Source organism: Phocoena phocoena, chromosome X (assembly GCF_963924675.1).
Source record: "Phocoena phocoena chromosome X, mPhoPho1.1, whole genome shotgun sequence".
Taxonomy (NCBI): domain Eukaryota; kingdom Metazoa; phylum Chordata; class Mammalia; order Artiodactyla; family Phocoenidae; genus Phocoena; species Phocoena phocoena.
In genome coordinates, this window is record NC_089240.1 from 18,341,471 (window position 1) to 18,629,828 (window position 288,358).

Here is a 288,358-nt window from a genome sequence, read left to right on the forward strand (position 1 = left end):
CATGAAGGAGGAAGTGTAGATTAAGGTGAAGGCTATAAGGAAAGCACACGTGTTTCAGGTAAGGGATGAGTACGGATGGAGGTGATTTACTGCAAGTGCTTTATAAAGCACCAACCATTTACAAGAAGACGGCAAAACCTAATACACTTGACCCTTGATAAAGCGGGGGCTAGGGGCGCTGACCCCGCACACAGTTGAAAATCCAAGTATGACTTACAGTCAGCCCTCGGTATCTGCAGTTCTGCATCCTCAGATTCAACCAACTCCGGTGTAGTATTGTAGTATTTACCACTGAAAAACTCTACATACAAGTGGGCCCGTGCAGTTGAAAGGTATTGTTCAAGGGTCAGCTGTACTCTTTTTCTCTTGTACAGCTCTATAAAAAGATAAACTCTTAAATTTTCCATTAACCAAAAGGCCATCAGGCCCTTCCAGTCTTATTTCTCCCCCACCAGAAAGTTATCTGGGATGGTGTTATGGGCAGAGTTGTGTCCCCCCAAAAGATGTTGAAGTCCTAACCTCCAGTACCTGTGAATGTGACCTTATTTGGAAATAAATAGGGTCTTTGAAGATGATCGAGTTAAGATGAGGTCATTAGGGTGGGCCCTTATCCAATGACTGGTATCCTTATAAAAAGGGGAAATTTGGACCAAGAAACACGTATGATGTGAAAACACAGGCAGAATACCATTCTACAAGCCAAGGAATGCCTAAGGAGAAAAGCATGGAACCGATTCCTTCTGAGGGCTGCCAACACCTTGATTTCTTTTCTTTCTTCTTTTTTTTATTGAAGTATGGTTGCTGTACAATCTTATATGTTACAGGTGTACAATATAGTGACTCACAATTTTTAAAGGTTGTACTCCATTTATAGTTATTATAATATATTGGCTATATTCACCATGTTGTACAATATATCCTTATATCTTATTTTATACCTAACAGTTTGTACCTCTTACTCCCCTCCCCCTATCTTGCCCCTCCCTCTTCCCTCTGCCCACTGGTAACCACTAGTTTGTTCTCCATATCTGTGACTCAGTTTCTGTCTTGTTATATACATTCATTTGTTGTTTGCTTCTTTTTTATTATATCCACTAGTTTGTTTTATTTTTTAGATTCCAGATATAAGTGATATCATACAGTATTTGTCTCTCTGACTTATTTCACTTAGCATAAAGCCCTCCCAAGTCCATCCATGTTGCTGCAAATGGCAAAGTTTCCTTCTTTCTTATGGCTCAGTAATATTCCATTGTGTACATATATACACCACATCTTCTTTTTGATTTATCTGTTTATGGACACAGGTTGCTTCCATATCTTGGCAATTGTAAATAATGCTGCTATGAATATTGGGGTACATGTATCTTTTTGAATTAGTGTTTTTATTTTTTTCGGATATATTCCCAGGAGTGGAATTGCTGGGTCATATGGTAATTCTATTTTCAGTTTTTTGAGGAACCTGTATACTGTTTTCCACAGTGGCTGCACAAATTTACATTCCCACCAACACTGTACAAGGGTTCCCTTTTCTCCACATCCTCACCAACATTTGTTATTTCCGACACCTTGATTTCTATTTTTGTAAATTTCATTGAAGTATAGTTGATTTACAATGTTGTGCTAATTTCTGCTGTACAGCAGTGACTCAGTTATACATAAATATATTCTTATTTTTAATATTCTTTCCATTATGGTTTACCATAGGGTACTAAAGATCGTCTTTGCTATATAGTAGGACCTTGTTGTTTATCCATCCTATATATAACAGTTTGCATTTGCTAACCCAAAATTCCCGTTCCTTCCCTCCCCCATCCTCCTCCCCCTTGGCAACCACAAATCTGATCTTTATGTCTGTGAGTCTGTTTCTGTTTTGTAGATATGTTGATTTGTGTCATATTTTAGATTCCACATATAAGTGATATCATATGGTATTTTTCTCTTTCTGACTTACTTCACTTAGTATGATAATGTCTAGGTCCATCTACGTTGCTGCAAACGGCATTTTTTATGGATGAGTAGTATTCCATATGTATATATTCCACATCCTTTTATCTGTTCATCTGTCGATGGACATTTAGGTTGATTCCATGTCTTAGCTATTATAAATAGTGCTGCTATGAACATAGGGGTGCATGTATCTTTTCGAATTATAGTTTTGTCTGGGTATATGCCCAGGAGTGGGAATGCTGGATCACATGGCAGCTCTATTTTTAGTTTTTTGAGGAACCTCCATACCATTTTCCATAGTGGCTGCACCAACGCGACACCTTGATTTCTGACTTCTGGCCTCTAGAACTGTGAGACAATACATTTCTGTTGTTTATGTCACCCAGTTTGTGATACTTTGTTACATTAGCCCCGGGAAAGTAATACAGATGGTCTTCAAAATAGATGGCAGAAGGAGGAGGGTTTATGTACTAGTCAGCTATTATTGCAGTAATACTGCATAACAAGCAAACGTGAGATTTCAACAGCTTATAGCAGCAAGTGTTGATTTCTCTCTCACCCATCTGTGGTTGGCTGGGGTTCAGCTGATCCAGGCTGGGCTCTGTTGGGCTCTGCTCTAAGCTGTTAAGTTGGGTTGAGGTCTGCTCCACATGTCTCTCCTCCTTGGACCAGTGGCTACCTGGGACATGTTCTTCTGGTGAAAGATGGGAGTGCAGGAGGGCAAGCACCATGATGCAGGCATATTTTCAGCCTCTCTCTGTGCCGTGTCTGTCACTGTCCCATTGGTCAAAGCACATTGCATGGCCAAGCCCAAGACTGAGAGGCAAGGACGTATGCTCTGTCAACCAAGAAGCTGTGGCCAGGATATAGATGACAGGAGAGTGAGGAATTGAGAACAATAATTTAATCTACCACATTTGACTTCGGAATTTAATGTAAAACCCAAGGAGTGCTTTATGTCTCCTGTTCAGAATTCATGGTGTTTAAGGAAAGAAGAAAATGTCTTATTGAGAGATAGCACAGATTATCTACCTTGACCCTGACGAATGTGTGGAGACTGAATCTTATAGCCCTGTATGGCACTTTGAGTGAAGCAGTCAAGAGAAGACCCCCTATTAGCAAAGAGATACTAAAGCCTTTGAAGCAAATAACCAAAAGCACTAACAGGTACCTCATAAATAAAATAGTACTGGGAATTTCACAGACATCCTACACTGGTATGAGATGTCAAAGTCTGTGCCTTCCTGGAAGGAACGTTGTTCTGGAAACTTAGGAAGGGTGCCATTTGGAGAACCTATTCTCCTGGTAATCCGGAAGCCTGAAACAGAAGACTGAATTGTATTTGCTTCTTGGACATGGAAGTCAAGAGTTACAAGCATTCTTCCTTCTCTCCACTCCTTGCTTTTGTAGTAGTATCAAGACTGACTTGAGAAATCATCCTAATTTTCCAGACGTAAAGTCAGTAGTGCTTTACACACACTTAGTGATGTTACAATTTACTCATCACATTCAGGACAAGCCATGTCGACTCCTGAAAATACTATTTACTCATGGGATGCAGGATGTGAAAGTGGGCCCAGACCACTGGATTCATATCCTGGCTCTCCCACATCCTGGCTCTGGGGCCTTGGCCCTCTGTGCATCTGTAAAATAGGGATAATAATGGCTCCTTTGTCTTATTCCGTTTGTGCTGCTATAATAATACCATAGACTGGGTGGCTTATAAGTAACAGAAATTTATTTCTCACACTTCTAGAATGCGGGAAATCCAAGATGTTGTGCTAGCAGATTTGGCATGTCATGAAGACCCTCTTCCTTATTGATGGCTGTCTTTGTTCTGTGCCCTCACATGGCAGATGGGGCAAGGGAGTTGTCTGGAGTCTCTTTTATAAGGGCACTAATCCTATTCATGAGGGCTTTACCCTCGTGACCTAGTCACCTCCCAAGGGCCTCGCCTCCTAATACCATCTCATTGGGGGTTAGGATTCCGACATACGAACTTGGGGGACACGTAAATATTCAATCTAGAGCAACCTTCTTCTGGATCATTATGAGGATCAAATGAAAGAATCCATGCTTAGAGTGGTGCCTGGCACAGACTAAGTGCTCAAATGTTAGTTTTTATTATTTACCAGCAAGTATCAGCTTTCAAAAATGAAATTTTTGAAAATTTCATTTGTAAATTCAAAATCAGAGTTTATACCAATGCAACCAAACTGCCTGCTATGTTAAGCTACTGCTGCTTTTAAAAGAAATCAGGTGATGGAACGTTCCCACGTTTGCTTCTCCAGGCTTCAACTTTATTAGATGCTGCCAAATTGCTTTCCAAACTGGGGTAACAATTTACACACTTACGATCAGGGCATGAGAATTGAAGTTGCTCCATTGCCAACACTTGGCATTGTTAGACTTTAAGTTTTTGCCAGTCTGGAGGTGTGAAATGGTAACTTATTGTGGTTTAAATTTTCATCACCTGATTTTGAGTGAGGTTGGGCACTTTTTATAAGTTAATTGGCCAGCCAATATTCTTCTTTGGAAAAATGCCTATCTTCTGCCCATTGGCTATTGGGTTTTTACTTTCTTATTGATCTATTGTGTTTACATCTTCAGGATGATAATCCTGTGTTGCTTATATTGTTACAAGTATCTACTCCCAATCTTCCCTTGTCAAATCTTTTTAAGATGCCCTTTGTTTTAATTACATTTTATAATCATCAGGAGACTAGCTTTGGCTATGCTTGGTCTTTTCATTTCTTAATGGTATTTTCTGATGCACATGAGTTTTTTATTTGAATGTGGTCAAAATTTGTCAGTCTGTTTCCTTTATGGTTTCTGTTTATTGTGTTTTTTTAAGAAACCTTTCCCTACCTAGTCTGATTTTATCATATATATATATATATATTTCTTTTTTTCCCCAGTATTTTAAACTTTTGCTTTTCATAATTAGGTCTTTCAATTAGCTGGCATTCCCCACCCCATTTTTTGGTAGCATGTGAGGAAGGTTTTTTGTTTTTGTTTTGTGGTTTTGGTATGCTATGAATTGTGAGGGTATTTTTTTCCATTGTGATCACTGCTTATCCCAATACCTTTGATTAAATTGTCCATTCATTCCCCAGTGATTTGAAATGCATTTGTTGTCCTACATTAAGTTACTCATTTATTCGTCGGCCTGTTTCTGTGTCCAACACTTCTGAGAAAGTGATAGCTGGTGGGGCTATGCCAGAAATGTACTTTTAAAAGATATGCAGATGGCCACGGAATGCCAATGGATTGTATTTCTTTCTAGAATATTACAGAAGAGAAAAATATGTCGAGCACAGTCTAGATGAAACTTTTTTATCATGGCCCACTATACAATTTATTTTTAAACGTTAAACATTTAAATGAACAGCTAAGTTACGTGGGATCGGTTATAGGCTAAATAATTGCATTATAACAGATTACCGAAGATGCTCTGTATAAAACATTTGATCAAATGTCGTAGTTATGCCTGAGATTATTAAGTTGGTGGACAGAACACTTCAGCATATGAAATCTACCAAAAAGAAGCTGTATCTTGGGAACAATTCAAATGCTAGTAAACGTGTTAAGCCAGGCCCCATGCACCACCTGTCTTTTTGCTTTTTTTAATTTTATTTATTTATGGCTGCCTTTGGTCTTCGTTCCTGCACTCGGGCTCTCTCAAGTTGCGGCGAGTGGGGGCTACTCTTCATTGTAGTGCGCGGGCCTCTCACTGCGGTGGCTTCTCTTGTTGTGGAGCACAGCCTCTAAGCGCACAGGCTTCAGTAGTTGTGGCTCACGGGCTCTAGAGCACAGGCTCAGTAGTTGTGGCGCACGGGCTTAGTTGCTCCGCGGCATGTGGGATCTTCCCGGACCAGGGCTCGAACCCGTGTCCCCTGCAACGGCAGGCGGATTCTTAACCACTGCACCACCGGGGAAGTCCTTATCTGTCTTTATTCATACTTTATAACCCGTCTATTCCCAAAAGTGATCGGAGGCCGCTCACAGTGTTGAAACACATTTAAAAGAGGAGATGAAAGGCATCAGCTGCCATATTGTGTTGACCACTTATAGCAATGCCATTCAGAATGATTCCCTCCTAAGCATTTCCAGGATCTGGTGTCTTTTCAATTTTGCCTCTGAAAAATAACCTTGGATTAAATGCAGTGTTGTACAGTTTCTCAAAGCATAGCCAAAGCTAGTCTCCTGACGATTATAAAATGTAATTAAAACAAAGTGCATCTTAAAAAAGATTTCACAGGGGCATGCCTCGTCAGTCTTGTCTTTGCCACTAAGTTCTGGGAGTTCTCTGTATGTCGTTCCTTACCTGGTGGGATTTGAATAAAATCATCCAGGATCATCTTATATCTAGACTTTCTAATTTTTAGATTCTAAACTCTATAGTGGTAATGCACTGGGTTAATTCACTTCTGTGGGGAACTGATTGTGATATTCTTTATGCCAGAATAACACTCAATACTGTGTAGTTCATGAGGGCAACAAGGTGATCATTTGTTTATTCAGTAACATGGGTACTTCCACGGGTCAGGCCCTGGTGGGGTACCGAGCAAACCGAGATGATTGAAGGCCCTCAAAAATGTTCCCCAGTCTACTTGGGGAGACTGACTCACAGACATAAAATAACGGGCTGGTGTTTCATGATCCTGCATTGTGTGCCCCGTGGACATTTGAAACAACGCAAGTAACAATCTAAAATGGCCAGAACGGGACAGAGGAAGGAGGGAGGGAGTGCTTTTCAGCACTGGAACGGAAACTCTGATGGTTAGGTGGATGATACAGTGAAGGGATAGCTGTATATTTCCCAGGTTTCTTTCTCTTTTTTCTTTTTTTATTCATCATCATTTCAGATAGAAATGTTTAAGGGAAACAGGAGGGAAGGGCTGCCAGGAACATAGCAATTTGGTTTACCGAGATCATTATATTTAGTACTTTAATGTCTAGCTTTTGAGGTGGGGGTGAGGGGTGTTGAATTTAAGACAAAGTAAACAGTTTTTCTTAATTATACCATACCACGGGACTTGGTGTGCTAGCTTCAAACAAAAATAATGCGGCCTTTTCACCATTACAGTAACATCAGTGATTAAACAGAATCGATCGTCTGAGTGGTTATGACTGGGAGTTATTACAGTTAAATAATGCTAAGCCTTTGAGATGAGCAGTAAATTCCAAATGGAATTCATGGCTAATAATATCAACGAGGCAGTCTGTTGTGTAATGTCGTGTTTATCACCTCCTTAGGAAGACAAATTATCTTTCCTGTTGGCATAATGTATTACATTTTTGAAATTCATGTATCACCTGATGAATTTTATACAATACTGACACAATAAAATGTTCCTGGAATTCGACACGTTGGAAAACGTTGTCTCCTTAAACAAATAAACTTGCATAAATTATTTAAGAACGCCTAACTGGGGTCTTTTCCTTTTGGCTTTCACTGTCAAGGCCCTCAGTTGCAGTTGGTAGATCATCCCCAACACCTGAGGTCTATATTTCTCTTCTTTAAAAAAAATTCTTGTAGTTTAAATCTATTTGGGTAAGTTGGATGTGAAAGGGTTTAAATTGTAAGCTGTGTGATAAGGACTACACTTTTGCCCTGAGAACTGGTCAAGAGGGGACCTGTCCTGGGTGCTGGTTTCAAGAGGGCTTCACTCTGGCTCTCCTCCAGCTGTGCCCCTCACCACCAGGGATGGGTCCGAAGTGCCAAGGGGCTGTGCCTCTGTCCCCTTCTAGAACACAGTTTGTATCCCTGAGACATGAAATGTCCTGTCCAAACTGCTTAGTGCCCATTTCCAGGGCCCGTGGGGGTCTCCTCAGTTTATCATCCCACAGCCTGATGGATGATGGAAGATTCTGCCTGCGCCCGGGGGGCTGCTGCTGCTGGTGGTGGTGGTGGTGGGGTGTGAGCAGAGAAAAGGGGGTGCCAACATGTTTTTGCAAGGAACTTCACGGAGTCTGTGAATTTTGAATTGGACCGTGGCTTTCCAGGTGGGTAAGAGGTATATTTACAAGTTAGGAGGACAGAATGTACTTGATTTAACAGTTTGTAGCCTGGTTTCCAGCTTTAAATGCTATGTGGATGGACCTGCATTTGTACTCTTGTCTCACAATGTAGAAATGAGCTTGAGGAACTGTATTATAATTTTTAAAAAATACAGATAGTGAGTACTCATTATGTTTGGAAGAATAATGGCAAATATTATATTGTGTCAAACGAGCTCTTTTTAGAGTAAAAAACTTTCAAATGCATTACAGAACTGACAATAATCAGTTGAAATGTCAAAATCTTACCTTAGTTCCCTTCCTCCATTTGTAGAAGATACCCTATTTAATGTGCACCCATCTTTTTTTTTTCCTTTCCACTGAGAATTCTATTGGCAGAAAGTTCTAGAGAACAGGGATATGTCTTCATTTGATAAAAACCAGGCTCGCTGCACCCAGAGAGCACTTGACATTAAGGAATCTGACGGTGAGTTATGGCAGAGGAGATGTGAACAAGATGCGTCAGCCACTGTCTTGGAAGAAATGATTTCCCTCTTTGTCCTTGATCACGTCTAGTAACTTCAGAGAAAGACTCTGTTCTTTCTCCTCTCTAGTCCTTTCTCTTCATCTGGTTGCAGAATCACATTCTGAATCTCGAGCTTCTGCCATTTCATTGGGATTTTTTTTTAAACATCTTTATTGGAGTATAATTGCTTCACATTGGTTTTTTTTTTTAACATCTTTATTGGAGTATAATTGCTTTACAATGGTGTGTTAGTTTCTGCTGTATAACAAAGTGAATCAGTTATACATATCATTGGGATTTCAGTTGCATTCAACCTACAATGTTAAATGCCTTCTCCCTCTGGTGCCAGAGGTGAAAAGCTGTCCAGACCATGATCCCAGCCCTCAAGCAGCTCAGAGATGAGAGGAAGCAGACAGGTGTATGTTCTCACCTGGCTGTTCTTACTACCAATGGGAACACAACCAACTAGGATTGGAGAACCTCGAGGGTCTGTGGTGAAGAGAAGAGACCAGAAAAGAGGGACATTGTTGTGGTTTTCATTTGCATTTCCTTAATGACTAATGAAGTTGAGCCCCTTTTCATATGTTTATTGGTCCCTTGGATAAGCTCCTTTTGAAGTGTCTGTTCAAGTCTTTGGTCCACTTTTTTTCTTGGGTGATTTTTTTTTAATAAATTTATTTTATTTTTATTTATTTATTTTTGGCTGCGTTGGTCTTAGTTGCTGTGCAATGGCTTTCTCTGGTTGCGGCGAGCGGGGGCTACTCTTCGTTGCGTTGCGTGGGCTTCTCATTGCGGTGGCTTCTCTTGTTGCAGAGCACGGGCTCTAGGCACGCAGGCTTCAGTAGTTGTGGCACATGGGCTCAGTAGTTGTGGCTCACGGGCTCTAGAGCGCAGGCTTAGTAGTTGTGGCGCACGGGCTTAGTTCCTCCGTGGCATGTGGGATCTTCCCGGACCAGGGCTCGAACCCGTGTCCCCTGCATTGGCAGGTGGATTCTTAACCACTGCGCCACCAGGGGAGTCCCCTGCCTTGCTTTCTGAAGCATTCACTCTTAGAGCCTAGCGGCCCGTGGGAGCCTTAAACTGACACTCGCCCCTCATACAAGTGCATGCCCTAGATAACAGCCTGCAGAGACACAAGCAAAGGGAAGTTCCTGGTATGACTTCCCCAGCAGCCCTTGTGATTAACAGTCTCCCTGCCTCCCAGGGCCGGCCCCCTTGTGTGCTTCTTAGATAAGACCGCTGTGGAGCTCACCACAACCCTGCTCTTTTTGGTTTGAATTGATCAATCTGGCCTTACTCAGGAACCCCAAAGAACTCTACCCGAGGACCCTAAGAGAGGCGCACACCCCAGTGCGGCCCCTTGAGGTGTGCTGTGTACTTCCTCTTGTGGTCTTTTGTTGAACCAGGATCACCCTCCGGCACGCTGCACCTCACAATTGTTAACAGAGTCATGACAGCCTGGTCAGCGCCATGCCATCCTGGTTGTTAAATATTTTGAATGTTATCCTTGGTTTCAATACCTAAGTTTAATGTTTAGTTTTGTTAGTTCTTGAGTTTACCTTACTATTGATACATTGTAAAGAGATTCAGTGGTTTCTCTAAGCCAGTGGTTCTCAAAACGTGGTCCTCCGACCAATGGTATTAGCATCTCCTGGGAACTTGTTAGAAATGCCGATTTCCAACCATCCTAGACCTACTGGATCAGACACCCTAGGGACAGAGCCCAGCAGTCTGCATTTTAACCAGCCCTCTAGAAGATTCTGGTGCCTGAGCATTCACATTTGAGAATCGCTTCTCTATGCCTCTTGCCTTCAAAAACATCTGAGTAAGCCGTGCTTGAGCAGTTGGCTGTAATTAATCAAAGACGTTCAAACTTCCATAGGTTAGTAGTCTAACTGAGGGGTCAGAGTGGGTCTGATCAATTTGAGGATGTAGTATGTAAGCACTAGTTGGATGAATAGTTATTACATTTTAACAGAGGTGTTATGCAGTAGAGTGCTTTGGGAAAAATCTCATTTTTTAATTTTCTATATTTTATGATTTTTTGACATCGTGACTCCTTTCAGACCCAGGGAGGGACTGCCCCTCCAAGGGTTAGCTAATTCCTAAACATAGTGAATGACTTGCCTTCTACCATGCCTCTGAAATGCAAACCAACCAATCCCAAGTTCATGCCCCTACCTGCCTCCTTTCATCAGACTTGTGCAGTATCCAGGACACTGTCCCCCTGCCCTAATCACCCCAGGGCCGGGTACTGGACAACTAGAGCCCAGTCCTATAGACCAGAGCCTGCTGAAATTACTCCAATTCTAAACTTGCTCAGTTGCTTACCCTGCCTCGCCCATTTCTCCCCTTGAAAACCACAATAAAGGCTTTTGCTCAGACTTTCCCCTCACCCCTTCTGCCGTCTGACCAACCCTGGTGCTTCCTCTTGCAGCCGTCTGTGACATGGCATGCCACTTCCTCTTGAAAACTGTGAATAACACTCTTCTTTTGAAGCCTGTCTTCATGTCCGTCATCTTATCATACGTGTTTAGAAAAAATCCCGGGTACCTCTCAAAACAGGAGCCAGATAGATTTGAGTTCCAGCTGGGCTGTCATTTACCCATCAGGTGACCCTGGGAATATTACTTATTATCCTCTGCCAGCTTCAGTGTCCTTATCTTTTGTTTTTGCGGTACGGGCCTCTCACTGTTGTGGCCTCTCCCGGAGCACAGGCTCCGGACACACAGGCTTAGCGGCCACGGCTCACAGGCCCAGCCGCTCCGCGGCACGTGGGATCCTCCCGGACCGGGGCACGAACCCGTGTCCCCTGCATCGGCAGGCGGACTCTCAACCACTGCGCTACCAGGGAAGCCCCAGTGTCCTTATCTTTAAAACCCGTGAAAAGATTCCTATATCATAGAACTGCCATAAGGACTGATGATAATATGCATAAAAGGAGGGCATACTGAAGAAATAGTAGCTGTATGGTCCAGGAGGTGAGAAAATCAGGGAATAAAAGTCCCCTTTAGGCTCAGAAGTAAACAAGTACAACTCATGGATAGATACCTTTCAAGTTTATATATCTTTCCTAATGTTCAGTTACTAGCAGCAGGAAATCGGGCGATATTTTATGTATTGCTATTTTTGTTCCCTAGCTCAAAAAAAATTTTTCCCCCATGTTAAGTTATGGCTGCTGTTCCTGTTAAGGAAATAAAATGTGATAATGAATCTTTTTAACAAGAGAATTAGAGGAAGCATAGTTTATCATTGCTTTTCCTCAGCTCAAGTGTCTTTTTGATATGCTATACCTACCTCTGCTAATTACCTGAGATAGATAAACAAATTTATCAAGAAACAAGGCACAGAGAAAAGAGGTTGGAATTTGAAACCCCTCTGGCCTTAAGACAAATACCTGCTATGTGACCTTGGGCAAATCACTTACTAGCTCCAAACTTGAGTTTCCTCATCTGCAAAAGGACACAGAGCACCTAGCCAAGAAAGATGTTTAAAAAGATCAGATTAAAAAAAAAATCAGATATAATGTAAGTAATGAGTCCCTTTAGTGCAAGGCCTGGGACTTGAACCTTCCCTAATCTGATGGACCTGCCAACGAATAACAGAGCCCTGCCACAGCTCCCAGCTTTGAGTTTTCAGCATGTAGCTTCTCTCTCCCTCTTTTCCCTTCACTCCCTCCCTCTTCCTTCCAGGGGATGGATGAGTACATTTTTCAGGATTTGAATCATTTCCTTCCTTCTCACTGAAATTGTGGCCCACATGGGATTTTACTGACAGAAACAGAAGACCCCAAACATCCAAGTAATGACCAGATGCACTCATGTTTAGCATAGACCCGTTTTCAGTTGTCCTCCCGGCCACTGGAGTTGGGCTGAGAGTGCAGGAATCACTTATCTGTGGATAAATAATCTCACCTGTGAGTCCTGCAGGAAGAGACGTAAATGCCCAGGCAAGTCCCCTCTTGTGGTGGGGTTTGGCCTATCTGGAAGTGTTCCTTTTATTCCTCAAGCTGTCCATTCTTGCTGGTCCTCCTTCTGGAAGTCTTCCCAACAAGTCTACCACCCAGAGATTTCTATTTCTTTGGACATTTAGTGACCTTTAGTGTTCTGTAACTAAATTGCCAAGGCTTTTGGATGTTTTCCTGCCCAAGCCCAGTTTCCCAGTCTGGAATCTCTGGCATGGCTTCTTCATCTTCCCTCACAGGCCTTGCACAGGACCATGCGCCTGAGAAACGCCCAAGAAACTTCTGTTGATTCATTCACTGATTTCAGTTAAGGCTCCTGGTAGCCCTGGGGCTTCTTAATTGAAACGGGTGGATGCAGACCAGACTATTAACAGACTTACCTGCATAGTGACTTTAAATTTAACTCATTTTTACCGCTATTGAGAAATTATAAAAGTTTTTTGACAATGCCCACCCCTTTTTGTACCAGAACAATGACTTTTCACTTCAAAACACACTAAGTTATATGCTGTAGTTTCAGTAGCACAGTTTCAGGCAAAGACACATCGACCAATTTCCTTGACGCAATAGCTTGTATTTAGAGAATATCAAATGGAACGATTTTGAGAAGGTCAAGTGTGGATGACCATTTTGCTTTGTGTATGTGTGCCGTGTGGGTGGTCTGAAGAGGCAGCATTTCCTGCTGCTCATTAGTCCGGGGATTGGTAAACTTTTCTGGAAAGGGCCAGAGAGTAAATATTCTAAGCTTCACATACTATCTGTGTCATAAAACTACTCAACTTTGACTTTGTAGCATGGAAGCAATCATAGATGATACATTAACAAATGGGCATGACTTTGTTCCAATAAAACTTTATTTACAAAAACAGACAGTGGGCCACGTGCCCTAGTTTGCAGATCCCTGCTTTTGTCTCTTGTGAGCACTCTAATTCTCTGTGCTTTGAACGTCTTTATTTTGCTCTAAAGGGTTTTTTCTGTGTTGCAACTTTATTTTTAAGTGCAGTTTGAGCACAAAATAATCGTCATCTCTGAAAAGGTTGAAAAATTAATGCAGAAAATGGCACAGAATGAGGAATGCACTTGATGGTGAATGATTCACCTGCACCCTTTCTTCTACCAATCCCCACCCACTCTCAAGTCTTCCTCAGTCCTTTGGTGAGTTAAAACAAACCTTCATTACATTAGGTGAACATACTGTATTTTTGACATTTTGAAATAGACTTATTTTCATTGTTCAATTAATACATTTTTCTATCTGCACTTGCATATCTTTGTCTGGGATGGAATGCATCCTAATTTTCCTGTTACAACTGATGGAAGTATTTTTTGGTTTAAAGGCTTTTCACTTAGCAGTTGAGTGTTCAAAAATAAATTCACAAGGTTAAGTGATGGATAGGTGTGCTTCAGGGTAAGTCCCAGCTGCCCTCGTCTCTGGGGAAGCTGCCAGTCCAAGGTTTCCAGCCAGCAACCCACGATCACCACTGCATGTTAGTCTGGACCTGGAAAGGTGTGGGGAGATTTGAAGAAGGAAAGAGGGAAGAAGTGGGTCCTGCTGTCATGCTTATGTGGATGTCCTCTCCCCTGTGCACAGCGTATGGCAGTGATCCCCCTCGCTATCTTTCCATTTCCTGCTTTTCCTGTGTCACCTGAGGCCAGTCCTTGGGCCTCAGTTTTCTTAGGAGCAAAACAGAGATAAAAATACCTTTGCTAGCAAGTATATAGGTTTACCATGAGGTTAAAATGGGATATGAAAGTGCTCTCTACCTGTGTGAAGTATCATTATCATCTGAGCATTTAGAAGGAATTAGGAGGCTGAAAGACCCCCAGACGCTAGCATCTGAGGTTCCTGAAATTGCTTTTTAAGCGTAAGTGGCTGAGGCTAACTTGTGTAATTTTCATTGCTCCTATTTCTCCCTTCACTGTTGTGGACCATGAACTGTGGATGATGGCCTGCAGCACTGAACTTGATGGATGTGATTCCTGACCTCATGGAGCTCGCAGTCTAAGAAGTAGTATGGAGTCAAGTCCAAAAACTCTTGGGAGGATCCCACCCTAGAAGCCAAAGGCCTGCTAGGATGTGTTATTGGAACAACAAAATGTCTACAACATACCATGATGTCATAATTTGGACAAAGGCTTATTCTTTCTGGTTTGGGGGCAACATGAAATGAGCGGAAAGTAAGGTAGGGTGTGTTACAGGACCGTGAATGTGAGCCCGTGTTACATTGGACTCCTCGGTGTCTGCTGAGCCCTGGTGTGATGCCTCCCACGGCCAAAAGCAGAAGTTTTGCATGAGAAAAGTGCTCTCCTGGTTTCTAGATGTAGCTGAATTCTCCAGCTCCACTCCCACTGTCCTGTGACCTCCAGCAAAACAAAAACAGGTAGGTGGTAACTGTGCTGTGAATTAATGATGTCGATATCACTGGATCATAAAATCGATATCATTTTAATAACACTGAAATATCAGATGCCCCGTGAAGAAAGCAGATTTTTATAATTTAAATTGTTAGTATCAATATAATCCAAGAAATCAAAGACCAAGTCATTAACCAGTCTTTCCAGTGAGACGGATCACCTCTGAAATTCATCCTGGGGAATCTGCTGAGACCGGGGCTTGATGAAAACACAAAAACGTACTAACCAATGGTGGGGCTGGAGGACACGATACACGGGTGCACTTTTCATTAAAACATGCAGGGAAAAACCCTTTTGCCATATCTTTTGTGCTGGCTGATAAGCTTAATTCGAACGCTTACTCGCCTTTTGTACAATTCTTAGCACCACGGAAAGGAAGTGCTTTTCCTTCTTCCTTAAAAAAAGTTCCAGTCCAAACCATCAGCCGCTGTATGTTGTCTTAATTACTACTTTGCACTGCACTGGGCTATGACTCTGATTTCTGGCACATGCTGTCATACACAAACTTCCTAAAATAAAATGCTCCAGGATATCCCAGGAACTCTTAGAAGGCTTTAAAAAGGGACTCGCACACCGAAAGAATATCTTTGATGAAGACAGTTCAGGCAAGCAGAATGATTATTGCCAAAGAAGTACGTGATTCTTTGAGATCTTGAAGTGGGTCGGAAGAATCCTTGCCACCTAACTTATCATGGTTTGGGGGAGTTTGACAAGAATCCAGTTTTGATAAAGACAATCGTTTTTTCCTCCCCGAGTGACTATACATTTAAATAGCTAAAACATCTGTTCAGTAACATAGTAAAACATGTACACTCGGAACGCCTGAGAGAAGAGCCTGCCAAACAATCGGTTGAGAGGGGCAGCACCCTCTTGCTGGGGGGAGAGCACCAAGGTAAAGCAACCACTGTTTGTTTTGTCTGGTCAGGGGGAAAGCCAAGGCGACCAATAATTTTGGGTTTCTTTTATTTCATTTGTGAAGAAGTATTTGAGAAAGGGTGGCAAGAGGACATATCCTGACGGGCTTTTTTTTAACCTGTCCATTAGTAGAAGAGCATGAGAACCTTGGATGTCAACGCCTAACAGACTCTTGAGACCAGCCACCAAACCACAAAAAGCGACTTTCTTCTTGCCTGGCCCTTACATCTCTCCCAATGGATGCAGAGACAGGGAGCCGCGTGGAGAGTGGGAAGACGACCAACAGAGGCACTCGAATCACCTTGGCCGTGTTCGTTGGTGGCACCCTGGTGCTGGGCACGGTCCTCTTTCTAGGTAAGTGGAACTGGGCTGGTGCAGTGGCTTCCTTGTGCTGTATTCTGGCAAACCTGGTCGGGATGCAGGTGGAGGGCTGTTTGCTTGTGTTAGTAGGTGGTGCATCCTTAGTTTCTATTAAATATGCAAATGAAAGGAAGCTTTTTCTTTAGGAGGGTAAATACATAAAAACTCCCAAGTACCAAATGCATAGTCCAGAATGTGAAGTGGGTATAAAGTGGATTCGGGTGGCTAGAGGATTTGGTTGCATCGGGCAAACATTTTTTGTGCATTGCACTCAACAAAACGAGTGTTTATGAATTCATAGTCAGATACTTTGATTTATTTTGTGAGGAAAGACTTTACATTGTGATCAAACCACGTTGGAATTTCTTTCCATTTGATTTTTGTCAGTGTTTGCCTGAATGAATCATGAAATTTAACTCACAAAGTACAAATCAGTCTTTAAAAATGCACCATTAATGATATTCTTCAATTCCTTTCTAACCCAGTGACTCTGGTGGAATAAAAAAATTAACTCTGCCTTTCTCTTAGATTTAAAAACTAATATGAAGGAAATAGAGGTTTTCCTCCTAAGATTTGGAAGGTATTGTGATTCACTGATTTTAATGACTTTTGGTGAGGATGATGTACCCAGAGAGTGATGTTAAAAGCGTATTCTTATGAGACAGAACAAAATAGAAAGGGGAGAGGAATGTTCTAAAATTTTAGGCATTTTGAATCTTTGACTCTTCGCCTTTGTATTTGTTTCATACGGCTCAAGTATGAAACAGTATTTCATTGGCTTGAAAGTTATGTAGGACCAAGCCCTATATTTAGGAGAGTCTAGGTGCAGTGTGAAATGTAGCGAGCCTGGGAACGTACCTTGGCACATGCAGGATGCAGGAGGCCATGTTTATCTTGGCAGGGGAAAACCAGTAATTAAACTTTAAAAGAGTTAGGGTTGTGTGGTTGAAAACTCTGCTAAAACGAGCAAACCATCTTTCCTTGTTTTCTGTGGCTGAAGATTTAGGAAATTAGATGGGTTTATTGCTTTCTGGTACAGCTGAACCTCCTACTCCTGCAACTGAAATTGAGGCTCTCGAAAACTCGTGTGAGATTTCTTGGCACTTGCGGTTGAGGCAAGTGTCCTATCCTGAAATTCAAAACTGGAGGAAAGATGATATGGGCATGTCAAGGGAGTATGTACTATGTGGGAAGTGACTACAAAGTTAGACTATTTGTGTTTTGCAAACATTCCCAAACTTAAAAATCCAAATGATTATTGTTTAGGTAAAAATATGTGCTCTTTTTAATGACGTTGCTACTGCTTGAAGCTTTTTTGAAATTCCTCTCATGATTACGTTCTGAGGCTGTAGCATATTATCAGAATGTTCTTGATGGCAGCAAATCTTTTTTTTTTTTTTTGGGGGGGCCACACTGATCTTAGTTCCCTGACCAAGGATCAAACCCAGGCCCTCTGCTGTGAAAGTGTGGAGTCCTAACCACTAGGCCACTGGGGAATTCCAAATCTTTGTTCCTTGAGAGAAGATGATTCTTTGGGATCAGCTCTGAAGTTTTAAGAGCACAGTAAAATTCATCAAGCCAAGTGATGCTATTATGGGTAAGGAGGCCTGCCTAAGATAGAAAAAATAACTTTCCAATGTGCCCAATAACATGGCTCTCTCTCACTTAGAATCTTTAGAGAAGCTGTAATGGTGTTAGAGAGTAAGGGTGTGGCCTCCCTCAGCCTTCGCTACTCAGTGCCGTCTGTGGACCGGCAGCGTTATAGCATTATTTGGGAGCCTGAACTCCACCCCAGACCTACTGATTCAGAATCTGCATTTTCACAAGATCCCCAGGTGATTCATTTGCAAATTAAAGTTTGAGAAGTATTGCTTCAGGTGACCATGTCCTTTCGGATGAATACATTCAGAGACATTTGCTTTTAAATAAATGCACACTCTCAAGTGAAAACATAAATGATATTTTTGTCAAATGTCTCTGCACTATTTCTGACTCCCTTCCTTCCCTCCTCCCCTTTTCACTGCCTAGTTCCACAGGCTCTGCCACCCACCTCCACCCTGCACCTAGCAAAGTCCTTGTCTGAAAATCTCCTGGGACCTGCCAGACAATGCTCTTTATGACAGTATTTTGGTTAAGGTCGTCTTCTCTTCAAGGCACTTCCGGGTAAACTTTGTGGTATATTTTTCTGCCTATAGAAGTTCAGTCACATGTCTGCAATTTCCGGCCTTCCTCCTTCCCTCTTATTTGTATTTTAGGCTCTGGGGTAATCTCTTTTTTAAAACCTTAGTCTTTATACAATAAGAGTGATAGCCACTGGCCTTGGGGTGGTTTCAGAGAACTTAGAGCCCTAGGATTTAAGGCCTTATATGCCTATACCCAGTTTATTTGATTGTATTTCATTTATTTCTTTTAGATTTATTTTTTAGTCAGGTAACATTGGTTTATGACATTATATAAGTTTGACGTGTACAATTTTTTCAGCTTTCCGGGCCGTGTGCTGTCTCTGTTGTGGCTACCCGAGTATGGTGTAGCACAAAAGCCACCATAAACAATATGTACACAAATGGGCATGGCTGTATTCCAGTACAACTTGATTTCTGGACATTGAAATTTAAATTTCGGATCATTTTCACATGCCACGAAATATTCTTCTTATGAGTTTTTCCAACCATTAGAAAATGTAAAAAGCATTCTTAGCTCACAGACCATTCAGAAAGAGGCCGTGGATGATGTCACTGCATTCTGAAGTCATTTCTGCTGCTTATAGACTAATCTAAAATGAGAAACCAAAGCGCTCTTTAAGTTTTTTAAAAAGCCCCTAACCAGCAAAAAGTAACATTTTCATTTTTTATATTAGAAATAATTTTTTGTTGTCTCTGTTTTATTCACTTAAACCTTCACATTGTCTGGGCTTGTTGACCCCTCTTAATTTACAGGGTCTTAAGATAACCCCCCCATGGAAATGATGCTCTTCCTTCAGAGACTGGGTTTGTCTGCGTCCTAATTAATTTAACCTAAACTTTTCTTTTACTCATCATCAGGTAAGGATATTTGATTTTAGTTTTGCTTCCTTAGAGGTTTTCGGTCAATAATTATTTTCCATGAAAGAAATAACTCCTTAAAACTTTAAAAAATGAGATATAATTTACATGTAACATTATTATATTGGTTTCAGGTGTACAGCGTAATGATTCAATACTTGTATATATTGAGAAATGATCACCATGATAGGTCTAGTTAACATCTATCACCTCACAGTTACGTATTTTTTTCTTGTGATGAGAACTTCTAAGATCTACTCTCTTATCAACTTTGGAATATACAATGGAGTATTACTAACCATAGTCACCAGGCTGTATGTTACATCCCCATGACCTATTTATTTTATAACTGGAAGTTTGTATCTTGAAAGGAATGTCTTTAACTATTTTATTATCTTTTTTTCTAAAATAAAACAAGGCTAGTATCAAGAAGGTATTGTCCACAATCATAAAATATTATTATTTACAATAAAGTTTGTTCTTCCACTGTAAAAGAAGACACATGCTCCTTAAAGAACATTTGGTAACCATATAGAAGTAGACTGAAGGGAAAATTTACTCCATGGTTCTACCACCAAGGCATACTGAAATATTCCATACTAATCTTTATGTTCCACATATATTATTTTACATTTTTTTTGCTTGCTAAAGAAATCAAAAATATAACTTTACGACAAGATACTTCTTTTCTTAAAAATAGGCCTGAGAGGGCTTCCCTGGTGGCGCAGTGGTTGAGAGTCCGCCTGCCGATGCAGGGGACACGGGTTCGTGCCCCGGTCCGGGAAGATCCCACGTGCCGCGGAGCGGCTGGGCCCGTGAGCCATGGCCGCTGAGGCTGCGCGTCCGGAGCCTGTGCTCCGCAACGGGAGAGGCCACAGCAGTGAGAGGCCCGCGTACCGCAAAACAAACAAACAAAAAACAACAAAAAAATAGGCCTGAGATGTTTGTTCCATAGACAGCTTTCTTGAATCTCTAATGTAACACAGGTAAAAAGACTGTTTGGAGGATGAATGTCACATTTCCAAATGATTCCTTATTTCTGCTCACAGAGTACAGCAATAATGAATTCTCCACAATTTCCTTGGCTACCACAAATATTTTCAAAGTCTAAACTCACATCTGCTAATGCCCAGGTGCTACCTGAAGTTTACAAATAGGGCACCGTTCTATACTTCTGCAGAAATCCATTTAGATGAAGTTACCGGGCAGATGGGGGAAATTAAGCCATTGGTGAAAAGCTACTTCTGTCTTACAGGGTTTTTGTTTGTTTTTGTTTTGGTGGAAGTAGTTGGAAGCTTGGTCCACCAAGCTGCATCTGTCTGGTAGATGCATCTGTCTGGCTGGGCCTGATGGGAGGAGGGTGTGTGGGGTACAGGGCAGGCAGATAATGACTCTGTTGATAGATGACTGAGTTATATAGGATATATTTTTACTCTTCCCCCTTTGATGGGCCGTGTCTGTATGGGTGGTTTAGATAAGACGCAGAACTTTAAATGCCACCTATGCTAGCTTTTTCCTTCCACTCTGGATTTGGTCCAATGACACAGTCTATAAGTTTCAATTTTCCCATCACTAAAATGAGAATGTAGTTGTAAACAAAAAGTGAAATTACGAGACTCAAACCACGGATAATCAGAGATAGAAGAGACTTTAGAGATCATTTAACCCAGAGGTTCTCAAACTTGAGCCTGCATCAGAATCACCTGGAGGCCTTGTTAAAACTCAGATGGCTGGGCCCCGCCCAAAGAGTTTCTGAGTCTGAAGGTCTGGGTGGGGCTCGGTCATTTGCATTTCTAATTAGCTCCCAGGTGATGTTGCTGTGCTGCCCTCGCCCTGGGGCCCCCACTCTAAGAAGCACTGGTCTGCTTGTGCCCACTTGTCTTGTGTTCAAGAGAACCAAGTTTGAGAGCAGCCAAGAGTCTCACCAAGGTTACTTAGCTAGTGACCAGAGTCTGGTTCTGTGACACTGAGCCAGGTGGAGTTTTGAATTCCGTGTCAACACAGGGAAGGATGAACTGACAGCAAATGTCTCGCATACGTGCCTGACGGTGGGTTACTTGGTGGTGGTCTGCTGCAAGCCAGTCATTTCTTTATTTTGGTCTGTTTTTTCAGTGAGTCAAGGTTTCTTAAGCCTCCAAGCTAAGCCGGAGTACTGCCTGAAGCCAGAGTGCATCGAAGCTGGTAAGTCAGTTTTCCATCCTGTGTCAAGTTATGATTATGGTACCTTGGTGAGTGGAAGAGAAAACAGGCGGTATTTTTAGTATTTTGTTTGCTTGAGGTTTACCAGGTATGAAACGCAATTCTGATGAAATTTTAAGTTTTCTTTCAAGACTTGGTGTGAAGTTGTGGAATGTAGGTTTCCTGTTTTCTTTTTCCTTGCAATGAAACAGCTGTGCAGTATTCCAAATCATTATAAAGGAAATCAGGAAGGAGTGTGGGAGGCTGAATGGCCTCTCTTAAGACCTGGAGACCTTGACCTTCGTATCCCCTTAGCTGGATACAGATTCCCATTTATCTCAAGTAGTCTTTCTGTATCTTCTGGTCAGTGGGTCTGGCCTGTCTGCGTCTAAGCGGGGACCCTCTGTAAACCGATACTTCCACTGTCACCTGGAATCCCTTTGGGTCCTTCTATTTCACGTTACAAGTCAAATTTTTCTTGAGGTGACAGACTGTGTATCAGTGGGTACCGCAAAGTGAAGACGAGCGGTTAAAGTTGCCTCAGTTTTGCAACATCTATCAGTTTTGCCCTCCATAAACCAGTGTTAGGGCCTAGAGTTGCAGGACCTGGATCCCAGCCCCACTCCCATTTTTAAGTGGCCAGGGACACTAGTGTGTGTTTTCCAAGGGGAAAGTGATGGGATAAGTTAAGCACATGGTCCTTTCACTTTCCTCTTGGCCTTAAGAGAAGAGATTAATGAATTATTGCACCAAATATTTATTGCCCTCCAGGCACTGAGTTAGGTTCTAGGAATATAGCAGTGAGGCCGAATGACCCGGTAAGGGAAGAAAGACAACAAACACCCAAGGCAATTAATGGACAAGAAAAATATCAGCTGATGATACATGTTATGCAGAAAATTTAAAAAAATAGAATAATGTGGTGGCTAAGTGACAGGATGGCTAGATTGCAAAGTCTGAGGAAATGACACTGAAGGGGCCCTCTGAATAATGAGAAGGGAGTGCTGTGTGAAGATGGAGGTGGGGGGAACAGCTGGGGCAAAGGTCCCGTAGAGGAAAGAGCTTGGGGCACTTGAGGAATGGGAAGAGCCTCTGGGTAAGGGGCAGGATGCAGGTGATCAGGGTCAGTGGGGAACCCAGGTGCCAGCAAGTTTGAGGTTTTCCTAAGTGTGCTCCAGAGGGATTTCAGAGAGACACAAGATCTTACTAGCCTTCAGAAAGATCTCTCTGTGGAGAGCTCGACTCTGGGGAGTCTTTTGGGGTGGAGGAGAGACTGTAGAGGGCAAGAATGGAAGAAGGTCGCTCAGGCAGGTGGTTATTTCGGCAAGCCAGGTGAGAAGTGATGCTGTCTTGAATTCAAGACATGGGAAAGGAGACAAGAGGGTTTAGGAGATAAAGAGCTTGCTAAAGGATTGGATGTGGGCTGCAAGAAAATTCAGAGAATCAAAGTGATACTTCGATTTTTGGCGGTGGTTGGGTGGTGGCATTTATTGAGATGGAAAAGACTTAGGTGAAAGGGCTTTTAAACTCCGAGGCCTTATACAAAGGTACTAGGTTAGACAGTTGTGTTATTAGAGTTCTTTCTTCTAAATTTATTTTTTTATTGAAGTATAGTTGAATTACAATGTTGTGTTAATTACTGCTGTACAGCAAAGTGACTCAGTTATACATATATACATTATTTTTCCTATTCTTTTGTATTATGGTTTATCACAGAATATTGAATATAGTTCTCTGTGCTATACAGTAGGACCTTGCTGTCCATCCATTCCATATGTACCAGTTTGCACCTGCTAATCCCAAACTTGCATTCCTACCCTCTCCCACCCTCCTACCCATTGGCAACCACCAGTCTATTCTATTAGAGTTCTTTTTTAAAAAAATATTTATTTATTTACTGGGCTGTGCTGGGTCTTTAGTTGCAGCACGTGGGCTCCTTAGTTGCAGCATGCATGTGGGATCTAGTTCCCTGACCAGGGATCGAACCTGGGCCCCCTGCATTGGGAGTGCAGAATCTTAACCACTGTGCCACCAGGGAAGTCCCTTGTCCCATTCTTAAGTGATCAACATATATATATATATATGTTTTAAACCGGGCAGTATGTTAAATGACTTACATGTGCCATCTCATAAAAATCTTCATAAGAACCCCATGAAGTTGGTGCTATCACCCGGCCCAATTGCACATGAGGAAATGTAGGCTTCTAGGTGCTAAATAACTTGCTCTGGGTCACATCCTGAGTTAGCAGCAGGGCTGGGCTTCAAGTTCATGTGTGGCTCCTCTCCATCTGTGCCTGTGTGCCAGAGGCCATGCCAGGAAACTCTCTTGGACCCTGGTCCTGTCTTGCTCTTTTTTCATAACATTAGACCTACTAGAGTCTAGGGACTAGACAACTGTTTCAGCTTTTTGATCTCGTCCCAGAAAGGATGAGAAAGATGTGGGAATTCCCAGGTCCTTTCCTGCTCCCAGTGGAGCAGCTGACCTAGGGATTTCTCCAGTGGAGCAAGGGTGACCTGGAGTCAGGTGGGGCACCAGGTGGGACTATCAGAGGACAGGTTTTAGACTTCACGTCATCACCTTGTGCTTCGTCTGTGGAACAGTTTTTGCAGATGTGTGAAATTAAAAATTTTGAACTCAAATTGAAACCCTAAGTCAACTTTCCGTACGGAGGGCCACTTATTTCATGAGTTTTGTCTCTTTATTACGAATCATAATAATGCAAAAGTAAAGCTTGAAGAATGACATTGATTATGTCGTCTCCTGCCAGCTAGTGTTTTCCCTTGCTGCCCTCTTTTTAGTTTTCACCTTGGCGACTGGCTTTCTAATATTCAAAAAGATACTTCCGCTGTTTCTGGAGCAAAAGGCTCACCAGGGCTACAGTCCTGTAACGTGGGCGCCGCTGTGCGGTGCGTGGGCGCCACGTGTGTGCTGCGTGGGCGCCGCTGTGCGGTGCGTGGCCTCCCCGTGCGTGCTGCGTGGGCGCCGCTGTGCCGTGCGTGGGCGCCGCGTGCGTGCTACGTGGGCGCCGCGTGCGTGCTGCGTGGGGCCGCTGTTGGGTGCGTGGGCGCCCCGTGCGTGCTGCGTGGGCGCCGCTGTGCGGTGCGTGGCCTCCCCGTGCGTGCTGCGTGGGCGCCGCTGTCCCGTGCGTGGGCGCCGCGTGCGTGCTGCGTGGGGCCGCTGTGCGGTGCGTGGGCGCCGCGTGCGTGCTGCGTGGGCGCCGATGTGCGGTGCGTGGGCGCCGCGTGCGTGCTGCGTGGGTGCCGCTGTGCGCTGCGTGGGCGCCGCTGTGCGCTGCGTGCTGGCAGGATGAAGTTTGGGAGAGCGAAGTTCTGGACTTTTTGCGAGCAGGTGCCAGTCTTTTCCGAGATGGTTTCTCTTCCTGACTTTCCTTTTCTATTTCCATCTATCCTAATCCCTCTTTCGGAATAAGAGGTGGAGGAAGAATACAAAGAAACGAGGAAACAAGGAAAGGGCGTGCTAATGATAGTGGATCAGGCCAGAGAGGTTGATGAGTGTGAGGCATGATCTAGCTGGCCAAGTACAGGCCATGTGATCTGGGCTAAATACATAAACCATCCTAAGCTCAGTTTCACCATCTGTAAAATGGGAATAAGAATTTTTATTTATCATACTGGTTGTGAGACTAGAAGAAAATAATGTTGGTGGTAGTACTAGTAATCCAGGTCCACAGTGCCATATCCTTTACCCTGTACCTAGAGAGCGTTGTAATGCTCAGTTGGCAAGAGTGGACCCGAGCTCTGTTCCTGTGACGGCAAAACTGGATCTTAACTCAAGTGAGGCTGTTTTAGACTTTGTTCATCCTACTTAAGAGAATATGCATTTATTCCCTATAGAATTATTAATGTGCTTGCTACAGGAGTGCTGCTCCAGACATTGCTGGAGGTATTATATAATCTGTGGTTTAGGCGTTGCATTACTTTTCTAGAATCTATGAGCTCTGAAACATCTGGCCTCAAGAGCTTCGAGTAAGTGTTTGTGGAATTGTAATAGCAAATTTGTGTGTATGGTTGCCAGATTTAGCTACGTGCATTCATTCAGGATGCTCAGTTAAATTTGAATTGCAGATATACAACAACTTTGTTTTTGCTATGAGTATGTCCCGTGCAATATTTGGTAGTACTTACGCTATAAGAGTAGTCATTTATCTGAAATGCAAATTTCACTAGGCATTGTGTATTTTATCTGGCAGCTGTATTTATTTGGCGATGTGCCTGACACTGTTCTAAGCACTTTACACATATTTTCTCATTTAATTCTCATGAAAATCCTATGTGGTGCTATTATTATCCCATTTTATACAGATGAGGAAACTAAGATACAGAGAGGCTAAGTAACCTGCCTAAGGTTACATAGTTATTGCATGGGGTTGTTGGCATTCAAAACCAGGTGGTCTGGCTCCAGAGTCTGTGATGAGGCTATACTGCCTGAAAAGGGCTTAGCATAGTTCCTGGCACAGAGGAGATGCTCAATATCAGTGATTTTATTGTTACCCCCTCCCCCCCAACCCTGATTAAACTTAAAAAGTCAGGGTGGTATAAGGAGTGGTGTCTTCACTTCTACTAGATAAACACTAGCTGGAGATTGAATAACAATTTACCTTATATGCAATGACTTGAGGGAATACATAGCTTGGCCTTTCACAGATTTCCTTCATTATCATATTTCTTTTATTAAAACAAGACACTCTGGTTTTTCTCCATGGAGCTGAGTAGGGGGAGAGGAGTTTTGGTGTCTTGACAGCTATGGTCCCTTGCAATTTGAAGTCACAGTTCCCTTGTAGAAAGTGCAGCCCTGTGCCCAGCTGTGAATTGTGAGTGCTGAATTGAGAGGCTGAAGCTGGAGTTTTTCCACGTAGTGGGCTCAGTTCCAAATTCAGTGTGAGTGATGTATTCCCCCACTTTATACCAGGGCTGAGGTCAGAGCTGATCTTGCAGTTTAGGTTCCTGCAAGAATACTGAGGAGATGGGATACATTTGAGGGTTGGGGGCAGGGGGAGGCTTGGGAAGGTGGCCAGAAAACAACGTGCTTATGTGAATAAAAATGTGTGTGAGGGTTCCTCTGTGTGACTCTGAGTATTGTGTGGGACTGAAACTTGTATGATCCGTGTTCCTGAGGTGTCCTATAGCAGATTCATTCTGTGGATGCACAACCAGAATAACCACAAATATAAACTAAAATGAAGATTTTATGTGTCCTAGCAAATTTGCATATTAAATATTAATGATAAAATAGTAACAGTAAGTAAAATTGTAATTGGAGACAACCTCATTAATTCTGAAAGATGAAAATATTAAGTAAATTTAAAATTTATCAACCTTAGATTCTAAACCAATTTTTTTCTTTTTGGATGTGGAAGGATTGAGCGTGATGGGGATTTTGAAGTTCTATAGAGATTAAGTTGTTTGTATATTATTAACTTCATCAAAGACAAAAAGCTGTTTGAAATTTTCATAGAAAGTCTAGGCTAGAGAAATATGTAGCCTTACTTTTAAACCTGGAGGAACCACACACATAACCAAACTGTAATAGGCGCATCTAAATTTACGCAGATTATATTTTTTCGGCAAGTCATTCAAGTTTAGCTGAAAACTCTTTGAGTTTTCATTACTTCAAACATAAATGTATTCTGGCATTAATTAATTATGAAAATCACCCAGGCTGTCGTCTTTCCCAGGTCATTAAAATATTGGCTGCCTTTTTAAAAAAAAAAATCATTTGGTGCATATCTTTATGCTAGAGTGGTAGCCAGCAGTTGGAAGGGAGTTGGAGTTCAATATTAGGAATTTTGGGACTTTCTCGTTTTGTAACGAAAGACTTTTTTTTAAAGCTCATGGATACATATTTAAGTATGAACGAACTTCCTACCGATTGACTATCTTCCATATATAATCGAGTGTGGCCTTAAGAAAGAGGAAAAGATGGCAGATCAATCTATCGTGTCTTTCTGTTAACTCATACAAATACCCAGTTCTGCCTCTAGACCTGGGCAAGAGGGGCCCCTGCCCTGGGCCCCTCATTTAGAATGTTACACTTTGCTCTGCTCTGGCCATGCCTCTCCCCTCCTTAACCCAGAATTCCCTGCAAGATGGCACCAAGCCTCCTTTTAGGGCCTGTTTGGGTCTCTTCCGGGGCTTCATTCCTCTGAGAGCTGCCCTGAATGTCAAGGGGCTCAAGGATCCATACCTGGCTCTCCAGGTCTTTATAAAGGTGTATTGTAAATAGATATTGTCAACATTTAGGTATTACATGTGGGCTTCTGTTTCAGTTAGCCTTTGTTGTGGAATAGACCACCCCAAACCTTAAAGGCCTGAAACAAGAGTGACTTAATATTTCTTATGATGCCTTGGGTTTGGTGGGGTTCCTCTGCTGGGACTGCCTAGGCTCATTCATACAGCTGCATTCAGTCGGAGGGTCGCCTGGCCTGGAAGGTCCATGATAGTTTCAGTCACACATCTGGCGGTTGGTGGTGGCTGGGTTCGTCTTCGCGTGGCCTTACCTCCTCCAGGAGATTCTTCAAAGGGCAGTCTCAGGGCACCAAAGGGATTTAACGTGGAAGGTGAAAGGCCTCTTAAGGCCTAGTTTTGAAACTCATGAAAAGTTACTCTGCCACTTTCTGTTGGTCAAAGCAAGTCACAAGGCCAGCCCAGATCCATGGCAGGGGAAATAGATCCTGGTGGCAAGAGTGGCAAAGTCACCTTGCAGAAGGATGAAAGGAATGGAAGGAAATGTCACGCACGTCCTGGCAAACAATTTACCTTATACTCCATTTATATTCCTGTTCCAGGTCCCACAGATGTTAGGGGTGCTCCTGCAAAAGCCGGTAACTAACTATAATATGACTCAACTTTTACCCACTTGCTCTGGATGTAATAGTTTAATATAGTGAAGTTGATTCAGGGCTTCATTTGAGGGGAAATGTAAAAGCCAAGGCTTGGGAACTGGTTGATATGAAATCATTGTTTAATTTGGAAGAGACCAGTACACAATGTTCAGTGCTTGTCATTAATCCTATGATTTTCTTTTTAAATAGCTGCTTCCATCTTGAGTAAAGTAAATCTGTCTGTGGACCCCTGTGATAATTTCTTCCGGTTTGCTTGTGATGGCTGGATAAACAGTAATCCAATTCCTGAAGATATGCCAAGCTATGGGATTTATCCTTGGCTGAGACGTAATGTCGACCTCAAGTTGAAGGGTAAGTTTCTACTGGGGTTTGGTGATGTGCTTTACAGAGAGCAGTATTTGACAAGAAAAACATAGTTTTGGATTTGAGGCATGACTGCTCACTCTTTAACTATACTAAATTCACTTCCAGGATTTTTTAAAGTGGAAGATTGAAAGGAAAGTTGTGGAATTTTAATCTTTCAGATAGTGCAAGCCTGGTGTAGTTCATTATGTTCACATTGGATAATAGTAAGTTCTGCTGCTGAAGGATAAACAGCATTTGATTGAGGTTGGGAGCAAAGGAATACTTAATGAAAATCATGTTATATTGGTATACTTATTCATCTGTTACGTTCAGAGCAAACTTCATCACTTGCTCACTGTGTCCTGGATTTTCATGGTTTACAAAATGTACTTAACACTTCATCGTCTTTTGACATCACTTTTGGGAACTCTGGATGACCTTGTGTTTGTCATGTTGTTCCTGTTAACTTCTAAGTTGGCTCTGGGGAGACTGTCCTTTCCCCATGGCCTCTCAAGCAATGACAAGCTCACACACACATACTCACATATGCGCGCATGCACACATACTCTTCAAAAGTTGGAAATATCTTTAAAAAAAGCTAGAGGATCTTCTGCTCACAATTGGTCTAATTTTTATGCTGAGTTGTTGGAGAAAACCACTTCAGAACGCAAGTAGAGAGATTTCAAGGCCAGGTAAGGTGAGTGTTTTGTGAAGGCAAAAATAGCATATATCTTTTTGGCTTTCTTATAACTGAGCTATGCCATATAACTTGTGTTACTTGCAGTAACACACCTAAAAGAATTTCTGAAAATTTTTGAGAATCATCATTTTTCTATCTTCTCCATATCCTTTTCCTGAAGATTTTAAGAATTAAGTTCATTAATTTTAATGAAAATTAAATACGTATCAACTTATATGTATGTTACAACATCTGAAACCATTGGCAAAATAATTAGATACCTATTGTCACTGTAAGGAAAAATGTGCTTAAATTTCACAACTAGATATAAATCATATGGACTTACATTTTCTACTAGAAGGCTGAAACTTAATCTTCATAAGTTATAAATGAGAATTTGCAAGAATGTCAGAGTTTTCCCATAACCCAACAGGTGAGATTCCTGTTCTGTGGAACTGTAAATAGGACCTTGAAGAATGAATTTGCTGAGCCTTATTTTCCTGCAGGATATTAACTCGTGTCGGTCCTTTACCTACCATTCTTGCCTGTTTCCTGTTTCCCTTCTCTGGCTTCTTGTCTTCCTAGACAGAGAGATGTGTGCATGTGTGCACATGTACACACACACAACTGGAGAAATATCACTGAAGGATAAAAAAAAGTCAATATTTCCAGATAGATGATCCTTTTATATTAGTTATAGCCCAAAGATTTCTGTCTTCAGGGCATGAAGCAGTTATAATAATTTAAAGAATTTCTGGGAATGTCTTATTGTAAAAACTAAAATCAGTATCGGTGGGCTTTGTTTGAGGAGGACATGGTATATGGGCTAAAATTCACAGAAGTAAGAGTAAATTGTTCAGAGCAGCACAAGTTTTTTTTTTTCTACTTTGAAAAATGAAAAAAATTTATTTCCAAGCTCAGTCGTGAAAGTAGAAAGGAGCACAATTAACATGCAAAGAGTAAAAAGAAAGTCACACATAAATCCACCCCTAGAAATAACTGCTAATAAAGCAATTGGGTATATAGCTTTCCAGGTGTTTTTCTCCATGTGTGGGTACATATGCATAATCTCATATGCACAGCCATATATTTAAAAAAATAAAAGATAGCTGATATTACGCACGCTGCTCTGTCACCTGCTGTAACACATAATGTATTCCTCATAGACATGGATTATGTCAGTAGATATCTTTCCTTATTATAAATAACACTATAATAATACCTAAGTTTACACATCTTTATGGCCTTATCTAAATGTATCCTTAGGATAAATTCCCAGATATGAAATTGTTGTGTTGAAAGAGTATTCACCGTTTCATTTTTGTTGCATATATCAGAATCACCCTTTAGAAAGTTATTTTTAGGTATTCATATATTTTCTTGCTGTTTTAAATGGTTACTTTTCGCAATCACCCATTTTTTTTGTGTGGTATAAAGTAGGGGTCAACAAACTGTGGCCTGTGGGCCAAATCCAGCCCACTGCCTGTTTTTGTAAGTAAAGTTTTTTTGAAAGACAGCCACATCCATTCATTTATGCATTATCAATGGCTGCTTTTGCACCACAAAGGCAGAGTTGAGTAGTTGCATATAGAGACCATATGACCCATAAAGCCCATATAACCTGCAAAGCCTAAAATATTTACTCTCTGACCTTAATGGAAAAAGTTTGCCAACTCCTGATGCCTGTTGTAAAGCTTTGATATATCTATATTGGATCTAGGTAGAACTATTTTATTAATTGATAGCTATTTGGTGGGTTTTTGGGATTTTTTGATAGGACATCATAAAATTAAGAAATAATTGTAATTTTTGTCTCTCCCTTTCCTTTTACTATATTGACTAGATTCTCAGAATAATGTTGAATTATAGCAATCGTAATGGGTATAATTTTCTTTTTTTTGAAATAAATTTATTTTATTTATTTATTTTTGGCTGCATTGGGTCTTCATTGCTGTGTGCAGGCTTTCTCTAGTTGCAGTGAGCGCGGGGGCTACTCTTTGTTTCGGTGCACGGGCTTCTCATTTCAGTGACTTCTCCTGTTGCGGAGCATGGGCTCTAGGCGCGCAGGCTTCGGTAGCTGTGGCACGTGGGCTCAGTAGTTGTGGCTCGCGGGCTCTAGAGCGCAGGCTCGGTAGTTGTGGCACACGGGCTTAGCTGCTCCACAGCATGTGGGATCTTCCCGGACCAGGGCTCGAACCCATGTCCCCTGCATTGGCAGGCAGACTCTTAACCACTGTGCCACCAGAGAAGCCGGGTATAATTTTCTTATTCCTAACTTGGGTGGTAATGCCTCTAGCATTCCCCCCAATATATTTTTTCTTTTTTTCTAACCTTTTCTATTGTGTTCTGTTATTCCTAGTTTGCAAAAAGGTATTGCTCAGGAAAAATCTCTTCACTGTTTATCAAGAGAGTCACATGGAGTATCTCTTTTAACTTCTCTAGATTTTCTCATGCTAAATTAACCTTATAATCTTGAAATAAATCCTGCTTATGAATGGTTTATTATTTTAAGACATTGCTTAAGAATTGATTAAGCTAGTATTTTGTTATATTTGTGTCTGTATTTATGATTCATATTGGTCCATGGATTTTTGTGTGCTAGGTTTGTTAAATTCTGTTATCAAGATTGTGCTGGCCTTGTGAAACAAAATGGGAGGCTCCCCATATATTTCTACGCTCTGGGAAAGACACAGACAAATAAATCTCAAGTTATTTTGTGACAAGCACCGTAAAGGATGAATTTAAAAATCAGTCATAGGGCTCTTGCTACAAGTGCCAAGAAGGAGAGCAAATGGTGGAGTAGGGTCTCTTTTTAAATTAGTATCATCTTGTTCCAGATGTATGTGCTTGAAATATAAAATATGTTTTCTTTAAACTTTTAAATTTTGAGGTAATTCAGACTTAAAAGTTGAAGGAATAGCACAAAAAACTCCCATATACCCTTTACCCAGATTTCCTGATTGTTATTGTTTTGCTGTACTGTATTGGCTTTATCATACTATTCATTCTCTCCATCTATAAATGTATAGGTTAGAAATATGTAAATGTGTAGATGATACTGATACACAGATTTATAGATACATATCTTTCTGAACTCTGCAAATATGTTGCAGATAATTAGGAATTCTTAAAGTGTATAAATAGAGCTTTTCAAATATCAGAGGTGCTAACAATGTTATTTTTTAAACACCAGACATTTATTTATTTATTTAGCATGCAAGTTGTTTATTTTGAGAAGTGATCCCAGGAAATAGAGGTGGGGGACTGGGAAGAGTGAAAGATGGAAGGGAGGAAAAGTGAGTCCAAGAATTAAACACTAGTCTTTAAATTCTATCTGTATGTCTTTATTCTATATCTATCTATGTATCTGTGTTTCTCTCAGTCTGTCTACTTATCTGTCTAACCATCCAGGTGATGCAAGCTCATTGTAGATCAGCTATAAATGACTAACAAGGAGAAACATACTTCAGATCCCAATACCTGGTGATAACTTTTTAAATGCAAATATACATATAAAATTATATATATATCTCAAAAGGGATCATGTATTCTATTTTTATAATCTGTCATTTTTACTTGACACGTTAACATGTTTTCAGGTCAATAAAAATAGATCTGTACCATCATTTGCCATGACTACTTTGTGTGGATATAGTACAGTTTGTTTCATCAATTCATGTGTTGCCATTTAGGTGGTTTCCAAACTTTTTCCTCATTGTAAGCCACTCAGAGCCTGAGTTTTGATGCCACAGGGTTGGATTTGAATCCTGGTTCCCTTTCATTTCTCCTCTGTGTCACTTTTGGTCAATTACTTAGCTTACCTAGCTCAGCTTTTTTACCTTTCAAATGGAGATGAGAATACCCATTTCATAGGATTTGTGAGAACTAAAGGACATGACCTATATAAATTACCCAGTCTAGTTCCTGGCATGTAGCAGGCCCTCAATTAATATTTGTCCTTTGCTCCTACATTTTGTCTCAAAGATAGTTCTAAGGCTCATGAAGTAGTGTCTGTCAAATGCTTTACATTTTATTCTGGTCTTATCCTCTGTAAATATCATGTGCTTTCAAAAATATTGAATGCGGTCTAGATATTTCTCCTCACCCTTGATAAAAAAGAGAGAACATCCCAAAATAAAACGCAATACGAGCAATCAAAAGAATACCATTTTCTTATGGCTGATAGAGAACACACAGAAATGGCTGTCCAATTTGTGAAATAAAATGGATTTGACAGACCTGGCTGATGAAAAATTGCCCTCTATTGAAGTCAGCAACCTGGCTTCATGAATGTTTTCTTTAAATGGCATATAAGGCTCAGATTTCTACTTGGCAAATAAAATTATTTCTTGTTCTCTCCAAGAATTAGAATCTGTTTTTTTTTAAAAAAGGCTGAATGTAGTCATGTGTTTGAATGTCTTAAAATTTCCCTCCTACAAAACCTCCCAAATTTGTTTTCATGTGGCCATGAGGATGACACAGCATGCACTGCTTATGAATGAACAGATGAAAATTTTGCAAATGGGCATTTACGAAACACGAGGCAATGAGTGAGATAGAACACTTGTGTCAAACAGAAGACAGATGACTCAGGGTAGGGCCAGCTCATCCCTATTAGGGAATAGCGATCTTTGCCAATAGTTTATAAAGAAATGCAGTATATTATTATATTTAAGCACAGACAGCACCAGCAGAACAATAAGATGAAGTAGGGTCTATGCATTAATGGGCAGAGAAAGATGATCGTGATTCATAGATTGGTTATTTATTTGTAAATACCTGCTGGCTGAGATTTAAATGATTCTCATAATTAAATAACCCCCCTGTAATCTTGTTTTCCCTATTAGTGATCCTTAGCCAAATCGTCTTTTACAGATATTAAAAAGCTGAAAACTTCAGTTCGGCTCCTGTAAAGTCATTTGATAATTAGAAAGTTCAGATCGTTGAAGACATAGTGAATTGTGTCATTTTCCTCATACAGTGAACATGGTATAATGATGTACCAGATTGAGCCTTGACATCATTAAGCTCTTTGAAACAAATGACGTCAGACTAGAAAAAACAAAACAGGGATGTGGTGAGGAGGTGCTAAGGAGCAGCCAGCCACCGTGGTGTGCTTTTTATTCCTGGTGAAAACTCAGCCCCTGTAAGTCTCACTGAATCTGCTATATGGACTGAGTGCGCCCACTCAGAGCAGACTCCTGTTTTTCTGACCACGTGGCCGTACAGGAAGCAGCAAATTGCCAGTTTGTACATGCGCCGTTATCGGTCCCGTGTGCACAGAGGGGTGCTGGGTAAAGATTTGGGCCTGTATCGCAGGCTTCTAGAATGTGAAATGAAATGATCTTACCTGAAGAGTTTTGTTGTTGTTGGTCCCATTTTTCCTAATTGCATACCCCATTTGAGCATGGGTAGGATGGGAATGTGGGTGCGTGAAATGTGAGGAAGGGGAAAGAAGTCCAATTTTAAAAAGTTTAGTCATTTCCTGTTGGGAGACACTCACTTCAAATACAGAAATGAATTTCTTCCTGAAGTCTCTGTGAAAAATGTGCATTTAGCTTTAGGACAAGACCTCTTTCTAAATAGCTTAAGGAAGTAAAGAGGCCATGAGAACGGCCACCATGTGTAAAAGCTTGTGTTCTGGTAGTTCCGACACGCAACATTTTAGGTTTTCTTCTTGTGTATCCATTTTTACCCCCAGTGCATGTCCTTGTCTTACCTTTTGACTCCTACCTGTTCCAATCTTTTTATTTTATGATCCGATCTTTTCCCCTGTGTCTTTAATGTAGCTTTTAAAACTTCTGTAGTGGTTAATACTAGACATAAGTTGGGTACACTTGATAAGAACCAGATCTTTTCATTACATTCATTCTGAGTTGTATGCTCTTTAATTTGGGGGAAATGTGCCCGCTTCAAGTAGATGGAAATACACAGCATTTTGATTGTATTAGTCTGTGAACACAGGACTATTTTCTGAGCTTTTACTTTTTTCCTGGCCCCAGTTGCTTTTAGTCACAAGTAACAGAAACATCAACTCAGACTGACCTAAACAATAAAGAAGATTTGTTGGCTCGTGTAACCAAAATATCTAGTAATCATGTGGACTTCAGGTAAGGGTTGATCTAGCAGATGAACCATCCCATTAAGGATCACATTTCTTTCTTTGTCTCTACTCTGACATCCACTGTCTCATGCTTTCTAAGTCCGCTTGGTCATAAGATCGTTGCCAAGAGCAATCAGAATTTAGACTTCCTCATTCACATCCAGCAAGAGGTATTGTGTTAAGCATAGGAGGATGCAGAAGTTAATGAGGCTCCCGAGACTACCATGTGGAAGTTAAAAATCAGCACCCTGGCAGTCCAGTGGTTAGGACTTGGCACTGGGTTCGATCCCTGGTCTGGGAACTAAGATCCCACAAGCCACGAGGTGCAGCCAAAATAAATAAATAAATAAAAGACTCTAGAGCTACACTGTTCAATACTGTAGCCACTAGCCACATGTGGCTTTCAAGCACTTGAAATATGGCTAGCTGGAATTGAGATGTGCTGTAAGTGTAAAATACACACCAAATTTCAGAGACTTCATTTAGAAAACATGTAACATATCTCACTAGTAAATTGATGATTTATTTCATTAATTACCTATGGAAATGATATTTTTAAGGTACATTGGGTTAAATAAAATATATTATTAAACATAATCTCACCTGTTTTATTTTAGTTACTCAAATATAGCTACAAGGAAATTAACAATTATGTATTTGGCTCAGATAATATTTCTGTCAGACAATGCTGCTCTAGAGGCCTGAATAGGCCATTAGAAAGGTGAGCTATCTGTGAATAAATTCAAATTTATTTCACTGATAGAGAAGGATCAGAGAACACCTTTATTTAATAATTTTTTTTTTTTTTTTTCGGTACGCGGGCCTCTCACTGTTGTGGCCTCTCCCGTTGCGGAGCACAGGCTCCGGACGCGCAGGCCCAGCAGCCATGGCTCACGGGCCCAGCCGCTCCGCAGCACGTGGAATCTTCCCGGACCGGGGCACGAACCCGTGTCCCCTGCACCGGCAGGCGGACTCTCAACCACTGCGCCACCAGGGAAGCCCCATTTAATAATTTTTTAAGAAATTTATTTATTTTTGGCTGTGTTGGGTCTTCGTTGGTGCGCGCGGGCTTTCTCTAGTTGCGGTGAGCGGGGGCTACTCTTCACTGCGGCGCGCAGGCTTCTCGTTGGGGTGGCTTCAGTAGTTGTGGTGCGCGGGCTCTAGAGCGCAGGCTCAGTAGTTGTGGCACACGGGCTCAGTTGCTCCGCAGCATGTGGGATCTTCCTGGACCAGGGCTCGAACCCGTGTCCCCTGCATTGGGAGGCGGATTATTAACTGCTGCGCTACCAGGGAAGCCTGAAAACACCTTTATTAAAAATAGTTCTCTACTCCCATCTCCAGTCCCCCTCTATCCTGTTACCTTATTAGTGTCCTCTGTGGTACTTATAACCATCTGAAATTATCTCATTTGTATACTTGCTTACTTGTTTTTCTCATTATGCTTGCTCCCCTCCCTTCCCCCTTCCCCCCGTGGTAAATTTTCTGAGAGCCACAGTCTTGTCCATTTTGGGCTTCACTGTAACCCAGCACCCAGCATAGTGCCTGGCATATAGTAATTGCTCAGAAAATACTTTTTGAAGAAAAAGATCGTGCCCTCTGTATGTGGCTGGCTGGGGTGGGGTAACTTTGTCTCCTCCTCTTTCTCCCCCCTTCTGAGCCTGGGGCCCTGCATGCTGTCCCAGAAGAGCCGTGAGTTGCAACCAGAGCTTGACCCTGATGGGAGAGGAAGGGTAGCGTCAGTTCTTCATTTGTGTTCTAGGTTTCAGGAAGGCAGGACAGGGGAGTGGACAGTGCAGCAGGCTAGAGCCTTTCTTGGGTCTCCAAGACTCCCTGGCGGTGTGATCTTGTGTAAGTTACAACAAGGAAAATAAGAACTCACAGGATGGCGGCCAAGTTTGGGCTCTGAAAAGAAACTGGGACTCTGCCACTTATTGCCTATATGATCATAGGCAAACCACTTCCTTCTGAGTCTCAGTTTCTTTTTTTTTTTTTTTGGTGGTATGTGGGCCTCTCACTGCCGTGGCCTCTCCCGCTTGCGGAGCACAGGCTCTGGACGCGCAGGCCCAGTGGCCATGGCTCACGGGCCCAGCCGCTCCGCGGCATGTGGGATCCTCCCAGACCGGGGCATGAACCCGTGTCCCCTGCATCGGCAGGCGGACTCTCAACCACTGCGCCACCAGGGAAGCCCTGAGTCTCAGTTTCTTATCTGGCAATACTGTTGGATTAATTCAGTGAGATGCAGCGAAAGTCTTCTAACAGGGTTTGATAAGTGGCATCTGTTATTACTGCTAATTTCATGAGGATTAAATGAACATTTTAAAAGCACTTGGCCCATAGTAGATCCTTAAGAAATGCTAGTTTCCTAATCAAATAAAAAATAGAACTTTAATAGATAAGAAAATTTAACAGTATTATTAAAGTAAATTATTGTGATCTAGTTTTTCCCAAAAGTCTCATCATTCCTGTAAACGAGGCAGCTGGTCCTGAAAGAAGCAAACCTAGGGGTGAAAACAATAGGTTAGGATATTTGTGTATTCCAAACTTTTATTGCCAGATCTTGGTCATGACCTGAAACCCTGGAAGGTCTTGCTAATCTAACTTGTCAGACAAAATACTCATTGGTGTATGTGAGTTTTAAATCTTTCCCGTAGGGAAAGAGAGGAGAGGAAAGGGGAATTGGTGAAAATAAGAAGTGTCATCTTAGGCTGCTCTAGATCTTTTTTAGCTACCACTATTTTTTTTTGTTGTTCTTTATACCAATTTTTCTTCTCTCTTTTCTTTTCCTCATCCCTAGGGGATCTTTAACTTAGACCCATGTCCCCTCAAGAGAGCTGTTGATAGAATTCAGGGACTTGAATAGGAAAAAAAAATGCATCTTTATTTTCACTAACCTTTGATGGAACTTTAGCATTTTCTTTATGACTGTAGGCTACAAACTCTGGTATTATTAGCTGTGACTTTGTTACCAATGGGAATCATCATTTTTTAAAATCTTAATACAGATGTTGCAGGTATCTTGAAATACTATGTACATACATCACCACTTCAAAATCATAGTAGTGGCTAGACTCGATGGTAGATCTTATTTAATGAGTTAATGAAGTAGTGCATATATCATGATGTCAAACAGTAAAACAACTGTTTTGTTAACTGTGCTTTGAAAGAACCGGTTTCCATTGTAAACCTATGTTTCTTATCTTATGTTCTTATAGATAATATTTTGAGAATAGCCCATAGGTTTTAAGAGCCTGCCCAGGGGATGTATGGCACAAAAAAGATTAAGAACCCCTGCCTATGTAAAGATTGCTGGGGCACGCCTCAGGAGGTATAGTTTTATTGCACTTCAGCCTTTCAATGCATCCTAATTCAGGTGTTTTGAGTGGACACAGCTATTACATGGACCCACTGGTCCACTCATACCCAAATATTTGAGCAGTCCACTGTCTAGAATCCCTGGGTAATGAGCACATTACCAACAGTTAATAGGTGTTTATAATGATATTAGATGAAACTGGAGATAGGTGTTTGGAGATTTGTGCCAGTGCCAAGCTTTGAACTGGTTAAGTGCAAGCTTTATGGGATTACCTACGCCACAGAACAAATACAGTTATCGATGAAATTATTGTCTATTACCACATACCTCTTATGAAAGCAGAGAGTTAAAGGTCAGTGCCCAACTAGAGATGATACAGCCTTTGTCATAGTGTAGTTAAAAATATTTATAAACAGTGCAAATGATTGAAAGTAGTAATATACAAAGTAGCGTCTTCATTCATAAGTACATATTATGTGGTGTATGAAAGAGCTCGCTCGTTGTCTTATCTTGAAGACAGGGACTCTTGTTTGAACTTGGAATGGCAGCGGGTGGAGGGGGGCTGTAAATCTGGAGGTGCTGGAGTGAGGTTCCAAGGAGAAGACCGAATCAGTATAACTTGGGTCTGTTGGAAGGAAGGAATGAGCAGTGCCGTTGGTGAGAGATGACAGGAGTGAGATGGCGGATGAAGGATGTCAGAATCCATTTGTGAGATTTTTGACTTGGGGCAAGGAAGCTGAGGTTTCTGAAAGGTGGAGTGACAGCCTGGAAATGCTATGCATGGGACTCTAGACTGAAGAAAAGGAGTGTAAAAACAGATGAGGGGGCTTGTTTGTGGTATAAATATTGCAATACATTATGAAAAGTTTCCTGCTAGTTAGCTTGAATGTTGTAGGAAGATAGAAACATTTTACTTTAGAAGATTGTCAACTAAATTTGGGATCTTTTGACTAAATATAAGGTTTTTGGCATGACTAATGACACAGGATATTTGCATCCTGAGAAAGACATATATATACCTACAGTGACACTTCTCAACCTGCCCACACCCAGGCCCTATTTTGCATGGTTGGTGTGTGTAATGTGTTTTACTTTGTAGTTGTTCAAAAGAGTTGCATATTTTTGAAAAGCCACTTCCTGAAAGAGGATGACTGGGAAGGGAAGAAAAATCCTAGCTGGCTTTGGTGGTAACAATTCGGAGGCGTACCCACGTGAGCTTTGGTGGTAACGATTCCTGAAGCTCCTACAAGTTCCCACATGTTCCTGCTTTTGGTTGCTAGAAGCCGGGATAATAACGGAGCTGAGAATATGGGATTTTTGCAGGAACTTCCAAGGGTCATCCAGATTTCACAGCAGAAGCAGATGATTCAGATTTCCTGGGCCTTGAAACCTGTGTCTTAGAGAAATGGGACAATCACTTACCTTTACTATACTCCTAATTGGTCAGTGGCAAAACTCAGGCACCAGAAAAATTTAAAAGTTGGTTGCACACAAATGCATGGCCAAACCAAGTTGAAAATTTCATTCTCGCATTTCCAAACTGCCTGATGAGATGATTTCAGCTGTGCTCTCATCCTCAATTCTGAGAACTTTTCAACTGCAACTTGAAGGTGTGGATGGGTTGAGCATCTTTACAATGCGGAAAAATCCCCATTTCTCCCCTGATTTACTAATAATGGGGGTATTTCTTCTCATTACTGTGAAGTGAGCCTTTAACAGATCGCCCCCCCCCCAAATTCGTAAGAGTACATCACACAGAGCAGGCCCTAACATTCTAGGCACTTAATAGAGGTGACCTTATTTAATAATACCCTTGTTACCATTTGTTGAACTCTCTAAACTGAACTCCCAACAAGCCTGTAAGATGGAAGGTTTAGCTACATTTTGGGAATGAGGAAATAGAAGTAGCCGAGCAGTACAATCAATAACCAGCCCAATATCACACAGCTAATAGGCGATAGAGCTAGGATTAGAGTTCAGATTATTTTGACCTAGTAAAACCCCTGAAAACCAGGAAGGTGGTATTATCCCATTTTACAGTTGTGAAAATTGCGGCTTGGAGAGGTTAAGTAATTCATTCATATTCACACAGCTAGTGACCTGTAAAGGCATCTTCCAGAGCAGTGGTGTCCAAAAGAAATGTAATGACTCACAGATGCAACTCACATGTAATTTTACATTTTCTAATAGCTACATTAAAGTAAAAAGGAAACAGGTGAAATTATGTATTTTATCTAACCCAGCATATCCAAAATATTGTCATTTCATGGAATCAATATAAAAAAACTTATTTGTGAGACATTTTTACGTTTTTTTCTTGCCTACTAAGTCCTTGAAATCCACTACGCATCTTACACTTGCAACATGTGTCCTTTGTGGACCAGTTATATTTCAGGTGCTCAACAGCCCCTTGCGACTAGCCGTTTCTGAATTGGACAGGGCAGTTCTAGACCAGTGCTCCTCAACCCCAGGCGCACACTGAAATCACAGGGGAGCTTGAAAGACGCAGATGCCTGGGTCCCATCCTCAGAGGTTTTGATGTAATTGGTCTGGGGTGGTACAGGCTGGCTTCCGGTTTTTTAACCACCCTTCCCCTGCAGGTGGTTCTAACCTGCGGCCAAGTTTGAGAACCTACTCAAGTGTGATGTCCAGTCTAACTAACCAAGTAGAGAACTGTAGCCACTGTCTACTGGAGAAGGTTCTGTGAGTTTCCTGAAATGAGAACCATTGAAAATAACCACTCTGGCAGTATGCTTTGCTAGTGCACATTAAAGACTGTTGGGCAATGCCCTAATTTATTAATTTCTCGCAATTTATATTTCCCAACATTTTGACCAAGTCCTGGAATAATGTAAGGAAAGAGATTTCTTTTTTCCCCCTTGACTACACACTGCTCTGGATACACACCAGTGCGAGTAAATTAAGACATAAAAATTCAGTTATTTTAATTGAGGTCAAAGGTGTGCGTGTCAGTCTGGAATCTCTGAGCTGTGGAGAAGAGGAAGTTGGGGTTTGAAAGCTGCAGGTCGTTGCCAGAATGAAACGTGTCTAGTGGGGACCGTGTGGGAAGTGCTGGGTGAGGAAAGGCAGTTGTGGCTCCGGCTGAGGTCTGAAGGCTGCATAGCCCACGCTGTGGCAGGACGCCCAAGAAGCTGCCCTTGCCAGAGGTCTCACGCCTGCCTCCCCGCTCAGCCAGACTTGTATTCTTGCCCCTGAGACCTGGATGTGAGACTCAGCATTCAGGAACTAAAATGTCTCATCTCACCGGAGGTTCAGTTGTCCTTAAAATGCTTTTGCAGTCATTTGGAATAATTTTTCTCTCGCCTTCTTTTATTTAAATTGAAACACAGCTTGAATATTCTGGACACATTTATTATTATTTCCCAGGAGGAAAAATACTGGGTCTTCTGTGGTGGTGATGCTATTGCAGTTTTGTTGGTTATATTTATTTGACTTAAAATTAAGCAGGAGAACACACAAACACTGCTGTCTTTCATAGCCTCAACTAAATTAATACCATATTTCAATGAATCAAAAAGACTGTCAACTGCAAGGTGCACCACTATTTCATGTATGCTAAGTAAGACTAAGCTATTACACAGTGGTTTCTTAGCACTTGGGATTTTTATTTTATGTTCATTGAAAGTTTTTTACACTTAGACATTAATTTTTATCACGTTAGTCTTTTGCATTAATTAAAAAGGAAAACGCAAGCAGAAGAGATGGGTTAAGGTGTTTCTAAAACTTCCTCACAGTATTTTTGATTTCAAACCATCAGTACATCTATTTTCTCACAAAACACTGTCCTCTTTCCATCAATAACAGCAGTGATTCAGCATTTCTTTAAAATGTGTTCCCAGTCATCTCAGGGATTTTCCTCCAAGACTGCCTTTTTGGATATACAGTAAGTTTTCATTTCATAGCCAAACTGTAGTGAAATCTTTCTGAAGATGAGTTAAGCGATAATTTCCTAGCCCGGCAACCAGCTCATTTGAAGTGCTGACAATAAGAACTGCTAGATCAAGGTCACACATGGGCAGGCGATGGCATCTACATCGTGACTGTACCTGGCTGACAGCTTTAAGATGAATTCCAATTTCAGAGATGTTAAGATGAAAAAAAAAAAACGTGCTTCTTAGATTTCATGAAACATGGTATGTAAATTGTATTCCTAATAATCCAGATTCCCCAGCTGCTTGTCACATCCACCTTGTTTATGTACTTCTGAACAATTTCAATGAGATTTGCCTGCTGTTCCCTCCTCAGCACACCTAGGCTTTCATGTACAATGGTGTGTAAGCCAAACTCTCCCACTTCCTTCTACTCTACTTTGCAGCTGGAGTACAAAGTACAAAACTGTACTTTGATACCCTTCTTCTCAACCTTGAATGTGTACATGGATCACCTGGGAATCTTGTTAAAATGCAGATTCTGTTTCAGTAGGTCTGAGAAGGGACATGAGAGTCTGCATTTCTGGCAAGTTCTTAGGTGATGCCCACATTGCTGTTCCAGGGACCACATGTTGAGCAGCCAGGCTTTGCTACATCTAAGAACATGGTATGTCATTAAAGAAATTCAGCACCTCTCCAGGGTGCATGGGTGGTTTGTTTTTCCTTCATTTATATTATTATTTTGTTAAAAACCTGTATAATGCAAATGTCATTGTATTGGATAAGAACGAAGATTTCTTAGGATGAAAAGAAAACAGAAATTTTATATGTCCTCTCTTACGGTACAGGGAGAGGTATTTCTTCCCCTTAATTTGTTTTCTGAAAGATTTGTTCATTTGGTTTTCCCTTGCCTTTCTCCTCAAAAAACTTGGGCAACTTGAATTTATTAGGAAATCTGCATGTAATTGCAGATTAATAACCTACCCATTAATACCACATTAGTTCATTGTGATTAATAGCATCTGTGTGAATACTTAATGAATTAGTAATGACGGACTATTTGCTTTAAAGTGTCAAGAGAACATTCCATGTAAAAAGGCACTACCCATAACGGGAAAATTAACTATAGGCTGGTTGGATAATGACTTGTCACAAACAAGATATGTTTGTTTGGAAAGCCTCATCAGTGTTGATATTTGCACAGTGAGAGATAATTTGTAAAACATGCATGGACCTTTTAATTTATAAAATGAGAGGGGAATTTTATTTTCAACAACAGTTAAGATAGGTACGGGAGCTTATATTTATGAGAGAGAAACACACACTCACAAATATGTGCTAGTACACTCACAAGTTTGCTGTGTCACTAACCAGACTTCCTGTAGTGACCTTTTAGATTGAGTTCCAAATTGAACTGCTTCTCCTACCTGCTGTCTATTCTGAATTCATAAATTCACTTCCCCAAGGCCCAAGCGTTTCTTGTTACTAATTTTATTCCTTTAGCAAATCATTTGTTTTCTCTATGGTTCCTCATTCTAATTCTGTGATGTTGCCATCATTGTTTATTTCTGTCTTTGCCCTACATCTGAGGAAGCGAAGGTCAGGAAAATTATGTGAGTTGCCCAAACCAATCCAGCCATATAATTTGTCCAGATTATGGGTCTAGCATTTCAAATGTCTCCAAATTTAACCCAGGCGGAAAGAACTGCATGAGCAGAGGCTCTGTCCAGCTGGTGCCTTTGAGGAAACCCAAGAAGCCCAGTGTGATTGGAGCTCAGAGTTGGAAGGGAATGGGTACACAAGACAAAACTGAAGAGAGAGGAGGGACCAGAGCACATAGGCCTTGTAGGCTGTTTAAAGATTTTAGCTTCTGTCCTCGGGCAGTGGGAAACCATTTGTAAATGTCATGTCAGGGGGTGCCGATGAGCGATGCATTTTGCCAGAGCGTGCTGGCTGCGTGGCTCGGAGGAGGAAGTTGATGTACGGAGATCAGTTCTGAAGGCCCCAGCATGCTGTTCTGTTTTCTAGCTTGGGATCCAGATGAAGGTAGAGTTTGTCTTCTTTGTTACAGAAAACCTCAAGCATTATTGGGTATCCTTTTCTCTCCTTTCTTCTCCTTTCAGCATGAAGGGTCATTGTGTCTTCTCTGTAGCCCCCCTTTTTTTTTGAAACGCTCCCAGACACCTGGAAGAATCAGCTAGGGGAGCTTCAGCCACAGCCAGTGGGTGCGGAAGTTAACTTCTGTCCCACCAGCCCTCTTGCCCTTTTGGGTTCTCTGCTTGTGCCAAGGATGCTATTGCTTCCTTTTTTTTTTTTTTTTTGCAGGAGAGGATTCTGGACAGAGAAAGAAAAGAGAGCCCAGCTCTGAACCCCTCACTGTCATAAACCCAGTTTTAGAGGGGCAGCTGCCCTTGACCACACACTGTGGTTTGAATAGCCAAGAATAGAACCTCTGCTGCTCTCACCTCCTCATGGAAGGTGGGAGTGAAAACAGGGGTTAGTTGGGGAAGTGGCTTTTTAAACCTATGTTTACAGTGTTTTGATGCCGCTGTCATAGATGAGAGAGGAATCGTGAAGTCTGGAGCTCAGATTTTTTAGGATTTCAGCGATGCAATATTTATCCCACTCTTCCTCTCTGTAGGGTGTGGTATAAGCAGGAGTTGAAAATAGCTATCCTGTGTTGTTTTTTTCATTTGGAAGTCTTTCTGGCATAGTGCTGATTATTTTTTTTTTCTTAAACCAGTGAATTGACTCTCACCTCAAACACATATTGCATTTCATCTTTAAGAAAGGAACTTTTCAAAGCCGGGTTTTTCAGAACTGAGGACTAAGACCTAAATGGGCCAGTGCAAGGAGAGTGTTTCCAGGACAAAACAAAGTAACGTTCTCCTTGAAAAATGTTGATGTTGAATTAAAATGGAGCTACAGAGTGAGGAAACCAGCAAAGAAAGGGTAAAGCTTCTGATCTGACATTGGGTCAGGTGGGGAATGGGAGAGGAGGAAATCTGGGCTGGTGATGTCCTGGGGTCACAGGCATCAAGAAGGACTGCTGATAACTGTCAACTGTACCTTACTAAAGCTTTGGGGGAAGGAGGGCTGGTGAGTGCTGTTGGTTGAAAGTAGTGGTTCTCAAAGTACTTTTCTCCACCTGCAGTATCAGCATTACCTGGGAATTTGTTTGAAATGCAAACTCCTGGCCCCTACCCCAGAGCTATTGAATCAGACACTCTGGCAGAAGGACCCAACACTGTGTTTTAACAAGCCCCTCTGACAAACCCACAGCCAACATAATACTCAATGGTGAAAAGCTGAAAGCCTTCTCGCTAAAATCTGGAACGAGACAAGAACGCCCACTCTTATCACTTCTATTCAACATAGTATTGGAAGTCCTAGCTACAGCAATCAGAGAAGAAAAAGGAATAAAAGGTATCCACATTGGAAGAGAAGAGGTGAAATTGTCAACATATGCAGATGACATGATATTATATATAGAAAACCCTAAAGAGTCCACACAAAAACTCCAAAACTGATAAATGAATTCAGCAATCTTGTAGAAGGATACAAGATTGACATTTGTTACATTTCTGTTACATTTCTTTTTTTTTTTTTTTGCGGTATGCGGGCCTCTCACTGTTGGGGCCTCTCCCGTTGCGGGGCACAGGCTCCGGACGCGCAGGCTCAGCGGCCATAGCTCGTGGGCCTAGCCGCTCCGCGGCATGTGGGATCTTCCCGGACCGGGGCACGAACCCGTGTCCCCCGCATCGGCAGGCGGGCTCTCAACCACTGCGCCACCAGGGAAGCCCCCTGTTACATTTCTTTACACTAACATTGAAATATCAGAAAGGGAAAGTTAAAAAAAAATCCCTTTTAAAATCGCATAAAAAATACTTAGGAATAAACCTGATCAAGGAGGTGAAATACTTATGCTGAGGACTATAAAACATTGATAAAGGAAATTAAAGATGGTTCAAAGAAATGGAAAGCTATCCCATGCTCTTGGGTTGGAATAATTAATATTATTAAAATGGCCACACTACTCAAAGCAATCTACACATTTAATGTGATCCCTATCAAATTACCCATGACGTTTTTCACAGAACTAGAACAAATAATCCTAAAATGTATATGGAACCATAAAAGACCCAGATTTGCCAAAGCAATCCTGAGGAAAAAGAACAAAGTTAGAGGCATAACCCTTCCAGACTTCAAACAATACTACAAAGCTACAGTAATTAAAACAGCGTGGTATTGGCACAAAAACAGACATATGGATCAATGGAACAGAATAGAGAGCCCAGAAATAAACCCATACATCTACAGTCAATCTTTGACAAAGGAGGCAAGAATATACAATGGAGAAAAGACAGTCTCTTCAGCAAGTGCAGTTGGGAAAGCTGGAAAGGTGAAGTTAGAACACACCCTCTCACCATACACAAAAGTAAATTCAAAATGGCTTAAAGACTTACATATAAGGCATGACACCATAGAACTCCTAGAAGAGAATATAGGCAGAACATTCTCTGACATAAATGTACCAATGTTTCTTAGGTCAGTCTCCCAAGGCAATAGAAGTAAAAACAAAAGTAAACAAATGGGACCTAATCAAACTTATAAGCTTTTGCACAGCAAAGGAAACCATAAACAAAACAAAAAGACAACCTACTGGGAGAAAATATTTGCAAATGATGTGACCGACAAGGGCTTAATTTCCAAAGTATACAAACAGCTCATACAACTCAATAACAAAAAGAACCCGAATCAGAAAAATGGGCAGAAGACCTAAATAGACATTTCTCCAAAGAAGACATACACATGGCCAACAGGCACATGAAAAGATGCTCAACATCACTAATTATTAGAGAAATGCAAGTCAAAACTATAATGAGGTACCACCTCACACCAGTCAGAATGGCCATCATCAAAAAGCCTACAAATAACAAATGCTGGAGTTGTTGTGGAGGAAAGGGAACCCTCCTACGCTGTTGATGGGAATGTAAATTGGTGCAGGCACTATGGAGAACAGTGTGGAGACTCCTTCAAAAACTAAAATAGAGTTGCCATATGATCCAGCAATCCCACTCCTGGGCATATATCTGGAGAAAAGTCTAATTTTAAAAAAGGTACATGCACCCAAAGTTCTTAGCACTATTTACAATAGCCAAGACATGGAAACAACTTAAATGTCCATCGACAGATGAGTGAATAACGAAGATGTGGTATATATACACAATGGAATACTACTCAGCCATAAAAAAGAATGAAATAATGCCATTTGCAGCAACATGGATGGACCTAGAGGTCATACCAAGTGAAGTAAGTCAGAAAGATAAAGAGAAATACCATATAATATCACTTATATGTGGAATCTAAAATATGACACAAATGAACTTATTTATGAAACAGAAACAGACTCACAGACCTAGAAAACAAACTTATGGTTACCAAAGGGGAAAGGGGTGGGGGGGCAGGGATAAATTAGTTTAGGATTAGCAGAAACAAACTACCATATATAAAATAGATAAACAACTAGGTCCAAATGTATAGCACAGGGAACTATATTCAATATCCTGTAATAAGCCATAATGGAAAAGAATATGAAAGAGAATATATATGTGAATAACTGAATCACTTTGCTGTACACCAGAAACTAACAGAACATTGTAAATCAACTATACCTCAATTAAAACAAAAGCGAAAACAAGCCCCTCTGATGATACTGATGCATGCTCAAGTTTGGAAACCACTGGTTTGACTAGGACATAATGTGAAGTGAAGCTTTCGGGACCAGCTAATTTTGTTTTGATCTAACCTCACCAGGCCTCCTACCTATGACTAGGAGCATCAGGAGTGTGTGTCACTGGTCACAAATATGGTTACGGGGCAAAGGGGGTAAATGGCTCAGCACAGGGTCACTCCACCACTGCAAAATCAAGTCTTGATATAACCGGAGAAGGCATTTCTTCCAGTTATGGTGGAGAGCTCTGTCAAGAAAGTCCATGAGGACTGCCTGTGGTTTAGCCACCTGGGGGCTTTGTTCTCACATAGGAAAGTGACTTGCAGAATTTTACTGGGTACCTGACGGTCAGATGAGCAGGAGTCAGGGACCTGGGTCCAAATCCAAGCTCTAACTTTTACTAGCTGAGTTTCCTTGGACAAGTTATGACAGTTCTTGCCTGTAGACTGGGGTTAATGATACATGCTGCTTAGGGTTGGTGGGGGATTAATTGAGGTCATGTACAATATACCTGGCACAGAACAGGTGCTTAATAAATGAACGCTGTCACCAGGGTCCTTGGATGTCTCAGGACTGCTCAGGAAGGACCACTGCGGGGGGTATGTAACCATCATGGCCTTTTCTTGTAATGTTAAGATGGTAGAAATAGGCAGGAAAAATGTAATTAAGATTTGCACTATAGGAAAAAGAAAACTGAAGATGAATTTTAATGACTCTAAGTTCAGCACAGGCCTTACATTGAATTATCTGCTAAGATTCAAATTATCTAAATAGGAAAGCTATTTTTATGAGTTAAAATATTATATTGGCAGATTCATTGTAATGCTATGCTATCAGAGTGATGTTAAAATTTAAATTATTTTGAAGTGTGACCCTGGTAAGTGTAATCCTTAAAAATTCACTTATAAGCGCACATAATAAAAGAGTTAGCTTCTGTGAGACTTTTGTAGTGTCTGGCAGTTGTATAAAATTGATTTCATTATGGACAAAGAGGTCTTTTGTGTTAAAAGGGGAATATTTTTATGTTATTTGGTAACCCATGATTTAGATTGATGAGTTCGAGGTTTTTCATGCCCCTAAAATAATCTCTGCCCCTTTTTCTTAAGCTAATGCCAACCAACAATGATCATTTATGAGATGATCATAAAAAATGAACAGAGAAAAGCATTCTGACAGCTTCTCTACCTATGTTTGGGTGGGAGTTTTCCAGAAGAATGGGAAATATCAGCTCTCATTGTCTTTTCAGTGTGTCAGACAGACTCAGTTAATCCCATGCTTGACCGGCTATGGGGCTGAGGAACTGCAAAGTCGAGTGTCACACAATTCGTGTGAAAACATGAGGGTTATGGGATCCACAGACCATGACTTAGTTAACTTGAATTTTATTTTTTAATGAGAATAACAATGAGCTTTGCAAGCTGATTTAGAGTCTCCACATCTAACTGCATTAGAACTTAATACCCATGAAGTGTAAGTTAGAAAAATGAAAATTTTCAGTACGGTAAATAAACTGAGGAGGCTGGAAACCAGATTGAAGCCTGTAGCCTGGAAAATCAACAGAGACTAAAAATAGTAAGATTAGAGGCAACATTCAAACATGGACCAGCCAAAGGTGGCTTTTAAGTACCACCAAAGGAGAAACCAGGCCATCATATGATAGGTTTAAAAAAATATGTGTCTAGAGAACATTCTGTTTCTTATGTAGGTGTGGAAGGGCACACCTTCCCTTAAAATGTAGACTTGGTTTTCCAAAGTTTTGATTTCTCATGTTCTCTCTCTCTCTCGCTGGAATTAAGAGGACACTCCCACTGATTTCTAAAGGAAATGCTGGCATAATCTACATGAAATTGAGCATTCACCTTGATGACATTTGACTGAAGGCTTTAGAATGCAGTTGCTGCTTTCTAAATATTAAGCAAATCAGGCACACAGCTCCAGCGAGCTCTTAGCAAGTAGCCAGAGGATCCCCTTTAGAACAGGCACATAAAAGGATTACAGGGTCCGGAGAAAGAACACAGAGGAGCGTGTTTTGAAATAATCCTTATGCTCTGGGACCATCTTGTTTAAATGGCGTCACCTTAACACCGAGGTTCTTGGTAGGTGTTTGCTCACAGGCCTAAAACTTTGTGCGTGTGGAGTTTTGAAAACAGTGTTAGTTGGGAAAGTCCTAAATATTGCAAAATCTCCAGATGACTGGCCTGAGCTGTATGTGACTGTCGTGAGCTCTTGACTTACCAGGGGACTGCCAAGTCCTTAGGAGTATCGTTTTTCTTTGTTTGGAATTCCCTCTTCTTATTCCAGAGCTCTCAATAAAGGCCCTGTCTGAGCAGGAGAATGTGGACGGAGTAGAGTTGATAGTCCTGTCTGGCTTCTGCGGTTAAAGGAGGTTGAATGCCAGTAAGTACCCCCCCACCCCCACCCCCGCCATAGAAGAGCGGGGAAGTGGAAGGTCAACCTGAGACCACTGGTGAAACGAGACTTACGTAGCTTAAAAAACGGTATTCACAAAAACAGATGAAATCTTGGATCTCATTGTATGATATGCAGACTGCAATGTGAGAAAAGGAGATAATGGATGTTAGTATAATTAGGACATTGCTGATTATAAAAAGAAATAACAAAATAAGTCCAGTTTCTCACATTTCCTTTTCATTTGGGCGAAAAACTCTCTCAGGCTTTCCTTGACAGAAATTCAACTCGGCAAACATTGAATACCACCCATGCTAAGCGCTAAGCCCTGGGTGTTCAAAGGTGAATGTGACTCAGTCCCTGACCCAGAGAGCACTTAATCTAATGGAGAATAGCCATTGTTAATGCCTATTTTATGCACTAAAAGTAATTTTTTGTGGTAATATTTGAGGCCCAATGACCAAAAATACCTTCTTTATTAAAATTCTCACACGATTCGTCCCCTGTGAGGCCAAGCCTGTGTTACAAAGGCATGGGCAAAACCCAATTTCTATGTGGACTGTAGATCCAAATGTGAAACAGTAAATATTCTAGAGGAGAACATTAGACACTATCTTCATGACCTCAGGGTAGGCAAAGATTTCTTAAATAGCACACAAAATATGCTTACCAAAGATGGAAAAAGTGATCACATTACACTACATTAAAACAATTTCAGTTCATTACATGATACCATTAAGGAAATGAAGTCTGGGGAATGGAAGAAGTATTGCAAATGCAGTGCAAATACTCAACAAAGGATTTGTGTGTAGAATATATAAAGAGCTTCTATAAATTAATAAGAAAAAAGATTACCAATAGAAATGTGGGAAATAGAGTTGAGTAAGCACTTCACAAAAGAGGATGCTGGTTGTCTTGATTGGAGATAGTGACTGGAAGGGAGCACGAGGGGCTCCAGGGGTTCTGGTCATAATGTTGGTTATGTGGGTGTGTTTACTCTGTGAAAATCCTTCAAATTATGATTGGTGCACTTTTCTGTAGGTAGGTTATAATTTCATTGAGAAAGTGTACATAAAGAAAAGGCCTTGTTGTCTAGGATGATGAATGCAGCAAAGTATTTTCAGACGTTATCTCTTGTTGGAGCGTTGCCTCTACTATGGAAGCAGAGGAAATGTTGAGAGCATGGGCTTTTTCTTGGTTGTTAGGGCAGGTCCAGTTTGTGCAAGAGTCCTGCACAAGGAGTGCCAATGTCTTGGGTTAGCAGAAGGCCTTTTGGCTACCAATATCCTGAGAAGGGAGGAGGAGAAAACATTTATGGAGAAAGCACTAGAAACAAGCTTGATTACTTTACAGTTTCGTGTAGAGCTAACTCAGCCTGGAAGCCTGTTTAAGCCACCATTGATTGATCACTTACCACGTATTGCGGCACTGAGATAGGGACTTTCTGTGCTTTAAAATATTTGATCCTCACCACAACCCTGGAAGGTAGGTGCTATTATTTCTCCAGATTTACAAATGAAGAAACTGGGGCTTAGGGAGAGTAAGTAACTTGCTTAAGTTCCAGCTAGAAAGTAGCAGCAAGCTGCAACTGGAACCCACATCTTTGTGATTGAAAGCTCACCCCCTTGACTCTGTCTATTATTTTGCCTTTTTGGGGGGCAAAACCAATTTTATCTGAGCATAGTGAGAAGAAAAAATAATTACCCTGTATGCACACACACATATATCAAATTTTGATGAGCATAGGCACTTTGAAACTGATTTTAAAGTCTGAGGTTTGTTGTACTATAGGTTATGAACTGGAGTTTTCCTTCTCTGTTGTAACATGGTTAGGAACACCTGGATGGGGGTGAGAGGAGACTGAGAAATCTTCCAAGAAACAATGCAGATTATCATGGGAATACACTTATATGGGTGACCCACGAGCCCTTCTCAGTGCTTTAGGGACAGTGTAATAACCTGAGTAATTGCCTTTGATAGGCTTTGTTTTCTGCTCATTAATGACTCTCCAGGTTAGATTTTATACTTCTTACCACTAGTTGAAATACAGAGATACATAAAATGGATGCAGCCAACTGATTGTCACAACATTGTCTGCATATCAACGTTCTCCTGCCTGCTTGGGTTTGAAGAGAAGGAGAGGAGAAGGGAAAGGGTATGATAAGGAACCTGTGTTAGCTGAATTTATTTCAAAAGTCAAATTCTGGTACAGAAGCCAGAATTTTGACACATAAAAATTATTGATATTTGTGCACCGTTAGGGTTTGGGGATTGCCCTACTTAGCATATACATGTCCTCTTTTCCCCTTCTCGTGATACATAGAGCGCCTTGGGTACACACTCAGGTACATATTTAATATTTTGAGTTCTTTTGTTCCATGGCTTATTTTTGTTCCCCAGGGTGTTCATGTTTGCAGCCTGTGGAGTGTTTATAGCATCACAATAACAGTGCATCCCCAAATGAAATTTGGATTACTTACTTTCAAATGTGTCTCCCCAGCAGTCCAATGACTGTGGTAGCAATATGGTGGAAAGGCACATTATCTGATTTGAATAGAAATATATGTGGGTATGATTTTAGAGATTCTGTTTATTAAAAAAAGCAATCATCCTTTATCCTTGGGGCTAGTTATCCCAGTTTTATTGCTGTGGTAATACACAAGAAAGAAACAAGTTGAAATAATTGAAAATGCCCACATCGAGCTCAACTTATTTAGTTTATCTTAGTTATATGTACTTGTTTGATGTACAGATGCTTATAGAAAACTGGACAGAAGCTCTGGGTTCCTTCTTTTTTGAAATGTAGAACTTGTAGTTTAGAAGTAGATTCTGCTTTAGGGAATATGTAATTATTTACTAATTTGATTAGCACTGTACATTGTATGTTGAAGCTATTCAAAGTACTGTAGGAGCATCTGTTGTACCATCATTTGGAGGCTGCTAGGTTGTTTCAGAAATAAATACCAAATTCCTTGACAACTGCAGTTTGACATAGCTCGTTGTAGGCAGTGCCGTGGTGCTGTGTGGGAATTCTTTGTCTTGGCTTCATGTCGGTAAATTGATATTCTCAGGTGCATCCAAGGTGTTATTTTGTGGGGAGGGTAGTTTTTATTGAGTCTTGGCTTTCCTAGTTCCTTATTTAATAAAATAGTGACAGCTGTCATTTTCTACCTTCAAACAATAGCATCAGTGATTTTATAAACAGAAAATCATTTTCCAGGTGGGCTTGTGCCCATGCTGGCAGCCATTTTATATACATGGCCTCATTTTAAATGGCCAGGACTTTGAATGTGTAAATGGGCAACTTTTCAGGCAATTTGGGTAGGCTTTACATTCTTGCTTCTCCATTTCCTGTCTAAACAACGTCTTCCGTGTCCACGGCATGTTTATGCAGCATTGAATAAAACTCCTAATGGGAAATTTCTTACAGATGACCTCCCTGAGCGGCTGGGCTGTGAAGAAGTCTTAAGAAACCCGACCCTGATGAAATTGCCTCCGTTGAGAATATTACTCAGTGCAGAAACGAGGAATAGAATTCGGTTATTTTTGGTTCTTGAAAAAATGAATTCTGGGTTTTTTTGTGTGTAGGTGGCAGAAAACATTAACCCTGGCAGAAGGTCCAGTCTCAGTTGGAAATTGAACTTTTGGTTTCTTTGAATTAGGAGAACCTTGGAGAAGAGGATGTTAAAAATATTTGTTATTTGAACCTCAAGCAACTTGGAATCGGTTCTGCTGTCTTTTATAGACATATCTTTTCCAGGGTTGTCTGTCTCTACATTTAATTTTCTGGAGGCTGGGACTGATTATCAAATGACCTCCAACTCAGCATCACCTGTGGCTGGATACTAATGAATCCTTTTTTAACCTTCCTAGCACTTTTGGAGAAATCAATCAGTAGAAGGCGGGACACCGAAGCCATACAGAAAGCCAAAATCCTTTATTCATCTTGCATGAATGAGAGTGAGTAATAAAGAAAATAAAGAAAATAATTTACCACCCTTATTTTTCAGAGTTCTATTAATGCTTAAAGATATTGTTTAAGGAAAAAGAGAGCTACTAAGAATTCTACTAATATTTAAAGGTGTTGCTTAAAGAAGAGCTATTTTCCAAGACTGGATTTTGACTACCCCTGCCTTTAAAAAAAAAAGTTAATTAATTAATTAAATTTTGGCTGCGTTGGGTCTTCGTGGCTGCGCCGGCTTTCTCTAGTTGCGGTGAGCCGGGGCTACTCTTCGTTGCGGTGCACGGGCTTCTCATTGTGGTGGCTTCGCTTGTTGCGCAGCACGGGCTCTAGGCACACAGGCTTCAGCAGTTGTGGCTCGTGGGCTCTAGAGCACAGGCTCAGTAGTTGTGGCGCATGGACTTAGTTGCTCTCCGGCATGTGGGATCTTCCCGGACCAGGGCTGGAACCCGTGTCCCCTGCATTGGCAGGCAGATTCTTTTTTTTTTTTTTTTTTTTTTTTTGCAGTACACGGGCCTCTCACTTTGCAGAGCACAGGCTCCAGACGCGCAGGCTTAGCGTCCATGGCTCACGGGCCCAGCCGCTCCGTGGCATGTAGGATCTTCCCAGACCGGGGCACGAACCCGTGTCCCCTGCATCGGCAGGCGGACTCTCAACCACTGCGCCACCAGGGAAGCCCGGCAGGCAGATTCTTAACCACTGCACCACCAGAGAAGTCGCTGACTACTCCTGTCTTTCTTTTTTTTTGGAATTTTATTTTATTTTTAATACAGCAGGTTCTTATTAGTTATCTATTTTATACATATTAGTATAATATGGGATGGTGGGATGAATTGGGAGATTGGGATTGACATATATATGTATAAAATAGATAACTACTTCACTCTGTATGATAGTCTCTAGGTCCATCCATGTCTCTACAAATGACCCAATTTCGTTCCTTTTTATGGCTGAGTAATGTTCCATTGTATATGTGTACCACATCCTCTTTATCCATTTGTCTGTCAACGGGCATTTAGGTTGCTTCCATGACCTGGCTATTGTAAATAGTGCTGCAACGAACATTGGGGTTCGTTGAATTATGGTTTTCTCAGGGTATGTGCCCAGTAGTGGGATTGCTGGGTCATATGGTAATTCTGTTTTTAGTTTTTTAAGGAACCTCCATACTGTTCTCCATAATGGCTCTATCAATTTACATTCCTACCAACAGTGCAAGAGGGTTCTGTTTTCTCCACACCCTCTCCAGCATTTGTTGTTTGTAGATTTTCTGATGATGGCCATTCTAACTGGTGTGAGGTCATACCTCATTATAGTTTTGATTTGCATTTCTCTAATAATGAGTGATGTTGAGCAGCTTTTCATGTGCTTCTTGGCCATCTGTATGTCTTCTTTGGAGAGATGTCTATTTAGGTCTTCCGCCTAGTTTTTGATTGTGTTGTTTGTTTTTTTTAATATTGAGCTGCATGAGCTGTTGATGTATTTTGGAGATTAATCCTTTGTCCATTGATTCATTTGCAAATTTTTTCTCCCATTCTGAGGGTTGTCTTTTTGTCTTGTTTATAGTTTCTCTTGCTGTGCAAAAGTTTTTAAGTTTCATTAGGTCCCATTTGTTTATTTTTGGTTTTATTTCCATTATTCTAGGAGGTGGGTCAAAAAAGATCTTGCTGGGGCTTCCCTGGTGGCGCAGTGGTTGAGAGTCCACCTGCCGATGCAAGGGACACGGGTTTGTGCCCCGGTCCGGGAGGATCCCACATGCCGTGGAGTGGCTAGGCCTGTGAGCCATGGCCGCTGGGCCTGCGCATCTGGAGCCTGTGCTCCACAACAGGAGAGGCCACAACAGTGAGAGGCCCGTGTACCGCAAAAAAAAAGATCGTGCTGTGATTTATGTCAAAGAGTGTTCTTCCTATGTTTTCCCCTAAGAGTTTTATAGTGTCCGGTCTTACATTTAGGTCTGAAATCCATTTTGAGTTTATTTTTGTGTATGGTGTTAGGGATTGTTCTAATTTCATTCTTTTACATGTAGCTGTCCAGTTTTCCCAGCACCAGTTATTGAAGAGACTCTCTTTTCTCCATTGTATGTCCTCGCCTCCTTTGTCATAGATTAGTTGACCATAGGTGTGTGGGTTTATCTCTGGGCTTTCTATCCTCTTCCATTGATCTATATTTCTGTTTTTGTTCCAGTACCATATTTTCTTGATTGACCTCTGTCTTAATGTTTTGTTGCTAGCTTGATGGAGAAACTAAGAAAATTTTATTTCAGTGGTTGGCTTGGATTCTTCAGGTATCAGTTACTCCATGGGAAACTTGGGTGGGGTCAGAAGGGCAAACCATATTGCACGTGGTACAGAAACCGGAATCTGGAGGCTAGGTCTGGTTTGAGAAGGACATAGTAACACTCCTTCTCAAACCAGACCTATGTCCTTTGGAACCTCCTGGGGCCTAGCGTAATCCAGATTCCCAGCCGGGCCAGGCTCCTTCTGCTTCTCCATCAGCCTAACAGCCATCTTTGTTGAGCACTTTAGGCCCCTCTCAGCATCTTGGGTCTGATTGGAGTTAAGAGAGACACCTGAGGGCTTCCCTGGTGGCGCAGTGGTTGAGAATCTGCCTGCTGATGCAGGGGACACGGGCACGAGCCCTGGTCTGGGAAGATCCCACATGCCGCGGAGCAGCTAGGCCCGTGAGCCACAACTACTGAGCCTGCGTGTCTGCAGCCTGTGCTCCTCAACGAGAGAGGCCGCGACAGTGAGAGGCCCCTGCACCGCGATGAAGAGTGGCCCCCACTCGCCGCAACTAGGGAAAGCCCATGCACAGGAACGAAGACCCAACACAGCCGAAAATAAATAAATAAATAAAATTAAAAAAAAAAAAAAAGACACCTGACATTTTACCTGGTACACTTTCTCAAGGCTACTGCAGGAAGAAGCCAGTGCCTCTGAGAAGTGTGTTAATTTGTTTAGGTTTTGAGGTATTATTTGGTGAGCTAGAGGAGGGCGCTGAAAGATGATGAAAGAGTCTGAAGCAGTAATTCTTTTTTGTTGGGGAGTGATTAGTTTTATTGAGCAGTTTCCTTTAGTTAGGGTTGTTCCTTAGTTTTGCAGAGTGTTCTCAGCTTAACGTTGCTCATTGGCTTGGGTCAGTATGGTGAGCCCATCTTTCATTGTTGGGAATACTGGGCAGGTTCCCTAGTCAGCTCTCCTGGCAAGAACATCAGGTTTAAACAGTCACACTGAAGTATGAGTCATAGGTAGTTCTGTTTCTGTGATTATGCTCAGTCCGCTGCACCTCTCCCGAAAAAGTTAGCTTGGGACCTTACTGGAATTTTCTCTTGAGAAGATACACTAGCTTTCTAGTTCGGTGATCCAGTTTGCATTTCTAACTCTCTCTTCATATTTGCTCCCTTTCAGAAGCGATCGAAAAAGCAGATGCCAAGCCATTGTTACATATCCTGCGGCACTCACCTTTCCGCTGGCCTGTGCTTGAATCTAATATCGGTCCTGAAGGGGTTTGGTCAGAGAGAAAGTTCAGCCTTCTTCAGACACTTGCGACGTTTCGTGGCCAGTACAGCAATTCTGTGTTCATTCGTTTGTATGTGTCCTCTGATGACAAGGTGTCCAACGAACACATCTTGAAGGTATAGTGAGGACTCCTTCATCATGCTTGTTTAGCCCAAGGTTAGCCTTTTTGGGTTGCCTTCTCAAGGAAAGAGACTCATACCACCTTAGTGAAATGATAAGGTTACAAATTCTGTTAAACGTTAGGATCTAGACTATTCCCTACCCACCTCCCACCTCCCCCCACCCAGATTTGCGGATTGTAAATCATGAACACACTTTTTGTCAGCCTTGCAAGAAGCCGGTGAGTGAGTTTCAAGTGATCTGTGATCTGGCTCTCGAATATCTACCCTGAGCATGTGTAGGGCCCCTTAATTCTGGTGGAGAGATGAGCAAAGACTTTCTGAACTCTGCTCTTCCTCTCCCCTCATTCCCCTGACCAAGGAGTGAACATGTGCTATGGTTCATTGTTTTCCTTCACTAACATCTTGTGTACATGCCTAAAATTTCATTGTCAAGTTGTCTTCAATCTCTTGTCCTTCCTTTCAAAAGGTAAGGCAAAACTTGTTCTAAGTGCTTGATTGCATTTTCTGTTGGGAGAGTAAACATCTCTTTCATAAAGGAATGGGCCATGAGGACATACCCTGAGGTGGAGTATTACATTGGTAAAATCAGGAGACTGTCAGAAAACTGCCAACAGTGGAAGATTGATCAGTCAAAGAACTTGGCAAGAATGCAAATAGCACTTTTTAAATTATTTTGTCCTTTGATTCTTTTTTTTTGCTTCTGTGGTTACTTTAGTAATGAAAATTTTGTTGAACCGCTGATTTTTCCCCCCAGTTCTGTTCTTTGTTAAACCAGAAAATATTAATGATATATTGATATTTAAATCATAGAAATATAAATCCTTTAGAGTGTATTATCCTCTCCTGATATAAGTCAACTTTTAAAAATCTATACCCTGGAGTTTATTTTTTGATTTATACCAAGGGGCTGGCAAATTTTTTTTCTGTAAAGGACCAGATAGGAAATATTTTATGCTGTGCGGGCAATATTATCTCTGTCTCAACTACTCAACTCTGCTGTTATACCTGGTAAAGCAGCTGTAGACAATATGTACATAAATGGGTGTGGCTGTATGGCGGGCTGGACTCCAGGCTGTAGTTTGTCCCTCTCTACTTTAGACAATGGCAGTCTCAATAAAAATATCTTTAGTCACTGAAAGAATTCCCATCTCCTCAAGAGGAAATTCTTAGTTACAGAGACAGCTGTATATCTGTGCTGGGTGATGGAACAACAACATGACACAGACATATTCTAATGCTTTCAGGATAAGACGTGCTCTTCAACGCTCTACAACCATGGTGATGGTCCAATTGACCTCTGTCCCATGTTGATAGATTACTCACTTAAAACAAACAAACAAACCAGATTTTAAAACTCTCATTCTTAATTTCAGAACTATTATGGTATCCCTTCCAAAAACCTTAAATGGTGTTTTGAAGTAAGTTGGAGACTGTCTTTCAAACTTAAGTTTATGTACTCTATTGCATGATAGATCTTGATTTCCACACAGGTTAATTAATTGCAAATGGTAACCACTTCAGTTTTCACCAATTTCCGGATCTAGTATAAGAACTGAATCCATTTAAACATTTTATTATGGAAAATAATACAAGTAAAAGTAAAAAGAATAGTACTACAAATTCCCGTGTACTCATCAAGCCACCTTCAACAGCCAGCAACTTTTGGCTGTTCTTGTTTCATCTGATACACCTCCTTTTGGAGAGCAGGCTGGAACATTGTGTAGCAAATCCAAGGTATAATATCATTGCGCTGATAAATGCATCAGTGTTTATCTAATGGAAAGGACTATTACAACAACCAAAAAAGTATTTGTAATTCCATAGTTAACATCTAATACCTGGCGAATTTTCAGTTTTCCTGATTGTCTCAAGCATGTCCTTTAAAAAAATTAAACAGTTGGTCTTTGATTCGGGTTCCAAATAAGAATCACATGTGCATTGGGTTGACACATCTATTTTAATTTATAGCATACTAGATTTGACTGATTTCAGGGTAACCTAATAGCTAATGAGAGAAAATTCTTGTTTATAGGAGAATCACAGCTTTAAAAGTACAGGAGAAATAATAGAATTTAAAAGTTAGCATTTTTTAAAATCCCTAATGAAAAAAAGAATTAAGGTAACTGTCACCAATAGCTGCTAAAGCTATTAGATGAATGGTTGATGGAGAAATTCAGGATAGAGAGACCAGACTGACATCAGATGAACCCAGATATTAATGGTAGCACTGCTAAAAGTTGGAAAACCAGATTTTGTGTGCCTCCTGATACCATGCAGTGGGAAGCATATGCTATCAATGATGCCAAAAGAAAAGGAAAAAGGGCCCGTGAGCCATGGCCACTGAGCCTGCACGTCCGGAGCCTGTGCTCTGCAACGGGAGAGGCCACAACAGTGAGAGGCCCGCGTACCACACACAAAAAAAACCAACCAAAACCAAACATCTGTGTGTATGTACATAATTGTAAATAAGCACTTGGGCTTCCCTGGTTGCGCAGTGGTTGAGAGTCTGCCTGCTAATGCAGGGGACACGGGTTCGAGCCCTGGTCTGGGAGGACCCCACATGCCGCGGAGCAACTAGGCCCGTGAACCACAACTACTGAGCCTGCGCGTCTGGAGCCTGTGCTCCGCAGCAAGAGAGGCCGCGCACCGCAATGAAGAGTGGCCCCTGCTTTGCCACAACTAGAGAAAGCCCTTGCACAGAAACGAAGACCCAACACAGCAAAAATAAATAATAAACTCCTACCCCCAACATCTTAAAAAAAAAAAAAGAAAGAAAAAAAAATGAACTTGGATCTAATCAAGCCCGTAGTTTTAATACCAGCTTACAGGAAACACGGGGAATAGAGGATCACGGCAATCAATTTTTAACAGCTTGCCTTGCACACTTAATATTCAATTAAACTGATCCTAGAAACACTGAACTGTCAATAACAGAACACTTTCCAAATGTAAGGAGGCACTCATGTGCTTACTACTGGTCTCTTCTGCCAAGGTGGCAGCTTCCTCCAAACTGATGTGTTTGAGCATGGCCTGGCATTTGAGTGCAGTGTGCATTTGCTTCAGTTACGTCCCTGTTTGTACCATTTTATATGAGTGGATATTCACACACCTGAATTAACAAAATAGAGCTATAGTCTTTCTAATCATGACAGAGCTGCTAGAAGTTCAAGCATGTGTCTAGATATTGGTAGGAAAAGCTCTCTTCTGAGATCTGCATAAAACCCAGTGAACCTGATAACAAAAACTAGCGTATCTGTGGCTGCCAGTGTTGTAGAATTTGTGGGTGTTGCTTTTGTTAGAAATAGTTAAAACTATAAAAAATCTAACTGAATATTTGAAGCCCCTGAAGTACCTTTTAAGTTTTGTGGAACATAGTTTGAAAACCACTGCCATGGTGGAGAAAAGAGTATGCTTTGGTGTTAAAGAGATTGAGGTTTGAGGTTTGGCTTTGTGACTTACTCACTGAATGTGTGTGCAGATTGTTTCACTTCTCCCAGTTTCATTGTCTCCATGTGGAATGAAGGGTGAATTAGAATTTACTTTTCACTGTTGCTGTGAGATTTAAATAGGATGAATTTGGTGATAATTTACAGGATAGATGCTGGTACACAGTAGCACGTGACAAAAGGTACCTTTCTCTTAAAGCATGACTAGGCAACTGGTCAGAACCATGTGGGGAATGTTTGTCTTCAATTTCTGTGCCAAACGTGTCTCAGATCTCAAGTTCAGATGTGTGAGAAATAGCCATTTTCTTTAGTCAGTCAGTCTCATGTCTGACTCTGAGGTCCCACCCCCACCTTTTAGTTGGAAACTGAACCAGTCTAGGCCCTTCCCCACTTCCCGGCTACTCTATTTCTCAGCCTTCTCCTAGGGTATTGGGAGACCCTCTGATCATCAGTTATGTGTTTCTGAAAAGAAACCTGCCATCCCAGCCCATGTAGCCACTTCAAGTGTTCCTCTCCTCTGCTGGGGCCCTGGGCCTCCCAACTCCCTCTCAAATCCTGCCATTTCTAGGAGCATTGATGAGTCCTTCTGCTCGTGAGAAACTTTGACTTCTTTGGCTGCCTAGATTCTGTTTTTGCTCTGGGAGAACTCTCTCTTACCCCCAAACTCTTCTCCCTCAGTGTATTTAGACTTCCTTTTCCATCACATTCTATTTTCCTCAATGTTCTTGGGTTTTGTAATCCCACAAACCCATGGGGATAAGAAAAATGACTCCTTTGGGAAGGCACAGCTCTGTAGGCATACTACTAGGTGAGCAGGCGGTGCCTTTGGGTGCCTTTCCAATGGGCACATGTATTCCCATGCCAAGAAATGCAGTTTGGCAAGCAGGGGTTGCTCAAACCCACACAGTGGTCCTCTGTAAAGTTCCCCTGTGGCAAGATGGCACAGGATTTGCCACAGACTTAAATGGGAGAAGGGAAATACACAAATACAGGAAACAACAGATTAATGCCTCCCATCATATCTCACTACATGTGTTTCGTTTTTTTTGCGTAAGGAGATACCAAGAATGAGGATTTAAAGGACAATAAAAGACTTCTGAATATATGTGGTCCTGAAAGAGTGTTCGGAAGGCCAGGGTTGTCTCAGTATATGTTACCGGAACAGTGACTTGAAGTGATCATCACCCAGCGCCTGCATTTGTGTGACTCTTAGCAAAATCCGTAAGGATGATAAGGAGAGACTGTCTTGGAAATGAAGTTGTTGCTAGCTTTTTTGTCCTTTTCCTGCGTCATACTGTGTGAGATGTTTCTTTTTGTATTACTGTTTTGTTTCCTAACCTGTGGTGTATTGCAGTCAGAGAAAAAATTCGTATTTCTGTTCAATGTGTTAGAGTTCCTAAATATATATTATACTTTCTACTTGCAATATTAAGATCACTTATAAATGCAAGGATTGAAAAACCTCAGACAACATAGTGTCCTAATATTGGCCTCTTGAGAAAGTCTTTTGCCTCAAGAGTTTATCTGGTTCTGATGAGATTTAGTTGACTAACCTTATTCAATCTGTTTGGTGTATTTAAGATGTTCCCTAGAAACTGTAGCAATCTGAAAGTTTAAAACAGGTCCGGTAACTTCACTTGAATCATCTAAACTTTTACAATAAGTGGATTTAACTTCATTTCACCAGAGGGAAGCTTTGGCTTTCTTGATATTGTCTACACAGTTTCCTTTCCTTTGAGACTGAAGCTCAAAAAATTCTCCAAGTGGTCTAAATCTAGTTGAAACCCAAATCATCTTAATCATAATATTATGTTTCATGTTCCTGGCTTACTTAATTTTTGGAAGAAATGGTGGTATATTGGGAATTGGAATAGGATGAAGCCAGGCTGGCTTGTGATTTGGTTGTTTAGGGCCAATTAGTGAAGAAGATTGAACACAGTAATTTGAGGTTTTTAGCAATACACCCAGGCAAGATGGATGTTATGAAAACATCTTTTTCCCCCAACTTACTTAACTTTTTAAATGTGTGAATAAGATTTAAGGTCGAAAATCTGCTGTTGCATTCAGTTTTATTCAGTTTTTGGGCAGTTGCTGATACTCAAGAAAACAGAAAGAACAACCATAGAGAACCATAGAGAAGAACCATGGAGAAGGTTCCATAGAGAACCATAGAGAAGGTTCTGGAACTTAAACATTTTTTATTTAAAAATTTATATACAGTTAAGTTCACTATTTTTTAAATTCACTTTTTGTGAAGCACAAGTCTGTAAGTTTTTACAAATGCATGGAGTCATGTAATCACCACCATAGGAAAGAGAATAGTCCCATCGCTCCCTCAAAATTTACCTCGTGTTGCCCCTTTGTAGTCACCCACTCTCCCCATCCCCAAGCCCTGTTCTCCATCCCTACAGTTTTGCCTCTTTTGGAATGTGATTAAAATTTGCCCATGCTGTTGCATGTATCAGTAGTTCATTCCTTTTTATGAGTGAGTAGTAGTCCATTGTGTATCACAGTTTATCCATTTGCCAGTTGAAGAACATTTGGGTTGTTTCTAGTTTGGGGCAATAATGAATAAAGTTACATGCAGGTTTTTGCATGAGCATAAGTTGCATTTCTCTTGGGTAAATAGCTAGGAAGTGAGATTGCTGGGTCACATGTAGGTGTATGTTCAATTTTACAAGAAACCGTCAAACCAATTTCCAAAGTGGCTCTGTCATGTTGCATTCCCAACAACAGTGTGTGAATGATCTAGTTTTTCTACATCCTCACCAGCACTTGGCATTATAAGTTTTTTTTGTTGTTTTTTTTGCCATCCTAGTACATGTATAGTGGTGTTCCATTGTGGGTTTAGTTTACATTTTGCTAATGACTAGTGATGTTCAGCATCTTTTCATTAATTTATTTTCCATTTGAATATTTTTTTGGTGAATGTTCAGATCTTTTGTCCAGTTTTAAATTGGGTTGTTTGTTTCTTATTGAGTTGTGAGGACTCTTTATATATGCTGGATACAAGTCCTTTGTCATATATGTGATTTTCAAATTTTTCTCCCTGTCTGTAGCTTGTCTTTTTCATTCTCTTAACAATGTCTTTCACAGAGCAAAAATGTTTAATGATGATGAAGTCCAATTTATTTTTTCTTTTATGGATCTGCTTTTGGTGTCTAAGAACTCTTTTTCTAACCCCAGGTCAAAGATTTTCCCCTGTTTTCTCCTAGAAGTTTTATAGTGTTAGTTTTTACATGTAGGTCTATGATCCATTTTGAATTAATTTTTGTACAAGTTGTGAGGTGTGGGTTGAGATTCATTTTTTTTTTGGCAGATGGATGTCTGATTGTTGTAGCTCATTTTCTGAAAAGACTGTATTCTTCCCTTTGATCGCTTTTAAGGTGCTGAAAGTTTTTTTTTTAATTTTTAAAAATATTTATTTTCTTTAATTTTTTGGCTGTATCAGGTCTTAGTTGTGGCACGCAGGATCTTTGTTGCGGCATGCGGGATCTTTTGTTGTGGTGAGGGCTTCTCTTGTTGTGGCATGTGGGTTTTCTCTCTCTAGTTGTGGCGCTCAGGCTCCAGGGCACTTGGGCTCTGTAGTTTGCAGCACGCGGGCTCTCTCGTTGAGGCGTGCGAACTCAGTAGTTGTGGCGCATGGGCTTAGCTGCCCCGCAGCATGTGGGATCTTAGTCCCCTGACCAGGGATCAAACCCACGTCCCCTGCATTGGAAGGAGAATTCTTTACCACTGGACCACCAGCAAAGTCCCAGTACTGCAAGTTTTAATTCAAGAAATTATGCTATACTTTTCTATAATAATAATTCTAGATATTTAGTTGTCTGATTATTGTTTGTATTTTTATCACCTATCTTAAACTTTCCAGAGAGGGTTCTAAAGTTTGCAAAGATTTCTCAAAACAAAATTATTATTGATTCCTTTCCCCCCCAAAATGGTGCAATACAGTATTTTAGGGAGAGGGAGGTGAACAGTCTGGTTAATCAGCTTGACGTGGATTGGCATTTTGCAAAATACTGCAGTGAGAAGAATAGTGGATCTGGTGTGGAAGACAATGATTCTCCTCTGAGCTCTGCCCAACTGTGTTACCTTGGGGAAGTCACATGACTTCTTTGGATTTCGTTTCTCCACCCACCAAATAAGGGGGAAAGTCAGATAATCTCTAAGACCTATTCCAACTCAAATATTATAGCTTTGATGCTATTCAGTATTGTTAGAAACTCAAAAGGGTTAGAAACCATGAATCAGGGGAGGAGGGGCAGGTCTCTGATACTTTATAACAGTCATTGCTGAAGTGCCTACTTGCATGTAGCTCTGATTGCATTGAATTGTTTTTGTAACGGTAACACATGCTCTAAATATGGCTGGTATGCAGATCTCATGACTCTTGTTAATAACATGGTACCTAAGAATTTACAGTGCAAGCAGATGCTTTGTTTTTTGTTTCAACAGCTGGACCAAGCAGCGCTCTCCCTAGCCGTGAGGGAAGACTACCTTGATAATAGCACAGAAGCCAAGTCTGTAAGTTTTACTCATTCAACTCTGTATCTTGTCAGGCATTTTTGGGTTCATAAATTGTTCTCACATTCCCAACTCTTTACTAGAATTGAGCAGTGTGGGTGTTTGATGACCATATTCCCAATGTAGGAAGCAAAGGCCTTTCATTTCGGCAGATAAATGACACTCCCTGTTTTCTGGAAGTCTGAAAATGAAGGCTGTATGAGCCCCTGTGCTCAGTGCCCTCATGATCAAGCTGGGAAGACAGCACACCCAAGTTGAGTAACCAAAGAATGAGCTTGCAGCCATGCCTCAGAAGTGCAGAGAGCTCACAGTATATTGCAGCAGCATGGGCGTGGACACCCGGTCGACCAGTGGTTCCCAAATTGTACTGCTAAGAACCACCTGGGAAGCTTCTATTAAATGTCCATTCTTGGGCCTCAGCAATGGAAAGTCCGATTTAGTAGACTTGAAGTGAGGCCCAGGAATCTTTTTTTAACTGGTGCCCCAGGTTAATTTAAGGTTAATGAGAACTAGATGGGATCAATCTGGTCTGACTTCTTGGGTTGGCTTGGAGACCTAGGAGTTTCCTGGAGGTTGGATTAGAGCTGGTTCATTCCTAATACTTTCAATTCATTTTGGAACCTCTGTTGAGCTTCCAAAGGAGCCTCAGACCCAGGGGAACCTTGACCGGGGAGTGCTCGGGTTTCTGGCCTAGCCTGAGAAGGCAGGAACTTCGACAGGGAAGTGCTGGCTCACAGTGGAAGTCCCTGCTCCTTTGCTGATAGGAAAGCCTATATCTAGGAGGCTCTGGGGGGCAGGAAGCTAGCCGAGATCCTAGGCACCTTTCTGGCTGAGGACACTCATGGAAGAAGGTTGGCGAGTTTTCCTTCTTGAAAGTGGACAGAATGAACTTTTGCCAATCTGGGGAACCTCTGTTTCTGCTGGGGTCACCACCCTACAAGCAGCCGTGCTTGAAATCTTGTCCCTGTCCTGTAACCAATCAGTCCTGTAGACTCTGCCTTCAAAGTATCTCTTCCACCTAGTCCCTCCTTTCTTTCCTTACTGCCCTAGGGCAGACCCCTGTTAAGTCTCCTTTTAGCTGTTCCCTCCTCCCCTCATTCCATTGCCTCCTTAGCACCACCACTTGACAAGTTCTCTTCTCAAAGTACAGCTCACAGAGTGCTTTTGCTCACAAGCTAGACTCTAAATTCCGCAGAGGGAGGGAGTTCAAGGCCTCTTCATGGCCTGGTCCCAAACCACCTTTGCTGTCTCACCTATTTTTTTTTTTTTTTGTGGTATGCGGGCCTCTCACTGTTGTGGCCTCTCCCGTTGCAGAGCACAGGCTCTGGACGCGCAGGCTCAGTGGCCATGGCTCACGGGCCCAGCCGCTCCGCGGCATGTGGGATCTTCCCTGACCGGGGCATGAACCCGTGTCCCCTGCACTGGCAGGTGGACTCTCAACCACTGCGCCACCAGGGAAGCCCTGTCTCACCTATTTTTATTCTTCCCCCAACAAAGCAGCTTGCACACCTCACAGGAGGACTCCTCAGCGCTTCTGAACCAGTCTCCTTTAACTGCTATGTCCCCGGTTTCTTGAGGCTGGAATTTTCCAGTTCTTGAGTTTCTAAGCACTTAGCAGCTTTATTAAGGACCTCATTTTGGTCTTGCTAGTGTTACAGTTAGTAATGATGTGTTTATCTCCCTCACAGGGTCACACTGAGAACCAGACTCAAGTATTATTTAAATTTTCGTCTGTACCTCCCATGTGCACAGAAGGCCTAGCAAGATATCGTGCATATGTATTGAATGAATAAATATTTTTGGAATTGAACTGGGATTTGCAAAACATTTCTAACTAAGACTATTTGTGAATCTTGCTTACTGATTCAACAAATAATTATTAAGGGCCTGCTGTATGCTAAGCACCATGCAGGTCTCGAGGTCATAAACATCATTTTGCTATGCAAAATCAAGGTTACATTAGGAAATCTTATTCCCATAGCATAACTATGAAACAGTTTAATACCCGGTGTATTGAGTTCTCACAAATATATCTGGAAGGAGAGGTGACCCCCCAACAAGATTCCTTAGTTCCCACAAAGTAAGCTCCCCCTCTCCAATAGTATGTGAATAGCCTGAAAATGGGTTTATGAACATGCAGGGAGGAAATTCTATATTTGCTAGGTTTCTTTTCATCATGCTTCTCTTCTTTCCCTTCTTTCTTCCCTGGGCTAGTGAGGAGAGCTCTGTAAAAACCGTTCAAAACTGAAAAGACATAGGGCTTCGGTCACTGGTCTTTTGTTTTCAGTGTGGAGGTGGGTAAATTGAGCTGGAAGAGAATAAATCACAGTTCTCATTAGTCTTCATGGATCATGCCTCCTGCTTTTAGCGACAGTTCTTTCCCATTATTTTATTAAAGTGTCACTTGCCTGGAAAGAGGAGTCTGACCTTTAACTTTCTGTTCTGGGCTCATTTGTAGATGTTTCTTGTATCCATAATATCGCTAGTTGCCAGCAAACTAATTCTCTTGATCCTTGGTGGCCAGACATTTCTGTCTCATGGAAACAGTACCCAAGTAGCCATCATTCTTCTTTGTCCCAAGGTGGTAGGTGGGTGGTTGGTATTGCACGATGCCTGTACCATACTTCGAGTACAGAGTGAAAATGAAGGGCATTTATTTCCACTTGCTGTTTCTGCTCTTCCGTGTCCTTGAAATATACTTCCTAATAGGCTGATGTCATGGTCACTTGCTTCTTTATCTCTTACAGTATCGGGACGCCCTTTACAAGTTCATGGTGGATACTGCCGTGCTTTTGGGAGCTAATAGCTCCCGAGCAGAGCATGACATGAAGTCGGTGCTTAGGTTGGAGATTAAGATAGCTGAGGTAAATCTTAATCTAAAATCTGTTTTTTTTCTTTTTATTTTAAAGGCCATATATCTTGAATGAAAATATATTTTAAAAAATCATTCTGTGGCATTGTTCTTTGGGTTCAAGGTAGAACCTATAGCATCCCCCTCTGGGAAGTAACAGGAAGAAAAACCGTGACAGAAAGAAGAGCTCTTCATTCCTTCTACCTCTCTGCTTGAAGCCCATTCAGTGTCCACATGCTGCTCAGCTGTGGCCAAAGAATAGCAGCAGGGAGAGGCTCTATGTTTTCCTAGAGGAACTCCTGTTTGGTCTCAACTGAAGAATATATATTTGATAAATCGTTATTGATTTGGCTTGAGTGGAACGTTATTTTTAGTCTAGTCTACTCTTTACACCATTCCTACTCAGAAGTCAATCTGATCTAAGATAGGGGCTTTGGGAAGTCTATGCACCCATACTGGACACATAATTTGATGTAGAAAGTGTATAGGGCAGGCTGGTAAGCATTTATTAGCTTCCTTTCTAGTGCTACTTTGTACCTACCCCTGGTTTTCATTCTTTTCTTGCCCCACTCTAATGAATGTCATTGTGTCATATGCTGTGTTCTATGTAAGTCACCTTTTAAATTTTTTCAGGCTCATGGTGGAGGCAAAAAGGTACAAGAACAAACTTGAGGGAGAATAATCAGAAATCCTAAATGGTTAGCTTTGTTCAAAGAATAACTTTTCTAGAAGAACAAAGAATAAAATCTCTATACATTCCCAGGACCGGAGGGAACAAATATGGTGAAATTTGCTTGTGGAGATACACTGTAGTGAAAAAAATGATACTTTTGTCAAGAAGTGGTTGCATATAGGTTGGTAGTCTTCTATAACAGAAGTTGGTAAAAATCCTGAAGTGCATGGGAGTCCAAGTGTTGCTTGGTTTTGTGTTTGGCAAGGTGCGGTGGGGTGTTGAAGTGAGGAGTAGGCTGATAGGGTCAGGAGGAATTGGCCTCTTGGCTGCCGTGGTGTACTTGTGTATCTTCCTGTAGACCCCTAGTTGCAGAGCAAAAAGTTCATCCCTGCATGTCACCTTTGAAGAGTGCAAAGACTGCTGCAGATGTTCTGGAGTCAAAGACTATGCCTGTGAACCAGTCTAGAGGCCATCTGGATTCCCTTCCCAGGCAAATAGGAGACCCAGCAATCTAATTTGGACCGAAGCTCTGATACAGCGGGAAAGGCCTTGCCTTGAGCCAGGGATCTGGACCAAAAAGGGAACTAAAAACAGCTGGGCTGAGGCAAGACTGGGAATTATCAAGAGGTTAAATGACGTGACAAATCCATGGGGTGGGAGAGTAGCTGGCAGAGAGCTGAAAACAGCTCTGAGGTCAAAGGGCTGCAGCCTGGGCCTGCAAGGCTGAGTAGAGGGAGGAGGAGTGTGAACATTCTCTGAGGCAATGATTTATTAATAAATAGAGCCAGGAGAGTGCTTGTGAGTTATAGGAAGTCTCTCCTGTGGAGGGTGAGGAGAGAGAAGCTGAGGACACCGAAGCATTTAGAAAAGAGGGGTAGATATCTGCCACTCAGCCTTCTGTGATTTTGTCTTGACAAATCCATGGTGTGTGGGTTTTTGGCCAGCCGGTAATGCTTATATATGTCTCTTACATCTCAGGTCACTAGGGACCTTCAAATATTAGTGGGGCATGTCATCCTAGGGAAACTTCTAAAGCTGGGGAGACAGGACAACGTAGTCAAGCCCCCCCGCCAAAACAAAAAGTTCTTGTAAACACAGCCATGGAAGTGTGCATTCAGCCATTCCCGGCTAGGGATGTGTGCATAAGGGGAGGTCTTGTTGATGGTGTGGCCCTTGGGATTAGAGCCAAGTGGGGTTTGTTTTGCTTTTTGTTTTTTTAAAATTTATTTATTTTTGGCGGTGTTGGGTCTTCGTTGCTGCACGCAGGCTTTCTCTAGTTGAGGCGAGCGGGGACTTCTCTTCGTTGTGCGTGGGCTTCTCATTGCGGTGGCTTCTCTTGTTGCAGAGGATGCAACATACGGGCTTCAGTAGTTGTGGCTCGCGGGCTCAGTAGTTGTGGCTCACAGGCTTAGTTGCTCCGTGGCATGTGGGATCTTCCCGGACCAGGGCTCGAACCCGTGTCCCCTGCATTGGCATTCTTAACCAGTGCGCCACTGGGGAAGCCCCCAAATGGAGTTTAATTGGAAAGACTTGAAAAAGAAAACGAATCATAGGCAAAGTGTTGAATTACGGTTCAGACCATGAGGGTGGTGTTGATGGATGGGGGTGCAAGGGTAGGAGAGTCCTGTGTGAGTTGGAAGGTGGCAAGTTTAATGCGAGGGAATCAGATGATGGATGGTCTTAAGGCGAAATCATGATGTGCTCAGGGGCACGGGGAGCTACTGCCTGTCCACGGGAGTGATTAAGGTGGCCCTTGAGGAGATGATTGTTGTTGCTCTTCTCAGACTAAACGTGGCAGAGGCTAGAAGCTTAGATTTGGTGTTGCCAAAATGGCCAAGAGCATAAGTATTGGGAATGGAGGAGTGTGAAGAGTCAGGGCTGTAGATGCAGACTTGGCAATATGTCTGGGTGGTAACTGAACCCCTACCCCTAGCACTGGGGCCAGGGGAATCTCAAGGCCAGAGAAACCAGAGGGAAGAGGGGAAGTGAGGGAATGAGCTGTTGACAGAATGGTCACAGGTGGCAGTGGTGTCCAGATAGTCTAGTGCTCTTCAGTGAGAATGTTCCCCTAGGGATGAAGGGGTGGCCTGTAGTCCATGAACTATGGAGGTCATTACCTGGACACCACAGGTGAAGGTGGGATGTTTGTCTCAATTGCTCAACCTTAGTTTGGCTGTCAAGCCCGAGCCAGTAACAGGTTTTGTCCATCCGTGTTACAGGGATGGGAGGGATTCGAGTAGTTATTTTTGTACCGAGGACAGTGTTTCACACTGAGCAGGACAGCAAAGTTTCTTTTTATTTTCTTAATCCTGCCTGAAGTGATATCTTTTTTTCTTCTCTCCCAGGTTCGGCACCACACCAAAATCTTGAAAAAGTTTATGATACTATGCAGATGTTTTGGCACATGTAGAAAGTAGTCATGCAGTAAGAAATGGGTCATTTGAAAAAAATAACCAAAGTCTCTTTCCAACAGATAATGATTCCACATGAAAACCGAACCAGTGAGGCCATGTACAACAAAATGAACATTTCCCAACTGAGTGCTATGATTCCCCAGGTTGGTGAAAATGATCCAGGAAATTGTATCTTAACTGGTCATTTGACAAGCGATTCTGTTTCACCTGTGTGTAAAATTTTGCCTCGTAAAACCTACCATTGGTCGTCTTGCTCGTCATCATCTTTGTCAGTCATCACATAAAATATCCCTTGTCTGTGCATCGGGATGCTTTCTGCCATAGGGAATAGAAAACTTTTCCAAGAGTGGCTTAAAAGCTTCAAGCCTGTTCTCTTACGTGACAGAAGTCTAGACATAGGTGGCTGTTGGTGTTGGCTTAGCTGTTGCACAATGTCATCAAAGATCCAAGTTCTTTCTTTCCGCTCCACTCTTCTCAGTGTGTTGGCTTTTTGACTTCACGTTTGATGACTCAAGGTTGTAAGGTGGCTGCCACAGCTGCATATGTCACATCTGCCTTCAGGGCAGGAAGAAGGTGGAAGCACCAGTATGGGCCATGTGTAACTCTTCTACCAGGAAAAACCAAAGCCTTTCCAGGTGTCTTCCCTTTATTTCTTATCAAGTAGGATTGGGGCACATGGCCATCCCTACCTACAGGCTAGGCTGGGCAAGTGAGTGACTGGTTTTCCTTTTCAATAGTGGAGGCAGGCAAGGGAGGAAAAGAAGGGAAGACTGGGGATGACTTTTGGGGTAGCCAGGTAAGAACGTCAAGATAGTGATGCTGTGAAGAGGGGACACATGTTACTTTTTGTTGCTGCTTGTTTCCCTCTGTGTAAGAAAGGCTATGCCAGAGGGAAGAGCAGAAATGTAATGGGGCATCTCTCTCTGTGTGGACAGGAGAGTGAATGAGTAGGGAGTGGGGGAGAGTGCAGGGAGAAGGGAGGTGAGGGCTAGCGCAGGAGGGAGGGAGAGTGCAAGAAGGAAGGAGGGAGAGCCCAGGAGAGAAGGGAGAGGAAGGAAGAGGGAGGGGGAGAGTGGAGGAGGCAGGGGGAGTGCTGGAGAGGCCAGGGGAGCGAGTGTGCGCATTACTGGGGGCGTGTGTGCGCGCATTACTGGGGGAGTGTGTGCGCGCACGTGTGGTGCATACACAGACGGTACAGAGCACACATTCCATTTACCATTCAGGCAGTAGGTCTGGTCTGGGTGGCAGTGATCAGGAATTTATTTATTTTCTAGATTTGAGCAGTTGAACGTTTAATTATTTGGTCTGAAGTCACAAGCAATGGAATACATTCAACTGACTCTATTTGCCTTTCTCCTTGATTCTTGCCCCCCAGAGGTTGTCTCACTATGTTGTTTTTCTCTCTCTCCTCAGTTTGACTGGCTGGGCTTCATCAAGAAGGTCATCGATGTCAGACTCTACCCCGAACTGAAAGACATCGGCCCCTCAGAGAATGTGGTGGTCCGTGTCCCTCAGTACTTTAAGGATTTGTTTAGGATATTAGGCTCTGAGAGGAAGAAGTAAGAGCTTTTTTGTGCATTTTACTGTGACTTTTATTTTTCCTTTTAAATTATAAGGTCTTCCCTCTCATGTCCTTTGAAAACTGTTTTTAAAGAAAGTTACATCAAAAGAGTCTTAGGGAAGGTCATGGTGCCCTTTGTGACAAATGGGCCGAAACCATCATCTGGTGTAATTTATTTGCTATGATGACAACAAATACGCAGTGTTTTTGCCCCTTATTTCTGGTCTTTCTCCATATTTTCTCTCTGAAAGCCTAAATTGTTTATTAGTTTTGGGAACTTGTCATATAATGATGTTATTTTCTGAGCTTTCTATATGAACATCTTTCTTTTTCCCCAGTTCATTCTCGGTCTTTTGCTGTTTTTTTCTGGTTTCTTTTAAGCCAATAAGTCACTTTGTGGCAATAAACCAAAGTACCAGTATTGAAAAGGCATAAGATCACTCTGAGAACTGTAGAAAAATTGGACTGATGAAACAACTTCAGGAACTGTCAAGTTTTTCTTAAAGAATGTTTTAGAATTTGTTGCTTTGTTCCTTTAGCACTACAAAACAAGGGAATGCTAAAAATGTCCAGGAAAGAGAATTTTTTTTATTGAAGTATAGTTGATTTACAATGTTGTGTTAATTACTACTGTACAGCAAAGTGGTTCAGTTATACATATATATATATATATATATACACATTATTTTTTTAATATTCTTTCCCATTATGGTTTATCACAGGATATTGAATATAGTTCTCTGTGCTGTACGGTAGGCCCTTGTTGTTTATGCGTTCCATATATAAAAGCTCACATCTGCTGACCCCAACCTCCCCCTCCAGCCCTCCCCCAACCTCCTCCCCCTTGGCAACCACCAGTCGTGAGTCTGTTTCATAGATGGGTTCACTTGTGTCATATTTTAGATCAGGAAAGAGAATTTTACATCCTCATGAAGCCATTCACATTTGACTACAGAAAATGAAGCGCAGGAAGGTCAAATAGTTGACAAAGACAGCTTAATAGGCTAATTGCCGGGCCATAATTAAAAATCATACTTTATTTTATTTTATTTTATTTTATTTATTTATTTTTTAAACATCTTTATTGGGGTATAATTGCTTTACAATGGTGTGTTAGTTTCCGCTTCATAACAAAGTGAATCAGCCATACATATACATATGTTCCCATATGTCTTCCCTCTTGCGTCTCCCTCCCTCCCACTCTCCCCATCCCACCCCTCCAGGCTGTCACAAAGCACCGAGCTAATATCCCTGTGCCTTGCGGCTGCTTCCCCCGAGCTATCTACCTTACTACGTTTGTTAGTGTGTATATGTCCATGACTCTCTCTCGCCCTGTCAAAACTCACCCTTCCCCCTCCCCATACCCTCAAGTCCGTTCTCCAGTAGGTCTGCGTCTTTATTCCTGTCTTACCCCTAGGTTCTTCATGACATTTTTTTCCCTTAAATTCCATATATATGTGTTAGCATACGGTATTTGTCTTTTTCTTTCTGACTTACTTCACTCTGTATGACAGACTCTAGGTCTATCCATCTCATTACAAATAGCTCAATTTCATTTCTTTTGAAGGCTGAGTAATATTCCATTGTGTATATGTGCTACATCTTCTTTATCCATTCATCCGATGATGGGCGCTTAGGTTGTTTCCATCTCCGGGCTATTGTAAATAGAGCTGCCATGAACATTTTGGTACATGACTCTTTTTGAATTTTGGTTTTCTCAGGGTATATGCCCAGTAGTGGGATTGCTGGGTCATATGGTAATTCTATTTGTAGTTTTTTAAGGAACCTCCATACTCATACTTTCTTATTTGGACTTAGACAAGGCTATGTTACCAGGAGTTGTGTTGGAAAAAAGGCACCTGCCAAAGTCCTAGGAATAAAATTTAGCATCCATCCCCACCTACGAAAACACTTAGACACTTTTGAAGAGCTGTTCATTTTAAGATGCTGTTTTCTTATGATAAAAACAATATGTGTTCATTGAAGAAGGCATACAAAAAAGTAAACATGCAGAAAAGGGAGAGTAGAAATAATAAATTCACTTCAGATTCTTTGTGAGGTAGAGCCTTGCTATTCCAAGTGTGGTCTGTGGACCAGTAATGCCAGCAGCATCACCTTGGGCCCTTGGTAAAAATACAGATTCCAAGGGCCCTCCTCCTTAGAGGCTGATGCAGTAGATCTGGGGTGAGGCCCAGAAGTCTGTATTTTAACAAGCATCCCAGGAATCTTACGATTAGTTTTTTGGGAGACTCACTGCTTTAGAAAGCTTTTTCATATGTACTTCCTAGCTCCGTAATACTATAAAATATGACCCAAATGATTTTGTACTTCTATGCCATTGAGTTACTCAGCACATTTTCAATGGTGGAGGTAATTTCTGTTGAAAGATGGAGTTTGCCATGCTGTATGTGCATCCTTCAGCACCTAGTGAGTTGGTTTCTTCTAGTGTCTGTGTTATCTTCAGTTGTAAATTAGTAGGTACTTTTGGAAATTGTATTAATTTTACTTCCACAAAAGCATAATTTACAACCAGGGGATAGATTGGGCCTTGGTTTACTGTATTAGATAATCTCTTTGGTGGTGATTACACTTTAGAATTGCAGGACCTGTCATGACAAAGGGCCCAAGAAAGACCATGATTGGAGGAAGACATTAATCTGGTTCTTGACAAAATGATAACTTAGACAGATGTAAACATAGTGAACTATAGTGTAAGAAAATATAGATAGAAAAGTGAACTGCAGACATTATGTACATAACATAAATGACCTGCAGATATTATGAAGCTTCAGTTTTAAATAGACAAAAAACAAACCTCTGTCACATAGTTTACTCTTCAGCAACCAATTCCTCAAAAACAACTTGTATTCTGTGTATGTTTATGAGATTTCAAAACACTATATGCTTCTTGAGAATTTTGATAGCACTTTATTTGCATGGCACAGTAAGGTTTTTAGGCTGCTAATCATCTTTGCTCCTCACTTGTGTTGTGGCACAAGAGTGGTCAAGGAAACGTGCCCTTGGGATCCCATTAGTCAGGACACACCAATCGCTGTGATAAGCACCTCTAAACTCTTATTGGCTTGTACAATGCAAATGTACTCTGTGCTCCTGGAATGTCTAACATGGGTGTCCCTGTAAGGCAGCTTTCCTCCAAGTAGGGACTTGGGAACCCAGGCTCCTTCCATCTTGTGGTTCTGCCTTCCTCTGGCTTTTTGGAATCCTCTCCATTCAGCCAGTGGATGGGGAAAGAGAGTGGAGGATTGCACAAGAGGTTTTGTGGGAAGGCCTAGAAGTGGAATGTGTCACTTCAAGCCGTAGTCCATTGACCGGAACTCAGCCACATGACCCATTTAACTGCAAGAGAAGCTGGGAAATATAGTCTAGCTTTGTGCCCAGGAGCAAAATATCAAAGAACTTACCTAATTTTCTGGTTTGCTCCTCTCCCTCACCTCCACGACTCAGTGAGCATCTGATGGTGGGCACTCCTATAATTGCTTTTGTAACTTCAAGGCCTAGCATGGTACTTCTCACATAGAAGATACTTCCTAAAAATTTCTAAAAGTTAACCAGATGGCCCAATGCCCACTGTGCAGGAGGTGACATAGGAGCAGAACCCCAAAGGATAAGGAGGAATTTTCCAGGTAGGGAAGAGTAGAAAAGGGGGATGTTGAGCATGTTGGGTGATGGGACTAGCATTAACTTGGATGTTGGCTTCGAGGCAACAGTTTCTGGACTTCCCTGGCGGTCCAGTGGTTAAAACTCCACACGTCCACTGCAGCGGGCATGGGTTCGATCCCTGGTCGGGGAACTAAGATCCCACATGCTGTGCAGTGCATCCAAAAAAAAAAGAAAAAGAGGCAACAGTTTCTGATTCAGTAGATCTTGGGGGAGGCCCAGGAATTTTCTAACAAGTTCTCAGGTGATGGTGAAGCTGCATACCTCTGGACTGCCTCTAGGATTTAGGAAGGTCTCTTTGGCTTTGAGAACCTTCAAGAGGTACCTGTTTGGCTTACCTCAGGTGGTTTGACTCAGGAGCAAATGCAAGCTGTGGAATCTGAAGACCCAAATGTTAGTCCTGGAATTGACCCATACTTAGAAGTCCTTTGACCTCTGACCTTTGTTTTATTTATCTGAAAATTGGAATAATAATAATAACCACCCCATAGCATCGTCATGAGGATCAAAAAAGGTCTTTATGATCTCTTAAATGCAATACAAATGTAAGCTGTCACTAATTGCAAACAAGGGGCAGGAAAATCTTCTTAAAAAAAAATCTTCCTAGTCAGAGGCTTTGGGAAATGATTTCATGCTGCTCTGTTAGTGGTGGATTCTCTCCTGAGATGCTTTGCTTTCCTCTACTTTATTTATTGCCATTTGGGGAAATTACCATACTGCTAAAAATGCTTTTTGAAAAAAAAGGTATTATGTGTTATTTTTCAGGGACTGTTGCTGAGTCTTATTTTTGTTTTGTTTTTTGATGCATCTGAGCATTAAGTGTCAGTAATTCAGTCATTATGGTCAGATCTGTTCCTGGCGTGGTAATATTAGCACTCCAAAGCTGTGCTCCCCAGCATTCTGTCAGTGTATTTATAGCACGCTGGAGCAGCTCATCAGCGCCATTGCCTCACTGTGCGAGCTTCCCCAATTCCGTCTTCTAGCTCTCAGAGGTCTTTGTGTGCTATCGTCTCGGTCGTGCCTTGCCTATGAAGGCCTCACACACTGTTCTTTCTTCATACCCACAGATTTCTTTGAAGTGTGGTTGTCAGAGTGTTTTGGGGTCTCTGTGACTGGCCAGGAAATCTTTGTGGAACTAGAGGTGTTAATCCCTCACTGTGTGGCATGGGGAAAAGCGCAGAGGCTTTAAGAGTCAGATACACCTTGGTCTGGTCCTAGCCTCCGCTGCTTATTACACCCATTCTCCAAGTTGGCTGCACATTGGACTTAGCTGGGGGGGATTTAAAAACAATATTTATCGTGGGTCTCACCCTAGAGATACTGATTTAATTGGTCTGGTGTGGCCTGGGCATCTGGACTTTTAAAACTCCCCAGGTGATTCTACTGAGTTGGAGACCGACTGATTATGGGATCATGAGGCATTACTTAATGGTTCTAGGCGTCAAGTTTCCTTTTATGTAAAATGCGTACAATAACATCTCTCCTATAGCAGTGCTGTGGGAGTTATAGATAATATGGGATGCCTTAAGCGGTGTGATTTTGAGGGAGCAGGAAACGCCGAAAAATCTAAAACCCCAACATACTTGCATCGTGCTGCCTCTTTTACCGCCAGCATTAGGCCACGTCCTAACAACTTCCCCAGTTGATCTGGCTCATCACAGACCCCTTGAGGGAATAGCTTTTGAATTCACGTAAGCATATCTGCTGGCCATGGACCTCCTTTGAATCTCTACCTATGGAGCCAGCACAGCTCTCACACCACAAAAGCAGTATTTTAAGGTTGAAGAACATACAGACCTTGTGTTAGGGTTGGGCTCTGCCCCTTTAACAATCTAGATTTCGGACCCTAATTGCAGCCTGTGTGTTCCCTGCTGTAGCTGGCCTTTCTGCCTATAGCTCTGTGAGTGATGGCCCTGCTCAGCATCCCCTCCAACACAGAAGCTATTCCTGCATTATTCAGCCTGTCCAGAGTTCATGTTCCTGCTTCACACCCTGAAGCCTTCATAGCCCGAGCCCTGTCCCCCTCCCAAGGCCTACTCACATCCCTCAGGTTGAGGTGTGCACTCTCCCCAGCCCAGTGCCTGGCATGCACTTTTGGGTGCTGGGGTCTGCCAGATCATTATTTCTGTGCTTGCCTGGTTCCCTGCTTGGCTAAAAGACCCAGGAGAGCAGGGGTATAGCTTTCTCAGCTGTCCATCTCCCCAGCACCTAGAACTATTAGTACGTATCGGGTGCTCAGGATGTGCTGAATGAGTGAATGAAAGAAGGGTTCCTTATGTACTTACCGTGTATCCCATTCAATTAAAAACCCCATTTTTCATGAACAAGCTGAAATCTGAAGTTCCCTGTCCCCCACCTACACTCTTAAGTTCTCTGAATGTGGGTGATGAGTTCCTATTTCTTTACATTCCTCATGGCATCTGGGACGATACTTGGACAGCAGTAGGTGCTCAGTGAGCACTTCTTGTCTTGCTCAGGATTAGGGATATGAACTCAAAACGTCCAAAGGAATGACCTAAAACGGCATGTTTATTATAGTGCCTCAAAAGAGCATGGACAAGGGCTAGATTTTCCTGATGAGAGTGGTGGTCTCCGAGGGGAAGTGGGTCTGAGAAGAAAATTTTAGAACTTCTATATATCTTTATTCTTTCCATTGAAAAAATAACTAGGCTATATTGAGTTTTGCTATATAGATGGCCATGGACCCTTCATTTGATCTATCTGCATGGCACATATGAGGCAAGACAGTGTTACCTTCACTGGTTAGTCTTTATTCCACATATTAAAAATAATCTCAGGTCATTTACATATACCTGTAGATTTATGAATTTTGTTATTGGTTTAATCCTCACAAAATGGACAAGTGATTTAAAAAATTCTTGTAGAGAAACAGGAATTGAAGCTATTACTAATAGTATAAGCACAAAGTGAATGGGAAAAGAATGGCAGAAGTGGCCCTTCTCCCACTCTAGTTACGCCATCTTGGTTGGCCAGCTGACAAGGTAAAAAGCAATGGTGTTCTAACCAGATCCGGGAAGGATATGGTCAAAATATTTTGAAATAGTCAAGACAACCATATGAGATGTTGATTTACATTGACTGTCATTGTATTAACCTAATCCTGTATGGATAATGTGTCTTGAAGAATTAACTAAAAGTGTTTGAAGGATTAACTAAGGACTTTGGAAAATATCTTTATTTCATTTTATCTTTCAAAATGTCTATTTCTATATTTGTGAAAAACATTCCTGATATGTTAGTCCATTAGTATATCTCTGTATAAATTAAAATGACTATACATATATTGGGTGTATATGCTGAAATAAATTGAATTGCTGAGAGTGCATGTCCACTGGGTTAGGGTGCCATGCAAATGAGAGTGTGGGTTGTTCTTGATGGGCCAGTTGCCTTCATCATGTCACACTGCTCTCACATGGCTGGCTGACCGAGAGCCATCTCAGGAATGTGTGTTATTAGTCACCATGGTAATGGCACAGCTGGGAGGGGATGGGTCATTAAAAATTCATCATCACTATTGAGTTAGAAATTAACTCAGATCACACATCCTTCTAAGGTCAGGGCACATAAAACGGCAACACTTAAGAAAATGTAACGGGTTTTTAAAAATATGTATTATGGACATTACATGAGTGTATGGGGTTGTTCATATGTTTGGAAGTGAACAGCAATGAAAACTAGAATTTACTCTGTCAAACATTTTGTTACTTATTTTAACTTCACAGTAGCCCTATAAGGTAGGGATCATTCTCATTGTATGGCAAAGATAAAATCAGCAAGCTTAAGTGACTTGCCCAAACTCCCACATCTAGTAGTTTTGCAACCGGGGTGCATATCTAGATAATTGGTATTAGCCAATATATTGCATTTTGTTTCCAAAAGGTAAGAATTCATCTTCATTTTATCAAGTCACTTAATAATTGGAAGTTCTTGACAATTTCTAGACATGAAAGGCTGGGTAACAGTGGACTCCATGTCCTGAGTGGGAAAGCAAAATGTTCACGCTGAGGCCTGGGGCTGGAATTTTCATATCATCTATCTGTATTAGGTGGTGAAAAGCAAGCCAGTTTTGGTTGAGCTTATTGACACTGTATCATCTTATGTCATTTCTCAAGTGAAAGTTCTGCAGTTCTGTATGAGCAAGAGGTCCCTCCATGGAGCTTTGCCAACAGATTTTCCCAGGGTGTTCTGCAGAGCATCACATATCAAATTCAACACAACAAATGTGCTTCTCTTTCTGTTAACAGGACCGTTGCCAACTATTTGGTGTGGAGGATGGTTTATTCCAGAATTCCAAACCTAAGCAGGCGCTTTCAGTATAGGTGGCTGGAATTCTCACGGGTACGTTTTAAGAAGATTGCAATGTTACATCACTGGATAACTTCACATGCTGGAACAGTCTGTATATTAACCAATCTAATAAAATCATCTTTAGGGATTGGATGAAACAATCCAATTGTTTAAACAGAGGGAGTTTTGCATCTCAAACTCTATTTTTGGGGGGCTTTATTTCTTTTTATTGAGGTAAACCTTACATACAGTAAGGTACACTCAAGCTCTTCTTTGATGAGGCTATATATTGAGGGCAATACTTGGGACCATCATGTTGTTTTCGCTCTCCCCTTCTTATCAGTTTATTCCCCTTTCCCCCAGTGTTTTTAAGTGGGTCATTGTAGTTATAATTTTTTTTTTTTTTTTTTACTGTTTTTTTTTTTTTTTTTTTTTTTTTTTGCGCGGTACGCGGGCCTCTCACTGCTGTGGCCTCTCCCTTTGCGGAGCACAGGCTCCGGACGCACAGGCTCAGCGGCCATGGCTCATGGGCCCAGCCGCTCCGCGGCATGTGGGATCCTTCCAGACCGGGGCACGAACCCGTGTCCCCTGCATCGGCAGGCGGACGCTCAACCACTGCGCCACCAGGGAAGCCCTGTAGTTATAATTTTAATACTTCTTAGTGATATATTTGTAACTGTCTTTCATTTTCAGTATTCTGAATATTCAAAATATGCATGATATAAGTATTAGATGGTAAAGTTTCATCTTTAATTTAGGGGTAGAGTTTTGTCTTTAACTCTACCTTGATCTTCAGTCTTTTAATTTACCCGAATTCTACTAGGCCAAAGAGGCCTAAGTTTAATCTCCTCTGAGAAGTGGCTCAACTGCCTGAAACACTTTTCTTCTTCCCCTCCTCACCCAGCTCTGTGATCTTTGCTCCTCTCCCACTCTTGTTCTCCTCTTAACTTACATAGGTGTTACTCTGTTTCAGAGGCTTTTGTCTGAGTAATTCTCTTACTAATACAGGGCTTAAGGATTTTGTGGCTTTTTTTTGTTTTAACATTTTAAGAATTTTGTGACTTTAAAAATGTTTTAAGTTAATTTTATCTCAATTTGGAGTTAAGTAATGGCTAATTTTGTAAGCTATAACTTCATTTAACAGACATTTTAGTTACTAGAGAAAGTGATAAGTAGAGAAGTTCTTAGTGGGTCATTACTCTTGAGTAGTAGCACAATTATTTTGGATACATTTTGGCCCTTAAAGTCACTAGAGTATTGAGCTTTATAGAGAACATCATAAAACAACTATATATGTTGAGGTCATATCAAAGGGTTAAGTTACAAAAAAGGTAGATTATATATATGTATCTCTGTGTATTGTTAACTCCCATGGATCACATAAAAGATGGTACCCAGCTGCTTTCCACCCCCACTGTGAAGAGAACAGAGAGTTGTAAGAAGTAGTTTGTGAAAATTTGAGGTTAGGTATGAAGGGATGTTTCTTGAGCATAAAGTGCTAAATATAATACTGAATTGCCAAAGAAGATTGTAGGATCTCTTTCTCTAGAAGTTTTAAAAATAGATTCATTCATTCCTTACCTCTGAGAGTCGTTGTGTTATCAGTAAGTAGAGGAAGAATAGATGAACTTCATTGTTAATCCCATTTGCTCTGAACCAACAACCTGGATCTAACATCGTTCAAGGGATGCCTCCTGCCACCATTCTCAGAGCCTCCGTCCCTTGCTGTCTGCCTTCACTTTGCATTTTGAGTGCTCCAAACTCCCAACCTGCAAGGGCAGTTTAAACGATATTTATTTCTTTGCTTTCATCCCCCAAGAGTAAACCTTTGAGCCCTCCAAGTCCTGCTTTGGAGCTTCCTTACTTGTTTGTAAGTGTTTTCTTGAAATGGTTTAATTGGGACAGATGAGAAAAACATTTACATCTATTTTTTACTTGGTCACCAGTGTGTTCTGTTATGACACAATGTAAATATGCTTCCTGGGTTGTTCATGGTGGGCATATTTTCCTGGTCTGTCTTGTGAATGTACTTCCCAGAGCAAGGAAACCCTCACTGGGCAGGAGCTTTGATCACCTACTGATGTTAGACCTTTCTTGGTGGAACTTTAGTTCTCAGTAGATGTTAACTACCATCTGGACACTTGGACAGCATCCCCTCTCATCCCTGTTAACTGCAGAAAAGCTATGCTATTGTCCAAATCCTTTGTTTAATGGGGAGAATTGGAAGGAAAGGAGGAATACATTATTATCCACTCTTAAAATATTTTCACTTAGTTTTAAATATAATGGGATAAGCAGAATATTTTTCTTCATCCGATTTTACCTTTGGTGTACTATCTGACACATATATTTGCGTTGGGGCCTGCAGTGTTTTGTAGACAGTTTCCTTCAGGTTGTTTGAACTTTTTTTCAGTCGTTGGTTTTATCCAAGTGAAGCTCAGTCTGGATCAATTATCTCCCACAGGTAATCCAGGGTACCACAACTTTGTTGCCTCAGTGGGACAAGTGTGTCAACTTCATTGAAAGTACGCTCCCTTATGTTGTTGGAAAAATGTTTGTGGATGTACACTTCCAGGAAGACAAGAAGGAGGTGGTAAGCGCTGCTCCCCAGCTGATAAAAACAAGGGCGGTTAACAAGATCTGACATGGATATGGTCAGCAGGCCAATATCAGCCTTCTTGCTCTTCCAGTGACGAATCTAGAGAACAGCTTTGCTTCAAAGAGGAATTCCTGCAGTACCATATTAATTGAAAACTCAAACTCAAATGTAGAATGTTATCATGAAAATTAAGAAAATTTAGAAATGAGGAAACAGCATGAAATCATGCCTTTAAGAGTCAGAATTTCTCCTGTAGAGATTAAATGTGTTAGGGCAATGCTTAGGAAAAAAGAGGACCTAAATAATTTTAGGATTGGATATTTGAACTATTGTAATTACAAAAGGTAGAGATTTCTAGTCAGGTTTCTTTGTTTTACAGATGAGGAAGCTGGAGACCCAGTGATGAAGTGATTTGTAATATATTTAACAACTTCTTTTTTTGCCAATTTTATTTATTTATTTTTTGTTCTTCAAAATAAGCAACTTTTAAAAAAATTGAAGTATAGTTGGGCTTCTCTGGTGGCGCAGTGGTTGAGAGTCCGCCTGCCGATGCAGGGGACGTGGGTTCGTGCCCCGGTCCGGGAAGGTCCCACGTGCCGTGGAGCGGCTGGGCCCGTGAGCCATGGCCACTGAGCCTGCGCGTCCGGAGCCTGTACTCCGCAACGGGAGAGGCCACAACAGTGAGAGGCCCGCGTACCGCAAAAAAAAAAAAAAAAAATTGAAGTATAGTTGATTTACAATGTTGTGTTAGTTTCTGGTGTACAGCAAAGTGATACAGTTATGTGTATAATAGTTATATATATAACATATATAGTATAATGTAATAATTAATGATGTTGAGCATCTTTTCATGTGCCTATTGGCCATCTGTGGAGAAATGTCGATTTAGGTCTTCTGCCCATTTTTTGATTGGGTTGAAAACAAACAATTTTTTTATTGAAGTATAGTTGATTTACAGTGTATTAGTTTTGGGTATACAGCAGAGTGATTCAGTTATGCATACATATATATCTATTGTTTTTCAGATTCTTTTCCATCATAGGTTATTATGAGATATTGAGTATAATTCCCTGTGCTATACAGTAGGACCTTGTTGTTTATCTATTTTATATATATATTAGTGTGTATCTAATATATACACACTCCTAATTTATCCCTCTAATTTATCCCTAAACTCCTAATTTATCCCTCTCCCCTTTTCCCTTTGGTAAACGTAAGTTTGTTTTCTATGTCTGTGAGTCTATTTCTGTTTTGTAAATAAGTTGATTTGTATAATTTTTTTTGGATTCCACATATAAGTGATATCATATGGTATTTGTCTTTCTCTGTCTGACTTAGTTCACTTAGTATGATCATCTCTAGGTCCATCCATGTAGCTGCACATGGCATTATTTCATTCTTTTTTATGTCTGAGTAGTATTCCATCATGTGTATATATGTGTGTGTACACCACATCTTCTTTATTCATTCATCCGTTGATGGACACTAGGGTTGCTTCCATGTCTCGACTGTTGTAAATAGTGCTATTATGAACATTGGGTTGCATGTATCTTTTTGAATTAGAGTTTTCTCTGGATATATGCCCAGGAGTGGGATTGCTGGATCATATGGTAGTTCTATTTTTAGTCTTTTAAGGAACCTCCATACTGTTCTCCATAGTGGCTGCACTAATTTACATTCCCACCAACAGTGTAGGAGGGTTCCCTTTTCTCCACACCCTCTCATATTTAACAACTATTAAGTGGCTTAGAAACAAACAAAATGCAGGGATTTTCCCCCCCTTTCCTTATGCTGTCTTCTAAAAACTAGAGATGTGACATTTATTTCACAGAAAACACTGTGAATTTTTTTCATAAGCTTAAAAAGAAATCCTTTTATTTTGTAAATTTGTAAACATATATAGAAAGAGCATTGTAATCAACTTCCATGTACCCATGATCTGTGGCTATTCGTAATTGTCGTAGTGGTGTTAATGGCTCAACCAGATAAATCCACTAATAAAAGCTGAGGTTTAATTTCATTCATTTACTCAACAAATATTTGTTGAACATCTGTTATATACTAGGCACTGTTCTAGGCACTTGGGATACAACAGAGAACAAAGATCCCTGGCCTCATTGAGATGACATTCTATTGGTGAGGGTAGACAAAAAAATCAATACAGTGCATACATTAGCAAGTGTATTAGAAGATGATAAGGACTCTGGAAGACAGAGGAATGAGATCAGGGTAAAGACGACAAATCGGGATTGCTGGAAGGTATGAATATGTGGGGGTGGATTGTAGGATTAAATAGGATGATCAAGGAAAGCCTCATTGTGAAGATGACATTTGGCAAAGATTTGAAGGAGGTGAGAGAAATAGATATGGCATCTATCTGGGGGAAGAGTGTTCTTAGCAGATGGAACAGTTAGTGCAAAATCCCTGAGGCAGGGATGTGCCTGGAGTGGTCAGGGAAGAGCAGGGAGGTCCATGTGGCTGGAGCAGGGTGAATGAGGGTGAGAGAAGTAGGCACTGAGGTCAGAGCAATAACAGGGATGGTGTGGCATTTTATAATCCTTGTAGAACATTGTAAGAATGTTGGCTTTTACTCTGAGTCAAGTGGGGAGCTAATGCAGGCTTTTTAGCAGAGGCCTGATGTGACTTGACTTATGTTGAGAGGATCGCCCTGGCTGCTGTGTTGAGAAGAGATTGTATCAGGTCAAGAATGGAAGCAGGGAGGCCAATTAGGATACTATCAGAGGGACCAGGCCAGAGATGATGGTGGCTTGGACCAGATGGTAGCTGTGGAAGTTGTGAGAAGGGGTTGCATTCTGAATACATTCTGAAGGATAGAACCAGCGCAGTTTGCCGACAGATTTGTTGAGGGATCTGAGAGTAAGAGCTCTGAGTCTGATTAAATGGAAATATGGAGGTGCTATTAACTGAGAAGAGGAATACTGTGGGGAGGATCAGGTTTGGAAGGCAGGATCAGGAGTTCAGTTTCGGCCATGTTGAATTTGAGATGTTATCAGACTTCCAGGTGGAGATGTCATGGAGGCAGTAGGGTATGAGTCTTGAGTTTAGGACAGAGGTTGGGGCTGAAGGTTGGAGGAGAGAGGAGGAGTGAAATGGTTGTCCAGGGGAGTGGGAGACTGAGTAAACTGAGGAAATGTAGTATGGCTGCTCTAGGTGAAGTTGGAGGTCATGAATTTTAAAAAGTCTCCTCATTTTGGCTGTGTTCTTCTCCATGTGTTTCAGCTACACTGGAGGAGAGGGTCTATTTTAAAATAGAAATTTCAATTTAGCTAGGTTTTTTTTTTTCTGATGTGCATTTTCTTTGTGAAGAATTATATTTTACAAATGGCATGAAGCAGAATATCTAGGTATGATTAACTAATGTAGGGGAGGAAAAAAAATTTTTTTCTCTACTCTTCTAGGTTCCTGGCTGAGACCCTCCTGTAATAAAAGATTAATAGGAGAAAACCAAACAAGTTTAATAACATGTGTACCTCTTCTACTCAGGAAAACTGAGTAACTCCCAGAAATGGCCCAAGCTACCACCTTAAATTCCAAGTCCAGCTAAAGACGAAAGAAGATGTTGAGCACTGGAAGAAGCCACTTGTGGGCACCAGACAAAATGCAGTAAATAAGGGCATGGCTGTGATGCAGACTTAAGTCCTTGCCGTCTCCATTGCTAAGAGTTTCTAGAGATTTAGTCATGCTCCTCTTGGTACCGAGAGGGAGACACCCTTACAATGGAGTTTACCCTTATAAACGTTCATTTCTCTCACAAAAGGGTGATTTCTACTGTTTTCAGGACAATTCCTATGTCTGCAGCCTCTCAAAAATAATCAGCCCCAAATAATCAATATGGCAAAGGGGCATATTTAGGGATGGTATATTTTGCTTCCCTTCGCTAATAACAATCCATCGTAGTCAGTCAGATATGAATATGTAAGCACCTTGGGCGCAGGTGGTCATTAAACATTGAATTTAAAGGCAAAGAAATAAAAAAGTCTGTTAAGCCATGATAATTCCACTGGTTGGTATTATGTGTTGATATGTATTACAACTATGTATTATGTGCTGAGGTTTGCTTCAGAATGCCATACATCTAAGCACATTTACTTGGATTTTTTTCTGTCTTTTGATACTTTGGAGAATTTTATGCCAAGTTCGAGACTTTATATTTGAACCTGTAAGTACTCTTCTTGTAAATAATTCCACTGAAGAATTAATGTCTTATTTCAAAATACTGAATATTCCCATTGTGTTTTCTTTCACTCCTTGGTCGGAGTAAATGGATTGAGAATTTATCAGATAATCACAGTGGTAACATTATAAGCCCTGGGAAGGATATAAAAACAATTAAGGGATAATGGAGGTGTTTTTATATAGCAGGATTTTTTTTTTGGCAGTAGAAGAATTTTAAGTAATACGAAAGGTATGTGGATTAATTTGTTTGTCTCAGTTTTGGTGTGAAAGTCCCTTTTTCATGTGTCAGGATGTGACAAGTCAAGTTGATTTTGGCACTTCCCCCCTTATTTTGATGTACGTGGGACGTGAAGGTAGTGTGATAGTTATACAGATACTCATTTATTTTACATAAAATTATTTGCCTCCCTTAAGCTGAAGCTATTTGCCTCAGGGAATACTTAAGTTGGAAACTTATAAGAGTAATATGTGGCTTTTTATAGCCGTGTTACAGGGCTCTCATCCAAGAACCACCTGGAACCACTGATTTACTTGAAAAACATTCTTTATTATTAGCTACAATCCAAAGAGAAAAACAAAAATATCCCCAATGGCACAAATTCCAGAGACACTAACTCAGAGGGGTGAGTGCCATTGTTTTATTTTCAAAAACAGTTGTTAAGCAAATAAATACAGTCAGAAGGTTAAACTTCAGGTATTTCTCAAACTTTAATGTGTACAGGAATCACTGAACGATCTGGTGGTTAAAATGCAAAATCTCATTGCATTTTAACCGGGTCTGGGGTAGGACCCAAGAATTTGCATAACAAGCTCCCAAGCAGTGCTGACACTGCTGGTCTAGGGACCACACTTGGAGTAGCAAGGCCTTTTCATCATTCATGTGTTTGCAGTTACCACCAAAAAACAGCTCTGGCAATTCATGTGAGCAGGGCAGGCATTTGACTCAGGGCAGCAGTACATCGTTTGCTAAAGCCTGTTGCATTAGTGCAAGTAATCGCTTCAATTTTCAGATCATAGAAAATTTCCCTGTTTCAGATTGCTTTAAGTGGACTGTGCCAAACCCCAGGTGTGAGGGCCTTCAGGCTACTTTTTAGTTCTGCTTTTTTTGTTGTTGTTTTTTTCCTCTGAGCTATTTAGTTTTCCTTTGAAAACTGATACCTGGGTTCCTCTAAGAGACTTTGTGCTTCTCCTCAGTATTTCTGTTTTTACAGCCTCTTTTTTTTTTAATAAATTTATTTTGGGGGGCTGCGTCGGGTCTTTGTTGCTGTGTGCAGGCTTTCTCTAGTTGCAGCGAGCGGGCGCTACCCTTTGTTGCGGTGCGTGGGCTTCTCCTTGCGGTGGCTTCTCTTGTTGTGGAGCACGGGCTCTAGGTGTGCGGGCTTCAGTAGTTGTAGCACGCGGGCTCAGTAGTTGTGGCTCGCGGGCTCAGTAGTTGTGGCTCGCGGGCTCTAGAGCACAGGCTCAGTAGTTGTGGCGCACGGGCTTCATTGCTCCGCGGCATGTGGGATCTTCCCAAACCAGGGCTCGGACCCGTGTCCCCTGCATTGGCAGGTGGATTGTTAACCACTGAGCCACCAGGGAAGCCCTCTGCAGCCTCTTAATGGCAAGTTGGCCCAACTGCCTCTGGTTGGCACCCTTTGTTATAGAGAGGGTGGGAGGAGCAGTTCACTTTGGGGTTTCCTTCGTAGCGGTGAAGGCATCCTCCCTCACTCCCCCAAAGTACCTCTCTTCCTTTATCATTGGGGAAAACACATCATTTTACATTACTATTTCCTTGTGACTTCCCATATGCGAGTCTGCACGTGCACACAGCCACATTCATGTACAGTCATATTTATTCACTCACACATAACAATGGGAGTTTTACAAATTTAATTAGAAATGGGAAGAATAGCATGTAGAAAAAGGAGAATCCTTCCACAGAAAGCCACCTAAAGGGGCCACATGGAACAATCTCCTGCCTATCAGATAGTGAGCCAGGACCTTAATCCATGTGGGACTGGCTGCAGACTTTACTTGAGTCAGAGGGACAGGCCGGTGGAGTGAGAGTAGGGAGTTGCACAACTCTTTGGACGGTGGTTGTCTTTGTTACCTAGAGTAGCACTATCCGGTAGAACTCGGTATGAGCCGTGTATGTAATTTTACATTTTCTACTAGCCTTATTTAAAAAGTAAAAGGAAACAGGTGAAATTAATTCTAATAATATATTTTGCTTAACCAAATATATCCAAAATATTGTCATTTCAACAAGTAATTAATGTAAAATTATTAATGCAGTAGTTTGTGTGCTTTATTTAACACTCAGTCTTTGAAATCCCATGCATATTTTTATAGCACATCTCAGTTCGGACTAACCCCATTTCAAGTGTTCAATTGCCACGTGTGGCTATTGGACAGTGCCTGTCTAAAGAACTGAAGAGTTCAAGCCCTGCCTGGAGTTCAGCATGGCAGGGCTCAGTCCCTGGGTGAGCGGGTGCTAGTAGCCAGGAAGGTCCCCGAGAAGGTGGAGTTGTTGGTGTCTGACCAACTGGGTTTCTCAGAGTGCTCTAATATTGAGAGGGGAAGGACTCAAGCAACCCCACGTGAGATTCATGGCCTGGGAACAGGGGTGGGAGTTGGAGTCAAGCTAGTACTTGGTGAGGATGTTTCAGATTCTCTGGGATACCAGCTTAGAGGAGGAAACAAATTCTAGACTGTACTCTGAGGTAAGCACCTTGGAGGCTTGGTTCTCATTGGCTCAGGGACCAGCTGGTGTGGAGTCTGCAAGTCAGAGATGTTCAGTGCCTGAAAGGTGCAAAGGACTGAGTCAAGGCGAAAGTCGGGGGTTCCGAGCTCAAATACCCTCACAGCCAGTGAGGAACATTAAATAACGTACAGGAGTAAAGCTGGCTGGGTGTCAGCAAAAGCCAGGGCAAGTGCAGTGATGAGTGACAGCTGACCCTGGGCCTCGGTGTCTGGGACCCAGTAGTGATGAATAGGAATGGATGTGATATTCAGGATTCAGCTCAGGCTCTTTTCATGCAGGATGCCTGCCGAGGGTTGCTCGGTTTCTGTTTTTTGTTTTTTGAGAGAAGTCAGAAATGCGGACTTGTATGTGAAATATCCTACATTTTAAATCTTGGCCAGTACTTTGGAGGCCAAACTGAATATGTCCCTGGGATACCGTTTTGTGGCTTTTACACTAACATTTTCTCTCCAGTTTTCAGACCCAAAGTCATGACCGTGTCTGTCAGAGAACTCTTTAAGTTTTGCAATCTTATTTAGAAGATCATGCATAGTTTAAAAATACAGCATGTTAGCTAATCATTTAACAGGTTGCTTTTGTGGAAAGTTATATGAAGGGTATGAAAGTAGAACTCTCTCAGAGAATCCATGGTGTATTGTCACTGTAAATAGAGATGATGGCGCTCATCGTACTGTGACAAACCCTGATCTGTAGGCTCATGACCTAAACGACAGGAGAGAGAGTTAGGGGCATGTGTGTACGTGGGAAGGGATGTCTAAAGTTGTTACTTGTTTTTCTCTTCCATTTTAAAATTATTAATGATAATTTATATCTGTAATGTATGAGTAAATGCCCCAGATAGATATCAGTGTCCACGGTGGGCACACGAAGATCCCAACGATGGCTGTATAATGTTTTAAAAATCTGATGATGATAATAAGGTAGCTAACTTTTACTGAGATTTAGTTGGATGTCTGGTACGCATTCTGTAAGAGCTTTCGATGCGCTAACTCATTTAGTCCTCGCGGTGGCCCTGTAATTGCTGTTATTGCCCTCATGTTTCCAGATGAGGGCACTGAGGCTCCAAGAATTTAAGTAAATTCCCCAAATGTCACATGGCCTGAAAATGCTTTAGGTGGGGTTCAAGTCCAAACACCCTAGCTTTAAGTCAGTGTTCTGTTCCCTTGCTTCTCTCTGAAAAACACTTGAATCTTCACCATTTTTATGACTGGCATGAGGAGACCAGTCATAATGAAAAGACTTCTTAGTGGCTTGCCCTATAATTGATTCACCCTTATCAGGAAATTACTTATTCATGTATTAAGATCTTATACAAATAAAAGGCACATATTTCCTATTTCTTAGCATTTTAGAGGTAGGGAACAGTTGGAATAGGTTTTGCTTCTAGTAGCATTCTAATATTTTAAAGACAAATAGAGTGAAAGCTTAATCAGTTCGAGTCTAACCAGGTGACATTGCATTTTTTTGTGTTCATAGAATTTTCAGAAGAAACGGGGAAACAGTAAGAAACAAGCTGATTATCAGAGATTTCATCTAAGAGCAACATTTGAGGTTCATCTTTGGCTCAGTCCACACACTGAGCTCAATTTCCAGTATTTCCTACATATATCATTCTGAGGAGTGATCCCTGATGCTTGGAATGATGACCTAAGGCTCTGTAAGGTTTCTTCATCAAAACAGTCTTTAAAATGTTCACCATTTTTTTGGGTTACTAAGGCAGAAATGTAAACATACACGTCAAAGAAAAATTTTCTATCATGTTGATGCAAAGGAGAAAAGGATCTTTCCGTTTTATGCTTTGAATTGTAGTTTCTAGAAAATTCAAGGAAATTGGAATTCCCATTTGAACATTTTGTCTGAGCTAAATTATTAAACCACATAATTTTATCTCATTATGGATACTCTGTCCCCAAATTACTTATCTTTATTCATATATCTCAGCTCTGCCAATAGGCATTTTATTGCTGTTCTCTCAAATTATCTGTTTTTGTTGTAGGGTGAACCCTATTAAAGAAAAAAATATTCTGATACTTGTTAAAATGATAAGGAAGACTTTATTCAGGAGTATTGCAAAGGATGTCAGGACTTTCCAAGTAGGTGAGAGAGATCGGGCTCAACTGTGAACATGGCAGAGACAGCTGGGGGTTGGCCAAGGAGCAGGGTGAAGGAGGCAGTGGATGGAAAATGACTAAGAGGAAACGTTCAAAGGTCAGGGGACTTTTTCTGAAGGCAGGCCAGGGTGCACAGATATCAAGGGTGGGGGATGAGGAATCTGACAGATATGGAGGGTGCTCAGATATCAAGTGTGGAGGGGGTTCTCTGTAAACTGACCTACTGGGATTCTTGATAAAACTGGGCTGTGCGGGCCTGGCACAGGGCTTAGATGAACCTGGCTAAAGGTTGGTCAACGAGAGAGTTTTTGTCAACACTCAAATCAAAGATAAAGTCACTGGTCTCTTATTATACGTTAAAACATTCTGTACGCGGAAGGTTAATTTAGTTAAAGAGGAACGAATCTTTTATTATACTTTAGATTGAGATTTTATTAAGTGAAGAATTAAAGCTTTATTTACTGTGTAAAACAATTCACTGATTTCTCCTGTACTCTAGTAGCTGATTCCTTTTTCTCTTTATGGTAAGGACATCGTTCATGTCCCCAAGTAGTGCCATGGATGACCTAGAGTATCGTCCAGTTTTCTGAGTGCTCTGCATGAGCAATTCTGGTAGTAATTCTTATCCCAAGAACGGGTTTCTCCTCCCATCCCATACTGCTGCAGCTGGTGCCGAAGACTTAAGTACCCACATGGGTCCAATTGCAGTGGTGGAGTTTGAACTTGCAACCTCCATGCACTAGGAGTTCACCTCATTAGTTAGCCAAGATAATTGAATTGATGGACTTCCATTAATATTCAAGTTCTCCAATTCCCTTGCTCACCGTTTTTCTCAGTGGTTGAATAAATGAGATGTAACTCTAACGTTAGTGGCAGAAGTCACTTGAAAGTCGGTGTCATACATCATAGCAATGCCTTTATACCGAGGGGTTCTTGATTCCTTACAGATGCTGTTACAAGAGTTGCTCTCAGTATAGCCATTGTACTGATAAAGATAAAGCTCCCTTCAACACAAGTCACGCAAAGTAAAGGATATTCTATCTGGCTATCAAGTGTCCCTGTTTCCGTTTGCCTAGGCAATGGTGTCAGCTGTTATATCAATCAGTTTCGCTGGGTCTTTGCAGAAGACCCGTCTGGATTAAGGCAAAACAAACTGATGTGAGTTTTAAAGGGCTTTTAAAATACAGTTATAAAATATTGACCTTATTAAGAAATTACGTCTGATTTTCTGAAAACTTGCATTAGCATCTCATAGCCCAGTTCTGTTCTTATCATTTGGGGCAAATTAACCTCTTTGTTTCTCTATCTTCCTGTTTATGAATGGTACACAAGGTTTTGCTGCTATAGTAATGCTGTGTAACACTCAGCCACAAAACTTCAGTGGCCTTCACCAATTAACAGTTGATGTTGATGCGCCTGGAGTTGGTTGGTGGTTCCCCTGGGCAGCTCTGCTTATTTTCGCGTGGTTTGTCTAATGTCTGGGGGTTGGCTGGTCTAGGCTGGCTTCAGCAGAGGTGGCCAGGATGACTTGGCTCTACTCCAAGTATTGTACTTCCTTCAGCCGGCTAGCCTGGGCACGTTTTCATAGCGATGGCAGAGGTGCAAGTGAGCAGGCGGAGACGCGTGAGGCTTCCTGAGGCCCAGGCTCAGGACTGGCATAGTGTCACGTCTGCATTCTGTTCACCAAAGCAAGCCACAAGGCCAGTCCAGAATGACAGAGCAGGGAAGTAGACGCTGCCTTTTTAGTGAAAGGTCCCACAGCAAAGAGCATGGGTACAGGGATGGGGGTATAGAGTTAAAAGCCATCGTTGCAGTGACTCATAGACAGGGATACAAACAGTACCTACTTTGCTGTTTTGTGACAAGGACTGAGTGAGATAATCCACGTAGAAGGCTTAGCACATGCCTGGTGCATAGTGAGTACCCAGTGAACGTCAGCTACTGTTATTACTGTGTGACATGCCTAAGATTAATCATGAAGAGAGAGTGCATACTATCTATCAAAGAACTGTGGCAACTCTCCTGCATTGAGATCTCTTCTTTCTAATTTCTCCTCAAAAGAGTGAGTGTGAGGCAGGTACCTGGGGGATTGCTGTTCCTAGTCCTGCATATATGCCCAGTGTAGTAGCTTTCAGTTGGGATAAAGATCCTTTTATGGCTGGCGCCCTAGCCACATTCCAGAACCAGCCCTATCGTTTAATGCTTAAATCTGGCTCATAAGAGAGTCTCATGCAACTACTCAAGGAGCCAAGTATAATTTCTAGAACAGATCCAGGTTTCACAACTCTCTACGGGCTAAATCTTATTACAGCAGATGTCATAAGACCCCAATCCTGACAGCTCTTTTTAAGCAACCTTTGGTAAAATGACATCCAGCAAAACAAGTAATTCAGAAAGGTCATTGGGAATTCTTTTGAAATAAGTGTGGACACTACTCTTGCCCTTGTCCTTGAGTGTGCTGCCACGATGGTGACACATTTGGGCCGCCTTTCTTGTTTGTGGTCTCTATCTTTGGATAACATTGGACACTGTTGCCTTTGCCGCTTATTATCGGCCACAGTCTTGTCAAGCAGATCTGATCAGGCCTGTGGGCTGCGGAGACCCTGTCCTGGAAATTCATTGGCTGGAAGAAAGCACTTAGGCCCTCCAACAGAGCTGCGTTTTGGATGTGACCAGGGAGAATTCCTTGCTGGAGGGAGTTTACCCACAGCCAAAAGCTAGACCATTATGAGACTGGTTGACTTCTAAATATTATTCTGGTTTCTGATCCGTTCCCTCGAAGAGTAGGAAAGTGGGAAACAGAAAAAGATGAGTTAGAAAATCAGAGCACAGTCTCTCTGTTCATATCCAGTAAATAGGATTTTACTCTTGTTACCTCCACCCCAGCCTTATGCTTTTTGATAAGAGGTCGTGGTAAACTGCCCCACCAGACTGACATGCTTTATAGCATGTCTGGGGCCCAAGTAGCTTGACATTTTTTTCTTTCGCCAACATTTTAAATAGCTACGCAAGTTTGTTAATCTTGACAAACTGGTATGATTTGTTTTATCATACCAGCTTGCTTGGCTGCCAGAAACTGAGGGTTTCCTAACTATCCTTAGTTTTTCTGGCTTTACCACTTCTCCCACCTTAACATGGGTCTCTTCTTTACTTCTTATTTCAATGCCATTATTATATTTTTATCAGGAGCCAATTCAAAGTTGTTTTCATAAATACAGTATAAATAATGAGTCAGTGGATAGTTAACATTTATTAGTGCATTGATTTATTTAATGTCTGTGTTTCTAGTGAAGTGACAGTTGCCAGAAAGAAAAGTTTTAGAACTTCCCTTAGATTGCAGCCTATTTCTTCCAGGTTAACCACATGAATTATTGATAGTAATTTTTGTTTTTCACATTCACTCGTCACGTGGTTATAATTTAAGGAACCATGTCTTGCTCTAGACCAGTGAGGAGACTGGAGACGTTTTAATCTTATGTTTTGTTAAGATATTACGTATAATTTCTGAATATATTAGGAAAATCTCTTCAACATTATGCTTTTATTTAAGAATTTCATTAAAATTACTTTAATGCATATAATCACCTTGAAGATTGTTTTTCTTCTTTAGGAACTCCATCAGCCTATAGCTATTTCTATCAGATATATAATATATATGTATATACATATATTAATATTTTTAAACCATTCTTAGCCATCTGTTCTGTACCACGTTGGCATCATCAACCTCAGAATGGACTGGGCTAACTTACTGAGTCATTTGAGTTCCACTGAAGTTTATATTTGGAATAACTGCTGGAATAACTGTTATACATTAGCATGTATAAAAGATATTTGATTAAATTTCATTTCTTTGCTAGATACCCCCTGGAGGTTTTGAAAAACATAAATCAACTTCTATTTATTGAACATCTGCTACATGTATCGTATGAAATCATACCATGTGAAAAATCATATCATGTAAGATGTGAAATCTTAAAACTAACAGTGGTGAGATATGAAATCATAAAACTGACAACTTTAAATTTGCAGAACACCATAGGGGAAGAAAAATTATTTTTCCCTTTAACCTCCTAGGTTCTTGGCTAAGATCCCTCTGTAATGAAAAGACAGATTAACAGGAGAGAGAGAGAGGTTTAATAACACGTATACCTCCTGTATACATGAGAGAGACCCAGGAAAACTGAGTAACTCGCCAAAATGGCCCAAGTCATCACCCTAAATACCATCTGCAGCTAAAGTCAAAAGATGTTGTTGTCGGGGGAGGGAAGCCAGTTATGGGAGGTTACCAGGCAAAGCACGGTAAACAAGGGTAACGTTGTTATACAGATGTAAGTTTTGACTTCTCCACTGATAAGAGTTTCTAGAGATTTAGTCATGACATCTTCCTGGTACAGAGAGGGAGACACCCTCTCAAATGGAGGTTTCCCCTGTAAATGTAAATGTCTCTTACAAAAGAGTAACTTCTCTGTTTTCTGAGCTTTTTCTAATCTGCTGTTCCTTAAAAATAATCAGCCTAAAATCTAAAATAATCCTCATGCCAAAGAGGTATGTTTTGGGGTGGCAAATTCTGCTCCCCTTCAACACTTCTTAGTTGCCTTACATATCCATGACGTCATTTGATCTAAATCATGATTCCTGTCTTCGAAGCTTATGGATTTCTTGGGGAGATCAAATAAATATAAATGGCAATTAGACACACACCTATATTGTTCTGAATATAAGCCTAATAGGAACTCAGAGAAGGGACTGAAAGTGTGGGTTTAAGTGTTTGGGATTCGTTGGTATGAGGTACGATCTGAGTTGGCCATGTAGGATTTCTTTGTCACCAGAGACAAAGCTTTGGAGGAAACTACAACTGACAGTGGGGTGAACTGACCGCTTTTGTTATCGAGCCAATCTCGATGTGCAGTGAAGTCAATCTACAGACCCTGGGTTGTGGTGAAGGGAAGTATAGCAGTTATTTGCAGGGAGAATGGGCAGCTAAAGCTCAAAAGACCCATACTCCTTGATGGCTTTTGGGCAAGCGTTTTTATTTTACTTATTTATTTATTTACGTTTATTGTGCACTTTATTTCTGTTATTATTACATTGTCATGTATAATGAATTAGTTATACAACTCACCCTAATGCAGAATCGGTGGGAGCCCTGAGCTTGTTTTCCTGCAACTAGATGGTCCCATCTGTGGGTGATGGGAGACAGTGACACCCGAAGTGTGTTGCTTCTGTCCAGTCTCCTCCGTAAGATGCAGCTTAACTGTCACTTGCCACTCACTGATAGGGTTTTGATACGCGTCTGCAAGCAGTTGATTTATTATGGTCTCTGTGCGGTCAAACCTCTCTGCTAATGATAATCTGTATTTGCAGCCCCTCCCCAGCACTAGCATCACCGCCTCAGCCCCACTTCAGATCATCAGGCATTAGATTCTCACAAGGAGCGCGCAACCTAGATCCCTCGCGTACGCAGTTCACAGTAGGGTTGGGCAAGGGTTTTTAAATGCAACATTAGGGGTGAGGGTTGCAAGGTGTGTGATCAGCTTGTGGACATTCTTCTGATTGGTTGTTGGTGAGGTAACAGGGTGATGTTTTGAGAATCTTAAGCATCAGTCTTCTGGTTCCAACCAGTCTGAGGTCTGCATGCTTATGGTCAGCAGTTTCCATCTGGTGGGGCTCTGGTTTCTGTAAACCAACTCAAAGATATGTGTCAGATCGTTATCTGTATCCCTTGAGGAGGAACTAGGAGTCCTTTGACTCTGTTTTATGGCTGAAATATTGTGTAAGCTATCGTAACATTTTGCTTGATTGCTTTGACTTTGTTTCTGCATTCCCTCACTTTTCTAATTATTAACTGCTTAAATTTGCTCTTTGGAACTCAGGGGAAGGCCGGCGAGACTAAAGCTTTTTTTCCAAACAAGAAGTGGGGGATGCGGAGGGGGTCTGTCACCAGGAAGGCCATGCAGGGTCCTGCTTGGTTTCACGTCTTCTCAAAGCGGTATTAGCATATGTCCCTTTAAATGCATTAATAGAACCATCTTGACCCATATATATAGAACACAAAGTTCCTACGTCCATGTGAGGGGAGGGAGGATAAGGAGAGGTCAAAAGAAGAGCAGGTGAGACAATTTTAATGCACTAAGATAGGAGAATCTCATTTAAAACAATCTTTCCTGAAGGGTACCAGGTGTATGCATATGTGTATGTGGCTCACCAGTGTCTGATGTCTGATGTAGAATGCTGTGGGCAAAACCCTGGAGTGCAAAGAATGAAAAGGGGAACCCACTTTTAAATAGCATTGGTTGAGGGAAAGAACTAAAAACTGCCCATATACTGACCAAATGAACTGTATTTTCTCAGTGTGGGTCCATAAAATCTGAGATAAGTAGATGCTTAACAAAATGCTGCTTTACATGGAGGGCTCTTATTCTGCATGTGGCAGATTTTGCCATAATAATATTTGAGTTAATTTTTGTATGTCATATTTTGATTTTTAACTCTAAATAAATATTTTCTATGGATAACTTCACCTTATGACTTCTACTTTAAGTGATTTCTATTAATGTTATATGCTGGCTGGTTGGGGCATTAGGTCAAGGTTTGGTGAAGAAATAATATTTCTGTCTTCTTATTTAAAAATCACAGCAGGCTTTTGCTGCCTCAGGGCACATGACTTGACTGAAGGCATTGTTATTATGTGATGCTGTAGAGTAGTCTAAAGGTAAAAATCAGAAGTGTTCAGTGATTTATCTTCCTAGTTCCAGCATACTAAAATCATTATTTCTCTTATTTGCATTGACACGCCAACCAATGACATTAATCACCTCCAGAGATTTCCCTTGTTCTTAACGTCTGCTGGGGTGGTTCAGCACCATTTCACAAAAACTGTTACATATTAAATCTGTAGAGTGGTCAAAAAGAAAGAATTGAGAACCTGTGATGAGACCTGGGAGGGGAGTGGTGGTCTCAGAGGATAGGGCAGAGACCAGCTGAGGCTCACAGGGAAAGAAAAGAGGAAAATGATTACAGTCTTCTCTCGGTATCTGCGGGCGATTGGTTCCAGGACTCCCTGCAGATAACCACAATCTGCGGACGCTCGATTGCCTTATATAAAATGGTGTAGTATTTGCATATAACCTACACACAGTAAGTCCTTTAAAAAGGACTTAATTTTTTTTTTTTACAGCAGTTTTAAGTTTATAGCATGGGGAAGAAAAAAAATCTTTCCTCTATCCTTCCGGGTTCTTGGCTGAGACCTCCCTATCATAAAAAGACAGAGTAACAGGAGAAAAACAGAAGTTTAATAACATGTATATCTCCTGCATACATGAGAGCAAGCCAGGGAAACTGAGTAACTTTCCATAATGGCCCAAACCATAGCCTTAAATACCATCTCCAGCTGAAGACAGAAGAAGATGTTGGAGAGTGGGGTGAGGGCTGGGGAGACAGTTGAGGGAGGTTATTGAGAAAAGCACAGTAAACAAAGGTCTGCTTGTTATGCAGACTTAAGTTCATGCCTTGCCTTCTCCATCGATAAAAGTTTCTAGAGATTTAGTCAACTTGCTCTTCCTGATACAGAGAGGGAGACTCAGAGGTTTCTCTTATAAATGCAAGTGTTTCTTCCAAGAGGGTAACCTCTTGGTTTTTAGCACTTATTTTGTGTGCTCTTTCTTAAAAATAATCAGTTCGAGATAATCCTTAAGCCAAAGAGACGTGTTTTGAGATGGCATATTCTCTCCTTCAACAACAAAATTGAGAGGAGGGTGTAGAGATTTCGTGGAATGGCGATTTCCTCGGTTCTTGCCCTTCTCAAGGGAAAGAATTCAGTCAGGAGGCATAGAGCAGTTTTAAGTAGCAAGAGTTTTATTAAGCAGAGCGAAAGTACACTCCCAAGAAAGGATGAGAGTGGTCTATCTGGAAACCAGAGCAGCCCTGCAATGGGACAGGGTTGGGTGTGTCCTATGTCATTTGATTGTCAAGTTGATCGACAGCTTTAGGTTATATAACTTTCCTGCTAGTATGCAGGCACTTACCCATAAGCACCCAAGCAGAACCCATGGGGTGGGGCGGGGAAGCAAAAGCCGCAATGCTAAGTTATTACAAGTGAGGCGTAATGAACCCTGGGTTACCTTGAGTCACCTTGTAGGTCTTGGTGCGCCTGCGTCAACCTGTGCTGGCGGTTTTGTCTTGCTTGGTCCTGATACGGCTGGAGACCTAGTGGTGGTCCTCGGCCACAAGAGGGAGGATCTCTGGGTGTGCTCTGTCCACCAGGTGTCCTGGTGGGAGAGGGAAAGATGAACCATCCAGGATGGGGCAGGACCCTCTCATGTCTGACTAGCTACCTAACACTCCTGCCCCTGACACATGCCTAGTTTCTCTCATTAACATCACTCACTTTTTTTTTTTTTTAAACTGAAGGTGAACCTACATTGACACATCATTATCACCCAAGGTATATAGTTTACCTTAGAGTTCAGTCTTGTACATTCTGTGCATTTGAACAAGTGTATGATGACATGAATGTATCATTATAATATCATCCAGAGTATTTTCGCTGCCCTGAAGATTCTCTGTGCTCTGCCTGCTTATCTCTCCCCACCCCCACCCCACAACCGCCGATCTTTTTATTGCCTCCATAGTTTTGCCTTTTCTGGATGTGGTATCATTGGAATCATACAGCATGTAGCCTTTTCAGATTGGTTTCTTTCAGTTAGTAATATGCACTTAAGGTTTCTCCATGTCTCCTCATGGCTTGCTAGCTCATTTCTTTTTAGCACTGAGTAATATTCCATTGTCTGGATGTATCACAGCTTGTTTAGCCGGTCACCTACTGAAGGACACCATAGTTGCTTCCAAGGTTTGGTAAGTATAAATAAAGTCGCTATAAACATCTGGGTGCAGACTTTTGGGTGGACATAAGTTTCTATCTCCTTTAGGTAAATACCAGGGAATGTGATTGCTGGATTGTATGGTGAAAGTATGTTTAGTTTTGTAAAAAAGCTACCAAACTGTCTTCCAAAATGGCTCTCCGATTTTGCATTCCCACCAGCAGTGAGTGAGAGTCCTGTTGCTCCACAGCCTCTCCAGTGCTTGGTATTGTCAGTGTTGTGGATTTGGGCAATTCTAATAGGTGTGTAGTGCTATCTCATTGTTTTAGTTGCATTTCCCTCATGACATGTGATGTGAAACATCTCTTCTTATGTTTGTTTGCCTTCTTTAGTGAGATGTCTGAAGGTCTTTGGCTCATTTTTTAATCAGGTTTTTCGTTTCCTTCTTGTTGAATGTCCGTCAGTACATAAACAAACACAGGTAAACCTCTCACATGGGCAGCTACCACAACAGCAGCAGCAACAAACAAATGCACACAACCCAAACTCAGAACCCTCTCTTAACCCTATATCCACTTGTACCCTGTCTTTGCTTTCTCTCTTTCATAGACAGACTCCTCGACTGGGTTGTGCAGCCTTGATGTCTCCACTTCCCAGTGAGGTCTGGCCTTTGTCTGTGTTAGACCCAAGTGGTCTACGAGGGATTCCAACTCGCCCAAGAACCGCCAAGAGTCGAGAGCCGTTGCAACACGCAAGAGGTTTATTAGGAGCCGATGCACCGGGGTTCCCTGAACCTCACGCAGGAGGCCGATGGGGAACCCCTAAAAGCGGAATCACATATTTTTTATAGGTTTATTTACTCATAGGGCGGGTATATTCTCACAATGATTGGGTAAATGTGGTGACTTTTGAATTCATTGGCTTAGGAACTTTTGTCCCACCTTCTGGCCGTTATAGTTGTCTGTTCATTGTGGCGGTTAGGGCGTATACCTGTTACGGGCAACTGGAAAATTACCCGCTGTCTGGCAAGTCCCCGTCAACTGAAAAACTCCAAGAATTGGTTTCGATAGGGAGAAGGAGTGGCGCACGATAGGGAGAAGAATTGGTTTCGATAGGGAGAAGGAGTGGTGCACGATAGGGAGAAGAATTGGTTTACGGGAACAAGTGAGGGGGTGGAAAGTCCCTAAAGGCCCCACATTCCCCCCTTTTTTTTTGTAACTAATTTCAATCATGGAATTTCAGTTTCTTTTTGCGAGTTTTGGTATTGTTGCCTTAGCATTAAAACTTGTACCGTACTAATGCGTTCTCTAATAAAGGCTATCAGGCGATTCAGAATGCATGGTCCAAAAGTTAAAAGCAACAATAAAATAATGAGGGGCCCTAACAAGGTGGAAACTAAAGTAGTAAGCCAGGGAGATTTATCAAACCATGATTGAAACCATCCTTTTTGATTTTCCCTTTCCTGTTGTCTTTTGTCCAGGCGCTCCCTAAGTTTGTCCATAGTTTTGGTAATAGCCCCAGAATGATCAATATAAAAACAGCATTCTTCTTTTAGTGCAGCACATAGTCCGCCCTCCTTAAGGAACAGCAGATCTAATCCCCTCCTGTTTTGCATTACCACCTCTGAAAGCGAGGTGAGGGATTCTTTTAACTGAGTTATGGAACTTTCTAATGCCCGGAGGTCAACATCTACAGCTTGCCTTAAGGCATCATAATAGTGGGGTTGTTGGATGAGGGCTGTTGTACCCGTTCCTACCCCGGCTGCCATTCCTAGTCCTAGGAGTACAGCCAGGGTGAGGGTTATGGGCTCTCTCTTAAACCTTCTTTTGCCTTCGTATTCATCTAGAAAGGATGAATCTGAATGATAAATGAGTCTGGGGACCAGCTGAACTAACACACAAAAATCGGTTGAAGCTTTAAGGACCTCTAAAGAAATGTAGGGGGTCAATCCTGTGTTACATGCCCACCATCCATCCGGAGGAGGGAGGAGATACCCTGAGCCCTGTGGGAGGCTTAAATTGGCACAAAGATGTCGGTGGGACGAGGGGGGCGTTCCTACACATGTACCGTTTCCTAATACTGAGGCCAGGGTCAATTTACTATTTCCTTCTTGTTTCCATCGACATTGATCTGGAGTGTTAACATTACTATAATTAGAATTATATCCTATAGCATCATAATAAGGGGGAGGAGCAGCATAGCAAAGCCAACATGATTTGGTAGCCTCCGGGTGTGTGGCATTTAAAGCCTCAAAAGCCGCCTGGACCAATGAGAGCATTCGGTCCCGGGGGGGGGGTCTTGGGCTTGATTGTTATTCCTTTTGGCTCAGAAGTTTGGTTTCTTATCTCTGGTAACGCTGTGGGAGGGGCCAAAGGTAGCGAAGAGTGCCCTATCTCAGGGTTGGGGCTTATAGGAACTGGAGTAGGGGTTTCAATTTTTAGTTTGATGGTCATTAGTAATCCATCATTATATCCTTCTTTATAAAACCTGATTCCCCATGAATGGCCATTTATCCAGTTTTTATCCTTTTTTCCTGGTTCACTAAAAGAGATCTTAAGGGGGTGGCACCAATTTGAGCATTCAGGTAGGGGAGTGCCCTGGCCTGAGAAACTTGATCCCCCTGTTGAATGGGAGTAATTGGCCATTACTTTAATAAAATCCCAGCTGGAGGAGGGCTTCCAATAGGTATCTCCTGTGGTTTCACATCCCCAGCTTTGACAATAAAAGTTTTCTGTTCCCCCACATTTATAACTTAGGGATCGAGGACGATGGAATCCAGGGCATACATAGAGGGGAAGAGCCCTGAGCCTACTTCTCCGACCTAGGTCAGAACATCCTTCCCCCCATGGGTCCCAAAAATCAGGTTGGTTCGGAACTGTGTTTTGGTCATAATGACTTAGTAAGTCTCCATTGAACCCAGGTGCCCCTATAGCTAATTTACAGACATCGGGGAAAAGGTCTGGCCACCAGGTCCAAGGAGCGGCAGTATGGCTAACAGACCATATTACATCTCCAGTCTGGGAAATTACCTGCCAGGTTAAACGCTGGGGCAGGTGAGGACTAAAATTACTCACAGTCAGTAGGGGTAACAAAGTTAAAGTTATAAGTCTGATGATCGCAGGAGCTTGAGCTTGAGCGGGTTGCTGGTCTTTTGGGCTCGCCATTCCGATGTTGCAGATGCTGGTGCGGCCTTCACGTGTGAAGCGTGGATCCACGCAGCGATGCCGTCTACCTTTATAGCCGTGGGGGTGGTGAGCAGGACGATGTATGGTCCTTTCCACCGAGGCTCTAGAGTCTGGGTTTGGTGCCGACGGACGTACACGGAATCTCCGACTTGGAAGGGATGAGCCTCTGCTGGTGTTCCTGGTCGGTAAGCCTCTGCCAGCTGGGACCACACCTCCTTTTGGACCAACTGGAGTCCCAACAGCCTAGCATATAAGTCAGTGTTATTCTGGCAGTCAGGACTTAATTTCTCCCTTAGCATAAAAAGAGGAGGTGGGGCCCCGTATAGTATTTCAAATGGAGTAAGATAATAGCGGGAGGGGGTATTTCTAGCCCGGAACAGGGTTAAGGGAAGGAGCACCGTCCAATCTGTACCGCCAGTCTCTATGGACAATTTAGTTAGGGTCTCTTTTAGAGTTTTATTCATTCTCTCTACCTGTCCTGAACTCTGGGGTCTATAGGCACAATGTAATTTCCAATCAGTCCCCAGGTATTTGGCCACACCCTGACTTACCTGGGCGACGAAGGCGGGACCATTATCTGATCCTATTACCTTTGGTGCCCCGAACCGGGGGAAAATTTCTTCTAAGATCTTTTTGGCCACCACACTAGCTGTCTCCTTCTTCGTCGGGAAAGCTTCTACCCATCCTGAGAAGGTATCTATAAAAACTAAAAGATACCTGTTACCGTACCTTTCAGGGCGTATTTCAGTGAAGTCGACCTCCCAATAGGCTCCTGGGCGGTCTCCTCTGAGCCTTTTTCCGACCTCAAGTTTTCCTTTATGGGAGTTTACCTGTTGGCATGGAATGCACTCTTGTGCAATCTGCTCAGCTAATTTAGTTAGTCCAGGGGTATCATAACCTGTCTTGTGTAGTAGGGACACCATCTTTTTGGTTCCCAAATGTGTCCATCTGTGAATCTGTTGTAGCATGGATTTTGCTTGTTGAGGAGATAATGTTCCTTTGGTTATGGCTGGGGTAATTGTTCCCCTATCATTTGGTTTCCCAGGACTCTCACCTGATAGTTCTAGTATGATTTCCCATAGAGCCACTTCTCGTGCCACCCTATCTGCCATGTTGTTGCCTCTTGTCACCGGGGTATTGTCCTTCTGGTGTCCGGGGCAATGAATGATGCTGACTTTAGTGGGGAGCATGAGGGCAGCTAGCAGTGCCACTATTTCTTCTTTGTTTTTAATTTCTTTGTCCGCCGAGGTGAGCAACCCTCTTTGTTGGTAAATGGCCCCATGGACATGGGCGGTAGCAAATGCGTACCTACTGTCCGTATAGATGTTTACTTTTTTGTTTTCTGCTAGTTCCAATGTTCTAGTCATGGCGATTAGTTCAGCCCGTTGGGCCGATGTCCCTTGCGGTAATGCGGCTGCCCAGATGACCTCTTTCTCGTCTACCACGGCAGCTCCCGCCCGACGCTTACCTTCCTCTAGGAAACTGCTTCCGTCAGTAAACCAGGTAACGTCGGCGTTGGGGAGGGGCTGATCCATCAAGTCTGGTCTGCTACGGTGTGCTGCAGCCAGTACTTCCTGACAATCATGGATGACGGTAGTGCTTTTCAGGTCAGGGTCGGGTAGCAAGGTGGCCGGGTTGAGTCCTGTGGCTGAGGTAAACTTAATACGATCTGAGTTTAACAGCAGGGCTTGGTAATGAGTCATCCTGGCATTTGTTAGCCATCTGTCGGGTGGCTGGCGAATTACACTTTCTAATGCATGGGGGGCTGTTATCGTTAGGTTCTGCCCCAAAGTCAGTTTGGCAGCATCTTTGACCAAAGCGGCCACCGCGGCGATTATTTTTAAACAGGCGGGCCATCCTGCTGCCACAGGATCCAATTTCTTTGATAGGTAGGCAACCGGGCGATTCCAGGGGCCCAGTTTCTGAGTTAGTACTCCCTTTGCGATGCCTTTATTCTCGGCCACGTACAGATGAAAAGGCTTAGTAACATCTGGTAGCCCCAGAGCCGGGGCTGATAGTAGGGCTCGTTTAATTCGGTCAAAAGCCCGTTGTTCTTTATCACCCCAAGCAAAAGGGATGCCATTTCTGGTCAGGGGATATAAAGGGGCTGCTAATTCAGCAAACCCCGGAATCCATAGCCTACAAAATCCGGCCGTCCCCAAAAATTCCCTAACTTGTTTGGGACTCTTGGGGGCCGGTATCCGGGCAACAGTGTCTTTCCTGCTTTCCGAAAGCCATCTCTGTCCTCCTTTTAACAAGTACCCCAGGTAACTAACCTGTCGTTGACATATTTGTGCTTTCTTTGCTGAAGCCCGATATCCCAATGTTCCCAGTTCTGTTAACAGCCTCTCAGTTCCCTTGATGCAGTCCTCTTGGGTTTCAGCAGCTAAAAGAATATCATCGACATATTGAAGTAGAGTTACCTGGGGATTGGATTCTCTATAAGATGCCAAATCCTGGTGGAGAGTCTCATCAAAAATGGTGGGGGAGTTCTTGAATCCTTGTGGCAGGCGAGTCCATGTCAGCTGGCCTGACATCCCAGAGGCTGGATCCTTCCACTCGAAGGCAAAGTAAGGCTGACTGAGAGAAGAAAGTCTCAGGCAGAAAAAAGCATCTTTAAGATCCAAAACAGTGTACCAAGTGTGCTGAGGTGGAAGAGTACTTAAGAGATTGTAGGGGTTGGGTACCGTGGGGTGGAGGTCCATCACCCGCTTATTTACCTCTCGTAGGTCTTGTACCGGTCGGTAATTATTAGCTCCTGGCTTTTTAACTGGCAAAAGAGGGGTATTCCATGCAGATTGGCACCTTACCAGGATCCCTAATTCCAGCAACCTTTGTATTTGAGGACGGATGCCATCTCGGGCTTCTTTACTCATGGGGTATTGGCCGACCGTCACCGGGGTGGCGGTTGTTTTAAGTTCTACCACCACAGGGGGCCGATATTTTGTCATTCCCATACCGGCAGTTTCTGCCCAAGCCTGTGGAAACCTAGTCATCCAATCCTGCATGTCAGCTTGTGGAGGCGAGGGTGTTTCATATATCCTGTGTTCATCTTCCAGTTTCATGGTCAAGATTTGGAGTAATCTCCCTTGGTTGTCAGTTATGGTGGGCCCTTCTGGTTGAAAGTGGATTTGGGCCCCCACCTTAGAGAGTAAGTCTCTACCTAGCAGAGGGTATGGGCACTCAGGTATGACCAAGAATGAGTGGGTTACTCGTCCCACCCCAAGATCTACTGTCCTTCGGGTGGTCCATGAGTACTGCTTATTTCCAGTGGCCCCCTGGACCCATGACCTTTTAGTTGAAAGGGGGCCCTTTGAATGAAGGAGGACTGAGTGCTGGGCTCCGGTGTCCACCAAGAACTGGACGGGTTCCCCCTCCACTTTAAGAGTTACCCTGGGCTCGGGGAGAGGGTCCGAGCCCTGACTTCCCTAATCTTCCTCTTCCAATGTTAAGATTTTATCTCTGGTTGGCCTTCCCCCGTTCCTTTTTTTAGGGCATTCTCTTGCCCAATGACCTTTTTCTTTACAGTAGGCACATTGGTCCTTGTTTAATGGCCGCCTTCTATCCGTTGTTCGCCCTTCCTGTCTATTTCTGTCTCTACTGTTTCCTCCTCTGACTACAGTGGCCAGTATCTTACTTAAATGTCTTTCTTGCCTCTTATCTCGTCTTACCTCACGAGCCTTTTGTTCCTTCTGCTTTCTTTCTTCCCTTTTTTCCTCTGTCTCCCTCTTATTATATACCTTATCTGCCTCTTTTACTAAGTCCTGAAGGGAGAAACCTTGTAGGCCATCCAGCCTTTGTAACTTCTTTCTAATATCAGGGGCCGCCTGGTCAATAAAGGCCATTGCTATGGTGGCCTTATGTTCCTCAGAGGTTGGATCATAAGGAGTGAATCATCTAAAAGCCTCCATTAAGCGTTCTAGGAACACGGTTGGCGATTCCTGGGGCCCCTGAGTTACCTCTCTTACCTTAGTCAAATTCGTGGGGCGCCTGGCCGCTCCATGGAGACCCGCCACCAGAGCCTGGCGATACATTTTCAGGTGCTCCTTACCTTCCAGGGTATTAAAGTCCCAATTCGGCCTGACGAGTGGAAAACCGGCATCAATCTCATTAGGCAACTGGGTAGGTTGTCCATTGGCGCCTAACACATTCTTTTTAGCCTCCAGGAGAACCCGTTGCCTCTCCTCAGTTGTGAGGAGAGTCTGGAGGAGCTGTTGACAATCATCCCAGGTGGGTTGGTGGGAGAAGACAAGAGACTCTATTAGAGCAGTAAGAGCCTGTGGGTTTTCAGAGAAAGTAGGGTTATGCATCTTCCAATTATAAAGATCTGCAGAGGAAAAGGGCCAGTATTGAAGGGGCCTATTCCCGTGGTTATCGGGGGGGCCATATTCTCTAAGGGGTAAAGCAGTAGAATCCGGGGAAACAGCCCTCCGGCTTCTGGTGCCCGCCGAGGGACCCCCCCTTTTCGCCATAACAGGTGGCCCTACTGGTGCGGAGGGTTGTGAAGTTGGGGGTCCTAGGGGCGACATGGGATTTAGGGCCGGAGGATAAGGAGGTGGGGAATCTAGAAGAAGCAAATCAGACTGCAGGTCAGGATATATCGCCTTTGGCGGGTCCGGGGCAGCAGATGACTTTTCCGTGTCTGGGGTTTTCTTCAGGGCCAATATCTCCGATTGTGCTGGAGCGCATGCAGATGTGCCTGTTGAGGAAACAAAGGGCCGGACCCACGGAGGCGGGGAGAGAACTAGATCTTCCCAGACCAAGATATATGGTATCTGGTCTGGGTGTCCGTGGGGTCCTGTGTTAAAGACCCTAGACTTGACTAGCCCAACCTTATCTAACAAAAAAGATCCTTCGGGTGGCCACCCTGTCTGAAATGTAGGCCACTCAGAGGTACACAGCGTTTGCCATTTTCCTTTCCTTACTTCTACCGAAAGGTTGTGGGCCCTAGCCCTAACTTCGGTCCAGTGGCTTAGGGTAAGAGAAAGAGGAGTCGTCATAGTTTGTCCCATTGTCGTCCGTCAAAAGAAAGATAATAGTACAGAAAAACAATAAAATTTCAAAAGACACACATTGATATTGTCGCCGCGAACTTAAACCCGAAACCAACTCAAATTCAGATGGCAGCTTATATAACCTGCCAGAACCAGCCGCCGCGAACTTAAACCCGAAACCAACTCAAATTCAGATGGCAGCTTATATAACCTGCCAGAACCAGATGAAGGGGAGACAAAATTTGTTTCTCCTTCCAGATGGACCACCAGGGCGTCCCCCGGGGCCCGTGGACACCAGCTTTCGGCACGTCTGCCTAGCCAGGAGTCCAATACAGATTCCACAGCAAGCCGGTTCGCACGGCTTTTTCCTAATGGCGGCTAGCAACAAACAAACGACAAACAAACAGACAATTGGGCTCGAGCCTACCTGATACCTCCGACTCCCGATGTTCTTGTGACCCGGGGGCGAGTGGGGATCCCGGACGAGCCCCCAAATGTTAAACCCAAGCGGTCTACGAGGGATTCCAACTCGCCCAAGAACCGCCAAGAGTCGAGAGCCGTTGCAACACGCAAGAGGTTTATTAGGAGCCGATGCACCGGGGTTCCCTGGACCTCACGCAGGAGGCCGATGGGGAACCCCTAAAAGCGGAATCACATACTTTTTATAGGTTTATTTACTCATAGGGCGGGTATATTCTCACAATGATTGGGTAAATGTGGTGACTTTTGAATTCATTGGCTTAGGAACTTTTGTCCCACCTTCTGGCCGTTATAGTTGTCTGTTCATTGTGGCGGTTAGGGCGTATACCTGTTACGGGCAACTGGAAAATTACCCGCTGTCTGGCAAGTCCCCGTCAACTGAAAAACTCCAAGAATTGGTTTCGATAGGGAGAAGGAGTGGCGCACGATAGGGAGAAGAATTGGTTTCGATAGGGAGAAGGAGTGGCGCACGATAGGGAGAAGAATTGGTTTACGGGAACAAGTGAGGGGGTGGAAAGTCCCTAAAGGCCCCACATCTGCACCTGTCTTTCTCTTCCAACATTCTATGTCTTAGAAAATGGTGACTATAATTTGTAATACTGTACTGTATATTTGATAGTTGCTAAGAGAGTAGATCTTAAAAGTTCTCATCTCAAGGGAAAAAAAATACTCTATGTTTGGTTGAAACGGAGCAAGACTCTGCGGGGCCCTCCCTGGTACAAATCTTTTCCGTGTCCCGCGTTTCTTATTCGCAGGAAAAAGGCTTCAGCCTGCTTGACCTTCCCTGAGTTCCCAAGGGCAGCTTCAAACAGTTGCTAAGCCGGGAAGGGAGGGAATGCAGAAACAAAGGAGGAGGAGTAAGGAGACCACCGTGCAGCAGTGTCCTGGTTCCTCCTCAAGGGATACACATAGCCGTATATCTCTGAGTTCTTCTGCAAGAACTAAGGCCCCCACCCAGGGGGAGGATGGTAACTCCAGGCTGAGCATAGGATTCCTGGAGCACCGCCCTGTTACCTCACCACCAACCAATCAGAAGAAAGTTACACACCCTGCAGCCATCACCCCAAATTTTGCCTATAAATACTTCTGCCTGAAAACTGCTGGGGAGTTCAGGGTGTTTGAGCATGAACCACTTGTTCTCCTTGCTTGGCCCTGCAATAAACCTTTCTCCGCTCTAGACTCCGATGTTTCAGATTGTTTGGCCTCACTGTGCGTTGGGCATATGAACTTGTGTTTGGTAACATGGTGATGGGTGTTAACTAGACTTATTATTGTGATCATTTCATAATATATACAAATATCAAATCATTATGTTGTATACCTGAAACTAATATATGTCAATTATAACTCAATTTTTAAAAATGCAAAAAAAAAGAAAATGGGGCAGTGTCCATCTGGTTGCCTGTGCCTGAAGCCTGGGAATTAATCTGACTGTTCCCACCCTTTCCTCACCTCCCCACAAAATTAATCACCTGGTTCCATTGATTCAGTCGCTGAATCTCTGGCAAATTAATGCACCCATTTCTTTCCATCCCTGTTGCCCCTCCCTAGTTTGGGAAGTTACTGTTTCTCCTTTTATGTGAAGGTGACAGGCTGGCTGGTGCGTGTTGCTGCATGATGGTGTTGGAGAGGAAGAAGTATTCCTCTCCCCTTCTAAATTCTTCTGGCTGATAGAAGAGTTAAATTGATGTGACAGAGAGTGACAGCAGAAAAGCAAACAAAGTTAAGTAACGTATGTGCATGGGAGAGACCAGGGAAAACTAAGCAGCTTGCCAAAATGGCCAAAGCCCTCACGTTATATACCATCTTCAGCTAAAGACAAAAGAGGATGTCAGTTATGGGGCAATACTAGGAAAAGTGCGGTAAAGGACGGTGATTGTGATGAAGATTTAAGTCGATGACTTCTCCATTGATTGATAGGAGTTTCTGGAGATTTAGTCATCCTCCTCTTCCAGGTACAGAGAGGGAGACACCCTTCAAATGGAAATTTCCCTTACAAATGGAGATATTTCTTACAAAAGGGCAACTGCTATTTCGTTTTCAGATCCCTTTCTATGTCTGCTGTTCCTCAGAAAATGACCAGCTTAAAACAATTGATATGCCAGAGACATATTTTAGGGTGGCAAATTTTGCTCCCCTACAGTGATGTCATAAAGACTTAGGGGTGCTGGTGACTGCAGAGGCAAATGATCTAGGCCCTGAAGATTTCCTTGTTGTTTTAGCACCCTCCTTCTGTGGGTTTTCTGTTTGAAATGGTCACTGCTGCATCTCTCTCTGTTTTCTTCTACTTTCCTGGCATTTTCCTCTGATTTCTGAGGGACACCTCTGTTGCTCCTGGACGTTCTGACCTCACAACTGTCATTTACCTCTGAGGTCAGGTCCTGGCTCTGACCCTTCCCAGCTGTAAGAGCTGGAAGAGATCATGGACTCTCTCTTTCTCTCTCTCTGTCTTTTCAAAAATATTTATTTATTTATTTGGCTGCGCCAGGTCTTAGTCGTGGCATGTGGGATCTTCGTTGTGGCGTGTGGGATCTTCGTTGCGGTATGCAGGATCTTTAGTTGCGGCATTTGGGATCTTTTAGTTGCAGCATGAGGAATCTTTAGTTGCGGCATGCAAACTCTTAGTTGCTGCATGCGAAGTCTTAGATGCGGCATGTGGGATCTAGTTCCCTGACCAGGGGTCGAACCCAGGCCCCCTGCATTGGGAGTGCAGAGTCTTAGCCACTGGATCGCCAGGAAAGTCCTGCTCATGGACTCTCTTGACTCCTGATTTCCTTATCTGTAAAATAAGTGGCTTCCCTACACCAGTGAGTCTTCATCCTGGCTGCACATTGGAATCACCTGGAGGGGCTTTGCAACCTCCCAGTGCTCAGGCCTCACTCTGCAACAATGACATCAGCATTGTTTAAAGCTCCTCCCTCCACCCCCCAGCCAGAGACCCCATGTACAGACAAGGTTTAGAACCAGGGAACTAATGATTTTAAAGGACCTTTGCTCTTCTGTCATTTCCTGTCTTTATCACGCCCCAATCTCAAGTTGAGGTTTCTTTTCTCTTAATGTTTTCACTAAGTTGGGAAGAAATAGCTGTGAAGTACCCCCGCCTCCATCTGCTGTTTGTTCTTATTTACATACAATGGAACCCAGCCCACTGATTTCCAGCTCTTATTCCCTTACAACTGTTATTGAACTGAAAACAAAGCTGAAAACTTATTAAACAGAAAAAAAACTATTTTGAGCTTTGTGCTGACAATTCATTATAGAACCAAGGAAACATCTAAATTTCTTTCTTTCTAGAATTAATGCTAAAAATGGATTTACACCTCCATAATTTCAAATGAAAATTTTCATTCTGGTGCCAAACCTAGTATTATATGCTTTCTTGAGTGTCCTATAAGGAAAAATGAAGCGTCTGTGTAGGAGAATGGAATTTCGATTGGTTTTCACCCATAGACAAGCAGGACCTCCCCGGACTGCTCCGTGTGGGCTGCTGAAGTTAAGTGTTAGCATCTCTCTCCCCCAGTCCTCTCTGCTGACCCACAGATGCTGGAAGAAAAGCCAGGGCAAACACATCATCACTGTAGGTGTGGTCTCACTCTTGGAACACTTTGAAACAGGGCTTTCAGAAGACCGTGTTTCTGTAGCAGTCCCCTTGAGACCTAACCATTTAAGACTTGAAATAGCATACGACTTTTCTGAGCTGTCAGAGAGGAGAGAGGAGAGTAGGAAGATGACAGAGAACAGCCACGCATTTGGTTTAACCACTGGCATTAATTTGGAGAGAACTGGGGTCTTGACATAAGTGATTCATATTGAGAAGTGTCTAGGGTGCTGGCTCTCCCTGCCTGTTTCTCTGTTAACAGTATCTCTTTCAACTGTTCACTCACTTTCTTCTGCAATACCTTTCTGAAGTACACAGCACATGCCTTTGCTTTTTTCTCTCAAGCCCTTATTAACCTATTGAAATTAGTTGCAACCTTGATATGGGTGCGCTAATACGGTAGCTACAGGTAAGTTATTAGTCATAACCTATGGCGAATTCCTTTCCTCATGTAATCCTTTTACAAGTGGGCCATCACATTGTTCTCAAGGAAGGAAGTGGTTAGTTTTCTTCTAGTAATGGGGGGAAAAGGCATTTTCCTGGGCAAAGAAATGCTGCCAGAGCATGGAGTCAAGCTTAAAGGAGCCTCTTTGACACTGTGTTTAGCATTGGGCTATTTATCGTGGCCTAGAAAAGCTTGTCTGAAGCTTCTTGGTTTTGACCTGCTTCTTTGGGTATTTCCTTATAGATGGAGGAATTGATTGAGGGTGTTCGATGGGCCTTTATTGACATGCTGGAGAAAGAAAATGAGTGGATGGATGCAGGGACGAAAAGGAAAGCCAAAGAAAAGGTAAGGATTCCTTATGATGAAAAAAATATGACTTCTGGTTTTAATGGATTTTCATGCTCCCCATTGACTGTGTAGTGGATTTTTATATTGACTGAGCTGTTGACTCCAAATGACCCCAGAGTTAGCTGTCTGTTTTGGGATGAATACAGAGATTTTATTACCAGGAGGTAAGAGAAAATAAGATCTGACTTTTTCAAACTGCGTTTTCAAACACCTTGTAATTCAGCCTTTCCTTCTCTCCTAATTGCCGTCTGTAAGAGCCACATGGCTTGCTGCCCAGCGAATTTTGCCATTAAACCATCAGTGGCTATGGCAGAATGCAGAGCAGTGGGGAGCCAGGGGGAGCAGCTGGCAGAAGAGCCCTCAAGGCACAAAGAAGAAAAACCGATATTAGCTGTGTGTCCTGCTCCGTGCATGATGTGTGCTAATGTCCTCAGGCAAATCCTCTACTGTAACCAAGCAGACCTACTTCCTAACTCATCATTTTGTGCAAATGATCCAAATAGCATGTTTATAAACTGTAGACCAATAGTAGACCATTGCGTAGGAATACAAAAACATTTCCTAATAGAAGCGGACACTTGCTAGGCCTTGTAAACCTTTCTGGCAACAATATAAGGGGATAAGTGAGAAAAGTATTAGCAGCCTTGCTGTTTAGAAGTAAAGAATGGGACCCATCTTGAGTTCTAGGTATTCTCATGGAGCTGGAGCTTGCATGGGTGGGAAACGCCTGCTACATTCTTTTTCTTTTAGCATCTTTATTGGCGTATAATTGCTTTACAGTGGTGTGTTAGTTTCGGCTGTATAACAAAGTGAATCAGCTATACATGAACATATATCCCCATATCTCCTCCCTCTTGCATCTCCCTCCCACCCTCCCTATCCCACCCCTCTAGGTGGTCACAAAGCACCGAGCTGATCTCCCTGTGCTATGTGGCTGCTTCCCACTGGCTCTCTGTTTTACATTTGGTAGTGTATATATATCCATGCCACTCTCTCGCTTCGTCCCAGCTTACCCTTCCCCCTCCCTGTGTCAAGTCCATTCTCTACGTCTGCGTCTTTATTCCTGTCCTGCCCCTAGGTTCTTCAGAACGTTTTTTTTTTTTAGATTCCATATATATGTGTTAGTATATGGTATTTGTTTTTCTCTTTCTGACTTACTTCACTCTGTATGACAGTCTCTAGATCCATCCACCTGACTACAAATAACTCAATTTCATTTCTTTCTATGGCTGAGTAATATTCCATTGTATATATGTGCCACTTCTTCTTTCTCCATTCGTCTGTCGATGGACACTTAGGTTGCTTGCATGTCCTGGCTATTGTAAATAGAGCTGCAATGAACATTGTGGTACATGAGTCTTTTTGAATTATTGTTTTCTCAGGGTATATGCCCAGTAGTGAGATTGCTGGGTCGTATGGTAGTTCTATTTTTAGTTTTTTAAGGAACCTCCATTCTGTTCTCCATAGCGGCTGTATCAATTTATATTCCCACCAACGGTGCAAGAGAGGGTTCCCTTTTCTCCACACCCTCTCCAGCATTTATTGTTTGTAGATTTTTTGATGATGGCCATTCTGACTGGTGTGAGGTGATACCTCATTGTAGTTTTGATTTGCACATCTCTAACGATTAGTGATGTTGAGCATCCTTTCATGTGTTTGTTGGCAATCTGTATATCTTCTTTGGAGAAATGTCTGTTTAGATCTTCTGCCCATTTTTGGATTGGGTTGTTTTGGTTTTTTTGATATTGAGCTGCATGAGCTGCCTGTATATTTTGGAGATTAATCCTTTGTCAGTTGCTTTGTTTGCAAATATTTTCTCCCATTCTGAGGGTTGTCTCTTCATCTTGTTTATGTTTTCCTTTGCTGTGCAAAACCTTTTAAGTTTCATTGGTCCCGTTTGTTTATTTTTGTTTTTATTTCCATTTCTCTAGGAGGTGGGTCAAAAAGCATCTTCCTGTGATGAATGTCATAGACTGTTCTGCCTATGTTTTCCTCTAAGAGTTTGATAGCGTCTGGCCTTACATTTAGGTCTTTAACGCATTTTGAGTTTATTTTTGTGTATGGCATTAGGGAGAGTTCTAATTTCATTCTTTTACATGTAGCTGTCCAGTTTTCCCAGAACCGCTTATTGAAGAGGCTGTCTTTTCTCCATTGTATATTCTTGCCTCCTTTATCAAAGATAAGGTGACCATATGTGTGTGGCTTTATTTCGGGGCTTTCTATCCTGTTCAATTGATGTATATTTCTGTTATTGTGCCAGTACCTTACTGTCTTGATTACTGTAGCTTTGTAGTGTAGTCTGAAGTCAGGGAGCCTGATTCCTCCAGCTCCCTTTTTCTTTCTCGAGATTGCTTTGGCTATTCGGGGTCTTTTGTGTTTCAATACAAATTGTGAAATTTTTTGTTCTAGTTCTGTGAAAAATGCCATTGGTACTTTGATAGAGATTGCATTGAATCTGTAGATTGCTTTGGGTAGTGTAGTCGTTTGCACAATGTTGATTCTTCCAATCCAAGAACATGGTATAGCTCTCCATCTGTTTGTATCCTCTTTAATTTCTTTCATCAGTGTCTTATAGTTTTCTGCATACAGGTCTTTTGTCTCCCTAGGAAGGTTTATTCCTAGGTATTTTATTCTGTTTGTTGCAGTGGTAAATGAGAGTGTTTCCATAATTTCTCTTTCAGATTTTTCATCATTAGTGTGTCGGAATGCAGGAGATTTATGTGCATTAATTTTGTGTCCTCCTACTTTTCCAGATTCCTTGATTAGCCCTAGTAGTTTTCTGGTGGCATCTTTAGGATTCTCTATGTATAGTATCATGTCATCTGCAAACAGTGACAGTTTTACTTCTTCTTTTCCGATTTGGATTCCTTTTATTTGTTTTCCTTCTCTGATTGCTGTGGCCTGCTACATTCTTAATGGATGCTGCTCTTCAGCTGGGAGACTGAACTTAGGAGCATTTCTTCTTTAGAGAGGCATGTTTGAAACTTACTGATGATAGCAATCACCTGGGGTGCCTGGACTGTGTCTAGCTTTCTGGGCTCCTCCCTAGCAAGGTCTGATTTAGTGGATTGAGGGTGCAGTCTGAACATCTGTGATTTTAACCAGTCTCCTTGGTGGTGCTTATCCTTAGGCAGGCTTCGGGTCCTCTGCCTAGAGTCATACTAAGTCATGCTGAGCACAGAATTTTTTGCATTATGGTCAAGGAACAAAGAGGGAGAGCGTTTTCAGAGCAGGGAAAATACTCTGTATGATACCATAATGGTGGATACATATCATTATACATTTGTCCAAACCTATAGAATGTGCAGCACCGAGAGTGAACCATAATGTAAACTATGGACTCTGGGTGATAATGGTGTGTCAATGCAGGTTCATAGATTGTAACAAATGTCCCACTCTGGTGGGAGATGTTGATAATGGGGGAGGTTGTGCATGCGTGGGGGCCGGGATTATATAGGAACTCTGTACTTTCTGCTCAATTTTGCTTTGACCCTAAAACTGCTCTAAAAAAGTCTATTAAAGAAGAAAAGAGGTCAACATTCTGGGAATGCTTAGCCTTGTTTAATGGAGAATGTGCAGAGGTTTAGCACAGATATTTTGTAGAGCTTTAATACTCCCGAGGTGGATAAATATGGCCATAGATATTTTTGTCAATAGACACGGAAAGACTGTTCAGTGTTTCATAGTGAGGAAAGAACTTGGGTGGCAGTGTTGGGGGTGGGGGCGTGGTGTTGGAGGAAGACAGGGTAAGTTTGATTTTTTCCCCTTTGAGAACCTGTCAGAGCTGTCTTAAGTCATGTAAGGCGCAAGCTGTTGAAGGCAGGAGCATGCGGGCTGTGATGAGAAGCTCTCCAGGTGGTAGATGAAACTTGGTGCACCAACATACTGTTGTTGTTGTTTGAACGCTTCATTTATTTGCTGGGCTAGCTTATGATATCTGCAACAGAGCAAGTCTTGCACTGGGCAGTTGAGAGCCCAGCAAACTGGGGGCTCTTGATCCTAGCCTGACCTCTTGTGGACTGAGGGCCATTGGCGTGGAGGGTGGGGTGGAGTGGTGAGTAGTGTGTGCATGTTATGAATGGATGGATACCAGGGGAATGCTCTGGGGACCCTAGTCAGTTATTTGAAGATCTGGGTTGCATAAGGGAGTGGGTGCTTTTCAGTTGGGCCTGCTAGGCAAGTAGCCATGGGTCCTTCCTGAAGGAGGATTATTCCCAGTCCTTCTAATGTCAGACACATTCTTCTTTGCTCCCTGAGTTGCTCTCGAGTCTTATTTTTTTTTTTCAAGGAGAGCCCTCAGTTTTTCTTCTAAAAGTACTCTTTGAACGCTCCACTGTCTTTGAGCTGAGTTCAGTCTGCCGGGAACTCAAACTAGTTCCTCGACAGGTGCAAATATCAAAGGTAGTTGTCCTGCTGGAAGTCACCAGGTTCCCTGAGTAAATCTTGAATTTCAGACTTCAGAGCAGTTCCTTTGTTTTTTTAAAATTTAATTTTCTTTAACATCTTTATTGGAGCATAATTGCTTTATGTTGTGTTAGTTTCTGCTGTACAGCAAAGTGAATCAGCTATATGTATACATATATCCCCATATCCCCTCCCTCTTGCGTCTCCCTCCCACCCTCCCTATCCCACCCCTCTAGGTGATCACAAAGCACCGAGCTGATCTCCCTGTGCTATGTGGCTGCTTCCCACTAGCTATCTATTTTACGTTTGGTAGTGCATATATGTCCATGCCACTCTCTCACTTCGTCCCAGCTTACCCTTCCCCCGCCCCATGTCCTCAAGTCCATTCTCTATGTCTCCATCTTTATTCCTGTCCTGCCTCTACGTTCTTCAGAACCATTTTTTTTAAAGATTCCATATATATGTGTTAGCATACGGTATTTGTTTTTCTCTTTCTGACTTACTTCACTCTGTATGACAGACTCTAGGTCCATACACCTCACTACAAATAACTCAATTTCGTTTCTTTTTATGGCAGAGTAATATTCCATTGTATATATGTGCCACATCTTCTTTATCCATTCATCTGTTGATGGACAGTTAGGTTGCTTCCATGTCCTGGCTATTGTAAATAGAACTGCCATGAACATTGTGGTACATGACTCTTTTTGAATTATGGTTTTCTCAGGGTATATGCCCAGTAGTGGGATTGCTGGGTTGTATGGGAGTTCTATTTTTAGTTTTCTAAGGAACTTCCATACTGTTCTCCATAGTGGCTGTATCAATTTACATTCCCACCAACAGTGTAGGAGGGTTCCCTTTTCTCCACACCCTCTCCAGCATTTGTTGTTTGTAGATTTTTTGGTGATGGCCATTCTGATTGGTGTGAGGTGATACCTCATTGTAGCTTTTTTCTTTTTTAAAATTAATTAATTTATTTTTGGCTGTGTTGGGTCTTTGTTGCTGTGCGTGGGCTTTCTCTGGTTGCGACGAGCGGGGGCTACTCTTCATTGCGGTGCGCGGGCCTCTCATTGCGGTGGCTTCTCTCGTTCTAGAGCACGGGCTCTAGGCATGTGGGCTTCAGTAGTTGTGGCACGTGGGATCTAGGGCTCAGGCTCAGTAGTTGTGGCACACGGGAGTAGTTGTTCCGCGGCATGTGGGATCTTCCTGGACCAGGGCTGAAACCCGTGTCCCCTGCATTGGGAGGCGGATTCTTACCCACTGCGCCACCAGGGAAGTCCCCCATTGTAGTTTTGATTTGCGTTTCTCTAGTGGTTAGTGCTGTCGAGCATCCTTTCATGTGTTTGTTGGCAGTCTGTGTATCCTCTTTGGAGAAATGTCTGTTTAGGTCTTCTGCCCAGTTTGGGGTTGGGTTGGTAGTTTTTTTGATATTGAGCTGCATGAGCAACTTGTATATTTTGGAGATTAATCCTTTGTCAGTGGCTTTGTTTAGAGCAGTTCCTTTAATGAAAGGTGAGAAAGAGGGAATGTTGTCTACGAATTTCCGGCAGTTCTCCAAAGCAAGTCGGGCTCTGGACCCCAGAAGATGTGGGTTTTCTTTTTCCAAATTAAATGAACGTGGAGATCTGGAAATGACCTCTGGGTGGAGCTCATAGCACTCACAAAGGCGGTTAGAGAGCTGAAGGCTCTTATGCAGCTTTCTGCTATGGGGTTGTTTTCGAAAAATTATTTTTTTTCTTGCCCTTTTTCTAGGCTGTCCTTGATTTGATTGCCTTTTAATAGTCAACATGAAAGGAGAGGCTCCGCCTAATAATTTCTTGAATCTTAGATGGAAATCTCTGACTTATCTTAGGGCTTTGTCTTTCTGATACTGAGTGGCCCCTGCAGTAAGACAGGATTTGCCTGCATTTGAAGTGGAGGTGAATAATTCGCCTGCTCTTCTGGTATGACTTGGCACTGTTCTTAGGGCATGTGTTGTATCCAGTATATCACCCAGGCGGAAGATTTCTCATCAGTAATAGTGCCCACAGTGGGCCAGCGCTGAGTCACTTGGCAACCCATCGGGAAAGCTGGAAGAATGTTGCAGTTTGTGAGGGGAAGAAGCTTTCCTTTCTCTCACGGTCAGGCTCTGGTCTGCAGCTAGTTACAGTGCCTCCTGAAGGGGATTGACCTCAGCGTTCCCTAGTGACCTGCCTCCTGAACAGGGAGGGTCTAGATGCCTGCAGTGGGCTGAGGCCTAACACCCTGGCTTTTGTGGCGGTTACTCCAGTCTCAGAATGGAAGCGTGGGCATGTGGCCTTGTCGTTCTCTTTGCTAAGGGTGATTACTGTAAAAGACAAACAAGGATGCCTCTGCTTCCGTGAATGAAGGGTAGATGTGTTATCTCTATCTCCCTGCCTTTCCCCTCTCATTTCTCAGGAGGTCATGAGTAGTTTTGTGTTGTGAAACCAACAGTGTAGGTTTCGAACTGGAAATTTAGTCTGGTCAAATAAGCACCAATTTTTGTTTAGGATTCTATGTTCCCTGCAAGCATATGCTCTTATTATAAACAAGCAGCAAAGGACAGGAGGGCTGTTAATTTTTCCTGGCTATTGTAGCTGTTGAATGAGTGTAAGGTGATACAAACTATTTTGGGGGGTATCTTCTAGAAGGTTTGCCTTTTCCAGAACAGAGTAGGAGGGTCTCAAGGTCACTACACTACGTAATGATTGTGAGGCCTGGCAGGAAGGGATGCAGCACTGCCTTTGGCTGCCCTGGTGGTGGGCACCAGGCTTGTGCTGATGAGCTCTGTGTCAGATCGGGAGGAACTCGGCTGGTGCCCAGCTGGATTCGATTCTGTAGCCAAAAGCTGGATTCTTTCTAAAATATTTGTTTGTGCTCTTTGCCCCTGTGACCTTTGTTTGCCAGGCCACCCCTAGAGAAAAAGACCCTGATGGAACTCCTAGGAAGGCAGCATCCTCAGGATGCTGTGAGTGGCCTTAACCTTAGTCATAGCAGGTACAGAGGGTTCCCAAGAAGCCTGTCTCACGGTCCCATCCACCTGAGCATGTGACTCCCAGGCACATGCTTTGGGCGAGGTGGGAAGAGTTTTTCTATGGAGGACCAAGCAGAAATTTAGCTCACCTCTTCGGCTTTGTCTCTGTTGGGCAGGGAAGATAACCTTTCCTTCCATCCTTCTAAGTTCTTAACTTGGGTCCATGTAACAAAAGATAGATTAACAAGAGAAAAGCAAACAAGTTCACTAACAGGTATATCTCATACACATGTGAGAGAAACTCAGAGAAATGAGTAACTCAGAGAAGTGGCTTAGAACTCCGGCTTATATGTCATCTAAACCAAATGACAATAAATTTGTAGAGAAAGAAGAAGAAAAAGGGAAAGTAGTTTTAGACTTTCAAAAGTGGCAGATGGTGGGAATGTAAATATATGGGAAACTAGTGGTAGATACAGGCTAGTTAGTTGTTATGTAGATTCCTCTGCTGCTGTCTCCAGGCCTATAAGGTCTAAAGTTGTCTCAGTGATTCACTTTTGTCCTCCCTCATAGAGAGGGGAGGAGGGACAACTTTGAAAATTTATGTCCTTTTAGGCAAATTGGGAGAGAGCAGGACCTTTCCTTGTATCCACTGCTTCTCAGTTGTCTTCAGCTCAAAATAATTTTTATGTCAAAGAGGCATATTTTGGGGTGTAATTCTGGTTTCCTTTATCTTTAAGCTCTGCCCAGCCCTAGGTGTTGGATTTGCCCCAGGTATCCAGCATGGACCAACCATGTTGGTGTCCTGCCCACATCTGAGCCCAGTGGTTCTCGGGCTGTGCTTCTAGACCACCATCAGCAGCCGCCTCCCTGGGGACTCATTAGAGATGCAGATTTTCAGGGCCACCCCGACCCGGTGCGCTTGAGGGGGCGCTAACTGCCCTTGCCATCACCATTTCACTACACACCTGTCTGACTTCAGCTGCCAGCACCTGCATTTTCCCCAACAGCTTCCTCTTCCCACTGGCGCGTGCTAGGCCACTCGCCCAGAGGGCCCAAAGGTCCGGGAAGTGAGCACAACCCAGTGATTGATGGGAGTTGCCCTAGCCCCCTCCTCCCTCGAGTGTGTTCTGCCCAGGCTCCTGGAGTTTCCCCAGTGGGGTAAGTGCTAGTCGCTCACACTGACAGCTGGCTCCATAAGATCCCCTTTGATGACTGCCTGTCTTTCTCTGCTCACCTCCCCAGTCCCCTACCAGTGTTTGGTGTCTCTTTCACGTCCCAGATGAAGTGCTTGCACTCCAGTCCTTGTCTCGGATCTGTACCTGGGGGCTCCCCAACTAGGACACAGCCTCTGGGGTGTGATTTTTCCCGTCCTTCCTCTCCTTAAGGTGACAACGCATTTCACTGCATCTGGATGCTAGCAGCGCTTCAGCAAATTCAATTCCACAGACTTTTCCAGAAGCAACAGCGTGCCAGGTACTGGACTAGGAGCTGCGTGTTCAGGGGTGATCAGTTGCAGTCCCGTTTCTGCAGGGGTTTCCACACTGCTAGGAGAGCACAGCAGTGACACGGGTTCTGAGAAGATGAGGAGAAGTCTTAATGTGATGGAGACGCGGACTGGTCCTGGGGTTCCTGAGGAGCCCAAGCACCCTGTGTGAGGGCACCTGGCTTGCGGGGCCCACTCTGCCACCTCGCTCTTCCTTGTCACAGCCCTTGTCCCTGCAGCCTGTGAGCGTGGCTTCTGCTGGCTCTTCCTTACTTATTAATCCCAACAACTTTGCATCCAGCTGTCACTTTCCCTTGGTACCTTCACTTCTGCTTCGTCTCATGTATTCCTTTTAAATTGCTTTGTAGAAGAAAAGAAAGGGAAGGACTTGTGTCAAACTGTGTCCTGCCCTTGCCTGTGACAGATTCAAGCCTGTTTGTGTAGGTGCTTAAGAATGCAGTCACCCCAGTTCCTGCATCCACGCCAGCGCTCACCTAGGAACACACAGGGACTGACAAAATAGCATGTGAACCATCTTTCAGGCTCCCCCCCACTCCCTCTGCATCTCTTGCTCACACTTCCCGCCATCTTGAGCTTGCCGGCACTCTCTGGCTCTGTGTCTCTCCGTCTCTCTCACATGCACAGACAGGCCAAGGTAATGGCCTTCACACTTGTATCTCCTCTCCCTCACTGACCCCAACAGGAAGTACAGTTACAGAAGCTTACAGACTCTGGAGAAAGACTGCCTAGACTCAGAGCCAATGTCTACCACTTATTAGCTGTATGATCCTTTGGAAATTACTTAACCTTTCTGACCCTCAGTTTTCACATCTGTAAAATGATGAGATTAGTACCTACCTCAGAGATTTGTTATGAGGAGTTATATACTCCAAGTATTTAGAAGAGCGCCTGGAGCGTGAGAAAGGCTCTCCAGGTGTGTTCAACTGTTTCTTCCAAACTCTTGTCCTGTGCAGGAGGGGAGACTTTGTCCGCACTGACTGGTGAGAGATGCTAAGCGAGGTTCTGTGTGTCTGGGTCATTGTGTTTTCCTCTGGGCTGCGAAGGTAGATGACATAAGACCACAGTCTCTGAGGTCCCTCTTAGCCTTTAGGTGCTTGATGCTTTTTGTCAGAACACGGTCCTCCTTATATATCACCCCCGCCCCACCCCTGCAGGGCAGCCCCTCCTGAGAGGGTGATGGGAGTGGGGGTACCCTGCTTTTCTCCGTGGAGTTTGGATTTTCTTGTTTTAAACGAATTCAGGGTTACCTTTGTGATACACCTTTTAAATACCAAAGCAAATATTTGGTGTAAGGAGCAGTTTGCTGCGCGTAGTTACCAGAGGCATATTACACCTGATACCTTGTTGGAGTGAGGTTACTTTAATCAAGTTTCGGTGTTCTAGATAGAGCCTCAAGGAAATGTTGTTTTGGGCAGTGTTGTAGGTCATTGGTTCTCATACTCGAGGTGCATTGGCACCATCTGGAGGGCTTGTTAAAACATAGATTGCCAGGCCTCACCCCCCAGAGGTTCTGAGTCCGTAGCTCTGAGGTGGGGCCTGGGAATTTACATATCTGACAAGTTCTTGGCGATGCTCTTGGTCTGAGGCCAACACTTTGAGAGCTCCGGGTTATCAGAGGTGAAAGCTCCCTTACACCAAGGTTGTATTGCTTGAACTAGCTGATGTTTATTAAGTGACGACTTCCCTCACCCCTTACAGGAATTCCTTACAGGAATCCCTGTTCACCATCTCTCACGGGGGAGTGCCCTGAGTGAGTACTGGGACACTCCGAACCCAACCAGGCCACCCACCAGTGTTGCTCCAGCTGCTAAAAAGCCCTTCTTGTTACAGATCCAAAGGCTCCTTCTTGGTCACTTCCACCCCTTGACTCCATGTCTGTCCCCAGGAACTATGCAGAATATATCTTCCACATAAGAGTCCTTCCAGTGTTTGAAGATGTTTAAATGTTTTTCTATTTCAGACGAAACGTCTCTAATGTTCCTCATTAAATTAACAAGCATTATATGCCAGGCTAGATGTTCTAAATGCTTTACAGATATTAACTACATCAATGCCATGATATCTGTGTGAGGTTGGTCAAATCGTTTCATTTTACAGATGAGAAAACTGTAGCACAGAGAGGGCAAGTAGGCTTGCTCAAGGTCACACAGTCAGTAGGTGGAAGAGCTGGGACTTAATCCCTAGCAGTGTGGTTTCAGAGTCTGTGCTTTTATCCACAGTGCCAGTGGGTCTCTAAGTGTGGTCCTCAGACCAGCAGCATCGGCATCACCTAGGAACTAGCTAAAAGTGCAGCTTCTTGGCCCCATCCCAGATCTATAGAATTAGAAACTCTGGGAGGAGACCCAAGAATCTGCATTTTAATAAGCCCTCTGAGTGATTCTCATGCCGCCAAAGTGTGGGAATCACTGCTTTTCTGCTGTGGTTCTGATGCCTCATCCTGCTGGCTGCTCTCCAGGTTTTCAACATCTTTTTTAAAAGCTCAAGTTCAAAGCTGAACACAGTATTCTAGATATAGTTCAACTCACACAGCACAATGGGAATATTGTTACTGCCTTTGTTTTGCATACAAATTATTTTAGAAATCCGAAGTTTATATTATGGCTATCTTTTCTCCTCAGCCATGTCACTGTTGGCTCATAACGAATTTACAGTCAGTTAATTTCTAGGTCTTTTTTTTAATCCCACAGGAACTGTCAGTAAGCCCTGTTGCTCCAGTCGTAAACTTGGCATTTCGTTTAAACCCTCATCTCAGAACTTCACATTAATTCTTATTAAAAATCCATTTAGCTTTGGTCATGGCTCTGATTTTAAAAAAGTATATGTTTCTGGGTCTCCTGTGTGTTTATTAGTTTTGCTACAAAAATCTATGCTCATTAAAGAAACTCTCCAAGGTAGAGTATAAAAGTAGAAAGAAAAAAAATCAATACTAGTCCCATCACCCAAACATAACCACTGGTAACATTTTTTTCCCCCCACTGGTAATATTTTGATGTATTACTTTGTTTTTTTCCCTATACGTAGGCTTGAATAATCCTGTATATATAAATTTGATTCCTTCTTTTTTCTCTTTTATATATATATATTTTTTTCTCTTTTATATTTTTAAACATTTCTCCTCTTACTACATAATCTTTTTTTTTAAATAAATTTATTTATTTATTTACTTTTGGCTGCATTAGATCTTCGTTGCTGTGCGCGGGCTTTCTGTAGTTGTGGTGAGCGGGGGCTACTCTTCATTGTGGTGTGCAGGCTTCTCATTGTGGTGGCTTCTCGTTGTGGAGCATCAGCTCTAGGCATGCGGGCTCAGTAATTGTGGCACTCGGGCTCAGTAGTTGTGGCTTGCGGGCTCTAGAGCACAGGCTCAGTAGTTGTGGCTCGCAGGCTTAGTTGCTCCGCGGCATGTGGGATCTTCCCGGACCAGGGCTCAAACCCGTGTCCCCTGCATTGGCAGGCAGATTCTTAACCACTGTGCCACCAGGGAAGTCCCTATTACATAGTGTTTATAAAAGAATTTTCACTGTTATTGCGTAGTCTTCCAGTGGTTATACAGGAGATTACTTAATCATTTCTCCATAGTTGGGTATTCAGGTTGTGCTATTATTGATATTACTGTGATAAACATCTTGTGCATACTGCTTTCCCCCAAAATTTAGGACTAATTCCATAGAATGGCATCTCCAAAGACCTTTAAAAATCTCAAGTCTGTCATTCAGTATCTCCACCTTTATATCATTCATAATTTGATAAGTCCACTTTTTTCTTTTTTTTTTTTTTGTCCAGCTGCACAGCTTGCAGGATCTTAGTTCCCCAACCACGGAGTGAACCTGGGGCCATGGCAGTGAAAGCATCGAGTCCTAACCACTGGACTTCCAGGGAAGTCCCACATAAATCCACTTTTTGCTTTAATTATTTTTCTGGGTTATTAATGAGCACGCTCACACAGTAGAACTGGAATCTCCCTATTGGCTCATCCTTTGGAGATTCCTTCCAGATTTATCTATTGAGGACATTCGTGGAGAACCTGCCCTGTGGCAGGTCTTTTGTTAGATGCCTAGCCATTCACTAACCAGTGGATTTTTAGTCCAGTTATTCTACTTTGAACAACTTCATGGAACTGTCATCCGATTTATCCATTTTGCCTGCAAGGAGATCATGAGACATTTAGCAGTGCCTTTATATGATACAGTTACACTATATTTAGGGTATTCCTTGATTTTCTAATTTATTGTTCTATTTAAAAAGTGGGAACTTGAGGGAATTGAACATTCATTGGGTTCCCATTCTTTCTAAGGTCCTGTGTTATCCTCAGTGAAGATTACATTATTCCATGGGTTATAGCCAGCTATTCAGACTCCCAAACCAGAGATCTCAATTTTACTTCCCAGCCAACTGGGAGCACTCGAATCCTGTTGAGTCTTTCTTCCAAAAAGCTTTCAAATCTTTACCATTTCTGTTTCATAGTTCTTTCCTCCCCTAGCTTCTCCTCCTTTTTTCCTTTTTATATTGAGGTAGAACTCACATAACATAAAATGAAGCATTTTAAAATGTACAATTCAGTGGCACTGGCGACTTTTACAGTGTTGTGCAAACACTCCCTTTGTCTAGTTCTAGAGCATTGTCATCATCCTACAAGGAAACTTCATACCCAGTACTTCACTCCTCATTTGCCTTCCCCCAGCTTCAGGTAACCACCAATCTGCCTTCTGTCCGAGAATTCACCCATTCTGGCTCTTTCATATAAATGCAATCATAGACTGTGTGACCTTTTGTGTCTGGCTTCTTTCACTTGGCATGACGTCTTCTAGATTCATCCATGTTGTAACGTACATCCTCTCATCCTTTTTAGTCCATTTCCCCACTTGTAGTCTTGGAAAGAGAAAAACAAACCATTTTAGCATTTCTGATAGTGAGGTCTTTCCTGTCTTCTCTGAACTTTTGAAATGGCATCATAGTGTTTATGTATAACTAAAAAACTGTTCGCCCAAAATACAGATTACTGCATTGAACGGACCCCTGTAAGGGAAGAACTGTGGTCTCTGGTTCACTCTTGTGTGCTCAGAATCCAACATGGCTTCCCTTCTTTGGCCACTGGGCAGACCTTAGTAAGAATCACGGCTCTACCAAGCACATAGGCAAGATGCACATTTTGGGGGGCCTCAGTTTCTTACCCATGAAATGAGAACAAATATACTAGTGTTTTCACAGAGTGGGAGGATTTAAACAAGTAATGTATGTCCAGTGACTAGCAAAGAGCAAGTGCTCAGTATTAGTAAGATGACATGTTCATCTTCCCCAAGTTTCCTCTTATTTATCCTCACCAAATGACGTAATGCTCCATGAAAGTCTCCTAAAATTGGGAGAGAAAAGCTGATGCCAATTACGTTAGTGTCTTTGGGGTGGAGGTACAAAATGGACTTTTGTTAACGTTCACTCTGTTCAGTTTTTTTTTTAACGTCTTTGTTGGAGTATAATTGCTTTACAATGGTATGTTAGTTTCTGCTTTATAACAAAGTGAATCAGCTATACATATATCCCCATATCTCTTCCCTCTTGTGTCTCCCTCCTTCCCACCCTCCCCCTACCCCACCCCTCTAGGTGGTCACACAGCACTGAGCTGATCTCCCTGTGCTATGCGGCTGCTTCCCACTAGCTATCTATTTTACATTTGGTAGTGTATATATGTCCATGCCACTCTCTCACTTTGTCCCAGCTTACCCTTCCCCCTCCCCGTGTCCTCAAGTCCATTCTCTAGTAGGTCTGTGTCTTTATTCCCATACTGTCCCTAGGTTCTTCATGACCATTTTTTATTTTTAGACTCCATATATATGTGTTAGCACACAGCATTTGTTTTTCTCTCTCTTACTTCACTCTGTATGACAGACTCTAGGTCCATCCACCTCACTACAAATAACTCAATTTCGTTTCTTTTTATGGCTGAGTAATATTCCATTGTATATATGTGCCACATCTTCTTTATCCATTCATCTGTTGATGGCCACTTAGGTTGCTTCCATGTCCTGGCTATTGTAATAGACCTGCAATGAACATTTTGGTACATGACTCTTTTTGAATTATGGTTTTCTCAGGGTATATGCCCAGTAGTGGGATTGCTGGGTCGTATGGTAGTTCTATTTTTACTTTTTTAAGGAAACTCCATACTGTTCTCCATAGTGGCTGTATCAATTCACATTCCCACCAACAGTGCAAGAGGGTTCCCTTTTCTCCACACCCTCTCCAGCATTTATTGTTTGTAGATTTTTTGACGATGGCCACTCTGTTCAATATTTTAAAACATGTTGTTATGGAAAAATTTAAATGTACACAAAAGTGTACGTAACAAACCCACAAGTTCTTATTACCCAGCCTCACCAGTGAGCAATCTTTGCTGTTTTGATTTCATCTTTTCCCCACCCCACCTGTTTTTATGCTTGAGAATTCTCAAGCTCATGTCAGATGTCATTTTTTAAAATAAATTTATTTTATTTTGTTTATTTTGGGCTGCATTGGGTTTTCGTTGCTGCACGTGGGCTTTCTCTAGTTGCAGCGAGCGGGGGCTACTGTTAGTTGCGGTGTGCAGGCTGCTTCTTGTGGTGGCTTCTCTTTTTGTGGAGCACGGGCTCTAGGTGTGCAGGCTTCAGTAGTTGTGGCATGCGGGCTCAGTAGTTGTGGCTCGCAGGCTCAGTAGTTGTGGCGCACGGGCTTCGTTGCTCCGCGGCATGTAGGATCTTCCCAGACCAGGGCTCGAACCCGTGTCCCCCGCATTGGCAGGTGGATTCTTAACCACTGCACCACCAGGGAAGTCCCGTCAGATATTATTTTACTATAAACATTTCATTATGTATCTTCAACAGTTAAGGATAAAAAACAAAACAAAACAACTCACCACAGTACCCGTAACATACCCATCAATATTAACAGCAGCACCTGTATTCTGTCTGCTTTCTGTAATTATCTCAGAAATGTTTATTTTTTTTAAACAGTTGGTTCAAATTGGTATCCAAACAAGGTGTACATATTGCAGTTAATGGGTCTGTCTTTTAAAGCTTTAAAAGTTTTAAGAGTGCCCCTCCCCTTTTATCCATGAAATTTATTTGTTGAAGAAGTTGTGCCATTTGTCTGGTAGAGTTTTCAGCACTGCTGAGTTGGCTGATGATATACTATTGTTGTCTTTTAACATGTTCTTCTGTCCCTCATATTTTCCGTATATTGGTAGTTCAGCCTAGAGGTTTGATTAGATTCAGGCTCAATTTTCTTTTGGCGTAAAGACGTCATGGGCAGTGCTGTGTGCTTCCTGTGCAGCCCTCCAAGAGGCACATGGTGCTGTGTTGTCCCACTTCCACTGAAAATGTTGATTAGTGGGTTCAGGTATTCTCAGATTAATCCTTCCTTTTGAACTTACCCATCAACCTTTCACCATAGGCCGTGGTCCTCTTTCTTGACTGTGCCTTCATATCACCCCCGGGGAGCTTAAAACATCCAAATGCTCAGGCCACACCCCAGACCAATGACATCAGACTTTCTGGGGGTGAGACCCAGGCATCAGTATTTAAAGTTCCCCAGGAGATAGAAATATGCAGCCAGGGTTGAAAACTACTGTTTTAATTGTTTAAGCGGTCATTGATAATATATTGCATAGATACATGAGTTCATTAGGGATTGCAACGGGTGATTTTCTAGTTCTATCATTCTTTCTGCGTATATTAGCTGGAATATTTCTATAAAAAAGGATCTTCTCTCATAAACCACTTGATTACACTGACATACAGCTTATACTGATATAAACTGCTGAAAGGCAGCATAAATGTCTTTTTATTTATTGATTTTCACAATGAGTTGGTGCCCTAGTGCTTCCAAAGGTACCAAAGCAGTTTGGTTTTTAAATATCATGATAAACTCAGGGAATTTTATGTATTTGATTTGTTTAGATTCATTACAATCATCATTATTTTTTAGCTCAAATTGTCCCATATTGGCCAACCTGAGGCTCTTCCGTTAGGGAATTTTGACATGACTCTAGTTGTTTCTGACAGCATCTTTGCTCCCTGGCACAACAAGATATCCTCTTTAATGTTTGACTTCAATTTAATCACAGGCTCTTTTGAACAGTTTATAAATCATTGCCTTAATTAGTTCTTCTCCCAATGAGCAATATATTGATTTTTGTTGTTGTTGTTGTGGGAGGGGGAGAGGAGAGAGACTCAGTACCAACTTGAAATACAGAGTTTTAGTCATAAGCAAATTTGCAGAAGTTTGAGTGAGAGGTTTATGTGAATTGTCATTTGTAAGGGGCACTAGCTCATGTCAGTGGACATACATGTAATATATTCTATGGTTTTTGAAAATTTTTGCAGTGTTGTGTTCTCAAGAATATAAGGAAGTATATAACTAGTGTATGACCATGCCATACATTAAAAAAATTAATGCTAGTATCAAGAAGTAGAACTAATTTGAACAATGTGGAACAATGGAACTATGTTAACAGATGAAACTTGCAATGGTAAATATTCAAAAAATTTAACAACATCAACAAGCAGTAATAGTTTAAATGTGGTACTGTGTAAGTGTTTAATGTTTAAGTGCATATTAAGGATTATTTTGGCTTGTGGGATTTGTTGGTTGTAGGACTTTGAAAGAAATTGGGAAATGCTATGTTAGCCTCAGAGTGAAATTCCAGAGGCCCAGGGGAGAGAGCTGCTTTTTAAACATTATGGAGACTATTTATTACTTTTATTCATGGGATTGGGGGGAGAGGTTTAATGCCTGTCTTTATTCTTTTTTGGTCCAAATCCAAATTGAGTATGTTAGGAATTCACTTACAAATACATGTTTAGTTTGGTTTGATAAGAAGAATCAGTTTTGATATGTTGATTTTTAATTTCATGGGAAAAGAGTCCATTAGGGATGTTTGCGTTCTCTGTGTATATTTTGTGATGCTTCTTCTCTTTGGCCCAAGATGAAACTAATAGCCACGACGTGTCTGCTTATCTGCTCTCTCTGAGGTTGTGTCTGCTGCTGTCAGCGGCTCCCTTCTTATCTGGCTGCTGGGCCTGCTCAGTCAGTTATATGGGAATGTCAGTTCCATTAATAACCCAAGGGCCGGACAGGCAGATAGTGGAAAATGGGTGAAGAGAGAGAAATTGTATTTAACCTGGTGTTCTGAGTTGTCATTTTCTAGACCCTAGCATAGCTGGGTAAAGACAGGCTTGAGGGCGTGATAGCAAATCCAGTTCTGACAGAATCTCACTTATGAGCTGCAGAAACAACCTGATACCAAGAGAAGAAAGAGTGAAAGAAGCTGGGAAAGAGGTAAAGGTAATTGGAAAAGTTGGAGGAAGCAGTGCTAGGAAGAAATGGCACGACCAAAGTATTCTGATAGAGGTGCAGACAGCTTTGCAAAATAAATTTCATTTTGATTTTTAAAAACATTTTAATTTACTAATTTATTATTTAATTTTTTTTTTTTTTTTTTTTGGCTGTGCCACACAGTTTGCAGGATCTTAGTTCCCCGACCAGGGATTGAAACTCAGCCCTCTGCAGTGAAAGCATGGAGTCCTAACCACTGGACCGCCAGGGAATTCCCTAATTTTGATTTTAAGTAGTATCATTCTTGGCATTTCAAATGAACAAAATTCCTTAAAAAAAAAAACGGATTTTATGGAAGGATTGATTCCTCATAGAGGATTTTGGGGTTTTGTGTTGTTTTGGTTCTGGATCTGTCAATTGCCAGAGGGAAGAGAGCAGGTTTTAATTTTCTTCGTGCAGGGAGAATGACTCACCTACTGCAGTGGTCTGTATTTGTGTTATCTATTGCTGTGTAACAAACCACCCCAAAACCTGCCGCCTTAAAGCAGCAAGTATTTTATTATTTCGCATGATTCTCTGGGTTGGTTGGGGCTCAGATGGGTGACTCTTCTGCTGGTCTCGTCTGGAGTGTCTCAGGCATTTGCAGTCAGATGGCAGCTATGGCTGAACATCTGAGGTGGCTTCTTTGCTTGTGTCTGACACCTCAGTGTTCCTTACGTGGCTTCTTTCTCCAGAAGAGTAATGTGGTACTCTTACAGGGGAGCTGAGGGCTCCAAGAGGGAGGCAGCAGAAGCTGCCAGCCTTCTTAAGGTCTGGGCTTAGAAGCCCCAGAATGTTTCATGTGTTACATTCTTTTGGTCAAAGCCAGGGACAAGGCCAGTCCATATTTGAGGACAAGAGAAAGACTCCATCTCTTTTTATTTATTTATTTTTTTTTGCGGTACGCAGGCCTCTCACTGTTGTGGCCTCTCCCGTTGTGGAGCACAGGCTCCGGACGCGCAGGCTCAGTGGCCATGGCTCACGGGCCCAGCCGCTCCGCGGCATGTGGGATCTTCCCAGACCGGGGCACGAACCCATGTCCCCTGCATCGGCAGGCGGGCTCCCAACCGCTGCGCCACCAGGGAAGCCCCAAGACAACATCTCTTGATGCGAAGAAGGTGTGAGCGCACAGGGAGGGAAGGCATTGTTGGCAGCCATCTTTGGAAACTACCTACCTACAGTGTGTATCCTTTGCCTCTCTCACCTGTGTTCAGTTTTTCATTATTTACAATTGAGAATTTTGAACTATTTTTACCCCCTCTTTAACACCTGACCACCGAGTATCATTAAATTTTCCCCATTTTCCTGTTAAGTTGTTTTATATTATTGACTTATTTTTTTTCTTAGCTCAAAACCAGTATATACATTGACTTAGAGAACTATTTGAGTAAACCTAATTATTGTTGAACTGTGATGGGGAAAGGACTCAGCCTCAGTCTGTGAGACCTTCCTGCATAGGTATAAGAAATACCTACTACATGTTAGGGCCCAGAACTGGACTAAGTCAAAAGGGGCCCAACCCCATCCTAGTAGGCACATCATTTTTTTCCAGTTTTACATACATTTGAGTGCCTTAGTAAATAAACTTAATTTTCAGTATAGACACCCCTGACACTGACTCCCTGTACTTTTTTAAAAAATTGAAGTGTAGCCGATTTACAATATTGTGTTAGTTTTAGGTGTACAGCAGAGTGATTCAGTTATACATATTTTTTTTCTTTCCAGATTCTATTCCATTATAGGTTATTATAAGATACTGATTATCATTCCCTGTGCTATGCAGTAAATACTTGTTGTTTATCTATTTTATATATAGTAGTGTGTATCTGTTAATCTCATACTCCTAATTTATCCCTCCCCCTTCCCCTTTGCCTTTTGGTAACCATAAGTTTGTTTCCTATGGCTGTGAGTCTATTTCTGTTTTGTAAATAAATTCATTTGTATTAATTTTTAGATCCCACATGTAAGTGATATCATATATTTGTCTTTCTCTGTCTTACTTCACTTAGTATGATAATCTCTAGGTCCATCTATGTTGCTGCACATGGCAATATTTCATTCTTTTTTATGGCTGAGTAATGTTCCATTGTATATGTATACCACATCTTTTTTTAATCTGAATTTTTTATTGAGATAATTTTAGATTCACAAGCAGTTGTAAGAAATAACACAGATCCCATGTACATTTTACCCAGTTTCCTCCAATGGTAACATTTTGAAAAACTACCATGTAAGTCATAACTGGGAAATTGACATTAATATAATCCACAGATCTTCACATTTCCCCAGTTTTACTCTGTGTACATTTTACAGTTTTATCACGTGTAGGTTTATGTACCCACCACCATAGTCAAGACACTAAACAGTTCCAGCACCTTATGCTACCCTTTTATACCCACCTCCCATCCCCACCCCTGAATCACTAAGCTGTTCTCCATTTCTAAAGTTTATTATTTCAAAATATTACATAAAGGAATCACACTGTCTTTATCCTTTTGGGATTAGCTTTTTTTTCTTGGTAGAGTTTTCAGGAGATCCATCCCCAGGTTGTGGCGTGTATTAGTAATTTGTTCCTTTTTATTGTTGAGTGGTATCCCATGAAATGGATGCATGCCAGTTTGTTTAAACCATTCAGCTGTTGAAGGACATCTGAGCAGTTTCCAGTTTGGGACTGTTATAAGTAAAGCTGTTAGAACATTCATGTACGTAGAGGTTTTTGTATGAATATAAATTTTCATTTCTTTAGAATAAATGCCCAAGCGTGTAATTGCTGGGTCGGATGGTAATTGCATGTTTTGTTTTATAAAAAAACTACCAAACTGCTTACCAGTGTGGCTGTACCATTTTACATTCCCACCAGCAATGTCTGATGAAGCACTTTTTCTGCATCCTCACCAGTATTTGGTATTATCACTGTTTTTTATTTCAGCCATTCGGATAGGTGTGTAGTAATATCTCATTTTTTTAATTGTGGAAATAAATTTATTTTGTTTTTTAAATTTATTTTAATTTTTATTAGAGTATAGTTGCTTTACAATGTTGTGTTAGTTTCTACTGTACAGCAAAATGTATCAGCTATACATATACATATATCATTGTGGGTTTTTTAAATTGAAGTATAGTTGATTTACAGTGTTATGTTTCTGGTATACAGCAAAGTGATTCAGATATATATATAGTATACAGTATATATATACATATATATATATATATATTCCTTTTCAGATTCTTTTCCATTATAGGTTATTACAGGATGTTGAATATAGTTCCCTGTGCTATACAGTAGATCCTTGTTGTTTATGTATTTTATATATAATAGTGTGTATCTGTTAATCCCAAACTCCTAATTTATCCCCCTTCCCCTTCCCCCTTTGTAACCATAAGTTTTTTTGCTGTCTATGAGTTTATTTCTGTTTTGTAAGTAAGTTCATTTGTATCATATTTTAGATTCCACATATAAGTGATATCATATGGTATTTGTCTTTCTCTGACTGACTTCACTTAGTATGATAATCTCTAAGTTTATCCATGTTGCTGCAAATGGCATTATTTCATTCTTTTTTATGGCTGAGTAATATTCCATTGTATATATAGACCACATCTTCTTTATACATTCATCTGTTGATGGACATTTAGGTTGCTTCCATGTCTTGGCTATTGTAAATAGTGCTGCTATGAACGTTGGGGTACTTGTTTTTTTTGATACTGAGTTGTATGAATTGTTTGTATATTTTGGATATTAGCCCCATGTCAGTTGCATTGTTTGCAGATATTTTCCCCCATTCATAGATTGTCCTTTTGTTGATAGTTTCCTGTGCAAAAGCTTTTAAGTTTGATTAGGTCCCAATTGTGTATTTTTGCTTTTATTTCTTTTGCCTTGGGAGACTGAGCTAGGAAAACACTTGCGTGATTTATATTAGAGAATGTTTTGCCTATGTTCTCTTCTACGAGTTTTATGGTGTCATGTCTTGTATTTAGGTGTTTAAACCATTTTGAGTTTATTTTTATATAAGGTGTGAGGGAGTGTTTTAACTTCATTGATGTACGTGAGGTTCTGATTTCCTGTACTTTATAGCCAAAGACTCTCGGCATTGGAAAGGGCTATGCTTGCTGACCTAAGGAAAAGGGGACAGATCTGCTGCCTTTGCTATATTCTGGTGTTGCCAGTGCTGAAGCCACTGTGCAGGCTAACAAGAGCCTCCTTGCAGGGGTTCGTAAGCATTAAACTAATGAGCTGCGTGGACCTGTCCCAAAGTGGAGCAGAGTCAAGGACAGCACTGAGGTTGTGTCCTTTAGGGCTGCAGAAGAGAGCCTTTGTTTAATTCTCGTATTAAGTTATAAAATGAATTTACACGTGTATGGAATAATTTGGCTTGTTCTTCCAGGCTTTTGAAAATGAAAGTTAAGGTTTGGCAAAGTGATTTCTATAGATCTGTATGAAGTCGTGTTCTAAAGAGGCCCTATGAATTGTCCTAAGTAATTTCTGATTTCCATTAACAATTATTCACAAAAAAGGAGCTTGTCGGAGAGAGCAATTTTAAAATGAGAAAACTTGACAGAGTAGAAGAGGAGCAAATCCCTTCCTTCTGCTCTTCTCTTCCCACTCCCCAAATGCTCCTTAATTGTTGGATGCTTGTTTGAGTGTCTTCTGTCAACATCTAGTGAGAATGAGAGCTAGGTGAGGAGGAGCTGGAAGCTCTTGCAAACTTTTCAGACTGGAGTTACCTCAGACCCAGGCTATCAGTGTTCAAAACAAAACAAAACGAAATAAAACTCCTCCGGCAATTCCAGTAAGCAGCCACGTTTGAGAAGCAGAGCCCTATTAGAGCACTGCTGCTCAGACTTGAATGTGCACACCACTCTCCCAGGGACCTTGTGAAAATGCAGATTCTTATTAAGTTTGAAGTAGAGCCTGAGATTCTGCATTTCTAGCAAGCCCCCAGGTGAGATGGATGCACCTGAACCATGGACCGCACATTGAGTAGTGAGAGTGTAGAGCAGGAGTTGGCAAATTTCTCGCTCAAAGGACAAGATAGTAAGTATTTTGGGCTTTGCAGGCCATGTGGTCTCTGCCACAGCTATTCAGACCTACTCTTGTCCCATGTATGCAGCCATAGACGTTATGTGAACAGATGTGCATGACTGTGTGTCAGTAAAACTTTATTTACAAAATCAGACAGCAGCTGGAATTTGGCTTGCAGGCCATGGCTTGCCAACATGGTCTAGCACTTTACTAGTCTCAAGTTTTTGACCAACACCTTGCTGCTTTCCTCTCTTGTTGGGCTGAAGTTTGAGTAAGAATTAAGTGGTTTTATATAGAGGTTACTCATCGGCTTTGTTGAATGATGAATAATTGATGATGACATTTAGGCTGCTGTTTACCAACAGCCCACGTTGTCCCTTGGCTATGACTCATTGCTTTGTCTTGCGTATAGGTGGCCTTTCTTTTTTTTTTTTATTTTTAAAATTTTTTTAATTTAATTTAATTTTATTTTTATTTTTTTAGGTGGCCTTTCTGATTTCCTTCCCTAGATTGCCTTTTCAGAAGTAGAGCAAAAAAAAAAAAAAAAAAGCTAAGATTTGTTCCAAAATGTAGCCCATGGGCATCCCAGAATAAATAACCAGGTCTGAACTGTGAGGGCAGAAGGTGGCTTTGGGTTGCATTTCCTTTATCTGTCTCTCACCACTCACCCTCTGGAGTTTAGTCTGAACGGGTGGAGGCTGGTACTCTGGCAGAGAGGTAGAGAGCAGCAAGGTACCTGGACCCGTGAACGTTGGCATATGCCATACCATGTGTATAGCTGTTATGGTAGCAGAAAGTTACATGTTACTGATGATATATGCTTACAAGCAGATAATGCACGACCAAGTTGCCAGAATTTTGGGGAACCCAAAGTTGGAACCAGAAACTCATCATTCTTAAGGCCCATATTCCATCTCATGGGCTTCTGGGGTAAGGTACAAGGTTCCTGGTCTGCTGCTTTTGGTATGTTCCTGCATTTGCAACCTCAAAACCAGTCTGGTTAAGCTTAATTGATTCAAACTGGCTCTCATTTGTCTTTATGACTGTGCTAAGATCCCTGAGGGAGAGACCTTATTCCTCTTTCAAAGTGGGTGGATGCGGGCCAGAAATCCTTGGGCCAGGGGCGCTCAGGCTAGACACATTTCTCAGGGTAGTTGCCAGTGGATCTTCTCTATGAGGTTGATAACCGTCTCTTCATGGAGCCCCATTCCCTGGAACTTTCCTCCTATCGGTGAGGTCTCATTTACTTCATTACCTTGACTGGTCTGAAAAATAGATGTTCTCATATTTCCAGAATAGAAATACTTTCTTGTCTCTCCTTTTCCACTTTGATCTCCTCTCTTGGCTAAGCCTTGGTCTGCTACGGGCTCTCAAAGTTTAGTCCCACTGGTGTCCAGAACTAAAAGCTCGATGGAATGATTTTTAGGGAAGGATGGAGAACTTCTTAAAAGTATTCTTACAGCTAAAAATATTACTTTTCTTAGCATGTTGAACATGGCTACTGATGCAGAGGTGGTCTTTACACATTAATCAGTTCATTTGGATTTATAATTTATATAATAGGATATTACTTTTCATCTCTCAAAAGATGGTGTATGTTGGAAAAACATGGGCGTTTTGAAGTCAGATTAGGGCTAAATTAATCTGGGTTAAAAAGCTGGTTTTGGCCCTTATTGCCTGTAGGGCTTGGGGAGAGTTATTTCCCCTTTCTGAGGCTCAGATCCATCAGCTGTGAAATGGGGATAATCTGTACTCACCTGATAGCGTTGAGGTAAAATAAATTTGGATCTGATGAGGAAGTGAAGCACTTAGCCCAGTACCTGATCCATAGTTAAAGTTCAACAAACAACATTACATTGTTATTATTAAAAATGTTATTTCTGTTGTTGCTGATTGTGTTTAGCACTGAGATCTCCTCTTTTTTATACAGCAGGTTTTTATTAGTTATCTATTTTATACATATTAGCGTATATATGTCAATCCCCGTCTCCTAGTTCATTCCCCCTCCCCCCGCTTTCCTCCTCGGTGTCCTCACATTTCTTCTCTACGTCTTGTTTTTGCCTCTCATTCTCCACGTGTCTGACTGTGAACTCCTTGAGGACAGGAGTGCAGTGTATTAAACTATGTATCTCAACTCTTGCTACACACAAAACACAGATGAATTTCTCAGATGTAATGTTGAGATGAAAGAAGCCAGACACACAAGAGTACACACTTTTTTTTGAAGTTCAAGAGCAGGCAAAACTAAGCTATGGAGATAGAGGTCAGAATACTGGTTATCTTGAGGGTGGATAGCTTATTAACTGGAAAGGCACCCCTGGCCCAAGGATTTCTAGTAGCCTTCTGTGTACTAGAAATATTTTAAATCTTGTCTCAGAGTTGCTAGCACAGGTTTGTGTGTATGTGTGTGTGTGTTTAAAAACAAATCTTTGATTTGTACACTTATTATTTGTGTACTTTGTGTATGTTACAACTCAAAGAACTTTAAGAAGATATTTTCAAGTCTGTGGTGCTTGTTTGGCAGTTAGTAATCACTCTGTAAAAGATTGAATATTGAACAGATATTGTGATGAAGAAAGTGGTCAACTTAATCACCACGTGACTAAAGCCACATTTTAAGGAAGATGTAATATACCTTTGAAAAACATGGTGGACATAGTTCATAATCAGAGTTCACACTGTTATACACAACACTGCTTAAATCTTCATCTGGCTGTTTCGGAAAATACTGTAACTGGGGATGATGACAGGACTTGTTATTTAGGACTGTTTGTGCAGGTGGCATGGTAGGGAACGAAGTAGAGAGAGGAATACAGTTCCATCAGATTGGTGGAAAACCTCATTTGTGTTTTATTTTTTTTTCATTTTATTTTTTTTAAGTCTTTATTGGAGTGTAATTGCTTTACAATGGTGTGTTAGTTTCTGCTGTATAACAAAGTGAATCAGCTATACATATACATATATCCCCATATCTCCTCCCTCTTGCATCTCCCTCCCACCCCCCCTACCCCACCCCTCTAGGTGGTCACACAGCACCGAGCTGATCTCCCTGTGCTATGCGGCGGCTGCTTCCCACTAGCTAGCTATTTTAGATTTGGTAGTGTATATATGTCCATGCCACTCTCTCACTTCGTCCTAGCTTCCCCTTCCACTTCCCCGTGTCCTCAAGTCCATTCTCTACATCTGCATCTTTATTCCTGTCCTGCCCCTAGGTTCTTCAGAACCTTTTTTTTTTTTTTTTTAGATTCCATATATATGTGTTAGTATATGGCATTTGTTTTTCTCTTTCTGACTTACTTCACTCTGTATGACAGTCTCTAGGTCCATCTACCTCACTACAAATAACTCAATTTCGTTTCTTTTTATGGCTGAGTAATACTCCATTGTATATGTGTGCCACATCTTTATCCATTCATCTGGCGATGGACACTTAGGTTGCTTCCATGTCCTGGCTATTGTAAATAGAGCTGCAGTGAACATTGTGGTACATGACTCTTTTTGAATTATGGTTTTCTCAGGGTATATGCCCAGTAGTGGGATTGCTGGGTCGTATGGTAGTTCTATTTGTAGTTTTTTAAGGAACCTCCATACTGTTCTCCATAGTGGCTGTATCAATTTACATTCCCAGCAACAGTGCAAGAGGGTTCCCTTTTCTCCACACCCTGTCCAGAATTTATTGTTTGTAGATTTTTTGAGGATGACCATTCTGACTGGTGTGGGGTGATACCTCATTGTAGTTTTTTGTTGTTGTTGTTGTTGTTTATTTTTTGCGGTACGCGGGCCTCTCACTGTTGTGGCCTCTCCCGTTGCAGAGCACAGGCTCCGGACGCGCAGGCTCAGCGGCCTTGGCTCACGGGCCCAGCCGCTCCGCGGCATGTGGGATCCTCCCGGACCGGGGCATGAACCCATGTCCCCTGCATCGGCAGGCGGGCTCCCAACCGCTGCGCCACCAGGGAAGCCCCTCATTGTAGTTCTCATTTGCATTTCTCTAATGATTAGTGATGTTGAGCATCCTTTCATGTGTTTGTTGGCAATCTGTATATCTTCTTTGGAGAAATGTCTACTTAGGTCTTCTGCCCATTTTTGGATTGGGTTCTTTGTTTTTTTGATATTGAGCTGCATGAGCTGCCTATATATTTTGGAGATTAAATTGAGTCTCTACTGCTTCTACCTCTGTTTTTCCCCCTCTCCCCTTGTTCTTTTATCAATTACACTTTGAAATGAAATCTGCAACTCTAATAGATGCTACTGAAACTTGTTTGGCAATTCTACCAGATGGTATTTGAATCTCGGGTGTTGTGTGAAAAATGAAAAGACCAAACACATGCACAAATAAATGAAGGTTGAATTAATCTTTATAATTAAATAGAATATTACCCTGCTATGACTGATTTTAGCTTTCAAAGTGGATTGCACTTTGAAATTGCTAATTTTTCAGTGAACTGTAATTGTATTAACATGGCTTTTTAGATGCCTCAGAGTACTTAAAAATATATTTTACCGAGCTACTCAGAGAAAAGTTATTAGAACTTTTAATGTAAATATCTCTGAGATCTTAGGGTATATTTCTATCATGACTTATAGTTGAAAAGCACTTTCCAGTTGTTAATTCTTTGCCTCTATCATCCTGGGATTTAGGTGGCATTGACCAGAAATTAGGTTGAACTGCAGTTGCCTGAGGCACGTTAAAAAATTGATGGGAGAGAAGATCATAGTGTTTTCTCCATAAAATACTCCTAATGGCATAATAGTGGTGACCATTAATGAAATGCCTAAGGAATGTTGAAGGACTGGATGAGCCCCCTTCTTAGGAATGGGTAATATGGATACAATGTCAGGGGTTCTCCCACGTGGGTCCAGATGCCTTGACAAGTACCACAGTCTAGGTCAGATTGTGTCTCACACCTGAGCATGCGTGAGAATCCCCTGCAGCAGTGGTTCTTAACCCAGGGTGATATTGTACCCCCAGGTGACATTTGGCAAGGTCTGGAGACATTTTTGGTCACAGCTGGGAGCGGGGGAGAGTTGACTGGCATTAGTGGGTAGAGGTCAAGGATGCTGCTAAACATCCCACAGTGCACAGGACAGACCCCCACAAATGAGAATAATTTGGCCTAAATGTCAGTAGGACCAAGGTTGAGAAACTCTGCCTTAAGGTAAGGTTTGTTGCAATGCAGATTCCTAGGTTGCAACCCGGACACGTTTGACTTAGTAGGTCCAAGATGGATCCACAAATCTGCATTTTAACGAGCTCCCAAGTGATGCTGATGCTGTTGGTTCAAGGATAGAGGTTTGAGAATCCCTGAACTAGAAGAGTCCAGTGTCAAAGGAACAAGCATTATATATGTGCATTGGCCCCATGGCATCCTTCTTTTAGGAAAACTGTGTGACAGTTTACATTTACCTAATTTAATAATTCAGCAGATATCTTATTTGATCTTTCCCCTGTGTTATGAGGGAGGTAGGTTGAAGTTTTTTCAGGCTGGTAAAGAATCGTTCACGTCAGAGGTAAACCTCAGTGGAATAAATGAGGACAATTCTGGTTCAGGTGGACTGTTGATGAGAGAACAGGATGTGTTATTGAAGTTAATCTCCAGCTTGCCTCCTGTTTAAGTAAGTAATTTAACAATTGGGAGGAGGATTAAGTGGCTGATAAAGTTTATCTGAGAACATGTTAGGTGTTAGGGACTAGGTGCTCAATGTGCATTTCTAAGCCATTTGAATCTTTACATTTGAAAATGGTTTTTAGTAATTTGTATATATTTTTTCTTTTCCTCAAAAAGTGCATTGATTTTTCCATGGTATTCCCATTTCTGCTTAATATTTGTATGCTCGCTCTGTTTTAAAATTCAGGTATTTACCTCAACAAAACATGAAGCATTATTATAAGTTTAATCACATGTTTATATCTGATGAACCTGTCCAAAAAGATTAAACTTTGTCCCTATTTTTCCCTTGCTATCTTTACTATTAGTTTTGAAAAATTTGGGACCTTCTTATGTAGAAGAGGTGTTGGCATAATTTTTCTGCAAAGAGCCAGATAGTAAACAGATAGTAAATGTTTTAGGCTTTGGGGGCCCTATGGTCTCTCTTGCAGCTACTCAGCTCTGCAGCTGTAGCGTGAAAGTGGCCATAGACAATCCATAAACAAATGAACGTGGCTATCGTTGGAGAGGAAAAACTTCTACTACCCTTTGAGGTTCAGTGTTCGGGGGTCTGCAAATTAAACTGACAGAAGGTGGATTAGCAGGAGAAAAGACAAAGTTTATTCCATTAGGTAGGTGGGAGCTCACAGAAAATGTAGCTCAAAGAAGCAGTGAGAATTGGGGCCTCATATGACATGTTTTTTTTAAAAAAACACTTTATTATTTTTTTATTGAGGTACAGTTGATTCACAGTATTATATAACTTTCAGGTGTACAACATAGTGGCTCACAAATTTTAAAGAGTATGCTCCATTTATAGTTATTATAAAATATTAGCTATATTCCTTGTGCTGTGCAGTATATCCTTGTAGGTTATTTATTTTATACACAGATTTCAAGGAACAATAAACGGTGGGATATGACTGAGAAATACGTGGAGGAAACTAATGGAAGGTAAGGTTTGATTTAGTAAGGTCTGTGTATGCAATTTCTCATCCTGGCGCTGACTTCTCATCTCTGGTGATAAGAGTCACTCTTTGCCCCTGGTATGAGAAGCCTCCCTTAACAGGGATTTATGACAGTGGAATTCTTTTGGAAGGCCTGCTTTTAGGCAGATAAGGGGAGTGCAGAGAAGGCCTCTTCCTCTATCTGTTGATTCTCAAATGCCTTCAGCTCAAAATAATTCTTATGCTGCAGTGACATATTTTGGACCCCTTCACCATGTCCCAAAACACAGTGTTTTTTACAAAAATGTGTGGTAGGCTTGTTTTGGCCTGTTGGCTTTTGTTTACTGACCCGTGACATAGAGCCCTGCGTGTGGGGCAGAGAAAAATACCACTTACTTTGGCTCATCTGAAAGCCTAACTATAATATAGGATTGTTCTGTCTCTCGGGTTTTTATCATCTTGGCCATGTCTGGACAAATAGATTTGGTTAATTGGAAGCTTAGGATATTCATTTAATCAGGTCTAGCAGCTGTTCTATTTGCGAAAACTTTGTGAGCAGTTTACCCCATGTAATTGAAGGTAATAAAAAGACATTGACACTCTCCTGTTCAGCTTCAAAGGGGATACGTGAGAGTTGCCACTATTTTTAAGGTAATGTTGCCCCTACCATCAGGGAGATGTGTTGTTTTATGGATTAATCATAGGATGGTTTTGGGTTCTTAAGTCTGTTGCTACTCCCTGCTCCATCTATGTTCAAAGAAAACCCAAATGTTCTTTTTTTAAAAAACTGTTGGGTACAGGGCTCACCCAAGTGAGAGGACTATCACAGTGATACCAGGAAACTGTTTAGTGCCGGTGTGTCTAAATTATGATTTACCTGTACCAGAGTACTTTCCTTTTTTGGACTGGAAAAACTGCCCACCTTCAAGATAGATGGAGTAGGTATTTTATTTTAATTAATTAATTAATTAATTAATTAATTATTGGACTTGCATTGGGTCTTCGTTGCTGCGTGTGGGCTTTCTCTAGTTGTGGCGAGCAGGGGTTACTCTTCATTGTGGTGCGTGGGCTTCTCATTGTGGTGGCTTCTCTTGTTGCGGAGCACGGGCTCTAGGCACACGGGCTTCAGTAGCTGTGGCTCGCGGGCTCTAGAGTGCAGGCTCAGTAGTTGTGACTCACAGGCTTAGTTGCTCCGCGGCATGTGGGATCCTCCCGGACCAGGGCTCGAACCTGTGTCCCCTGCATTGGCAGGCAGATTCCCAACCACTGCACCACCAGGGAAGTCCTGGCGTAGGTATTTTCAAGGGAGACGATGGATGGATGGAGTTGCTTTATAATTTGGAACATACCTTCTTAGAATGTTGTCCATATCGGAGAGAAATGGGGATTGTCTGCTACACTGGGACATTATTCAGGCAGGGTTAAGGGTGGAAGACCTGAAATCTGAGCATTCCTGTCTTCCACCTTTTGCAAAATCAGAACTGTGACTTGCACTTAAAAAGCTCTGTGATTCATGGGGGGCGTTCTCCCCGCTGCATGATGCGTGAGCCTGTGAACTACACCCGAAAGCAATTTGCAGAATTCAAGTTTTTGAAGACTCTTGATAAATCATTGCCATTCTTGTCAAGAAGGTGAAATTTGATTTGTCAGATAACTGCATTGTTATTATTTGTGGAATTCAGAAAGCCCCAAAGGATATTAAAGCCTGTTCTCCAGCCTAATTTTCATTAATACCATTAGCCCTGCTTAGGATAATATCTTCAGCCAGGACATCTACACTAGTCAATCATTTGTTTGGCATCATGGGAATTGCTACTGTTTTGAAGGATAGTGTAATTCATGTACAGTCTCCTGAACTTCCGACGCTTAAAGCTCAGAATTTTGATTGATGTTTAATAGTTATTGTAGGGGCTTCCCTGGTGGCGCAGTGGTTGAGAGTCCGCCTGCCGATGCAGGGGACACGGGTTCGTGCCCCGGTCTGGGAAGATCCCACATGCCGCGGAGCGGCTGGGCCCGTGAGCCATGGCCGCTGAGCCTGCGCGTCCGGAGCCTGTCCTCCGCAACGGGAGAGGCCACAACAGTGAGAGGCCCGCGTAACGCATTAAAAAAAAAAAAAAAAAAAAAAAAAAAAAAAAATAGTTATTGTAGAACTCATGAGAGAAAACGAGACCTTGGCGTGGTGAAGCCTGACTGACGGTTTCACAGCTGTTGCAAGCGTTAATAAAGTTGTGCTCTAAATTGTTTGTAAAAGGGCAGTTGATCATCAATTGTTCCATTTTTTTCTTAAGTTAGTTAAATTAATAAAAGAGAAAAAATATGCTAAGCGACTTAACTATGTAGAAGAAACACAAAGCTGTTTAATTAAGTGTTTAAAGTGATGCCTTTGATGTAGTACATGCAAGACATTTGAGAATTTTCCTGACTCTCCTAAATAGCCAGGTCAGTGGGGATTAAAACAAATGAGCTTTCTGTCTTGATTTCTGCCGATCAGCTTAATATTAAGTGGCTTTGAAAATTTAGGATAAAGCAGTCAAGCTAACCAACCTTTAAATCAGTTTGGTCATCTGTGTAGAAATTCCATGTTGTTTCAGTGCTTACAGCCAAATAAAGCAGAATTCTGTTTGGTTCTTTTCTTCCCATGAGCGCTATCAAGTTGTAGTGTACGTTGTGGAAAATAGTGGGAAGGAGGGGTGACTTGAGAGTTTAAATCGTGTTGTGTTTTAAGTTTTCAGTGTTCCTTGTTTTTCTCGTTCATTTGTGATAGTTTTTCTCTCTCTCTCAAAGAAATAATCTTTACTTCATGAACTGTCTGTTGTCTCCACAGAAATTAATTGTGATTTTTAAAGTTCTAGCCCTGAGACTTTAGGGCAAGGAATAAACCCCCAAGTGACTAAGATTTGTTGCATGTACATGTTAGTAATAGCAAAGAGCAAAATAAAAACAAATATAAAACTTAATAGCTAAGCCCTGCACACACACGCAGACACCCCACCCTGTTCAGCGTGGATCACTTTAGCAAGCACTGTTGAGCACTTACTGTGTACTAGACCCTGTGCCATTAATTGAGGCAACTCAATGAACGACCTACCCTCAGTGAATTATGTGTCAGCCCAGGAAACTGTGGCTCTTGAGCCATATTTAGCATGCTGCCTGTTTTTGTATGGCCCCCAAGCTAAGCAAGGATTTTACCTCTTAAAATTGTTTTGAAAAGTCAAAAGAAGAGGAATATATCATGTTACATAAAAGTGATATGAGATTCAAATCTCAGTAGTGTCTGTAAATAAAGTTTTATTGGCATACAGCCACAGCCATTCATTTACGTGGTGTCCACGGCTGCTCTCCCAGGTACAATGCAGAGTTGAATAGTTGTGACAGAGGCCATATGGCCTGCAAAGCTGAAAATATTTACCATCTGGCCCTTTACAGAAAAAGGTTATTAACCCCTGATCTAGTTAATCCAAGTTATCCTTTCCCAATTCCTTTGTTATCCAAATACTTCTTTCAACTCTCTATTTCACTGCATTGGTATTAGAAGTAATTTTATCCACATTTTACAGATGAGGAAACTGAGGAACAGAGAGGTTCAGATAATTAAGATACTGCTCATACTTTGTAGTAGCGATTATGGCAAGTTGTCATAGAATGTTCTTCTTCAGTCTTTTAATATAAATACAGTGAGGCCATGGATCGTCTTATATATTTTTATATTTCTTTAGCACTGAGGAGAGTCCTGAGCCTCAACAGCATTCTCGATAAGTATTTGTTGTTTGATTGAAATAGCTTATATTAAAAAATACAGTTTTGGTTGCTGTCAAGAGTCAGTCCCAGGACTTCCCTGGTGGTGCAGTGGTTAAGGATCTGCCTGCCAATGCAGGGGACATGGGTTTGCTACCTGGTCTGGGAAGATCCCACGTGCTCTGGAGCAACGAAGCCTGTATGTGGCCAACTACTGAGCCTGCACTCTAGAGCCCGTGAGCCACGACTGCTGAACCTGCGCGCCACAACTGCTGAAAACCATGCACTCTAGGGCCCACGTGCCACAACTACTGAGCCTGCGTGCTGCAACTACTGAAGCCCGGGTGCCTAGAGCCTGTGCTCTATGGCAAGAGAAACCACTGCAATGAGAAGCCCGCACACCGCAACGAAGAGTAGCCCCCGCTCGCTGCAACTCGGGAAAGCCCGTGCGCAGCAGTGAAGACCCAACACAGCAAAGAAAAGAAAAAGTCAGTCCCAATGGATTTTGAAAACAAATTTTATTATTTATTTATTTATTTATTTATTATTTTTGGCTGGGTCGAATCTTAGTTGTGGCATGTGGGATCTTTTTGTTGCGGTGTGTGGGCTTCTCTCTAGTTGTGGCCTGCGGGCTCCAGAGTGCTTTGCCTCTGTAGTTGAGGCCCATCGGCTCTCTGGTTGTAGTGCACAGGCTCGGTAGGTGCGGCTGTCAGGCTTAGTTGCCTCGTAGCGTGTGGGATCTTAGTTCCCTGACCAGGGATCGAACCCATGTCCCCTGCATTGGAACGTGGATTCTTAACCACTGGGCCACGGGGAAGCCCCAGTCCCAATGGATTTTAAACATTGCTCCATTTTCCAGAAAGTTCCCTAGGTTCTCAGAAAGTCTCTCTCTTTTTTCCCTCATTTTATCTCTTTTGGTAAGATCAGTTTATATGGAAATGTGCCTTGACGGGAGCAGCACTGAATGATGTTCTTGGTCATATAACCTTTTATATTTTCTCATACTATTCTTGACATTGATCAGAATGGGTTTATCAACTAAATTACTCATTACATGCATCAATATTTATTGAGCATTGATCACTTGCTATATGCCCGGCACTGTATTCCATGTGGGGAACACAATGGGGATTAAGTGGAATAGGCCATTAGCTTGATTTGAGTAGTATCAGAAAGAAGGTTCTGACAGCTACAGAAACCTCCCTTATAATTTGATTTATCCGTTTGGTTAATGAACTACTCTTTTAAATACAGATATTTCTCCTGAGTTAATACATTAGATTGCTATTAGTCACTCACATCTTATAAATTAGTTTGAGGCCCCAATGACAGCTAATAGGTTAGCTGCCGTGAGGGAATAACAGTTTTGATGGATGAGGAGCGAAGGGGGAGATGACTTTGGGGCACAGTGTATTGCCGAGGAAAGGCCAGTTTGGGGTATGATCAGAGAGCAAGTGGTATGAACACACAGGGCCTGCTAGGTACTGGGAGGAATGGATACAGGCAAGAGAAAGGAAGGGAAAACAGAAACCAACATGGTGAATGCTAAAGGCAACCTTTGCTTTGATCTTGGCTAAGATCAGCTTTCATAGTGTTTCCTGTGTCCATTTTCGGAGGTGTGCAAATAGTGGCCCTCAGAAGAGTCCTCAGACTTTCGGGGGGATTTGAATAGCCTGGATTCTCCTGGCTCATACTTAGAGTCTGGCTTTGCTCAGGAAATCTTCCTCCATGCTCCAAGCATCTCATGGGCACATGTGTCTCCCCATTGATCACAGGGTTGCTTCAACAGCCTTCCTCTCTCACTACTTGACCTGTGACTAAAAAGAGTGACATTATTCCCCAGGGGAGTTCAGGTATTTGGTTAAGGATGTAATCTGGTCTGGGTTCCCCTAAAAGACCCTCCAAATAGGTACAGAACAGTGTTACTCCAGATCCTTGGAAGAAGTCGTACTTCTCCTTTCTCTGTATAATCTACAGCCAACATTTATTCATCATGTACTCTGGACCAAGGCATAAAAAAGTGCTTTGTGTGCAATGTCTTCGTGAATCCTTGCAGACAAACCAATGAAGTATAGGTACTATTTTTTTCCCCTCAGGCTGTATCTGATGAAAAGGAGATCATGTTAGGATTACATTCAGCTACAGCTAGTAGAAAACATTATATATAATGCCTCAGACAAATAGGGGTTTATTTTCCTCATGTCATAGACGGGGAAGGGAGGCAGTTCATGCCTGATATGGTGGGCTCCAGATGGCACCCAGCTCTTCATTCCACCCTTTTTAGCATGTCAATTTCTTCCTCTTGTTTGTTACCCTGTGATTACAAGATGGCTGCCCTATCTCTGCCATTGCATCAGTATTGCAGGAAGGAGGAAGAGGAAAGGCTAAAGCAGTGGTTCTTACCCAGCAGGCAATTTTGCCCCTAGGGGACATTTGGCAATGTCTGAAGACATTTTTGGTTGTCACGAGTTGTGAGGTGGTGTTGCTAGTGGCATCTAGTATGTAGAAACCAAAGATGCTTCTAAACATCCTACAGTCTACAGGACAGCTCCCACAGTAAGAATTACCTGGCCCCAAATGTCAATATTGCTAAGGTTGAGAAACTGTGGACTGCAGGCAGAGGACACATGCCAGCTGAAAAAAGCTTCGTCTTTTAAAACATATTCCTGGGAGTGCAACAAGGACTTTTGGTTATATGTCATTGGCCAAAATCTCATCCCGTAGCCAACTGTAACTGCAAAGGAAGTTGGGTGATGCAGCTGTTTTTTGTTGGGTCCATTGCCATCCTGAGAAGAACTGGGGTCTGATAGTAAGCAAGGGACAGGAATGTGGATATTGGATATATAATAGGCAGTATTTGCTTCAGAAAAGTTAAGTACTTTGCTCAGGGTCACACAGGTAGTGAAGATCATTTGAGCCTCCTTTATTGAGGAAGAAGGTCCGGTTGTCATGTGCAGCCCTTTCTGGAGGTCTTTGTGAATAAGGGATAGAAATGCATGCACTGGTTATGGAAAACTCTTGAGTTTTTGATCAGCCATAAGCAGACTGGGAAATATTTCTTGCAGGATATAACATGCAGTCTGTTTTTTATTTATCCCACTGTTCTCTCAGTGTTTGCAATGGAACTTGCCTTTCCTTCTTGTCCTTATAACCCATGGAGTAATTGATTTCAGGCCTGCTTCATTAATGCTTTTCCCTTCACAAGCCATCAAGCTTTTGGTGCTTCATTTCTTCCATTCTGAAAAAATTAAAAAGTGATGTGATCATTATTTGCTTTAAAGGGTATATCAGAGTTTATTCAGGAAAATGGGTGCCATTTTAAGTGTGTCAAGCAGCAAGATGTTTAATATGGGGATTTGGAGGCTTATGCAATCATCAGGAGGGCTGGGGAGTGGAGGGCAGAGCCTACCAATGGTCTCTGCTGCCCGCACACGAAAGGGCTCTTCTCAGGAGAATGCTTGGAAGCTGCTGGCAGAGCTCTTTATCTGCTGTCTGCAGATGCCCATGTGCCTGCCCATAGCTACCAGCAGCGAGTGAAGAAATAGTGTCTCCTCCTCTACTTTTCCAGTCTCCTATGAGTGCTTCTCATTCACAGAGTCTAACCTGCAGTCAGGTCCCATGGGGTTTTGGGAGATGTAGTTCTGAGGCTTCTCAGGGAAGAATGTAGAACGGGGTGGGGTGGGATGATGTGGAAGTGACAACAGACTGTCTGGCAGAAGGAGCATTTGGGTTTGAATAGAGGCATAACAACACAGCACATTTTTGGGGAAGAAGAGTATTCTTTTCAGACGTTGGCAGTGTTGCTACTAGTATTATTTACCTTTGTGTTCTTAGATGAATAGAGATTCTTTGTATCACCATTCTGGCTCTCTTCAAGTCGTGGTGTTGCTAAATAAATATAAAAAAGGATTCAGTGACCTGCATATACAGTGCAGAAGGTAATATACTCTGTGCAGCTCTGTAGTGCAGTGGGGGTCCCAGAGAGTGAGGTTTGAAAAGCAATCCATGATTCACCAACATGCTCCGGAAAGACCAGTGTTCAGAAAACACTTGTGGATGACTCAGCTTGTGTATTTCTTTCTTTTTTTTGAGACTGTCTGGAGCTCTTTGTTATAGTTATTATGTATATGACTTGTGGCGAGCTAAGTATAGTGAGGAATTAAATACGAGGGAAGTAACAGAACAATCTGGAACGAGGTAACCTGTAGACATATGATGTATTGTTTGGTGTTGGGGCGAGTTGTAACCACTGGTTATCTGCTCTCGGGGTCATATCAGACTTTCAGTGTAACTCACAGGGTTTTAAAGGCAAAATTTGATCTGTGCTATATTTGAGGCTCTGGAACAGCAAAACCCATTATGACTGTGTCCTGCGGCACTTGTAAAATCCTCTCTGAGTCTTGAGTTTCAAGTTTCTGCTGATACTTAATATTTGAATTATCTCAAGGCAGATAAAGGAAAACATACTATCTTATTCTATTTATTTCTTGAGTGAGGAAAATTGAAAAGGACTGAAGGAAAAAACTCATTGCCAAGAGCAGTGTACAAAGGTCACTGGTTTTTGCTTTGCTGGAATAAAACCGATGTGTTTGGGGTTGCCTGGTGTCTTATGTTGGGACTTCTTGAGGCGGAGCTGGAGATGAGGATTTGTGTGCAGGTGATTTATGATTTATTCAGCAAGTGCTCCCAGGAGAAACCAGCAAGGGAATGAGGGAAGCCAGGCTGGGAAGGGTGAGAGATGGACCAGGGTGCCATTTCAGGGGAAGTCTCAGATAGCCTGATCCTGTGGGGAACTCCAGAGGGCAAATTATACCTCACACTGTGTCCTGAATTGAAGCAAAGGAGCTGGACTTTCGTATTCCTGCTACAGGCAGTCATTGGCTGAGGGCTGCTGGGATGGCACGGGAGAAGCAGGGCCCACGGCAGATAAACTCCCAGGAGGAAACTGTTTTGAGTGCAGGCAAGGTGTCCTAGTAGCCCTAGGGCAGGCCTTCAGTCTCAGGTGCTGGCCATTAGAAAGGAAAAAGAACTTAGATGCTGGGAAGGGATATGCTGAGGTGATAAAAGGGATCCCAGGGGATCTGGGCAGAGGCCTGACACTGTACTTACTCTTTGAGTAAGCTGTTCTTTTGTTTTTGTGAAACCCTGAATCTGGGGAGAGGAGAGAGACAAAGTTTCTTGAGAGCAAGGGTTGGCAAACTTTTTCTTTAAAGTGCTAGAGAGTAAATATTTGAGGTTTTGTGAGCCAAAGGGTTTCTGTCCCAACTATTTAACTCTGCCGTTGTAGTGCAAAAGCAGCCATAGATTGCATGTAAATGAGTGGGCGTGGCTGTGTTCCAAAGAAACTTTATTTATAGAAACAGATTTGGGCTGGGGAGCCGGGGCAGAGAGTAGATTTGGCTCATAGGCCATAGTTTGCCAGTCCCTGCTGTGGAGGCTCCTTGTGCGTGCCTATTTTTCCTTTATCCATTCCCTATAAACTGTAAAACAGGGAATAAGTAGTATGTCTATCAAAAGGATGGTTGTGATGCATCTTAAATTAGTCTGGACTCCCTACCTCCAATTTTTCCGGCATCCTGGCCATCGTTCACGGAGTTGAACAGATAATTTCGCTGGAGGGTGACTCATCTCATTTTATTCCTGCTAAAAATATTTAGTTCTCTCTTGTTTGTAAAACAAAATATAGACTCTTCGCATGGCATTCAGGAATCCCTGTGACGTGGCCAAAGCTGGCTTTCTTGCATTGCTTTCTGTGTCCACCCCTTGTGCTTTCTTCTCCAGCTACGGGAAGCTGCTCACCACCTCTCTGATGTGCTCTTTGTTTCTCGTCTCCCTGACTTTGCCCCTGCTGTTTGCTCTCCTGGAGTGTCTGTCCTTCCTCTCAGCTCTGCATTTTGAAATCCCATCCATTCTCTAAGACTCAGTTTGGTCACCTTCTCCATTAAGCCTTTTCCCCATGAGGAAATAATCTCTGCTATGGACTTTGATAACAATATTGTCTATAAATAAAATTATTTATAGGCAGTATTGTCTATATCTCAACCTTTATTTATCTTGTATTATATACTTATTTGCTACATTCACTGTGCTTTTAGTATGCTGAGGGCAGGGACTAACTTAGATTTTTTTTTTCTTTTTTGCCCTTCACAGTCGGTTACATATAGTAGATATTCAGTAAACGGAGTTTTCAGATGAAGGCTGCATTCCTCTGTCCTTTGATTATTAATGACTTAAGTGCTGAAACTCTGACATCATTTTTCCTTTTCCTTTTTATAGGCAAGAGCTGTTTTGGCAAAAGTTGGCTATCCTGAATTTATAATGAATGATACTCATGTTAATGAAGACCTCAAGGCAGTAAGTGCTAAATTTACTGTATTTTTTTTCGGGCAAGTTTTACTGGCCTCGGCCTTTCAGCTAACCCAAGTCCAGGCAGTTAAATCTGGTGGTGCCAAAAAGCACCAACTTTTGATTCATTCCTTGGCTAGATATCAGCCTCATTATGCCAGGCATATCACAAGATTTAGAGCAGATTCAAAATAAAGGAAGTGTCAGAAAGAATGTGTAGCTGAGTGGGTACCATAAAGCAAATGGACTTGGATTTGGTCTACATTGATCATAAAGGAAAGAATTAAGCAAATCGAGTATTTTACAATTAGCGAGCATGTTCTAATGGTGAATGTATGATGTTTGTTGTTAAACAGTCTCTATGTGCTTCATTCATATTAAATCTTGCCTGTTGGAAGTTAACTTCCTTAAACTTTATGAGTGTTTTGACAAACTAAGTGCATATACATATGACTCTATAATTTATTGTGAGTTGGATTGTATATTTGCAGTAAGTTACTGATGGAGGAATAGTCATTCTTTTTTATTCCAGTATTTTGGGACATATATTTTCCAGTAGATGCATTCATTACAGGCCTTTCTAATCATAACCACTGTTATTTTCCTTCCTACAGATAGTTCTGGTAAAGAACTTTTCTTCCTCACAAAAACCCCTGTTTTTATCATTCACTAGATTTTCTTGAAAAAGTAGTTTTTTTGGAATTCATTTAAATAACAGTGGTTCTGAGGTATAGCTCTTTCCTGAAACTGTGATTTAATAAGTTGCATATCTGTAAGCAATCCTAGCTTTATAGATGAACATTGGAATTTTATAAGATTATTCAAAAGTGAGTGAAAGCATTAATTAGAAAGTTTCTCAGTTGGGCTCCAAGATATAGCCTTCCAAAGTATTGATCCAGTTACTGTGGAGGAAAATAATTGTGCTTCACAGTATCCCAAAGCTCACACAACCCATTATACGTTGTTTTGATCCTGAAAAATCTCACTATTAGCATGATAATTAAAGATACTGACACATTTGCCACGTTCATGTACATTATCTTTTAAGCCCCACACTGATCCTGTGAAATAGATGGTGTTTATCCCCATCTGCAGGAAAGGACATAGAGACTCAAAGAAGTTGGGTGATTTCCTCAGTGCCGTGCCAAGCGTCAGAGCCAGGACTGAAATCTGGGCCCAGGAAGCTCTACTTGTAATCAGAGAAGGGGTTTTGCAGGGTTCTTGTCAGGCAGCTCTGCTGGAGGAACAGAGGAGTGAGTTGAAGAGTGGCTGGGAACTGCTTTCCCAAAGCTGGTTGGGATGGGGTGAGGAAGAGAAGGGAGGTCATACTGTTAAGTGACGAAGAAGTGATTCTGCCTCTTCCACTTGCTAGTTGTTTGATTTTCTGCAGGTTATTTAACCTCAGTTAGCATCACTTTGATTATCTGGATACTGGAGATAATAATAACCAAGTCTTAGTATTTTTGAGAAGATTAAATGAGATTATATAAATGTAAAAGCACCTAGCATAATGTGTGGCACATAAGTCGTCTCCCCATAAATGATAGCTATAACTTTGTTTATCAGTATGAGAACTATTGCTGCTAAGAAGGGCATCACCAGGGCACAAAGTACCTCAGCGGTAGAACCTGGATAATTACATGTGATTGGCAGATACTCAAAGAATGCGGGTGAGAATTTGAGAGGCAGTTTGGTGTAGTGGTTATGAACATGGACCCTGGAATCAAAGTGTCTGGAATTAAATCCCCATTCTGCCTTTTCCTAGCTGTGCAACCTAGGGTAGGTTATGCCACCTCTCTGTGCCTCAGTTTCTTCATATCAAAATGGAGATAGTAATAATCCCTCCCTTATAGGGCTGCTATGAGGATCAGATAAGTTAACATATTTAAAGTATGTAGAACTGACCCTGGCACAGAGTAAGCACACTGTTAAGTGTTAGTTATGGCTTCTTCAGTTTTTCACTTATGATAGTAAATTATTTTGGTTTGGAAAGGTCATTACGAATTAACACATGCAGTATCCATGTGCCTGAAATTGATTTAAGAGGCTCTACAGATGGAACAGTCTCAGGCCTTAATCAAATAAGATAGCATTCAGGGCTCACTCACGGTGTTTAGTTGATCAAGTTTTGTTGGCAGTCTGCTGCTGTTTAAAGTGAATGCCCCAAATTTAACGATTCAGTAAATGTAGTATCTTTTGTGAAAAGAAACCAGACGCCAAGCAGGATGCAGTGTTAGGTGTATTTCCTCATGTCTCCAGGGCCTGAACTGAAGCCATTATATACCAAAATTTTTAAGTACTTTTGTGAAGAAACGGCTTTCACCCAACTCATTGCCAAAGCAGACACAATTACACCCAGGAGTTTCTAACAGTTTAAAAAAGACAGTGAAAAAAATCCAAATACATGAAGTGAAAATACATTCATGATCAGAAACTGAAAATGAATAAAACCCAACCGGAAACTAGGTAAAGGATGCTTGATGTGATAGTAATAGCATCACCGAGGTTAATAGCAAAAGGACTAAAGTATTGCTGATACCCAGTGGGACTGTGTTTTCAGTTTTGAGGAATATGTAGATAAGAACTACTGTTGGGCTTATGAGAAATTTCTGGTAATACAAACTCTGAGCATGACAGGCTGTTACAAATGAAAAACAGCTTACTTTATTTGATGCAAGTGAAGGTGTGATTCATCAGGTACACACACAAAAGGAAAGAGGATAGAGATTGGAGAATGGATTAGATGAAGGTCAAGGGAAAGGCTGAAAACTCAAGTTGGGCTCTTATGGAGATAGGAGAAAATGGAAAAGAACTTAGAGGCAGATATAAAGAATTAGAAAACAATTTTTTTTTCTCTTCTGAGGATGACAGGGTAAAGTGAGATACCCAGTAAAATATTGCTGAACAACAGTCTTTCTGTAGTCTTTGAAAAGAACAAGAAAAAGGATGTGCCCTTTATATGAGCCCCCAGTAGCATGCAGGAAAGCCTGTTAGCTAGCCTAAAAAGATAGGCATCAGTCCACGTTCAGACAAACCTTATAAGGTGTACCTTCACTGTTCTTTGATGGAGACAGATGCAAGAGTGAGTTGATACCAATTTTGGGAAGATTTCTGTATCAGCCAGGAAAACCACACCGCATCAGGTATTTCAAAGAGAGGAGATGTAATACAGGAAATAGGTTGGAAGGCAAAAATCAGGAAGGCGAGGTAAACCAGAGATTAATAACTTTTTTAGGAAGCAGTTACCACCCCTGTGTCTAGGGACACAAAAGGGAGGAGGTGGTGGTACCATTGCTTTCTAGAGCAGATGAGGAACTGCCACTCCAGAGCAGAGCTGGGCCTGTGGAGGAGGGGCTGAAGATTCTTCCAGAGTCATAGTCGGAAGAAGAAAGAGGAGAGAGAGGGAATGAAAGAGAAAAAACACAGCATCCTTTCCCCTCCTGCCACCTGCGGATTTCCGCCAGTGCCTCCTATTGGCAGGAAGCCGACTGCAGTGGAGCCTGGGAAACATGGTTTTCAGATTCACAGCCTAGCATTATATTATAGAACGGAGTAAAAGGGTGGGCATGTATCTGAGAGACAGTAGGTAAATACTTGACCCTATTAGGCACGTCACTCATTGTGAAAACCAATGGAAAACTGCAGTAGGAGCTAAAGTCAGAATCACAGCTGGCCTCCATTTACTTAGGAGAACTGGATGTGGGTAATTTTTCAGAAAAGATCAATGTTTCTGGTGAGTGACACATACATCAACATAAGTATGCGCATGGAGAGATGGATATAATATGTGAACCCCCATAATATTCTTTGGGGCGGGTCTTGGTCTGCTCTTGCTAGTGGAACACTTGTGTGTTTATGTGTGTATATGTTTTTTGTGTGCATAAATGACAGAGGGTGCTGCTGCCACTATGCAAGAGTGAGGTGATATTTAGGTGGAATGCTCCAGAAAAACTAGTTGTTAAAATATCAAAATAATTCTGTACTACTTGGTAAAAAACCAAAATGAAGCATTGCCGCCAGCTCTCTCAAGTGATCTCTGACCCCCCATGACCATGGAGAGCAAGAGTGGGCACTGGAGGGAGGTGCACTGATGCCCACTGGCTTTCTAGCCAGTCCTCCGTAACTCCCGCACACGGAGATGGGACACGAAGTCCCATCTTTGTGTTCCACTGGCTGCAGCAGACCAAGACCTCCCCTTACCCTCGGTGGTGGCAGCAGGGCATCTGGTTTCATCTGGTTCCTGGTTGGTGTGCTAGTTGGTGCTCCCTCAGAGTCACCCTTATGTGAATGCCTGTGGGAACTGTATCTTCCACAGTGTTCTGTGTACTTAGGTTGTTAAACATTTTGAACACCACCCCATATTGTAGGTGTGTATATATGTATACTACATACTACGTACGGCGAAGCCATCTAAACACAGCAATCTTGTGTATTACTTTGCTATTTATATGTTTTTTTATTTAAATACTTTTAAAAAATATTTTTGGCTGCGTTGGGTCTTCGCCGCTGCGCGAGGACCCCCTCCAGTTGTAGCCAGTGGCTGTTCGTAGAGGTGCGTGGGCCTCTCGCCGTGGCAGCATCGCTTGTTAAGGAGCACGAGCTCCAGGCGAGCGGCCTTCAGTAGCTGTGGCTCACGGGCTCTAGAGTGCAGGCTCAGTAGTTGTGGCGCATGGGCTCAGCCCCTCCACGCGTGAGGATCTCCGCGCGTGAGGATCTCCGCGCGTGAGGATCTCCGCACGTGAGATCCTCCTGGACCAGGCCCGGAACCCCCCCGCCCCCCGCACTGGCAGGCAGACTCCCAACCACCGTGCCACCAGGGAGGTCCGACTTTGCTATTTAAATAAGGGAAAACATAATTCTAAAATCTGGATTACATTAAGTATTCAGAGTTCTTTGGGTGCCTAAAATAAAATCTTTCTTAGAGGTATTTGGATATATCGCTGAGTATGTTTAAATGGATTTAGCTTAAAAAGTGTTCTAGAATCTATACTTCCTATTGGCTTATGTAGTATCTTATCAAGTTGTATTTACTGGTTCTACAGAGAAGCTGAACACATTTCCTTGTTCTGCCCTTATTATGTGTTCCTCACCTTTGGGGAGGGTAATAGCTTTATTCTTCCATTTAGTCTGTTGTGTTTGTGCTAGGCATCTAGGATAGGATTTCCACAAAGAGAAAGTCAGATTCCCCTAAATTTTATGATCTGGACAGCTAAATGACACGGGAGCCCCAATTAATTCCCCAAAGGTCACTCAATTGAAAAGTCAGGAGGTGGAATTGATTGAAAGTCATTATCAACTTGACCTAGATTTTCACCAGTAACTGAAAGGACAAGAGACTTCTGAGCCAATTATTGTCGCTTTCACAGTTTAAACATTTTTTTTTGAAGATTACAAGTGGTTCTAAAATATTCATGCACATTCATTCTTGTTGCTGTCTCTACAACAAGCAGAACTTCCCCGATGGTTGCTAGGTTTCATAGTTTTTTCTCACTCAAGGCCCTATTGAAATATTTGAAATTATCAAAGTATGATCACATGGTGGAAAATTTGAAAAATGGAGAAAAGGAGTGAAAAAGTCCCTGAATGTTGGTACTTGAACATAATAGTATGTACTTCTGTTTTAGTGTATTATTTTATCTATTTTTGTGTAGCTGTAATTGATGCTTATATATAATTTTGTATACTGACCTTTGCGGCTAACATATTGTTTTGTCCTTGTCTTCCATAGCCTTCATTACCGTTATTTTAACAGCTGTCTGATATTAAGTAAACTGTACCCTGATTTATTTAATCACTGCTTCTCCTCCCACTCGTAATTCTTACCTTCTCCTCCTCCTTCCCTGTACTCTTGTTTGTTGAATCACCAGTTTTCTTATTAGGACCAATGAACATAACACTGAAGTAGGAGCCTAATGATTTGGACTGTGTGACTTGGCCAGGTTCCATAATCTCTCCATCGTTGTTTCCCATCTGTCATATGGGAATAACAGCGTCTGGCCCTTTCTTACTCCCAAACACTTAACCTGTCTTACAGGAAAAAGTAAAAATTGTCCCCTGTTACCTGTGATGTCCATTAAATTAAATAAATGAAATAGATTAACTGAACCAGGCTAAGAAATAGAAAATATGCTCAGTTTAATAATTAAAACAATTTAAAATTTATCCTTCTAAACATAGGTAAGATGTTGGCAAATTTGTAATCACTTGCCTCTGAGTTTTGCTCCCCATGACCATTTTCATGGCTATGGTAGGACCATATTTATGTAAAGTATTTTTAGACTTGGAACTCTTCTTCTTTAGGAAATTTTTGGGTGGTTTTCCATTTAATGTCTGTAGAACAACCTGAATGTCAAGTTTTTGTTTTCGAATGGAACAGGAAAGTACCACTATTAGCAGACTCTTCTAGAAGTAACAACTGACCCCATTGATAGTACAAAAAAGTTAATATATTTTTTAACATCTTTATTGGAGTATAATTGCTTTACAATAGTGTGTTAGTTTCTGCTGTATAACGAAGTGAATCAGCTATAGGTATACAGATATCCCCATATCCCCTCCCTCTTGCGTCTCCCTCCCACCCTCCCTATCCCACCCCTCTAGGTGGACACGAAGCGCCGAGCTGATCTCCCTGTGCTATGCAGCTGCTTCCCACTAGCTAGCTATTTTACATTTGGTAGTGTATATATGTCCATGCCACTCTCACGTCATCCCAGCTTACACTTACCCCTCCCCGTGTCCTCAAGTCCATTCTCTACGTCTGCGTCTAAAAAAAGTTAATATTTTTGAAGGAAATTCCTTTGGGAGAAGTTTCTGGAGCACGCTCTGAACCCAAGAACGTATCTGAATTTTCTGTCAGTTACAATCATATTCTGAAAGTTCTGGCAGAGCTGTCTTCGGAGCAAAAGCTGAAAAAAGGTTGAACACTGGACACATCTTTAAACTGTGTGATCCGGGAACACATTAGAATTGCTAGTTAGGGTTGCTTCTTAAAACAAGGAGCTTACTCTCTTTCTTCTGAGGCTGAGTATAAACATCTACCTAAAATACAATCGATTGTAAGATTTCTTTTTATTATGGAGCATCTCAAACATCAGAAAAGTATGTAAAATCGTATTTTGAACACCTCTAGCTTTAACAAATATTAAACATATTGCCATATTAGCTGTATACATGTACACACACATTTTAAATGAATAAAGCAGATACATTGGAAATTCTTTGTGTAGTCCTCCTTGACCTAATGTCCTTCTTCCCTGCCTGTCTCCTTCCCTAGATACGCTCTCTTGAATTCAGTGTTTCTCATTCCCATGCATTTCTTTATGCTTCTGCTACATAGGTATGTGCCCATAAACAGCATATAGTATTGTTTTATGAGTTTAAAATTTTTAAATTCTCTAATACATACAACTTGTCTTATTTACTCAGCATTGCTTTTGAGATTCTTTCATGTTCACACATACAGACCATTGTTTAGACTTCTGTGTGGTTTTCCATTATGTGATTATACCACGATTTATTCATCAGCCACCTCCCCTAAGAGGAGTGAGGGAGGGACAGTTTGAAGTCTCATCTCTGTAACTTGTTGGCCAAGGAGAACACCGAAGATGCCAGGAATTGATACTTTCATTCCTGCCTTTCTCTCTGTGCCATTAGTTATTTTATTCTTCTCTTTATATTTTGGCCTGGTCCCCTGGAAAGATTGCTAAGGTGAGTCATTAACAAAAGTTACTCTGCAGACAAAATGAGTACCCATGATATGTTAGGGAAGAGATAAACCTGAGCGAGACACTGGCCAACACATAGGCTGCCGTCGAGTCTGTAACTGTCAAGTTGTGTATATTCATTCATATCTGTAGTGTGATGCCTGTGGGTCTCATATACCTTCATTTGCCATATTTTAATTTTTGCTTTTAAAAGAGTATCATGGCTTAAATTTACAGAAATATTACAGCTAATAAGAATATGATTACTCTTGGTTATTTGCTTATTCAAATGTGTATTTTTTCAATTTTATTTGCCACAGTAATATATTTTAAAACCAAAGCATTAGGGATCACTACAAACCACTGCTTTTACTGTTACATGGATATTATTTACAATATTTAGGTTAAGTATTGCTACTTTTGTAGATAGAGTGCCTATAGAATTAAAACTGTCTGCCATTCTCCTTCCAAAAAAAAGAAAGGGAACTCAAGAATCAATTATGTCTTTCTCCCTATTTTAATAGACAACACTGTTGTGAGCCATCAACTTCCTTTTTTTCCATGCAAGCTATAATCTATGATTTGCCTCTGTAATTTCATGAATCTTCAGTGACCAGAGCACTTTTTGAGCGTTGATAGAAAATTTCAATTAATAAACAAACTATTCTAGTGACTCCATTGTGCTTAGGGTAGAAAGTACGTCTGAATCACTTTCATTTTTTTTTCCTTCATGAACAAATACTGATTACAGTAAATTAGATTTTAACATTTGACTAAATCATCATCTGTGAACTAAACGAGGTTTCAGCTGAATAAACTGAATGTTATTAGAAGAACCTACGTGACAAATAAATAAAGTACACATTTTTAGAAAAGATCAAGGACTCATGTGGGCGAAGAAATTTCAAACCTAAGATAATATGTTCTGTAAAGGCTAAAGTAGATTTTTCAGTTATAAAGCAAATGAAATACATTGTAAATTACTGCAGCTTCTCGTTTTTTACTGTCATCCAGAAACGACCGTATTGATTTTTGAGCTTTTTATTTTAAAAGAAAATCACTGAGATTAAATTTCATGGCGAGATTAAATTTCATGGCTTTGTGAAGACTGGGTTAACCGGTGATGGCTGAGAGATGATGTGAGGAGTGCAGCGTCTCCGCTGCGTGCTCATTTGTGCGCTGAAGTCTTTTTTTTTCAGAGCCATCTTTTATCTGCACTTAGAACAGTGATGGTCGTGGTTTGTTTTATTCAGGTCAAGTTTTCAGAATCTGACTACTTCGGCAACGTCCTGCAAACCCGCAAGTATTTAGCACAGACTGATTTCTTCTGGCTGAGAAAAGCTGTTCCAAAAACAGAGTGAGTAAGAAAAAGAAAAAAAAGAAAGAAAGAAAGAAAAAAAAAGTGAAATAGATAAATATGTTGGTGGGAAGTAGAGTTTCTTTAGATCAAACTTTGTAATTCCCCTCAAGTCAGAGTAGCTGGCTTGCCAGTTATTTTTGTTTGGCAAAATTTGTGTTATGTTTTGGCAACTCTTATTCCTGATATTATATGAATCAGTTGTTCAGTCTAATTATGACTACCCTACTCCTAGCGTCAACACATAAAAAGAAGGCTTACTCAGATGCAAATGTTCAAATCATTTCTAGACCTTGTTATGAATATATGTATAAGCAAATTTCTCTAGAACTTCACACTCAGGCAGAAACTTTTGAATATCTTAAAAACCAAATATTTAAAAAGTAAAGTATGATTACAAATGCAGAAGTAATTGTATACAGGCATACCTCATTTTATCGCACTTGGCTGTATTGAACTTTGCAGACAGCGCGTTTTTTACAAATTGAAGGTTTGTGACAACACTGTGTTGTCAGATGATGGTTAGCATTTTTTAGAGATAAAGTATTTTAAAATTAAGGTATATACATTTTTTTAGATATAATGCCATTGCACACTTAACAGCCTACCATATAGTATAAACATAACTTTTATATGCCTGGGAAGCCAAAAAATTTGTGATATTTGCTTTATTATGGTGGTCAGGAACTGAACCTACAGCCTCCGAGGTATGCCTGTGATTATGAAGTAACTATAGGATCTTTGTTAGGTAATGCGTGTCAAAGAACTGATAGCTCTATTATTTTCCTTCAGTAGCAGTCATGATTTATATCCCTCTTCTCAGCAAGCGGTAGGAACCTTTCCTATAGGTAGGGAAGTTTCACTAGGAACTATTGGGGTCAGGGCCAGTCATGATTTTCTTCCCTAGCAAAGTGTGAATGATGATGATGATAGCAACTAAAAATTATTATGTGTTTATAATGTTCCAGGAAGTGACTTACATATTTTAATTCATTTTATCCTCTAGTCAATTCTGTGAGGTGTAGGTACTATTTATTATCCCCATTTTACAAAATGAACAAGAGGCTTACAGCTGAGAAATTCTTCAGCTCAGGTTTAGATTACTTTCTCTTCTGCCTGCTGGTCTTACTCTGTTCTGATATGACCCAATTCTCCAAGGTTGTTTTCTCTCTTTTCTCCGGATTGGATTGTTTCTATTGATCCGTCTTCAAATTCACCAGTTCTTTCTTCTGTATTCTCAAATTTGCTGGTGACTCATCAGTACAGTTTTCATTTTGATTATTGCACTTTTCAACTCCTGAAGTTCCATTTGTTTTTTTAAAATAGTTTCTATTTCTTTGTTACGACTCTTTGTTGTCTTTGTCCTCATATTTTCCATTAATTGTTTGAATACAGTTTATTTTAATTCTTTGAACTAATTTACAGTTGCTGCTTTCAAGTCTTTGTGTGTTAAATCCAACATGTGGGCTCAGTCAGAGTCAGTTTTTATTGATCGCTTTTCTTTACACTTTTTCTTCCAGCATCATTTTTTGTCGTTGTTGAAAATGACATTTAGGATAATGTAGCACCTGTGGATTCTGATTTATTTTTCTGAGGCTTTTTAAAAAGTAACTTTGCTGGACAAACACAGTAGAATCTGTCTCTGCTACAGTATGTGGCCATAGATGTCTACTCATTTTTTAAATTCTCGTTTTTATTTTTTAGCCTCACTTCATGGAGGTTGTCCCTGAATCTGCATAGCTTAGTCCTCAGCCAGGGATCAGGGCAGAGCTTGTGCTCAGACACTTTGAACCTGTAGGGCTTCTGCCCTCTGCCAGTTGATCTGCGTGGGGCTTGGGTGTGCATTCAGTCACCAGCCCTTCCCAGTCACCCTTGGAGTTTACTTTCTCCTGGGCTCTCTTGGGTCTCCCCTGTACACATGCCTAGTTTCCCAGTCAGCCAGGGATGTGTGGAGAGCTGATCTCACTCTTCTATGACTCTTTCAGTTCCACTGTCTCCCTTTTAAATTGCTGGCTGATCTGTCACTTTCCGCAATGGGAGCTGTAACTGCAGGCTCACAAAGCTGTGGGTTGTCCTCGTTTGTTTTCTACCGGGTTTATCACTTCCAGCTGGCATAGTTGCAAGTTTTTACCTCCACCCCCTGCGGCAGCAAAGCTGCTGGTTTTCCAGCCAGCCCTATCCTAACAAAATAAGTTCTTGCTGATTGAGCTGGGAGGGAGGCTAGTAGTCCCAGGCAAGAAGGCCACAGACTCCTGTTCTACTTCCTCTTAAGTTGTAGCAGTTTTTCAAAATTAAACATTTTTCAATGTGTTGTTTGCCTTTGATCAATTCCCAGGGCCCTAAAATGGTTGTTTGTTGACAGTTTGGTCCATTTTTATACTTTTTTTTCAAATGAGGCAATTTATTAACCCAACATCTTTTGTTCTAATGCTTCTTGTTGGCAGCTGCCACCTGTCCAGCGATTCTGTCCAGATCTCTCTGTCCCTGAGGTGTTAGTTTGTGGCCCCCATCTTGGTCCTTTTCCGCCATTCTCAGCCCCTCCAGGGCTTGGAGGACCCGACGGGCCACGCTCTTGGAGCCTCTGCTGGAGTGGCTGGGCATGACACCATTTCTCTGACGCCCCGCATAGATCTTGGTCACGGAACCAACCCCAGCGCTGCCCTGGAGGTACAGGTGCTGTGCAGGCAGCTCGTGTGTAGAACCAGTTCTCATCATAGGGAGCGAGCTCTTTGTGCTTGGCCGGCTTGACAGCGTCACCCATTCAGGGACTTGCAGCTCCCGGACTTTCTGAGGAAGGCTGCCAGAGCTCTGACGAACTCCCGCTGGTTCCCGTCTTTTACAGTAACTCCAGGCATCCTGCGGCCTCCAAGCTGCCAGCCAGGGCAAAGGTATACTTGGCTTTTGTGGAAAGGATTTATTGACCTTTTCATAGTGTCAGAGCTGGAAGCCTGAGTTCCATGGCCCTTTTATTTTTTCGTGGCCCACGTTTTCACCTTGTGTGATATTCTGGTCTCCAGATCTTTGGCTGGCTCTTTTTATGCCCTATGGGTCTCTCGTTACTCCCTCTTCCAACTCCCTCCTCTGTTCTGGCCTCTAGAAAAACTCTAGGCCCTTTACCCTCCCTTGGCTTAAGCTGTGATTACCGCCTCTCCCTCTTAGCCATGGGTCCCATCTCGCCATCCTGCCCCTCTGCCCTTCACATCTTCTTACAATATGCGCCTACGGAGTAAGTTAAAAGTGTTTGACCTTAAGGAGTAGGCCTAAAGCTGAGCCATTCCCCTGGCCTATCCGTGACTCCCCTCCAAAGCCCAAAGGAAGAAAGCAGAAGGCTTTAGAACTTCTTTGGAAATGACAGAGAGCTGATGTGAAGCCACCTGCCCCATTGTCCTTGATGTTCTCCTCTTGTCACAGTATCTCTCAGTCCATCTTGCCTGTTTCATTCCAAGCCTAAATTACTCAATAGAAATTTTAGATTTAGGGTTCTAAAACCAGCTTCTCAAATCTCACGACTTCAGATAGTTTCCAGTATCTCAGTGAGCATCTACATGTAGTATGTAAATCATCCTGCCCTTTCAGGTCTACTTCAGATAAGTTCAAACTCTTGTCTTTGCAACTTGTGAAAAATTCAAACTTCGCACCAGTATTTTTGTGAACTTTCAGGGTCTTCTCAGGGATTCTTCTATTTTGGAGACGCTGCCAAGTTAATTCTTTAATTTCAGAATGTCATTATTCATTTGGGTGTGTAGCAAGGCCTGGGTTGCTAACTGGAAAACTCCTAAATGTGTCACTTTTAACATCATCCTGAAATACTGATGGGCTGTAAGATTCTAATGGCCTTGGCTATTTCTAATATTTATGCCTTGGAAAAGTGCTGGCTGACTGTGGGCTTAAGCAAACTGTGTGACTTGTGTCTTTTTTTCCTCTGTCAATGAAAACAAATACCTCTTTCACAAGGACATTAAATTGGTTAATATTTCTGGAAGAGTTCTCCTGGAATGAAAATCAGTGCAATGCTAGTAATTCCTCAGACCATATGTCTATATCAGGGAAAGCAATGTTAGGAAATTTAAGATTCTTTTTGCATGGTAAAGTGATGTGATAGTCATTTTTTTAGAAGAAATTTCAGGTGGGTCCTTTTTCAGGCACTGTGGGGAATTTTAGCTTTATGATACCCTTCGACTTTAATTGACATCTTTTAGGTCTGAAAATTCATGAGTTAATCGAATGAGGATGATTCTGGAGTAGCTCCACTACACTAGTTCACTTTGAACAGCACATCCTGGTTATATTTCCATAAAGCCCTGAAATAACATTTTGCTTCTTTGTGGGTATAGGAGATAAACACCCTTTATGTTTCATTCTCATGGAATCCATTTTAGCTGCACTAATGTGCATTAAGAAGTTTCTAACACGATGGGAAATGTCAGCAAGAATGAAATTAATTGGGTAGTCATCCCTGAAGGTACATATTTAGGGGTTGGTTCTCAGAATTGTCACTTCATCAGCTTGCTTAAAAATAGAGGATTTACTTCATTGCTCAGCTTGAGTCAAAAGTAATTTCTTTCCCTCAGGATCCTCTTTCTTTGACAGAAATGATTTTAAGCCAGCCTCCCTATTAACTCACTCTCATTCTACTGTGACCAAACATGCCTGGATTTTTTTCTCTATCTTCTGAAAAATATGTAAAAATACATCAAATGTCTATACAAATTATGGTCCTGCCCAGAATTATCTACAGCATGGAATGGGATGGATACAATCTACAGGATATGTGAAATAAAGCAATAAATACTCTACGGTTTTTCCATTCCATATTCCCTAGACTATCTTTAAGAGTTAATAGGTAAAATGTAAAACTTTAGCCTGATGTATATCTATTTTATATGGTCCAAAGAAATCAGGGTATCAGTGTCTTTTGCTTTAGATTATTGCATTTCATCATCACACTCTTTTTATGTATCCATTGTCCAGTATAATTTCATCTCCATATGTTTTTGAAATTTATATGAGACCTCTTCCTACCTTATCTACTAAATCCTTTCCCAAACACAGACTGCAGGAACACCCTAAAGACATAATAAAAAGAATTTAAAGCACTTGAATGACACTCTTTGTTTATCTAAGTAGATGTATACATAGCAATACATTCATTTAAATAGATTTAATGATTTTTTTTTTTTTTTTTTTTTTTTTGGTGGTATGCCGGCCTCTCACTGTCGTGGCCTCTCCCGTTGCGGAGCACAGGCTCCGGACGCGCAGGCTCAGCGGTCACGGCTCACGGGCCCAGCCGCTCCACGGCACGTGGTATCCTCCCGGACCGGGGCACGAACCCGTGTCCCCTGCATCGGCAGGCGGACTCTCAACCACTGCGCCGCCAGGGAAGCCCAATTTAATGAATTTTTGCTCAGCATATACCACTTGGACAATAGTCTTAGCCCATAAGGAACTTAAAATCTTGTTGGGAGGTAAGTTGTGCAAACTCATATGCCTTCACGGCCCAGCCAGGTAACAGATATTGACCTAGACAGGTGTAAATGATAGGGAGTGGTGGAGACCATAGAGAACTAGTGATTGCATGCCTTATTTAAAGGAATTCCAGTTCTAGTGATTGCATGCCTCATTTAAAGGAATTCCAGTTCGGTACTTTTAAAAGCCATTGTGTTGGGCAAATAAAACATTTTTCTGGGAAAATTCAACCCGTTGGGTAGGACTTAATCTGTGGACAGCCAGCTTTTCAGTGTTTCAGTTATCTCTTGCTGTAATGAGCTGTGTAATAATGAACCACCCCCAAAGTTAGAGGATTAAAGCAACAGTAATTATTCATTTTTCTCTCGCGGTTCTGGTGGTCACTAGGTGCAGCTGGGTGGTTCTTGCTCATGGCGTTGCATGTAGTTGCAGTCAGATCGTGGCTGGGACTGGAGTCACATGGGAGGCCTCCTCTCCTAGTCTAGTGGTTGGTGCTGGCTGCTGCCTGGAAGGCCTACTAGGCCTCTCCATGTGTACTGGGCTTCTTTGTGGCATGCTGACTGAGCCAGAAACTTTGAAGAGCAAGTTTCCTGAAAAAGAAGGAGGGAGGGTGAATATGAGTTTACCATGGGGAACTTGTATTGCCTTTAATTGCCTAGCATTGGAAGTCACGTGGTGTCGTTTCCACTGCATTTTATGCTTTAGAAGTGAGTCACCAAGACTAGCCCATAATCAAGGGGAGAGGAATTTAGAGTCCACTTCTTAATGGGAGGAGTGTAAAAAAAATTACAAACACGTATTAAAACCAGCACAGGTAGGCTTAGGTTAGAGAATAGTAAAACTAAATATATAATAAACTCAGATATAATCAGGGAGATGTACAAGATATTTAACGGCTGGCTTGGTGTGGGAACTGTCCAATTAGAAGAAATAAAGGCATCCCAACTGGTAGGCTCCGTTAGTGCAGCTACTTAGTATCAGCTCTGGGTATAATCAGGGCTCCAAACATGTCCTAGAGCCAGCAGGAGCTCTGAGAAGTCAGGAAAGGTGAGATCATGCATCTTGTATAAGATGTTTTAGGAATTCTTGCTGAAACTTCAGAGGCCCCATCAGGCTCCATCTGGTTGTTTGATTTCTTTGTTTTGTCTGCCTTTGTCCGTCAGAAGTTAGAAGCATTGTTCCTACATATGGCTCTTAGCCTAATGTTTTGAAAGTTTATTCTTTGCTAAAGGGAGGGGAGTTGGGAGGGATGGGAAGAGAAGAGATGAGCTCTAGGAATACACATCATCTTTGGTACATACTATGGTTCAGTCCAATGTCATTTAGAAGCCATGTTGAGAGGCACCTGGATTCTCCCCTCTTGACCCAGAGAGCAGACATAACAAATGCTGGGTTCTTTGCGTGTTCGTTTTCTGTTGCTGCTGTAATGAATCACCACAGCCTTATCGGCAGCTCAGAGCGACACGAATGTATTCCCTCACCGTTCTGTAGGTCAGAAGTGTGGGATGGCTTGGCTGGGCTCTCAGCTGCAGTCTTCAGAAGGCTGAAGTCAAGGTGACAGCTGGCTGGGCTCTTAGCAGGAGCCTCTGGGAAGAATCCTCTTCGATTCTCATCGTAGAACTGAGGTTCCTACTTCTTTGCTGGCTGTCAGCTGGGAGCCACTCTTAGCTCCTAGAGGACTCTCTCCCCACTCCTTGCACGTGGCAGCTGCATGTCACAGCCAGCCACAGCATGTCAAATCCTTCTCACCCCTGGAATCTCTCTGACTTCCCGTTCTGCAGCATCTCTTCTGACTTTCTCCCCTGTTGCATCTCTAGGATTCCAGCCAGAGAAGGATCCCCACTTTTAAGGACTCATGTGATTAGATTGGGCCAACCTGGGATAATCTAGGATAATTGCTCTATTTTAAGCTTCTTGACCTTAATTACATCTGCAAAGTCCTTTTTGTCATGTAATGTAACATAGTCACAGGATCCAGGGATTAGGTCATGGACATTTTTTTGGGGGGGGCCATAATATTACCTACTACAGGTAGTGACATTAGGGCAATAAAAGTGCTTTCCCTGTACTTTTCTCCTCAGAAAAGTAAGCCAGCCAGTAAGTGTGTGTCAAACATTAGGGTTTATTGAAATACTCATCCTAAATTTGAAGGAAAAGAATATACATTTTATGGAAGTGAGTACAGGTTTCAGCTTTGACAAGAGGAGGCACTCTGTTTTGATTTCCAGTGATGTCTCCAGTATAATATAATGCTTAAGAGAACTGGTTTGAAGTCGGACAGACTAGACCTGTGCGAGCATATAATGCTTGTAAGTCTCATTGTCCTCTCCTGTGAGATAGGCTAATAATTCCTGTAGTTCCTATGGGGAAAACCTATGACTAGAAGGTGCATAGGACGTGGTAAGCGCTCCGTGAATGTTAGCTGCTGCTGCTACTACTACTAGTGATAATAATAGGACGACAGTCATGGGCTTCCTTATAAGGGGAGAAGGTATGGGTGGACCAACTAGAACCCACACTTGGATTTCCTACCAGTTTCATGTTAGTCTGACATAAATTATCAGTCTGACATAATTATTCTATTAGACATAAATTGGTAAAATGATTGTTCTGAAAAGGGATTTACAGAAGTTTATTTTGAGCAGTTTACCTTAAGACAAATGCTTGGTTTTAATCATAAACAGCAGTGCCTGAAACTCACAGGCATCTAAGTCAGGGGTCAGCAAACTATGGCTTGAGGGCTAAATCTTGCCTGCTGCCTGGTTTTGTACAGCCCATGAGCTACGAGTGCTCTTTAGAGATAAATGTCTGTGGTTGATTTGATGGTAGGAAGCACTAACTTTGAACCTCAAAGCATAACATTCTCCTGCCTCTAAGGAATTTCATTCTTCTCATTACTAGGCCTGAATTACCAAAAATTGTACTCGATTTTTTTTTTTTAAAGGGAACTTTATTTTATTTATTTATTTATTTTTGGCTGCGTTGGGTCTTCGTTGCTGCGAGCAGGCTTTCTCTAGTTGCGGTGAGCAGGGGGCTACTCTTCGTTGTGGTATTGGGGCTTCTCATTGCGGTGGCTTCTCGTGTTGCGGAGCACGGGCTCTAGGTGTGCGAGCTCAGTAGTTGTGGTGCACGGACTTACTTGCTCCACGGCATGCGGGATCTTCCTGGACCAGGGCTCGAACCCGTGTCCCCTGCATCGTCAGGCGGGTTCTTAACCACTGCGCCACCAGGGAAGCCCTGTACTAGATTATTATATTTTGACTTTCATCAGTAAAATTTTATAGAAAAGTTTCTCTCACTATGGAAGTACCTATATAATGTCCTTGATTTTTCCTCTTGGTCCATGAAATGACTAAATGTTTACCATCTGTTTACAGAAGAAATTTGCTGAGTCTGATCTAAGTAACTTCCTGTGCATTTAAAATGCAGTGTAGACTCTTCATAGCTGGAAGGTACTCCCAAGATATCTTAATGCCATAGCTTAGTTTTATAGCTGAAACTGAAGATAGGCCACTTTTCCACCACAACCCGGCTAGTTAGTGATAGAGGCAGGATGAGCCATTAGATCTTTTGGTGCTTAAATCAGTAAACTTTCTACTGGAGCAGGCAGACCCTCTAGGTACCGTGGTTGTGCTTTATTATCTCTCTTTACATGGACTTCTATGTTGTCACCAAACTCAAACCTTTAATGGACAGGTCAGAGGTGATGCAGCATGGAAAACTCAGCTGTCCCATGGACCCATTGAACAGGGCCTGGCAAACATCAGCTTGTTGCTGTGTTTCCATCTGTGGGGAGATCCCTTTAGATTCTAGAATTTTTCATTAAAGCTGTTTCAGAAGCCCTGGTGCTTTAGTAACAGTGCGTTTACTAACTAATGTTTACTAACTAATGTTTACTAACATTGCGTTAGTAACAGTGAATAACCAGGCATGTTCAGTTTAGGATGAGATTGTTCATTGAGCAGAGCAATAACCCTAAACTGAGGTGATAATTTCCCTGCGTGTCGAGCTTCCCCATTGTTCCCTGGTTATTTGCTAATAAATCCCGCCACATTGTATGTGTTTCACTGCCCTCCTGCCTGGATAATGATGGTCACTTGGTGGTGGTTGTTTCTCTGTCTACAGGTGGTTTACAAATCCAACGACTGTCAATGCCTTCTACAGCGCATCCACCAACCAGATCCGTGAGTACTGGTTCCTTGTCTCCTTGTTAATGTGCTACAAAATGGGTGGAACTTTTCCATGACTGTGACTTAAGAGTAGGGCACTCTTTATTTCCTCCCAGCAGTGACCAGGTATGTTGGTGAAGGAAGTTTGTTTCCCTACCCATATGTCCAATTTTCCTCATTACCTTATAAGTTTTTTAAAAAAAGCTTTATATAACCATTAAGTTAAAAAGAAAACAGCTACAGTAAATAAAACTGCAGTGATGTTGGCCATGAAAAGGAACAAGCTTCCACTTTTCTTTCATAATGGTCTTACTGATTTTTGTTTTATTTATTACTAGGATTGATGGGAAAAACGATCAGGTAGCTGGGGAGAATTTAGAAGCTGTTAGAAAAGCTTTGAAACGCTCTAATTAATCCTGGGATGTAAAGTCTTGAGTGTCTTTTATTTACATGTATTAGGTACATAATTATAACTATGATGATAAGTTAAAAATTATTAAAGGTCAGATTGGCACAAATTAAAAATCTAACAGCACCAAATGTTGGCGACAGGGACACATACTGCTGGTGGAAATGTACATCGGCCCACCCACTTTGTTGCACAATTGGGCAACACCTAGAAAAGCCAGCTATGGGCACGCGTGTCTGTGAATGTCACTTGAGCTCTTGACATGTGCACTAATGCTGTTACTCGAAGTGTGGTCCCGTGATTATTAGCAATAGAGTCCCAGGGGGGGAACTTGTTAGAAATGCAAAATCTTGGGCCTCACCTTAGACCTGTTGTTCACAAACCCTGGACGTGGGGCTCAGAAAACTGTTTTATTAAGCCCTCCAGGTGAGTCTAACATAGTTGGGGAAGCAGTACCCTAGAGAAGTCGCACATGTGGAGGCCCACGTGAGAATGGTTACAGCAGTGTTGTTACAAGAGCAGCAAAAGGGGAATAACCTATGTGGCCCTCCAAAGGAGGATGAATCAGAACGTGTCATGTTCACACAAGGGCATGCCAGACAGTGGCGATCAATGAGTGACCAGAGTGACATGTATTAACGTGGATGAAGTTCACAAATAATAGGTTGTGTGTGTGAAAAAAAACAACTTGGAAAAATATGTGGAGTATGATATCATATAAATAGAGTTCAAAAGCATGCAGAACAGTTCTATATATTGTCTAGAGGTACATCCACATGTAGTAAAAGCCTGAAGACGTTGACGAGAATGACAGAGCCCGAGTGCAGGCTGCCAGTGACCTGCTGTGGGAGGGCGGGCTGCTGCTGCGCGTCTTCCGGTGCCCCCCTTCACTCCCTCGTGTGGTGAGCACCTCTAATCTCATGGTGTTAAGCATGTCTCTAAGCTGTTTGTTGAGCACGGGAGATGGAATTTATAAGGAGTTGCTCCCCTTGATTGTGCCCTCACCGTCTCCCCCCGAGCCCCTGTAATAGCCTCCTCGCTTGCCTCCCTGCTTCTGAACTTACTTATCCCCCTTTGGTCTATTCTAAATATAATATCACAGCCATTTTAAGATGTCCTACAGTCATCTCATGTCCCTCCTTTGCTCAGAACCCGTTGTCAGCGTCCCATCTCACACAGAATAAAAGCCAAATTACTTGAAATGGCCCCGAGGCCTCTTATGATGCTGCCTTTATCTCCCCTCTGTTCCAGCCATGCTCGCCTCCTTCCTGTTCCTAGAGCACGAGACACTCTTCTTTACAGGCATTTGCACTCGGGGTTCTCTTTGCCTTGGAAAACTTCTCCAAGTGATCCAAGTGGTTCGCGCTCCCACTTCCTTCAAATCTTTGCTTGAATGACACCTTCTCAGTGAGGCTTCCTGTCTACCCACTTGTGGTAGGTCCTCTGTGCTGGCCCTCATCCTGACAGGACTCCCTGGTCAGAGGGGACAGCCCACTCCCAGCAGGCACACCTTCTTAGAGTCGCCCTCGTGTGGCCACCTTGGAGAATGGCAGCCTCTGCCGGACTGCTCTGGGAGAGTAGTGAACAGGAAAACAGTTAGCTGGCAGTGCATTATTATCATAAAAATACCATTGATTTCTCCACCCCCCCCCAGCTTTACTGAGGTATAATTGACAAATAAAAATTTTATATATTTAAAATATACAATATGATGCTTTTCTATAGCTCTGAGTTGAGAAGTAAGCTGCATGTGTTAATGGGAAATTATGATATTTTAGATATTACTTATAAATACTATTTATAATAATATAGGTTATATTTATATAACACGAATTATACCGATATCAATTGGAATAACTTACTGGGTGATAGAAAATTCTTTAAATTATCTATTTTAAAAGAAAATGGTTTACTTTGTACACGCAACAGATTATATATAACATGGTAGAACACATAAAGTTACAAAGTATATAAGAAAACATATGAGAAAATAAATATACGTTTGTGAACCCACCACCCGTCCAAGAACTGGAACGTTCCTGATGTCAGTGCCTCTGTCTGCGCTCCTCCTCAGTTTCCTCCTCCTCACCAGTTACATAACCACTATTCTGATTTTTGTGTTTATTATTTTCTTGTATTTTGAAAAATAAATTTTAAACCATATGTATCCCTAAACAATATACTGTTTATTTTTACTTATTTTTAGCATAATAAAAATGGTATTATATTGCATGCAATCTTAAGCAATTGTGCTTTCATTCAACATGTTTTTAAGATTCATCCAGGTAGCATGTGGCAGTAGGTTTTCCATTTTCACTGCTCTGTAACATTCCATGTATGACTGTACCCCAGATTACTTACCTGTTCTACAGACCTAAGCGTTCCCCTTTCCCCCGGTTTTTGCTATTATGAACTACGTTGCTCTGAATATTCTCATACATGTCCCCTGAAACAAGTGTTCGGGGCATATACTAGGAGTGGAATTACTGGCTTGTAGAGTATGCAAATATTCAACTTTACCAGATGACACCAAATGTTTTCCAGAGTGAGTGTTCCAAAGTACAGAAGTGTTTTCACCAGCTCTCATTTTCATCACTTCTTGGCATTGGTAGACAAAATTTTCATCAATCTGGTGAATGTAATAGATCAGTTCTTATGCTAAACAAGGCACTGAGGTAGACTCCTCCGCAGTGCTTCCACACTGGCTTTCCAGTGTCAGTGAATACTCACTGCTCTTGGGGGGTTTAAATCCTGCCTCCAGGATTCACCCCTGCTCAGCCTGTTTCTTTCTGGGGAGAGCTGATCTTATCAGAGGTTTACTGAGGGAGCAGCCATTTCAGGGTAACCCAGTGGTTTCTCTAAAGCTCATGAGCAGAGGGGGTTTGGAATGAACAATTTGAAGCAGTATTTTAATTAAGAGATTCAAGCTGTTTCTGCTTTCCTAATGACCAGTGCTTGCTCTCATTGTAAATTGCATTCCCAGGCAAGATGACAAGGAATCCTGTGGGTGACATTTTTTTCTCCCTCCTTTCTGATTTTCTGGACTATAAATTAAGACAGGTGGAGTTCCTTATACATTTCCCCACTGGGTTTCCTGGGACTCCCCCCAGCCCCCAAGTACCACCTTTTTGCTTCACTGAAGAAGTGAAAAATGGAGGTGATTTTCTAAAATGAACATCTTTATTGATTAGGGGCTGATTCTGACAGCATGTGGCCATCTGTTTAATTGGGTTTCACATCTAAGATGTAACTATACTTAGTAACGTGATTTATGAGAATTTCATTCACTTCGCATTATCATTTTCTGATTTATGCCATTTAAGTCAGCTTCTGCATGCAGTAGAGACTTGAGTAGAAAATAGAAAAACCTGTAGGGTTTTTGTTTGTTTATTTGTTTGTTTTGGCAAATCCATGCCTATATGTGAAACCCTATGATTTGTGGTGATCTTTCAATGTTAGATTTTTGCAGGGTGGTTATAGCTTCTTATTTTTCTACCCTTGTCAAGCTGGGTAGCAATGTCTTCAGACACAGAGTGTAGTGTGAAATAATGATGATTTAAGTCTGCTGTACGGGGAGTTACACTCAGGAGCTGTTGCAGAATTTAATTATATTTGACCTGATAAGGTGGTTAAACAGGAAAACAAGGAGCTGAGGTTATTGGTGCCTAAGCTTGTGCTTCCCTAACCTTACTGTGATAAATGCAAAGCTGGTCCTCCTGCGTTTATTTTATTTTATTGTATTTGGCCATGCTGCGTGGCATGCAGGATCTTAGTTCCCCGACCAGGGATCGAACCCGTGCCCCTTGCAGTGGAAGCGCGGAGTTGTAACTGCTGGACCTCCAGGGAAGTCCCAGGTCTTCCTGCTTTTAGTAGGAAGACATAAGCTCGATGGGAGACCTTGAGTGCCACTGATTTAGTTGCATGACCTTGGTCAAGGTGTTTCTCCTTCCTGATCCCTCTTGTCCTCATCTGTCACATGTTGAGGTTACCCAGTCCACAGAGTTTTTGGTAGGATTTAACAAGATCAATTTGAAAAGTGCCAGCATATTGTCAAGGTCAGGGTTTTGTATATCAAAAACTGGCACGCCCGCCACTAATGCCTGGGTCTGTCACAGGATACACAGCGTGTATATGAAGATTGTGGGAGGGGCGTATTTTGAACTTTTGTTCTCAGAAGGTTTTATACATTAAAACAATATTTTTGTACATTAAACGGTTACGACTCATTTGGAAAAGTATTTGTCAGTTTGTTGATGTCTCCTGTCACCCAGAAATTCCACTCTTGATAAGATGAATGGATCCTGATGCCCACCAGGAGACATGTACACAATGTTCATAGCAGCAAAAATCTGGAAAGAACCTAATTTCCATCAACAGAAGAGTAGGTAAATAAACTGTGCTGTATTCATACAATTGAATATTGCACAGCACGGGAAAGGAACAAAGTGCTCCATGCTGCAGTGTGTAAGAATGCCGCTGACTTAATGGTGAGTGAAACACTGCGTGGTTCCATTCGTATGAAGTTCAGGAACAGGCAAACAAATCTGTGATCTAAGTGATAAAAGTTAAAATAATGGCTACCTTTGTTTTGGGGGGTATTGACTGAGGGGGGCATAGGAAACATTACCTTGATCTGGGAGGTGGTTGCACAGGTGATACTTGTGTAAAACACTCACTGTGTTCTACCATTAAAATTTGTTCCTTTACTGTATGTATGTAACACCTCAACATAAACAGTAATACCCCCATTCTCCCTTAAAGATTTTTAGAATAGCGTGTAGCATGCGTAGACATTTGGGCTTATGACAGTTCACCTCAGGCCAAGCTGCCAGAGGTGTGGACGAGGGATCGGCAAATGTTTTCTATAAAGGGCCAGATAGTAAATACTTTTGGCTTTGCAAGCCATATGGTCTCTGTTGCAAATTCTCACCTTTGCCATTGCAGCCATAGACAATTCATAAACAAATGAGCGCGGCGGTGCTCCAGTGAAACTGTTTACATGGCTGTAGTTTGCCAATCTGTGGTGTAGAGCACTGTGAGAGGATGGGATCTAGGGACCCTCGTAGCGTGTTTCTGACCCAACTTCCAAAGTACTTTGGATCTAATCAGGTGGTCTTACGGGAGGCAGGAGAGTGAGCCTGAGGGGAGAGCCGCTTACATTTGGTTTTCATTTCCGCTAATATAGACTGGTCTTTAGAATAAAATTCATTTCATGTATTCAGTATCAATGTGTATCTGCATAGTGCCTTATAACAATATTAGTTTTTTATCCTCGTAGGTCTCAAATCATATCAAGGAATTATTTTAAGCAAACAAAACCTTGGCTTGAAAACAAGCAAGGCCTAAGGGCTAAAACCAATGATTTTTTATTATCTTTGCTCTTATACACAAGGGATTTAGTTGCCTCAGTTTAATCACAGATACTCTGCTAAGGAAGATAAGCCTTTGTGCAGAGGCTGGGCTGACGCTGGCATCTAACTATAAAATTAATCCTGAAATCAAGCATAGATTTGTTTTGCTGTTAGGGAAATAACTGTGTTTCAGACTGGTAGAATTTCTCATACTTTGCGGACTCTGCCTAAAACCATAAAGTAGAAGCCAAGTTAGCAAATACTCACCTGTGGCCTCTACTGGACTTTAATGAAATTAAATCCCTGAATGCACTTGACAATCTATTTGGGTAGAATTGGAAAATAATCTCCCATAGTTTTGGAGCTACAAGGAAGGAAACTTAAGTGGCCACCTAATCCAGACTTCTCATTATCTGGAAGAGATCCTGACAGAGCAATTCTTAGTAATTTTTTCACCTTATTCACTTAATATTTATAGAGCCCCCAGTGATTCTCACTTCCCGTGTGTTCACACCCCTGTGTAGTCTCTCCAACACTGGATAAGGCTGACCTCTGTAAGTAATAGGATACTGTGGAAATGACAGGGTGTGACTTCTGAGGCTGGGTCATAAAAGACATCTGGCTTCTGCCTTGCTGTCTTGGATTGATCACTCTGGGGGAAGCCAGCAACCATGTCATGAGGGCCCTCAGGGAGCTGGTGGAGAGGGCCACATGTGAAGGACCTGAGGCCTCCTGCCCATGACCAGCACTGTGTGCGCGTGCCATCTTGGAAGCGTATCCTCCAGTCCAGCCAAGCCTTCAGGTGATTGCAGCCCACGCTGACATCTTGACAGCAACCGCTTGAGAGACCCTGAGACAGACCACACAAATAAGCTGTTTCTGAATTCTTGACCCAGAGAAACTGTGAGATAGTAAATGTTTATTGTTTTGAGCCACTATGTTTTGGGATCCTTTGTTATATAGCAAGAGATCAGTAATACAGACATTACAACTTCCCAGGTACTGAGTTCAGTGCTAGGTTTTTAATATGGTATGGTGTAGTGGTTAAGAGTGTGGGCTTTGATTTTGAATCCTGGCTTGGCCACTGATAACTTGCAACCTTGGGCACGTTACTTAACTTCTTTAAGCCTCAGTTTAATTATCTATAAAATGGAGATAATAGTAGTGACTATCCTATAGGGTTGTCGTGAAGATTCAAGGTGATAATATATACAAAATGCTTGGAAGAGAAACTGGTTTGTAGTAGGTAGTCAATAAATCTTAGCTGTTAGGATTCCGTGCTTTTGAGGAGTGGGGAGAGACAGACTTGTTACCAGTCATTTATAAGACATCATGGTGAGTGTGCAACAGAAGGCTGTGCAGTGCATCCTGGGAGCCACGGAGCAGTGTGTTAATTATCTAGGGGAGTGAAGGTTGGCTTCACGGTGAAAATGGCATTTGAGTGGGCTTTGAAAGGAGAAAAATTCTGTAGGCAAAGTAGGTAGGTTGGGACATGCAGAAGTACTGGCTGGTGCAAAGGCAACACACACGGAGCATGGAGCAGGAACGGGTGGTGAGATGCTCACAGTTGCTGGGGCACAGACTGCATGTGGTAGACGGGGGATGGGGCAGAAGGCATGACACGAGGTGAAATGTAGCAGAAGTAGATGAGGACCTTGTAAGCCATACTGAGGAACAGGCCATAGGGAACTGGTATAGTTTTCTTTGAGAGGCAGGAAACTTCATTTTTGGTTCCTTGGTCTTAGTCTTAAAGATCATGGCTTGGAAGATCATGGCTTGGAGACGGGAAAGATTGAGACCCCCTACGCCAGCTAGGAGTTTGGCAGGTGGTTCAAGAGAAGGATGGGGAGGGTCTAAACCTAGGCAGTGGCAGCGGTGAGGGGAAATAGGGAATGGGTAAGTTAAATCCCAAAAGATTGTTCTCAAATAATTGTGTAGTGATAATACAGGTAGTTTCCCAACTTTTCCACTGATGCTTTGAAGGACTCCCATAAAACGGAGAGTATAATTGTGCTGTGCAGCCATTCTTCACTGAGAACCATTAATGTGCCAAGCATTGTGCTGGATACTTTAGCATATGTTGTCTCTAATCTTCAGTAGGTCTATCTATAAGCTTGATACTGTGGGCCCTTTTACAGAAGAGGAAACTGAAGCTCAGGGAGGCCAAGTAACGTGCAAAAGAGCACACAACTAGTAAGTTGCGGAGATGGGAGTATAACCCAGCTTCTCTGATTACGTGCTCTAGGTCTTCAGCCTACACTGTTCAATGCCAGATAAGAAATGTGAGAATTACGTGAAAAGATACATGTGAACACACTGTGAAAAAGTTGAAAGCATGGTATGTTAGAGTAATGATTATATATTCTGCCCTCACCCATGTAGTGGGGGATTGTTTGTTTGGTATGGAAACAAGATATTATGGCATGTGGGGACAGCCAGGGGATGAGGATCAGAAGGTCGGGCGGTCTTCAGGTCGTGCTGATTTCATGTCTTGAAGGGCTGTCACATCAAGCAGCAGTTGATTTTTGCCGTCTCTAAGAGTGCTGTTCTCTGCGAGCCCTTTGGCTATGCCCGTGATCTCCTTCCATCCTTGGATTCCGATGGCGTGGGGACGTTATTTGAGAGATTTCATAAGCTACCTTAACAAGAATATTTTGAGCTACTCTCCCAAAACGTTGTCCTTCACAAAATTTACTCTGAAATTTAAAAAAAATGTGTTAAGTGAGTTGTAGTTAAGTCATGAGCAAAGTTCACATCGTTTGCAGACGTGCCACCTGATGCACTTAGCAAGGTTGTAGGACACCTGCTACAACTGTTTGCACATGTTCTTGTCCTGGTCTAGTCAAGGACTCTGGACGCCCTAATTACAGCCCCATGTCTCTAAGGCCCGACCAAGGAGGCGGCTGAGAATGACATTCTGGGTAGTGCCACCGAGGGACAAGCTGCCTTTCAGTGGGAAGCCCTGCAGTCTCATGGCATTCCTGTAACTGTTGAGTCCCAGGACCGATGCCTGGAGGCACGCATTTACCACCTGCTGTGCACTTGTGGAAACACTCTCGTGGGGCAGGACGCCTGCTGTTTCCAGACAGAGGACTGGGCAGGTTCGCTGCAGGGCTGGTAGCAGAAAGCACAGAATGGCTTTCAGGGTCAGTTTGATTCAAGAGGTGGGGGGTGAGTGGGACACACACTGGGAGCGACCTGGCTGTGAGCCCGAGTGAGCAGAGCATCAGGAAGCTGGAAAGGAGCCATGGCCAGGGAGTCAGGGAACAGTCTCACTAATTGGTCTTGAAGGTCACTGTCTCACTTGTCCTCCCTTGAAAAAAATCAATTGTCTTTGACCCTTAATACAAAAGTAGTTCACATTTACTGTGGAAAATCTAGAAAATTTTAGATAAGCTAAAAATATTTTTAAAGTTAATCATAATTTAAAAATAGCTACAGTTAATGATTTTGTTGAATCTCTCTCAAACTTATGTTTATCTACATACTTAAAAATTGAAATTAACTATGGACTCGTCCAGTTAAACTGTTTTTTCCCACTGAAAGTTGTAACAAGTATTTTTTTCATTTGTCACATATTCTTCTAAGTTACCATGCAGAGTATTCCACCATATAAAAGCACCTTACTTTCTTTAATTTCCTACCGAAAGACATTAAGGCTGTTCCACTATTGTTAAAAAAAAACCCAAAACTCTGTGATGAGTTTTGCGGCTAAGTCTTTGTGCAAATCTGAGACTGTTCTTTAGGGTAGATTCCTAGATGTGGAGGAATTGCTGAGTCAAATGGTATGCTCAATTTAAGGGATTTAAAAATATATATTATCCTACTTCTCTTGAGAAAAGTGGTACCAGTTTATATTTTCACTAACAATAGATGAGATGGGTTTCTTTTACCATCGTAAAAGATACTGTTAGGCATAGGCATCGTAAAGATACTGTTGGAGGAGATGAATAAAGAGACTCAGTTTTTTTCTTTTTCTTTTTTTTTTTGGTCTAATTGATAAGGGGAAAATGTTAGTCACATTTTCATTCTTGAGACCATTATCTCACCCCCAGATATGGCTCAGTGACCCCACACAGGCATTTGTTGAGCATCTGCTGTTTTCCCAGGCCTGGACTGAACATCACTTCCTCTAGCGTCAGTTTTGAATACCTAGGACAGCAATTGTGTGCATGAAAGGACTTGTTGGTATGTGAGTAGAGTATGAGATACTGAGCGGCACAGTGGTTCTCAAAGTGTGGTCCCTGGATCAGCATCACCTGTGATAAATGGGCTTTACCTGGTCCCATCCGTGACCTACCAAATCAGAAACTCTGGGGGTGCGCCCAGCAATTTATGTTTTAAGAAGATTTTAACCATCAAACCTCCACTAGATGCTGAAATTCGAGAACTGCTGAGCTATGAAATTGCAGTTCAAATGCAAAAGAGGTCAAACTTGGTTGGGTAAAGGTAAGGAGGCTAACTTGTCCTGGTTTGCCTGGGACTGTCCCAACTTTAGCACTGAAAGCTCCACATCCCAGGAGCCCCTTCAGGCCTGGGCAGACAGGGATGGTTGGTTATGCCGGTAAAGAAGAAGGGGTTCTCTTTGTTGCAGCCTGGAGGTAATTCTGGCAGGAAAAGAATAGAAGAGCCCGAAGAGTAGATTTCAAGACGGAGGGCAGATTTTAGAAGCTGCTTCCAGCTCGTCAGTTCTAGGCTGATAGATCTGGTGGCAGGAGGTTACCCGCAGGAAGCCAGCAGATGGCTAGGGCATCTTGCTGGATCCTTTGACATGAGTCACAGTTGTTAGAACTTGATATTTTCTGGAAAGGGGAGGGTTGGCATTCACCAAATTACTGCAAGATGCCAAATTGAAAAAAAAGCCACTATTAATCTTAGCAGTGAGATGACAATGAAATCCCTTTACAGCAAAAAGCATAACCAAAAGTGCTTTGTAACTGCAGCAATTTCCATGTCCCTACTGATGGCCCCCTAGATTCTAGAAGAATGGTATCTGGCTTATCTGATTATAAGAACCAATCCTGAATAAGATGTAACACTCTTTCTCTCTTAGAGTGAGCATTCATCCTGGATTTTCCAAAGCAGTTGCAATTAAAACTGTTTTTGTCCTTTTGTACAATCATAATTTATAAGCCGTGTAAAATTTCAGTTTTGAAAGAATAGTCTGCAAAATTATAATAAAAATATCTAGTCATATGTTACGAGCACAGTGTGGAGGAGCAGTGAAGAGAGGAGAATGAGACAGGACGGCTAATTTATATACATCAGTTATTTTTCCTAAAGCAAGGTTTCTGAACTTGTTTGCATGTTAGAATCATCTGGGGAACTTTGAAAACATACTGCTGCTCAGGGCTCCATCCCAGACACTGTGGCTTGATAGGTCTGGGGCAGGGGCTTGGACCTGGGTATATTTTTAAAAACCTCCCCAAGGGATTCTAATGTACAGTTGGAGTTGAGAATCCTTATTCTGATCGAAGCCAGTGGGTTTCAACTAGGAGATGCACCGAAATAACTGGGGGCCTGTTGAAAGCTCTGGTCCCTACTGATCTTACAAATTTTTTGCCCATGAGCATACACACGTGTACAGATAACCCCTTTTCCAAAACACGCCTATGCGTCTACTCCCGTGTATCCAGTATCTCTTTACTGACTTTAAAAGACATTTCAATTAAAAATACACTTTTAGAGAGCTTTGGTATCAGTTCACCTTCCTGTTTAGATTTTGCAAAATGGAATTTTTTTTCTAGTTACGGCCTTTCCCCCTCACTGGATTGTAGGTTCTTTGAGGACATTTGTATGTTCAAAATTTACCTGAGTGGCTTGGAACATCATAGGTGCTCAGTAAATGTTAGTGGTCGCTGGTTATTTATGGAAGTTGCATCATCATGACCAAACCACACTTCTCCCAGTAGTTCTTATGATGGTATTTAAATATATTAGCATCTCCAAAATTAGAGTCATAAACTATGTTCACTTAGTGAACTATAGAACTTGGAGCTATTGGGCAGGACAAATAAAATAAACAAGTCGGCAGAATTAACTACAGGTGAATCTCACCAGGAAGTATAATGATGTCGCTGAGATGGTACATCAGCAGTAAGCCTTGGAATGTAGATTGATACATGGATTAGTTCAGTAATATAAGCATATGCTTAATGCTTTTGAAAATAACTGTCGTGACATGTACTAGAATAAAGTCACATTAATACACCAATAAATCCATGCAAAAGACCAAACATTCTGTTATTTGACAAGACTAATAATATAATAATATTATATATATTATTATATATATAATATTATATATTATATATATATAATATATTATATATATTATATAATATATATTATATAATAATAATATAAAAAACTAATAATATAATACAATGTATTGATACAGTCAGCCCCTCAATAAAAGTATGACAAACACCCATAGTGATACACACTCCATGGAAAACCCTCTCTGGGGAAAAAGCACCTACAGCAAATATGGAAACAGATTGAATTAAACAGTTGAGTGTGCACATTGGCCTACACATTCTCAAGCCCATTGGATTCTCCTTTAGAACCTCCCCGCTGTCAACTTTTGGACTGAATTTACTTTGTCATTGGCCCCTGGCTGTGCCACTTCCGCCCCTGAGGCCGCTGGAGAGATCCTAACTGGACAAATTCAAATAATGCTGCTTCCTTCAAAGGAGTCAAAAGAGAGACTGAATTTGAGTGAACTGCTCCCAAATTTAGATGGAATTTGAGTTGCCTTGCACCATACAGTTGGCCCTCCATATCTAAAGGTTTCATCCGAAGGTTCGACCAACTGAGGATTGAATTCCACCCTTGGATATGGAGGGTATTAGTAAATTTTCAAAAGTTTGATGGAGAGAAAGGGAAGAAGCAGGTGCTCTGGGTTTTGAAGACTGGTATTGAAAGTTGGAGGTCTCCCATCTTGTTAAATCTGACCAAACACGGAAACAATGTTTCCAGTCTGTATGTTTCCAGTCTGACTACAGTTGTCTTAAAATAATCACCATTTGTAAGTGTCAATATATAAAAAACAAAACCCAAAACTTACAAGTAACAAAACGTTGGAAGAAAATGCTTTCAGAATACTTGGCACATGATAACTTTCTTGAACCACACACTTAGGGAACTTAAAATTAATGTGACAAGTTATGTGAAAGCATACAAAGAATGTAGGGAAAAGAGATTATCCTCTTTCAGTATTGTTAGGACCAAAGGACTCTGATCTAAATCAGTATTTTGTGTGAGTTTCTTTTTGTAGCATATGCCATAAAACCATAAAAGGGAAAATATCCTACTTTTATTCCTTGGTGTTACGGAGGGCTAAGAGGACATAGGGTGGTGGAATTTGCATGGAGCTAGGCAGAGCTTTTCATCTTGTTAATATTTGCATTCTGACTAAGAGTTTATTGAAAAAAACGTGCAAACTTCAAAACCGCACTAGCTCGGCCGTGATTGTAAGGGAATGGAACCAACAGAGTACCTAATCTAGAAGGTAAAGGAAAACCAGAACTTGAATAATGGAACATAGCCCCATTCTGGTATTGAATATGGAAACTTCAAGAAGTAGCACATTGGTAGTACTAATAGTGTCATGTAATGTTTTAGACTTTGGCTAACACGCACTCGTAGTTATAGGTAATGTTTAACCCCAGTCACCGTTTAGAGTTTCACAAAGTGCAGATTCCATTCACTCAACAAATACTTATTGAGTGCTTACCACGTGCCAGGCATTGTTTTGGAGATATTGCAGTGAGAGAATGGTAAAAATAAAAGTCCTTTTGTTATGGAGCTTGCATTCCAGTTGGGGAAAGACAGACAATACTTTATAAAGGATAAGTAAAATTTAGAGTATCATAGATGGTGGTACTATGATGAGCTATAAAGCAAGAAAGGGGGGTAGAGTAATACTTTCCTCCTTTAAAAAGCACTAGGGAAGGCCTTAATGAGAAGGAGGTGACATTTGAGTAAATAGCTGAAGCTGGTTTTGTACATAGTAGTGGGAAGTTCTGGGCTCGGGGGAGAGGGGTGGGAAAAAAGGGAAATTATTAATTTTTTCCCCATCTCTCCATACAGTTTGAACTCTCTATACCTGAGGATATATGTTTGTTTTCTTAGGTCTGAGCTGTGGGGCAATGGGCTAATTTTGTTTTTTTCCTCTATATTTGCCTATACTAAAAAACCTAATTAATGTGATTTTACACTAGTAAAATGGACACTGAAACCCAGACACACTGAGGCATTTAACTTTTCCTGGAAAGATACAGCTACAGTTAGGATATAACTTTATGACTTTAAAGACCGACTAGTTGAACCTGACCCACTGAATGTGATCAGTTGTTTGGCAGTTGTGTCCTAAACAAAAGCACTCTATGGTCACCATTTTGTTAAGATTCCAACTAGGTTAGTCAACATTCATTGATAGAGTTATGAGAAATGCCAGTAAAAGCAAAAGGCTGACCCAAGTAGAAAGCCTAAAGCAGGCCTTGTGATTTTCCTACATACAGATTTGAGAAAGAGAATTTTTTGCTACCAAAGAGTGAGGTTGTTACAACATATAGATACCAATATTTTCTTTTGTCAGAATGTTAGTGTTTGGAATTATTTAACCACAGTCTATTTTTGCTTGAAATAGGAATTTGCTGGTATTGACAAATGTATGAGCAAAAAACTACTATGTAAGCTTAGTTAACTATAAACTGTTTGGAATAACCTTTAGAAGAAATTTCTGTAATACACACACCTATTTATCTCTAAAAGAGTTCATTTTATTTTTTTAAATATTTATGTATTTATTTATTTATTTTTGGCTGTGTTGGGTCTTCGTTGCGGCATGCGGGATCTTTCTTTGTTGCGGCACACGGGCTTCTCTCTACTTGTGGCTCACGGCCTCCAGAGCGCACGGGCTCAGTAGTTGTGGCGCGCGGGCCTAGTTGCCCCGCGGCATGTGGGATCTTAGTTTCCCGACCAGGGATCAGACCCGCGTCCCCTGCATTGGAAGGCGGATTCTTAACCACTGGACCACCAGGGAAGTCCCTAAAAGAGTTCATTTTAATTATACAAGTTGATTACCTTTGATTAATCAATATTTAAAACATTACATTTATATCCAAAGCCCCTTTAACCACCCACCACCCCAAATCCCATTTAGCTCCAAGAGGTAAGTAACCACTATGACCACTTTGGTATGTATTTTACAGACCTTTTCTGTGAATTTTCATACATATACTCAAACTGATAGGATAGTTATCTTAAATATATAAATGGCATTTGTATATCTGTATCTATGCCTTGCTTTATTCCAACAGCATTTCTTCGAGAGTTTCCCACGCTAGAATATGGAGACCTGCCTCTTTCTTTTCATTTGCTGCATAGCAGTCCATAATATGGTTATACCATCATTAGCTCATTCCCCTCCTGTTGAACATCTAGGTTGTTGCACACTTTCCTCAGTTACAGCAACGCAGCAATAAACATATTTAGCCATGGCACCACAGTTCATGACAGCCAGTGACTGGGCCGTGGTTCTTGAAGTGTGGTCCCCAAACCATCAGCATCACATCACAGGGGAACTTGTTAGTGATGCAAATTCCTAGCCACCTCTCTGGACCTACTGACTCAGAAGCTCTGAGGGTGAGGCCCAGCAATCTGTGTTTCAGTAAGTCCTCCAGGTGATTCTGATGCATGACAAAATTTGAGAACCGCTGGTGGGAATATATATGTGTACATATACACATAGATGTGTACATACGTAGTCAGTTCTGCTGTAATGCGACATGTGGCCCTAAACATCACTGCACTATGCAAAACTGTGCAATAAAAGCCACAAGGCTTATGGGACAAATGGGGTTGGGGCGCAGCAATCAAAAACTATCAGTGACACGTGAAAACAAGCTAGGAGCCTAATAAAAACGATAGCACGGTTTTACACGTGTTAAACGGGTAAATACATAAACGCTACAGTAAATATGGTGCTTTCCCTTAAAAAAAAGACCTGAAGTTTGCTTGGGGAAGTTGGCATTGGAGGGCTTGCAGCTTGTGAGTTACTGTGTAGTGGTGGAAGGAGGTTTATCTGAAAAGTTTTAACACCAGATGTGGATGGGTAGGGCTTCTAACACATGGGGGACAGAGGTAGCTGGTCCACGTTAGGATGTGTGCGTTTTGTGTACTCTTAAGCAGCTCCGTTCATTTGGGTGCAGTTTTCTGCTTTCATCTAGCATTTCTCATGGACAAAATTGTGCATAAGAAAATGTGAAATTGGAGTTACGTTCCAGTCTTTTCCCTGCTACTTCAATCGTGTTGGAACAAATTTACCTTTTCAATACAAGCGTTATAGCAGACCTGGCTCTATATACCTATGCATACATTTACACATGTAGTACACATAAAAGGACTCATACGTGACAGAACGCTGTATTTACACTTAATATTTTTTTTGCTTAATAATATCTGTTAGAGCCTTTTTCTTATCAGCATGCAGTTACTCATTTTTTAAAATGGCATTTAAAGCATTGAGAGATGACTAAATTGCTTTCCAAAATGCTTGCAAGAATTTATATTCCCACCAACATGCTTCCTACACCCTGGTGAGTATTAGGTATTATTAAATTTATGAATTTTTGCCAGTCCGATAGTTAAATTTCTCTTTCCTCCCTCTCCTTCCCTCTCTCCTATCTCTCATGTTCATATGTATGCGTACATATATACACACACACACACTTACATTGTGAGGAATGTCTCCCATAAATATACTGATAGAAAAAGGAGCTTGAAAAGTGTGAAATAGGTGGTGAGGCAGTGCTGAAACGGGAAGAAGAGGAGATAAAATGGATATGCAAGAAAAGGTAAGAAAAGCCTATTAAAAAGGGAGATGAAAAGAAAGAGAATTCCCTTTCCATTTATTTAATTATTTTTCACTTCTACCTTTGCTAAATAGAGCTCATTTGCTTTATGAGATAAGATATTGAGTTGGCCCTGTTGGGATTTGATCTATCACTCTTGCCAGTTGACATCTCCAAAAATGCAGCTTAAACAGTTAATCCATTCACTTGAGCAAAATGGTCCTAAGGGCATCAGATTCTTCTGTTGATCAGTGTTGGGTTCCATGGCCCTGACAAGCTGCGAAGATACAGCTGATCAGGGGAGTGTGATGGCTGCGGTCTGCGCTTCTGGGGCCTCTAACAGCAACAGCGGCAGAAAGGAGGCTCGTGCAGGTGTCAGATGTTTTCCTGTAAAGGGGTTGGCAGTGGACATAAATGCTTCCAACTGGGCACATTACCAAGCAGGAAAGCCATAATGATTTAATAATTAAGTCACATTGGTCTATGATCATTGTTCTTATATCATTGCTTTTTGTTGATATATTATGTGAGACAGAATTTTCATATAAACACTGTGATTTGCATATATATGTAATATATATTTGCATATATATATCCAAGTCAGAATGACTTACTAAAAGTAATCACCAAAAAGATGATGGAATATTGATATAAAGATGCCAAAGATATTTAAGAAAATGTGGAAATTATGAAGATTAATATGACATTGCCCCTCCAGAGTCAGATGCATTTTCCTTTATGTGAAAGCAGCAGGAAAAGAGAGGACTACTAGCTGGATCCAGCTCTGTTTTACAATTAGGTTTTTGCACCCTGAAATCTCAAACTATGATATTATTAAAAAATATAAATAATATATGTATATGAATTACACAGAATTAATATTTCACTTCTAAATTAAGAATGTGCTTTCCTACCCTCGCTTCTCGTAGTGTCCTGTCTTGGAGGAGAGGTAGACAGATTGTTGAGAGGGAGAGAGGGAAGATAAAACATTTGAACTCTTATAAAAGAGCTTTTAGTCTCCAGCAGCTTTGAGCAGTGGCTCTGGAGCAGGCAAGGATGTTGCAGAAGGTATCTCTCTCTCTCTGTCATTTTCTTTGTTACTATTCTTTGCATTCCCAGTTGTGACGGCTTGTAAGTGCAGCTCCTAGGATCAACCCCAGGGAACAAAATTTAGTGGTGACTTGCAATGGCAGAGCAAAACAAGGCATTTCTCCCACTCATCTGCACCCAGGGCCAGCTACATAATTTGTGGGGCTTAGTACAAAATGAAAATATGGGGACCTCTTTTTCAGAAAGCAGGGAAAAGTGCCGTAAAGGGGCTAAAATATATAGCTTTGTCCTGTCTTCTACAGCCTCTCTTTCTCTAGACTTGTCACAGTATTTTTTATTTGCTATTTAATACCATTGTAAGTTGTAAGAAAAATTAAAAATTTAAATCATCAGCGTAATTTTACCATTCATCTTTATATTGTGCAATGCCAAAACAAATACAGATATAAGAACTTTTCTTTAAACAATATTTATTTATTTGGTTGCTCTGGGTCTTAGTTGTGGTAGGTGGGCTCCTTAGTTGCGGCTCGAGGGCTCCTTAGTTGTGGCTTGCCAGCTCCTTAGTTGCAGCATGTGGGCTCCTTAGTTGTGGCATGCAGCCTCCTTAGTTGAGGCATGCGAACTCTTAGTTGCAGCATGCATGTGGGATCTAGTTCCCTGACCAGGGATCGAACCCAGGCCCCCTGCACTGGGAGCATGGAGTCTTATCCACTGTGCCACCAGGGAACTCCCCAGATAAAAGAACTTTTAACTGAGATGTGGAATTGACGAAATTGTAGTTTGTATTTTCTAGCTTGTACATGAGTATGTATTTTCTTCTTGCCAGAACAGTGGAAACACTGCATAAAACTAACTCAGTTGGTTTTACTTCATTTCTTATATACATGTACATTCTACCAACACTCTCTACCTTTGGCTTACTGATGAGTAAGAAAGGACTGAAAGGAAAAGAAACTATGGGTTGTCCTGTCTTTCCCTTTCCTTCTACGTCATCATTTCGGTATATGTGGTTGACTGATACAGGAGTAAGAAAGAGTATGACAGACTTCCTTGGCCATTCATGTTTCTTAGAATGCCACTGCTGCCCTTTGGTGATCAAAGAAAATTCTGCTTCCAACAGAAAGAGCCCGAAGAGGGCTGTCAGAGCTCCCACATACTCAGTCCTAGATGTAATATGCTTACCTTGTACTCGTTTTGAGTCTTGCTGAATTCACACATACTGTGGGTCTACTGGAGTTCTGCACTCCCAGGGAGCATCTTGGATGCTGCATACAAATGGAGCATAAAAGGAACCGTGGACAGGAATATTTTGCATGGCCGCTTTGCTCGCATGCATGCTTTCTTGTCCCCTTGGTCTCCACTTCCAAAATCACATTCAAACATAAATTTATTAAGCATTTCATACAGTGACAGCAGAGCATTAATTTCATTGCAGGGTCCTTCTGCACGGGGGCCCCGTGTGACTGCATTGGTCGTGTGCCCATGAAGCTGGCCCTTTCTGTATCAGGGGAAGCCACAAGACAGCTGGAAGCCTCTTGCATGCGCTGTTTATGAAGGAACCCAGTTCACGGCAGCCTGGACACTGCCAATAGTGTATCCGTGCGAAATAGTTTCCTTGAAACTGATGGAATGCACTGATTTCAAACTCAGTTGAATTAATATCATCTTAGAGATAGTTGGATCTCTTAGAGGGGTCCCAGCTCCATGAGGAGTACCTTTAAGATGGGCCTTTGGAACTTCAGTGCCAAAGCTAGAACCAGGTACTCATCATTAAATCAATCCCTACGTCCCTTACAATTTTGTTTGTCTTTCTCCCAGGATTTCCAGCAGGAGAGCTCCAGAAACCTTTCTTTTGGGGAACAGAATATCCTCGGTAAGTAAACTAATAAAGAAACCACTTACTGACAAGTAACGAAGAATATGATGTTTTGGCAGAGCATAGAAAATAAAGTCAAAGGAACAAAGCTAGTGGTTGTTGAGCAAAAAGAAGGCTTAGAACCTGGCATGGGTCGGCCCCACTCTCGCCATGTTAGGTATTTGTTTTCTGATTCTTGTTGCCAGGGTGTATGACGAGGTAGGAAAGCCAACCTATACACAGGTAGCTTTCATTTTTTATGCATTTGTTCACTTATACATTGACTCATACTAGAAAAATGTGGACCTTGAAGGATTCTTAGGATTTGAGTTGATGGTGATGGGTCCAATACAATTCCAGAAGGAAGAAACAACGTGAGAAAAGGAAAGAAAATTGCTTTTCGAATAGCAAAGAGTCTGGTTTGGCTGGTCCAAGTGTGATTCCTCCATCTTCCAAACGAGCAAAGTTGCATTTCTTTGACCATTCATCCATAGTCACATCTCCTCCTTTTTTTTTTTGTTTTTGAATTTTATTTTTTTATACAGCAGGTTCTTATTAGTTATCCATTATATATATATTAGTGTATATATGTCAATCCCAATCTCCCAGTTCATCACACCACCACTGCCCCCTGGCCACTTTCTCCCCTTGGTGTCCATACGTTTCTTCTCAACATCTGTGTCTCTATTTCTGCCCTGCAAACCGGTTCATCTGTACCATTTTTCTAGGTTCCACATATATGTGTTAATATACGATATTTGTTTTTCTCTTTTCTGACTAACTTCACTCTGTATGACAGTCTCTAGATCCATCCATGTCTCTACAAATGACCGAATTTCGTTACTTTTTATGGCTGAGTAATATTCCATTGTATATATGTACCACATCTTCTTTATCCGTTCATCTGTCGACGGGCATTTAGGTTGCTTCCATGACATGGCTATTGTAACTAGTGCTGCAGTGAACATTGGGGTACATGTGTCTTTTTGAATTATGGTTTTCTCAGGGTATATGCCCAGTAGTGGGATTGCTGGGTCATATGGTAATTCTATTTTTAGTTTTTTAAGGAACCTCCGTACTGTTCTCCGTAGTGGCTGTATCAATTTACATTCCCACCAGCAGTGCAAGAGGGTTCCGTTTTCTCCACACCCTCTCCAGCATTTGTTGTTTGTAGATTTTCAGATGATGCCCATTCTGACTGGTGGGAGGTGATACCTCATTGTAATTTTGATTGGCATTTCTCTAATAATTAGTGATGTTGAGCAGCTTTTCATGTGCTTCTTGGCCATCTGTATGTTTTCTTTGGAGAAATGTCTATTTAGGTCTTCTGCCCATTTTTGGATTGGGTTGTTTGTTTTTTTAATATGGAGCTGCATGACCTGTTTATATATTTTGGAGATTAATCCTTTGTCAGTTACTTCATTTGCAAATATTTTCTCCCATTCTGAGGGTTGTCTTTTGGTCTTGTTTATGGTTTCCTTTGCTTTGCAAAAGCTTTTAAGTTTCATTAGGTCCCATTTATTGATTTTTGTTTTTATTTCCATTACTCTAGGAGGTGGATCAAAAAAGATCTTTGTGATTTATGTCAAAGAGTGTTCTTCCTATGTTTTCCTCTAAGAGTTTTATAGTGTCCAATCTTACATTTAGGTCTTTAACCCATTTTGAGTTTATTTTTGTGTATGGTGTTAGGGAGTGTTCTAATTTCATTCTTTTACGTGTAGCTGTCCAGTTTTCCCAGCACCACTTATTGAAGAGACTGTCTTTTCTCCATTGTATATCCTTGCCTCTTTTGTCATAGATTAGGTGACCATAGGTGCGTGGGTTTATCTCTGGGCTTTCTATCCTGTTCCATTGATCTATATTTCTGTTTTTGTGCCAGTACCATATTGTCTTGATTACTGTAGCTTTGTAGTATAGTCTGAAGTCACAAGTCTGACTCCTCCAGCTCCGTTTTTTTTCCCTCAAGACTGCTTTGGCTACTTGGGGTCTTTTGTGTCTCCATACAGATTTTAAGATTTTTTGTTCTAGTTCTGTAAAAAATGTCATTGGTAATTTGATAGGGATTGCATTGAATCTGTAGATTGCTTTGGGTAGTATAGTCATTTTCACAATATTGATTCTTCCAATTCAAGAACATGGTATATCTCTCCATCTGTTGGTATCATCTTTAATTTCTTTCATCAGTGTCTTATAGTTTTCTGCATACAGGTTTTTTGTCTCCCTAGGTAGGTTTATTCCTAGGTATTTTATTCTTTTTGTTGCAGTGGTAAATGGGAGTGTTTCCTTAATTTCTCTTTCAGGCTTTTCATCCTTAATGTATAGGTATGCAAGAGATTTCTGTGCATTAATTTTGTATCCTGAAACTTTACCAAATTCATTGATTAGCTCTAGTAGTTTTCTGGTGGCATCTTTAGGATTCTCTATGTATAGTATCATGTCATTTGCAAACAGTGACAGTTTTACCTCTTTTCCAATTTGTATTCCTTTTATTCCTTTTTCTTCTCTGATTGCCGTGGCGAGGACTTCCAAAACTATGTTGAATAATAGTGGCGAGAGTGGACATCCTTTTCTTGTTACTGATCTTAGAGGAAATGCTTTCAGTTTTTCACCATTGAGAATGATGTTTGCTGTGGGTTTGACATATATGGACTTTATTATGTTGAGGTAGGTTCACTCTGTGCCCACTTTCTGGAGAGTTTTTTTTTTTTTTATCATAAATGGGTGTTGAATTTCGTCAAAAGCTTCTTCTGCATCTATTGAGATGATCACATGGTTTTTATTTTTCAATTTGTTAATATGGTGTATCACACTGATTTGCGTGTATTGAAGAATGCTTTCATCCCGGCGATAAATCCCACTTGATCATGGTGTATGATCCTTTTAATGTGTTGTTGGATTCTGTTTGCTAGTATTCTGTTGAGGATTTTTGCATCTATATTCATCAGTGATATTGGTCTCTAATTGTCTTTTTTTGTAGTATCTTTGTCTGGTTTTGGTATCAGGGTGATGGTGGCCTCATAGAATGAGTTTGGGAGTGTTCCTTCCTTTGCAATTTTTTGGAGAGTTTGAGAAGGATGAGTGTTAGCTCTTCTCTAAATGTTTGATAGAGTTCACCTGTGAAGCCCTCTGGCCCTGGACTTTTGTTTGTTGGAAGATTTTTAATCACAGTTTCAATTTCATTGCTTGAGTCACATCTTCTGACTCTCCTCTTCTGCCTTCTCCTCCACTTTTTTTTTTTTTTAAGCCAGTTATTACTGTGGACAACTGGGACTCAGTTTTGCTGGGGAACTGTAGAATATGCTTCAGCATGATTCCATCTCAGGAGCAAAGGAGCTGGGGTATTTGTCATCCAACTCACTTTCCATCATTAATTGAGGACTGCCAGCAGGTGTATTAACTCCCTGGCATTGCCCAGTATAGGCCTGGAGGGCTCTGGTGGCCAGAGAAAGCCCTCGGGCGACTAGTTTCAGGTGCTGGCAGTTGGAAGCTGTCAGATTGGTGTGCTTCAAAATGGTGAGTGCCCAGGGACAGACAGCAGCAGGCATCGACAAAGCCTGCTATAGGGAAGCGCTATCATTAGCATAAATGAAAATTATCCGTGTGTATTGACCAAATCCATTAATATCATCCCAGGTCTCAGCTGCATAGTTTTCATCAGTGTTCAGGTATTTGGAATCCATTTTTTCTATTGTTGAGATTAGAAATTTATATATATTTCCATAAAATTAAGGGTTTAGGCTAAATATTTGCTAAGCTTGCTTCAAACTAAAAAAGTCCTAGAAGTCTTTGATCCTGCTTATCATTAGCAATTTAACTGATCTTCTGTGGTTATATACCTGGACGCTTGGACATAGTCTGGTTGGGTTTTGAATTTATTGGTCAATGTATTTGTTTATTGGGTCCACGAGATGATTTTCTGATATAAAAGTCAAAATGATAGAGACTTATGAAATGTTAGTGTTCAACCTTATGCTGAGTGGGAGAGAGATTTTTATTTTTATTTTATTTTATTTTATTTTACATCTTTATTGGAGTATAATTGCCGCACAATGGTGTGTCAGTTTCTGCCCCACAACAAAGTGAATCAGACACACACACACACACACACACACACACACACACACACGTTCCCATATCTCCTCCCTCCTGCGTCCCCCTCCCTCCCACCCTCCCCATCCCACCCCTCCAGGTGGTCACAAAGTACCGAGCTGTTCCCCCTGTGCTATGCGGCCGCTTCCCACCAGCTATCTATTTTACGTTTGGTAGTGTATATATGTCCATGCCACTCTCTCGCTCCGTCACAGCTTAACCTTCCCCCTTCCCATATCCTCAAGTCCATTCTCTAGTAGGTCTGTGTCTTTATTCCTGTCTTACCCCTAGGTTCTCCATGACATTTTTTCCCATAAATTCCATATATATGTGTTAGCATACGGTATTTGTCTTTCTCTTTCTGACTTACTTCACTCTGTATGACAGACTCTAGGTCCATCCACCTCATTACAAATAGCTCAGTTTCGTTTCATTTTATGGCTGAGTAAAATTCCATTGTATATATGTGCCACATCTTCTTTATCCATTCATCCGATGATGGGCACTTAGGTTGTTTCCATCTCCGGGCTATTGTAAATAGAGCTGCAATGCACATTTTGGTACATGACTCTTTTTGCATTATGGTTTTCTCAGGGTATATGCCCAGTAGTGGGATTGCTGGGTTGTATGGTAGTTCTATTTGTAGTTTTTTAAGGAACCTCCATAGTGTTCTCCATAGTGGCTGTACCAATTCACATTCCCACCAGCAGTGCAAGAGTGTTCCCTTTTCTCCACACCCTGTCCAGCTTTTATTGTTTCTAGAATTTTTGATGATGGCCATTCTGACCGGTATGAGATGATATCTCATTGTAGTTTTGATTTGCATTTCTCTAATGATTAGTGATGTTGAGCATCCTTTCATGTGTTTGTTGGCAGTCTGTATATCTTCTTTGGAGAAATGTCTATTTAGGTCTTCTGCCCATTTTTGGATTGGGTGGTTTGTTTTTTTGATATTGAGCTGCATGAGCTGCTTGTAAATTTTAGAGATTAATCCTTTGTCAGTTGCTTCATTTGCAAATATTTTCTCCCATTCTGAGGATTGTCTTTTGGTCTTGTTTATGGTTTCGTTTGCTGTGCAAAAGCTTTGAAGTTTCATTAGGTCCCATTTGTTTATTTTTGTTTTTATTTCCATTTCTCTAGGAGGTGGGTCAAAAAGGATCTTGCTGTGATTTATGTCATAGAATGTTCTGCCTATGTCTTCCTCTAAGACTCTGATAGTTTCTGGCCTTACATTTAGGTCTTTAATCCATTTTGAGCTTATTTTTGTGTATGGTGTTAGGGAGTGATCTAATCTCATACTTTACATGTACCTGTCCAGTTTTCCCAGCACCACTTATTGAAGAGGCATCCACTGTATATTCCTGCCTCCTTTATCAAAGATAAGGTGACCATATGTGCGTGGGTTTATCTCTGGGCTTTCTTTCCTGTTCCATTGATCTATCTTTCTGTTTTTGTGCCAGTACCATACTGTCTTGATTACTGTAGCTTTGTTGTATAGTCTGAAGTCAGGGAGCCTGATTCCTCCAGCTCCGTTTTTCGTTCTCAAGATTGCTTTGGCTATTCAGGGTCCTTTGTGTTTCCATACAAACTGTGAAATTTTTTGTTCTAGTTCTGTGAAAAATGCCAGTGGTAGTTTGATAGGGATTGCACTGAATCTGTAGATTGCTTTGGATAGTACAGTCATTTTCACAATGTTGATTCTTCCATTCCAAGAACATGGTATATCTCTCCATCTATTTGTATCATCTTTAATTTCTTTCATCAGTGTCTTATAATTTTCTGCATACAGGTCTTTTGTCTCCTTAGGTAGGTTTATTCCTAGATGTTTTATTCTCTTTGTTGCAGTAGTAAATGGGAGTGTTTTCTTGATTTTACTTTCAGATTTTTCACCATTAGTGTATAGGAATGCCAGAGATTTCTGTGCATTAATTTTGTATCCTCCTACTTTCCCAAATTCATTGACTAGCTCTAGTACTTTTCTGGTAGCATCGTTAGGATTCTCTATGTATAGTATCATGTCATCTGCAAACAGTGACAGCTTTACTTCTCCTTTTCTGATTTGGATTCCTTTTATTTCCTTTTCTTCTCTGATTACTGTGGCTAAAACTTCCAAAACTATGTTGAATAAGAGTGGTGAGAGTGGGCAACCTTGTCTTGTTCATGATCTTAATGGAAATGCTTTCAGTTTTTCACCATTGAGGATAATGTTGGCTGTGGGTTTCTCATATATGGCCTTTATTATGTTGAGGAAAGTTCCCTCTATGCCTACTTTCTGGAGCATTTTTATCATAAATGGGTGTTAAATTTTGTCGAAAGCTTTCTCTGCATCTATTGAGATGATCATATGGTTTTTCTCCTTCAATTTGTTAATATGGTGTATCACGTTGATTGATTTGCATATATTGAAGAATCCTTGCATTCCTGGAATAAACCCCACTTGATCATGGTGTATGATCCTTTTAATGTGCTGTTGGATTCTGTTTGCTAGTATTTTGTTGAGCATTTTTGCATCTATGTTCATCAGTGATATTGGCCTGTAGTTTTCTTTCTTTGTGACATCCTTCTCTGGTTTTGGTATCAGGGTGATGGTGCCCTCATAGAATGAGTTTGGGAGTGTTCCTCCCTCTGCTATATTTTGGAAGAGTTTGAGAAGGACAGGTGTTAGCTCTTCTCTAAATGTTTGATAGAATTCGCCTGTGAAGCCATCTGGTCCTGGGCTTCCGTTTGTTGGAAGATTTTAATCACAGTTTGAATTTCAGTGCTTGTGATTGGTCTGTTCATATTTTCTATTTCTTCCTGACTCAGTCTTGGCAGGTTGTGCATTTCTAAGAATTTGTCCATTTCTTGCAGGTTGTCCATTTTATTGGCATAGAGTTGCTTGTAGTAATTTCTCATGATCTTTTGTATTTCTTCAGTGTCAGTTGTTACTTCTCCTTTTTCATCTCTAATTCTACTGATTTGAGTCTTCTCCCTTTTTTTCTTGATGAGTCTGGCTAATGGTTTATCAATTTTGTTTTTCTCAAAGAACCATCTTTTAGTTTTATTGATCTTTGCTATCGTTTCCTTCATTTCTTTTTCATTTATTTCTGATCTGATTTTTATCATTTCTTTCCTTCTGCTAACTTTGGGGTATATTTGTTCTTCTTTCTCTAATTGCTTTAGGTGTAAGGTTAGGTTTTTTATTCGAGATGTTAACTGTTTCTTAAGGTAGGATTGTATTGCTATAAACTTCCCTCTTAGAACTGCTTTTGCTGCATCCCATAGGTTTTGGGTTGTGTTTTCATTGTCATTTGTTCCTAGGTATTTTTTGATTCCCTCTTTGATTTCTTCAGTGATTTCTTGGTTATTAAGTAGTGTATTGTTTAGCCTCCATATGTTTGTATTTTAAACAGATTTTTTCTGTAATTGATATCTAGTCTACAGCATTGTGGTCGGAAAAGATACTTGATATGATTTCAATTTTCTTAAATTTACCAAGGCTTGATTTGTGATGCAAGATATGATCTATCCTGGATAATGTTCCATGAGCACTTAAGAAGAATGTGTATTCTGTTCTTTTTGGATGGAATGTCCTATAAATATCAATTAAGTCCATCTTGTTTAATGTATCTTTTAAAGCTTGTGTTTCCTTATTTAGTTTCATTTTGGATGATCTGTCCATTGGTGAAAGTGGAAAAAAAGAAAGAAAGAAGATAAAGTAAAATAAAAGTAAGATAAAATACAATAAAGTTATTAAATTTAAAAAATAATTATTAAAAAAATTAAAAGAAACAAAAAAAAATCATAAATCTTGCCCTCAAAGTCCACCTCCTCAATTTGGGATGATTCATTGTCTAAAGGAGGGAAGGAAGGAAGGAAAGAACGAAGATAAAGTAAAATAAAATAAAGTTATTAAAATATAAAGTAATTGTTAAGAAAAAAAATTTTTTAAAAAAGGACGGATAGAACCCTTGGACAAATGGTGGAAGCAAAGCTATACAGACAAAATCTCACACAGAAGCGTATACATACACACTCAGAAAAAGAGGAAAAGGGGAAAAAATCCATAAGTCTTGCTCTCCAAGTCCACCTCCTTAATTTGGGATGATTCGTTGTCTATTCAGGTGTTCCACGGATGCAGGGTACATCAAGTTGATTGTGGAGCTTTAATCCGCTGCTTCTGAGGCTGCTGGGAGAGATTTCCCTTTCCCTTCTTTGTTCTAACAGCTCCCAGGGGCTCAGCTTTGGATTTGGCCCCGCCTCTGCGTGTAGGTCGCAGGAGGGCGTCTGTTCCTCGCTCAGACAGGAGTGGGTTAAAGGAGCCGCTGATTCGGGGGCTCTGGCTCACTCAGGCGGTGGGGAGGGAGGGGCACGGAGTGCGGGCCGGGCCTGCGGCGGCAGAGGCTGGCATGACGTAGCACCAGCCTGAGGCGCGCCGTGCGTTCTCCTGGGGAAGTTGTCCCTGGATCCCGGGACCCTGGCAGTGGCGGGCTGCACAGGCTCCCCGGAAGGGGGTTGTGGATAGTGACCTGTGCTCGCAGACAGGCTTCTTGGTGGTGGCAGCAGCAGCCTTAGCGTCTCATGCCCGTCTCTGGGGTCCGCGCTTTCAGCCACGGCTCGCGCCCGTCTCTGGAGCTCCTTTAAGCAGCGCTCTTAATCCCCTCTCCTCGCGCACCAGGAAACAAAGAGAGAAGAAAAAGTCTCTTGCCTCTTTGGCAGGTCCAGACTTTTCCCCGGACTCCCTCCTGGCTAGCCATGGTGCACTAACCCCCTGCAGGCTGTGTTCACGCCGCCAACCCCAGTCCTCTCCCTGCACTCCCACTGAAGCCCGATCCTCAGCTCCCAGCCCCGCCCGCCCCGGCGGGGGAGCAGACGAGCCTCTCGGGCTGGTGAGTGTCGGTCGGCACTGATCCTCTGTGCGGGAATCTCTCCGCTTTGCCCTCCGCACCCCTGTTGCTGTGCTGTCCTCCGTGGCTCCGAATCTTCCCCCCTCTGCCCCCCACAGTCTCCGCCCGTGAAGACTAGTGTGTGGAAACCTTTCTTCCTTCACAACTCTCTCCCGCTGGTGCAGGTCCTGTCGCTATCCTTTTGTCTCTGTTTTGTCTTTTTTCTTTTGCCCTACCCAGGTACGTGGGGACTTTCTTGCCCTTTGGGAGGTCTGAGGTCTTCTGCCAGCGTTCAGTAGGTGTTCTGTAGGAGTTGTTCCACGTGTAGATGTATTTCTGGTGTATCTGTGGGGAGGAAGGTGATATCCGCGTCTTACTCTTCCGCCATCTTCCCTTCTTCCCGAGATTTTAATTTTTTTCCTAAGTGTTCTGTGTTTGCATTGAAGCCATTCATCCTCTATTAACATGCCCATTCAATGAATAATTATTAAGCATCGTTTGGGCACTCAACATTGGAAATGTGGAGATGCTGGAGAGATGGAGATCACAGTCCAGTGAGATGGGTTCCCATACATGCATCTGTTCTAGATGGATTTCCTCCAGAACCTAGGAGTGGCTATTCTTTCTGCTCACACTTGTCAGCTTAGCCCTCCGGTGAGTGTTGGGTCTAATTGTGGTGACATCAACAAGCTGAATTATTTCCAGAGGAAAGAATCAAGATTGTAAATGGCATAAGACAAAATATCCCAAAGTGTGTGTTCCACGAAGTAGTAATAGAGGTGAGTTGTCCTCCCCTTCCCTTTATTTTGGAGAATGGCAGTACTTAGCAGCATAAAAATTCCCAAGAAGTCCTGCCAGAAGTCCCTAAACTCCCCTTTTTCCTGTGTTTTGGGAACTGCTGGTCAAGAATTCATGACTGAAGAGAAAAGAGTTGAAAGAACTTGAGAACACTTGAGGGGTAACCTCGTAACTGCTTTCACATTTTTTAAGGAAAGTTAAGGTAGCAGAATCATTTACTAAATTTGGGGAGGCCAGAGGGGTGTTTAGAATACCTTAGACTGCTACACTAGACCAATAGGTAGAAGAGAGATTCCAGATCAACATTAGGAGCACTGTTTTGTTCAGAACTAGTCAAAGAGGCAGTGGTCCACCTCAGAAGGGGTTGAGCTCCTGGTCATTGGACATGCCTAAGGGGAGAAGTCTTAGGACCATTTGAATGGGTTTTTGTAGACCTCTGCTAAGGAATTGAACTAAGTGACCTTAAAGCTGCTTGTAACGCTGAGATTTTTATGAATTTCCACTTCAAGCATAGAGTAGCCTCTACTTGATGACAGCACGAGCTCGTGGTTGCTCCAGACAGCAGTACGGTGGTTTTGTTGTTGACAGCAAATCCTGTGCTTATGTTAAACCCATCGGGTAGTAAGAACAAAAGAGAAACTGAGTAGGTGGAAAAATTGTCATCTTCTGCATTTTATTTTTGGAAGGCTAGATTTTCTCTGCAGGAGTCTTCTTTTTTCTGGCCAGCAAGTCACATTTTAAAAGGCATACAAGTTTATTTATTTATTTTTATCACATGCTAATTTAAATAACGTCCATTGATAAAACGGAAGATGTGAATTTAGTATTATGAAACATTATCATTGTCAGGCTTAGTCATCTAAAATTACTTTTTCTTTGGCTCTTGCCCAAAAGATTGTGATTATGTAACTGAGAATTGGAACTTGCAATGATTCAATCATTTTCTGAATTCTCTATTACCCTTTGCAAATAGGAAGTTTGTTGGAGCAGTTCCTCTTAAGGGACATTTATTGCAGAGCAGTTGCTATAAGCTTCCATTGTTCATCCCTTAAATTCATCCAGTCAACAGCATTGACCGAGGCTTGTAGAGGACCGAGTACTATTCTCAGCTGAGAGTCCTGCAAAAAATGAAATGTTGCAGGCTGCATAGTGATAGCTACTGCTGCAAAAATTAGCACTGTGTAAAATTACAAGTTTGTCCCACACTGCTCTGATAGATCTGTGATTGAAGTGCATAATTTTACTCTTTTATTTATTTATTTTGCGGTACGGGGGCCTCTCACCGCTGTGGCCTCTCCCCCTGCAGAGCAAGGCTCCGCACGCGAAGGCCCAGCGGCCGTGGCTCATGGGCCCAGCCGCTCCGTGGCACGTGGGACGTGGGACTTGGGACTTGGGACGTGGGACCCTCCCGGACCGGGGCAAGAACCCGTGTCCCCTGCATCGGCAGGCAGACTCCCAACCACTGCGCCACCAGGGAAGCCCTACTCTTACTTCTTTAATGAAGGTTTGCAATGATGGAAAAACAGTAGGACAGCATTTTTTCAAATGCAAATTACCTTGCAGGAGAGAAATAACAAAGGAAGGAACTGCCACCAAAGGGAAAAATTAAATCTTATAACACTTCCTTGGGTATAGTTGAGACAAACAATTAACATGTTAAGGATCATTATGTCCTGTAATAACATGTTGCTTCAAAAGTTTTTGTTCCTTCCACTTATAGGTCCTATCTATTTGCTGGGTGACTTTGATGTTGCATCAGGAACCAACTGTGAAATATTTTTAGTATAATTACAAATCTTAGGAAGAATCCTTATAACAAGGATTTTAAGTTGTCTGTAATCCTCATGCACATGTTAAATGACTAAAATAAGTTACATATTGATCTGTCACTTGCAAGAAATGGTAAAGTTAATTAATCAATTAGTTAAATCATTATTACTTACTGTGTACTAGGTACAGAGAATTTAGCAGCAGTCAAGTAGATAAGGGTTTGGCCTTCAGGGAACTTTTAGTTGAGAGAGGATCCCAGACACACATATAGGGAAGCCCCCCTATTGGTTTCCTGATATATGATTTACATGTTCTCTTTCAGTTACCTATTGCTCCGTAACAAAGCGCCACCACTGTTCGCTCATGATTCTGCAATTTGGGCGGGACTCAGCCCAGACAGCTTGTTTCTGCTCTGTGCAATACTGGCTGGGACAGCTCGACGGGGGCCATAGGATCTAAGATGATTTTGCTCACGTGTCTGGTGCCTCAGTTGGGCTGGATCTAATGGCTGGGGCCTGGCTGGGCCTCTCTCTTTCTTTAGAGGTCTCTCGACGTTTGGCATCTCTCACTTGCTTCGCTTGGCTTCTTTTTCTCCAGCTCATTACCCCAACTTCTTTACACTGCAGCTGACTTCCAAGGAGGCACAAAAATGGACGTTATAAGGCCTCAGCCCAGAAGTCACACCCGGCCCCTTGCACTGCATTCTGTTGGCCACAGCAGGTCCCAAGGCTCATCCAGATTCAAGGGGGGAGGAAATAGATTTCCTCATGGCGGGAGGAGGATCACATGCGTTCAGGGTGGGTGGCATTGTCGGCGGTCACCTTCGTAGGTGACCTACCACGTGGTTCTTTAGGGGTGAAGAGAAATAATATCGCGCCTTTTCCAGATCTGGTTCAGGCTTCACGGTCTTTGCTGTTCAGCTGTGAATTTGTCTGTCACAGAAGCAGAGGAACATGACTACCTTTGAAAGCAGGGTGGTCCCTTTTAATCTCTGCTCTTTTCCTGTTTCATGACTCCGTTTGGAAAACAATTTAACTTCTAAGTCCATAGTGATTTTTCAACAGGTTCTCAGATAAAAAATAAGCGGTATGTTTACTGACAGGATCTTTTCAAGCCCTGCTGCTGCTTTGGGTGTTTATACATATAAACTACAGCTAGAGCAGATATAGAACCATAGAAGCCTTAGGGCTGGAAGGGACTTTGAAAAACATCTCTTTCACATCCCTAATTTCACAGGGTAGGAACTAAGGCCCATAAATGTTCATAATGACAATGTTAGAAATTATATTTTCTTTGTCTATTTCAATGAAAAGGATGTGTTTACTTTTTTTTTTTTTTTTTACAATTTTGTGAGTGTGGTTAGTAAACAGATTATCTTGGCTTTTTGTTGAGAAAATATTGAAGGATTATGCTCTGACGTTCATGCTTATAATTTTCTCCCAATTATACATTTATGCTGTAGATCTCTGAGTTATGGCGCTATAGGAGTAATTGTTGGACATGAATTTACACATGGATTTGATAATAATGGTAAGTACTGGTTCAGTGTATAAGCTGATGCTTTTATGGTCATGTTGACCATATGGATGTTAATTGTTGCTATTATCTTTGCATAGTGGTATCATCATAGGTTGAAGATTATCCAAAGCAGTATGATTGCTGATTGAAAACTTTCCCCCGTGTCTTGCTGTGATAGCTTGCAATAAATAAATAATTGTTCCCATTGGAGATGGGGTAGAATGAAAAAAAAAAAAGACCTTGTAATTTCAAGGAAATTAGCTTTGCATTTAGATCTGGGTTGCTGTAGCTGCCACAGTAGTTACAGGAATTAGTTTGTAGCTTCTCCTCCTTTTATTTCTTTATTCACCATTTTGAGATGCTCTCCCTGGAGGTGTGAGCTCTGCTCTGAAGATGATTATACATGCTGCCAAGTTAGGACTCAGCGAGTTAGGACTCTGAAGCTTGGCTGACTAGATCCTTTATACTATTTCAAGGATTATGCAATGCTTAATCTCTGTTTTTCTCTATGCTGTCATATATTCAGAATTTTTTTAGAAAGGCTATGCTTTCCTAATAATGAATAATATAGACTATGCTATGTATCCTGATGACATTTAAGCAAAAGGAAAGAGCAGAATATGGCGTAAACTAAAGAAATGATTGCCCTTTGAGAGTCATCATTTTTAATCAGAACTCCTTTCTCCTTTAACTTTGGAGTTTTATTGGAAAGCCACATGAAATCTCCGAAGCTTAGCAATTAGCAGCAAATTGCGATCACATCCACATCCACACAGTGATTTACAGGGCAGACTCAAGAACTGCCTGGCCCAAGGCAACACTGTATAGAGGGACCTCTTTCTTCCATGTCTTTGATGTCTCTAACATCCTTTCCTGGATGCCTACCCCAGGGCCAGAGACCCTTTTGGTTCCTCTGCTTCTGGATAATTCTTCCTGTACTCCCACCAGCCTTTCCTTAATCACCTAAGTTTTTTGCCCCCTGGCCTCCCCTCCCTGTTAAAACGTAGCTGCCTTGTAGTCATCTGAATCCCCAGAGCTACACTCTCTGAATTGCATGTTTGGGTTATCTGAGAGGAGAGTCTTAGCTAAGAAACAAAAGCCAGTAGTGGTCTCTTGGTTCTGGGCCTTTCTTCCTGGGAAACTTAAGTATAGTTCTCCCTCAGAATCTTCTGGAAGCCTTTTGGATTCTCTCTCAAAGGACGGAATCTAAAGATGGCATTTCACTCTGTAACCAATGCTTAGAACAGTGCATTGCACAGTAACTATTTAATGATCGCTTGGTTAGTGGGTAGGGGACAGTGACACTGTGCTCTACCAGGGGTTGGTGGTAGTGGCATCCAGCCTTGCTGAAGAGCTTTGGATTGTTTCAGTTAACACCTTTGCTGAGGGGACTTTCTTGTAAGCCCAGTGAAGAGTTCTCTGCATAATTAAATTTAAACCAATAGTAACCTTGAGTGTAGAAGATAGTCCAGATACACCCAGACTTTTTTTTGAGGGATGTAGAGAAAATGAAGAGTGAGCCTGTAGCAAAAAAGCATGTATAACTAATCTTTTTTTCTGTTATGTTTTGGAGATTTCCATTCTTGTTCCAAGTTCTCTCTTTACAGCAACCTTCCTTGTCAAAGCAGGACAGATGGGCCTTCCATCTACACTGATGGCTGTGGAATGATTCATAACAGAGGTTTTATGTGTCTCTTGGCTCCTGGCAACTTGGAGGAAACACGATCCTTTAGAGCTGAGTCAGGGGCTGTGGTCGCAGGGTGTGAGTGACTCACCGAGGCTGTTCCTATGGATTGTTTGTTTGGAATTTCACTGGTAGTGGCGCTTTGACTCCTTCCATGGGCTTTCTGAAAGCCATTTCATTTCATAATTTAGAGAATATTTTGGTCAGAGCAGGTGAAAGCAAAGAATCTAAGATTGGTCAAGAATGGTACATGCCATAAGTTGATAAATCTTAAAGTATTCTTTGTTGCTTAGAAGGAAAGAACTTCCTCAGACCTCTTTCTCCTTTCCTTGCTTTTTACAGTTAACCTGTGGCACTGGAGAGAAGGCAGGAACTGCTTCCAGGAGTGCTCCCTGCTGCTGGAACTGTCTTTTCAAGGCTTGTGGAAGTGAGGGAAAGGGAAGATGAAGAGATGAATTTGTTTCCATAAATAATACGAGTATCTTTTAACTTTGTTTTTTGCCAGGTAGAAAATATGATAAAAATGGAAACCTGGATCCTTGGTGGTCTGTTGACTCAGAAGAAAAGTTTAAGGAAAAAACAAAGTGCATGATTAGCCAGTATAGCAACTATTATTGGAAGAAAGCTGGCTTAAACGTGAGTACAGCTGTGGCGAAGGGGGCATCTTGTGAGTCCTTCTTCCTCACGAAGACACTAGCTTGCTTTAGACCATAGGTTCTCAAAGTGCGGTTCCCAGGCCAACAGCATCAGCCTCCCTGGGGAACTTGTCAGGGATGTAAATTCTTTAGTCTTAATCCAGACCTACTGACTGAGAATCTCAGGGGTGGGGAGTGGGGAGCTGGGGGTGGGTGGGAGCGTGGGGTCTGGCAGTCTGTCTTTTCATAAGCCCTCAAGTGATTCTGATATAAGCTAAAGTTTCAAAATCACAGGCCTAAACATTAGTCTGTTCTCCTAGATTCAGATTAGTACAGAAAACGCTGTAGCAAAGATAAACAATAAATTTCTCACAAATCTACACTCCATACCATTAAAAAGATTTCCTTCCAAACTACTGCTTAGGTTTAATTCACTGAAATAAAACGTCACTCATTTGAATTAATGACTCTGAATTGGTTAAGAGTTCTTAGATAAAGAATTTTGAACAAAAGAAATGACTTTTAAAATGCTGATTTTCTATTATATATACATATATACATTCCTATAAAGGCACGAATGTAATTTTATACATGCTTTTCTGTGTGGAATGTTGTTCCTTTCCTTTTTTGTCTTCACCTCTACCTCCTTCCCCTTTCCCTCTCATCACTTTTATCTTCTCCACCTGTGATCCATCTCAATAACCCTGATATACTTTTTCCCATGCTCACGTAGAGTTACACACATACATACACATGCACGTGTGTGTGCACGCACGTGCTTTTACTTCACTGTTTTCAGTGGCTGCCTGAAAGTCCACGGTGTGAATGTACTCTAACACAGGTGACTAATGTCTTGTTGAGGGTTACACTGTGTGTCCAGTTATTTCTCCACAATAAATACTGCTGCACTAAATACTCTTATTAGGTATATATTCTTTTTTTCTGTAGAGGATAGATTCCTACTGTTATTAAGAAGTTATAATATTTCATATTCCCACCAGTGATGGATGGAGGAGCATTTATGTATTGAGTTACTTACTTGTCAGTTTATGAGACCTTACAAAATATTATAGATGTTAAAAAGTTTATTTGTCATTCATATTATACTGTTTTCTCCTCAATATATTTCTCATCCATTGTACTTTGTATATGGTATCTTTTGACAAACGAAATTTAAATATTTCCATATAGTCAAAGATACCTATCTCTCTTAAAAAATTGTTTCTGCATTTCCATTCTATATCATATGTGTAGTCTCCTAGCTTTTCTGGGAAGGTTTTTACTGTTTTGTTATTTTACATTTAAATATTGAAGCGTGTGAAACTTATTTCGCTGTGGAGTTTAATACGAGAGTTCACTTTTATCTTCTTCCAAGGGGATAGTCAATTGATCCAGCATCAGTGACTAAAAGACGTTTTTTTCTTACTTAATTGAATGTTTGTCAAATATTAGAATCTCATATATACTGAGATAAATTTCTGGATTCTATATTCTATTCCACTGATCTATTTGTTGATTTCTATACCAATGTGTTATTACTATGGCTCTATGGATTTTTCTGGTATCTGCCAATGCAAGCGCTGCCTCACTGTTCTTCTTTTATATACTTGGCCATGCTCAGGCAAATATGCTTCTGTATACACTCCAAGATCATTTTGCCCATTCTCCACCCACTCCCCAAGAGAATCCCATTGAGATTCTAAGTTAAATCGCATTAAATGTATGGAATGACATTTTTGTCATAGTCTTCTTGTTCAAGAACGTGGTATGCCTTCCCATCTGTTTGGTATTTGTCTTCGGTTTTGAAATAAGATTTTATAGTTTATCTCCTGTACATTGTTTTTACTTCTTTTTTCTTTTCTTATTTTGCTGGTTTGATCAGGTTAGCTTTCATTCCCTTCCCCCACTATTCGTTTTTTCTTGTAGTTTTCCATTGTATTTTCTGTCCCTGCTTTCATAGTTACAAGACACAGATTTCTCTCACTGTGTTTGACAGTGCGACCAATAATGAAGAATTGTTGATAGGTGTGGATCTGCATGAAGATCTTCCTCTAAAACGCACATGCAAACTGTGTCCTCCTAATTCATCTAGTCAAGGGCACAACACCTAAGAGAAGCAGGGGACCACACAGAACTGGAGTAGGTCACAGTGTATTTACACGTAGTTTCCCCAGAGTCTCTTGGTCTGTTAGTCAGGCACGTGCTCCATCCTGACAACTTGGGCTGGGAAAGCACCTGAAACCTCACTATGCCTCAAGTCTATTATACTGGGGTTTATTTCACCATTCCAGAAGAATTTAGGTAACAGTCTGTGCACTTTTAAAGGGAACGTTTATGAACACTGAGCCGGTTCTCCTGGTTCTGAAAGCGTATACAGCACCAGGGAGACCATCCCTTATCCAGGAGGAGAAAACAGACTCTGTATCCTTGAATAGTATCTCTAGCTCCTTTATCGGTGTCCTGGAAAGCCATTTCTCTGCCCATATATTTTAAAAATATCTACAACTGTGTCATGGGAAGACCTAAAAGGGGCGCTTCTGTGTATCTGTTCTCAATTCAGGGGTTATCACATTGTGAAAATCCATCTAGAATATATGTTGCTTCAAGAAAAGCATAGGGTTCTTCCCAGATGATGATTGAGAAGCTAATAAAAGAAATGGTGCCAGGTACCACAACAGTAACAGAACATTGCTGTTTTCTGGGGGTTTGTTTTTTGCCTTTTTATTTTTAATAGCATGTGCTAGATGTCTCTAATTTTGTTCAGATGACTGTAGAACCTGGATAAGCTGTTGCTGCTACTGATGTGTAATATACTACTATTGGTCTTTTATATAAATCTATCTATCTATCTATACCGCTCTCTCTGTATACACACATATATATAATTTGAATATTTGGAAACTTTATCTGTGCTGTCAACTTTGGAGAAAGTATCCCAGTTGTACCGTGTTGGGTTGGCATTGTATAGAAATTAACAGCCATATTGGTATAGAAACATTAAACATAATTTTTCCGTTTGGACAGGGGTAACAGTCTGTATTAAGTTTGTAAGGTCTTATCTGCATGGGTTTGATTACAGAAACTAGCAAAGTACCTCTAAAAAAAAAAAAGCATAGAGGAGGGATTCTAGAGTCAGACACAGCTCCAAATTTTGGTTCAACCAGTTGCACGTTGTAAGTTTTTTTTGAACTTGGGCGAGTTATTTAACATTCCTGTGTCTCAGAGTCTTCATCTGTGAAATGGGCAGCTATTTTTGAACTCGTTAGTTTGTCTTAAGAATTAAATGACTGAGATAATGTAAAGCACCGGCATGATGCCTGCTATGCAATAAGTGCTCAATAAATTGTAGTTAATATTCCTAATACTTTGTGACATACTCATAGTATGCCATCCCAGGAGAGAACAATACAATAGGGGCTAAAAAACCAAAAAACAATAGAAGAGCAGTTTTCTTGGAGGAAGGGGAATGCATATTTCCTGGTGATTATTATATGCAGGCATGGGAGTTAGACTTTACACTTAATTGAAACATATTTAATTCTCATACTGGTTCTGAGAGGTGTGCATATTACTAGCCTGTTTTACATTTGAGGAAACTGAGGCTCAGAGTGATTAAAACCCATGGTAGAATCTACATTAGAGCTTAGATTGGTATGACTCCAACGTCACTACTGCTCCCCCCATATCATGCTCGTGTTCTCTTATTTGAAGTTCATTTTAAACCTGGGTGATGTATTGGGCGGAGACTATTCTACAACATCCATTTTGGCCAAAGTGTCAGATACTGAAACTGAATTCTGACAAATGTGTACCTTTGCAACAAGGACGATAGAAAGGGCATGCCTGTCTCAGCATAAATCCATTCAACTGTCAGAAAACAGCTTCAGTCTCATTCCGCAAGGAGAGGGCGTGGCTTCCTTTGTGGATATAAAGGGCCATGCTTTATTTTTCTGGCTCCATTTGTGGAGTCCAATCCTCTGTACCTGAACCATTATTTGCGTTGGACTGGGGGGAGCTCCAATGGAGCATCAGAGAAACGGGCTGTTAGCAGCTGTTGAGTCCTGAGAGGCAAACCTAGGGCCATGGGGCTTCCCTGGTGGTACAGTGGTTAAGAATCTGCCTGCCAATGCGGGGGACACGGGTTCCAGCCCTGGTCCAGGAAGATCCCACATGCCACGGAGCAACTAAGCCTGTGTGCCACAACTACCGAGCCTGCGCTCTAGAGCCCACGAGCCAGAACTACTGAGCCTGTGTGCCACAACTACTGAAGCCCGCGCGCCTAGAGCCCGTGCTCTGCAACAAGAGAAGCCCCCACAATGAGAAGCCCGTGCACCACAACGAAGAGTAGCCCCCGCTCGCTGCAACCAGAGAAAAGCCTGCATGCAGCTACAAAGACCCAACGCAGCCAAAAATAAAATAAAATTAATTAATTAATTAAAAAAACAAAAACAGAAACATAATTCTCAACTTTAAAAAAAATACTGATGAGGGCTTCCCCGGTGGCGCAGTGGTTGGGGGTCCGTCTGCCGATGCAGGGAGCACGGGTTTGTGCCCCGGTCTGGGGGGATCCCGCATGCTGCGGAGCGGCTGGGCCCGTGGGCCATGGCTGCTGGGCCTGCGCGTCCAGAGCCTGTGCTCCGTGGCGGGAGAGGCCACGGCAGCGAGAGGCCTGTGTACCGAAAAAAAAAAAAAAATGATGAAGAAGAAAAAATACTGAAAAAAAAATCTAGGGCCATATGGTCTACTGAGGTGGTCCAGAGTGGGAGGGGCCTGAGGGGTGAAGCTAGTCCTCAAACCTCTAAAAGAAAAGCTTAGGGGAACAAGGAAGGAGATTAAATTTGAGCATGAGTGGTTATAAACAGAAGCACTATAGTCAAGAGGAGTTAAGACTTGAGAAGGTAACATATTATGGAGCAAAGGCTCTGGACAGAGACCGCTTGGGTTCGAATCCTTGTGAAATATGGGCAGTTCAGTTAATCACTCTTAGGTCAGGTCCATTAGAAGCAGAGCCCAAGATAGGGGTTTCTTAGATAAAAAGGTTCGTTGCAGAAGTAGTTTCAGGAGAAACCTGTAAGGTGGCAAGGAAGACCTGTTGGTTTCAGAAGTTTAGCCTCAGTTTGATCCCATAGAGGATTCTGGAGCATGGATTGCATCGCAGGAATTGTTCAGCCTGGGATAAGGGGCTGGGCTATTCTAACTGTACATCAGTCAGTTACTGAGAGGTGGGGGTATCACCTCCCAGCAAGCTCAAGGTGAGGGGATTCCCCTAAGCTAAGCTTAATCTTCCTGAGCCACTAGCAGTTACGGGACTGGGTTCACAGTCCTGGTAGAAAAGGGGATTTGGTGCAGCACCAATGACATCTGCGACACACTCTCAGCTTTAGATTCCTCATTTGTTAAGCAAGGATGGTAATAATAGCACTTACCTCGTAGGAGCGTAATAAAAGAAAGAAGGTATGTAAAGCAGGAGTGTTAACTTTTGGGGACTGAAGCTAGGAGGATCCTGGGTGATTACAGAGATTAATGTTTTCTGAAGATTAGTTTTTATTCATTGGTATTGTTTGATACCTGGGGGATTGGGCTAGCTTAAAAATAAAGAGTTGGTAGCATCTGTGGCTTGAAAGTTTAGAACAATGTGTATTAGTTTCCTGTTGCTGCTATAACAAATCACCACAAACTTAGTGACTTGAAACAACACAAATTTATTATTTTACAGTTCTGTATTTCTGACTGAGGTCTCAGTGAGCTAACATCAAGGTGTCACCAGGGCTGCTTTCCTTTCTAGCTGCTGTAGGAGAGAAGCTCTTTCCTTGCCTTCTCTAGCTTTTAGAGGCTGCCCACGTTCTTTGACTCCTGGCCCCTTTCTTCTTCAAAGCCAGCAGTGACTGGTCAAGTCTCCTCACGTTGCATCCCTCGGACACACTCACTCTCCTAACTTCCTTTTTCTCTATTTGTACAGACCCTTGTAATTACATTGAACTCACCTGGATAACGTAGGCTAATGTCTCCAGCTCAGGATCGTTAATCATATTTTAAATGTCACTTTTGCCACATAAAGTAATATTTTCACAGTAATTTTTTTTATGACATAGGCATCTTTATTATTATAGGGCATTATTTTGTCTCTGATGCAGGGATTGGCAAACTTTTTCTGTAAAGGGCCAGGTAGTAAATAATTTCGGCTTTGTGAGTTGTAAGGTCTCTGTTGCACCTACTCAACCCTGCCACTGTAGGAAGGAAACAGCCACAGACAATACGTATTTGAATGAATGTGCCTGTGTTCCAATAAAACTTGAATTATGGACACTGAAATTTGAACTGTGTATAATTTTCACATGCAACAAGATATTATCCTCCTTTCTGTTTGCTCCCCAATTGTTGAAAAATGTTAAATCCAGGCTTACCTTGCAGCCTGTAGAAAAACACGCAGGAGGTTGGATTTTGGCTTGTGGGCCATCTTGGTTTAGAATATTTTTTTGTCCTAGCCTATTTAAGGGTTTTAGAAACAATCTTCAAATGTTTGGTAGAATTTCTTCACTGTGCTTGGCTGGTTGTCATACATATTGCAAACCTTGACCTTGTGGTCTGCACTACTTCTATTGGATTTTTGTTCCCCATGAGAGCTATCCTCTTTTTAATTTTTCATGGAATTTGCTGAAGGTAAAATGGTAATGGTTGGTCTTAAAACCTTGCTCCTGTGTGGATGGTAGATATTTGGAAACATAAAGCACACTGAAAAGAATACTCAAATTAGGTGAGTTAATCAGAGAAAGTAATCTGTATGTTGATATTTCTATTTTTTCCCCACTTAACCAGAGTCACTCAGAATATGTTAACATTTTATTAGAGCTGGCTAAATTGGTGAGAATAGAGAGGTGGGTGAGAAAGAAATGTGTAGCGTGATAAAACAGAAGTTATGTTCAGGAGCACCTTGCTGGGGTTAGTTTGCCATCTCACAATATGTTATGACTACCTCTGATTTATTGAATGCAATTTTCTCTTTAAAATATGGCACTTTCTCTTGCTATCATATTCATGCCTCTTGCTGAATGACAGTTGGCTGTCAAACACTCTTATTTTCTTTTTGTTAGGTAAAGGGGAAGAGGACCCTGGGAGAAAATATTGCCGATAATGGAGGTCTGCGACAAGCTTTTAGGGTACGCACTGCAACATTTGCTGTGATTTTAAAAATTAAACTATAAAATACCATACGGGTGCACCTCAATTTACACCACAGACATTTTCTTGAGGAGTTAAGAGTTCTGTAAATTCTGTGAATTCCTGTAAATTGAATTATATTTCCCCATTGACTCTATTATATTCTATTATATGAATAGGGCTGCATTTCTTTCTTTTTCCTTTTTGGGGAGTAAAGTCACCCTAAAAGTAATATTTGTTATTAAGAATCATGTATTTAAAGGATAGTTTTCAGAAGGTACATTCAGTGTAATATTAAAACATGCTACAGAAATCTCAGGGCGAGGTTCATAGGCGTTTTCTTGAGCACAGTCTCTGTAGCCCGCCTTATAATTTTCTCTTAAAATACCAAACTTCTAAATTACGGTCAGAGGCTAGGGGTTCTCATATAGCGGGCCAGGTAAGAGTCCATAATAATGTTTTCATCATCCACTGGTCCATGGTTAAACAAGACACATAAGCAGCAAGATAAGAGGATGATGTAGAAAGACATTCATAAAGCTAAATGCACTCGGTGTAAAGACCCAGCTGTTATTCTGAGGTTATATCTTTCCTCTATTCTAGTTAAAATAGACTTTATTTTATAAAATGATGATGATTGAAGATTATAGTTTTCCCTCTTACCTGGCAAAATTTAAAAAAATTGCCCATAGATTGGCCCCCAAATTTATTTCCATACGGCTTGCCATTGTGTTAGATTTGTTTGTTCCCTGGTAGGAATACAACGAAAAGCTTTTTGGGGGAAGGGGGCATTATTTAACATGCGCCCACTTTGGCCCAGCTGCTTTGGTATCTATTGAGTGACTTGCATTTCCAGGTGTTTGTTTTCTTAAAGGAAATCTTGATAGGCTACATTTTGCACACGGTGGAGGATATATTTAATATCTCTGCACTGGCTGAGAAAAGAGAAAAGCCATTATTGCAGCAGATCATCTCTTCTATCTACTTCTCTCCCCAGGCTTACAGGAAATGGATAAATGACAAGAGGCAGGGGGTTGAGGAGCCTCTCCTACCCGGCATTGAGTTCACCAACAGCCAGCTTTTCTTCCTGAGTTATGCTCAAGTGAGTAAGACCAAGGAAGGGGCATCAAAGATGAGACGTGGGGCTTTGGCTTGCTCCCTGGATCAAAGGTTTGGCACCAAAGTTTAATGGCATAACTTTGATTTCAGCTGCAGTCTTATCTTGCTGCTTATTTTCTGGACAAATATCACCTTTATGTTCTATGGGACATAATTAATTAACTGACTGAATCAAGGTTTATTGGTATTTTTTATCAAGTGGGTTACCAGCCTTGTGGTAACTCACTTGATTTTTAGTATATCCTGACTTCTTAATGTATTTGATACTATTTGTAACCATTTCTAGTGACTTGTTCTTTGGCTTTCTTGGCCCTGTGGTTTCCTGCATTTCTCCTCCTTCACCTCATTTGCTGACTTTACCCCACCACTCTCAACCTGTGGGGGACCCTCAAGGCTATGTTCCCAACTGCCAAATGAACATGTGAAGACAACTAGAGCTGAAAACAACAACAACAAAGGCAAGGAGAGTCATGTCACCCTTTCGTGAGTTTAATGGGCTCTCTGAGCAGAAATTGAAAGATGTGCCCTAAATAAGGTACAATTCTGAGTTCGAGTATCTGGCCAGTGAGCCAAGTGCTGGTTGTTCTTTGTTATTCGGTTATTGCGCTGGTTTATGTCACAATATGTAGCCTCATTTTCAAACAAGTCTGGGGTGGGTTGATGATGGTTCTGGTGCATGGCCTCACAGTGGGCAAATCTGTATCTGTATGCTCAAAACTGGGCAAAAGTTTTCATCAGTACAACTTTCTGTTCCTCTTTTTGTTCACTCCTCAGTAAGCTCATTCATTTCCACGTCTTCTTCGGTTGACTCTGGCTAAAGAATTCTCATCTGTCTGGGGTCTTTATTTCTTAAAGCTGACATGACAACACTAAATAAATGATCATTTATCAACCTGACATCAGCAAAAGTGGAGTCAACAACAAAGTGACTTTCCTTTTTAGTTTTCTCACTTCTATCAACACACCCTCACCCTCAGTCTTTGGGTCTTCCTGGTTAAGAAACCTGGATTCTTAGGTCTTATTTGATTTACCTGTCCTCATTTTTATGACATGTGTCCCAAAAGCTGACGTTTCATCCTTTTAACTGCTCTTCAGATTCAGCCTCCCTTTCTCCCCATTAACCCTATTTAGTCATCTATAGACGGTCAGCCTCGATCTCGTCTACTCTGGATTATCCCAACAGCCTTATGGCATGTTTTCCTGACCTCGGCGTCTTTCTACCACTGTCTGTCTTACATGCCACTGAAATAGCCTTTTTATTTCATTACTGACCTGCCGAAGGAACTGCAGTGGCTCTCAAGTGCCCACCACATTGAGACCGAACACCTTTCAAAGTTCTCCTCAGTCTCATCCAACTCTACCCAACCAACTCTAAATTCCCATAGCTCCACCAGACTCACACTTAGCCGGCAGGTGTCCTCACTTCCACCGCACAATGTTCTGCTCATTATTGTGTCTGTGGTTTTGCTTTTGATTTTCCTTCTACAAAGTGACGACCCCCTTTGTACTCCTCCCCCTCAGATTATTCAGTTCCATCTTTACCTTCAGGATCCATGTCAAGTTCCACCTCCTCCGCATCTTCCACAAACTTCCCCAAGGACTCCAGTTCTCGTTAAAAAGAAATCTCCAACTCCTTTGCATTTATCTTCATTACCATGCAGTTGAGTGCTTAATTGTTATCAAAATGTAAAAGACTTTTACTTTTATCTTCATAGCTCGTACATCTTCATACACTTCTTATTTATCTCCATAGCATCCAGCAAAGAGGCTGGGCATATTGAAGACACTTGACATTTTTAGATAAATTGCTTGAAAACACTGAGATTAACACAGTTCAATTAAGGAGACTTTCTTTTGGGTCAGTACTGGGCCAGATATCTAAAATAAGAACACAGATATAGTTAGAACTTTCTAGAGCAGGGATTCGCAAGCTAGAACCCGTGAGCCATATGTTGCCGCTGTCTATTTTTGTAAATAATGTTTTATTGGAAAGCAGCCATGCTCTATACTTTACACATTGTCTATGGCTGTTTTTGTGCTACAGTGGCAGAGTTGAGCAGTTAAAACAGAGACTTATGATCTGCAAAGCCTAAAATATTTATTATCTGTCCTTTACAGAAAATGTTTGCTGTCCTCTACTCTAGAGGACAAAGTACAAGGTCTGTCAGTTCTTATTTAAGTTCTTACTTTCTAACTTAAGATCCATCTTAGTAGATGAAGTAAATTAACTGATATCAACGTTACAGTCATAGTTTTGAAATGTCTCCAAATAAAATTTCAAACTATATATGACTTACTTTAAAGAGATTAAGAAAAAAATGACAAGATATTTTATATTACTAATGAGAAATTTATCTTGGAGCTTTTCCTACTAGCGGATTGAGGAGATTTTCAACCTTCTATACATTGAAATAAGTCTGCTTATAAGGAGTAAAATTATTTTCTCTCCTGGGAAGATACTAGGAAAACAGTAAGAATGAAAATGTGTTTTTAGAAATCTCATAAATGATATATGAAGCAAAGACAATACTACATAATAATGGAAGAATGTAAGAGGAAATAACATACGAAAAAGTGAGGTAAAATTGTGAGAAACAACTTCACCTTAGCTAGCTTCTGAGGAAGTTAAGTGCTCCCATTACAAAAAACATCTTCAAAGTCAAATTCAGAACCACAGTGACGGATGGTTTATGTTCATCAAAAGCAATAAAGCAATAGCATTGTATCACCTTTGCTGCTTCCTGTATCCCTGTAGTTTCTGTGACCTGTCAGTTTTTCCTCAGATATTCTTCTTATCCTTCTTCTCTCTCTTCTCATTGCTACTTATTTAGTAGACATTCATTGGGAACCTTCCTGGGGCCCATAAATAATCTTCAAACTACTGCCAGATAAATCTTTTAAAATACCCCTGCCAGATAAATCTTTTAAAAATATATATTTTTTATCACCTTTGGGCTCAAAACCAATGTTTAAATATAGTCTGAACACTGTAGCCTCTTGCTCAGGACTTCAGAAATCTGGCCCTATCCTCACCCTCCCCTGGTCTCCCATTGCTGGCCACTATGCACCACACAGTCCAGCCAAGCTGACTGTCTTGCTTTTTCTTCTCTCAGATATGTCTTTGTTTCCATTTTCTCCTCCACCTGGAATTCCCCCCATCATATTCATGTTTCCTAGTTCTATTCATATGTCAAGCTATATCATATTTCAAGGCACAGTTCAAATCAGGATTAAGTAGGTGAGGGTACATGAACAGACAGTGCAAGGAAAGGTTTTTTTTCTTGTCCATGTTCCATGTCCAGCATGGGTCAGCACTGGGGCTCTGCTCGTAGTTACTACTCAAGGACCTGGGTTTTGGAGTCTTTATCTCCACATGTGCTTCCGTGGTCACCATAGGAGTAGGGAAGAAATACGAGGAAATGTGCACTGGCCCTTAATTGTAGCATCTTAAATTGTTCTTATTACTCTTAAAACTTCTGCCAGATTTTTAAAGCTTCTGCCAGGAAGTGACATATATCACTTCTGCTCACATTTCATTGGTCAGAGCAAGTCATATAGCCATGCCTAACTTCAAAGCAGATGGAGCAGTGTCCTTCTATCCAAGGCCTGAACTAGGATGAAGCAAACAAAGCACCCAGGGTGCAAAATACCTACTTCTCATGACCATATTCAATAATGGATGATTGATTCATTTTATTGATTCAAACGAATGTGGTTAAATTTGATAAGGGCTATTCCAAGCATGTTAACTGAATGAACACATTGGTTGATTCCTGGACACATATGCTATTCTCTTGATTTAAAGCATTTGTTTGGAAACCTCTCTTAATTTACTCAAATTCTGGAAGTATTCACAATGATAAAACTTTCTACTCTGGGAATTGGAATAATAGATGTTACTACTGATGAAGGTGTTGTGTTATCTGATCTCCTAAAACTGCTTGTCATCCGTTGAGTCTAAAATTACTCTTCAGTATAATTTGGAGCAGTTAAGGCAGTAGAAAATGTGTAATTGAAACATAATTATCGGGATGTTTTCTCTTCTAGGTGAGGTGCAATTCCTACAGACCAGAAGCTGCCCGAGAACAAATCCAAGTTGGTGCTCACAGCCCACCTCAGTTTAGGTAAATAGGCACATGGGTGACACTAGTATTTTTTTTTTTTTTTTTTTTTCCGTACACGGGCCTCTCACTGTTGTGGCCTCTCCCGTTGCGGAGCATAGGCTCCGGACGCGCAGGCTCAGTGGCCTTGGCTCACAGGCCCAGCCGCTCCGCGGCGTGTGGGATCTTCCCGGACCGGGGCACGAACCCGTGTCCCTTGCATAGGCAGGCGGACTCTCAACCACTGCGCCACCAGGGAAGCCCTTGTGACACTAGTTTTTAACTGCGCATCTCCATCTCCTCCCCTCCCCAGACATCCCAGGGCTCTAAAATAGGTGATCTGACCAAAGCCTGCATTGTGAACAGTGATAGCTCCATTTCACAGACAAAAAAAAAAAAAAAAAAAAAAAATCTGGCCAAACAGAAACTAAGCATCTTTTCTTTAATTAGTAGGAAGCTGGTTTAGTTAGCATTCTCTCACCTAAATTTCAGTAGTAGGCTTTTGTACACACCTCTAGTATCAAGAGATCTGTGAGATTGTACAAGACTCCAAAGGTAATTTAGAATCCAAATCATAGCTTTAGTATTAATTCCCATTTATTATCTTTCAATTTTTGAAAGGCAGCAATCCATGGGTGCCCTGAGCACACCACAGGTGCTCAGTAAACTGGCATGTTTGATTTATCCAACTGCCTACTTTTTAGAAACATGGGCCAAAAATCTCTTTTCTTAGATAAGGATGAGATCTTATGCACTGTGGCTTAAAACACCTAGAGCTCTGGTTTAATTTGTGTTGTAGAATATCCTATTTAATGCCTCTTGTACTTTCATACAGCCAACCAACAGACATGAATGAGTGCCCACTTTCTGAATAGCTCTGAACACCAAGGAGGATATATGGTGATATTTAGCTATTGTAATTCATATCTGGAGGCAAAAGCTCTATATTTTGGCTTTTAGTTTGAGTCATATTTTGAAACAATTGCTTATATATGAAGGGAAAAGAATTATGAATTACAATCTTATTTAATTGTTAGAATGTATAAAATATTAAGTAAAAATAAAATTAAGATTAATATTACTTAAGCCATGCTAGGTTTCTAGCATAGTTTGAGGGAAATTTTCTATAGTAGGGGACAGAGTTATAATAGTAAATGCAAGAAACCGTAATAATTTGTATTTATTTGTTCTCTGCTTAGAACATATTACATCTGGATATCTTTATATTTAATGTTTAAACGAATCCGTTAGCATATTGCAGGAAAGTCATCTAAAATTTCTCCTGTTTTAAAGTCTTATTCCCAAAGCCTTGCCTTAGGAATGCTTCAGAAATTGACTATAAATTACCCAATAGCATAAAAATCTAATCATTGTGTTAGAAATTCTCCCCCACTGGGCTAAACTGTCAAGAATGCTGATTCCACTGACAAATGGTGCAGATGAAACCACACAGTGGATTAATTACTCAACAGATAAGTTTTTTTTTTTTTTAACATCTTTATTGGGGTATAATTGCTTTACAATAGTGTGTTAACAGATAAGTTTTTAAAAACTAATTTCCTTTTACTAACTAGTTGCCTGTAATGTTGGATTTTAGCTGATAATTTGCAGAGTATACTTACTGATTGTCAGCTAAATTCTATCCTTAACACTTTCCCAGGGTGAATCATACTATGAAACCTGCATCCCTCCCCATACATCCCAGCTAAAACACAAGAGGTTTTGGGGATTCGGGGATACAGGCCATTATATTCATTCAAATGCCCATAGGGAGCAAAGTCATTAGGGAAGAAACAGTCAGTGGCCGAGAATGCTGTCTCTAGTCAGCCTTTTGAACATGCAGTCGAGTAAGGAATAGATGAGGGGGGAGGTTTTTTCCTGGCTTGTTAGTGATCTCTGCGGTAACTGTAGATTTTGAGTGCGGCAGAAATCACACAATGGAAATACCACTTCCAAAAGGCAGTTAGAATCAAAGTGCTGAGTAGGACTCCGCAGTCTTTACTGCAGTCAGGGAGCTTGCAAGAACACCAGATTTTGGAGCTAACTCCAGTAAAGCATTACTCATCAATAACAGCTAGACACCATTCATTAGCTTATGGTTGCATAAACCAAATTCTAGGTAAATATGAGCCTTCAAACATAATAGGAGTTTATAAAAAGTGTTTTTGTAGATTGAAAGAGTTCTTTAAAGATAATTTAGGGACTTCCCTGGTGGTCCAGTGGCTAAGACTCTGTGCTCCCAATGCAGGGGGCCCGGGTTTGATCCCTGGTCAGGGAACTAGCTCCCACATGCCGCGGCTAAGAGTTCGCATGTGACAACTAAGGATCCCGCATGCCGCAACTAAAGATCCTGCATGCAGCAGTGAAGATCCCGTGTGCTGTAACTAAGACCCTGAGCAGCCAAATAAATAAATAAATAAAATGTTTTTTTAAAAAAAGGTAATTTAAAGATAGCAACAACATGGATGAATCTTAACAGACATAATACTGAATGAAAGAAGTCAGAGGCAAAAGAGTGCATACTATGTGGTCCACTCATGTGAAGTTAAAAAACAGGCAGAACTAATCTATGGTCAGACTAGTAGTTATGCTTGGAGGTGCTACTGTTAGGGCACACAAGGGAGCCTTCTAGGTGCTGGAAATATCCCATGTCTTGATCTGGGTGGTAGTAACATGGGTGTATTCATGTGAACTAAATGATCTTTACATTTGAAATGCGTATACTCTCTATCAGTTATATCTTCCTTAAAAAGTTAAATTAAAAAATAGTTAGAAAAGCTAAGTATTGGTAAATCTTCTAGTTTGTAGGAATTTCTGAATTTATAGGAATGTATGACCCTATATACAATTTATAGGAATTGTAGATCCTACGGTTTATAGAAATTTGAAGGTATTTGGAAGATTAATAGCATTTGTCTGGTTCTAGTCTCGGCTCTGTTAATTTCTTTGGAAATTTACTTAACCATTTTGGGCTTCAGTTATCTCCCTGTAAACAGATTAAGTGAATGCAACATCATATCAAGCAATATAATGATACAGTTTTGTCCAGAACCTGTTGATTTGTAAGAATTAAATGACATGGACTTTGACATATCTTTTTCAGGGTCAATGGTGCAGTTAGCAACTTTGAAGAATTCCAGAAGGCTTTTAACTGTCCGTCCAATTCCACGATGAACAGAGGCACGGACTCCTGCCGACTCTGGTAGCTGGACTGTTGGTTTATGCCATCCTGAGAGAGTTGTGCAGTGCTCATCACCTACTGCTTTAGGCCTGTGTTCCCCTGAGGATGTTTATTTTTGATGCATCTTCATTACTTGGGTATTGCTTAGATCTAAACAGTATCTGTTCAGAGTTGTAAGGCTTAAAAAAATGGAATACAAAAAATCGAATCAAGTATGTTTCTTTAGAAAACCAAACCAACAAAAATAAGTCCCTAGGCTGCTTTTGTTAAAATGCTGTCCGCTGGATTGTTGCTGTTGTCCAGTTTAGTGTGTAAGCCACGGCTAAGTGGTCCATATCATTTTAATCTACAGCTTTGCAGGGGCCCTAAGTAGAACGCATCCAGAAGAAAATTCAGCCTATTACACTTGCAACCCTCAGTGATGTGGACATGTGCGAGGATACCCGGGAGGTCTTTCTGCACTGTGGAGCGCACTGTGAGATTTCACACATCGTCATTACGTAGCGTTGATTAACTCTAAGGTAGTTAGATTAGAAATATGTTGAATTCTCATTTTACAATATTTGATGAAGTTCTTGCCTTCAGCTTTGGAGTCTATTGGCATGAAAACGTGCCTCACAGCTTGTATCTGGTGTAGCTTATTGCCCTGTTCAAGTCAGCATGAGCAAAGCTGGCAGAAAGGCTGCTTGGTAAAGGTTTGAGTTCATCAAACAGAAAGACAAGGTTGTATCTGTAAGTCCCAGAAGAAGCCAAAACACCTAGTCACGCAACAGTGGGGACACTAAGAAATGACATCTCCAAAATTTGATCTGGTCTGCCCAAACCTTGGAGATTATGTCATCTGCTGGATACTTCTCTTCAGTCCAATTCCTGGTTGTCTTGTTATCCTCATATATGTGCACTCTCCTGCTTCTGAAATGAGTAGGCATCGAGAAAATAATTTTCTAATTCCCCATTAGGAATGTATGGCTTTCCTTCCCCTTTAGTGCAAAGGGACAAACCCCACATTGAGGAGGGCGCAAAGTGGCTCAGTTAAAGTTACCTCTCTTTTAAAGAACCTTTTGGAAAAATTTCTTGATTAAAGACATTTTAGAATCTGTTGATTGAATTGAAAATTCCCTTCATAGTCCAAAGAAACATAATTTTTACTCTTCAAGTCTTCTTCTAAAGAGTCTGTAAGAAAGAGCAGTATTACGTTTTTGATCCTCAGAGCTCTGTCTTTTCAAACTCTCACACTTTTCAAGTGTGTGTTCAGCGTGTGTGTAGGATAAAATTGTAATGGCCTTAAAGTGGTTACCTGGCATTTTCGGTTTCTTAAAATAGCCATCCCCCCTTCACATTATTCCTTGTACATGTGGTTCTAGGTTAAGTAGGCCAATAGGAAAATCTCGGAAGCAAAATGACAAATTCAGGCTAACCAGAGGAAGCCATTTTACATCCCTGGGATTTGTCATTTAAAAAAAAAAAAAAAAATATATATATATATATATATATATATATATATATATATATATATATATAAAAGTGTGTGCCATGTCCTTTTGTAACCATGGGAACTTAAGAAGGGAGAAAACTGCAGGGGCACCATCATGAGGAAAACAATTCCACTGCGTTAGTCAGAGGAGAGTGATTTTCCCCTTGACTTCCCGCTCTCTGAATAGATAGACTCCTGAAGAGCAGCTACCTTTTCCTCCTTAACCATGGCTTAATGTGACCTTACTTTGTATTTTGAAAACAGCAGTTACTGTGTCTTTTCTCCAGAGGAATCATTCTGATTTGGTTTAGACTTAGAAGATTCTCCTTGTTTTTTTCCTGTATCTGGACATTTAAAATCAGCTGAGATTTTTAAGGCTTATATGAATAGCATTTTCCTTCTAGATTTCTCTTTTTAAATTCCAAATAAACACATTCCTGCAGGTCAGAGAAAGTGTTTGATAAAAGCATAGAATTATCAGTTTGGAAATGGGACTCGTTCAGTCACTTAATGGTTTAGGAAAACTGGTTGGTGAACAGTTGGGGCCCTCACGGTTTCTGGATGATGTGGCTACTTCGTCCTGACTAACTTTACCTGATGTAACTCAACTATACTGAAAGCTGTTATTACAACAAACTCAGAGCAGCCCAAATCATCACCACTAACTGGAACAATATTCTAGTAGATTGAATTTCCAAATACATGCTCATGTTTAAATTTTCAGAGTACATTCTTATTGTCCCTTCTCTTCAATACAGATTAGCATAAAAGAATCAGACACTGATTAAGTGGTAGAGGGAGGAAGGTAAAATGCAACTGGAAGGGAGAGAGAAAAAGTAGGGAGAAGCTGGCCTAAGAATGTGACTCTGAAGAGAACACAGGATTTTGGCAGTCCTTGCCAAGCACATCCACTGGAGTAGGGCCATAAAGTTTTACAAAAATAATTATGCTAAATTAAAAGGAAATTAGATATTGGATCTCAGACTAGGACTGCCAGACCAAACTTCTCTGCTTCATATACCAGATGCTCTGCCAGTGAACTATTGTCTGGGCAATGGAAGGAATTAGGTTTTTTTGGGAAAGTCTCCTGGATTAGTCAACGGTGTTATGTATATAAAATGATCTTGTTTGGGCTTATCATCATTGTGCAAAGTTTCCTGAGCTTTTTACCAACCACATAGCATTGGCCTCCTATTTCCATTTTTTTTTTCCTTTTATGAGATGGACTTGGAAGTGATTACTGCAAGCTCAGGATTCATAAATTATCCTTAAGTTTATTCAGTGCCTTTCCTCAATGGAGCTTAAAGCACAGCACATAAATTTTATCTCATTTAGCCTTGGAGCATCAGTAAGAAGCAACTACTAGGAACTATGGCTTGCCACACAGGTTATGCTTGTGCCAGAGCAGTGGAGAGGTTTGAAATTGCTTCTCAAGTATCCCAGAGTCAGGAAAGGCAGAGCCTCTGTTCTTTGGGCTGCTGACCTTTGCGTTAACCTTCATCCCGTAGATTACCCTATTTCTGAATACATTTATTCCATCAGTGTTTCTGTAATCACTTAGCATTTGATAGGCTTCTTCCTTGATATTTTTAACATAATGTCTCAGTTGCATATTAAATTATGGAAGAATATATGATTATTTCAAGCAACAACATTCTCATTGCCAGTGGCAGTGCCCCACTGGTCTGAAGAAAGGTGTTCTTGGATTATGCATTCCTTATCTAAATGGTCATTGTATTTTCTTCCCCTACTTGTGAAACAATGTGAGCAATCATTTTAAGGACAATAAAAAGTTGAAGATATTGTTTCCTCTCTTTTTAAAAATAATATTGAAACCTGTTACATTGATTAACATATTCAGTTCCGTTTTAGACAATATTTGCCTAAAAAGTACACAAAGCACTGTAGAGGACTAGGTTTCTTGGTTTAGGAAAGTGGGATTTGAATGCAGTAACTTTCTCTGTAGACAATGAGAGATTTGCGAGGTGGTCATTGTATTTTCTTCCAGTATATAAGAGATGTGGTTTATTGCTTGTGCAATAATATTCCTATTGAGGAAAAGAGAGGTTTCTGAGGAAATTATCAGCCATGGTACGGCTGGTCTTGCAAAAGTAACAATGAACATTACAGTTACTGTCGAACCAAAGAATCTCTATGTGCTATCACCTTTCTTTAACAATCAAGTCGATTTATGGTCACTTACTCAGTACACAGTAACTGAGCACCATTATATTTAAATCACTGAACTAGCTGTACTTAGGCAGACCGTACGCAGTCTGGTCTAACATGGGAAACAGATACGTAAACTGCTACAGTCACCCTATTTCATGACAAGTGTGATGAAATGCAAGGACATCAGGTTGTGGTTTGGTGCACAGAGAAGGAATTATTCAATTCTCCTCCGGTGGATGCTGTCAGAGTTCTCTCTGCCCAGATCCCAGCCCTTTTACCAGGCACCTAACCTCACCTTCTGTGTGCTTTTCTTCCTCATTGGCTGTAGATCTCTAGGATGGCTGCCCTCATACTACTGGAGCCTCTGTGCCCCATGTACTTCCAGAGAACTGGAAGTGCCTGGAGTTTATATTTCCTGGCGACCTTTGGACAACGAGTGAGTGGTGCAGGACGGTGAAAGCCTGACTGCTTTGCCTGGGTCTAGACAAATCCAGAGGCATATCATAGAATTCATACTAAGTTCTCTGGGGGGCATTTTGGGATTAGTTTGGCAGTGCAAGTAGAGTCCCCTGTTGATTATTTTAAACATCTTTCTGACACTGATATGTTCTGAGATGTGGAAAAGTACTCGTTTGTAGTAGGTGTGCCATAGTGTCCATGTACAGGTGATGGACATCAGACAGACTGTGGAGCTGGTAGGTAGTGTTTGAGTATGGCCTGTTAGTGCCCCTCTTAGAGAGTCTACTCCAGTTTCTGAGCTGATCCTTGAAATAAGAATTTTTGTCTGTAGGGTAGTGGCAGAAGGAAGGATGTATAGAAATGACAGAGTTTATGAGTGATCTCTGAGGCATGGACAGGAAGGAGAGGCTTTGGGGTAATGGAGGCAAGAAGTCTAGAACCTCTCTTGCTACGGTCTGTTTGATAGACTTTATGAGGTATTCAGTGTGCCTCAGTTTTTAGATATATATCTTACTGGACCTGATCAATATTTGAAGGAGTCTGATGTTTCCAATTAGGTTTAAGGTTTTTGCATGTCCCTCAAGTTCAGTTGCTTTCTTTGTTAATTAAGATCGCACTAGATGTTGAAACAGATCATCTCAATGGTTTAACCTAATTTAAGTTAATTTATTGTTTTCATTACATACAAAATGGGTATTAATGATCAGTGAGCTTCTCTCCTACAATTGGTGATTTAGGGACCAAGGTTCCTTCCATATTGTGATTCTGCCATTTTCAATGCTATTGAATACATGCTTACCTACAAGAAGCTGGTGGAGCGGAAGAGGTTATGGAAGATATTGGGTGGAAGGTTTGGTCTAGTCCAAGGAGTTAGCTACGTCACTTCTGCTCATATTCCATTGGCTAGAGCTCAGTCATATGGCCAAACCTAACTGCAGAGGAGGCTGGGATATATAGTCTAGCCGTGTGCCCAGAAAGAAGAGGAAATGGGTTTGGCTATTACCTAGCGATACCAGCCACACCTTCTAAAGTAAAATACCGGCCAGTAACGTGGAGCTCTTCTGAATTTAGGAAATAACTTTTGAGCACAGCACAATGAAAATTTTAAATGCCACTGGTAGCCTGGAGTTTATTCTGTAGGAGTCTTTTTAATTAACAGTTTAATTGGATAATTTAATCCCCTTTAGAATTGGAAATATGAAAATGAAAATGAGATATTCCCTGTGATCTGACAATACTGTGCTTTAATAAACACACCAAAGTGAGCCCGGAAATGAGCACCACAAAAGCATTACCATAATTTGTGATCAGTGAAAGAAAACCTGATCTATAACTTTAATTATTTATAAATGGTTTAGCTACATGTTTCATTTGAATGTATATTTTGTTTTGTTGCTTGTCTCAATTAGGAAGGTAACCGAATATAAGATTATGTGGCTGTGCCATGGATTTACAATATGTTCTAAGCTTTTAAAATATATCCCATTGAGAGGGGAAATATTTTTTTTTTTTTGCGGTACGCGGGCCCCTCACTGTTGTGGCCTCTCCCGTTGCGGAGCACAGGCTCTGAACACGCAGCCTCAGCGGCCATGGCTCACGGGCCCAGCCGCTCCACGGCATGTGGGATCTTCCCGGACCGGGGCACGAACCCGCGTCCCCTGCATCGGCAGGCGGACTCTCAACCACTGCACCACCAGGGAAGCCCAATAAAATATTTTTTATGAAATAACATGTGCTGTGTCTTCTAGGATTTTTAGAGGATTTATATGAAAATTACGGGAATTCCCTGGCAGTCCAGTGGTTAGGACTCTGCGCTCTCACTGCTGAGGGCCTGGTTTCAATCCCTGGTCGGGGAACTAAAGTCCGTCCCACAAGCCATGTGGGGCAGCCAAAAGAAAAAAGAAAGACCTTTAAAAAAAAAAGAAAATTATTTTTACTTCTCCATTGATTAGAGATGAGAAATGCTCTTCTTTATATTCATGTTTTATGCTTTCTCCACTTAAAAGAAAAATCGAGGCTCAGAGTCCAAGAAACAGAGATGAGTGTCCATGTACAAGCCACAAAAGTACTGTTAGAATTAATTCTGGCTTGAGATGCCACTTTACAGAGGAAGAAGCACTAAGTGATTAAGTTAAAATCCCCAATGTAAAAGCTACCTAAAATATTAGGTATCACTTATGCTGCCAGTTAGGCTGAAATGTCTGCATATGTCCTAAGCAAAAAGAGCAGTACAGTTTACCATTTAGAACTGAACTCTATCCATTTCCAAACTGAGTTAGAATAGAAGTCAGTGGAATCTGTATACTGGTAACGGTCACATGACTCTCCAACCCCAGTGACATTGGATGAATGAAGAAAATAACCCAGAGAAAATTTATTCCAAGATTGTCCAGGCATTTATAAATGATTGTTTTTTTTGCCTAAAAAATGATCACGATGAAAACAGCAAACATTTCTTGACACCTGCCATGTCGTAGGCACCCCACTAGGGTCTTGCATGCCTTATAGCCGGTCCTCACAACGACCTTGCAGATACTTGTTACTGTTTCCACTTCACAGCTGTGGAATACTTGTGTGACTCGCCAAGACCACATTTGTAATCGGAGGAGCCAGGAATAAAGTCATTTTTGTCTGATTTCAAAGCCCATTCTCTAATGCTCTACTGGGCAGTTGGACCAACGTTCCAAACCTGCTTTTGACCTGTGAATTATTGAAGATTTCAGGCTGAGTTCTGTAGTCATCTGTTAGAAAAGAAGTGAAGGAGTCAGTTTACAGGTGTTTGTACCTGATGATAGTTCCATCTTGAGTCCTTCAGAAAGCTCTCCAGAAGCTGCTCTTCACTGATAATGCTGGCTACCATTTAGTGAGCATGAACCATCTGTCCGACATCCACTAGATGTTTTATGTATATTATCTAATTTAATCATTAGGATAACTCAGACACCTATAGTTATCCCCACTTATAGGTAAGGGAACAAAGGCTTGAAGAGATGAACAACTTGCCCATGATTATTTAGCTAGCAAGCAACAGGGCCAGATTTGAATCCATTTTTATCCATGTGCTCCCTTAGGCAAACATACAGCTGTGGGGACCCCAAGTCCTAGATTTCTGGGCTGGGGTGTCCCAGTTTAGTTGGTAGACTCCCCCTCAGTTTACCTGTGTTCAGCCCTGTGATTGCCTGTGCCCTCTGTGTTCAGTCTTCTGCAACCAGATTGTCTCCAGGTTACTTTCTCCAGAGAAAACCTTTGTGACTCTGCTTGTGGGTAGTTGAGAGCCTGTGAAAGTTAAAGACTTTAAAGCAATCACCTTGTTCGTAACCCCATCATGCCTACTGACATTCACTGTTACCTACAGCTTCCGAGGCCTGAGGACTTCTGGTAGTCTGCAGGGCACTTCAGCTTGCTTCTAGTAGGGGGTCTATTATTTTTGCCCATGTGGCCTTTTTAATATTTTTAGTATCCTTTTTGTGAGAGGGAAAGTAGATCCATATCTGAGTAACTGGAAGTCTATGTTTTGTTTTCTAAAGGGAAAATGTACCAAAAATTTATTATTTTTAAAAGAAATGCTGCTATAGATACAGTTCTACTGAATTATTGCCTTCACCCACCAATATCTGTAACTAAAGAGTCTAAAGCTTCCTTTAAACTGCTGAGTATTTGGAGGTTTCATTTTATGCAGAAGCCAATCCTATTTTTTCTTAGTTACTTTAATAAAACAAGCATGCATGAGCATTTGGTATTTTCCATTTCTCCTAAAGCCATATAACTTAGTCTTTGGAGAATTCGTTTGAGGTGAAAGGAATGTATCTCTGTCCACCTTCCAGAGTTGCCTGGGAATGTGTCTAGGAGAATGCTAGGTTGGATTTGTTACGAAAGCTCCAGAGGAAATTTTTACTTACCAACAAGGGCCAAGCACAGTCCTTGGAGATTCACATTTCAACTGTCATCTGCACACACACAACAGGCTCCGGCGCAGATTGAGTTTGAGTTAGTGCACATAGCTTGTTGGGAGGAAATCAATCAAAAGCCTTTTTAAGCATAAATGGTTCTTTAGGAACTGAAAGCTGAGTGCCTCAATTTTATTGTAAGCATTGAATAAAAACCATCTTAAAGCATTCAGCATGTTAAAACTACAAACACGAGTAATAATGAAGGTACTCCCTCACCTAGGTATGTTGGTGATACGTACGAAGTAATATTTGCTATAGAATAAGAAGAAAAATCGACTGTCATTTAAGATCTGCCTACAATACATGAGGCAGAATGCTAGCTGTCATACTGGATTTTGATTAATCCAGGACTTTGGTGACTTTAACCCCAGAGTTCACAGCAAATATTATAATAACAGAATTGTCATTCCAATGTTTTAAAACCCTTCAGTGATCTTTCCATTGCAGTTACAGTAAATCCCAACAACTTACCCTGACCTAAAGGCCCTGCATAACCTGGCTCTCCACTTTTCCATTGCCATGTCTCCGTTGCATTTTTTCCTAGTTACACTGGTCTTCTTTTTGTTTCTCCAATTTACTAAGCTTTTTCCTCTCTTCTCAGTGTCAGGGACTTTACAGCTTTGCCTGAAATAGTTTTGCGTGTCTTTCATATAAGCCTGTTGAAGTTAGGGCCCTTTACTTTAGAGTCCGTCCCCTCACCTAGCTTACACCTCCCTAGATCTAACCACAGTTACCAGTGTTCTTTTCCCTCCCCTCCTCATCTTTCTTGGCCCCTGTTGATAAGTAAAAATTTCTTCTGGAGCATTCATGACAAATCCACCCTAGCATTCTCCTAGACGCATTCACAGGCAACTCTGGAAGGTAGACAGAGATACATTCCTTCCAACTGAATTGTCCAAAGACTAAGTTACATGGCTTTAGGAGAAATGGGAAATACCAAATGCTCACGCATGCTTGTTTTATTAAAATAACGAAAAAAACCCAAGGATTGGCTTCTGCATAAAATAAAACTTTCCAGTATTCAGGTAGGAGTGTCCCTAGGATGTTGAGGAAGAGCAAGGAGGCTAGCGAGGCAAGGAAGAGTGCGGGACAAGGTCATGTGAGAATGCAAAGTGGCATTCCAATAGTTGACGGTCATGTAGATCATTGTAAGAATTCTTGTTTTCACTCTGTGACATGGGAAGACATTGGAGACTTTTGAGCGGAAGAGCGACAAGATCTGCCTCCTGATTTCCAGGACGATTCTGGCTGTGTTGAGAGTAGACTGTGGGTGAACAAGGGAAGAAGTAGGAAGACCAGTCAGAGGCTGTGGCACTCATCCCGGTGAGAGATCATAGTGACTGTGCCTAGGAGAGTAGCTGGGGAGGTAATGAACGAATGCACGGTAACAACATTTAAAAAAGAAACTCTTTTGTGGTCCGGAACCTTAAACTTTCCAAGTATCTCTTTTTCATTTGTCGTTTTCTATGTTGCTCCCTGGATCCATGCACGATTATATGGTATAATCTTAGAGCATTGTATGATTTTGCGTGATATTTTTTCATTTAATGGTATCGGCATGCATCCATGGCATTTAATAATCTTCCATTTTAATGGCAGCATAATATTCTTTAGAGTTTCTGTGACATTTTATTCAATCATTTCTTTATTGTTAGAAGTTTATTATTGATTTCATTTGTAACTATTGTAAACAATACAGAGATAAGTGTCTTAATGTGTAGAGTTTTTTTCTTTCCTCTTGATTGTTTCCTTTAGAATAAATACTTGAGAGCGAATTTACTTGACCAAAGGGGGCATGTTTAAGCTTTTGAAATATACTGACATACTGCTTTTTAGCACGGTTGTATATATGAGGGTACATACTTCATTTTACAACGGAACTGGAGCAGGAAAGGGTCCTGTCCATAAGAAAGTTACGGTATACTGGAGGAAGTAGATGTGTAAGCCGAAAACTATAATAACAAGCATAATGAAGAACAGTATCAGAAGGTGCCACATTTAGTAAAACCTGATAAGTTCTACGTGTTATTAATTTCAACTTTACTAATACTTTACATCTATTAAATATATGAAAGTGTGACTGGTTGTTTAATTTTAGTAATTAGCTTTTTGGTTTTTACTTCTCTTGATGTAAATTACTTGCACATCAATGCCTTTTGCCCTTTAAGCTATTAAGATCTTGTTTTTTTCTTTTCAATTATATGAGATTTTTATTGCTTATTATTTTTAGTCATTAATTGAAACAGAAAAGTTCTATTGCTATGCTCTGATCATTGTTTTGTACTTTTGCAACTAGTATTCTTTTTTTCAATGCTAGAAACTTTTAAAAAATTTTATTTAAAAAAAATTTTTATTGGAGTATAGTTGATTTACAGTGTTGTGTTTCAGGCATACAGCAATAGTGTTCTTTTGTCAAGTAGTGGAGAAAGGGCAGAGTGCTCTACCTTACAAGGTTTGCCTTGTTGGAATAAGCTTTAGACAAAGGAGTATAAAGCTAGTTAATACAAATTTAGGAAGAATACTATGTTAAATGCATATCAGTTAACTGAACAAGTATTTATTGAACCACTTGCTAGATATTATTCTAGGGCTTGGAATACAATGATGAATAAGAGCTCTAACTGCTAATTATTTAGTGATTTAACAATTCATAGGGAAAAGTAGATATGTAAATAACAATTTCAGCAGTGTAGTATATCATAGAACAGAGTTGAACGCAGGGTTCTTTGGGCATAGGACTGGATAAAAACATTTCTAGAGCTAAGCAATGAAAGAATTACAATGTCCTCAGCTGTGAAATCTAAATAATAATAAATTAATAAGGCAGACAGCTCAATAGGAAATTGGTCAGATGACTTGAACTTGTTCACAGAAGAGGATATCTGAATTGCCAACAAATACATGAAAAAGTGCTTAAACTTCACTAATCATTGAAACCATAATGTGACTCATTTGTATACCCCTCCCTGCAGAATGGCTAAAATAAAAATGGATTTAGACAAACAGAACTCTCATATAATGCTGATGAGATTATAAATCGGTATGGCCACTGTAGAAAACTATTAGGCCAGTATCTTCTAAAGGTAAATATGCGTGTAACCGATGACCCAGCAATTCCACTTCTAGGTAGTAATAAGTTGCCATCTTAGTAGGTCGAAAATGGTTGAATATTGGCAATTTCATATTGTTCAACCTAATGTTTACCCAACAGAAATGCACACGTATGTTAACCAGAAGACATTGTAGAAGATGTTCATAGAAGCACCAATATTTGTAGTAGTTCAGAACTGGAAACTACCAAGATGCCCATCAACAGTAGAGTAGAGTAAATACTTGAATATTAGTCTACAATAACAGTGAAACTACAGCTACATACATATGTTTATCACAAGCATGATATTGAATGAAAGAAGCTGAATTTTATGATTCTATTTATATGAAACAAAAATATGCAAAACTAATTTGTGCTATTAGAAGTCAGGGGAATGGTTGCCCTTTCAGTGTTAGTGACTGGAAGGTCCCACAAGGGGGCTTTTGAGCTACTGGTAATATTAGATTTCTTGATCTGGAAGCTATTTACATTAACCATTTGTACACTTTTATATATGTATATTTCACTATAAAGTGTTTTAAATAACAGTAAAATAAATACAAGGAAGTGCATGTAAGTTCTGATTTTTTCCCCCATAACTACTCTGATGCTTTTTGAGGGAAAAAATGAATATCAGATTCTTTCCAAAATCTTTTCTCTGCTCGTTTTTCGAGTTCTTGCTTTGCTGGTACTCTTGTGCAATCCTGCAGTTGTCATAGGAATATACGTAAGAGACAAGACTGGGTGTGGGGTCTCTTGGAAGAGATGAAGCTGGACCTGAGTTTTGTAGCATCCACTGGAGACAGCCAGGGGAGCTAGCAGAGAGTTCCAGGCAGAAAGGCCAGGCTTCTGGAAAACAAGATGAGGGGGAAAAAACCTGTTGGGAGGGGCTGGAAATGGCTTATTAGAGCTGGAGCTTGAAGAGTGGCTGAGGAGGGGTTGGTGTTAGGCAAGATAGTTTGGCAGAGGCCAGGTGGAGAAAGGCCTTGAAGGACTATGCTGTGAGTCTGGACTTGATCCTGTAGGCGTCTGGGAGCCACTGAACAATTTAAATCAAACCATTGACACAAATAGATTTCTGGTTCATGAAGAGTAAGCTGGTGATGGTGTGGAGAACACTCGGAGGGGGATAAGACTGAAGCCTGGGGGACCAGTTACGAGGCCACTGCAGTAATCGAAGGGAGATATGACATGCTGGTGGCATGGGATGGAGATGTAGGGATAGATATGAGAGCTCTTGAGACGGAATTGTTCTGACGGGACTTGGTAAACTGATGGGTCTGGAGTTGATATGTAGGCATGGTGCTACATACATAAAAAGGTAAAACCTTGCATTCAATAAATGGTGAAACACATACAGCCTTCTTCCTGTCTTTTTTCCCCCTTTAACACCTTCCTACAGTTACATAGGTCACAGGATGTTGCCGTGACAAGGAAGAGAAAGCTTACCAGCTACTTACCATTGCTTCTTAGAATTGAAGACTCAATGAAACATTTCGTATCTTTTCAGTGGAGGATCAGGTAGGTCATCTTGTGCACTAGCACACAAACTTCTTGATTTTGCCAAATAAGCCAGTCGAAAGGGAAATGGTAATTTATCTGAGAAGCCCTGTGTTAATGCCCTTCTGGAAATAGAAAAGAAGTGGTACCTATATATATTGTCATATACTATTGTAAACAAAAAACAATTTGTGCATGTGTTTATATGATGATTATATAGGTACAAAAATATGTATACACGTATGAATAAACATACACATATGTATATATACACACAAACATATATACACACTAGGAACTTATACAACTATGTAATACCCTTGAGATATTAGATACAGAGATTATCTAGGTATATAAAGAATAACAAAGTTTTATTTAATTTTCTCTGTCTTTTTAAGCATAATATGTGGGTGGGAGAGGATCTGGAGGCTATTTTCCTTACTTTAATTACCTCATTGCAATTCCTTCCTTTCAATTTTGGTTTTTATAAACGGGAACACTGTATTAATCCATTCTAATTAAAAACCAGTCATGCAACCCTTCAGTTAAAGAAACAATTTTTAGTCTGCCTTTGATATCATTTAGTCAGAAATTGCCTGTATGGCTTTTGGAATTATCACCACTACAGTGCTCTGGTGACCACTGGGGCAACAGCTTTACTTGCTGATTTTATGCTAAAAATATCAGGAATTGGCCAAGTGCTTTTCCTCTGGAGAAATGTTCAGAGCTCTTCCAAGGGTGCCTGACAGAGTGCAGAAATTTCTATTCCTGCAGTAAAGGAAGAGGGAGAGTTATGGAAGGGGTGGCAAGAAAAGCCCCAAGTTCACCTTCTGCTTGTCCACATAACACCTCTTCACCTTCCGGCTGCCAGAGGAGCTATGCTATTCTTAGCCATCTCCTGCGAAGGTAATTACACAAAACCCCTCTGAAACCCATTTCTGTATTTGTCCAAGAAATGTTTTTATCTTCTGTAAATCCCCTGCGCTGTAACTAAGCCCTTGGTCTGCCCTTGGCTGGATGGGAGGACAGCCAGGCTTCCTTTCTCCAACAGAGCCCTTTCTGTACCTGAAGACAATTAGCTCATCATCAGGCCAACCTCCTTCCCCTTCTCCAGACTGAAAATGTTCATCTTTAGCTTTTTCTTGTCTTTCTCCTTCTTGTTATTTCTTCGATCCCTTTCCTTTTCACTATTGCCAAGCACTTTTCAGAACTGGACCTCCTGCTATGCAAAAAGCCCAGTTGACCTTGATCTCCAATCGATGGGGAAAAGGTAGAGTTAAACAGAGTCCGGGGGAGCAACAGAGAAAGTCAAGGCAGGTGCCTCTTACCCGCAGCTGTGGAGTACAATTGAGTCATGGATCAGAAAACCCAGATGTCAGTACAGAATCAAGGCCCCCAGTCCAAGGTAGCATCCTCAAAAAACAAAGCCAAGTCCAAAGGTATTGCTGATCCAAAAACCCAGGGAAAATCCAGCAGAATTGCTCAGTGAGGGGAGCAGCCTGGACGTGGGCTGGGGTAGTGAGTGGGTAGCTGCAGCCTTAAAATTCAAGTCTTAACTGTCATGGGGTGGGGAGGGGAGGATATCTCCCAAACGATTGAAGAATTGATCAGTAGTGAGTTCAGGATACTGTTCTGATTACCTTTTCAGACCAAGACAAAATTCCTCCATGTCACTAAACATAGGCCTCAGACCCTCTGGTGGACCAGGGCCAAACTTACGAGGATGTTGACGAAGCAGATGTGGTCCATGCCAAATGGTTCCTTCCTAATTGGATCATGTGATAGTCTTTTGGGCTTGAAAACTTGGAGTTATTTCCCTTTCCCTCCTCTCCATTGCCAGTTAGTCCCATTAAGTTAGTTGCCAAACTCTGGCCTTTCGGCGTCTCCCACATACTTGTTTCTTTTGGTCTCTATTTCCCACTCAGACCTGAACAACCTCAGTCCTGAACTGTGAATTGCTTCCTCATAGGACTGTCTGACTCCTGTCCCAGTTTGCCGACCTACACTATGCTCTGTTCCCTTTCTTTTATATCTTTATTTGATGATTTTGAATTGCCTTGAGGGATAAGTTTATACGCCTCAGTATTCCATCCAGACCCTTCAACATTTGGTCCTAAACGCCCCTTCCCAACTGTATCTCCCATCTCTTCCGTATGTGAGCCCTCGATTGAGTCAAGCATATTGCCCTTGAACACATCTGCTTTCCACATCTGTCTTTGTCCGTGTGGTTCCCTAGTCGCTGTCTTCTATGCCCATTTAAATTCTATCTTTAAGGATGCAGATCTAGTCTTAGTTCATCCAAGATCATCTTGGTCAGAAGTTCTCTACGTCCCCAGAGTTCTTATAGCACTTCGTGTCCATTTCCCTCATCCAACCCTGTATGGTACCAGGCTGTTAGCTGGCCTTTCATATGTGTGTATTGACTTCCCTGTCTAGAGTTTTAAATACTTTGATGGCAAAAGCGGTCTTTTAGTGGTGAGGATATCACTCTAAACGGCTTAGCATTGTCCTGAAGGTTGGGATTTTGCTGTGGGTTCAGTGTAGTTACAGTGCTACGATGCAGTGATTCTCAATATTTTTCAAAGGCGAGGATCACTTTGTTTCCTTTTCATTGTCAAAAAATTTTTTATCTCCCACATTGACGTCCTGATTCATTGAAATTTTTAAAAAAACGATGATCAAAGCTTTTGTGCATTTGATGATGCTTTACAGTGGAATTTTGGGTATAGTAACACCCACATGTATTTGAAAATAAGTAGTGTGGTATTTGTAAGATGTTTTTATTTATTTGGTCTATAGATGATTCTTAGTGAAAATGTGGTTTTGCTGACCCTAACAATAAGATCGGTTCCCCTGTGCCCTGCTGCCCCATTATTTGGTCACAACATCATTATTATCTCACAGGGCTGTTGTGAGGATTAGACGAGATACCATATATTAGGTGCATGGCACAATGCTTGGTGTTTAAGTGATCCTGATCATTCTTTCCCTTCTCCTTGTCACCGTCAGTTAATTTTGAAGGTGAGGAAGTTCTGGGACCTTCTGGGCAATTTGATTTGGATGGGACTGAGTTTGGGGGAGTGAATGTGGAGAAGGCAGTGTCTCTCAGAGGAAAGGTGAAAGAGCATTAAAGATCACCTAGAGGAGCAGTTCTTAAACATTTTACTCTCAGGACTCCCTTCCCCTCTTAAATATTATTGAGGACCTCAAAGAGCCTTTGTTTATGTGGAATATCGAGAAACTTAAAATATTTATTATTTTATTAAAAAAATAATAAGCCATTACACACTAATATAAATTATACATTCTTATGAAAAATATATTTTCCAAAAGAAAAAAAGTCACTGAGAAGAGTGGCATTGTTTTAAATTTTTACAAATCTCTTTAATATCCAGTTTAATAGAAGGCAGCTGTATTCTTACATCTGTTTCTGAGTTCAATTTTTGTGATATTTGGTTTTGGTGAAATTAAAGAAGAAAATCTAGGTTCATACAGATGTATTGTTGGAAAAGGGAGGAGTATTAGAATAGCCTTTCAGAAAATTGTGAATATTCTTTGAAATGAAACCAAACTCAACAAATGGTAGTTTCTTTTCTTTTTATAAATTTATTTATTTATCTTGGTTGCATTGGGTCTTCGTTGCTGTGCGCGGGCTTTCTCTAGTTGTGGCGAGCGGGGGCTACTCTTCATTGTGGTGCGCGGGCTTCTCATTGCGTGCGGTGGCTTCTCTTGTTGTGGAGCACGGGCTCTAGGTGTGCGGGCTTCAGTAGTTGTGGCTTGCAGGCTCAGTAGTTGTGGCGCACGGGCTTAGTTGCTCCGCGGCAAGTGGGATCTTCCTGGACCAGGGCTCGAACCCGTGACCCCTGCATTGGCAGGAGGATTCTTAACTACTGTGCCACCAGGGAAGTCCCTACAAATGGTAGTTTCTTAAAGGTTAGTTGCAATATGGAATCTGAAAGAGCCATGAAGTTTTCATACTCTGTTACACTAACATCTACTCCTGTCTTGATTTTAAATGGGTCTTTTAATTATGTATGATTTTGTAACATCAACCATTGGTCATTTGGAAAATATTGGTTCACTGAGTTATGCAGAACTTCCAAGTGTTGACACATTTCATTATACAGTTTCAAAAAATTACATTCATTATTAATTACCACTGATCTCATCAGATAAGTCTTTAGTACTGGGAAGCTGCCAGGATCGTGGCAGATACAAGATTTTCAAAATTCTAATTTTCATTCAAAAGCTTGAATTTTATAATTGGCAACAAATACTGTCAGTTGTTTTTCTTGAATTGACAGGCTAAGTCTGTTCAGTTTTGAGAAAATGTCTGCCACATACCCAAGTTTGAATAGTCATAGTTTGTCACTTGTTCTTTCACATGAAAATAATGTTCCACACAAAAAAGCCGATAGTTTACCTTCCAACTCAGATGATGACATAAATGCTTTTCCTTGAGATAGCCACTGTACTTTGGTATGCCCCCAAAGTACTCCGGTGTACTTTCTTTCCATTTTGTCACACAAAATATGAAAAAGATGTGTACTCAAGGGTTGAGATTTAATAAAGTTAATATTTTTTAGAGCTTCATCACATACATTCTTAAGTGAAACTAGCATTTTCTCTTTACTGTGTGGCAGTAAAAAATACAGTGACTACTAGGATAGTTTGATACCACTGCCTTATTTCGTGCTAAGAAGCCAGCAGTTTTATCCCCCATTGCTTTTGCATCATCATGACAAATGTCAAACGGTGGAAAAGCAGATAACATCTTAGTATTCTTATGGAAATAGTTTTGACCTCCAGGACCCTCAGAAAGGGCCTTGGGAATCCCTAGGGGTCTGTGGACCACGTTTTGAGAAACACTGCTCTAAACTTTTGCAAATGGCTGGCCCTCCCAGGATATAAAATATAGCTACCGGCACACATGGGAGGAGAGCCGAAGTCTTTTTCACACAGGGCAGTTTGCCTTACTTTTTGGAACCTGAGATGGACTTTTTATTTCTTTGCAGAACTGAAGGCATCTGGCTTGGGAACATGATTATTCTCCACTCACCTTTAAATTGCCTCAGCTCTTACTAAGTCTCTGGCAGTGATATGTTGATTATGTGAACTTAAAGCCCACAGGAGCCAGAGGAATGACAGATCAGATTCCCTTAAAGGAGAAATGAAATCCAGGAGCCCCTGCTGACCTTTGGTGTCATTCTGGTAGAATGACTGCTTCTGGGCCAGATGGCATGTGGCTTAAGCGGATATGTCTCAACCTGTTTCCTGGCATTAATTGTGCACGTTGATACTTCCTCATTGTGTAGTCCACAGTTCTTCATTGTCACCCTCATTTAGATTTTTTTGAGGCAGCCGAATTCTAACAAGACTCCATGAATCCAAGCAATTTCAAAAGGTCTAATTTCTCTTAAATCTCCAAACTCAAACCTCTTTATATCCAATCATTGTTACAGGCAGACAGACACTGAATCTCTCTTTTGTCAATCGAATTTAAGTCTAGCGACTTTTAAGAGCAATGAGATTGAAGGACAGAGTCTCTATGCCCTGAAGGAGGTGGCTGAATGGAAGCCCATTTAACTTTTTGTCTAAGGGCACTAAATAAGGATCAATTTGTAAAGGCAGCTTTTCTAGTGTGGCAAAGTTAGCTTCTCATATCTGATGTGGATAAATGGAGGGTCAATACCCTTTATCTTATCAACAATTTCACCAAAAAATATTTATTAAGGGCATTCAGGTCAGGCTTCTCAGCTATAAACAAGCAAATACTCCAAGCAGAGCTGTCGGAACCCACTTCTGAGGGTTGTTGCTCATTAGGTCAACTTCAAATTATTTTAGAAATAAATTCTAAGCTCAGCTTTTGAGTCCTGTTAACTCCTAGACAACCTCCACCCAGGAGCTGCTTTCGTTCATCACTTTGAAGTTGACCTAATGAGCAACAAAAGTAAATTTAGCCAACTAGGAAAGAGAGCTGGCTTTTTTTCACCCAGGGTTATGTGTAAGGACAGCATTCTGTCATATGAGAATGTCACAGTTTAGACAGAAGAACACTAGTTCCAGGGAAGAAGGGAAAATAAGTTTTGGATATTTTATTTGACAGACTTTTACCCCTTTATATTTATTGTTTTTGAATTATATGCATACCACTAACCCACACCCCGACACACAACCTTCTTAAAGAGCCTGCAAACAAGTCATTGTAATTGTAAAACAGGAACATTTGCATATGCCTTCATGCTCTAAATTTTAGGTTTTACTTAGAATTTTGGTTTATTGCTTACAACAGGGGCAGAACATCCGTGGCTTAGTAAATAAGAACCACTTTGACTTATTAAAATGTACTGCTTTTTTTAAAAGCCAACAAAATTTCAAATTACCTAAAATTTAAATCAACATGTAATGGGAGGCTTAGTTTGAGAGAATAAAGCGTGTTGTCTTTAGAGTTTAGGCAGGTTAGGAGACTCCAGGAGATGGGCCCATAAGAAATTTATTTGCATGAGGAATGAAGTTGCCTCCTGGGAGTGAATGAATCCTAAGAGAAGACAGCATTGCTGGAATACTGAAACATTTCCAGAACTAGGGGAGAGTGTCAGAGGTGAGTGGCATCGTATATTCAAATTTAAACTAGCTACCATGAGCTAGCACTGCCTCTGTCCTTTTACTAGGGGAGTAATAATTAAGAGCAAGTAAAAACTAACAGAGCAATTTCAGGAAAATCTCTTTAACACACTGGCAAGTGTTAATCTGAAGTGCTTTGTAGCCCATGTAATAGAGTGAAAGAAAAGAGGGCAAGGAAGTCCATTTATCTTCTTAAGACTACACAGTGCCTTCAGTGCTTCCTTGTTTCCTTGCTGGCACAGCACTAACTTTGGGCATTAGTGAGCACTGGTACCTTTGGTGGGTATCTGGGCATTGTTGTATTTTCACCATTGGTGTAGCCAAGAAGCAACACCCCAACAAGCCAGGGAAAAGGAAACCAACATAGTTCCCTGTCACCATGTAAAACGATAATTGAACTGGGGATAGTTTTCTGTTATGTTAAAAACTTCTGGGAATAAGCAAACTTACCTACTTGTTGCAGGAAGTACTTTTTCCTGAAAGATAACATTGTGAGCCAACCAAAGGAGTTTACTTTTGTTTCTTTTTATGGCTGTGGATGGACCTAGAGTCTGTCATACAGAGTGAAGTAAGTCAGAAAGAGAAAAACAAATACCGTATGCTAACACATATATATGGAATCTAAGGGGGAAAAAAAAGGTCATGAAGAACCTAGGGGTAAGACGGGAATAAAGACACAGACCTACTAGAGAATGGACTTGAGGATATGGGGAGGGGGAAGGGTAAGCTGTGACAAAGTGAGAGAGTGGCATGGACATATATACACTACCAAACGTAAAATAGATAGCTAGTGGGAAGCAGCCGCATAGCACAGGGAGATCAGCTCGGTGCTTTGTGACCACCTAGAGGGGTGGGGTAGGGAGGGTGGGAGGGAGGGAGATGCAAGAGGGAAGAGATATGGGAATATATGTATATGTATAACAGATTCACTTTGTTATAAAGCAGAAACTAACACACCATTGTAAAGCAATTATACTCCCATAAAGGTGTTAAAAAAAAGAGTTTACTTAACAAGAATAACATATTGCCCATTAATACTCATGTCAATATTCTCAATTCCCTGTGCCTGCCAGTCTTTAGGTGTCATGTTATAAAATCTGCGTAATTCTCCTTGCAAGACCTGCCCTAAAATCACCCAGCTCAGCCCCTAATATCCTGCCATCCCTCTTCTGAGACACTATTTAGACTCTGTTAAGGTAGTATTCTCCTATGTTGCAGTAAGTCCAAAAAACTTTGATCAGTGTTTCTTGTTTAGTGTTTTCTGGGGAGACTTGACAGTCAACATAGCCAAAAGGGTGAATGTCTACACATTCAGGAGAGACCCCGCCCCCCGCCGTCAGGTGCAGAGGAGCCACAGTTATGGGTGGGGTGGAGCCAAGTAAATACCGTTTGTTGCTATTTTTCTGGTCCAGTTTCTACTTGCGGGAAGGTGAGACCTGGGGAAATTTGGCTTAAATACCCAAAATCATTCTCTAAGCATGAACAGCAAATGTCTAGCACTGTCAGATTACCATGTTCACTACTTTTTACATGATTTTTCCTTGATAAGATACATACAGTGCTCCCTTCCTCCAAAGTTGATCTTACATTCATTATATCATGACGAAATCTTAGAGGTGTGTGTATGCCTGACTACATACATATATGTACACACACACACGCACCTGAGCAATTTAAGGCAGGTTACAAAAATGCAGTGGGATAAAAATAAAGCTGCCCCAGAAGGCAGCGCTCTAATAAGCTGGGAACGTATTCTTTTGGCGGCTGCTGCGCTCACCTTCCCCATTCCCATCAGTCTCTTTTTCCACAGTTAAAGGCCACTTTCATGGCACATAAAGAGCAGCCTTAGCAACCTCAACAGTGAAGCTCTTTCCCCCTTGTCCAAACTATGTCTGACTCCCTCACCCGAGTAGTGAGGTCGGGTAGGGAAAAGGAGAAGAAGCCGCTCGGAAGTCAAAGCTACAGAGCCGGGGTTGGGATCTGATCTAATCTGACCTAACTCTCGCCTCCTGGGCTCGGGGAATCTCGGGGAATCTCGGGCAAGCTCGGGGAAGCTCGTGCCGCGCATGCGGACTCTGATTTCCGCGCCCGCGTGCCTTCCTAGCCGAATAGCCAAACACGAATACCGCTGACGCTGACTGTGGGCCACCACGCGCTCAGAGCTCTGGATCATCCGGTGGCCTTGAGGTTCGAAGACGAATTCCTTTAAAGCTCATTTCTAAGCAGGTGAGTAAAAGCAATCTGTGTCTCATATTCCAAGGACTATGAATGGGCCGCCTGCTGGTGAAAAAGAATTTGAACGTAATGCAGGAGGGCGGTATGACTGTAAAGGGAGTGAGCTATTGGGAAGAAAGAAAACATTTCCTAAATGCGTTTGGGAGGACTTTAAGATAAACATCATAGGTGAAAAGTTTGATTTACCAGTTCATTTCTGTGACAAATTTGTGATTTGCCTATTAAAATCTATGGGCGTATAATTCCGTGCAAGTATGCTTTTTTGCTATGACTGTGCTAATTTATATGAAAGAAAAGGAGGTAAGATATGACCAGGCTGTAGTATTCCTGTGCTGCGAATTGTGGAGCATACACGAGGTTCTGTCTTCATGTGTAGCGCTGGCCAAGAGTGCAGGAAAACTTATTTGTCTCAAAGAGAGTTAGAAGCTCGTATCAACTGCCACCATAAGAGAGCTAAATAACTTGTTAACTGTGCTCCGCTTAAAAAAGTTCACCCTCGGGCTTCCCTGGTGGCGCAGTGGTTGAGAGTCCGCCTGCCGGTTCAGGGGGCGCGGGTTCGTGCCCCAGTCTGGGAGGATCCCACGTGCTGCGGGGCGGCTGGGCCCGTGAGCCATGGCTGCTGAGCCTGCGCGTCTGGAGCCTGTGCTCCACGGCGGAAGAAGCCGCGGCGGTGAGAGGCCCGCGTACCGCAAAAAAAAAAAAAAAAAAAAAGTTCACCCTCGTATTGCTTCACCAACAACTGAAATCCCTGAAATGCTGCTAGACCAGGACCATATGAGCCATATTCCACCAGAGTTGCGCAGCATTATGTCACCATCTCCTGTGCAGTGTGTATCACACAAGCGCAGTAACCAGCCACGCAAGGATCTTTATGCTCCTCCAGCAGAATTGTCGCCACCCCACCTCCTTTGCTCCATCAGGAAGTCGTTAGTATTTCAACAAGGGAAAACAGCAATTTAGTAATCACCCCTATTCAGGGTGATTCAAATTCTGGTGCCAAAGAGCTATCACCTCCTGCCCCAGCACCGGCTCACCATCATCCTGAATATCAAAGTCAGCCATTGGTATTGCCCCCTTATATTATGCCTACAGAGGCACATGCACTACCCCCATCTACTCCACCACCAGTAAGCCATCCAATGTCATATTCTCTCCAGGATTCAGGTACTCCTCAGTTGGTTTGTAGTCAAGTGCCACCTCCACCCATGACTTCTGATCCATCACCAGTACCTTCTTCCCCTGGATGTATTATTGCCCTGGTGCCACCTTATACGAATCCTTCTCTGCCAGGATCTCCTCTGTCTCATAATGGTGGTCCACCTGTAAGTGAATTCCCTTCTGACTGTCATAATCCTAACTCTTTACCCCAGTTCACCGAAGAACAAGAAATTCTGAGCCCTCCGTTTATACAACGGGATGGAACAAATCCTGGTATGTGACCTCTGTCGAAAGGACTTTCACCTCCTTCACCAGCACAGGGTCCACCTTCCCCAACCCCACTTTCTGGATCACATTGCTCAGATCAGACAAGATATAGACCATATTCACATTGATAATAGTATTTGGAACTGAAGAGCTGGTGAGGACAAAAACCTTAAATATAGTCAACTTTTCAATTAAACTGTGTTTTGGGAAGGAAAAGCACCTCTTACAGAGATAGCAAAACACTTAGTTAGGATCTTGACTTTTGAAATGATTTTAAACCTTGGCTTTAGGATTTATTTCAAGTTTTATACTATAGAGTGGATAAATGGCTCAGTGGAGCATATCTGTATTTTAACAACTTTGTTCCTTTAGTGTGGTAAATTGACTCAGAGGTGACCTTTTATAATTTGAGTTCCTGAAATAAATTTGCATTGCTCCACTTGCAAAAGTTTTGTTTTTGTTTAGGTTTTTTCTGTGATATATTTTGTTAACCTGTGTAAAAGGATTAAATTTCAGTATGGTTGTAAAAATGCTATTTTTATTTGAATTTAAGCACAGTCACACAGTTTTTTTCCTTCCAGTTTTATTGAGATATAATTGACATATAGCACTGTATAAATTTAAGGTGTACAGTGTAATGATTTGACATACTGTTTTTTTAAAACCGTGTTTTACCTCTGATTTCCCAAAGTGCAATAAAAATCCTGGAAGTAAAAATCTAGAATATAGTGTAAGGCAGACAGCTAAATGGTAGAGAATTATTTCACATTTTTAGGCACTGAGATTTTGTGCTGTTGTATAATAACTGTATAATGAATTTCGTGTGGATTGCCTTCTCATTTTTAGGCAGCCCTAGAAGCACCAAAATGCATCAGAATTCCAGTACTGTGATAGATTTATGTTTGTAATGTTGAAAGGCATTACTAAATCATTTGGAAAGATATGGCCAAAGTAATTGATTCTGTAGGCTCCAGGCTGGTGGGGATGCTGGTACTTGTTACTACTTTTTTTCAGAATGCTTGGAATCACATAATGCACCACACTGGTTAGTCTTAAGTAACATTATATTATAGCACTGTTTAAATGGTGTCATTTAGATGAAGTGTGTGCTACTCTGTTCATTGTCTTAAAGTCTATTCAGCCCTAAATATTTAGTTTATTATAATGCCTCATTTCATAGTAGAGTTTGGTCCTGTTCTCACGGTTTCTTGTTTATTGGGTTTTAAACTACAGTTTAAGTGCCATGGAGGAATTTGAATAATATCTTAATGATAGGCATTCGTATAGTCACCAGCTCGCCATTTGCTTGGGTTTTATTACTGTGTGATAAGTGTTTTCCCTTTTTCCCTCTAACCTGAAATTTAAAAAAACTATTATTTCTTGCCTGTTTATTTTATTGGTAAAGATTCTAAACTTGTAACGTTTTAGCATGAAGTTAAATGAAGACTACCAGATGACTTTGTATTAGAGAAGAGAAAAGTAAATTATATGAATGACTCTGACTAAGTTATACGAATTTCATCACTTTGTAAGGTGTCTTTAGAATTAATTTTTGAATTATAGGGACTTGTTATGTTTCTGCTAAGGTGACCGCTTACACTTTATACAGAATTCATACATATAAATTGACATTCTTGGTGTATTATTATACGTCATTTGAATAAACCCTCATGAAGTTTTTCTTCCATTAAATGGTGCATAATGCAAATATGAAATGTGTATTATGTGGATATGATTTATTATATAGTTTATAATATATAAATTTAGAACATATTTCTTTTTGGCAAAGGACAAACTTATTGCTAATTTATCATTTTATTCTGTTGGATACAAGCAAAACAAATTCTCATTTTGGCTGATCAGATGCAAACACATCTCTGAGCTTAGAGCTGAAATTAGAAATAATATAAGAGGCCATTTTAACCTTGACCAGCCTAAAATAATTAACACTTTAAAAAAAAAAAAAGTAAGTGATTTTCACACCTGGCAATTTGAGAGTCCAGTGCTAATACTTCTAGTGAGAAAGCTTTGCTATTAGAAGTACAGACTGAGGTAGTGTGAGATGGTGGTGGTGAATGCTTCTATCATATTATTGTAGGTACTTGGACTGGTCCAAACTTGATTCCCTTTTCTGCCCGACTTTAGGAGCTGTTAAAATATTTCTCTTAAGATACAATACGATTCTTTGTTTCCTGTAATAAGAAAATAGTCAAATTCACTAAAGTCTTCTCAAACATCTATGATGGATGAGCTCTCCTGCTTTTATTGAAATTCACTACGGTTGAATGTAGTATGAAACCACTTAAATAATATATTGGACAAAAAAATGAGTATCATGATAAAATGCACACATGTTAAAAGAGCTGGACTTAAAAATCATTTATTTTTAGTTAGGTTTAGGAAATATATGTTATGCAGCAAAGCAGATCAGGTGAATGTGTTGTAGCAGACAAAAATTTTAAGTGGCATCAGGTGTGAACTCATCCAGTTGTTTGAGTGACTGTGGTGGGTAGAAAGATAACAAAATTAATGTTTGCTTCTCTAAGGAAAAAAATGATGTGAATTGCACTGTATATCAGAGAAGGCTTTGAAGCTGGAATAGGCACAAGTCTAAATTACCTGTATGTACAGTGCATTATAGTACTCTGAAGATTGCTGAAATGGCAGTTTAATTCTTAAAAACAATAAAATGGATGCATAACTACCAAAAACCAGTATTTATAAAAAATAAAAATAAGTATCAGGGAAAGGGGAAATGAAGGTAGAATAAATAGTAAAATCAAGCCCAAGTTAAAGTTGGAACCAAAAAAAACTGAACTGGAAAATGCTGCACCGTTGTTAATGATGGATGAAATGGGTTTAAAGCAAAGAGGCAAGATCAAAACATGTACATTTCAGAGAGCCTAAGCCAGACACTGAGCAAAAGTTCTTTTGCGGGTTTTCATAAAATGGCCACTGCGTAATGTAGGGTAGCGATTCCTGATTCTGACAGCAGGAGAGAATCTCTTGGAGAATCCGCTAAAAATACCGGACTTTACCTTATTTCCGCAGGATTCTGGTGCAGTAGGCTCGGGGAATGGATGGGGCTTAGTAATATGTCCTTTCAGTAAATATGCTAGATGATTTGGAAGTTGCTGCGTGACAGATTTAGTCACTGGTCACTAGTCTCCGTTCTCTCAACTAGTCTCCATTCTCTCGGCAGCCTACCATCCTTTCTGCACACAGCAACAAGGGTAACCGTTGGAGGACGGAACTCGGCCCTCAGATAGTTTCGCATTGCACTTCAGGGCCAATTCCTTCTTCATGACAGCATACAATTAGACTGCTGGTGGATTTCCTAAACTCATGACTTACCATTCTTGCCTCATTCCCTCTATTCTAGCCACACAGGCTTTTCTTTGATCCTCGGACCACCAAGCTCATTCCTGCTTCCGCAGTTTGCACTTACTGTTTTTTCTGCCAGACCATCTTCCCGCAGATCTTCATACGCCGGCTTTCTCACTCATGTTCTGTTCAGATGCCTTCCTTGCTACTCTGTGGACAGCAGCACCCCGCCTCCCAAATATCTCTCCATATCTCCTCACCCTGCTCTGTTTTTCTTCACGGTGCTGTCACTAATTATTATGTAATGAACTGCTTTCTTATTTTTGTTTCCTCCATGAGGATGTCACTTAAGAGAGGTGGCTTTTTGTACTGGTCCATCAGAGGAAGACAAAGAGTGATACGTAATTGGAAAACAATTTAATTTTTGTTTCCTGCTGTTTTTTTTCATTTTCACTTTATTATTTTTTGGCCGCACAGCATGGCTCGTGGGATCTTAGTTCCCCCACTGGGGTTCGAACCCATGCCCTTGGCAATGAAAGTGTGGAGTCTTCACCAGTGGACCACCAGGGAATTCCCTCCTGCTTTTTACATTTTATTTTGTCCCAGGTGAAAATTGGGGCCCTCTTGTGACTTTTGTCTATACTCCTAGATGATAGAAAGCCCTGTGGTCAGTAATTAAAATGTCCAGTCCAATGTGATGGTCAAATTTTGGAACTGACTTAAGAGCGAGGCCTTTCCCCACTTCCCCAGCTGTGGCTGGTGGAAAACTAGCAGTTGGGGGAGAACGTTGTGGTCAACTTCTTATCCACATTTGCTTTTACTTCTTCTCCCCTAGTTCACTAAGTAGAGGTCTTGGTCCTCCAGAGTTGGAGTGCAAGGGATTGGGGGAGGGGAGGGTAGTAGGAAGGGTCTTACTTGATTGGTACTATATGAAACTGGGTTAGTGCTTTCTGGGCCTAACTACAGGTTTTAAGAATTGATTCTTTCTTTCACAGGCACTTTTGTAGTTGGTAAGAATTGCTCTCATTGCTCTGGATCTCTCCCTGTAGTTCCCTTGATGAAGTTGAATGCATCTCTTTTCCAGTTAGTTTCTTATTTCTTCTTCAGCCCCTGAGAATCTGGCAATTCCTACAGCTTCCCTCCACTGAGTTGTATTCATCCCTCCGTGTGCTCCTCTGGAACAGGACATAAGAGGACCTCCGTAGTAGCTCCCTCTAGCGAGGGGCAGTGCCTGGCCCATGAGCAATACATTCTTTTCCCTAATAAACTTTGGCAGTGCTGGCCAGTCCCAAACTTGTCAGCTCCCTCTTCCTCAGCTGTCAGAGAAGTTAGTCAGCTTGTCTCCTGCAACTTAGATTTCCCAGACAACAGTCTAGAGTGTCCCTAATGCTCCAGAGAACACATATGTCGCCATTGCAAGGGTCTCATTAAAGTGTCTCTCTCCTGGGAGATGAAGTAGGAGGCATCTTTCATCCCTTCTTGCAAGCAGAGAGGAGGGGGTGGAACTCACAGCAGAGCAGAAGCCTGTGCCAGCCTATGTTCTGATTGGTCAGTGCCCAGGCTATACTGTTTGTTAGATTTTTTATTATTATTATTATTAACTCTGGATCCAGCTATTCTTGATTTTCAAATGGCTCAGGAACCACAGATGGCAAAATACAGCCTGCTTGGGTTGTGTCTCTAAAACTAAGGAAGGGGAAGAAGTAGGTAATTAATAGGATAATTTAGGAAAAAATGCCTCAGGTATTGGAATTTTCCTGGCAAAGTTTTAGCTGAGTCATTCTGCAAAGTGCCAGTATTTGGCACATCTCATATTCCAACAACGTTATGTTGAATAAAATAATACATTTTTTTCTTTAAAAAAAGAGTCAATAGATATATTTCATTTCCATGGGAAGAACTCAATTATATTTTAAGCATCTTTCAAGGTCAGACCTAGTAAAAATGTGATATAAATGGAGTTCCTATTTGGCTGGGATAAAGTAGAGATACAGAACCCTTTTTCCTCTGATGAATGAAACTGGTGGTGTTTTTTTTTTTTCATCAGGTCATCATGCATTAGTAAAGAGATGGATTGCTTACTTCATTGACCATCACTTGCTGTGTTTTAACTTTTTCCCTAATATTTGACTTGGATTTTCTTTTTGGTTTATGCGTGTCAGACTGATTGCAAAATTGGCATCAATTCTTCACCCCTTCCTGTAGTCTTCACAGTTCCTCTTACCAAGGGATGGGGTCTATTTTCTCACCCCCTTGAATATGGGCTGGGCTTGTGTTTACTTTGGCCAATAGAATATGGTAGAAGTGTCGATGTGCCGTTTCTGAGCCCAGAGACCTTATGTCCTTCTGTTCTCTCTCAGAGCTCTGTCACCATGAGAACAAACTTGGCCAACCTTGCTGGAAGATGAGAGAACACACTGAGGAGAGCTCATATTTCCCATTCAAAGCCATACTAAACCAGCCTAAAGTCAGCCAACCTCAAAACATGTGGGAGCTACCATCCCAACCCACACCCGACTGCAGACCCACGCAGGAGCTCATCTGAGGCCAGAGGAACCGCCCAGATTACCTGTAGTTTTGTGAGCGATAATAGAAATGCTTATTGTTTTAAGTCACTGAGTTTTGGGATGCTTTGTTGCACAGTGATCGCTAACTCAGACTGGCCATTTTTGCCCTCACTTTCCCCCTGTGGTCAGAGAATTCCACACTGTCCAGTTTTACAAGTAAAATTTGCTCTAATGTAAGGTATTTTTAAAAACATGAATTACAAATATCTGATGTTAAGACATGGGGAGAGCTCACCTTTGAAAGGATTTAATATACTAAATATTTCAGGTTTTATCATCTTCACATATTCATTTCTAGTTTTCTCATTAATATCCAAGTTATAAGGATGAGTAGCCTTCAATAAACTGTGTAGTAACATTGGACACATTGTGGAGGATTTAGCTTAAGCAGATATCACATATGCAGCTGGTGTTTCCCAGAGTCTTGGTGATCAAATTACTGAGGAGTAAATGTGAAGTCTTGTGCTTATCGGCATAAATCCTTATTCCAGATTTTCTCTTCTGAATTGGTATCTTGGGATCTCCTAAGTCGTGGGAGCCATTTGTGCAATAGCTGAGCTATGGTGGCCTGCTCTTATTTTGATGATTTCTCTCTGCTCTATGCCCGACAGATCTGTATTCAGGGAGTATGCAAAAAAAAAAAACAAAAAACAAAAACCTAAGGGAGTATACAGAGCCATAGTCACCCTGGTGCATATTCTTTATCTTTGCATCTCAGGAGGCTCAAGTTAGCATGGGCTACCTTGGAGAAAACTCCTCCTTTTAACCCCATCCTTTCATGGTTCCCAACAGTCTAAAATGGCTTTTTAAAATTGATGTCCTAAAACTTTCTTTTCCCTGTTTAGGCCAAATTTCCCATCTCTCTCTGTTATATTGCAGTCACATATGAGCAAGCTGTTAGCCCCCCAGCTCTGCATAAGCCCGATGTTTGTCACCAAGACTGACATCACTTTGGATGCCACTTGGCTGCATTTTAGGCAGCACGGAGGCAGTTGGGCAAACATCTGTTTTAGGGACAGATGTCTGCACGATCTTAGGTTTTCAGTCCAGAATATACTCAAAAATGTATTTTTAAATGCTTTTATTTTTTATTAGGGAAAATAGCCTTAACATTTTTAACGCTTTAGTTTAAAAAAGCAATACATGCTCATTATTTAATAGTTACACAATATAGGAAAGGATAAATAAAAATAATCTGTAATTCTATAGATGATTTTTTGGGTATATTTCATGTGCATTTATATGGTACTCTGTAAAAAAATAGTTTTCAAGTTTCCACCTTTTCTATAATCTCTCTCTTTTATTACTTAATCATTTAAATTAAATTTGCTAGAGTCAACTTTGTTTTTATCTTTTAAAACCCACATGACTTATTTGCATTTTAACATATAACAGCATTTGATATGTTTTAGTTAGTGCTCAATATACATAAATTACTTAGGTTCTTAATGTAATATACCTGTGTGGTTGCTTAAAATTGAAAACATTAACTCTAGTTGACTCCACACTTTGCCTATGTTTCACTGCAGTCACCAACCTGGTTCTCTCTTGAGGGTAAAGATAGAACATCTCCACAAGTCCATGTATATTTGTAGAGAAGAAGGAGCAAAGTAGTAGCCAACTCCAGAACAGGTGCTTTGAGAAAGAGCACCTTCCTCAGTCACTATAATTATCACTAGGTGTATTTTAACACAAATAATTTTATTTATTTATTTATTTATTTATTTGGCTGCATCGGGTCTTAGTTGCGGTGCGCGGGCTTCTCTCTAGTTGTGGCACATGGGCTCAGTAGTTGCAGCCTGTGGGCTCTCTAGTTGTGGCGAGTAGGCTCTGTAGCCTGCGGCACGTGGGATCTTAGCTCCCCCACCGTGGATCGAACCTGCGTCCCCTGCATTGGAAGGTGGATTCTTAACTACTGGACTGCCAGGGAAGTCCCTATCACAGGTAATGTTTGTGATAGTGTCCCTTCCTATTCTCCTTTTTCTTTTCTGATGCTGTTGACTTGGAAAGGGGCTGGGCACACATTATTAGGCCAGGGAGGAGTGGGAGGATGTCATGCACTGTTCTAGGAAAAGTAGCTGATTAAACTAAAACTACTTTTGTTATTTTTAAAAAGTCTAAAAGTAAACAGCTTTATTTAATTTGAACATTGTTTCATTTTGTGCTTTGATATACTGGCAACTCATAGCTGTTCACAACTATTATCTGGCCGACTTCCCTTGGATATAATCCAGGCACCTCAATCCCCATGAATACATCATCACCTCCAGCCAGCAGACTCCTTGTGGAGTGTTTCCTCTCTGGATGAATGGTTCCCTTAGCCAACTCAACGTACAGTCCAGAACGCTAGCGCTCATCCTTTAGTCCTCCACACTCCTCCCTCACTTCCTCATATTTCATTGGTTACCAAGGTCTGTAGATTCTACTTTTTTTTTTTTTTTTTTTTTCGGTACACGGGCCTCTCACTGTTGTGGCCTCTCCCGTTGTGGAGCACAGGCTCTGGACGCGCAGGCTCAGCGGCCATGGCTCACGGGCCCAGCCGCTCCGCGGCATGTGGGATCTTCCCGGACTGGGGCACAAACCCATGTGCCCTGCATCGGCAGGCAGACTCTCAACCACTGCGCCACCAGGGAAGCCCTAAAGTCTATTTTATCTGATATGAGTATTGCTACTCCCCCTTTCTTTTGATTACCATATGCATGGAATATCTTTTTCCATCCCTTCACTTTCAGTCTGTATGTGTCATTAGGTCTGAAGTGGGTTTCTTGTAGACAGCATATATATGGGTCTTGTTTTTGTATCCATTCAGCCAGTCTGGGTCTTTTGGTTGGGGCATTTAATCCATTTACATTCAAGGTTATTATCGAAATGTATGTTCCTATTACCATTTTCTTAATTGTTTGGGGTTTGTTTTTGTAGTTCTGTTCCTTCTCTTGTGTTTCCTGCCTAGAGAAGCTCCTTTAGCATTTGTTGTAAAGCTGGTTCGGTGGTGCTGAATTCTCTTAACTTTTGCTTGTCTGTAAAGATTTTAATTTCTCTGTCGAATCTGAATGAGAGCCTTGCTGGGTAGAGTAATCTTGGTTGTAGGTTTTTCTCTTTTATCATTTTAAGTATATGCTGCCCCTCCCTTCTGGCCTGCAGAGTTTACACTCAAAAATCTGCTGATAATCTTATGTGGATTCCTGTGTATGTTATTTGTTGTTTTTCCCTTGCTGCTTTTAATATTTTTCTTTGAATTTATTTTTTGTTAGTTTGATTAATATGTGTCTTGGTGTGTTTTTCCTACGGTTTATACTGTATGGGATTCTCTGTGCTTCCTGGACTTGGGTGACTATTTCCTTTCCCATGTTAGGGAAGTTTTCCACTATAATCTCTTCAAATATCTTCTCAGACCCTTTCTTTTTCTCTTCTTCTTCTGGGACCCCTATAATTCGAATGTTGGTGCATTTAGTGTTGTCCCAGAGGTCTCTGAGACTGTCTTCAATTCTTTTCATTCTTTTCTCTTTATTCTGCTCTTCAGCAGTTATTTCCACCACTTTGTCTTCCAGCTCACTTATTCGTCCTTCTGCCTCTGTTATTCTGTTATTGATTGGTTTTAGTGTATTTTTCATTTCAGTTATTGTGTTGTTCATCTCTGTTTGTTCTTTAGTTCTTCTAGATGTTTGTTAAACATTTCTTGTATTTTCTCAATCCATGCTTCCATTTTGAGAGTCTGGATCATCTTTACTATCATTACTCTGAATTCATTTTCAGGTAGATTGCCTATTTCCTCTTCATTTATTTGGTGTCGTAGGTTTTTACCTTGCTCCTTCATCTGTGACATATTTCTTTGCTGTCTCATTTTTTCTTTTAATTAGTGGCATTGTGTTCCTGTTTTACTCGTTGTTTGGCCTGAGGATTCCAACACTGGAGTTTGTTGTAGGCTGTTGGGTAAAGCTGGGTCTTGGTGCTGAGATGAGGAACTCTGTGAGACTTCACTCTGATGAATATTCCCTGGGGTCTGAGGTTCTCTGTTAGTCCAGTGGTTTGGACTTCGGAGCTCCCACTGCAGGAGCTTCCGCCTCACCCCGGGCAGCAAAAAAAAAAAAAAAAAAAAAAAAAGGACAATAACAAAGTAAAAAATAAAATTAGGGCTTCCCTGGTGGCGCAGTGGTTGAGAGTCCGCCTGCCGATGCAGGGGACAAGGGTTCGTGCCCTGGTTCGGGAGGATCCCACATGCCGCGGAGCAGCTGCGCCCGTGAGCCATGGCCGCTGAGCCTGCTGCTCCGCAACGGGAGAGGCCACAACAGTGGGAGGCCCGCGTACTGCAAAAAAAAAAAAAAAATAAATAAAATTAGACTAGGAAACTAACAGATATGTTAGAAAGAATGTGAAAATAAAAATATAGATGAATCAACAACCGGAAGGTACATCAGTACCACAATAGTAAAAAAGAGGAGGGAAAAGAAATAAAAAAAGGGTGATGGGGGAGGGGAGGCCTTGGCTGTGGAGAGCGGGGGCCTAAGCAAGGGCGAAGTTTGGGTGGTGGGCGGGGCCAGTGCTCAGGATCCACAGGGCTGGAAAGGCCCTGGGGCTTTGGGTGGGTGGGGCTTAGGCTCAAGGAACAGATGGGGCCCAGGCGTGTCCCCCAGCCCTGGTCTCAGAGGGCAGGGGACCTCACCTGGGAGCCTAGCAGGCTTCCTGGGCTCGAGTGGGCAGGGCAACTATCCTCATCTCCTCTCCTGCCTGTCTGGGGCCTGGGACGGCCGCTCCCGCCCGCCTCTCCTGATCTTCTGGGCCTCCCTCCCATGCCTCCAGGACCACTGCGGGCGGTGGGGGGGGGGGGGAAGGGGGGCCCTTGGAGGGCAGGGGACCAGCCTGGGAGCTCAGCAGGCTCCCTGTGCCCGAGTGGGCGGGGCAGTCACCCTCTGCTCCTCTCCTGCTCCTCCTGCATGGCCCCTCCCACCTGCCTCTCCTGATCTCCCCGGCCTCCCTCCTGTACCCCCAGGACTCATGCGGCCTGGGGCTTTAGAGGGCGGGGAACCGGCTTGGGAGCTCAGTGAGCTCCCCGGCCCGAGTGGGCCAGGTGATAGCCCTCTGCTCCTCTCCCGCTCTTCCTGGAGCGTCCCTCCCACCTGCCTCTCATCTCCCCGGCCTCAGGGGCCCCGATCCTGTCTGGCCTCCACTTCTCCTCCCCCCTCGGTCCCCCTACGTCCTACCGGTTCACTCTGAGGTTCCTCCCGTCTCCTTGGGGGTCACAGCTCCTCACCAGCGGCCAGCAGGCGCCCTAGTTTGACAAATGCTTTTTAAAATTTTTCTCAAGACCTGGTTTTAGATCAAACTTGCCAAGTCTTTTTCTTTTCCCGCCTGAAGATAGGTCTACGGAACCCCTGCAGACACAACTGTAGGATGCTTTGTCTTGCAGGCACTTGGCAGAGGGTATTATAGAACTTATTTATACTGCAGAATAGTTATAACCTTCATGTCTTTCACTTGGACAGATGTGTGCACTAGCAAATATCGATGGAAACGGAGCAGTAGAAATGTATTTGATGAAGGCTGTGAATTTTAAATATTGAACTTTGATAAGTTACTATTTGCAAAGTGAGAATAGTTTTCAAATGCAATATGTATCACCTCTGACATAAGGGCGGGACCAGTCTGACGTGGACCAGCATTGGGCAGTACAGAAATGTATTTGTGGACAATGCACCAGTAACATGGTGATAGAGGAAGTGAATTGCAGAAGCAGATGGGAAGTGTTTTCATCCATTTCCTTGTGAGAAAGGATTGGTAGTTAAACCAGAATCCCTCTGAACCTCTCTGTGACTATTCACACCCAGTAGCTATAGTTGCTTGTTTATGGAATATGATTAACTGTTAACCAAGCTGAGTTTATCCTGTATTGTGAATTCAGCACTTAATTTTTAAAATCTTTACAAACCCTGAATTGAAAGCCACTGCCCCCAATATTGTTATGAGAACAATGTGTACTAGGTAGGACCCACCTGACATTTCTAGTCACCACCTTACATGAAAATGGAAAGACCTGGGAAACAGCACCTTGAGCCATTGAAATCGTCCAGAACAATATTTCCCTCAGTTTTAAGTATGGTGGCGGTAGCAAGGATTGTGATTCTAAGTATAAAACCACCAATTTTTTGCTCACGTGTGTTTTATTTTAGGACACTATGTTGTTTTGTTATGATCTTGGATAACCTTTTGGCTTGGCTTCGCATGTATCGTTAGAACCACACACAATCACCCAGATCATTATAATTGCACACATTTAGGAGCCAGGGTTATGGATTCTCTCTGGAAGTGGAATGCGTCTGTAGTAACGCACCCAACAACTACTTGGCCACCTAAGAGGTGTTACCTTGAATTATACCCTTGGGACACCCGGTTATTCAGGAACATAGATCAGGAGAGCAGTATAGGAGGACACGGATATTCAACATTCCTTAGCCCTTTAATAAAGGGAATTTGTAGGATGTGTTGTCCTTTAAGAGACCAGCTTTCATCCCCTTTGTTCATGACTCCGCCTTAGAGAAGTTCACACTTTTAAGAAACGAGGTTGTTCCCTCCCAGGCTCCAAATGGAAACTTTTCAAGGCCATATTTGCTATGAGGGATATTTATCATGGAAGTTAAGTAACTTACACTTTAATTCAAGTGTCCTCTCGGCACTGAGAATAGGTTTTTTTCTCCAGGAGACCCGGGCAGATTCCTGTTTTAAAGAAATTGAAAAGAAATATATTGCTTTCAGCAGCCCCCAAATCAATACAGTTTCAAATATAGATGGGACCAAGTTTCTTGTGCTTCTTATGTGGGCTGAAGGATGGTGCTGACATGAAGTCCTTTGTGATCATAATACATAAACGGAAGCCACTGTGCTGTGGGGAATGAATGATTGTGGCACATCTCTCGCCATTCCAGATTCAGGTGATCAGCCCTCGTACACACCACCGTAACGATGGCCTCCCATCCATCCATCTTTAGAAACTTCCCCACAGAATATATTTAGGACCAGACCATTTAAACATCAAAACGTTTTCCTTTTTCTTTGCCTTTGGAAAAACAAAATAGAGCCTCAAGGCATTGCCAGTCAGTGCTATTTTGAATAGAATAACATGTATGATAAATAAGTCCAGCCATGAGCTATAAAGTCGTTTGATAGCAGGGTACCAGTGTTTTATTTATCTTCCTATCTCCCTCAGCATCTAATGGTGGCTTGTACAGAAAACTAGCTCAATATACGCCTGTTAAATAAGTGAATCAAAAATTTTATATACCAGTGCTACAAAGAATGTCCACTTGTTTTTGGGTTTAACATGTAGATTTTTCATGCTGGGAGAAGGACCTTGATTCTTTTGTATAGTTTCTTTTTCTCTGCTGCAGTTGCTTTTTATCTCTTTGAATTTGGTGAGCATGTTTATTTAAAGTGTTTGTCTCGTAACTCTTAACCTCCTCCCTTGTTATTCTATTTTTATTTATTTTTTCCTGCTGCTCTTAATTCACGTTGTCTTGTCTCCAGCCTGTCTGATTTTGTTTGCATTTTAGACCTTGTAGTTGAAAAATTGTTTGTAGAAATAGTTTGAAGCCCAAGATGATGCTATTTTCCTCCAGAAAGGATTAGAAGATGACCTGCAGTTCCCGTTGCAGTCCATGTACTTTCTGGTCACACTGATCTTAGGGTACAGACCTTTGGAGATCCAACCCAGAGTAAGGAAGAACGAGCAATGCCTCCCCCTGCCCCAGACTTTCTTGGTGGCTCCCAGACACCAGTGTCTGTTCGTTTAGCTCCACCAGGTTGACTGAATTATTGCTTAACCTCTCAGCCCCTCACTTGTCCCTCCAGGACCATCAAACATTCCCAGGAGTAGAGACTCTACACACAGGGTTCATTTCTCTGGGCATCCGTTCTCCTCTGCATCCTGTCCAGGTAATACTTCTCTGCCTTGTTAACATTGTGAGGCCTTTGGGCAGATTAAAAAAATATTTTGTTATAATTTTCTAGTGGTTCTTAGTGGGAGAGTGTGTCCAAAAATTACCTAATCTGTTATTAGCAGAAGCAGAAGTCCGTCCATCTTATTTTTGGTCAGAGTTGCTTGTTTTTATATCTTTAAAAAATCATTTATTGTTTGGTCAGTTTTATTTCTTGTTTTTTCTGTGTGAGTCTATTCTGATAATTGGAAATGAAATGTTTATATATTTGTTTTGGTGGCTAGCTTTGTAATTATAACTTCACATAATCCTTTTAGCCCTCCCTTTTTTCAGAAAATATCTGTTAATCTTTTATTTTGAGAATTGATAAAATTAGAACACTTCCTTCTCATCCCATTCTGCCACTTGATTTGAGTTGATTGCATCATACTTCTTAGTGTTTATCATGACACTTAAATGTATTTCTGTTATTTAATTTTTCAGTTTAAAGCAGTAGTATTTGGCATACAGCTATTAAAAAGGACAGAATATAAGTAATACATATATAGAGTCAAAGAAAAAGAACAGACTGGGAAAATGTTTTAAGTAAAATATTACTTTTGAAGGTCTCATTTTTATACTGCATAAATGGCCAATTAAATTTAATTCTCTTAATATGCTTATGGATCTACCTACTTCTGCTTTTAGTTCTGTCAATTTTTAGTTTCCATATTTTGAAGCTATGTTATTGGGTTCATATGGCTATAGACTTCTGATATCTTCCTGGTCATTAAACCCTTTATTGTTAGAAAATATCTTTCTTAATCTCAAATATTGCTTTTTGCCTTAAAATCTATTTTTCTGATATCAGTATAGCAATACTAACTTTCTTTTGGTTGTCGTTTGCATGGTATATCTTTTAAAAATAATTTTAATTTTAAACTTTGTGTCCTTATATTCAAGATGTTTCTCTTATAGGCATCATATACTTGGCATTTGAGTTTTTAATCCACTAAGACCAATTACATTTAATGCAATTACTGATATATTTGAGTTTATATTCTCCCATATTACTATATGTTTTCTAATTCATCTACCTGTTCTTGTGATCCTTTTTCTCTCCTTTCTTACCTTCCTTTGGGTAATCAATATTTTTTTATTACTCAATTTCCCCCCCTTGATTGTCTTGTTAGTTACATATCTTTTGGCTATTCATTTAATGGTTTCTGTAGAGACTGTGACATGCTTTGATTTATTAGTTTAATGTACCTTTTTACTTTTTCCACTTCCCTGACAATGCTAGATCTTAGACGAGTTGAACTTTATTTCTTCCCTTTCTGCCTTTTGTGATATTACTGTCATGCAACATAATTATACATATATTTTAAACTCCACAAGAAAATCTTTTGATTATTTTACGTATTTAGTACTCATTTATTTACCTTCATGTTTACCTTGTTTTTGTTCTTCACTCCTTTCTGTATTTCCATGTTTCTCTCTGAGATGATTTTCTTCCTTCCAGAAAAACTGGTTTTAGTATTTCTTATACTGCAGGCCTGCTGGTGATGAATTCTCTCAGTGTTTGCTGTAAGAACATCTTTATTTCACTTACATTTTTTGAGGAATATTTTACTGCATATAGAATTCTAGGTTGGCAGTTATTTTCTTTCAGTACTTTAAAAGTGTCACTTCCATTGCCTTCTGGGTTCCATCACTTCTTTAGAGAAGCTAGCTATAGATCTTAATGTTTTACCTTAACCTCTGATTTTAAAGTTTTGTCTTTATCTTTGATTTTTACAAGTTTTACTATTATGTGCCTAGCTTTGGTTTTCTTTGTGTTTATCTTGTCTAGGGTATACGAAGCTTCTTGAATCTGTGGGTTGGTGCTTTTCATCAATTGGGAAGAGTCTCAGACATTACCTTTTCAAATATTTTTTCTGCCCCATTCTGTCTTTCCTTTTCTCTGCAACTGTGTGTTAGGTATTTTACTTTTCCCATATGTGTCTTATATTCCTTTTAGTGTTTTCCATTCTTTTCTTCTCTCTGTGCTTCAGTCTGTATATTTTCTATTGACCTGTCCTCTGATCTGTGACTCCTCTTTTTTGCTGTCTTTTCTCTTGCTAAATGCAATTGTTTAGTTCTTAGTTTCAAATACTGTATTTTTAAGTTTTAGGATTTTCATTTGATTCCTTTTTATAGATGCCATTTCTCTGATGACATTTTCCATCTTTTCATCCATTCTCTCTCTTTTCTGCTATTTTTCTAGAAGTTATTAATCTTAGGTATTTTAAAGTTCTTGCTTGATAATTCGTAAATCTGGATAATCTGTGGGTGTCAATTAATATCATCAACTTTCCTCTTGATTTTGGGACTCTTCTGGTAGTATCTGATTAAATGTCAGATACTGTATGAAAAGTTTTAGAGGGGCTGCATGATGTTGTTTTTCCCCAGAGAGGTTTTATCTTTTTCTCTTCAATGCAGATGGGGGTGGGGGCGGCGACTGATTATCCTAATTTAATCAGAGAAGAGGCTTCAAGATTGTGTTGCTTTTTCTCAAGTGTCTACCAGTTGTTTCCTTCATGCTCCTCAGGTATAGCCCCCAAGGGTTCTCACTGAGAACCTGAGGTATTCTGTGAGGTGCCTCTGCTGTTGTTGATCCCAAGCTCTTAGTCTCCTCCACATAGAAAAACTGTTAAGTGCAAGCCTTTGCTTTTTAGAGGCTTTCTGCTTAGCGTCTTGCCTCCTGTCTTGTGCAGCTTCAGAATTCAGCAGATATTTTGAGGGGAAAATTGGTTAAGTGTACAACTCAGATCTCTGTTCCTTCCTTCTCACTGGGATCCTAGACCATCAAAACTCTGATTGTTTCTCTGCCTTTTAGTAGAAGTCGTTTCTCTGGGAAGAGCCTGTATTCTCAGCCTATTGTCCTATGGCTAGAATTGCCAATTGCCCTCAGGAAAAAGCAGCTCAATTTTCTGCAGCTTTCCCTTTTTTAGAGTTTTGCTTGCCTTAGCATCTCTGATGCTTTCACACAGACCTTCCTTCCTTCCTCCCTCCGTTCCTCTTTCCTTCCTTTCATTTCTTCCTCTTTCAGATGAACTTATTTATTTATTAATTATTCATCAAATATCTGATAAGACACTAGTATAATACACAACAGATACAAAGATGAAAAAGATAGAATCTCTGCTCTTAGTAGCTCGTCTGTGATTATAATTATTGAAATATTGAATATCTTGTACTTTATGCCCTGCATTGTTTTTTATTTTGTTTTTTCTTTAAGAAATAGATTTGCTAATGTTCCAAAGACTGAGTCTTTTTCTTCCAGCTTTGAGATATAATTGACATATAACACTGTGTAAGTTTAAGGTGTACAACTGTGATGATTTGATACATGTATATATTATGAAATGGTTACCACAAAAAGGTTAGTTAACACTTCCATCACCTTACTAATTACTTATAATTAACTTTTTTTGTACTGAGAACAGTTAAGATCTATTCTCAGCAACTTTCAAGTATATAATACAGTATTTTTTTTTAAACACCCTTCCTTTATTTATTTTTAAATTTATTTTTGGCTGTGTTTGGGTCTTCGTTGCTGCATGCAGGCTTTCTCTAGTTGCAGTGAGCGGGGGCTACTCTTCGTTGTGGTGCATGGACTTCTCATTGTGGTGGCTTCTCTTGTTGCGGAGCACAGGCTCTAGGCACGTGGGCTTCAGTAGTTGTGGCACACGGGCTCAGTAGTTGTGGCTCGCGGACTCTAGAGCGCAGGCTCGGTAGTTGTGGCGCACAGGCTTAGTTGCTCTGTGGCATGTGGGGTCTTCCCGGATTAGGGCTCGAACCTCTGTCCCCTGCATTAGCAGGCAGAGTCTTAACCACTGTGCCACCAGGGAAGTCCTATAATACAGTATTGTTAACGATAATCACCTTGCTGTACATTAGATCCCTAGAACCTATTCATCTTATAACTGAAAGTTTGTATTGTTTGACCAATATCTCCCCATTTTCCCCAACCCCCCAGCTCCTGGAACACCACTATTCTACTCTCTGTTTCTATAAGGTTGGCGTTTTAAGATTTCACATATATGTAAGGTCATGCAGTATTTGTCTTTGTCTGACTTATTTCACTTAGCGTAATGCCCTCAGAGTTCATACTTGTTGTCACAAAAGGCTGATTTTCTTCTTTGAATCTGTATATATACACCACGTTTTTTTAATCCATTCTTCTTTTGATGGACACTTAGCTTGTTTCCATATCTTGGCTATTTATTGTGAATAATGCTGTGACGAACATGGGGTGCAGATACCGGTTTGAGATAGTGATTCCATTTCCTCATATATGTACCCCAGAAGTGAGATTGCTAGATCATATGTTAGTTATATTTTTAATTTTTTGAGGAACCTTCATACTGTTTTCCATAGTGGCTCTACCAGTTTACATTCCCACCAACAGAGCACAAGCGTTCCCTTTTGTCCACATCCTCACCAACACTTGTTATCCAAGAACTAAGTCTTGAATGGATCAGTTCTGATAATGACATTTTCAAGTTTGTTTTCTATATGTCTCCTTTATTTCAACTTTTTCTTTCCTTTAGTTTTTCATGGAGTTATTTTTGCCTTTTTCTTAAGATGGAACTGGTCTGGCACATTTGATTTATTTATCTCACTGTGAACTTCCTGTATTATAATCACTTTCATTCCTACTAAATGGTAGCAACCTACACCCATAGTTATAATAGCTAACACTTACGAACTACCTGCCATGAATTATTCTAAGTACTTCACATACATTAACTCAGTTAATCACCACAACATAATTTATGAGGTAAGTACGATTATTATCCCTCTTTTATAGCTGAGGGAACTTGGGCACAGAAATATTACACAAATTGTCCAAAGTTACATAGCTAATAAGTGGCAGGGTTGGGATTCAGACTTCAACAGTCTAGCTTCAGAAGCCAAGCAGTTAATCTTGCTGATACCACTTTACCTCTTCCAATGATTCCTACTCTCAAATTCTTCTGTCTGACTGCAGTATCCTAACTTTACACCCCAAGCACCAAGATTTGGTTTTCAGCCCCTTCATCTGGTATAAGTCTAGTTACTTTCCCCAAGGTCCTCTCACCTCCTAACCCAGCCTGAATCTTAGGTTATCTTATGTTATGAATCAGTTTTCTGGGTTCCTTGATCATCAGCCCTCTCAAAGCCCAACCCTTTGCCCAAACTGCCTTATGTGTATTTTTTCGTAATCCTGGGCCTCTGGGCCCCTGGGCCCCACTGGAGGTAACTGCGAGTGTACCTAGGTGAGCCTCATTGCAAATGATGCTTGTCAACCCCAGGTAGGTCCTTCTCCTCTAACCATTCTTTATGTTTTCCTCTCTGTACTCACTTTCCCATTTCCCCACTGTGACTTTCTAAACATTTGTTTCTCTCATTGAATTTTCTGCCCAACTCTGCCACCTACCATTTTAGCAGATAACCTCAGCATCTATGCCTTGAAGGGAAAAAGTCAGAACTGAGCTTTCTAAACTCCTTTTCCTCCTCCAGAAAACTTACCTGTAGTGTCATCCATTTTTTCTTCTTTTCTCCTGTATTTATTCATTTTCTTGCTCACTGCCTTTAAAAAAAAAACTATTTATTTATTTATTTTTGGCTGTGTTGGGTCTTCATTGCTACGTGCTGGCTTTCTCTAGTTGTGACGAGCAGGGGCTACTCTTCGTTGAGATGCGTGGACTTCTCATTGCGGTGGCTTCTCTTGTTGCGGAGCATGGGCTCTAGGTGCACGGGCTTCAGTAGTTGTGGCATGTGGGCTCAGTAGTTGTGGCTCGTGGGCTCTAGAGCGCAGGCTCAGTAGTTGTGGCGCACGGGCGTAGCGGCTCCGCGGCACATGGGATCTTCCTGGACCAGGGCTGGAACCCGTGTCCCCTGAATTGGCAGGCGGATTCTTAACCACTGCGCCACCACGCAAGTCCTCCTTTCTTTCCTTCCTTCCACGAATATCTGTTAAATATCTACTATATGCCAGGCACTGTTCTAGTTTCTGTGGATGCCACAGTGAATATGAGAGAATTCCTGCTCTCTTGCAGCCCACATTCTTTTTTTTTTTAACATCTTTATTGGAGTATAATTGCTTTACAGTGGTGTGTCAGTTTCTGCCCCACAACAAAGTGAATCAGTCATACATATACATATGTTCCCATAGCTCTTTGCTCTTGCATCTCCCTCCCTCCCACCCTCCGTATCCCGCCCCTCTAGGTGGTCACAAAGCACCGAGCTGATCTCCCTGTGCTATGTGGCTGCTTCCCACTAGCTAGCTATTTTACGTTTGGTAGTGTATCTATGTCCATACCACTCTCTCACTTTGTCACACCTTACCCTTCCCCCTCCCCATATCCTCAAGTCCATGCTCTAGTAGGTCTGTGTCTTTATTCCCGTCTTAACCCTAGGTGCTTCATGACATTTTGTTTTCTTAGATTCCATATATATGTGTTAGCATACGGTATTTGTCTTTCTCTTTCTGACTTACTTCACTCTGTATGACAGACTCTAGGTCCATCCACCTCACTACAAATAACTCAATTTCATTTCTTTCTATGGCTGAGTAATATTCCATTGTATATATGTGCCATATCTTCTTTATCCATTCATCTGTTGATGGACACTTAGGTTGCTTCCATGTCCTGGCTATTGTAAATAGAGCTGCAATGAACATTTTGGTACATGACTCTTTTTTGAATTATGGTTTTCTCAGGGTATATGCCCAGTAGTGGGATTGCTGGGTTATATGGTAGTTCTATTTGTAGTTTTTTAAGGAACCTCCATACTGTTCTCCATAGTGGCTGTATCAATTCACATTCCCACCAACAGTGCAAGAGGGTTCCCTTTTCTCCACACCCTGTCCAGCATTTATTGTTTGTAGATTTTTTGATGATGGCCATTCTGACAGGTGTGAGATGATATCTCATTGTAGTTTTGATTTGCATTTCTCTAATGATTAGTGATGTTGAGCATCCTTTCATGTGTTTGTTGGCAATCTGTATATCTTCTTTGGAGAAATGTCTATTTAGGTCTTCTGCCCATTTTTGGATTGGGTGGTTTGTTTTTTTTGATATTGAGCTGCATGAGCTGCTTGTATATTTTGGAGATTAATCCTTTGTCAGTTGCTTCATTTGCAAATATTTTCTCCCATTCTGAGGATTGTCTTTTGGTCTTGTTTATGGTTTCCTTTGCTATGCAAAAGCTTTGAAGTTTCATTAGGTCCCATTTGTTTATTTTTGTTTTTATTTCCATTTCTCTAGGAGGTGGGTCAAAAAGGATCTTGCTGTGATTTATGTCATAGAGTGTTCTGCCTATGTCTTCCTCTAAGAGTCTGATAGTGTCTGGCCTTACATTTAGGTCTTTAATCCATTTTGAGTTTATTTTTGTGTATGGTGTTAGGGAGTGTTCTAATTTCATACTTTCACATGTGCCTGTCCAGTTCTCCCAGCACCACTTATTGAGGATAGCCCACATTCTAGTGGGGGAGACAAGTGAGAAACAAGTCAATGTATATCATGTCAGATAATGATCAACACTTTGAAAATAAATGAAGTGGAGTAAAGGAGCTAGAGAATTGTGGAGGGAGGGTGCTTCATTTTTATATTTGATAATCAGGGAGAGCCTTCTCTGAGTAAGTCCTAAAGGTAGGGTTGCCAGATTTAACAAATACAATTACAGGGTGTCCAGTTAAATTGGAACATCAGATAAACAACTAATAATTTTTTAGTATGAGTATGTCTCATGCAGTACTGCAACTTATTCATTGTTTATCCATAATTAAAGTGTAACTGCACATCCTGAATTTTATCTGGCAACCCTATGAAGGAACTATGGTGATAAACCATGCATGTATCTGGGGGAAGAGGTTTCAGGCAGAGGGAATGTCTTCGGGATATTAATTTTATGTCCGTAATGTCTCAGGCACTGGGGATACAAAAAAATCATTAAGACAGTGTTTTGCCTCCTGACTGGTCTAGCTGTGTCACTCACCTCTCTCCTCTAGTCTACCCTACATAAGGCAGCCAGAGTGAGCCTTTTAAATTATAAATCATGTCCTTTCTCTGCTCAAAACCCTCCAACGGCTTTCTTTCCCAGAGTAAAAGCCAGAGTTTGTAAAATGGCCTTCAAAGACCTAGGTCAGTGGTTCTCATATTTTGCCACACATCAGTTACCTGGGGATCTGATGCCTGGGTCCCACCCCCAGATTTGGATTCAACTTGTTTGTGATGCAGCCTGGCATTCAGGATTTTTCAAAGCATCCCATGCGATTGTAGTGTGCATTGGACTTTGAGATCCCCTCCCACCCCACTCCCCCAGGCCCTCCACCCCTGTGTTACATGACCTCACCATCCTGCTACCTCTTGGACCTTAGCTCAGACAGCTCCCCACTTGCTCTCTCCAGTCCAGCCCCACTGGCCACCCCACTGGCCTCCACTCTCTTCCTCACACTCTTCAGCGATGCTCCCACTGCCTCAAGGCTTTTATTTTCGCTGTCTCCTCTGTCTGGAATGCTCCTTCCAGGGTATCCATATGACCCCTGCCTCCACTTTCGTCAGGTCTCTGCTCAAGTGTCAGATTATCAGCAAAGCCTTCCCTGATCATCGTCATCCTCCACTCTGGTGCCCTCGTCCTCTTGTTTCCTGCTCTCATGGATGCCTTTCCTCTTATGCATGTCTTTATTTATGCCTGTCTCCCTCCAACTCCGCCATAAGCTTTGTGAGGGCACTTGGTTCATGACTTTAGTGCCTAGAACAGTGTCTGACATGTAGGTTGAACTCGACAAGTATAGGTTCATCGAGCAGTTGAGTCTCGTGGGGAAATTTAGACCCATAAACAGCTGGGGTTTTCTTGCCGCACCATGTGGCATGCGAGATCTTAGTTCCCTGGCCAGGGATGGAACCCGCGCCCCCTGAAGTGGAAGTGGAGTCCCAACCACTGGACCGCCAGGGAAGTCCCATAAACAGCTAATTATAAAGGATTGGGGCTTCCCTGGTGGCGCAGTGGTTGAGAATCTGCCTGCCACTGCAGGGGATACGGGTTCGAGCCCTGGTCTGGGAAGATCCCACATGCCGCTGAGCAACTGGGCCCGTGAGCCACAACTACTGAGCCTGCGCATCTGGAGCCTGTGCTCCGCAACAAGAGAGGCTGTGATAGTGAGAGGCCCGCGCACCGTGATGAAGAGTGGCCCCCGCTTGCCACAACTAGAGGAAGCCCTCGCACAGAACAACATCTTCTTTTTAAAAAAAAAATACAGTAGGATAAATTATTATTAGTTTTAAACAGAATTCCCTAGTGAATATAATGCTATTGCTTCCTGACTCCATCCCCTTCCTCTCCCTTGAGGATGTCATTTTCCAAGTTTATCATTAAACATCTCACTTTACGCAACCTCCATACCCTTAGTCTACAAACCCACTCAAGCCCTCCTCTTCGTCCAACTCCCCATTTAGTGACTGCTTTGGATGCGCTAGGCATTATATTAAGCACATTATAAAGACCATCTCATTTAATTCTCACAGCAATCCCAGTGTAGGAGTTAGTATTAACCGTATTTTACAGATGAGGAGACTGAAGCACAGAGAAGTTAGGAAAATTCCTGAAAATGCCTGGAAGTTCGTGCATGGGAGCGACCCTCAACTAAGACGGGATAAGTACCTCAGCTTCCTTGCCGTCATTCAGACGATTCTGAATTGTGTTCCATACTCTTTCTAGAGGGTTTCCAGTGGGATTGTGCCCCAGTTTCCCATAGCAATAACTGGTTCATTAATCTTTTGTTGGCTCCTTTCCCTTTTCTGCCTACCTGGAATCCTCTCCCCCCAAATCTACTCATACCCAAATCCTTGACTCAGGATCTGCTTCTGGGAGATCCCAAATGGATAGGACATCATGCATTTTCCTCTAAGGAACAGAACAAAGTCCCCAGACAACCTCCAGCACCTTCTCAGTTGCTACTTGAATTGGGGAGACTAAGCTGACCTGTAGAGACCTTCTCCTTATGCCTTGCAACTGCCTAAACACTTGCCCACGCACATCAACCTTGCTTTTGACCACTGAGATTCTAGCTGCTTTTTACAAACTTCCTTTTATAACTGTTTGAAAATCACTTTCGGTATATTTGATCATATTAACCACCCATTTGATTCACAGAGATGGATGGAAATTTTGGCTTGACCAATCTGTGATCCAGGAATATTGTTGCCTGGGTAACAACCCATGTGGGTGTGGAATTAAGGATAATAAGGCCGAATGCTGCATATGGAAATAGAACAAATTGCCTGGTAGAAGGAGGTGCATTAGATTTCCCAAGCAACTTGAGATGCCATTTTGTTCACTGGAAGAGGCCATTTTCTAGGCAGTTAGAGGAGTAAATGACTCAGTAAGAGATGCTGTTGACAGTAGGGATTTCTGTAAGGGGATCTTCCATCACCTCATTCCAGCTTCTTTCAGTTCAATGTAGTCATGAGGGAAGCTATGATATATATATACACAGATGTATAGGATATGTGTTTAGGGAGCACATATGTGTATAGGGAAAATACAAATATCTGAGACGGAAAGATAAACACAACCAGGCCCTGCTTGTGTAGGTGATTCCTTCATGCCGCACTGCATGGAAAGGATTTCTGTACAAAGGCAAACAGATGAAATCTTAATTCTGTCTCTCTGCCCAGGGATAGCAGTCGAATCAATATTCTGCGCCTCTAGGAGGAAATAGAGAGCATTTACACTGTGGACTCAGCTAAATGTGTATACATATTAGAATTTGTTGAGCTTCCTGGCCCTGGTGGCACAAAACAAGCACCGTATTGCTTCCTGCTTCTCAGCCAGCTTGAAGTGTGAAGTAAGAAGATTCGTTCAGCCAAGTCCGCACCCCGGAACTCTTCTGGCTGTTTCATTTGCTCACCTACCTTTAAAGGTGCTGGTATAACAGCAAGCACCCCACGTGGGATTCCTTCACGCTGAAACAGCATGGAACTGGATTTTGTGGAAGATTGCTGTCTTCCAGAGACTTTCAAGCATCCCTTGAGAACCTAGGTGTTGGTTCTGCAATCTCAAGAAATCATAAGCAAACAGGTCCAGGGATTTAAGTTTTAGAGATAGCATCTCTTTATATATAAGAAGGATTTTGATTATGACTTCAGAGCTTTGATAATGTTCTCATCACTTCAGGGCTTTTGTATCTAAAGTCATCATTTATGACCTTCTTAATCACATTGAGCCTCTCCATTAACCTTGCCTAGAGAGCAAACTGTAAAACCTATCTCTGTATCTTTTCTGACTGTCTTAATTTGCATGCTGTTGCCTTACATGCACTGTGGTGCATTGCGGAGATTCTTCAGGATAATCACCAATAAATGTGCTGACATTATAAGGAAATGATATGGTCCAGTTAAAGAAACTTTCCATTTAGAGGAAAATTGTATGCATGTCAACATTTTGTTTGTGTTAATTGTTTGATGGCAATTTTTAATGAAGTATTTCTCTCCTCTTTGATACCTTCACTTGGGAATTCTGAACATGGTCCAGATGTTTTGGATGCGTTAGGATCACCATGACCAGCCGTGGTGGTGCTGAGTCTTCAGGCCCTACTAATGTCATTAAGGGGCTTTGATCCCTTAAATGGCCTGCCATTACTGTATCTTTTGAATACTAACTTGGGTTTCCCATTTTAAGTTATTGTGTCTTTTCTTTCCCAGTCAGTGTGTCTCTTTCTCCCAGTCTCCCCTTCAAACTTGTAGCCATTCTTTTTCTTCTTCTTCTTCTTTCTTCTTCTCCTCCTCCTCCTTCCTCCTCCTCCCCTCCCCCTCCTCCCCTCCCCCTCCCCTCCCCTCCCCTCCCCCTCCCCTCCCCTCCCCCTCCCCTCTCCCTCCCCCTCCTTCCCCTCCTCCTCCTCCTTCTTCTTCTTCTTTCTTTTTTAATATGGCACCCAGATAACTAAGTTTGTGGGAACAGCAATTCAAGTTAGAATACACAAATTCTGAATGTGGACCTGAATGAGACTCGTTTCTATGAGTAAAGTGTATGAGCTTTATGCATGAACTTGACAAATAGATGTATTTTGATTGCTTAGGGGTTTTTTTCCTTGTAATTTCCTATTTCTGTGTAGTTGAATTAGCTAGATAGGTAATTACAAGAGATAAGAGAATATTGTGTGTGTGTGTGTGTGTGTGTGTGTGTGTGTGTGTTTGTACCTCCCTCATACATTATTTACTTTGAATTTAGTGACTGCAGCAGCATTTCTTTCTGGTGCTCCAGTTGTTGGCTCTCGATTACATTTCCCTCTCTCTCAAGCATTAATGCTCACCAAGCCCTCCATGTCTAGCTCACTAAGTGGGTAGCTTCTGTGCTTCTGACTGGAATGTTAGAGAGTGTAGCTGACAGGGTATTGTATGGTAGGGTAGGCTAACATTTTTAAAAAATTGAAGTATAGTTGATTTACAATGTTGTGTTAGTTTCTGGTGTACAGCACAGTGATTCAATTTTATATATATATATACACATTCTTTTTCATATTCTTTTCCATTATGGTTTATTACAGGATATTGAATATAGTTCCCTGTGCTATACAATAGGACCTAGTTGTTTATCTATTTTATATATGGTAGTTTGTAGCTAGTTATCCCAAACTCCTAATTTATCCCTCCCCCCTTTCTCTTTTGGTAACCATAAGTTTGTTTTCTATGACTGTGAATCTGTTTCTGTTTTGTAAATAAGTTCATTTGTGTCATATTTTAGATTCCACATATAAGTGATACCATATGATGTTTGTCTTTCTCTTTCTGACTTATTTCACTGAGTGTGATCATCTCTAGGTCCATCCATGTTGCTGCACATGGCATTATTTCATTCTTTTTTATGGCTGAGTAGTATTCCATTGTGTATATATACCACATCTTATTTATTCATTCATCTGTTGATGGACATTCAGGTTGCTTCCATGTCTTGCCTATCGTAAATAGTCAGGCTAACATTTTGCAGGTGTTCGTTGTCGCGTTGGCAGACTCACCTGAGAGTAGGAGATGAATGTAATGGACTTTCTGGTTGAGTTTTCAGGCCCTGTTTGTCTTCAGGGTCCAAGAAATTTTGGGCGTTTCTCTTGGGTAAGGAACTCCCCCCAAGAAGGTTGAGCCCCGGAGGCAAACATGGCCCTAAAACCCAACTGGAGAGTCCATTACAATCACCCATACTTGTTCTTATGTGTACATTTCTACTTTTCAGTTTCTTTGTTTGCTTAAGTCAAGCCTGTGTCTTTAGAGAAGTAGAATTTTATATAAAAGGCTTCAGAGTTCTTCTCCAATGAGCATTATACAGATGGTGACACAGGAGCTCTGAGATTAATGATCCAATGAAGTTCTAACCCCTAGTTAGTAGTGATGGAGATGTGACAGAACTGGGTCCCCAGATTAGTTTTGTTATCTAGTATTTTTAGTACTTTAGTCACACTGGCTCTTCCTTGTGAGCTTTAGGTATTGCAGAGGCAGAAACACACTTGCAGAGTGAAGGCCAGCTTTATTGTGATGAGTTCCTCATCAGCTCTGGAATGGTGGGAAGCCTCACATTCACCACAGTATGAATTCCTAATTTATTTAGTCAAGGATGGGAAGCTTCACAGAAGAGAGAGGGCTTCAGGGGTAGAAAGGAGACCTCAGCAGAGCATCTTTTGATACTTTTGATCCTAAGATAAGGTTTGGTCTTGCTGGCCTGGGAGAGCTTCATTTTGTGCTATGACTGCGTATTTTATAATCGGCTAACGTGAGAATTCAGGAAGAACTTCCACAGGCAGCGTCTGTATACCGTTAACAGGAAATACTGATGAGTATCTGGGGCCCTCCTGAATCTTGAATCAAACTCAGGGTCAGCAGGCTGCATCCTCACTGTGGGGGAAAGAGGATGCCAGGTCCAGGCAATGTGCGTAGTGGTTAAACACCCACACTCAAGGGCTGAACTCTGAGTTTGGGACTCTTAGCTGTCACTCAGATGCTGAGAGATCTCAGGAAAGTTACTTTTAACCTCTCAGCACCTCAGTTTCCCCATCTATAAGATGGAGACGGTAATAGTACCTACTCAGAGGGTTGTTAGGAGGATTAAATGCATTGCTATTTATAAAGTACTTAGAACAGGGCAGAACAGGAGCTTGGAATGATGTAAGGAGAGTATTAAGTATTAGTTGTTACTATCATGTTTCCTTCTTTTCCAGCATCTTATTTCCCTGTAGGCTTTACTTAGGGAAGATGCTCAAATGTAAATCAATAATTAGCTTTCGGAGTGGATGTGTAAAAGTGCAAGTTATGAATTTGACAAATGTTTTCTTCTCTTCTGGATGTATCTCCAATTTTGCTATGAACAAGTGCATAAATTAAGTACAATAAATTTATATTTCTCTAGAATGGTTATTGAAAGGGTTATGCTGATAAATTTTATATTCTACATAGCCTTTAGAGCATAAAAAAACTGAACAATTTCATGGAGTTTAGAATTTCCAAAGTACTCTTGCATATATTATTTCATTTGATTTATGATACTTTGCTACGATAGCGTCATTAGCTCCATTTTACAGGTGAGGGTTTTTGAAGCTCAGAAGGTTTAAATGAATTATCCCGAACTGCCAGCGGGTCTGGTCTTGAACTCAGGTTTTCAATCCCTGAAGCCCATGGAAAATTCATCTACAGATAGACAATTTTCGAAGAATCTTAATATATTCCCTTCAAACCAGAAAACTGTCCTTCTGTCATAATTCAGAAGCTACTTCAGGATATGTTAACACTTCAACCACCATTGTGAGCTTTTGTTATTGTGGAACATTACTGCAAAACAGTTCTGGCCATTAGAATTTTACTGGTGATGTGCAGGCTGAATAAATGGAAGCTTTACCAGGCTAAGTAATAATCTGTGCTGAGAGACTAGAAACAAAGCTGATACTATTACTTAACCAGCCTAGTATATTATGAGGGAGAAATGCTTCTGTAATGTGCGTGTGTGTGGCTCTGTTGTAAACTTGCCGTTAGAATAGGAGATGAACGGTGGGAGAGGGTCAGAGAAGGGAAGCGTGTGTCTGTTTAATGGAAAACTTCAAAGTCCGTAAGTCTTGTTTTTGTTTCAGAAATTGTCACAGGAACCCGGTTGCTGACCCACATGAATAAGCCGTCTGCAAGCACAGGCTGCAAGTTGATGCTTTCAGAATTCCTCTTCATAAGATTACTGGATAAACATAATATGATTTTTGTTTCTATTACAAGATAATTCCAGCCGTCCTCTCCCTCCCTGATTGCAATAACAGAGCTTACTTTATCTTACTTGGGGCTCTTAAAAATGCTTCCCATACCTGTATCACTTCATAGATTATTCCAGAGAGAGAGAAATTTAATTCCTGTTAGCTGAGCTCTACGAGTCATTCTGGCAACTGGCAGCACCAACCAGTTCCCCACCAGACTGGCCTTTGCCGAGGGCTCTAAATTTAGAAAGGGAATGAGATTGCCTCAGGGTTACATAAGGAGGTGAGGCAGTTATTTTTAGCACACCGTGATACCTAGAGAGCCCTGGGCTGCGATCTGATTTGTTAACCACCGGCTGCGGGAAAATGTGGTTACTGATTCTCTCCACATGCTCTTTGGGCGCTGCACCCCTCAGGACCAAATGACATTTGCAGTTTTGTTTACTCGCAGTTCCTCCTGTTTATTTTTTCTATGCTATAGACACATTGGAAATCAATTGTGTTCCAACGCAATGGCAGTATTTTTTACTGCCCCCTTTATTTGAGGAAACTTCCCCAGTATGCATTTTCATTATAATTTTATCTTTCCTTCCTCTCTCTGTCTGTCTCTCTCTCTGTCTGTGTGTCTCTCTCTGTCTCTCTCTCTCTCTGTCTCTAAGAATGGAAAGAAGTCATTCTGGCTCCTTCCTTTCTAAGGCTGCTGTCAGAGCTGATGACGGCACATGTCTGTCTAGACCGATGAAGCTTTCTTTGTGTTTTCCGTACCAGGCACTTGTTTTTACTTTCTTTTGCAAGGGGGTTGCTGCAGCTGATTGGGAAAAAAAAAGTGGCAAAGCAAGCATTAGGAGGCACGCTGTCATCTGGGCAGAAAATGAATGGATGCAGCAGTGGCTAGAGAGAGACTCTGGACAGAGGCAGCGTTTTGCTTGTCAGTTTATCCCCATTGTTTCCCAGCCAATGTTGAAAGTCAGCATTAGCGCCTTCCGATTCTTCTAGGTTGTTTTAGCAGTGCAGTATATCTACTTTGGAACTTTAGTGCAATGACAATCTCTCTTATTTATCTTTTTGATTGTTATTTTTGAAGGGATTGGATGGTCATATGGCTAGTTGCCTAGGAAATCTGTCTACTTAGAGTCACATTCTTTTCTGTAATCAGTGTACGTAGGTGAGGTCTTTAGCTGGTGTATATGTGCAGAGTAAGGAAAATGTAAGAAAAAGAAGTGAATGGTGCACACGGATGTGAGGGCGTTTCTAGCGATAAAATTAGAACTGCCAGCTGAAGGAGTTCACTGAGACATTGCTAAGACATGACTATTTTGTGGTGGTTCTGCAAAGTATTTTGCAAGGAGCTGGACTGTACAGCAGTGACCCAGGTGGCTCACTCTGGGTGGCCTGGACTGGGGCCCCGCTTTCTCCTAGCAGGAGTGTCTGGGTACCCAGTAGTTACTGATAATCCTTTTTCTAGCTTTGCTCATAAAATTATTTTCTCAAAGATAAATCTGATCATGTCTCATTTGTTAAAAAGCAAATGGGCTATAACAGTCCCTAAATAAAGAAGATAACTAAGTGGCAACCAAATAAAAAGCAACTTATCTGTTTCTTATTAATAGGATTTACATAAATATGGAAGCACGCTGTATAATATATGAAATGAGTCATTATATTTCTCAGAAATGGGGAGAGAGAAAGTTCTGACAGTGTTACATTTCTAACTATAATACTCGATTCGGCCTAGTCAGTGCTATTTCTCCCAGTGGGATTGGCTGCTCCCAAGCTCAGCTTCCCATGAAACTAGTGGTTTCCATACCTGGACAAAGGTGGCTGTAACTTCCCATGTGCCCCCAGAAGTTCCAGATACCTGCCTGTTGATGGTTCCAGGCAACTCCTGCAAATAACTGGACCCAAATCTAGACACCTTGGTGCCCAGGAGTGTGTTCCTGTTCTCTCTGACAAGACCGCTTTCTCTTATATTTGCTCTAAGATTGAGGGTGAATGGGTCGGAGGCTTTTTCCTGGAATGCAAACCTATGCCCTGTCCCTGGGATACCTCTCCACTTATGCCCTCTCTTCTCTTATGACCCTGGCCTTGTAAGTTTCCACTTTCTCTCTACGTTGTTCTCAGGCTTTTAATACAACAGATGATTACCACAAATGGACCCACGTGGCACATCAGGTGAAGAGAATTTCTGTTGTCCAGCAGGAAAGGGTCCAGTGGGCCACCCCTGAAGTGGGAGATACTCCTCCTGAGGGTGCAGACAGGGTATTTGGAGGGCTGGCGAGCAGGGTCATTTGGGATGAGGGAAGGCCACTGGATGACCAGGGTCATCTTGAGTCACCACAGCCCCCGAGAGGGCAGGCCAGGCTGCTCAGCCCAGAAATGGCCAGGGCTTCAGTAGCTTCAGCGTCCATCTGAAGTTGATGGGGACTTGTAGAAGCTGGCCACTTGGAAATCCTGGAGTGGTGGACTCACTGTGAGAGCGGAATCCTGGGTGCTGAAGGGTGGCATCAGGTGGCTGAAGCAGCCTCCCCTCCTCCCTCAAGAGTCTGAACACCCTGAGTGCTATGGACGGAGGATGGAGAAAAAAGCCTCACCCAGGGCACTCGCTGGGCAGCTGGGGCATCCTAAACATACAACTGAGGAGGTGTTTGGAAAAAAGTCCAGTACAGATAGAAATGGAAGGTTGCCAGGAAAGAGAATCAGGCTCCCTCCAGGCTAGCGCCTCACTCTTGGCTAGAAAAATTGCCAGAAGCTTGATTGCTTGTGTCTCTCTGTAAAGCTGAATGGTGGGCAGTAGGCAGGGCTTAAGGCAGGGCCCCCTACTGCAAAATAAATTGCCGCACTGAGTGTATTGGACGTATCTTGTGCCCAGCCTTGTATCCTCTTGGCCCACATATCTTCCCCAGGTGGAAAGCAGCTCTCTGCAGATGGAACCTAATAACAACGTCTTGCCCCAGTGAGCTGACCCAAGGCTTTCCTGCAGCCTCTGTGTTCTGAGGGTATGCGCAGACCTTAAGGGAGTTCACTCCCCTGGGAAAGTCCTTGACCATATGGAATGGCAGTCAGTAGATGAATATTAGTCCCTAGGGCAGACGATCCTGAGGTGTATTCTACATGGCCCCTCGGGGAATCTCCGAAAAGACTGAGCTCCTTAGATTGGCTTTCCATCCTCCCCATTTCACTCTTCCCAGTATCCTCATTTCTATTCCTTGGGATCACTTTCTAAAATAAACTATTTATATGCAAGCCATGTCATGAGAGCCTTGTCTCAGGTTCTGCTTTTTTTTTTTTTTTTTTTTTTGCGGTACGCGGGCCTCTCACGGTCGTGGCCTCCCGCGTTGCGGAGCACAGGCTCCGGACGCGCAGGCTCAGCGGCCATGGCTCACGGGCCCAGCTGCTCTGTGGCACGTGGGATCCTCCCGGACCGGGGCACCAACCCGTGTCCCCTGCATCGGCAGGCGGACTCTCAACCACTGCTCCACCAGGGAAGCCCGACCTATTGTTTTTTATTCCTAGCTTATCCCTAATATTTTGTCCTTCACTATCCCACCCTTTACCTCCCCCTTGAGAAGTAATAGACCCAAAATAAACCAAACCCGAGCTCTTTTTCAAGGATCTTATATGTGCTCAGCCATATTCTAGTGTTGTATTAGATACAGAAAAATGTTCCTGCAATTCCTTACCCTTTGGAGCTCATAATTGCGTTTCTAAATTGGATTAAATATTGAACTGTGTGATATTGACTCAGTGTGATCACAGACAAGAGAAATTTTTCAAGGTAGAGCTACTTAAGACAAAGGAGGACCTTGATGAATGGGTAGAATTTTGCATAGAGAGAAAGGAAGAGGAGGTGGGAGGGAGCTATTGGAAAGCAGAGCAGTGTAATCAGAGACCTGGAGGCTGCATCACCGAATTTATGTTGTTTAAGGTTTCAGCTTTCAGACTTCAACATCCATAATCCAGAATGAAGAGAAATAGAAGTTGGCAAAGACGTGACCTGGGTGCTGAACAGGCTCTAGTAAACATGACTTTCTTGTCCATTTTCTCACTGCCGTTGTGTTGACAGCTAGGCAGGGAGGCCTGCACGAGGACAAGCCTCCGTCACACATGCTCCTGGTGATAACATCCAAGCCACTTGTGCTTCACTGGCCAGGACCAAAAAATCATCTTTGGGTCCTAGACTCCTCTTAGGTTCCCTAGACCAAGGACTGTGCTGCCCTTCGGGGGCTACCTACCACCCAGGGACTGGCCATCTTTCTTCTTTTCCAGAGCCTTCTTGTAGGTGAAAAATGCCTACTTTGAAGATAAGTAATGTGTTGTCAGAACCTTACTGAGGGGACACGTTAGGGTTGTAATCAGGGGACAGGGTACCAATATTGGACTTGAAGCTTGGGCATACTCATGAAGATTCTTTGCTTGACCAAACTTTAGTCAGGCTCCTGAACCTTCTCATAGGCCCAGCTTGCACTTACTTATGAAATCCAGTTTGGGGAAGAACCCTGCCAAGTCATTTTAACCAGAACCGTCTCCTCCCACCCTCAACACCTGATCACCCTCCGCATCTGATCAGGTTCCTCATCTTTGATCATCCCCCAGGTGATGCCTGACCACCCGGCCCTGTCTTCAGCAAGTATCCTTTTAGGTGGGTTTAGCTAGAACCCTCCCCCGCCTTACCCCAACATTTCTCTTAGTAATTTTCCATCCACTGACTCCCTCCCTGTTCCTTGGCTATAAATTCCCCCCTGCCCATGCTGTATTCAGAATCAAGCCTGGTTCTATACTGAGGTCTCTTTTTCCCCTATTGCAATAGTCCCGAACAACTCTGTTTTTATTGATTTAAGTACTCTCCAGCTTGTTTCTTCTTTGACAATACCAGATAGCCATGTGACCCTGAGGACGTCAGTTCAGCTTTTCGGGATTCAGTCTCATCATCTGTAAAACGAGGGGGATTGTGCTGTGTCAGTAGTTTTCAACTCTGGCTATATATTGGGATCACTGGGAGAGATGAATAAACATCCCAATGCCCAGACCCCACCCAGATCAATCCAGTCACAATCTCCGGGGGGTGGGGCCTGGAGGATCAGTACTAAAAACAAAATAAAACAGTAACAACAGTGGAGTTTTAATGGGGAGCCATTATTTTTTTTAAAAAAAATTAATTATTTATTTGGCTGCGTTGGGTCTTTGTTGTTTGTACGTGGGCTTTCTCTAGTTGTGGCCAGCGGGAGCTACTCTTTGTTGTGGTGCGAGGGCTTCTCATTGTGGTGGCTTCTCTTGTTGCGGAGCACGGGCTCTAGGCACGCTGGCTTCAGTAGTTGTGGCACGTGGGCTCAGTAGTTGTGGCACGTGGGCTCAGTAGTTGTGGCTCATGGGCTGTAGAGTGCAGGCTCAGTAGTTGTGGTGCATGGGCTTAGTTGTTCCGCGGCATGTAGGATCTCCCCGGAGCAGGGCTCGAACACATGTCCCTTGCATTGGCAGGTAGATTCTTAACCACTGCGCCACCAGGGAAGTCCCTGGAGCCATTATTTTTAACGCTCTTAAAACCTCTAATACCTTTAAGGTTTGACAATTCCATAGGATAACTATATAATAATAGATAGCTGTTATTATTATTGGTGAAATTGAGTGTGTATTATATGCCACTCTGCTAAACATTTTATTTGCACTATAACATGTCTCACAACAACCCCATGAAAGATGTACTATTCTTATCCCATTTTGCAGGTGAAGAAACAGAGAGAGAGAGGTTCAAGTTGTTTCTTCCAGGATTACATTGCTAGAAAGTGAAGGTGTTGGGTTCAAATCCAGAAGTCACCTATCTTGACTATTTGACCAACACTAAATAGAGATTACAGAAATGATGCCGGAGGAGACCAAGTTGAGCCTGGGTATTTCGTAGTGGTGGGGGCACATGTGGTGAGGGAAATGCTAAGTCAGGTTGGAAGGGTGTGGTAAGGCCAGCCTTGCTTGTTCCTGACTTTTACCCAGTGCTTGGAGTGCTTTTAGATGGAGCCATTAATTTATTCTTCAAGACGTGTCCTTTGGGTGGTAAGTTCCTGCTGTGCTGTATTTTGTTACTTAAAAAGAACAGGTAAAAGACTCAACATGGAATATGAGACAGATGGCCTCTGCTAAGGGATATTTCTACTTATGAAGCAGGCTTGCCAATTTCCAAGGCTCTGATGTGCTGATAATTCACACTCTCTCTTCTTGGCTTGGCTCCCTAGCTCATCTCCCCAGGCCTGCATATTTAAAGCAAGGCCTATCAGGGGAAATTTGCAGGTAAAAGAACTCCACTACTTGGTGAGCTGATGGTCATTAAAACATGGTCATTGACCAAATCTCTTAATGCACAGAGCTCTTCGGTTGGCTTACGAATGCACTTTTGAGAGGATTAACTGCAAAGCATGTTCAATGGAGGGCAAATCACTCTGTCTCAAGCACCACAAATGGGATGCAAGTTTTACATCCTGGAAAGCCTTCCTGCGAGGAAATGCCTATCATGCTATGCCACAGAGGTTGTTCATTGTCATTCAACATCGGAAATGCCACAGTGCATACATTTGGGCATTTAGTTCTTGTTTAGCAGATTTCAGAAGAAACACAGTGGTGAGGAGAAAACACTGTAAATTAAGCTGTCAAGTCCATGGGTTTAGTTCGATGTAAATATGCATATACTCTGTCATTAAAAGCTGAGTGACGCTCTCAACAGAAGGAGGAGGCATTTTCTGTTAGTTTGTAACTTTGGTTTTCTCTTTTCCAGAGTTTGCTTTTTCAGTCTTTTTTTTTAGTTGTGGCACATGGGATCTTCGTTGCAGCATGCAGGATCTTTTAGTTGCGGCATGCGGACTCTTAGTTGCAGCATGTGGGATCTTTAGTTGCGACATGCGGGATCTTCATTGCGCCATGTGGGATCTTAGTTGCGGCCTGCAGACTCTTAGTTGTGGCATGTGGGATCTAGTTCCCTGACCAGGGATTGAAACCCAGGCCCCCTGCACTGGGAATGTGGAGTCTTAACCACTGGACCACCAGGAAGTCCCTGCTTTTTCAGTCTTAACACACATTTTCTGAAATTTTAAGGATTCTGTGACCAGCCTGCTTGCATTCGTTCATTCATTTATTCATGCATCCGTTCATTCTTTTAAAAACAAGACAACAGGCACAAAGTGGAGTGGCTTATGCTAAGCCCCCTGTCCCCAAACTGAGACTTAACTTAATTACAGGTTGGCCTCTCCTAGAAATGAAATTGTTGCTGAATGCAAGTTTGTATGCCCTAGGCAAAATGAGGCCAAACTGAAACACTGGAGTTTGGAGCAGAGAATGGTTTATTGCAGGGCCAAGCAAGGAGAACGGGTGGCTTATACTTAAAAAAACCTGAACTCCCCAATGGTGTTACCTGAAAAACTGGGTTGACCTCTTGGTGGGTGTTGAGCCAAAAGACACAACCAAGCCGAGGAGCAGGAGAAGGAAGGATTTATTACTTAGCAAGTAAGGAGAACCCTGGGGATCTTTCCCAAAGCAGAGTCTCCTGGAACAGCAAAAGTGGGGAAGCTTTAAGCTAAGGGCACATGCATACTCGTGGAGGGGTTTGGGCAAAGGAGAATTCAGCATAGAATTGGGGCAAAGGTCAACAGAGTCCGAGCTTTAGTTGATTGAAGTTTTGAGGGTCAGAAAAGGTCAACATCTTCATTCCATCCTCCATCTGGGTGGGGGCCTTAGTTCCCGCAGAACTCAAAGATATGTATCAGATTGTTATGTATATCCTTTGAGGAGGAACTAGGACTCTGTTTTATGGCCGAACCATTGTTTCTTGACTGATTTTCCTTTGTTCCTGCATTCCCTTACTTCCCTTATGATCATTAATTACTGAGACCTGTTCAAGGGCAAGCACTGTGGCCAGGCTTAGATCACAAAATGCTTAGGCCAAACATGGTTTCTCTTCTCTGGGACCCCCTACCCTTATTTGCTTACAGTGGTTTTTGGGGAAGAATTTTAAAGGCAAAATTTGGGGGTGAGGCCTCCAGGGTGTGTGATTTTCTTCTGATCAGTTGGTGGTGAGGTAACAGGGTGGTGCTCCAGGAATCTTGTGCTCAGCCTGAAGTTACCATCCTCCCCCTTAGTTCCTGCAGAAGAACTCAGAGATGTACTGTTGTGTATATTCCTTGAGGAGGAACTAGGATTCTGCTTTATCGATGCACTGCTTTTTCTTGACTGCTCCTTCCCTGTTTCTGCATTCCCTCCCTTCCCTGATTAGCAGCTGTTTGAATCTGCCCTTTGGAACTCAGAGAAGGTGTAGGGGGCTGCAGCCCTTTTCCTACAAACAAGAAAAGGGGACTCGGAAAGGATTTGTACCAGGGAGGGCCCCACAGGGTTCTGCTTGGTTTCACTAGATTGGATGCTGTCTGATTCGAATTGATTTTTGCTCCGATAAACTCTTAAAAATTTTAATACGCCTCAGTTTATCTTTTAACAATTCTTTTACCCATTCTTTCAACAAACATTTATTGAACGCTGACTGAGTGCCAGTGCCTCACTCATGTTTCAGTGTGGCTGTGATGCCCGTTTTCCTGAAGCTTGGATAGTATTTTCTGCCTAAATTCCCTCTGAAAGATGAATAACTGTGCATTTTCTAGGTATAATTATCAAACATGCATCTATCTCTTTAGTCAACTTGTACTATAAAAGACGTAACACTGAAAAAGGCTACTTAATTGCAGCTTGTAAAGTTAGCCGGCCTAAGTTAAAACACTTCCTTTGTTCACCATTTGATAACTAAGATAATGCCTGGCCTTCCTCTCTCTCTTAACTTGTACATCTTTAGAAAGGGAGACCTTTGGCTCCTTTTTCTCATCTGCTTGCTGTGGTGCTGAACTCCCTGAGCTCCTCCTGGCTTTACTGCTCTGCGACTTGGCTTTGATTTAAAGTCCTCATAGCTTCTTCATTCACAGCAGAACTGCAGCTTTTCTCTCAGCTTCAGTCTCCATCAGCTGCCAGAGGACGAGTCCCGTGGGGCGATGGGGGGGGTGGGGTGGGATGACACAGCATCTTCTCTCTTCTCCTCTCCTTTCCCAGCATTTATTCCTCCTGCCTCCCTGTCTCTCCCCTCCCACCTTCCCTCCTCCTCTCTCTTTCTACCCCCTTCCTCCCTCCCCTCTTTGCCCTCTTTCTTCTTTCTTGCTTACTTTTCCACTAGGCAGAAAAATAAAAAGAAGAGGCAGAAAGCCTTATACAAGGTGTTTTAGCTGGATGGAATCATTTTCTCATTCCCTCCCACACCCTTTTCTTTTCCCCTCTCTAAAGGAATAAATGACTTTATTCCTTTTCACTTGCCTACCTCAGTCCCTTTCCATCCTGATTTACTTGTGGGGTAGAAGGAGTGGGGCTGGATACAGCTTCACTTACAGAGAGTACTGTGCCTGGTAGTCCTAGCAAGAGGTCCCCTACACCAAAATTTATGAACATCCTCACTAACAGAGTTATTCAGAAACTGTTTGTTTGTTGTTGTTGCTGTTGTTTTTTACAGATATGCTGTCATTCACACAGAGCAAAACACCTTACTGACATTTAAACACTCTTTTACAGCGAGATGTCACCTGTTTTCCTTACACTCATTACCAATGTTAGGATGTTTTCCCAGTAGTATTGCTGAATTTGTGTTGATCTCTCCACACCGTGCAACTCAGGTCCCCTTGAGACCAATGTTATATCTTGACAAGGTGGCAAAGAAGTGAGCTAAGAGGACAGCTTAAAAATCACTAGTGTGGAGTGTTTTTTTTCTTGCTCAACTGTTTTATTTTTTTTTAATTTTATTCTTTTTATACAGCAGGTTCTTATTAGTTATCTATTTTATACATATTAGTGTGGAGTTTTAACTCAGTCACTCAGACAGCTATATTGATAGCATTTGGTCATTTGCTCATCATGAAAAGCTCTGTGAATAATCTGGATTTACAATGCATGGTTTAATAAATTGGTACTTGAAATAAGATAATCCATGGTTGTAAAGAGAGTTTTGACTATTGACTAAATTTTAATATACCTGATACTGAAATCTTACTCAGTGGTTTAAACGACAGATATATATATATATATATATATATATATATTTTTTTTTTTTTTTTTTTTGGCGGTACGTGGGCCTCTCACTGTCGTGGCCTCTCCCGTTGCGGAGCACAGGCTCTGGATACGCAGGCTCAGCGGCCATGGCTCACGGGCCCAGCTGCTCTGCGGCATGTGGGATCCTCCCGGACCAGGGCACGAACCTGCGTCCCCTGCATCGGCAGGCGGACTCTCAACCACTGCGCCACCAGGGAAGCCCAAACGACAGATATATTTTTAATTTGAAGCAGCACTTTTTAAAATGTGAAATTTACTTCATGGGCAAATTTTAAAATCCTCATAAAGTTTAAAACATTACCATTTAATTTGAATAATCATCTTAAACTTTTTGAGCCTCTTGATTTGGCCTGAGAGAATTAAAAATTAGTTTTAATGAAATAACTAGAAATGCTATAATTAAACTACTATATTTCTTTGGGGCACAATTCTTGACACAGAGTGGGTATTCATTAACATTATATTCATTAAAAAAATCTCAGTGAAATTATTCATCTGTTTCTGGGCGAAAAATATTTCTAAGAAATCTGTAGCTTTTTCTTCAACTTGATAACTCTATGAAAATAGAGGAGAATGTCTTTTAACACCAAGAGCCACAAATTCCCCTGAATTTGCAGTGTTCTAGCACAAAGGAGGGAATAAAAAGGGAACATTGAAACTGTCAAAATGTAAATGACACATTTAAGGTACACTCATCTGGCACAGTAACACTTTACAGTTTTTTTTTTTTAATCACAGCAGAGATATTCGGTTTCCATCATTTTCAAAATGTGACAATTAAAATGAATTTTATGACTTTGAGTTTTTTGCCCATTTATAGACATCTGTCTTGATACTCTACACTATAACTGTTCTTTTCATGGACTAGATTTGAAACGTAGGTTAAGCTCAGGTTAAGACTGCCTCTCCCCTGGCTGCCCAGGGGCTGTGGGCAGGACCAGGGGTCTGTCCTCCACCTCCCATCCTGCCCTCCTCACTTCCACCCGCAACTTTGCAAAGAAGAAGGCTGTGACCAGAACCGCTCTTCCACCTTCTCCTCAGGACCAAGCCCATGATGTCTTACATCCCCCGGTCACCATCAGCAGCCGGTCTGCCAAGTCCCTGTGACTGCCCACGCCTTTTCTCCACAGGGCTTTGTTCATCTCATCCACCAGCTCAGCTTCCCGCAGCCTCTTCCGTCTTCAAGCCCTTCCACTCTGCCCGCTGGGAAACCCCTGATGGGAACGTTCCCTTTACCTTCCAGATCTAACTCAGGGTTTCTCAACCTGGGCACCATTGACACTTTGGGCAGGATCATTCTTTGCTGTTGGGGGCTGTCCTGTGCCCTGTGGGATGTTTAGCAGCCTCCCTGCCTTTTCCCCTAAAAACCACGAGTACTCTCTCTGCCCTGCAGTTGTGACAACTAAAAATGTCTCTGGGCATTGCCAGATGTCCCCGGAGATGGGGGGAGGACATTGCCCCGGCTCTCCCTGCACCCCTCCTCCTCAAACACTAAGCTCCTTTGACATACACGCCACCATATTACTAGCCTTGTGTATTAGTACTGACCTTGTATTACATCTGCTGACATCCTGGTCACCTCCTCACTTCTGATGGAGATTTTAGCCTGTGGCTCTTTCCTCCCCTGCCTCTCCACTACGAGTCTGGGGATGACTCTCCTGCAGCTTTGCCATCCAAGGAGATCTTCTACTTGAACCTCTGGCCTCTAAGTTACTTGATCCTCCAGACCCAGGTTAAACCCAAAACTCTGCCCATTTTACTTCTGAGGAGATGCGTGTCACTGGAGAAAAACACACAACCCTGCTTACTGGCCTCATTTCAAATCGATGACTGTAAATTTCAACTTCCTTGACCATTGTGGAATATTCCCCTGCCCTGTCTGCTCTCCCATCCTCAGAGACAACTATTTCAGACCTTCTCCTCTGTCCTCAAAAACTCCTTCTACTGCCTGC

General features: G+C 41.6%; 2 protein-coding genes and 1 pseudogene across 2 annotated transcripts; 2 read left to right on the plus strand and 1 right to left on the minus strand.

Moving 5' to 3' along the window:
- The first annotated feature begins 15,797 nt into the window (after positions 1 to 15,797).
- On the plus strand, positions 15,798 to 224,590 carry PHEX (phosphate regulating endopeptidase X-linked). Its single transcript, XM_065900503.1, has 22 exons — positions 15,798 to 16,124; positions 21,284 to 21,352; positions 28,402 to 28,563; positions 54,559 to 54,645; positions 58,051 to 58,277; positions 66,185 to 66,253; positions 69,001 to 69,117; positions 72,251 to 72,334; positions 73,605 to 73,750; positions 81,696 to 81,789; positions 84,203 to 84,331; positions 115,159 to 115,260; positions 155,114 to 155,191; positions 164,139 to 164,242; positions 173,834 to 173,892; positions 193,365 to 193,419; positions 206,386 to 206,453; positions 208,631 to 208,761; positions 215,852 to 215,917; positions 216,916 to 217,020; positions 221,085 to 221,161; positions 224,241 to 224,590. The coding sequence occupies exons 1-22, from the start codon at positions 16,007 to 16,009 to the stop codon at positions 224,341 to 224,343; spliced, it is 2,250 nt and encodes a 749-aa protein (XP_065756575.1). The 5' UTR covers positions 15,798 to 16,006; the 3' UTR covers positions 224,344 to 224,590.
- LOC136143038 (small ribosomal subunit protein eS19 pseudogene) lies at positions 166,667 to 167,118 on the minus strand (annotated as a pseudogene).
- A 13,728-nt stretch (positions 224,591 to 238,318) lies between the features above and the next one.
- CBLL2 (Cbl proto-oncogene like 2) lies at positions 238,319 to 247,376 on the plus strand. The gene is given in 8 exon segments (XM_065900125.1): positions 238,319 to 238,403; positions 239,974 to 240,080; positions 245,749 to 245,821; positions 245,824 to 246,029; positions 246,032 to 246,079; positions 246,081 to 246,319; positions 246,540 to 246,715; positions 246,718 to 247,376. Coding segments are annotated over 8 exon segments (1,593 nt in total).
- Positions 247,377 to 288,358: the final 40,982 nt, after the last annotated feature.

What these genes read in the sequence shown, in the direction of transcription:
- PHEX (XM_065900503.1), top strand. Translation starts at nt 16,007, where the DNA reads ATGGATGCAGAGACAGGGAGCCGCGTGGAGAGTGGGAAGACGACCAAC. An exon ending in TTAGGCTCTGAGAGGAAGAA is followed by an intron (nt 73,751 to 81,695) that starts GTAAGAGCTTTT and finishes TTCTGTTAACAG; the next exon opens with GACCGTTGCCAACTATTTGG. An exon ending in GTCTGCGACAAGCTTTTAGG is followed by an intron (nt 215,918 to 216,915) that starts GTACGCACTGCA and finishes TTCTCTCCCCAG; the next exon opens with GCTTACAGGAAATGGATAAA.